General features: G+C 39.7%; 7 protein-coding genes, 1 long non-coding RNA gene and 2 pseudogenes across 23 annotated transcripts in view; 4 read left to right on the plus strand and 6 right to left on the minus strand.

Annotated features, from left to right (window-relative positions):
• The window catches only part of SEC24B (SEC24 homolog B, COPII coat complex component), a 100,270-nt gene extending 73,430 nt beyond the window's left edge, over positions 1 to 26,840 (plus strand). For all 4 annotated transcript variants that reach the window (XM_049631010.1, XM_049631011.1, XM_049631012.1 and 1 more), the window contains 16 exons: positions 1,958 to 2,084; positions 2,787 to 2,896; positions 4,624 to 4,736; positions 7,359 to 7,477; positions 8,108 to 8,163; positions 8,402 to 8,608; positions 11,421 to 11,544; positions 11,972 to 12,130; positions 13,209 to 13,382; positions 14,446 to 14,556; positions 16,036 to 16,211; positions 17,044 to 17,181; positions 20,177 to 20,281; positions 21,089 to 21,181; positions 24,620 to 24,723; positions 24,969 to 26,840. In XM_049631010.1, the coding sequence (XP_049486967.1) occupies positions 1,958 to 2,084; positions 2,787 to 2,896; positions 4,624 to 4,736; positions 7,359 to 7,477; positions 8,108 to 8,163; positions 8,402 to 8,608; positions 11,421 to 11,544; positions 11,972 to 12,130; positions 13,209 to 13,382; positions 14,446 to 14,556; positions 16,036 to 16,211; positions 17,044 to 17,181; positions 20,177 to 20,281; positions 21,089 to 21,181; positions 24,620 to 24,723; positions 24,969 to 25,083 (2,031 nt within the window). In that variant the 3' untranslated portion in view covers positions 25,084 to 26,840. The remainder of the gene's footprint in view (positions 1 to 1,957; positions 2,085 to 2,786; positions 2,897 to 4,623; positions 4,737 to 7,358; positions 7,478 to 8,107; positions 8,164 to 8,401; positions 8,609 to 11,420; positions 11,545 to 11,971; positions 12,131 to 13,208; positions 13,383 to 14,445; positions 14,557 to 16,035; positions 16,212 to 17,043; positions 17,182 to 20,176; positions 20,282 to 21,088; positions 21,182 to 24,619; positions 24,724 to 24,968) is intronic.
• Positions 26,841 to 45,729: 18,889 nt separating this feature from the next.
• MCUB (mitochondrial calcium uniporter dominant negative subunit beta) lies at positions 45,730 to 135,914 on the plus strand. Its single transcript, XM_049631020.1, is given in 9 exon segments — positions 45,730 to 45,936; positions 115,518 to 115,593; positions 116,078 to 116,248; positions 119,427 to 119,531; positions 131,244 to 131,404; positions 132,783 to 132,986; positions 133,792 to 133,908; positions 135,696 to 135,727; positions 135,729 to 135,914. Coding segments are annotated over 9 exon segments (1,011 nt in total). The 5' UTR covers positions 45,730 to 45,834; the 3' UTR covers positions 135,772 to 135,914.
• On the minus strand, positions 57,254 to 57,382 carry LOC125924178 (uncharacterized; annotated as a pseudogene).
• Positions 135,915 to 137,105: 1,191 nt separating the features above from the next.
• PLA2G12A (phospholipase A2 group XIIA) lies at positions 137,106 to 172,036 on the minus strand. 4 transcript variants are annotated; one of them, XM_049631016.1, is made up of 9 exons: positions 171,695 to 172,036; positions 161,982 to 162,058; positions 160,658 to 160,823; positions 145,337 to 145,379; positions 144,688 to 144,834; positions 143,979 to 144,055; positions 141,818 to 141,993; positions 138,378 to 138,537; positions 137,106 to 137,743 (listed from the first exon to the last, which is right to left on the minus strand). In XM_049631016.1, exons 1-9 carry the CDS (start codon positions 171,903 to 171,905, stop codon positions 137,505 to 137,507), a joined length of 1,296 nt encoding a protein of 431 aa, XP_049486973.1. In that variant the 5' UTR covers positions 171,906 to 172,036; the 3' UTR covers positions 137,106 to 137,504. The 4 variants fall into 4 exon arrangements, with proteins under 4 accessions (XP_049486973.1, XP_049486974.1, XP_049486975.1 ...); XM_049631017.1 differs by lacking the exons at positions 160,658 to 160,823; positions 161,982 to 162,058; positions 171,695 to 172,036 and adding an exon at positions 150,778 to 150,916; XM_049631018.1 differs by lacking the exons at positions 160,658 to 160,823; positions 161,982 to 162,058; positions 171,695 to 172,036 and adding an exon at positions 145,640 to 146,343.
• A 15,676-nt stretch (positions 172,037 to 187,712) lies between these two features.
• Positions 187,713 to 274,649, minus strand: CFI (complement factor I). Of its 5 annotated transcripts, XM_049631022.1 has the most exons (17): positions 273,901 to 274,649; positions 246,469 to 246,583; positions 226,152 to 226,193; positions 216,743 to 217,022; positions 215,035 to 215,188; positions 213,255 to 213,436; positions 212,259 to 212,372; positions 212,047 to 212,157; positions 205,131 to 205,178; positions 201,830 to 201,853; positions 199,013 to 199,048; positions 196,525 to 196,628; positions 196,253 to 196,356; positions 194,721 to 194,855; positions 193,260 to 193,537; positions 189,706 to 189,810; positions 187,713 to 188,119 (listed from the first exon to the last, which is right to left on the minus strand). In XM_049631022.1, the coding sequence occupies exons 2-17, from the start codon at positions 246,490 to 246,492 to the stop codon at positions 187,902 to 187,904; spliced, it is 1,959 nt and encodes a 652-aa protein (XP_049486979.1). In that variant the 5' UTR covers positions 246,493 to 246,583; positions 273,901 to 274,649; the 3' UTR covers positions 187,713 to 187,901. The 5 variants fall into 5 exon arrangements, with proteins under 5 accessions (XP_049486979.1, XP_049486978.1, XP_049486980.1 ...); XM_049631021.1 differs by lacking the exons at positions 246,469 to 246,583; positions 273,901 to 274,649 and adding an exon at positions 243,000 to 243,192; XM_049631023.1 differs by lacking the exons at positions 205,131 to 205,178; positions 246,469 to 246,583; positions 273,901 to 274,649 and adding an exon at positions 243,000 to 243,189.
• On the minus strand, positions 228,545 to 231,925 carry LOC125923527 (dual specificity protein phosphatase 18-like; annotated as a pseudogene).
• On the minus strand, positions 248,120 to 253,729 carry LOC125922405 (uncharacterized). The gene is given in 4 exon segments (XM_049630046.1): positions 248,120 to 249,285; positions 249,288 to 251,181; positions 251,184 to 251,218; positions 251,221 to 253,729. Coding segments are annotated over 4 exon segments (4,773 nt in total). The 5' UTR covers positions 252,899 to 253,729.
• A 95-nt stretch (positions 274,650 to 274,744) lies between the features above and the next one.
• On the plus strand, positions 274,745 to 283,474 carry GAR1 (GAR1 ribonucleoprotein). Of its 4 annotated transcripts, none has more exons than XM_049631030.1 (7): positions 274,745 to 275,032; positions 275,385 to 275,591; positions 277,056 to 277,210; positions 277,655 to 277,714; positions 281,187 to 281,325; positions 282,779 to 282,844; positions 283,178 to 283,474. In XM_049631030.1, exons 2-7 carry the CDS (start codon positions 275,396 to 275,398, stop codon positions 283,189 to 283,191), a joined length of 630 nt encoding a protein of 209 aa, XP_049486987.1. In that variant the 5' UTR covers positions 274,745 to 275,032; positions 275,385 to 275,395; the 3' UTR covers positions 283,192 to 283,474. The 4 variants fall into 4 exon arrangements, with proteins under 4 accessions (XP_049486987.1, XP_049486983.1, XP_049486986.1 ...); XM_049631026.1 differs by having other exon boundaries at positions 274,745 to 275,022; XM_049631029.1 differs by having other exon boundaries at positions 274,745 to 274,982.
• A 2,442-nt stretch (positions 283,475 to 285,916) lies between these two features.
• Positions 285,917 to 288,358, plus strand: part of RRH (retinal pigment epithelium-derived rhodopsin homolog) — a 17,793-nt gene continuing 15,351 nt past the window's right edge. Inside the window, exon 1 of the mRNA XM_049631032.1 lies at positions 285,917 to 286,022. Coding sequence (XP_049486989.1) covers positions 285,917 to 286,022 — 106 coding nt within the window. The remainder of the gene's footprint in view (positions 286,023 to 288,358) is intronic.
• Positions 285,969 to 288,358, minus strand: part of LOC125923023 (uncharacterized) — a 58,914-nt gene continuing 56,524 nt past the window's right edge. For all 3 annotated transcript variants that reach the window (XR_007457861.1, XR_007457862.1, XR_007457863.1), the window contains one exon: positions 285,969 to 286,705. This is a non-coding gene — a long non-coding RNA (uncharacterized LOC125923023). The remainder of the gene's footprint in view (positions 286,706 to 288,358) is intronic.

The following is a 288,358-nucleotide window of genomic DNA, read 5'->3' on the forward strand; positions in this document are numbered from 1 at the left end:
TTCATACTAGGATGTATAGAAAGGAACAGAGTGAATAGAAAATAAAACAATTATGATATGCAATAAATACCTTGAATTTACTCATTCAGTAAATACTGTATCATCACCTATAATACTATTTCAGCCATTATCTCTAAACCAAGATAGTTAATTTCCTACATACATAAGTGAGAATTTTTGTCTAAACACAGATGCCATATATGATATTTTCTGGAAGTGTATACACTAAATTGGCAACAGTGGTTTCCTCTGGGCTGTAGAATCCTGGGTAATTCTTTGTTTTCTCATTTTCAGTTAATTGTGCTTCCCGATTTTTTCATGAAGTGTTTTGTCATTACTTGTGTAATAAAAACTGTATATGTTAAAGAAATTAAATACAAAGATATAAATATTTATGTATAGATGGAAAAAAGCGAGAAGGAAATATACTAAAATGTTATCAGGGATTAATTCAATTAATTGAATAATATTTGGGGTTTTAGTGTTTTTTCATATTTTCTAAAGTTCTTAAATTAAATATAAAGTTCCCTTCCCAAGCCCTTTCTTCCCTTTTCCCTTTTTTTTAAAGGAGTCCAAAAGAGATTTGTAAGTTTATTTTTGAATATTTTTCATGCTGACTTTTAAGTTTATGTATTTATTTTGAGGGGGGGGGGAGAAAGGGCAAGTGAGGGAGGGGCAGAGAGAGAGGGAGAGAGAATCCCAAGTAGGCTCCACAGTGTCAGCACAGAGCCCGATGTAGGGTTCAAACTCACAAACCATGAGATCATGACCTGAGCTAAAGTTGGACACTTAACCGAGTGAGCTACCCAGGTGCCCTTATAAGTTTATTTTTATATATCATAATTTATAATCTTTGCCCCCTCAACACTTTTAAAAAGATCACTAAAATTACCAGCATTTCAGTGGTCTCTTTTTTGATAAGTTTAGCACTGAAACATTCTCATTCTCTTAAAAAATAACTCGTTCAAAACTAGGTAGAACTTCTGCCTTTGATTATCTAAAACTGTCTCACACACACACACACACACACACACACACATTTTGTTCATGTATTTTTTGTTGTTGTTGTTAATGTTTATTTTTGAGAGAGAGAGAGGGAGAGCACAAGCAGGGGAGGGCAGAAAGTGAGGGAGACAGAAGCAGGCTCCAGGCTCTGAGCTGTCTGCATGGAACCCAGTGCAGGGCTCGAACTCACAAACCATGAGATCATGACCTGAGCCGAAGTTGGACTCTTAACCAACTGAGCCACCCAGGTGCCTCTCGTGTATTTTTTTTTTAATTTTTTTTTAACATTTTATTTATTTTTGAGACAGGGAGAGACAGAGCATGAACAGGGGAGGGTCAGAGAGAGGGAGACAGATCTGAAACAGGCTCCGGGCTCTGAGCTGTCAGCACAGAGCCCGACGCGGGGCTCGAACTCACAGGCCGTGAGATCATGACCTGAGCCGAAGTCGGCCACTTAACCGACTGAGCCACCCAGGCGCCCCTGTATTTGTTTTTTAAAAAAGCACATCGTGTTTGTGTTTTTGTGGCCTCGGTTCCCATCAGGACTGTGTGGCTGGCTGGTGAGCAGTGCCTGATGGTCTAGTACCAGGTGCTGTCGGGCAACAAAGACAAAGACATTTTTATGTGGTACATTTTTCTTTCTCACTGATATTTCTTGAGTCTACCTGATGAGCTCTGAGTTATTTTCTTGGCCAACCAGGCTTTTTTATGAGCCGATAACTTTTATTACATTTGGTAATAAAACGTTTTGGTGTTATTTTACAGTTTGTGACGAAGGGGGAGAAAACTTGACAGCTGCTTGTGTTGCTCAGCACATCACTGGATTTTATTAAAAGGCATCAATTCCAAAACTCAATTATGGTTTCTGTTGTGTATGTGGAGCAGAGCAGTATGCATTCCGTTTTCCCCTGTGGTGATTTTTCTGCTACAGCGTCTTTATTTTACTTCCTAGCAATTACCAGTGATAACATCAAACACCATCGTGAGGTGCCGGTCATGTCGAACATATATCAACCCTTTTGTATCCTTCATTGATCAACGTAGATGGAAATGCAATTTGTGCTATAGAGTTAATGATGGTGAGTTTCAGATTCTTAAAATAAGTGTGTTTAATATTATTTTTAACATTTTGACAATTTTGTCATTATCTGGTCTCTTTCCTCATTGCTTCAACAACTTTCAGGCCCCTTTTAATGGAGAAAATGTAGGCTAGGGACACTTCATCTTGGCTGGCCCGGGGATGATTGATAATAAGCAGAGTGACAGTGAGGCCAAGTAAAAAAATATTCACAGAACAAGCAGTGAAGGTTATGTAGACTAACTGTGCTTGATCCTGCCAAGTTAAGATTATCTTCGGTTTCCACATTACCAAATATAATTGGTCCATTTAAGCAAGCATACGTTTTTACCAGTATGTGTAGACACGTGCCTACCAGCGTGTCTGTCTGGTTTCCCTTTAATCATTTTTTAGGTCCTTGTAGTATAATTGCTTTCAAATTTGTGTTTCTGTCTGATTTATTTTCATGTCATGTGATATAATAAATAGGACACAAGCCTGGGAAACAGGGTTGCCCGTGTCCTGGTTTCCTCACTTGATTTCACTATGTGTTTATTTTATCTTGATATTATTTTTTAAGGAGTGTTTTTACCACTAGATGTTCACAGAACTGTTGAAACTTGATACAGATATTGACGAAGGTGTTTATTTCTTGGTATGTACATGCGTGTTTAGTTACAAAACATACTACTAACTTTGTACTGGATTTCTGTTTGTTACCTAGTTCCTGAAGAATTTATGTATAACCCCCTAACTCGATCTTATGGAGAGCCTCATAAACGACCAGAAGTTCAGAATTCAACTGTGGAATTCATTGCTTCTTCAGATTACATGGTAACTACTCAGTGTAAAAATTAGCCATAGGATATAACTGTATTGGTCATTTATAATTTTCTGTGAGGTAAATTCTTGCAAAATTTTGTATTGTCCCCAGTATTAATTTTTTACAATAATACTGAAAGTTTATACTTAACAAATAGAAAACTTTTCATAAAGGTTACTTGATGTCCTAAAAGAATGCAGTTATGTCACTAAGAAACATTAGTAATGTTTTGTGATAAGCACTTACATTTATAATTTGTTGTCATTTTGATTTGATTACTGTCATGGAATGAATATAAATATCCTTTTGCCATTTAATATTTAAGACCTTCAAACAGAAAAACTCATGTTTTTGCCAAAAACTGCAGTTTTCCGGCTCCTAAAGATATCACCATCTTACTGGTTCACCCAGTACAGATATCAAGATAAATGGATATCGACCTCACTTTAATTTTTCTCTCTCCAGTTCATCACAAAATTCTACTTGTTCTTTAATTATACTAGTCCTTTAAGATCTCATTCTTCTTTTCTATTTACAAAAATGAATTCTTAGCCAAAGTTCTCCTCTTTATCATATCTATTCATTTTAAATGCATTTATAATAACCTACATTTCTTCAGTATCCTCATTACTAATCTTTGTCGCCTGCAAAAATGTAAGGTGTTGCTAGTGGGGAAAGGTGAACAGGGACAGTTAATGTGTATCAAATTCCTGCTGTTCAACCCATCTCTCTCTTTATTTTTGTGATTTTTATGGTCCTTTGTGTCCAGTTTAGTATCTCCCCACTTAACTACTATTTCCTTGTCTGTTTCCATATATTAACTTTTACTTTTGGGCACTTTCACTCTGAACTTCTTGCCTTCTTTACAACTTACATTCCCAACTCTGTTATGGCTCCTTAGGATCTCAATCTAATTGAAGTGGTGAAGCAAGAAGTTAATCTTTAATTTTTGCCATATGATCTTTGGTTGGCATATTAAGAAAAAAAAAGATGTTATATATCCTTTTAACTTTCTATAGCAGTAATTTTTCAAGCCTACTACAAAAAAGAAATAATAGTATAGTGAGCCATTATTTACCTATCACCAAGCTTCAACAGTTAGCAACATTTTGCTAAATACATTTCATCTAAACCCAGTCCACCCCAGTGTTCCCTCCCCTCACCCACCCTGGAGTTTACTAAATGCTGATCCCAGCATCATGTCATTTAACCTATAAATACTTCAGTATATATCTCTACCAGATAATGACTGAACATACTTAGAATAACATCACAAGCACTTTCTTTACACTTAGCACTTAATACTTGTGATTTAGCCACCACCAGGTGACCCAACAGCTAGTACTAATGGCTACTACTATCAGTTGTAAGATTCTAAAAACTAAATATAAAAAACAATGTTTTTTGGAGTAGGGAAGGGATATAGAGGTTTGCATTAAATAGTAAATAAGCTTAATTTTTCTTTGAAAGATAGCTCAGTCAGCACTCTTATCAGGAAGACCTTTAGCTTATTTAACTATTACTGTGTAACAACTACCTTATTATGCTTACTCCATAACCAACTTTATAAGAAAAAAAGTTAAAGGAATGTCATTTTCTTTAGCACATTAGATCTTATAAAATATCGATCCTATGTGTGTATTTTTCTGTGTCATCAGTAAATAGCCAGTGGTAACAGTGGTATGAAAAGAATAAACTGTGCCTACTAAATAAATTACATTATTTTTATTCCTTTCAGCTTCGTCCTCCTCAACCTGCAGTTTACTTATTTGTTTTAGATGTATCTCATAATGCAGTGGAAGCTGGATATTTGACAATTTTGTGCCAGTCGTTGTTAGAAAATCTAGACAAGTAAGAAATGTTTTTACTCATAATGTGTTTGTGTGTGTACAAATATATATAAATGTGAAGTTTATTAGCAATTTATGGGGTTCGTTTTTATTACAGTTTGACTTCATTTATCTATCACTGCACAGTACTTCTTGTCCACCTCAGACCAAGGATCCTGCTACTTCAATTATTATGATTTATGATTTGGTGTCCAAATCATAAAATTGTAAATGTTTAATACTTGCTAAGGAATTTAGATCTCATCTAACTGTTCCTCTGACTTGACAGATCTGAACACTGACCAGGATATCAAGAATCCAGATGAGAGAAATCTAGCTGTAATTTTTGCCTGAGCAAGGAGTTTTTCATGAGTTTCAAATGTCCTAATGAGAAAATGAGCCAGATAAAAGGGAAGAAGGAATTGATTTTGTGCTGAATATTTCAGGAAGCCAGAAACTGAGCTCTTCATTTTGACACATTAGAAATGAGCTATATCGTGCAATTAGAAACAGGGTATAGGATATTGACTCTAAATCCTGCCTAGTATTGGTCATGAAGGAGACCCTCAACTAGCTTCAAAAATGGACCTTCCAAATCTCTGGAAAACAAAGTAGTTTGTACATTTCTTTTTTTACTCCCCAAACCTACAGGCTATATGACTTAAGGTTATTAGTAAGAGTGGCTCACACCTGCATTGGTTCTTGCCATGTGTAGAGAAGTAGGGGTGGTTATATATAAATACTTCGTCAGAAGTACTCCTGGTGATTTCAGAAGGTTCTCTCCCACCTTCCATTTAAGTCTGAGAATCCTTGCTCTGTTACCATAGTCTACATATCACTGATCTGGGCCTATGACTAGTGGATAACGTTGAGATAAAAATACCCAGAAACTTTAAATGATTTGCTTTTAGTTTCTTTTAGTAACTTAGAGTTTCCATAATTTCATCCTTGATTGAAGCATTTGCCCTGTTTTTAGGCACAAGTACTTATTAATTCGGGTGTAGTTTCAGCAGTGAGTAGCAATGGAAGACTGCAAAGAAATAGGTTTAAAGCTGAAGAGTCAGCTTGCTGAAAAAGTATGAGGATATGACCCTAGAAACAGGAGCCTGTCCAGTGCATGACTATTTGTGAGTTAAATAGACCATGCCAAACCAAAAGGATAAAATTGGGAATGGCAAATTATTTAAAACATAACATACAAATATATATATACACACATACACACACGCACACACACACATTTTTTTTTTTTATTAAGCAGAAAATAGGAAAGTAAAAAAAGAAGATAATATGTTTTTGGAAAGGGCTATGGATATAACTTGGAGAAAAAGCCATTTGATATGGAGCAAATGCATCTCAACTCTGAATTTTGAGCTTGGAGTAGAGTAGATAGGGAGTCTCCATTCTAATCGGTAACAAACAGCCCTAACACTCCATGACCTTAGAAATTTCAGAGGAGTAAAGAATCATCTGTAGAAACATCATAAATCTTGACCAGTATTGGTAAGCTAAACACCCACATAACTTGGTGCATTGTTTTCTGAAATTTTCTTTAACTTTGCAGACTATCTGACTGGCCTGATCAATCATGCATAACAGTAATAATGTTTCTTGTTTTTGATGTACACTGTTTTGGCATCCTGTGATATTCAAAAATATTTTAAAAGCATTGCTAAAATAATAAATTATATAACAGCATTTAACATAGTGGTACTTAAAAAATATTTTTGTAAGATGAAGCATCCATTTTATCAATAAGGAGAACCTGATGGGCAAAGAAATGGTCATTTATTCTTTTTTTTGCCATGGCATTGACTCTTGAATACTGAGTTCTTGCAGAAAACTTTTAAAGGACTGATAATAGATAAAATGTCTTGATGTTCTTAAATGTGATTTTTATTTAAAAATTTCCACATTAAAATCTGATTTACAGGGGCGCCTGGGTGGCTCAGTTGGTTGAGCGTCCGACTTCAGCTCAGGTCATGATCTCACAGTTCATGGGTTCGAGCCCCGCATCAGGCTCTGTGCTGACCGCTTTCTCAGAGCCTGGAGCCTGCTTCAGATTCTGTGTCTCCTCCTGTCTCTGCCCCTCCCCCGCTCACGCTTTGTCTCACTGTTTCTCAAAACTAAATAAATACAAAAATAAATAAATAAATAAATAAATAAATAAATAGATAGATAAAATAGAATTAAAAAATAAAATCTGGTTTACATTAATTACATTGTCTTTTCTTGGAAAGTACTCATTTGTCATCTGCCCTTAAACAGTTTGAGCTACATACACTCTTTTTGTAGCATTGGAACTGAAAATATGAGTAAATGTTTAGTTAAAGGAGTGTGTGCTAGAGGAAAGTTAGTAAGAAATCTTTGATTTTTTTAATCATTTCATTTTTAGTTTTGGTTTATTATTTGAACATGGTTCAGTTTTCTTGACCATTAGCTCTAAACATGTTGGTTTCATCTGAAAATGGGATGTTTCATCTTTGTTCTCTTCTGATGTATGTTGGTTTAGAGAGGAATAACTTTCCTCTATGAAAAAGCATGTGTAATTATTCTTAGACTTTGTTTACTATTTCATTATTTTTTTTTTAATAAAATATGTTACTAAACACTTTGAATTTAAAATTATCATTTTTATCCTTAGGCTTCCTGGAGATTCACGAACAAGAATAGGGTTCATGACCTTCGATAGCACTATTCATTTCTACAATTTACAAGAAGGATTATCACAACCTCAAATGTTGATTGTGTCTGATATAGATGGTAAGCAGTGAATAGAAGTCTTTGTGACTATAGATTTTGGAATTGAGGCTACTGTATTTGACAGTACATCCTGTCATAGTGCTGTAAGGATAATTTGGTGCACTTTGATACTTTAAAAACGGTTTGCCGGCGAGGTGCCTGGGTGGCTCAGTTGGTTGAGTGTCCATCTCTTGATTTTGGCTCAGGTCATGATTCCAGGGTTGTGGGATCCAGCCCCATATCAGGCTTTGTGCTGAGCATGGAGCCTGTTTAGATTCTTTCTCTCTCCCTCTGCCCCACTCCCCAATTCATGCTTTCTCTCTCTCTCTCTCTCTCTCTCTCTCTCTCTCTCTCTCTCTGTCCTTCTCCCTCTCCCTCTCCCTCTCTGTCTTCTCTCTTCTCTCTCCTCTCTTTCCTCTCTTCTCTCTCTCTAGATAGATATAGTTTGTTTTCTGGAACATATTTCATTCTAAGTTTTCTATGTCTGTGTGTGTACTTATGTGTGCACACACATATGTGTAATATATATTTAATAAAGCAGTATCATGGTTCCCATTATATATACGGCCTGTTAAAAACTAAGATTTTTAAATTTATGATATTCTTTTGACTTGATTTATCTATTGATTAAAATATATGTTTTCCCTTTAGATGTTTTTCTACCTACACCGGATAGCTTACTTGTGAATCTGTATGAAAGTAAAGAGGTGAGATTGACTTTTCTCTTAAAGTATGAAAATATTTCTGTTATTTTAACTGTTTACTAAAATCTCTAACATTTGTTTACTTAGTATATTAATATTGCATAGACAATGTAGGTAGCATACTTACCCCTCAGTTTATATCCCCTAAGATACAGTGGTATATATTATACTCCAGAATGTTTTAAAGAAGAAAATTGCCTTGCCCTCTGAGTAATTCAACTTTTAATCTTTGTTTTCCCAGCTTATAAAAGACTTATTGAATGCATTACCAAATATGTTCACCAATACAAGAGAAACACACAGTGCCCTTGGTCCTGCGCTTCAGGCTGCCTTTAAATTAATGTCTCCAACAGGTGGCCGTGTGTCTGTATTTCAGACACAGTTACCTTCCTTGGGTGCAGGACTTCTGCAGTCCAGAGAAGATCCTAATCAGAGATCAAGCACAAAGGTATTTTAGATTTGGTTTCTCTGTCATGTTTAAGATTTTGTTTTGTACCTCCATAGCCCGTGTAATTATTTGTTCATTATTCTGCTTTTTTACTTCATTGATAGTAAAAATCTGGGGAGAAAATGTATCATTTTGCGTTCTTTGTATTACTTTCTTTGCAAGTCATAGAAATTTAAAAATAACTTACTCTAATCCTTTCATTTTACAGATGAGGAAAATAGATTAAATTTGCCAAAGGTTAAGTAACTAATGGTGAAGGTGTGACTTGATTTTCTGGCTGCAGTTCTCTTTTCTCTTATACAACTGATAATACTAAATCTGAGATATTACAATTTAACATGTTCATACTAATAAACATTTAAAAAAAATTTTTTTAATGTTTATTTTGAGAGAGACAGAGTGTCAGTGGGGAAGGGGCAGAGAGAGAGCGGGAGAAACAGAATCTGAAACAGGCTCCAGGCTCTGAGCTATCAGCACAGAGCCCGATGCGGGGTTCGAACTCCGGAACGGCGAGATCATGACCTAGGCTGAAGTCGGACACTTAACCGACTGAGCCACCCGGGCGCTCCCATAAACATTTTAATTATAAAGATAATACAAACCATTGTATAACAAGAATAAACCATCAATAATCTTTACTATCAAGATAATAGCATTTAGGGGTGCCTCACTGGCTTGGTTGAAGAACATGTAACTCCTGATCTTGGGGTCTTGAGTTTGAGTCCCATGTTGGGTGTAGGGATTACTTAAAATCTTTAAAAAAAAAAAAAAAAGATAATAATGTTTATATAAACACATACAAATATGCATAATCAGGCATCATACGTATATAGTATATGTTTTAACTGACTTTTTTTCATTGAAGAGTACATTGTGAGCATTTTCTGAGGTCCCGAAAATTGTCTTAATTTTTTTTTAATGTTATTTATTTTTGAGAGAGAGAGAGAGCACAAGCAAGAGTGGTGCGGAAAGAGAGGGGGACACAGAATCCAAAGCAGGCTCCAGGCTCTGAGCTGTCAGCACAGAGCCCGACACGGGGCTCAAACTCACGAACCTTGAGATAATGACCTGAGCTGAAGTCAGAAGCTTACAACTGAGCCACCCAGGTGCCCCTGAAAATTATCTTTAAAAAATATTTTTTAGAGGCACCTGGCTGGCTCAGTCAGAAGAACATGCAACTCTTGATCTCAGGGTCGTGAGTTCAAGCCCCACTTTGAAGGTAAAGATTACTAAAAAACATAAATACACTTTCAAAAATAAAGAATATCTTTTAGTAAATATGAAAGTACTCCATTTAATTAGTTGCCTCCTAGCTACTGAACAGTTGTCTCCAGTATTTTCTCTATTAAAGAAAAACAAAAAACAAAAACTATGAGACTGAATATTACTTGGGTTTTACGTGAAGATTTGGTCAGAATATTTTAATCCCTTGTTTCAAATAATAAATGAGCTAGAATAATCATTTTTGTGCTGTGTATAAGTTTTATGTGACCTCAAGGGAATACTATTACAACTAATTGTGAGTCTGAACTAAACAGTTTTAGTAATGCCATAAACATTTAGCCACATATTTAGTTTCTCCTTAGGAAAAATTCCTAGAAGCGAAATTATTGGGTCAAACTTAAGTTATTAAAGTGTTTTAGTTGCTTGGGGTTTTTCTTTTCTTTTCTTTGTTTCTTTCTTTTTTTTTTTTTAATCAACTACATCCTTAAGGACTCTCAAATCTTCTAGCCATTATTTTTACTGTTTTTTTATTCTTCATCAATTTGCTAGAGAAAAATAGTGCCGTATTTTACTTATTATAGAAACTGTATTATTAGGAAGGTTTTTTGTTTTTGTTTTAAGTAGGCTTCATGCCCAATGTGGAGACCAAAGCAAGTTTTGAACTCACAATTCTGAGATCAAGAGTTGGGCACTTAACCAACTGAGCCCCCCCCCCCCCCCCCCCCAGGCATCCCAGAAACTGCATTTTTTAAGTTGTTTTTCAGAAAAAAATCTAATTTTAAAATAAATTAAGGCAAGTGTATTTTTTAAACTCATCAAGTACAGCTAGCATTCAGTTCATTGATCTGTTGCAATCCATCATAGAATACTGAGGGGTTTTGAACAGAGGAAGGTGTTATGTGTTACTGAAGTCTCCAGTGCAGTTTTGTTTTATTTATCTCATTTAACTTTTAGAAATACTCTTTATTTCCTGGGACTCAGAAGCTTAAATACCTGTTCTGATATACATATTTCTTCATATCTGAGTAAACTCTAATATAGTAATCATACATTATAATTAAGAGGATTGAAATATTTTGTTATGCAGTGTAGCATAGGAGTTAAGAATTGGAGTCTGACTCTTGCATTTTTAACTCTTCACCAGTGCCACCTTCTCAGCTCAAGTGTCCTCATGCCACTAGGAAAAACCTTCATCAGTCTTTGATTCCGTCACATTGTCATGTTAACAGTACATAGTAATGGTTAACAGCACTCACTCTGAGCCAGAGCCAGACTTCTCAGTTTTATATTCCAGCGTCCGCCACTCAGTAAACATGTAATTGGTTGTTACTTAATCATTGTTTGCCTCAGTTTCCTCACCTGTAAAATGTAGGTAACTTTAATTTATTTAAAACCTCTCGAACAGTCCTTTATTAGTGCTTTATAAATGTTAACAATTAGTCTTGTAGGATCTACGCCAACTACCTAGATGTTTCAAAAACTTACTTAGTTTGATAGGACAAAGTATCATCTTCATTAGTGTAAGAGATGTAGAAATGTGTGCATAGCACAAGGCTTCCAGCTCTTTCTTTATGGCCTGTTGACTTAGGTTGTACAGCATCTTGGCCCTGCAACGGATTTTTATAAGAAACTGGCTTTAGATTGCTCAGGGCAGCAGACTGCAGTGGATCTGTTCCTCTTAAGTTCACAGTATTCTGATCTTGCTTCTCTAGGTAAGGAGATTCCATGTTCATCTGTTTACATAAACATTTTTAGCATATAGTCAAATCTAAACTCTTTAGTAAGGGTTCTCAATATTTGGGGATAAAAAGCATGTGAATTAGATAGATGATATCTATGAAAATTACCAGTAACTGTACAGCACTGTACAAATCTAAAATGCTATTACTATTTGTTTTTAAAATCTAATTCCTTTGCCATTCTGCTCAACAATAAACCCTATCCAGATATTTTACAAATATTTGTGTTTTCGCAGATTTGTATTTTCTTACTTTGACAGCCTAGGCTTCTTCCTTAAGACTTAGATTTTTTTCATGATATAAAAATCTGTACTATTGTTGGGCAAGTAAGATATTCCTGGATATTATTATAGGATATCATTGTTTCTGTAGCTAATATTTTTTATATTTCTCTCTAAAGCTTGCATGTCCAAGTATTCTGCAGGGTGCATCTATTATTACCCATCTTTCCACTATACTCACAATCCTTCACAAGCAGAAAAGTTACAGAAAGACCTGAAACGGTATCTCACAAGAAAAATTGGGTTTGAAGCTGTTATGAGAATAAGGTGTACTAAAGGTATGAAATTACAAAAATCATGCTTTATATTATATACTTTTGTCAAAATTACTTTGACTACCTATAATGATTCTTCATCATTCAGGACTCCCTGCTTGAACCAGTCAGCTATAAGCTGTTTTAAATGTATATAGTTATTGAATAATCATTGCCTAATTTTTTAAGTAATTTGAATAAATGAGAAAAAGTAATGTTTGCTTTATTAGGAAGAACCTAAGAAAAAGCCATACTGGAGGTGATTTTAGAAGGAGAATTAGAGGAGTAGGGAAGATCATAAGTGAAAATTGTTTGATGAATGATCTTTGCCTTCATAATCATTCAGTTACTCTTCAGTTTGCATTACCTCAGTTTTATGTGAATGTTTGCTGGAGGGATTCTCATCCCTAATTTTAATTTAAAAAAAAAACTTTTTTTAATGTTTATTTTTGAAAGAGAGAGAGAGCATAAGCCGGGGAGGGGCAGAGAAAGAGGGAGACACAGAATCCAAAGAAGGCTCCAGGCTCTAAGCTGTCAGCACAGAGCCCAATGCGGGGCTCAAACCCACAGACTGAGATCATGACCTGAGCAAAAGTCAGACCCTAAACAGACTGAGCCACCCGGGTGCCCTCCCCCCCCCCCCCCCCCCCCCCCCCCCAATTTTAATTCTTAAATGAGTTATATAGTAGCCGTCATTAGTTTCATTTTGTATATTAGATCTTTGTCTGATTTCAAATCATGTATGAGAAAATATAAGATTAGTTATCAATACAAGTTAAATGTATACTGTCTCTTTTATATAACATGCATTGTTTGTTAGTTTTGAATTGGTATTTTTAGAACCTCTACTAACAGCCTAATCCTAACCCTTTTGATTTAGAATCACAGGGGCACCTGAATGGCTCAGTCAGGTAAGCATCTGACTCTTGATCTCGGAGTCTTGAGTTCAAGCCCCGCATTGGGCTCCATGCCTCCAGCATGGAGGCTACTAAAAGAAAAAAATTCAAAATCAGAGACAGTTTTTACTTTAAAAAGTAGCTTTAGCCTGAGGTAAAGATACTTCTGTCGCTTTATCTTTTATAACAAGTTTTCTCTTCCTTAGGTCTTTCAATGCACACTTTTCACGGAAACTTCTTTGTCCGTTCCACTGATTTGTTATCCCTTGCCAACATCAATCCTGATGCTGGATTTGCAGTACAGCTGTCAATCGAAGAAAATTTGACAGATACTTCCTTAGTGTGCTTTCAGACAGCTTTATTATATACATCAAGCAAAGGTAATGTTAATAGATATGAAATATAATCAGCCGTAATTTCCCCCTCCTTTTACATGCTGGTGGAAATGGGGAGAAAGAATGAATGTACAGTGGAAGATAAATGGAATCTGCATTAGTTAATCAAATATATGTTCTGTTTTTTTTTTTTAACTCATTTTGAATCTTTAATATCATTTTTTTTTTGTTTTTTTGTTTTGTTTTGTTTTGTTTTATTAAGGGAGAGAGCGAGCACACAAGCAGGGGAGAAAATCCCAAGCAGGCTCCACGCTCAGTGCAGAGCCCGATGCAGGGCTTAATCCCACAACCCTGGGATCATGACCTGAGCCTAAATCAAGAGTCAGACACTCAACCAACTGAGCCACCCAGGTGCCCTTTTAATATCTAATATTTAATATTTTTGACTCGTGGAAGTCATGGATTCTCAGTATCATATGTGTCTGGTAAACTCATGCTAAATCCAGCTATGTCATCCTTAGCATTATTTTTTGCCCCATAAAATAAATAAATCTGTATATCATGTAAGACCCATGTTAGTTACTTGACAGTCAGGTTTTCCGACATTTTACTATGCTGTATATAATTTACAATGATTGATATTAAACTGAAAACCAGGAGGCACCTGGGTGGCTCAGTTGGTTGAATGTCCAACTCTTGATTTCCACTCAGGTCATGATCCCAGGGTCGTGGGATCAAGCCCCGTGTCAGGCTCTGCACTGAGTGTGGAGCCTGCCTAAAATTCTCTGTATCTCTACCTCTGTCCCCCTCCACAGCTTGTGTGCACGCTCTCTCTCTCTCTCTCTCAAAAAATTAAAAATAATAAAAAATTTAAAAATAAAAGCCAGAACCTAATGTTCAACTGTATACAAAATATATATCACAATCTATAAATATGGAGAGTGTTTGATTTTCTTTAAAACCCATTACGTGTAAAACTTTGTTTTTACATTTCAGAATCCTGTTGGTTTAATTCAGTCAAATAGTAACCTGAATACTGTTTTGACCTGTCTGCTTTATTTCTGTCTTGGTCTAGTGTGTTTTGACATTATTTCATCATTTCCTATAGGCGAACGGAGAATTAGAGTGCACACGCTCTGTTTGCCAGTAGTGAGTTCACTAGCAGATGTGTATGCGGGAGTGGACGTGCAGGCTGCCATCTGCCTTCTGGCAAACATGGGTGAGTAAGAACGTGAACGACTTGGATTCTTCTGTCATAAAGGCTGAAACCTGGACATTTTTTACCCTAGAAATTACTTACTTAGAAAGTGTATATGTTTTACATCTTCACTTACAGAAGTGTGAATTCGACTGTTCTTACATTTCTTATTAACTCTTTAGTTTAAAACCTTCTGGGGGATTCATAATCACTAAAAACTGGTAACAACCCAAATGTCCTTCAGTTGATGAATGTTTGAACAAACTATGGTATATCCATACCATTAACTGTAACTCAGTGATAAAAAGAAGTGAATTGTTGATACGTGAATAGACATGAATGACTCTCAGAGGCATCATGCTAAATGGAAGGGAGCTAGCTTCAAAAGGAGACAGCTGTAGACATACTCATATGACATTCTGGAAAAGGGAAAATTCCAGGAGTGAAAAACAGATCAGTGATTATCAGGGTTAAGGATAGTGGGAAGATTTTACTACAAGGGGCCAGCACCCCTGGATATTTTTGGAGTAATGGAACTGTGGTGTATTTTGATTGTGATATTGATTACATAGCTGTGCGTTTGACATATAATCACCATAGAATTATACCCAAAAGAATAAATATTATTATATGTAAGTTAAAAAAAAAAAGTCTTTTGGGGGAATTAATATAACACTGGGAGTGTTGTTTTTAATGAATTTTCCTTTTTGATATGAATCTTATTTTTCATGTAGTCCTAGAGAAAAGTAGTCATTGTTATCCATTTTGGGAAAAATTATAATACCATATACTAAAGTATCCCAATATTTTATTATTTTATCTGTATTTCAAATTCAGTATGTTATAACTGATTGTTTTTCAATATAGTTTTTTTTATTCAATATAATTTTTATTTTTAATACTTGGGCATACCTATAGGCTATCTCTAGTTTAATAAAATATGTGCTTGGAAGAAAATAACTTTCACACTGATACCTGGCTCTTCAGTGTCTGCATGAGAAGCTATGTTCAGTTGCCCTCTTTTTTTTGTTGACCTGGAAATGCTTTAATAAAGAAAATTTTAGAGGATCACAAGGTATGACTCAGATAGCAGAACCCAGCATTGTTTATGCAAAAAAAAAAAAAAAAAAATGATACTCTATACATGTGACTTCTACTGGAGAAATGAAAACATCCCTAGAGCTTTCTTGCTCAGATGTAAATGGATGGTACACATTCCCTTATATCAATAGAAGTTAAGCATTTTTAGATGTATAGAGACTAAAACCAAAAGGTCCAAAACAATCTAGATTTGTTCTGATTGACAGAATTGTTCACATTTACCTCACAAAAAATGTGTCGTGAGTAGACACTTGCAAAATGAAGGGGCAGGTGATATGTATTTTTCTATCCTGAAAACAGTGTTTGTTGCTTTCTTAAGAAATGCATGTAAATTTTATCTCTTCTAGCATTCATTGGAATCTAATGGTGAAATACATTTTCATTTTGATTGCTTTATAGCTGTTGATCGATCCATCTCCTCAAGCCTATCAGATGCAAGAGATGCCTTAGTGAATGCTGTCGTGGATTCCTTATCTGCATACGGCTCAACAGTCTCAAATTTACAGCACTCTGCCCTGATAGCACCCAGCTCCCTCAAGCTGTTTCCTCTCTATGTTTTGGCCCTTCTTAAACAGGTAGCTCTCTGTCTACACTGTTACATTTCATAAAGATGAAGAAATGAAATCCAGGTTTTCTGGGGTTTTTCATATTTAACTAGACAGTTTTGCAGCTTAGCACTGGAAAATTTTTGAAAAACAGAAGATCAGTGGAAAATGAAAGTATATAAAAACAGGATGTTTGAAACCATATGCTCTCTTTAATATGTGGAAGCAACAAGGGGCACCTGGGTGGCTCAGTTGGTTAAGCGTCCAACTTTGGCTCAGGTCATGATCTCGCAGTTCGGGAGTTCAAGCCCCGCATCAGGCTCTGTGCTGACAGCTCGGATCCTGGAGCCTACTTCGGATTCTGTATCTCCCTCTCTCTGTGCCTTTCCCTGGCTCATTCTTGCTCTTGGTGTCTGTCTGTCTCTCTCTCTCTCTCTCTCTCAAAAATAAATAAACATTAAAAAAAATAATATGTGGGAGCAATTTAAAGAATGGTATGCTTTTATAGCACACTCTTAGTATGTATGTGCTTCTGGAACAAGACTCTAAGGAAAGGATTTACTGTCCATCGAACATCTTTCCAAGTCTCAAGCACTATAATACCTGTTATATATGCATCATCTTATTTAATCCTTACCACACCCTAGAGAGGTAAGCATTTTTTTGTTTTTCTTATAATAGTATAGCTTTGAGAAGCTAATAACTTGCTCACCTATCTACCTGTTCAGTGTCAGAGCTGAGAATTTAATCCAGGTCTGTTTTGAAGGCCATGCTTTTTCCATGACTGTGATGGTATATATATTTGTTTTAATGTTTGTCTATATTTGTTTTATTTGAAAATATGTATTTTTTTTCCTCGTAGAAAGCATTTAGAACTGGTACAAGCACACGCCTGGATGATCGTGTATATGCCATGTGTCAGATAAAGTGTCAGCCACTTGTTCATCTAATGAAAATGATTCATCCCAACTTATACAGGATAGACAGATTGACAGATGAGGTAGGATTTTTTAAATATATTTGAGCGTCTTGATTCTACAGCTAGGCTGCTAATGTAAGGTGCTAACAATTTTTTACATCTGCTCTTTCCCTATAGTAGTAATATAGTAAATGACGACACTAGCTGTAGAGTTGGTTGAACAGTAGGACTATTAGATACTGTCTATGGTTATGGAGTTTTCAAAAATAACGGGAAGTAATTCAGCTTATGGGTTTGGTGGTATTTATTACAAAGTAAATTGTAGAGTGGACATTTCCATTTGTATTTGGTAGATACTGACTGTTCCTGATGTGATCAGAATGCAATTTTTGTTTTTGTTTTTAATTCCAGTATAATTAATGTATAGTATAATGTTATATATAAGGTTCAGGTGTACAATATAGTGGATCAACAATTCTGTGCATTACTCAGTGCTCATCATGATAAATGTACTCTTAATCTCCTTCACCTGTTTCCTGCATCTCCCCCCACCTTCCCTCTGGTGACCACCAGTTTGTTCTCCATAGTTAATAGTCTATTTTTTGTTTGTTCCTTTTTTTCTTCATGTTTTCTTAAATTCCACATATGAGTGAAATCATGGGGTATTTGTCTTTCTCTGACTGACTTATTTCATTTAGCATGGTACCATCTAGATCCACCCATGTTATTGCAACTGACAAGATTTCATTCTTTTTTATGACTAATATTCCATTATTTTTATATACTACTTTATCCATTCATCTGTTGATGGATACTTAGGTTGCTTCCATACTTTGGCTATTTTATATAACACTGCTATAAACATAGAGATGCTTGTATCCTTTTGAATTAGTGCTTTTGTATTCTTTGGGGAAATACCCAGTAGTGGAATTACTGGATCATATGGTAATTCTATTTTTACCTTTTTGAGGAACCTCCATACTGTTTTCCACAATGGCTGTACCAGTTTTCATTCCCACCGATAGTGTACGAGGGTTCCTTTTTCTCCACATCCTCGCCAACACTTGTTATTTCTTGAGTTGTTGATTTTGGTCATCTGACATGTGTGAGGTGATATTTCATTGTGGTTTCGATTTGCATTTCCCTGGTGGTGAGTGATGTTGAACATCTTTTCATGTGTCTGTTGGCCATATTGGGTGTCTTTGGTGAAATGTCTTTTCATGTCTTGCCCATTTTTTAATTGGATTATTTGGGTTTTTGTTCTTTAAGTTCTTTGTGTATTTTAGATCTAACTCCTTATTGGATATGTCATTTGTAAATATCTTCTCCCATTCAGTAGGTTGTCTTTTGTTTTGTTGATTGTTTCCTTTGCTGTGCAGAAGCTTTTTATTTTGACATGGTCCCAACAGTTTATTTTTGCTTTCATTTCCTTTGCCTTAGGAAACCTATCTGAAAAAATGTTGCTGTGGCTGATGTCCAAGAAATTGCTGTCTGACATGCCCTCTTCTAAGATTTTTATGGTTTCAGATCTCAGATTTAGGTCTTTAATCCGAGTTTATTTTTGTGTATGGTGTAAGACAGTGGTCCTGTTTCATTCTTTTGCATGTAGCTGTCTAGTTTTCTCAACACCATTTGTTAAAGAGACTGTCTTTTTCCCATTGCATATTCTTGTCTCCTTTGTCAAAGGTTAATTGACCAAATAATCACGAGTTTATTTCTAGGCTCTCTATTCCGTTCCATTGATCTATGTGTCTGTTTTTGTGCCAGTGCCATACTGTTTTGATTACTATAGTTTTATAGTGTAACTTGAAATCTGGGATTGTGATATCTCCAGTTTTGTTCTTTTTTTTCAAGATTGCTTTGGCTATTCAGGGTCTTTTGTGGTTCTATATGCATTTTAAGATTGTTTTAGTTCTGTGAAAAATACTGTTGCTATTTTGATAGGGATTGCATTAAATCTGTAGATTGCTTTGGGTGGTATGGACGTTTTAACAATACTTGTTTTCTAAATCCATGAGCATGGAATATCTTTCCATTTGTTTGTGTCCTCTTCAATTTCTTTCATCAGTGTTTTATTGTTTTCCGAGTACAAGTCTTTCACCTCCTTGGTTAAGTTTGTTCCTAGGTATTTTATTATTTTGGGTGCAATTGTAAATGGGATTGTTTTCTTAATTTCTCTTTTTGCTACTTCATTATTAGTATATAGAAATATAATGGATTTCTGTATATTGATTTTGTGTCCTGTGACCTTTCTGAATTCATTTATCATTTCTAGTAGTTTTTTGGTGGATTCTTTAGGGTTTTCTGTATATTGCATCATGTCATCTGCATAATGAAAGTTTGACTTCTTCCTTACCAATTTGGATGCCTTTCATTTTCGTTGTCATCTGATTGCTGTGGCTGGATCTTCCAATACTGTGTCTTGTTCCTGATCTTAGGGGATGGAAAGAGCTTTCAGTTTTTCACCATTAAGTATGATGTTAGCTTGGGGTTTTCATATATAGCTTTTATTATGTTGAGGTGTGGTTCCCCCTGATACAAGTGCAATTTTGATTATATTATAAACCAAATCTCGTATCCAATAGTTATTTTTAATATGCAAATTTTGGTTCCCCCTGATACAAGTGCAATTTTGATTATATTATAAACCAAATCTGGTATCCAATAGTTATTTTTAATATGCAAATTTATAGTGTCTTTTCTTTCTTGTGTTAAAACTCTACTCGTTGGAATCTTCTTTATTTTGTTACTAGAAAAACGTGAAAAAGTAGCTTGCTTTGCAGCAGATTTAATAGTCATACTTTTAATGTGTCCAGATCCCAGAAGGGAAGGAAATGGACATATCATTTTACATATTCATGTTTTTTATCTTTGTAATTTGAATATATCTGAGTGTCTTGATTCTATAGCCAGGGTGGTAATGTATTATCAATAATTTTTTTGCAACTTAGAAAATTCTCAAGTGTCATTTTTTAGTATTTCATAAAACGCTGGTAGTAGCCTTTACGTTCCAGACTGTGATGATAGTTATATAAGTTCCTTCACGTTTCATCTCTCTTTTTTTTTTTTTTTTCAGGGTGCGATACATGTTAATGACAGGGTCGTACCTCAACCACCTCTTCAAAAATTATCTGCAGAAAAACTGACAAGAGAAGGTGCTTTCCTTATGGACTGTGGCTCTGTAAGCACCCTCTACTGATGATGTTTAACACTGTTCTGGCTGGCAAAAGCAGAAACACTTACAGAGGCCAGCTCTGTTATCGTAGGTCAGGCAGTGAAAGGTGGGATTAGGAACTGAGAAGCAATAAATTGGTACCTGGCACGAGCAGTCACTTTATTTTAGACTTTTCTAGTCAGAGACCATTTTATTATTATGGATTATTTATTGTCATGGGTTATGTATACTTGATAAAGAGAAGTAAAGAGATAAATTCTGTCTAGCATCTAGAATCATTAAATTCAAAGGGACCTCAAGAATCTTAGCAGTTTCAACTTCTCCCCATTGTCTAAGCCATTAGTGATTAGGAGTTCAGGAGAAGTCACTGGGCCAGATGGTGGTGAAGGGTGTCAGAATGATCAAGATAGCTTCATAAACGATACCTTATGAGCAGGAAAGGAGGGGTGAGGGAGAGCCCTTAGTTAAAATACACAGATAGTAATTGAAATAGTGGATAGGAAATACAGTGAGTCAGTTATCCTGGCTAAAGCACTACCTCCCTATTGGGGGAAAAAAGTAAGGAAGATGGTGAAATAAAATAATATTTTATGGAAAGTCTTGAAATTTAAGCAAAGAAGACATGAACCACTCTAGATTCTTGAATATGGATTCCAAATGTACCAATTATGAGTTTCCTTTTACTTTTATGTTTGTTCCTACTTTAAGATGGTATACTTTACCTCTTTTATGCTTCACGATTTTGAGAAAATTAGTTATAATAGGTTTCTGAGTACGGAGCTTTAATATGTTGTTGGGTTTTTTTTGTTTTAGGTTTTTTACATTTGGATTGGAAAAAGCTGTGACAATAATTTCATAGAGGATGTGCTTGGGTATCCTAATTTTGCATCAATACCACAGAAAATGGTCAGTGGGCTCTACACTTTTATCTTTTTGTATGCTTGTTTGTTTAAAATGTTCAGTGAGATCAAATTCACATACAGTTCACCATTTTAATTATCATAAAGTCAACTCATTAGCTTTTAGTATATTTACAGTGTTGTACAACAGTCACCAGTACCTTAATTTCAGAGCATTCCCATCACCCCAAAAGGAAACCTATATTCCAAATTCTCCCTCCTGCTTTCCCCTAGCAACCCCAATCTACATTCTGTCTCTGCAGATTTGCCTGTTCTGGACATTCCATATAAATGGAATCACATAAGATGTGGCCTTCTGTGTTTCGTCTCTTTTCATTTCTCATAATGTTTTCAAAGTTCATCCCCATTGTAGCACATATGAGTACTACTTCATTCTTTTTTTTAGTTTATGTGCTGTGGAAGGAAGCACAAGTACTTCATTCTTTTTTATGACTAAATAATAATTGTGTAAATCCAGTCATTCATTCATTCATGGACATTAGGGTTGTTTTCCTTTTGGAGTTACTGTGAGTAGTGCTACTGTGAACAATTTATGTACAAGTGTGTGTGTGAACATATGTTTTCAGTTCTCTTGTGCATACCTAGGAATGTGCATACCTAGGAATAAAATTGCTGGGTCATATGATAAACCCTATGTCTGATTTTTTGAGGAACTGCCAAATTGTTTTCCAACAACTTTAACTTCTAAGTTTTTTTGCTGATAATAAACATAATTTTTTTCAGTGGGCCTTTTCTGGATGTATATTAACCCATACCAAAGAAATACGATTCTGAAAATAGTTCTCTATTTTATTAACGAAAAGGCCTACTTTAAAGTCAACGTAATTTTTATCACATTCTGGTATTGTTTGATTGATTGATTTCATTTTGACACATTAATTCCAGAGTTCGTTTCTAAAACTCAACAAATGAGGTAATAAGGAAAAGTTTAAGAAAAGGGAATAATGTCAGCAGAGGGGAAAAGCATATGAAGAATAAGTTGTTGTTGTTTATTTATTCATTTTGAGAGACAGAACAGGCAGGGGAGGAGCAGAGGAGAGAGAGAATCCCAAGCAGGCTCTGCACTGTCCGCTCTGAGCCTGACGTGGGGCTCAAACTCACAAACCACAAGGTCATGACCTGAGCCGAAATCAAGAGTCGGACACTTAACCTACTGAGCCACTCAGGCATTCCTAGAAAATAAGTTCTAAATAAAATAGTAAACTTTCTTCCAAAGCTGTAGTTATTTAAGCACTGTGATAGTGGCACAATAAATATATCAGGGGGACAAAATAGAAATGGATGTAATTCATGACAAATAGAAGGTGGTAAAGATTGCATTTAAAGAAAAAAATACTAGAAAAATAATCTTTATTGTATTAAAATGGGTAGGGCCTTTGTAAGTCTGTGATGGAAAAGATTAATAAATCTGAGAGCATTAAAAAAAACATTTCCATGTGGTAAAATAAATAAAGACAAACAATAAAATCAGAAGGTTATCTCTAACTCAGGACAGGAAAAGGGCTAATTTCTCCAGTATTAAAAGTTTTCTTACAAATCTTTAAGAAAAAGACACCCCAGTCCCCTCAGAAAAAAAGGAAAGGAAAAATGGGCAAAAGATTTGAATAGGCAATTTATAGGAGGGAAAATCTAGTAGTAGCCATGTGAAACAATGTTCAGCTTCAATCATAGTTAAAAACAATAACAGTAAATAAAGTTTTCTATTTAAATATTTTCTATTTAAATTTTTACTCTATACTTTGAGTTAGTTTACTATTAATTTGGCTTTGTAAAAAACTTCATCATATAACATATATATAACTTACATATATAAATATATTTGTTAAATTTATAAAATATACTTATGAAGACGTAAGAATAGACTTTTTAGGTCTTTTAAAAATAATCTCGCACATAGTTTTAAATATGCATACACTGTTCTTTAGAATTCCTTGTCCTTAAATTTTCTTTTAAGTTTTATTTTAATTCCAGTTAGTTAACATACAGTGTTATATTAGTTTCAAGTGTACAGTATTAGTGATTTAACACTTCCACACATCACTCGGTGTCATCATGACAAGTGCCCTCCCTAATCCCCATCACCTATTTAACCCAACCCCACCTCCCTTCTGGTAATCATCAGTTCTCTAGAGTTAAGAGTCTGTTTCTTGGTTGGTCTCTCTCTCTTTTTTTCCCCTTAGCTTGTTTATTTTGTTTCTTAAATTCCACATATGAGTGAAATCTTAATAGTATTTGTCTTTTTCTGACTGGCTTATTTCACTTAGTTTATACTCTAGCTCCATCCGTGTTGTTGCAGATGGTGAGATTTCATTCTTCTTTATGGCTGAATTATATATATATATATAAACACCACTTTATCCATTCAATGAATACTTGGGCTGCTTCAATATCTTGGCTATTGTGAATAATGCTGTTATAAACATAGGAATGCTTGTATCCCTTTACATTAGTGTTTTTGTACTCTTTGAGTAAATGGGTAGTGTGACTACTGGACCATAGGGTAGTTCTATTCTTAACTCTATGAGGAACCACCACACTGTTCTCCACAGAGAGTGCACCAGTTTGCATTCCCACCAACAGTGCAGGAGGGTTGGCATCCTTGCCAACACGTGTTGTTTCTTGTGTTGTTTATTTTAGCCATTCTGACAGGTGTTCTCATTGTAGTTTTAATTTGCATTTCCCTGATGGTGATGATGAACTCTTTTCATGTGTCTTGTTGGCCATCTGGATGTCCCCTTGCCCTTAAATTTTAAGGACTAAAGGAAACATACAGTTCTCTGAGGATGACTGTTATTAGAAGAGGATGTAACAGGGGCTCCTGGGTGCCTCAGTCGATTGAGTGTCCGACTTCAGCTCAGGTCATTATCTCACAGTCTGTGAGTTTGAGCCCCGCGTCAGGCTCTGTGCTGACAGCTCAGAGCCTGGAGCCTGCTTCGGATTCTGTGTCTCCCTGTCTCTCTGCCCCTACCCTGCTCATGCTCTGTCTCTCTCTGTCTCAAAAATAAATAAAAACACTAAAAAAAAAAAAAAAAAAAAAGGATGTAACATACAACTGTTGAGCAAATTTGGAAATCAGCAATAGCCCCCTTCAAATGCATGTTTCCTTTAGATGAAACATAAAAGTGCAACACAATACCAGTGGCATATTAATCATGGTTTATGTTTTATCGACTTAGAAAAAATATAATATGCAGGTAAAATACCAGTGATATGTACTTACCATCAAACATGTTTTATTATCTTATCCAAAAGAATATAAACAGGTTTGTGAATAATTTCAATTTCACTCGTTTGGTTGCTGCTTTATGGCTGAGGATAGAGTACTGGTGGTTGGTGGTAGGGGGAACGAATCATGATTTAGCTCTAATATTGCTGAAGTGTGTGAGAAAGGGAAATAATTTCCTAACTATGTTACTTTTACCAGACGCATCTTCCAGAGCTAGATACACTTTCATCAGAAAGAGCGAGATCCTTTATCACTTGGCTTAGAGACAACAGACCATTAAGCCCAATTCTTCATGTGGTAAAGTAAGTACTTCTGTAACTCAATTATGAAATTGCTGTATCCTGTGCAATCTGTGTGAAATTGCTTGTCTGCAAAGCAGACTTTAAATAATATTATGAAAATGTATTCTAGTAGAAGAATGCTGTTAATTGATAAATATCCCTTACGTTCCATTTTCCTAAAGTCCCCATGTATTGATTTTTTTAATGTATAATTATTCTTTTTAATAATGTGCATCTCTAGATAAATACCCCTTTTTCTTTTTCAGAGATGAGAGTCCTGCCAAAACAGAATTTTTTCAACATTTGATTGAAGACCGAACAGAAGCTGCATTCTCTTACTATGAATTTTTGCTTCACATTCAGCAGCAGATTTGTAAGTGAAGTGAAATAAAATTGAGTAAGAAGCAAAAGATCCGTAGCCTGAGTAAAGCGTACTCTGTCAGAGAAGCACACAGGCTGTTTGAAATGAAGGCATTTGTTGTCACAAGACACAGTGCGTAGCATAGCACCCCGAGGCTTTGGCAGAAGGTAAAGGGGAAGAGAGAACTCGACAGATTTTCTTCAGCCCGAATTAGTGGTCATGACGATGCTGTTTCACCAAGTATATTTTGAGTTGGTTTCTACACATTTTCAGTAGTGCAGCAGTACAGTGCCCTGTTCATTGCAAGCTGGCAAATTTATGTAGCTATGTGGAATGGTATGTCCTAATGTCAAGTTAGGTAAATCCCTTTTTCCTATACTTAATATAACATTTCTGGACTTGAAACTCTGACGAGATGCCAAAAGGCAGTGGTACCGTGTTACTTGTTTATATGAATTACTTTTTAACAAGGAATGATTTGTATTCATTAAATGAATTCAATATTTTCCCTGTAAAAACAATAGCATTTCAGTACATGAACTATAGAAAAATATATATAATGTACATAAATGTTACATTTGTAAAGAAAATGTAAAAATGTAACTACAAAATATGAATTGCTTAAACTGTGCTGCATCGTTGGATGACAACTCTTTTGTCACAGTTAGAGAATGAGGTTGACTAATGCATATGATGAATTGAGTCCACAAAAGAAATACAACACTCTTTGTAATTCTGTTAAATCTTTTATGTGGATTTATTTATGATCAGCCTACTAATTAAAAATATTTTGCTTGACAATATTTGGTGTCTTTTTGTGTGTGGGGAGGGTTGTTGGTGTTACTTTTACATATAGGATATGTTGAATTTACTACTTGAATTTAGTGATATCCGTGAATCAATACGTTTTTATTACTTTGTGGACATTACCAAGTACTTACTCTGTTTGTATTCTAAAAGCCAATGTTACTTTCAAAATACATACAAGTATTGACTAGGAATAACTTAATTTGTCTTTCTCAGTTAAATTAGGCATTTTTTTCCCTATACATTCATAGCAAGAAAATTTTCATGACATAGTGACTATCCTATTTGTTAAGATTACCATCTTGAATTTTGAGAGTCATTTTATTCTAATGAAAAAAATCTCTCATTTACTAACAGGTTATTTACTATAAAAACTATTAATGATCTATTAGATCATTGAATGGAATTTTATAACTATAAAAGTCCCATCAATTAACTTCAGAAGGAAGAAGGAACTTGGTGTGTTTAGTGGGTGATTTTTACTAGTTATGTATTTGGTGGCTCTATTTTCTTTAGATAAAAATAAACATGTTCTTCTCACATTCCTTGATGCAAATGAGAAGTTAAATGACTCACTCTAAATGACTTCACTAATTAATGACAGAGCTAATAGTAAAAACCAAATGTTCTCCCCTCCCACCACCTACTCCCATCCCAACCTCACCCCCAAGACTGTACTTGTCTCTGTACCATGATGCCTCCAGCAAGGGTGAATCTTATTGAACTTTAGGAAAAACTACAGTATTCTAAGGGCAACTAAATATTGTAATTTTATAACAAAAACTATCTTGTTTCTACTTTGAGAAAGAAAAAATCATTTGGATATTTTGTTACTCATTCAGGAGGTAATTTTAAGCACTTAATAATTGTCAGACTTTGTTCCAGGCATAAAACAAACAAAATCCCCACTTTCACAGAGCTTACAGGCTAGGGTAATGGTGTGGAGGACTGAGAAAAAGACAATGTATTTATATGTCAGGTGTAATGAAGGCTACAAAACAAAATAAAGCTGGATAAGGGAATCAAGAATGCTATTTTTGGTAGTAACTAGGGAAGGCCCTTCTGGAAAATGACAGCTGAGCAGAGACCTAAACCCACACAGGTGTCTGGAAGAAGAGCCAACCAAGCGGTAAGTGAATATGGAAAGTACCTTTGGATTGCCCTTGTTTTCTCTGTAAAAGAAGCAGCAGAGTTACCAGCTGAGAGAGGGGGAAAGTAGGAGAGGCTTCAAGAAATAGTCGCTTAGGGGAGTGAGAGGTTAAATTGACCAGTGGCATGTAGTAGGATTGTCAAGCAGCACTTAGGACGTTGGGGTGTGAGTCTTGAACATAAAGTGGAACCATTGAGCTCAGCAGTGCCTCTTGCCTCTGGCCACATCCAGCTGCTTCGTGGAGGGTTGGACTTAAGCAGGATTGGTATGAGGAGGAACGGAGGAGCAAGGGAATTGAGGACGCATGCAAGGGAGAGATTCATTTAAAGGAAAGGTGCACATGAGGCACCTGGGTGGCTCACTCGGTTGAGTGACTTCAGCTCAAGTCATGGATTCGAGCCCTGCATCAGGCTGTGTGCTGTCAGCTCGGAGCCTGGAGCCTGCTTCAGATTCTGTGTCTCCCTCTCTGCACCTCCCCCGTTCTCGCTCCATCTCTGTCTCTCTCAAAAATAAGTAAACATTTAAAAATTTTTAAAAAGAGTATGACACCAGATGGAATGAGCTGGAAACATAGGAAGCGATAGTCAGGATATGGAATGCTTGAAATTGAGATTTGGGGAAGTTTAGATTTTGGTGATGACAAGATCTAGGGTCTGTCTGTGGGAGCGGATGATTGAGGTGGTGTAAAAGATCACAGGAGGTGAAGAGGTCAGAACTTAGAACCCAAGGTTTTTAGATGGATCATTTATTCGACTATTAAAATTTCCAAGGAAAATGACAAGAAATAGTCATAGAGAGATGGGGACTGTGAAAAAAGGGAGCAGGGAATATGCTGTAGTGTGATGGCATGAGCTCAGAGGACCTGGGGGAGGCAAGGAGAAAGGATAATCTGGATGTCCACAATGAGGAGCTGAGGGGTGCCTACTGAGGGTTTGAGATAAAAAACAGACACCTCTTGAAAGGTTTGCAAAGGAAGTTGTCTCCTCAGAAGACAGCCAGGTCCGTTAGAATGTGTAGGGACTGACATCAAATGGAATGTAGACATGATGAGTTAATCCTCATGTGAGATGGAGAATCTCCTTGCCTCCAGGGGGGACGAGTCTCTGGCCCCTTGTTTTGTGAAGCAGGGACTGACGAGAGGGACAGACGTGCTTACTAGGAATTCTGTGAGCCCCTTTTTAATTAATTGAAGCTGTCATTAAGTCAGAGGTTCTTAGTGTGTGTAGTGGAAACGGAAAGAGAATTTCCTGGGAGACCTTTTTTGATATACATCTCTTCTGCTTCAAATCATATTCACCATCTGGTAAGGGGTTGACCAGAGAGATGTATTTTAAAAGAGTATCCCAGGTAATGTGAAAAACTTCCTAATCCCCTGCTAGAACCACTGCTGAATAGGAACATACAATTTGATTTATAGAGTTGCTGTTTACATGCTACTTTTAAGGAATACTTCTATAGAACACATCGAGTATAGTTCACAAATCAGTGGAAAAAGAATTATATTTTTTATACATTAACTTGTATTGCAAAAAAATATTTGGAAGCTATTTGTGGATATTAATCTGTTGTGGTCAACATGTGAGGCTATAATCTGCACATATTAGCAACACGTAATTCTAAGAAAACCATAAGTACTTTATTCAAACTAACTTTTTTTAGAATTTAAAGTAACTTTTAAAGACACTAAAAATACTTTCAAAGCCCCTCCCCCCTAAAAAAAACCCTCACAAAGCTAAAAACAACACTGCAGATATTATCTAGGTGGAATCACTGATAAGTGAAAGAAGACTTTAAGTGGAAAATAAAGCACTTAAGCTTTGGCATATGAAACAGATACCTCCTGAGAAATAAAAATGGTAGGTAGATATTTTATGATTCACTCATTTTTTTAATCTCTGAATTCAGAGATAGAATCTGTGTCAATCAGAAAATTGTGTCTCTTCCCGTCTGCCTTCTTATAATACCTGTGAGGCATGGCACATAAAACACGTGGGCAGGAAGTGTCCATGTATATGGCTTGAGGGGGGAAGGTAGCGCAGCTAGGGGACACAGGCTATTGATGCATTGCCTTCTGATCGGTCACAAGCTAATCCAAAAATGAAAGCCATTTCTTCAGTTGCCATTAGTAAACAATGCATAGTTCTATAAATTTTCATTTCAATTTGGAGACCAAAAGTATTACTTATTAGTAACCCACTGAGTTAAAGATTGCTAAAATTCGTATTCACTCATTTGTGAATTAACAAATACATGAACTGGTGTTATTATAATTTACTTGGGGCACCTGAGTGTCTCGGTTAAGCATCCAACTTCAGCTCAGGCCATGATCTCCTGGTTCATGGGTTCGATCCCCGCGTCGGGCTCTGTGCTGACACAGCTCAGAGCCTGGAGCCTGCTTCAGATTCTGTGTCTCCCTCTCTCTCTCTGCCCTTCCCCCACCTGGGCACACGCGCTCTCTCTCTCTCTCTCTCTCTCTCTCTCAAAAATAAACTTAAAAAAATTTTTTTTAATAATTTACTTGAGACTCTACTTCTATTCTCCTAATAAACCTGGTTCCCATGCAAAGTTCATAATTTTTCAAAAACTCCCCAAAGTGCACAGAGTCTGTCAGACAACTAACAGAAACTACCCTCCGGCAGGACTCAGGCATTTCCTTATGAGTACATCATCACTGTTGGGAGATGTTCATGGTTTTTGTTATTTTTGCTTTTCAGGTACCTGTTGGTAGCCATTTAGGTTGTTGATAAATTTGATTAGTGTGTAGTGATGTATATATGTTTATTTTTCCACTACAATTTTCTACTTTTCTATAACTACATTTTAAGTATATTTTTTTGGTACAATGGATGTAAAATAATTATACATACTCTCATTGCTAAAACAGAAATATGTGTAATTTACACATCTATCTAGCTTGTAACAGTTTATTGATAACTAATCTGTGCTGGTGGCTCAGTCAGTTGAGCATCCGACTTCGGCTCAGGTCGTGATCTCATAGTTCATGGGTTCGAGCCCCGCGTTGGGCTCTGTGCTGACAGCTAAGAGCCTGGAGCCTGCTTCAGATTCTGTGTCTTCCTCTCTCTCTGCCCCTCCTCTGTTTGCACTTTGTCTCTCTCTCTCAAAAATAAATAAACATTAAAATTTTTTTAATTTAAAAATAAAAAACTGTGCTAGTTTAATTTGTAAATAGAATTAAGGTAAGTGCAGTGTAATTACTAAGAATTTCAAAGTCTTTTGAAGTTAATAGCCTGTGGCTTTATAATATTAAACGTGTTTAAGCTTATTCTTTTCTTTAGGAATGAATAATATGCAATTCCTGTATGTTCCTCTCAATTCCTTATTACATAGAACGTTAACTTTATGGTACAATTGTATCTGGGGTGTTTTAGTATTTATCCTGCCTCACATATCCCTGAGCCCCTTTCCTAGAAAAGGCAACATAACAGAAACACATTCAATTTAGTGACTGGAAAACTGATTAGCCTTTCTTACAATGGAGTCATTTCACAAAGACCCTTGGGAAAATTGTAAAGCACTATACTAGTTTGGAAAGTTGGTTTCATTTTTTATGGAATTTCTTTTTTCCATATTCCAGTTTCTTTCAAATCTTGCTTCTTTGGGGCTTACATCTTGTGACCTACATAGTAACAATAAGAAATCCTATTAACATATGCTTCACATTGAAAGCTGAGTAATTTTACTAGAATGCAAGGTACTGTGCCTCTAGACTATCTGCTATTAATTAGCTAAATAATTAATTATAGAAACTGATAAGTAGTTATTTGCAGAGTCAAGATTAATAGAAATGGAGGAATAAGTTGTTAAAGCAAGAAGGGTCAAAGCTGAAAGAAGAGTTCTTTAATAGCTAGGATCCAGAGTTCTGTGTCCCCAAACAATAAGGGATCTGAAGGGTGTTTCCCCCCAAAACGTAGTGAAGCTACATTGTCTTTGTGGAACTCAAGGCAACCTTTGGGTCATAGTTGGGGAAGGAATGGGGACAAAATTGTAATGGAGAATGGGTGGGAACCAGAAGGATAACCGTGAAAGGAAAAGAATGACTGTACATTATAGGAGCTGCCCTTTGTCCATATCCAGGCTTTGCCTGTGCTGCTCCCCTTACTTAGAAAAAGGAAGCCTCTTACTCAGAAAACAGTAAAGCTCCATCCTGGCTTTACTCACTGAGCCCCGCTCATCTTTTGGAACTCAGCCTGAAGATGGCTACCGCCTGGCAGCCTTCCCTGACCACTCCCCCACCTAGATTAGAAGCCCCTCCTGTGTATTTCCATGCTACCTTGTGCTATCTCTGTCATAGCCCCTGTCGTACTGTGTTGTAATTGACACTCTCCCTTAAATAGAGGAACTATGTTCTCCCTCAGACTAAGCATGTTGTCTTTGTGCCCACCCCCACCCCCGCCATGCCTGGCCCTTCAGAGACATTCAGTAAATGTTGAATCAATTTTGAATAATTCTAACTTAGAGATGAAATGAAAACCTGGAAACAAAAGTAAAGAAACAATCTCTTTGGGATAAAAGAAGAAACTTACTATATAGCACTAGGTAGAAATTGAAGGAAAGTCTGAGGGAGAGAATGGGGATAGTGCCGGAAGGTGAGTACAAGCCCCATGAAAACTCAGGAGTGCACCATGTCGGAAGTTTCTGCAGAGTCCGAGGTCTGGAGTTTGTTGCTAGACTCCCTCCAAAAGGAAAGACAAGTTGCCGTTTCTTGTGTCACCTTCCACAGCACTATGTACGATGCTTGTGTTTTTTTGGATCTTAGAAGCTACCCATCCCACAGTTCCGTGTGCTGCTCCCACCCGTCCAGCAGGTAACGTATCAGGCTGCCCGTCTGCAGTGCGGTCAGAGCAAGAGCCAGCTCCGCCCTAAGTCAGGCCGCAGTGCAAACCGCTCTGGCGCTCAGGCTTCACTGACCTGGCAGATCCAGCTGGAGTGTCTGTGGCAAATATGAATGCCGTATGCCGTCTCAGTGGAGATGTACAGACCTCTCGAGGGTGTTAGAGCACCCATATCTTCTGCAAACAAAACAAAACAAAACAAAACAAAACTTCTTTCTTTTTGAGAACATCTCCTAGACTGCTACTGGACTGTCCGCTACAAGATATCAAGTGCTCTTGTGATGTGAGCTGACCGGTGTGAACCGGCCAGTAAGACTAAGCAGGCCCAACTGTGGTCTACTGTTAAATGGAAATAGTGTATAAGATACTGGGCCCAGCTGGGCCTGAGGTGAGTTGCGTGAGCAGGTGGCTTAGATGATGAGGGCAGCTGCTCCTTCGGCCTTCGCATCACTTCCCATCTATGGCCTTATGAGGTATTTCCCTGTAACCAGTTAACTAAGGAAGAAAACATGAGAACCCAGCACCAACGGGACTGCTATAGTATTAGTGTAGTGGTGAATGGAAATCCTCTTTATGGACAGAACACAAACTGTACAAGTGTCCAGACTAAGATGGCCTGTACGGCCTCCCAGGCAGTAGCTGATGGCTACTTAAATGATAGGGGACTTGGAAGGAACAAGATTGGAAGTTAATGACAAAGAGGTTTGGAGACACAGGTATATGGATGGATTTCATAAAATGGACACAGTGAGATAGTATCTGTATTCTAAATGAATGTACAACAAAGGGCGTCTGCAGCAAAAATCGTCCACCTCAGTCAGGTGGCCAAAGTGACCCTCTGTGAAGGTCAGCCTTTTTCCTTAGCCACCCCAGCATTTGGCTCAGTGGCCTGTGTACGAAGTTGCTGTATCTGTGAGAATAGAAGCTATGCATGGGCTAAATAATATGGATGTCCCCTCACCAAGGCTGAAATGGCTACCAACTACTATATTCCTAACCTGTTCTCAGCCGAGACCTACTTTGGTTTCTCAATGTGACATCATTCCTTGGGAAACAAGGCAGCTACCCACTAGCAGGTTGATTACACTGGACCTTTCGGTCATGGAGCAATTTGTCACCAATGGAGTAGACACGTAATCTGGGTATGACTTTGCCTGTCCTGCCTGCAGTTTTTCTGCCAACACCACCATCTACGGGCTTACAGAATGCCTTCATCATTACCATGGGACCTCCACAACATTGCTTCTGATCACATAACCCATCCCATGGCAAAAGAAGTAATGGCAATGAGAATTCGCCGGTCTTACCACAACCTGTCAACTCAAAAGACAGCAGTCCTGATAGACAAATGGAATGTCCTAGCAAAGACTCAAAGTGACTGCTGGTGTACTGTTTCACAAGATGTAGTATATGTTGTAAGTCTGCAACCAAAATTTTTCTCCCATAGCCAGAACACACGGGTCTAAGAATCAAGATTGGAACTAAGAGCTTTTGCTCTTAACCTGTTCACAGAATTTGGGTTCTTAGTTCCCAAAAGCGACATGCTTCTACTGGGCGACACAATAATGTTCCCACTGAATTGTAAGTTGGCTTTGTATACCAACAGCCAGAGGGAATTGATTCTGACTGTGAAAAGGAATTAATTTCCTGCTATACAATGGGGCAGATAGGACTATATCTGGGACCTACAGGGTTTTTCAGAATGCCTCTTAATATTTTTATGTTGAATTCTCAAAGTTAATGGAATATTACAGAAATTCAGTTTAAAAAAAAAAAGGAGGGGGTCACTGATGACCCAAACTCTTCAAAAATTAAGGTGTCTGTCTCCCGCTAGGTAAAGAATGCCAGCTAACATTCTACACTGTGCTGAATAGAAATTGGAAAATGGTCTGAGAGATATGGTCAAACAAAATTGACAGTGAAAAAGAACTCAATTCTAGCCCTGGATCTGTCCTATCACATTAGACCAACTCTAGTAGAAAAAAACAGGGTTTGAGAGCCACACAGAACAAAATTTGAATTCTAGTGTCTCTGGCAGGGTTAGGGTTAGGGCAAGTCCCTAAACTTAGTATCCCTATTAGAGATCATTCTGTGCTAAGAATTTTTTGAGAATTATATGGTACAAATATGCCAAGTCTTGTGTAACTCCCAGACATAGTAGATACAGTTGACCCTTGAACAATAATGGGTTTGAACTGTTAGTCTGCAGTTAGCTTTTATAGTATTCAGTTGTTTAATTTTGATCAGCATTATGCTAGTTTTATTAAATAAGTTCAATAGCTTCCCATCTGTTGTGATGCTTTGGAACAATTTGGATAGATTTTGGTGTATAAGATAGGTATTATCTATTCTTGAGGTTTTGATTGAACTGGTCCATGGGCCTAGGACATTTTTCCAGGTAGATCATTAACCGCTGTTTGAATCTATGACCATTGATCTATTCAGGTTCTCTTTGTTGAGGTTTGATCTTTACAGTCTTTATAGTCTTTATAGTTTGTTTATTGGTATAAGCAACTATTAATTGATGGTTAGCTTTTTTCTTTTCTCAATTAGCTTTTTTCATCCTTTCTGTTATGTTTATGTATTTCTTCTTCCTTTTTTCTTGATCATTCTTGTTTCAGGGTTGCCTGTCTTGGTGTCTTAAAAAAACAAACATACAAAAAAAAAGTCTTGGGGCGCCTGGGTGGCTCAGTCGGTTAAGCGGCCAACTTCAGCTTAGGCCATGTTCTCACGCTCCGTGAGTTCGAGCCCCGCGTCAGGCTCTGTGCTGACAGCTCAGAGCCTGGAGCCTGTTTCAGATTCTGTGTCTCCCTCTCTCTCTGACCCTCCCCCATTCATGCTCTGTCTCTCTCTGTCTCAAAAATAAGAATAAAAAAACGTTAAAAATTAAAAAAAAAAAAAAACAAAAAAAAAAGTCTTGGTTTTATTGACTCACTCTATTATGGGGAGACGTTGCTTCAGAATAACCGTAGAGGAAGTTGGATTTATTCTCTGCTTCTACCTTTATCAGTTCCTTTCTACTATTTCTGTTGGGTTTATTTTTGCTGCTGTTTTTCTAGCTTCTTGGATGGTGAGCTTAGTTTATTTTCAAACTTTTCTGTTTTCTGATAAATTCATTTAAGACCATGTAATTTCCTGAGTAGTGAAGTTTTAATATTAAGTCTTTCATTTCTAGTCACTTTTAAAATAGTTCCCAATTTCCACTTATTTTCTATTTAATCCATGACTATTTGTGTCATTTAAATTCCAGTGGGATGGGCATTGAGGAGGGCACCTGGGATGAGCATTGGGTGTCGTATGGAAACCAATTTGACAATAAGTTATATTTAATATAAAAATAAATTCCAATGGTAGTGATGCTTTGCCTTTTTGTTAATTTCTAACTTCATAAACATAGCTTTTTGTTATCAGGTTTAAAAAATTTTTCGAGAATTCCTTTGAGGCCTGATATATGATCATTATATTGTGAGTCATCCATAAGTGTTTGAAAATAAATATTCTAATTTGGGTACAAAGTCCTTTATGACTCTAATTGTTAAAAATGAAGGCCTTAGGGGCTTTGGGGTGGCTCAATCCCTTAAGCGCCTGACGCTTGATTTCAGTTCATGTCGTGATCTCACTGTTGTCAGGTCGAGCCCAGGGCCAGCATGGAGCCTGCTTAAGATTCCCTCTCCCCATCTCCCTCTGTCCCTGTCCCCCCCCCCCCATCACCTCTACCCAACGAGTGTGCACCAACACATATGATGAATGAATGAATGAATGAATGAATAAACAAATATATAAATAAATAAAAATGAAGGCCTACAGCCTGGAGGCAGAATAGGGAAAAGGAATATCCTTCTCTAGAATTTAATCAGGGGGAGCCTCCAAGTAAGGTATCTGAGGGGATCGAGCCCTCAACCGTCCTGCCTGTCCATCCTACAATCCAGTATTGCTGGCATCTGCAGAGGACCTATGAGAGGTTGTTCAGTTCAGATGATTTTATAAGACCAGGTGACAAAAAAATATAAAGTTTTTGTAAATAAACTTTCCTTTAAGCACCTTAACTGAGGCTAGACTCTTTGCCAGTGGCAGACAAGCAGTACTAACCCTAAATAATCCAATATCATTATTGTTTGGCTTATCTGTGAAAAATTGAGTTCTGCAAATGGAAGGTGGTTTGAGGACATAAGTGAGTAGTGTCTTCAAGAGCAGTTTGTATAAGAGTCAGTGGATAAAATCTATGGACTAGTTTTATTATAAGTTAATGTACAAACCTAAATGTTGAAGTCCTAATTAAGAATATAACACAAGGCTAAAACAAGGGCTCAAAATTTTAAAGGGGCACTAAAGCCTCAATCATTAAGATAATATGTAAATCTAATTTTTCAATTTATTTATTTTGAGAGAGAGAGAGAGAGAAACAGAGCACAAGAGCAGGGGAGGGGCAGAGAGAGACGGAGAGAGAATCCCAAGTAGGCTCTGCATTGTCAGCACCGTGAGATCATAATCTGAGTTGAAGTCATGAGCCAAACACTTAACCAACTGAACCACCCAGGTGCCCCTAATGTAATTTTTTTAGTTAACATACAGTGTTGTATTAGTTTTAGGTGTACAATATAGGGATTCAACAGTTACATGCATCATCTGATGCTCATTATGACAAGTGCACTCCTTAATCCCCATCACCTATTCATCTCTGATAACCATCGTTTGTTTGTTTTTTTTATAATTACGAGTTTGCTTCTTGATTTGCCTTTCTCTCTTTTCTTTTTAAGAATTTTTTTAAATGTTTATTTTTGAGAGAGAGACAGAGACAAGAGTGTGAGTGGGGGAGGGGCAGAGAGAGAGGGAGACACAGAATCCGTAGCAGGCTCCAGGCTCTGGACCGTCAGCATAGAGCTCAATACAGGGATCAAACCCATGTGAGATCATTACCTGGCCAAAGTCGGATGCTTAACTGAATGAGCCACGCAGGTGCCCCATCTTTCTCTTTTTTCTTTCCCCTTTTGCTCATTTGTTTTGTTTCTTAAATTCCATGTATGAGTAAAATCATATGGTATTTGTCTTTCTCTGACTTACTTCATTTACCATAATACTCTCTAACTTCATTCACGTTATTGCAAATGGCAAGATTTCATTCTTTTTGATGGCTGAATAACATTCATTGTATATATACCGCATTTTTATCCATCCATCAGTCAATGGATACCTGGGCTGTTTCCATAATTTGTAGATAATGTTGCTATAAACATCAAATGCATGTATCCCTTTGAATTTGCATTTTTGTATTCTTTGGATAAATACGCAGTAGTGCAATTTCTAGGTAAGATCGTAGGGTAGTTCTGTTTTTAACTTTTTGAGAAACCTCCACGCTTGTTTCTTGTGTGTTTTATTTTAGCCATTCTGAAAGGTATGAGGTGGTATCTCATTGTAGTTTTGATTTACATTTCCCCTGATGATGAGTGATGTTGAGCATCTTTTTATATGTCTGTTGGCCATCTGGATGTCTTCTTTGGAAAATGTCTATTCATGTCTTCTGCCCCTTTTTTAATTGGATTATTCATTTTTTAGCTGTTGAGTGTTAGTTTTGGATACTAACCTTTTAGCAGATAAATCATTTGCAAATATCTTCTCCCATTCCATAGGTTGCCTTTTAGTTTTGTTGATTATTTCCTTTGCTGTGCAGAAAGAAACATTTTTTATTGTGATGTAGTCTCAACAGTTTATTTTTGCTTTTGTTTCCCTTGCCTCAGAAGATATATGTAGAAAGAAATTTCTATAGCCCATATCAAAGAAGTTACTACCTGTGTTGTCTTCTAGGATTTTAAAAAGATCACTTGTATATCTTTAATCCATTTTGCATTTATTTTTGTGTATGTATAAGTGGTCCAGGGGCACCTGGGTGGCTCCATCGGTTAAGTGTCCAACTCTGGGTTTCAGTTTAGGTCATGATCTCATGGTTGTGAATTTGAGCTCCACATTGGGCTCTGTGTTGACAGTCCAGAGCCTGCTGGGGATTCTCTGTCTCCCTCTCTCTCTGCCCCTTCCCCACTTGCTCTCTCTCTCTCTCTCAAAAATAAATAAATGAATAAATAAATAAATAAAATAAACTGTTTAAAAAGTTGAAAAAAATAAGGAAGTGGTACAGTTTTCCCAACACCAGTTGTTAAAGAGACAGTTTTTTTCCCATTGGGTATTATTTCCTCCATTGTCAAAGATTAATTGACCATATAATTGTGGGTTCATTTCTGGGTTTTCTATTCTGTTCCATTGATTTATGTGTCTATTTTTGTGCCAGTACCATACTGTTTTGATTACCACAGCTTTGTAATATAACTTGAAGTCCAGAATTGTGATGCCTTCAGCTTTGCTTTTCTTTTTTAAGATTGCTTTGGCTATTTGGGGTCATGTGCATTAACATACAAATTTTAGAATTGTTTGTTCTAGCTCTGTGAAAAAAACCACTGTTGCTATTTTGATAGGGATTGCATTGAATGTGTGGATTGCTTTGGGTAGTATGACATTTTTAAAAGATTTGTTCTTCCAATCCATGAGCATGGAATATCTTTCCATTTCGTTGTATCATCTTCAATTTCTTTCATCAGTGCTTGATAGTTTTCAGAGTACACATCTTTCATCTCTTCGGTTCGGTTTATTCCTAGGTGTTTTATTGTTTTTGGTGCAATTGTAAATGGGATTGACTCCTTAATTTCTCTTTCTGCTGCTTCATCATTGGTGTATAGAAATGCAACACATATCTGTACTCTGATTTTGTATCCTGTGACTTTACTGAATTCGTTTATCAGTTGTAGCAGTTTTTTGGTGGAGTCTTTCCAGTTTTCTATATATATAGAAATCCTGTCATCTGCAAATAGTGAAAGTTTTACTTCTTTCTTGCTGATTTGGATGCCCTTTCTTTTTGTTGTCTGATTGCTGTGGATAGGACTTCCAGTACTATGTTGAATAAAAGTGGTACGAGTGGACATCCTTGTATTATAGAGGAAAAGCTCTCAGTTTTTCCCCATTGAGGATGACACAAGCTGTGGGTTTTTCATTGGCCTGTATTATGTTGAGGTATGTGCCCTTCTAAGCCTTTGTTGAGAGTTTTTATCATGAATGGATGCTTTGCCAAATGTTTTTTCTGCATCTATTGAAATGATCATATGGTTCCTATCCTTTGATTAGTGTGATGTATCACATTGAGTGATTTGAAAATATTGAACCACACTTGCAACCCAGGAATAAATCCCACTTGATGATGGTGAATGATTTTTTAAATGTATTGTTGGATTCAGTGTGTTAGCATTTTATTGAGAATTTTCGCATCTATGTTCATTAAGGATATTGACCTGTAGTATCTTTTTTAGTGGTGTCTTTATCTGGTCTTGGTGTCAGGGTTCATGCTGGTCTCATAGAATGAATTTGGAAGTTTTCCTTCCTATTTTATTTTTTTGGAGTAGTTGAGAAGAATAGGTATTAACTTTAAATATTTGGTGGAATTTGGGGCACCTGGGTGCCTCAGTCCATTAAGTGTCCAGCTCTTGATTTCAGCTCAGGTCATGATCTCACGGTTTGTGGGATCAAGCTCTGTGTGGGGCTCCATGCTGAGCATGGAGCCTGCTTGGGATATTCTCTCTCTCTCTCTCTCTCTCTCTCTCTCTCTCTCCTCTCTCTCAAAATAAACAGAGAAACATTTAAGAAATTAAATAAATGGTAGAATTTGCTGGTGAAGGCATTTGGTCCTGGACTTTTGTTTGTTAGGAGGCTTTTTTAATATTTATTTATTTATTTTTAAGAGAGAGTGAGTGAAGGAGGGGCAGAAGGAGAGGGAGATAGAGAATCCCAAACAGGCTTTGTGTTGTCAGCATAGAGCCCAACAGGCTCGACCCCAGGAAGTGTGAGATCATGACCTGAGCTGAAATCAAGAGTCAGACGCTTAACCAGTTGACTGGGCCACCCAGGCATCCTGCGAGTTTTTTGATTATTGAGTCCATTTCTTTGTGGGTTATTGGTCTATTTAAGTTTTTTATTTCTTGCTCTTTCGGGAATTTTTCCATTTCTTCTAGGTTGTCCAATTTTTAGCTATAGTTTTTCATAATATTCTCTTATAATTGTGTGTATTTCTGTGGTGTTGGTTGTTTAATGTAATATTTAAAAAAAATAAAAATTAATGAAAAAAAATCTATAATGAACAGCATACCAAAATTTTAAATAAAGACTGACTTTGACTCTGCTCATCAACAATTCACCTCACCCTAATCCTAGCTGTGGTTATGGGAAGGTCAAGTGTTAGGTGATATCAAAAGAGATAGGCAAGATTATCTTGGGGTTGTGAGTCTAAAAATCTTGGGGTCATAGATGTACAATTCCATACTTGAATTCTGACTATATAACCTTAGATAAGTTACTTAATCTACAAGTTTCCGTTTTCTCATGTGTAAAAGGGAGCGAATAACACTTAACCCATTAAGTTTTTGTATTGATTAGACAAGACAATATAAAGTGCTTATACTTGACCCACAGAGGCTCATCCAGCTTTTGTGGAGAATAAAGCTTATATAATTTGGAAGACTCTAAGAAAAATAATAAAAAGTTAAGAATAAAACTTGGCATGGTAATGAATAATTAGAGTAAATAAGTCATAAGTAATAATTGTTTTAAAAGCACAAACCCCTGAAAGGAAAATATTTTAAAAAATCTTTTGTCCCTACACATCAACTGTAATACTTTTTTCCAACGGTATTTTGGCTACATTCCCATTAATTAAATTTTCACAGCACAATTTTGTAATACTTCCTATAGAGAGAATAGAAAAGATAACTTTTTTCTCTAGCATGTTGATCTGTTTTATGTCACTGATAGTTTAGAAAAGTGTCTTTAAGCATTGCAACTCACCATTGGTAATGTTATATTAATTCTTAGGATTGTTCTTAAATTTGGGGAAACTTCCATCAAGTGTTTTTCATATATGAGTTGTAATAATTAGAAAACTATTCCACAGATCAGAAATGTCCATTTATTTCAAACATCATTTCTTTTTACTAACCATGTATTTCCGGTCTACCGCGATACCACCCTGAACGCTCCCGATCTCATCTGATCTCAGAAGCTAAGCAGGGTGGGGCCTGGTTAGTACTTGGATGGGAGACTAACCATATATTTCTGGTAACTTGGGGAGTAAGTTGCTTCACCCACGCACCCCTGGCAACTGACACTGCTAGGAGAGAGCCTCTGGACACTGCCGATGGAAAGGGCTTATTGCGGAGGCTCTGTCTACACAGCAGCTCAGCACACATAGATCTCTTTGGTACACAACAAACTTCCCTACAACGTATGGGAATCTTGGGAGAACAATTACCTAATGGGAGCTAGTTCATCTATGCTAGTTACATATTATTACAGCCTTTTCAAATGGGAATCTATGATCTCCCTTTTCATAAACTAATTTAAACAGCTTTATCGAAGTATGATTTACATGCTATAATGTCACTCATTTAAAGTGTACAAATGATTTTTGGCAAATTTATAGATTTAGGGAACAATTACCACAATCCAACTTAGAACATTTCATCACCCCAACAAGATTCCTCATGCTCATTCATGTCACTCCCAATTCCACTGCCGGTCTTTGGCAACTACTAATTTACTCCCTGTCTCTATAGATTTGCCTCCTCTGGACATCTTATATAAATGGAATCACAAGGGCAATTTTTAAGACCCTTCCTGTAATCTTGCATTTCTCTTTAGTTCTGAGGTCTTTGTTCCTTCCCTTGAAGCACTTGACCTAAGTACTTCCTATTTCTGCATATTGCTTTCCTGTCTACCTGCATCCATAGTGCCTGGACTTCTATTCAGTCACATCTGTTTTAAGTTGTTCTTGCAATATCTCTTCCTTTCCATTAGCATAATTTTCATTCATTCATTGTTGGCTGAGTTTCTTAAGCAGGTACAGTGCTAGGCACTCTGACACAAAGATTAATAAAACCAAGCACCTGCTCCTGCATTTATAATCTAGCTGGAGAGCCAGACATAAGTGCAAATACATAGTGTGATAAATGCTACAAAATAGGCAGGCGCTGAGTGCCATGGAATGGTTTATAGTTATAATAACAGCATTTATTGAGGACCTGGGTGCCAGTAAAGTTGATTCAGTTTAAAGTTTCAGGGGCTCCTGGGTGGCTCAGTTGGTTAAATGTCTGACTCTTGATCTCTGCTGGGGTCACGATATCGCAGTTTGGGCCCCACATCAGGCTCCGTGCTGATAGTGCAGAGCCTGCCTGGGATTCTCTCTCTCTCTCCCCCTCCCCTGCTCCTGAGCACACATGGGCATGTGTGTACATTCTCTCTCCCTCAAAATAAATAAAAATAAACTTTAAAGTTTCAGGGATCTTTACGTGCACAAGCCTCTTCCAAGACACTTGCAGTGGAGTGAGGGTCTGTAGCAATGTATTCACTTGGTGATACGTTTTTGTAATTTTTCTAAAAGTAAGACTTTTTTTTTTAAGTTTTATTTTCTTTATTTTGAAAGAGAGAGAAAGCATGAGTCAGGTAGGGGCAGAGAGAGAGGAAGAGAGAGAGAATCCCAAGCAGGGACTAATCAGTGCAAAACCCGATGTAGGGGCTTGGCCCCACAAACAGTGAGATCATGACCTGAAACAAAGTTGGACGCTTAACCGACTGAGCCACCCAGGTGCCTCGAAAGTGAGATATTTTAACTGAAATAAAGACCTTTCGCTCTTTTTTTCCCCAACCACTTCTCTATCACACATTTTCTTGTGTCAGTTGGCTGAGTAATTATGGCCATTTTCAAGATCCAGCAAAAAGGAAGTCAAGTTGGAGATACATTTAGTTTGGATTTAGTGGGATATTTTTGTGTGGCTTACAGTCACTTCCAGGTTTACTAGATTATTGCTAGCCACACCCATGTAGAAATGACTTCCAAGAATACTCCTATCACCTACTGGGCCAACTTACCCTGTGTTGTGACCCAAAAGCACAGAACCAGAGACTGTACTGCTGTATGAATGTGTCCTGTTGGGCCAAGTTACTGGAAGTTTGTGGCTAGCGAAAGATGACACTTGAAATGAAGGAACCCAGAAGCTGCTCTGTGGAATATTCTTCCAATGAATTATTACAGCTCATACATGAAAAACACTTGATGGAAGTTTCCCCAAATTTAAGAACATTCCTAAGAATGAACACATTACCAATAGTGAGTTGTAACCCTTAAAGACACTTTTCTAAGTTATCAGTGGTATAAAACACATCAACATGCTAGAGAAAAGACAGTTATCTTTTCTATTATCTCTGTAGAAAGTATGACAAAATTGTTGTGCTATGAAAATTTAATTAACGGGAGGGGTGCCTGGGTGGCTTAGTTGGTTGAGTGTCCAACTTTTGATTTCCGTTCAGTTCATGATCTCATGGGTTTGTGGGATCGAGCCCCACATTGGGCTCTGTGCTGTTAGCTTGGGATTCTCTCTCTGTCCCTCTCTCTCTGCCCCTCCCCAGTGCATGCTCTCTCTTTCATAATAAATAAATAAACTTTAAAAAAAAAGAAAATTTAAGTAAGGGGAATGTAGCCAGAATACTATTGGGAAAAAAGTATTACAATGATATGTACAGGCAAAGTCTGTGCTCCAAAATAGACATTTTCTCCTCCTCTTCTCCATTTTCTCCCTAATTAAACTCTTTTCTTCCTTTTTCTTCTTTTTCCCCCAGCTCTGTTGAGATATAATTGACAAATAAAAAGTGTATATATTTAAAGTGTATAAATGCGATGGCTTGATATATGTATGCATTGTGAATGATTATCACAATCAAGTTAATTAACACATCTGTCCCCTCACATAGTTACTTTTTTTGATGTGGTAAGTTAGATCTACTCTCTTAGTCAATTTCAAGCATACAATGTAGTATGATTAACTATGGTCATCATGCTGTGCATTAGGTCCCCAGAATTTATTTTACAACTGAAAGTTTGTACTCTTTGACCAATAGCTCCCTATTTTCTCCATCTCCCAACCCCTGGTAACCCCTGTTCTAGTCTCTGATTCTATGAGAATGACTCTTTTACACTCCACATATAAGTGAGAATGACTCTTTTACATTCCACATATATAGTATTTGTCTTTCTCTGTCTGACTTGTTTCACTTAGCATAACGTCCTCCAGATTCATCCATAATGGTACAAATGGCAGAATTTCCTTCTTTACAGACGAATAATATTACATTATATATTTATTAATAGTATACAATAGATATATAATATGTAATAGAGCATATATAATAGATACATAATTATATGTCACATCTTCTTTATTCATTCAACTCTCCATAGACACTTAGGTTGTTTCCATATCTTGGCTATTAGAAAAAAGGGAATCCTTGCTCACTATTGGCAGGAATGTAAACTGGTACAGCTATTATAGAAAATGCAATGGAGGGTGTTGAAAAAATTAAAAATAGAACTACCATGGACCCAGCAAATCCCACTATGGGGTATGTATTTGAAGGAAATGAAATCAGTGTCACAAAAAAGATCTCTGCACTCACATGTTCATTGCAGTAGTATTCACAGTAGCCAAAATTAACTCCCCCGCCCCTGTTTAGACCGTGAGGAAAGAACTCAGGTAAATTACCTTCCCACGTGGACTTAACGTTTCATGTGTCACTATCCAGGGCAATTGTATTTTGAAACACAGATGCTAGTTAACACATATGAATTAGATTTTAATGGTGGCAAAGCTTTTGCTATCATAGAAATCTCCATCTTTTTTCAATGAAGAAAGATCATTATTAGGAGAGATTTGCCACTTGTTGCATTGTTCGGCAGTTTTTATTCATTACTTCAAGCCTTTTGCAGACTTAGCAACTTATGACACAGGATGCCCAGTTAAATTTGAATTACAGATAAACAACAAATAATTTAATCTAAGTATATCCCAAATATTCCATTTTTCTTTAAAGAGTTCGAGCCATGCAATATTTGGGACGTACTTAAATACTGTGTTGTGTATTTGAAATTCAAATTTAACTGGGCATCCTGTATTTTATCTAGGAGCTGTATTGTAAGTAAGTAATCCAAGCTCTCAGCTTGGGTTAGGTTGCTCTGAAATGCTGTTTGTTTTTTTAAACAAAGTCTCCAAGACAAAACATTACATTTCCCACTTGCTGGGAACACTACGTTCCAGTTCCTTAGTTCTTTCTATTAAAAACATGATTGCAAAGAGTAGCCAATTCTGTGGGAGAGACGGTCCCAAAGAGCTGCAGGTGGGCCACCATCTAGAGAACAGCAAACATCCGGCAGAAGTAGGCCTTGAGCTGACCCTCTAATTGGAGCTCATTGGCCATCTCAGTCCTTAGCACAACCCTTGGAGCCAAGTGCGAGCCGGAACCTGGGCGACCTGCTTCTCTCCCCCTTTCCCACTCAGTCTTTGAGATTAACTTCCAAAGGGACCCTGCCTCTCTCCAGATCCCTGACGCTCTCTTCCCCTCACCCCCGCGCCTCCTTGCCCAGTGGGCGGGAATCGAGAAGCTAAGTACCCAGAATTAACAGCGAGCATTGAAAGCAACAGCTCCCAAGGGTGTGATCGCCTGCTCTCGTTCATTCCACAAGGGTCTTCCGCGGGTAAAAAGATGAGCCGGCCAAGCGTTGGCGCTGTGCCCCTCCAAATCTAAGCTGGGGGAGGGCGGTTCACTAGCGCCCCTCCCCTTTTTCTTTTCTTTTTTTCTTTTTTTTTTTTTTTTTTCGGTCGGAGGACAGAAAACTGCCCCGCTCAGCGCCGGGGCGTGTTCGAGAGCCGCGGGAAGCGGGACACACCCTCCCCTTAGCCCGCCCCCCGCCCGGCGGCGCGGCCCCGGCGCTGGGAGGTGGGGGCCGGTGGGAGGCGCGGGGCGGGCTGCGCGCCGCGAGAGCGCCTGCTGCCGGCGGCTGACGATGGCCGGCTGAGTCGCGCGGCAGCCCGCGCCCGGGCAGGATGATGCTCCTGAGGGGCCCCTGGCCGCGGCGTCCGCGGCTGCCGCCGACACCCAGACCCGCGGGCCGAGTGCATCCGCCGCCGCGAACGCCGACGCCTCAGGTGCGACCGAGCCCGGCTCCGGAGGGGTGGGGGCGGGGGGAGGGCGGCTGGAAAAGTTTGCGTAGCGCAACTTGGGCGGCGGCGAAAGCCGAGCGGCCGGCCGGCAAGTTCTCTGCGTGTGGCTGGCCCTCCGGCTCCGCGCGTGGGCGGCAGGTGGGCTCCCGGGCCGCAGACGTGGGTCCCAGGCGCCGAGGGAAGGCGAGGCCCGGGCGGCGAGGAGGCGCATCACCTCGGCCACTGGGCGGCGGCCCGGGGAGCAGCAAAATCTCCCCGGGAGGCGGTTTCTTGGCGGCCACCGCGCGCTCAGGAGTTCTCAGTCACTTTGCCGCCGGCTCGGTGGTCGGTGCCGAGAGGAGCTATAGAAAAACGATCGAGCGGAGGGGCTGCCCCCCGGGGGTGCACGGTCGTAGGAAAGTGAAATTTCCAGCCTGAAAACCGCCAGCCCCTCCCTTCTAAAAAGAGGGAAGAAAAACTCGCGTTTTGTTCCGACACGCGGGTGAATCATGAGTGTGCGTCGGTGAGTAACAGCTGGCTTGACACAGTTGTATTGTGGCCAGTGTGGAACCGTAGCTTGGAGCAGAGGGAGGGGAGTGGATGCGCCCTGGAAAAGCCAGGGGGAAATGCTGCGCGTAACTCGGATGGGGATGGAGCCTGACACGAGCCCTAACTGAGCCTGATGAGGAAAGAACCCATTAGCAAGAGCCTTCCAGGTGTGTGTGATTTGGGAGCGCGTCTCTGAGTTTTCTCACCCCTTCCCCCCTTTAGATTACTTTCAGATTGTTAGAAAAATAACGTTTAGCTGCGCAGTGTCAAAGAAAAGCAGAAAAGAAGCCATGCCATTATCTTGTCACTTTCACTTCCTGTTTGTTTTTTTTTTTCCTCCAAGTATTTTTGGGCTTCAGAGTTTTGAATGCTGGAGGAAATATTTAAATATTTTAAATTTCCTTTGAGTGTTTGAAAGAGAACGGTGAAGGGCATTTTATTACTAACGCCTAGGAAAAGGGGCAAACTCCTTAAAATGTAAAATGGTAGACTTCACAAATTGGAAGGAAGGTTTTCCACGTTTGAAATTGTACTTTATTTTTTTTTAATTATTTTTTTTAACGTTTATTTCTTTTTGAGACAGAGAGCATGAACAGGGGAGGGGCAGAGAGAGAGGGAGACACAGAATCAGAAGCAGGCTCCAGGCTCTGAGCCGTCAGCCCAGAGCCCGATGCGGGGCTCGAACTCACGGACCGTGAGATCGTGACCTGAGCTGAAGTCGGCCGCTTAACCGACTGAGCCACCCAGGCGCCCCGAGATTGTACTTTATTAAAAACTGCACTTTACAGTCAAAGATAATACCAAACAGTGAAACAACCCAAGGAACCCCCTTTGTTGTACCACCATTTGTTATTTTTTTTAAGTGTATTTTTGAGGGGGAGAGGGGGAGAGAGGGAGAGAGTCCCAGGCAGGCTCTACACTGTCAGTGCAGAGCTGGGCATGGGGCTGGAAGGAGCTGGAGTCAATGCTTAACTGACTGAGCCACCCAGGTGCCCCTATACCATCATTTAAACAAAAGATTAATTTAGTTTTCTATTAAACCCATTTAATAGTAAGTGGAATTTTTATGGAGCCCGAGACTGGCTGCGCTTTCTCAAATGATCAGCTCTAAGCCCTCTTCTCCATATTTCCCACCTGATGCTGTTCCCACCTGGTGCTGAAGCATGCCCCAGCAGGAATGTGGATGCCCTTTAAAAGAAAATGATACAGCGGGGCTTATGAGGCTTAATCATAGGGAGACAGTGGTTAGTACTTTGTCTCTAGGTAATCATCCCAAGAAACCTTATATTTGGTTTCTAACTGGTTTTAAGTCTTGCCAGTCCATGCTATTAAGTCAACTTACTGAACTTTAGAAATGAAAATGCTTCCATTTTACTTGTTTGATAAAAGACCCCTTGAAAGAAGAGTTTACTTCTGTATATGCCTCTTTGAAATCGTACCATAAAGAACCTGACAGAAATATCCTGGCCACTTAGTTTTGGCTAGGACTACTAAACCATTTTCTGCAAATCAAATTAACTGGCTGTAGGGACATTTTTCATTCTAAAGTCTCACTGGTTTGTGGTCGCCCCATTTGATATGAAAAGTCTTGTGGCTAAAGACAAGTATTTTATATATTTTTGCCACAAACATTCAGACCTCTGGAGTCTATGAAAACAGCAGGAAAAAAACCACAAAAGTGATATTTGCAACCCGATAGCTCATAAAATCCTAGCTTGCAAGGACTGTCATTATAATAGTATTTCAGGTTAGCTTTCCCAATTATATTTGGCCTTTTCTAAAAGTATGAGTGTGTTTTAGAGGAGGATTTAGTAAGTTTGGAAAAATACATTTTTCATCCTTGTCTGCCAGTATTTTGTGGGTGGAAAAAAGTTTGTCAACATAGGTATGTTTAGTATACCAGGATTGTTTAAGAATGCACTCAGTCTGAAGCGAAAGAGTGCCAGAGTGTGTTGTGTTGCCTTTAGCCAAGGCATGCTCTGGTGTCCATGGTCACGTTCCCGTGTCAGCATCTCTGCTTGTCAGTAGCATTCTGGCTGAGTGGTTGTCAGGGCAATCCATGGCTCCTGCTGGCCTTTCTGTTCTCCAGGAGGCAGCTTTGAGTGGTTATAGCACCTGGCGAATTATCTCTAAACAGAAAGCCCTTACCTAATTGTGCCTTTCTTAATTTGGGCTTTCTGCTGCTTAGTTTGAGAAGTCCCCCGGTAAGATTTCAGAACCCCCACTACAGCATTTTAGTCCCTACCATAAACTGTGTTTAAAACTAAAAAAAAAAAAAATCAAGTGTACTTTCAGAGTATACTTTTTTTCTTAACATCTAGAAACAAAGCGTCACATGTTTAAATCCCACCACCAAATGTTCATTGAGAAATTGTTTCTACCTTTTGAATTTAAGTCATTCTCATTTGATACTTTTCCTCCCATTCTGCCTCCTGTGTTTGTAATTACTGCAATGTATTCTGTAATACTGGTTTCAGAGCTCTCTCCCGAGGAGAACGCTTGGTTATATGTTGGAGATTGTACTTACACTATAGCAGATACTGGGGTAAAGTCATTCTAGACCAGTTTGTTAAATATTAAACATTACCATCTTCCCAGCACTCAGGTATTAGTGCTCAGTTTTTTTGTTTTTTGGTTTTTTTTTTAGATTTTGCTCTTTATTGCAGTTTAACAATGAGTGTTATGGCAAACTCTAAGCTAGAAAATCATTCTATATATTAGCAGACAAGTATATGTTGAATGAGGTCTTTGTGAAGCATTGGTAGAAAACCTGAGGCAAATACTGGTTGATCTAATAGCTGTGTAAGCTAAATGTGTTTAGGTGCTAGCAGAGAAATGAGCAGCTAATTTAGTTGGCGCTAGGCAGTTGGAACATCTGAGTGCCCACCTGGCCTTGCCACCCGTGAGCTCCCTGAACTTAGCCAAGTCATTCGGTCTGTTTGGGCCTGTTGTATTCCCTTTGCGAAACAAGATTTATCTAATTGGTCCCCAAAGCTCTTGCCATCTTTAAAGTTGCCATTTGTAATTTTACCAGGGGATATAAATATAGTGTTGAATAAAATATTGTCAGTGTCAGAATGTCTTAATGGTTGAACAGTCCTCTTTTATGATCTTAGGCAGTCAGTAAAATGGCAGTTTTACCTAGTGATTGTAATAACTGTTTTCCCTTTAAAAAGGAATTGAAATTGATTTGATGGGGTAGGCATGTCAGAATAGATTAAGTCTCGCTCTGATACTTTGTTCTGTCATTACCAGTGTTTTCATCTGTGAAATATTGCTTATTCAAGAGTATCTAGCATTAGAACCATTTTATAATAGACATCTTGAGCTAACCTACAGGCTATAAGCCAATAGTTAATAAACAGAACAGCGTAATCTTAGCCATATTCTAGAAGTATCTTTTTTTAATTCCTGTTTCATTTACCACAGTATTTTCGTTTTTTTTTTTTTTTTTTTTTTTTTTTTTAAACAAATAACAACTCTGTTCTCAGAGCTGTATGTTCACTGCATGGTATGGGATCCCTCATCCAAATGTGTTTACTGAATTTTCCACATTAGCATACCTTTTTTTAATTAAAAATAAATTTTCGTTAAGTATATTTAAGAGAGACAGAGCATGAGTGGGGGAGGGGCAGAGAGAGAGGGAGACACAGAATCCGAAACAGGCTCCAGGCTCTGAGCTGTCAGCACAGAGCCCGACGCGGGGCTCGAACCCACGGACCGTGAGATCATGACCTGATTCAGAGTCAGACACTTAACTGACTGAGCCACCCAGGCGCCCCTGAAATGATCTTTTAATGGGAAAACGTGAAAATACGTTTTTAAGAAATTTAAAAAATCAGCTCTTGGTGTTTGAACAAATATATTCTAAGTAGTTAATTGTGGAAGTGTGGCAAACCAGTTTCTGGTTCTCACGGTCTCTGCTATGTGCTTCACCCCGAGAAAGTGCTCACTAAATATTGATTGTACTGAATAGAGTTGCTGTAAGAATCAAATTCTTTGATGCTGTGGTTCTCTCACTCTTCTTGAGATGTGGTTGACATGTATGGTTCTCTCTTAAATGTGGTACTGAAGTTGTTTTGCTGTCCTCTCACCTTTTTTTCTTCTTAGTGCCTTCACCTGGCCTGAATCCTACCTCCTTGCTACCTCCACTGTCCTCACCTGACTTCAAATATAGTTTGGGTCAACTAGCAATACCTACCAAATCTCTTATTCTGAGAGTTTCCTATTTTGTTAACTCATAAATGGTATTACTTGATTGTACATGATTTTTACTTTAGACACAGGTTCATTAATAAAGGAAACAGCCCTGCAGTCCAGGCTTTGGGCAGCTCTTTGGGGGATAATTAGATTTCTGTCTAGGATTCACAATATTGGTGAGAAATGCTGTATGAAATCACCATAAACAAAGTCTAGTGAAGAGAATTTCTCTAAATAGATGTGAGGGCAAGGAATAGGGAGCCATGAAAAGAGAGACAAGAGACGGAACCGGAGTTGAAACGTCTATAGCCTGTGAGCGGAAACAAAAGGTGACATGAAACATTAAACCTCTTATCAAGAAACGGAAATGGGTAGGTGCACAAAGCTTTATTGTGGCAAACTTTAGGGTGGAAAAAAGTCTTCCTGAAGGATCATCCTGGAAGTATGTGTTCTCTCTGAGGGTCTTTTGGTATTTACTGGGTTGAGACGGTGTGGTTTGCAGAACTGCTGTGGACACAAGTGGTGATGAACTCTCAATTATTTTGTTGTAGGAAGGCCTTTTTTTTTTTTTTTTTTTCCAAGAAATAAATTCTTTTTTTTTTTTTTTAAGTTTAATTTTTTGAGAGAGGGATAGAGGGAGAGTGCACCCATGTACAAGCGAGCAAGCAGGGGAGGGGCAGAGAGAGAGAGGGAGCGAGAGAATCCCAAGCAGCTGTCAGTGCAAAGCCAGACACGGGGCTCGATCTCGACCATGAGATCACGACCTGAGTAGAAATCAAGAGTCGGGAGCTCAACCCACTGAGCCATCCAGGTGCCCCGGGAGTGCTTTTATAATGAATGCTCAAATCGCATTTCTGAGGCCTAGGGATGAGTTAGATTATTTTTAACCTCTTAGGCCTAACAGTAAATAACAAATGTCCTGAACCTGGTTGGAAGAAGGAAGAAGTTATTCTTTTTGACAAATTCTTGTTCTTTTCCCGATTCTGTGTGTGGGGGGGTGTGTGTGTGGGTATGGATGTTCATATGTGTGGACTGTCTCTTGTTAAATATTTTGTTTTTGGTATTAATTTCCCCAGTGAGCTAAGTGGGATATTTGAAGAGAGGATTTTGAAAGGTGTTTGATGAATACCTGCTCTTTCCACCAGTAATGCAGCTGGAATACAGGTGTACATTTTTATTATCTGAGAGTTGACAGTAATGTGACCGTAAACCTGAAAAAACATTTTAGAAAATGTCTGCAAACAGATCAACATAGCATTGGCTGTCTGAGCTCTTGCTGGAGGATGTTTGTGGTAACATTTTATGGTCTGATAACTTATTTCTGCAAGTCTGCTTTGGGAATGTTTCAGATAATATGTAATAAAGCAATTTCCACTTTCCAGGGGAAAGTATGGTTTCTTTTGACCTTGTAAATACCCTTTTATGGGTTTGTTATTAGTGAAACCAAGGTAAGCAAGCTTTAAAACATAAGCTGCAGTTGATTGGGAAATCCTGTGGCCTCATCCCATCAGTCCCACTTTCTGCTCCATGCCTCCCTTTGTCGGTATCTGTGCTGCTCCCTAGGCAGCTTTATTCCCCGCCCCCCAAATCACCCTTCTTCACTCTCCTGATTCTACACTTCCTCCAAGGCTGAGTTCCAGTACCCGCCCACCCACTCCCTGGAGCCCCTTTTTGATGAGGTGCACAGGTCTCTGCCAGCAGAATTAACTCCACGTTCTTTTTTCTCTTCCGCAGCACTTAATGCATCCCATGTGTTACAGGTGTGCTTGAATGGTTTTCCCTCTTGCATTCTCTCAGGACCTTGTGGTCAGAGCTATTTCTCCTCACCTCTGATGGCCTCTGCCCTGAATAATACGTGCTTGTTGGGTAGAGGGATGAGTGGACGGATAACTAAATATTACATAGAGTTTCTTAATGGTATGCTTTCTTTATGCCTAACCTTCTCCGTTTCCTCTTCACTTCATCTAGCCGGGAACACCTAAAGCATTCTTACCTACTCTTAGGGATGTGAGCCTTGAATAATTGAAGGTTTCTAAAAAGTTAATCAAAATGTTATTTATCATATTTTTCTATTAAAAGAAAGCAGTAATCCTAAATAATATTTTGGTTAGTTTTTTTCCCTCAGATATGCTTTCAAATCAGGATTTTTAAAGGACATTATTAACATAATCTAATGAAACATAAATTATGTAAGGACAGACAGCCTGGTGTGTAAGGGTGTGTATTTTGTTGGCTGGTTTTTTTTTTTTTTGTTTGTTTTGTTTTTTAATTGAGGTATAAGACATACAACATTATATTCATTTCAGGTTTACAACATAGTGATTCAATATTTGTATATATTGTAAATATATATTTGTATATATTGTAAATATATATTTGTATATATTGTAAATATATATTTGTATATATTGTAAATATGTATTGTATATGTATATTGTATGTGTGTCAAGACATAGTTTCAGAAGTGTTTTTCTTATGAGAACTTTTAAGGTTTACTCTGGTAGCAGCTTTCAAGTATGCAATACAGTGTTATTACCTATAGTCACCACGCTGTGTATTACATCCCCATGACATTTTTTTAACTGGGAGTTTGTACCTTTTGACCATCTTCACCCATTTCACCCATTTCACCCATCCCCCACCTCTGGCATCCGCCCATCTGCTCTGTATCTGTGAGCTTGTTTTTTTTCCTTTCTTCCCTTCTCTTTTTTAGATTCCACATATAGGTAAGGGGCGCCTGGGTGGCTCAGTCAGTTAAGCATCCAACTTCGGCTCAGATCATGATCTCACAGTTTGTGAGTTTGAGCCCCCCCATTGGGCTCTGTGCTGACAGCTCAGAGCCTGGAGCCTTTTCAGATTCTCTCTGTCCTCCCCCCACCCCTCCACCCGCTTGCACTCTGTCTTTATCTCTTCCAAAAATAAACATTTAAAAAAAGTTTAGATTCCACATATAGGCAAGATCATCTGGCATTTGTCTTTCTCTGACTTGTTTCACTTAGCATAATATCCTCAAGGTCTATCCATGTTTTTTTTTTTTTTTTTTTTTTTTTTTTTTTAATGCTTATTTTTGAGAGAGAGACACACAGAGCACAAGTGAGGAGGGGCAGAGAGAGAGGAAGACACAGAATCCAAAGCAGAATCCAGGTTCTGAGCTCTTGGCACAGAGCTTGATGTGGGGCTCGAACTCACAAACCGTGAGATCGTGACCTGAGCTGAAGTCAGATGCTTAACCGACTGAGCCACCCAGGCGCCCCCCCAAGGCCTATCCATGTTATTGCAAATGGCAAGATTTCATTCTTTTTTTATGGCTGGATAATATTCCATTGTGTATTTATACCACATTTTCTTTATCCATTCATCCATCTATTGATGGACACTTAGGTTGTTTCCATATCTTGGCTATTATAAATAATGCTGCCATGGACATGGGGGTACATATCTTTTCAAGTTAGTGGTTTTTATTTCCTCTGCTAAGTACCCAGGAGTGGAACTGCTGAATCATATGGTAGCCCTGTTTTTAATTTTTTAAAGGAGCTTTTCTGTACTCCCACCAGCAGTGCACAAGAGTTCCCTTTTCTTCACCACCTTGTCAACACTTACCATTTCTTTTTTGATAATGGTCTTGGCTGTTCTTAAAGTGTGGCGTTGATTTAGGAGGATTGTTTATATGTGGGGAAGGTAGCACTTGTCTCCATAGACCAGGGCTTTCCTAAATGGGATTCTCCCAGTATTAGATCATACTGGTTTTAGACTTGGAAAGTGAGGTTTTGTGATTGCCAAAATTATTAGTGTTAGTACTAAAGGCTTTATTGTTAAAACTTGAATAATTTAGAATATTTAAAATCAATGGGTGGTGTCTGGGTGGCTCAGTCCGTTGAGCATCTGACTTCAGCTCAGGTCATGATCTCATGGTTCATGGGTTGGAGCCCCGTGTTGGGCTCTGTGCTGACAGCTCCGAGCCTGGAGCCTGTTGTGGATTCGGTGTCTCCCTCTCTCCCTGCCCCTCCCCTGCTTGTGCTCTGTCTCTCTCTCTCTCTCTCTCTCTCTCTCTCTCTCTCTCTCTTTCTCTCAAAGATAAACATTAAAAAAAATTTAAAAAAAATTGATGATACAGATGTTTATTTGTAAGATACAGCTCCTGGGCAAAATATAAGATTAACCTTTTGGAAAATAACCCCCAAAGAAAAGAATACATTTTTTGATGTTAGGAAGCCTGCAGATCCTTTCCTGTAACCATCTTTTTACCACCATTCCAGATGTGGGGCATACTGTACTTTGGAGCATGGAGTTGCAATAAGATGACCATCACTTGGTCTTTCAGAGCTTAGGGTCTGGTTAAAGGGAGGTACCATATGTTTTATATCTTTGGGCATATGTATATATGTTTGTATTTCTTATTCTGCCAGTGCAGGTGGTTATAGTATTGCTAAATGAATAAGGAATAAGAAGATAGCTGCCATTGTCTTTGAGAAAAGATGTTGGTCTATACCACATGCTGATCATGTGATCTTTTCTTTTTTAAGTTTTTATTTATTTTGAGAGAGAGAGCGAGCGAGTGTGCAGTGGGGGGAGGCACAGAGAGGAAGAGAGAGAGAATCCTAAGCAGGCTCCGCACCGTCAGTGCAGAGCTGGACATGGGGCTCAAACTTATGAACTGCGAGATTGTGACCTAACCCGAAATCAAGAGTCAGACGCTTAACCAACTGAGCCACCCAGGTGCCCTGATCATTTTCTATTAAGGTCCAGATAGTGAACATTTTAGGCTTTGCATCCTGGAGTCTGTGTCACAAATAACTCAACTCTGGCATTGTAATGTGAAAGCAGTTATAGACAATACATAAATGAATAGTGTGTTTTCCAATAAACTTTATTTTTAAAAATGGCAGTAGGCCACATTTGGCCCAGAAGTTATAGTTTGCCAACCCCCGGCCTGTAGACTGTATACCAGGATTTTGTCAGTAGTAAAGAGCTGCTGTTCCAGAAGAGGAATCTGGATCTGGCAATCCAGTGTGTGTATAGTGGGATGAGGTAAGTGAGTACATGACCAAAGACCCATCGTGAAGTCCTGGTTAGTGTACATGAAGCTGGAATAACAGGAACTAGAACAATGGGAAGAACGAAAGGAAGAATTGTGAAGATGCATAGGTATTTCTGTAGATTTTGGTCAGAGCTGATCATGAGGCCCCAGTGCCTGGCGGGAACGAGAGAAGGAAGTGCATGGGAAGGCTGGGACTAAGATAATGAGTTGCTGTCTGAAGGCAGGGGAACAATCCAGGTTCTGTGGTGAGTTCTCATTCTGTAGGAGACGTGACATGATGGATAAAGTAGTGAAGACTTGTGTAAGGAGTATTCAAGGAGCAGTATATTGACACAGGCATTTATTCCAGTGGATTTATTTCTCTGGTGAATTATCATTAAACCCTGGGTACCATTTGCCTTTAATCTGAATCTAGCATTAGAGCTTACAGTCAGTGTACATGTACTATTTTTCCTTCCTTTTCCTTTCCTAAACCATTTTCTAAGTGAATTTTCTGTTATCTTTATTGATTGGGATGAGCTGTGAAGTTCAACTTTTGCTGAAACAAAAGACCCAACAATAATTAAACATTTTTTTAAGCCAGTTTTTTCTTTCTAGGAAATGGTTCTGAGGTGAATTTTTTAGGTCTGCGCTAACTCTGATGCACACAATCATTCAGGGACCCTGATCTGACCATTTTCTCTGTCATCGTCAACATGTAGCTTCCAGGGTCAAAGGACCTTAGGTGGGTTTTATTTGTTTGTTTTTTGTTTTTTGTTTTTTTTTTAATACTTGCAAGGTGTTAGTGGGCTAGGATTATTAATGTCACATAACACTCGTGCTCGTGTTCCACTATTTCGTTGGATATGTCACGTGGCCACATTTAGCTACAAGGGGGCTGAGAGATGTGGTCCTGGCAGGGAGCCACATTCCAGCTAAAACTTGATAACTGTGGAAGAAGAGAGATGGATTTTGGTGGACATTTAGCTGTTTCTGCTGCCGTTCCCTTGGCCAGAAACAAGAAAGTTTTGCTTTTTGTGGGCTCTGAATTTCTGAGGCTCTCTTGAACTATGTTTATATGTGTTCCTCAACAATAGATATTTACAGGGAAACTTTTATTTCTTTCTGGAAAACTTAAAAAGGAAATGGTGGAAAGGCAGCATTTTTAATTTGGGCTAGAACAGGAACATTTGACACCTTGTTGGGTTCATTATTAGCTGCCCTCTGGGCTGCAGCTTAATAGAAAATGGTGTAGTCTCACTTATACACTGTAAGCTAAGGAAGGGAAATTTCTAATGGTTCAATTAGAAGCTAAAGCCAGAATTCAAGTTTATGCAATGACACTTGATAAGGAGGAGAAAAAAGGTACACTTGGGAGAAGATGTTGACAGTATGGTTTTAGGGAAAGACTTCCTTGAGAAGAATTGTGATGGTTAATATCCTATATATCTAGTATAGGAATTTAATTGCATTGTTTCTGTTAGAAATATGGTCTAAAAAAGGGAGATCTTAATTGGATACTTAGGATTGTTGAAAGATGCTGTGTTTTAGAGTGAAATATATTTTAGTACGTAATATACTATTGAGATTAATCCACTGTAGTTCAGGGTATGTTCAGAAAGAGATTTATTAAACTGATAAGAACAGATACTACACTTGATCTTAGCCAAAAGGCCGAGAAGCGATAGAAAGAGATTTATTAATATGACTTTGTGTAATGTCTCCTCACCACATTATTTACTCAGTCTCCTCTTTTTGGCTTATATGCTGGCTTTTTAACTTTAATTTGTCAGGCTTGGATATCACTGTTGATCAGTCTTAAATGCATTACTTTTATTGACTTTGAGATATAAGAAATGTTTTCCTTTCCCATTGCTTTTCATGTTCTACAGTGTAATTATCATTTTATATCATGAAATGGTTAGATTACCATACACATGCACACCTGTGTATGCCTTGAACTTGGATGCTATGCTTGTCTATGATACATTAATAAGGCTTTAATGAGACAGTTGTTTGCAGGCCTATTATATATATAATATATATATATATATATATATGTGATATGTGATACATAGTATACAACATGTATTATATAGAAAATACATGTAAGTGGAAATACATAATACTATTATCACTGATCTGAACATATTATAGTATCCTGAATGGTGCCTGTGCCTAACCTAGCATTGTCACAGCATAAAAGATCATCCTAGGTCCTGTGGAATTATCTTTTTCTGGAGGCTTCTTATTCCATACTGCAGCAGATTACTGTGCGCTTGGTAAGCATGTATCATTCCTAGAAGAAAGCAAGCCTTTTTTCCTAATGAGGGTAAAAGTATAGGATGAGTATAGGATTCGACTGACTGAAGGAAAGTAGAACATCCTGATCACAGCAAGCCGTCGTCCATTACATTGGATCAGGACTGTCCTACTGCATCCTGCACCAGGATGTTACGTTTTATTTCTGAGGCAGTACCTCAGAAGAGACGCTGACAAGCTGGTGGGGAGGGAGGTACATCCAGAAAGCGATTAAGATATTGGGGATTCATATAGAAGATCATTAAAGGGGCCAGATATTTTTAATCTGGTGAAAAGAAGGCGAAGAAGAAGCAAATATTTGTTTGCAAATATCTAAGAAGGTATCCTGTGGAAGAAAGTCGTTACCCTGTGCTGCTTCAGAGCAAGGAAATCACACCTAAGATTGGGCAGACTACATATGCAGAGCTCAGCTCAGTTTAAGAAACTATCTGTATATATTCTGGCTATTGACTGTTGGATAGACTGCTCACTAAAGCACAGGACTCTTAAGTTAGAAGAACACAGGCAGACAGTAGAGAAGCACTGCAGGAGCCTGTTCAGTGAGCACACCAGAACTAGGAAGCAGAGCCCCTTTTCCTCTTCTGGCATCTCCCCAGTGCTGCCTGCTGACAAAACTTCAGTGCCAACCAGCAAAGGAAAAACACTGGAAGGGCCCAGATCCATTTTCACAGGGAAGTCCAAAAGGGTGAATTTGGAGCTTCCTGGAAGTAAATTGATAACCCTCACAGGTGGGATGGGGCAATACCTGTGCAGCGCTTGGAAGTAACAGCTACTTTCGTGGGCATGGCCAACCTGGTAAGGCCATGGTAGGATGGGAGATGAGGCCAGACCGTGGTTGGGGCACTGGTTAAAGAGGTGGTAATTTGGATATAGTGTCTATAGTCTAAATCAGAAATCAAGGAAGCAACACTTGACTGTTCCAGGAACACGGAGTCCAACCCATAGAGGAACAGATCTGACAGATCCAGAAGAAAGACTTACAAGTACATGAGGAAGTTAGACTAAGCAGGTAGGAAGATAAGGGGTGGATTATTGAGAAGCCAAAAAGTAGGCTTGAGAAGAGTTAGTTGATATCTGGGTCAGGTCAAGGTCAAAATGGGAGGTCAGCTGAGGTGCCCTGTAAGGTTCCTTTTATTGCTGATGTTCTGTGAGGTCCCTTAGGTACACAGTCTTTGATAGCCTTCCCAAAGTCAGAAACTGCTGAAGTCTGCAGATTGATAAATTCAGCTAAAACTTAGTACCTCTTGCTGTCCACTCCTTACTGACTTCTCTATCAAGGAAAACTTTTGGATTGCTTAGAATGTAATGACTATTTAGTTGCGGTGGTTTATGTTTTGGCCTTGTAATATAATATTCTTTCTGTAAACGTTCGGATTTAGGATGTTTTCTGTGAGGTCATGCCTAGAAGTCACCCAGGACCCAGGTGTGCTACTTGAATTGTTGTCCTTTTGACCTTAAGCACAGATCTCCGCTAATACGTTACAGCCCATCTTTGCATAAGACATTCGCTTTGTGATGAATCCAGGCAGTTTCCTTCAATTAGTTTATTCCATTTAGTAGGATTGTGCCACGTTTAATCAGTGACGTCTGAATTATGCCAGTAACTAAGCATTGTAATCAACCATTGTTGTTATGCCTGCAATTGTATGGAAACATCAAAGTCTAACCTCTTAGAAATGATATTACTTGAACATACCTTTGGAACTGAATTAGTATGAAATATCTTAATACTGTATTTACAATTATCCTGCTTAAAGACATTATAAAAGGTTTTTCATAGGCAAATATTGAGCATTAAAACTGTAAGAATTATATTTTAGCATGGTAGTGTTATTGGTTTTGAAACTTCAGAAAACACCTTTGTGGTCTCTGCCAGTCTTCTTTTTCAGGTATCTTTCCCACTCTCAGATACATGGTTACAGCGGAGTTTGCCGTCTTAGTAGGACATGACTACTTTCATTCAACTGGCCACCTGACCCAGGAAGTAGGAATGGGGTTTAGGATTGCTATTCCTGTTGGCTGCTCTTGTGATGTTTGGTAATGATCATTTTCTACCCTGTGGAGTAGGAAGCAGTGAAAATAATTTTGTAGTGATAAAGCAGAATGTGCCGACAAATAGGGAAGAGGAGAAATGAAACGTGGATCAAGGGGACTCACTAACCTCAGTATGACACTCCAGTCCCTGGTTCTAGTCCATTCCCAAGGCACAACTAAATCCTTCCATTGAGGCTCCATGAGAGAGATCCTTATGCCCTTAAAGTAAATTCTATCCTTGCTTAAGCTGAGTCAAGTAGATGTTTATTCCTTCATCCAAATAGCAGATATATATATGAAGATCATTCAAACTTATTTTAAAAAATCCACTAAGATCTCAGTAGAGAAATGGGTAAAGGAAGTTAAAAATGCCTAATAAACATATGAAAAATAGTAAGCATCACTGATAAATGCAGACACAATAGGGAAATGGATGCATTTCTCTTTTTTTTTTTTTTTAACCTATCAAATTGGCAGAGGAAAACAGTACTCCAAAGTGTAAAAGCATGTCATGATGTGGGAACTCTCTGGACCACTAGTCAGAGTATAAAGTGATTGTATAATTCAGAATCTCAGCAGGAAACAGATGGCTCAGCCAGATAAGGATAATCAGAGGAGAGTTTATACACAAAGGACTGCGCACAGGGGTGCCGGTGCAGGGGAACTGCCAGGGATGGTGCAGTAACCCTGGGCTAGTTGGGGGGCTGTTGTTGGAGAAGGTGGACCCAAGACCACCTTGAGGGGAGTGGTAACCCTTAGTTTGAAGGACCCAACCAGATAACCACTCGTAAGTTATTTCCTTACTATTCCTTTAAACATTAGCCTTCTTTAAAATGAATTACAAAATTCTGCCTTACTGGGCCAGGTTAAGACTTCAGGTGCTTTAGTAAATCATTTAAAAAAAATTGTTTTTTATAATTTATTTATTGTTCAGAGACAGAGCATGAGCAGGAGAGGGGAAGAGAGAGGAGGAGACACAGAATCTGAAGCAGGCTCCAGGCTCTGAGCTGTTAACACAGAGCCCGATGCGGGGCTCGAACCCACGAACCGTGAGATCATGACCTGAACCGAAGTCGGACACTCAACCGACTGAGCCACCCAGGCATCCCTAGTAAATAATTTTTAACAAAGGAGGTTATTTTTTTCACAGTCAAGCCTCTAGGTAATGTTTTCCTTTTCTTCTACCAGCAGCTATTGAAGTCCATACTGCTTTTGTTTGGTTAATAATACATATATAATGATAGCTAATACATAGCATGTGTTAGACACTGCCTTCCGCTCTTTCCTCACTATCTCAGTCCCCTCACGGGAGTCCTGGGAGATAGGTGTCCACATTACCCCCTATTTGCTGATCACTTGCGGAAGCAGCCAAGGCTCAAACCCGGCCTATGGCCTCTAAGGCCTGTGCCCCAACAGCCACTCTGCTTTATTAGTAGGGTAAGTTCTCTCTCACTTTAAAAAAATAAATAAATAAAGGAGTATCTTTTCAGGATTTGATTATGCTGATTGAGTTGAAGGAGAGCTTCCAACACTACTAAAACTTGTTTCATAGTGTGAAATGGACACTTGAATTTTGTAAGAGCTATGAGATTAAAGTTTGAAGTGTACCATAAAGATGACCCAGCCATACCAGTTTCATATGGAAATTTGTCGTGTAAAAGTACAAAGGTGTTTTGTTATGTTTTTTTATTATTATCATTATTTTTATTTTTTAATTTACATCCAAGTTAGTTAGCATATAGTGCAATAATGATTTCAGTAGATTCCAGTGATTTGTCCCCTATGTATAACCTCCAGTGCTCATCCCAGCAAGTGCCCTTCTTAATGCCCCTTACCCATTTAGCCCATGCCCCCACAACCCCTCCAGCAACCCTCAGTTTGTTCTCCATATTTAAGAGTCTCTTATATTTTGTCCCCCTCCCTGTTTTTATATTTTGCTTCCCTTCCCTTGTGTGAAGTCCTATGATCTTTGTCTTTCTCTGACTGATTTTGCTTAGCATAATACCCTCTAGTTCCATCCACGTTGTTGCAAATGGCAAGATTTCATTCTTTTTGATTGCTGAGTAATCCTCCAGTGTGTGTGTGTGTGTGTGTGTGTGTGTGTGTGTGTGTGTGTATTTGAAGTGTCTGTTTTTGTGCTAGTACCGTACTGTCTTGATGATTACAGCTTTGTAATTACATCTTGAAGTCTGGGATTGTGATGCCTTCAGCTTTGGTTTTCTTTTTCAGGATTGCTTTGGGTATCCAGGGTCTTTCCTGGTTCCATACAAAGGTTTTGTTTTGTTTTGTTTTGTTTTTAAAGCTTATTTACTTTTGCGAGAGTGTGCATGTAGTAGGGGGAGGGGCAGAAAGAAAGGGGCAGAGAGAGAGCGAGATCCCCAAGCAGGCTCCATGCGCTCAGCACAGAGCCCACTGTGGGGCTTGAACCTACAAACCACAAGATCATGACCTGGGCTGAAAGCAAGGGTCAGACGCTTAACTGAGCCTCTCAGGTGCCCCAAAGTATAAAGTTTTCTAAAACCTTTTTTAAAAAGTTTTCCATATAAATTGCTTTATAAAAGCTCCAAATAAACTGTTGTTTTTTTCCTCCAGAAAAAGCAGTTGGCTTTCAAAAGAGAACATTAAGTTAACATATTAAAAGAGACTTTAATTCTTTGCAGTCAGTCAGTGGTCAGGTGTAACTTCAGACAAATCCAGGAATGTTGGGCAAGGAACTTCAAAAGACAGTTTGAGTCTGTATCCTATTCTGTAGCAAGATCATGGTCAAATCAGAGTTAAACTGGTATATAGCTGTCTCCTGTCACTTAATCATTATCCTCCCCACACACCAAAAATAGTCCAGTGTCCTGAATTTTAAAGTTATTTCCTTAAATGATTATAATACTTGGTAATATAGTTCTTGAAATCTGAATTTGAAGATGGTTGATGTATGAAAATTTGATAAAGCCACTAAGAATAACTTATTACCTAAAAGTCTAAAAAGTACTTTCTATCCACATGATCTCATGTAATCTCTCTACATCCTTGTCATACAGATAATACTCTTTTATGAATGGAAACACTAAGGCCCAGAAAGGTTAATTATTCACATAATTAGTTGGTGGGGGAGCCAGGACTTAAATCCAGGTCCTCTGATGATGAATCTGATAGTTTTAACTCCTGCAGTGCCTTAGTTTTCTTTCTTTTGGAGCACAAAAATAATAAAATAGACTTGGACAAACCCATGATTAATCCTAAAGCGGGAATTCTTTGTGGATGGTAAAAATGAGCACGACAAGTAGCAAGAAAAAGCAGCTTATTATTTGAAAGTCCCCTGATTTTCATATCCCAGCTTCCTTCATTTGCATATGCAAATCTGGCCCCTCAGAATCCTGCTTCCAGCTTCGTTGGCAAGCTCTGTTCTCTTTCACACATCTTGGCTTTTCTTGGTAGGATGCCACTTGACACTTGATTCCACTGTTTCTGTTGAAGTTGGTTGTATTATATAGAGCTTTTGTACTTGTTAATTCAGTTAGACTGCACATTCTCTGAAGTCTGGGCCCATGTGTGATACTTCTGTACTTTGAAATGCATAGTTCTGGATTAGAAACTCAAAGTGTGGGGTTGATTTCTGTGTTTTCTCCGTAGCCTATTTTAGTTGTAGGGACTCTAATTAAACCTCACATTTTTAAAGCAAGGCTGGACCACCGTGTAGGGTTGTGCAGACTTTGTACTTGCTTAGGGGTGCTGCATCTAAGAGGTGGCATTTGCATTGCAGATGTTGGGGATAGGTAAATTCTGATGCTTTTCTGACAAATGGCCATTAATACCTAGGAAGGGAAGCTGACTTTGAAATTCACTTGAAGGCAGCTATGGGTCAGTGCAAAAATCCTGACCACTGCCACATAGAAGAGATTTGCATTATAGTTTGCTTTAAATTTATTCAGAGATTGAGTCAAAAATAAAGTCGGACTGAAAATGGCAATTAGATGACAGAATTCATCTAATTCCCCTAAAGGAACATAAAAATTTTTGAAAATGACTTTCCCAACAAGCTTGAAACAAAAGTTTATGGGAAATGAGAGTATTCTCTTAAGAAATATTATAGATTTTAATAAGAAACAGCGATTAAATGACTAATATATAAAGCTTCAAGTGTTATGTAATTACTGAGATCATAATCTTAACTTTTTCTAAGAAATGAGCTCATAGGAAAATAAGATATAAGCTTTTATGTTGGAAGCTTTGTAAATGAATTAAATTCAGAAGTATTTATTTCTTTTCTCAGACATTATAAATAGTATTTTGCTGCCTTCATTGTACTGAAAAAAATTAATGCAGTAGAAATGAAAATTTGTTAGCTATTTCATTTGGTAGATTTGAAATAATTAGAAGCTAAATCCAAAGTGGTTCATGTCTATAATATGGTCTAAAATACAGAAACTTTAAAGACTTACATCCAGTATCTAAGGAACAGATCTAAAAATGTTCATTTGTCATTTAAGGTGTTAGTTTTTTAAAACTAGCGATGGCCTCTTTACCATAATGTCCCAACTGAAGGATAGAAGGTAGGATTGTGGCTGAACTGGCAAGAATAGATCTTGAAAATATATCCTCTGTTTCTCATCTTTAAAAATATTCATGCTAAAGGATGGCACATCAAAGCAAGGGTAAGATTTTGTAGCCAATAGATGTGTTTGTCACTTTGCTGTGGTCATACAAACCTTCAGGTAACTCTTACTTTCACCTTGGGCCCCAGCCAGGAAATTGGGTGTGACTGCAGTGAGAATGAAGTTGGTGTTTGAATCACTGAACTCAGTTGTGTTTCACTCTGTCAGCTAAACTGACATTGATGTTTTCTTTTGAGGTTTTGATGTTTGCTCTCTGATGCTGCAATCATCAGCTTTTAGCAGGGTTTCATATTGGAAATGGCCAAGTGAAAGAAAATCTTTTATCCCTCCCCGCTCCCTACTGAAGATTCAGTCTGCTGGGTTTTTTTTTTTTTTTTTTTTTTTTATCCCTTATGAAGGGTTACAGTTCTTAGTTTGGGGACCAGCAAAACTTCCTGACAAACTGATGCCTTTCTGCTAGATAGTAAGTGTGAAGTAAGTCACCCGGACTTTTTTCTCTGTCATGTCTCAGGGAAGTTACAAGGGCCATGGTTTACGCCTCACTGTTGATAGCTTTCCATAGCCCATGCCATCGATTTTCAGCTTTTATTTATTTTTAAAATTTATTCCCTCTCTCTGTCCCTCTCTCACTTGTGCATACGTGCTCTCTCCCTCCCTCTCTCTAAACATTTAAAAAGATTTTTAAAAAGGTGGTGGTGCCTGGGTGGCTCAATCTGCTAATCACCCAACTCTAGATTTCAGCTCAGTTCATGATCTCACGCTTCGTGGGATCAGGCCCCGAGTCAGGCTGTGCACTGACAGTGTGGAGTCTGCTTGGGATTCTCTCTCTCTCCTCTCTCTGTCCCTCCCGTGCTTGTGTGTGCTCTCTAAATAAATAAATAAACATTTTTAAAATTTAAAATTAAAATTTATTTTATTTTATTTTTTAAATTCATTTTAATTTTTAAATTTTATTTATTTATTTTGCGAAAGCGAGAATCCACAGGAGAGGGGCAGAGAGAGAAGAAGAGAGAGAGAATCCCAAGCAGACTCTGCGCTGTCAGCACAGAGCCCAACAGGAGGCTGGAACCCATGGACTGTGAAATCATGACCTGAGCTGAAACCCGGAATTGGTTGCTTAAGTGACTGAGCCACCCAGGTGCTTTTATTTATTTTATTTTATTTTAGAGTGCGTGCGCAGTGGAAAGGGGCAGTGAGGGAAAGCATGTTTCTTTCTTTCATGTTTATTTATTTTGAGAGAGAGAAAGTGCACGTGAGGGGGAGGCGCAGATTGAGAATCCCAGGGAGGCTCTGTGCTGTCCACGTAGAGCCTACGGATTCAGGACTTGATCTCACGAACAGAACTGTGACGACATGACCTGAGCCGAAATCAAGAGTTGGATGCTCAGTTGACTGAACCAGCCAGGCCCCCTCTCAGTTCGTGTTATTTAACACCTGTTTTATAAATTGTTGTTTATTGTGGGGAACTGAATGCACTATAAAGAACAAGTGATAACCAATAATGTTAGTGCATTAAGGTTTTTCATGGAATCTGATAAACTAATTTTGAAATTCATTTGGAAAAGAATAGAATATTCAAAATTAAAAAAAAAACAAGGGCACCTGGGTGGCTCAGTGGGTTAAGTGTCTGATTTCAGCTCAGGTCCTGATTTCAGCATTTGTTGGTTTGAGCTCTGTGCTGACAGCTTGGAGCCTGGAGTCTGCTTCAAATTCTGTGTCTCTCTGCCCCACCTCTGCTTGTGTTCTCTGTCAGAAATAAATAAACATTAAAAAAAATTAAAAACAAAACCAAGAAGGGACTTGTCCTAACAGATGTCCCCTAACACTATCATAATTAAGACAATGTGTACTGGGGTGCTTGGGTGCCTCAGTCAATTACGCATCTGACTCTTGACTTCAGCTCATGTCATGATCTCACAGTTTGTGAGATTGAGCCCCACCTTGGGCTCTGCATTGACAGTTTGGAGTCTGCTTGGGATTCTCTTCCCCCCCCCCCCCCAGCTTGTGCATGCATGCATTCTCTTTCTCTCAAAATAAATACACAGACTTTAAAAGAAAATCCTTAATGGGGTGCCTGGGTGGCTCAGTTGGTTAATTGTCTGACTTCAGCTCAAGTCATGATCTTGTGGTTCGTGAGTTCTAGCCCTGCGTCAGACTCTGTGCTAACAGTGCGGAGCCTGGAACCTGCTTCCGATTCTGTGTGTGTGTGTGTGTGTGTGTGTGTGTGTGTGTGTGTCTCTCTGCCCCTCCCCAACTCATGCTTTGTCTCCCTCCAGCTCTTAAAAATAAACAAACATTGGGGCATCTGGATGGCTCAGTCGGTTGAGCATCCGACTTCAGCTCAGATCTCATCATTCATGGGTTCAAGCCCCACATTGGGGTCTGTGCTGACAGCTCAGAGCCTGGAGCCTGCTTTGGATTCTCTCTCTCTCTCTCTCTCTCTCTCTCTCTCTCTCTCTCTCTCTCTCTCTTTCTCTCTGCCCCTCCTCCACTCATGCTCTGTCTCTAAAAAATGAATAAACATTAAAAAAAACTTTTTAATGAATAAACGTTAAAAAAAATCCTTAAAAGTGTTGTATTGATTCAGGAATATCTAAATGGATCAGGGAATAGAAGATTAGGGACACAGACTACAAGAATGGGAATTTAGTATATTGTAAAAGTGGCATTTTAGACCACTAAGAAAAGGGTAGATTATTGGGTTAATGATTTGGGGATAACTGATTATCCATTTGAAGAAATAAGGAAGTATAAATTTGTATTCCATATATTCACAACATTTCACATGATTCGAAGAAGTGAATATGAAAAACTTTGGAGGTGCTAGAAGAAAATACAGGATAATATAATCTTGACTATGAGGTATAAATGAAAATATTGGTAAATTTCATGTTAAACTCCTATACCAAAGTAACCAGTTTTTAAAAAGATTTGTGCAGCTATTAATATATTAGTAAAATTCTTAATAAACATAATTTTTAATGGTTGTGTAATTTTCCATAATGCAGCCGTACCATTGTTTACTTAACAGTTCTTAGTTGCTTTTCTTTCTTTTTTTTAAAACATTTATTTTTGAGTGAGAGAGAGACAGTGCAAGCAGGGGAGGGGTAGAGAGAAAGGGAGGCACAGAATCTGAAGCAGGTTCCAGGCTCTGAGCTGTCATCATAGAGCCTGATGAGTTGGGTTGATGTTCACAGAGAACCCTCTTTGTCAGAAGGCGGGGCAGGACTGGTGTGACTCCTTATAGTCTAGCTCATTGTCTGCGTGCTGGCACCTGCCTCCCCTCTAGAAATAACTTCTATAGGAGTCTCTGCAGAGAAACACTTGGAGCCCTCTAACCCAAAACGTGCCCACAGCTTCAGGGAGCCTTTCCTTTTCTCTGCAGACACAGATCCTGTGCAGGCTACCTCTGCTTTCACCGCACACGGTTTAGTTTAAAGACAGAGAGAGAGTGTCCCTAAGTTCAGGTATTTGGGGCAGAGTTCTACAAAAACCTCCATTTTAGTCACCATCTCCTGGGACGTGTAAGCAGAGACATAGATACAGACTCTGTTATTGAATTAAGTGTCTTCACTGCTGTTGCTTAGATGAATTTCTGGGTGAGCTTTAATTGCTGCTTAACTTAAATCAGCATGTTCTAGTGGTGTTTTTCTTTCTTTTAGTACTGCTGATCATTAAGGTTTATGAGGTGAAAGATTATGTCCCTTTTGTATCCCCAGGGCCTGGCATAGCGCCAAACTGACTTTTGTCCATCTGCCTGGCCATGCAGGAATCCTATTTCTTTCTTAGTCACCATGGCCTTTATTCAGAATGGCCTCATCTTATCTTAGATGAGAATGTTGGGAATATCTTATGTTTCTTTCCCCCTAGTTGATGCCGATCCAAAAAAGTTGCCATCAACCAATTTATCTGCTGGTAGGCTCCTTACATGGTTTCTTTTTTTTCTTTAATTAGAAGTACCCCTCAGTTAAGGCAAATTCAGATTCATTATCTGTTTTGGTTTTTGTTATTTTGTGAGGAGGGCATAGTCTTAAAAGATTTTCTGCTGAAAGGCTGTTAGAATTAGGCTAAGAGTAATATCACAAGTCTTTTTTCTCTCAGTTCTAAGAGTAACCTTCAGATCCTCAGTTACTTTAAAAGGACTTTAGAGATACATAAAAGTAGGGGTACTTTTGAAAGTATTCCGTGAACAGTAGGGTGTCTACGATTTTCGCTCTGTGATTGACTTCCTATTGCTTTTGTTTGCTTATAGTTTAAGTCCTTTCTACTCCAGTTTTAGAGTATTGTTGAATCAGAACAGTGAAAACTATAATGCAATTCCATATCTTATCTAGCTGTTTTATGGACTTTAACAATTGGGCTGCGTTTTCATTAGAGAAGTTCTATAAGAAGAGTAGAGAATGGAGTTTTAAAATTTAGGTTTTTGGGTTTTGTTTTTTTTTTTTAGTAGATTCATATGTGTATACATGAGCCAAATAGTTATAGGCATTTAATCATCTTTTAATTTCTGTTTGGTTTTTTGAGAGGGAGAGCACACAACACACGCATAAGCAGGGGAGGGGCAGGAGGAGAGGCAAGGAGAGAATCCCAAGTAGGCTCCATGCTCAGTGCACAGTCTGATGTGGGGCTTCATCCCATGAACCATGAGATCCTGACCTGAACTGAAATCAAGAGTCGGACACCCTTCCACCTGAGCCCAGGTGCCCCTCAGCTTTAGGCATTGTCTGTTGACCTCTAAGAGAATGAGGAAGGATTTAGCTCTCCCTTAACTCCCACGCTATATCTACTTGTCTTCCCATTCTCTCTCTAAAGGTGTAATCTTAGCTCCGGGTTACCTTGTTGTGACTACATAAATGCTCTTCACAGCGAGCCATGTAGAAAACCGTGATTACTTTTCCTTTTCTGTACAAGGTTGATCTTGCCCGAAGTGTAAAATTGTTGGTCCCTGTACAAGTGTGAGTACACACATATTTGCACTTAATTCTCTTTGTACCACTCAGTAATTCCATCTGGGACTTCCCTTCAGTTGTGTAAATCCCCTCTCAGTACACTGAAATTCATTAGACATCTTTTCAGTAGTTTCTTCTCGAGAATTCTTACATGGAGCCTCTGCCCTCCTGGTTTGTTTTGTTGCTCAGCTGCCTACTTTGATCCCCACCCCCTCCTCCCCGTTGTTCTGTCTTAACTATGGATCCTGATACCTGGAGTGGTTTCTTGGCTTATTCACTCATGTAGTATAGAACACCTCTTCTAGTACTTATGGAGGAGGGGGGTACATATATGAATCACACATGTTGTAAAGACAGCGTTGAGGGGAAGGGCACCTGGGTGGCTCGGTCCATTAAGTGTCTGACTTCAGCTCAGGTCTCGATCTCATGGTTCGCGGGTTTGAGCCTTGTTTTGGGGTCTGTGCTGACAGCTCAGAGCCTGGAACCTCCTTCAGATTCTGTGTCTCCCTCTCTCTCTGCCCTTCCCTTGCTCATGTGCTCACGCTCGCTCTCTCTCTCTCTCTCTCTCTCTCTCAAAAAATGAGTGAATGAACATTAAGAAATAAAATAAAAATGAAGATGGCGTTGGGTAGTTTCATTAGGTTGGCTGAGTATTGAGCATTTTCTTTGGGGTTTTTAGAGGCGTTTCTCCCATTATATTTTAGCTTCCAGCGTTAAGTCCAGTGCCATTCTGATTCTCGATCCTCAGCATGAAACTGATTATTTAGTTTTGGAAGCTTACATAGGGCCTTTTCTTTGCACTATGAGGAAACTTGGTGTTCATAGATTTCATAAAGATAAGCCTGTGGCTGATGTCTTCATCATTACACTGGCTGCTTAGTAGGTGCTCTTAATCTGAAAACTTGTGTCCTTTAGCTCTAGCAATTTTTTTGTTTACCTGATGATTTCCTCCATTCTTTTTTTCTGTAATTGAACTTTTTAGAACTTCTGTTCACTTAGATACTGGATTGATCCTCTACTTCCTGTTCTAATCTTTTCTCAGTTTCCCTTTCTTGGTCTTTTGTTTCTACTTTCTGGGAGATTTTATTGATCTTTGAAGTGTTCTTTTGAGGTTTTCCTTTTCGGGTATTGAATTCTGTATTTTCTATGAATTCTTTTGTTGGCTTCCTTCCTTAAAAAAAAAAACAAAAACAACATCCTGTTCTCGGTTTGTGGATGTTAGGTCTTCTCTTATCTCTGAAGATATTAATGCGAGGTTTTATTATCTTGTTCCTGCTTAATGCCTGTTAACTCCAGATTGCTTGTGTTGCTCCCTCTTTCATGTAGGTGTGTAGCATTAAAACAGCTGATGGGAAACTGTGCAATTAGATGGAGTTTATCTAACATGGTCAACACTCTTTGGTACAAGTGCACAATGCCTTATCTGCAGTTCCAGAATCTTAAGTTCAGAGTGCCAATATCAGTAGATCATAGATTTCTAATTTTAATAAATGGGTTGTAATCTCTTACTATCATTGTTTATTGTGATGCTCATATTTGCCCCAGATCTGGCCACTGGGAGTTCAGTCCGACTTTTGTGCTATTTTGATATCTTCCCTATCATTCTTTGAATACTTCTTACTTTGTGATACAACAAGATGTTCCAGGCTTATTTTGTAGTTTTCCTGCTCTAACCTAAAAGTTAGCTTTTCTCTAAAGAGCCCAAGTTTCTTTCAGTGGATAATGGTATTTAAAAAACAAGATCTGGAAGCTAGGCATGTTTCTGGCTACCAGTTGTAGCACTATCTTAGAAAACTAAGCTAGTAAGAAAAAATATATATTTTTGTTTATTTTATAACCCACTATATATATTTTATATAACATACACATATATGCCATGAGTTCACAGGACTCCCATCATTCCAATCCAATACCAAAGGTTACATCTCTAACAGTGATGAACTTGTCTGCATTATCTCCATATGTTTAATCATCTGTTCAAGGCTAGGATACATAGAAAATAGTAGTTTTAGAATCACTTGTCTGTGCCAAACCTCACTAGAGATCAGTATTTGGGTTTTTAGGATAAAATTTAGATACAACGAAATGCGTCCTGCATATGTACTTTTTGCTTTTGAGTATGGATAAACCTGTGTACTCTATAACCCTATAAAGATACAGGGACACTTCCATCACACCAGAAAGTTCTCTCAGGCTTTTTCTTGATAAGTCATGGGATTAATTTAAAAGCCCTGGTGTATACGTGAATATATTGACAGTAAGAGAGCCAGGAAAAAGCATTTTTTTTTTAAATCTTTTTTAACGTTTATTTATTTTTGAGACAGAGAGAGAGCATGAACGGGGGAGGGTCAGAGAGAGGGAGACACAGAATCTGAAACAGGCTTCAGGCTCTGAGCTGTCAGCACAGAGCCCGACGCGGGGCTCGAACCCACGGACCGCGAGATCATGACCTGAGCCGAAGTCGGACGCCCAACCAACTGAGCCACCCAGGCGCCCTGGAAAAAGCATTTTTAAGCTATGTTCTGTGTTATAAATTCAGTCCTTTTTAGACCTTTCCTTGGGAGACTCCACTCATCTAATATTTTCTTCATTCTTTCTAGGTATAACACACTAATATTTAGTTAAGTACCAATAGTCACTTCAAGGCTAGAGCAAATTGGCTATGTGTGTACAGATATAAACACATCTATCTTGTATGCATTGGTTCAAAATGGCCATTTTGGGAAAATACCCAACAGTATTTCTGTAATCCTATTTCACATCAGTATTTTCCCACATAATTAAGAAAAAATAGGAGTTTTCCCTAAAAACTGGGGACAGTGTGAAGGGAATCACTGAGTGATAAGAAACACCCTTGTCCAGTCTTTTGTTAAAAAGTAAACTTGTGGAAAGATCCTTTATTTCCAATTTTCCCACAGAGTTTTGGAACACCAATGTGAGTGTTTTTTATTCAGAAAAATGGAAAAGACTTATTTGAGAACTGGCACTGTAATTGAGAAAACTTGATTACCTTGATGGTTAATGCAATATATACGTCTGTCTCCTGTGGATCTAGTAATAAAAGTAAGCTATTGATGAAACATTAGAAGTTTTAGCTATTTTGTATTTTTCTTTAATTCATCATCTTCATTAATGCAATAAATATTTTTTTCCAGATCATTAAACTCCACTCTTCCCTGGCACTGTATCAGCGATGTGAAGTCAGGGAGGCCAAATTTAAGTCTGTAAATTTCCCTGGTGTTGTCACTCTGTCTTCTGAATAGTCTAGTCGGTCCAAGGATAATGTCAGTGCTCCAGAAGTACTGTGTCAACTTATTCCAAGACACAATCATTGGCCAAGTGTTACCAGCGGAGAAAAGCCTGAGGGAAGAGGTATAGCCTTACTTCTTCCATTTATATTTAATGACACCTGCTGCCAAGATGGCTGCCACTACTCTTCAAAATTCAGATCCCTGAGAATTTCTAAAACTGAGTAAAACCGGGCATTTACCAAGGGACACCGTCTGTATGGATTTTGAGCACTCAGTAACGATGTCTAAACATTTGTTTCATAGATTCTGTGTGGGTTATTGGAAAGCACGATTCTGTTGTGAAGGTTATCGTGGGGTCCCATTTGCAGGCAGTGTTTTGGGGTGTCACAGCAGTCTGGTGGCCAATCATACGAGATTTTTAAGCTCTCTAGGAGAACTGTAAGGGGTACTGTGGAGCTTATTGTTGGGTTACTGGATGCTGGCATTAGAAAGAGGAAGGGAAAGGCAGCGGCTCTCTAGCCTCTGGATCCAGAGGATGCCTCAGGAAGACAGAGCAGTTCAGCCTGAGGTGAGGATGGACACAGGAGACCAGAAAGACAGGCGTCCCAGGTTGGGGCACACACAGGCGGTGGAGGAGACTGCAGCTGCAGTGAAAGAGGCTCTTCCGGAGTGAGTTTCAATCGCAGGAAAATTGGGTCAAATTCTCTTTTAATTATGATCTGGGTCCTTGATTTTTCATATCACCAGTGAGGCCTGATTAAAAGAGACATTTGTTTGAAAAGTTCAAGCTGACACTTGTCTCATTGAACTCCTTTTACTTAAAATTTTTTTTAACGTTTATTTTTATTTATTTATTTATTTTTTTAATATTTTTTTTTCAACGTTTATTTTATTTTTGGGACAGAGAGAGACAGAGCACGAACGGGGGAGGGACAGAGAGAGAGGGAGACACAGAATCGGAAACAGGCTCCAGGCTCCGAGCCATCAGCCCAGAGCCCGACGCAGGGCTCGAACTCACGGACCGTGAGATCGTGACCTGGCTGAAGTCGGACGCTTAACCGACTGCGCCACCCAGGCGCCCCTAACGTTTATTTTTGAGAGAGAGAGAGAGAGACAGACAGCACAAACAGGGGAGGAGCAGAGAGAGAGGGAGACACAGAATTCGAAGCAGGCTCCAGGCTCTGAGCTGTCAGCACAGAGCCCGACGCGGGGCTCGAACTCACAAACCGTGAGATCATGACCTGAGCTGAAGCCGGACGCTCAACCGACTGAGCCACCCAGGCACCCCTCCCTTTACTTCTAAAATACATATGTGTAGTTTTCTTTCCATAGTTAAGTGGTTAATTTTATTTTCTCTGAGTTGGCATCGAAATAAATAATCGTGAAAGTATTTCAATAGATCAGTATATATATTCAGCTGTTCAGAATACAGCCAGTCAACTTTTCTATATCAGCCATATGTGTCAGAAAAAATAGACTGGGCATTTATCATCTCTGAAGAATGCTTAACTTTTAACTTTTGAATGAAAAAGCATTGAATGTCCTTGACATTTAATATGTTTTTGAAAAAGAAAACAGCCAAAAAAACCAGCTGTCACTTCATTTGGGAGGAAAAAAGGTGAAAGTGGAGAAGGTAGAAAGTATCCATAATGATGGATATTTAATTAAGCCCTGTGGTCCAAGAACAGAATTGTATATCATGGCTTACAGTGGAATTTGAAGCCTTAATTAAGTGCTGAGCTTTGCTTGGGATTGAATGTCAAATCAGGTGAAACTTGTTTTACATAGTTTGCATTCAAAACCCCATTCCATCCTCTTTGACCTCTTTTGGCTGTAATGCCTTGTATGGTTAAAAAAAAAAAAATCTTGATTTATGGAAAATGCCCAAACTACAGGACACAAACTTTGCAGCCTTTACACTGCAGTGGTGTCGGTGGAAGACGGTCTAGAAGGTCCTTGGGGGTGGCTCCCCTTTAGAATGTTCTTCTCTGCTGGATCCTGTTGAGTGGTCTTAAGGATTCAGAATGTTGGTTTTTGTCAGTTCATGGTGCAAGTCTACTCCTACTGAGACCTGAGATGTGCTGGTCAAACTTAAACCTCTTATTTAAATCATGTTTAACGTTAATTTGCAGTTAGAAATGTGTGTCCACAAATAAATAAAGTAAAATAAAAGTAATTTAAAAAAGAAATGTATGTTCTCTGCAGGGCAGTGTTTTCCTAGTATTGAGATATCTTGGAGATGCAAAGCAATCAGAAGGTTGCTCGTTGGACAAGGACTTCAAGGATATATTATCTAGGCTGTGATAAACCCATTTCCACAGTAGGACATGCAGATTTTTAGTAGTTAAAAAACAAAAGTACTTTATTATGATTCTGGAGATCTGGGTTCTAGTGCTAGTTTTGCTACTACCTGTGTGCCCTTAGCAATTCCTTCACCTTTTTGGGCTCTCGTGTCCTTGTTTTTTATTTATTTATTTATGTTTGTTTGTTTGTTTATTTTTGAGACAGAGAGAGACACAGCATGAGCAGGGAAGGGGCAGAGAGAGAGAGAGGGAGACACAGAATGTGAAGCAGGCTCCAGGCTCTGTGCTGGCAGCTCAGAGCCTGGAGCCTGTTTCAGATTCTGTGTCTCCCTCTCTCTCTGACCCTCCCCTGTTCATGCTCTGTCTCTCTCTGTCTCAAAAATAAATAAACGTTAAAAAAAAATAAATAAAAAAGGGGATAGAATTAGGTGGCCTTTGTACCTCAGATGCAGTGCTTTTCTTTCCTTACTAATGTTGAATGCCTGTAACAAATTCCAACTCTCATACAGATTTTGAAAGTATCCTACATTTTTCACTTTCTACTTTTCTGTGCTATTGTAGAAAAATGATAGATCCATAGATTAAAAGCTGTTTTAAAGATCAGTCCAACACAGTCATCTATCTGATGCTTGCGGGAGCCCACACTGACTTAAAAAACAATCCACTCTTTGGGGCTGAAACGTTGCCGTAGGTACTTGGACTTCTGGGTTCCTATCAGCTGAGAGGAGGCTAAGAAAGACCATGATTCCTGAGCTTAACTTTGAGAACAAGAACTATATAGGATGGGCTGGACTGAGAGGCCCACAACTCTTCCATGGGGGGAACTTGGGGAGTACAGAGACATATTTTCATCATATCTTTTAATTTTTTGACCCCATATGCATTTCTCCCCTCTGAGAATGCTTTTTCTGTAAACCTAATATAAAATACATTGAGGGGTCCTATTTGCTTCCTAGCAGATGTCTCCTTTCTAACTTGCTTATTTGCTCTTAAGTCTGCTGTTTCTTATTCTTTTGTTAAGAACTGTGCAGGGTTTGAAATGTTAGCCTACTTGTATAGTTATGTGACTGATATCTATGTGTATACATATACATATACATATACATATACATATACATATACATATACATATACATCTGTGTGTGTATGAATACTGTAGAAAGATGAGGCATCTGGGTCAAGAAAAATAATTCTTTGTTGATACAACTAGATCAGCAACTAGAGTATCATGAAGCAGTGAAAGGTCATGGAATTTCTCTGTGCACCTGGCAGGTTTCACCCCATAGATAGGAGATGAGAACAGAGTATTTTCTCCATTTATACACAGAGGAGAGGCAGTCGCTCCCTTCCCCTCCCAAAGGGAGGGAGAAAAACCTTTGCTTCTTTGAGATAGTATGGAAAGGATCCTGGGTTCTTACCCTGACCTTTTGGAATACACATGCATCTCTCTGAGGGCCAGATAAGCATCTCTGTCTTTTGGTGTGTATAACCAGGAGATGACTCCAAGGTCTGCACTTCTGTAAATCCCTGGGAAGATAATGCTGCGGTCTTCTGGCATATTGGGAATTGATCCCAGGTGCCTAATCTGGGCTGTACTATTGGACCCTCTTGTAGAGAGAAGTTTTATTATCTCTTTTGGATGACAGTTAACTAGACAAATGGCTATAGACCCAACCCTCATGGTTTATGGAAAGCAAAATACATCTAGGGGAAGTGAAAGCAAACATTCATTATCTTTATATCTTTCATTTTCCTGATCTCAGGAGGCCAGGGCTTTTTATAGGAACATGGAGAAATCCAGGGAAATTTTATTTCCCCACATCCACCAAAGGTGCTTACACAACTCTGCTAATACCTATTTTTTTTAAGTAGTGACTTAATAGAGAAGTAAAAGACGGTAATTCATTGCTTGTACATCATGTGAGTGAGGATTACTAGAAGTTAGGGCCCATTCTGTGATTCAAATAGAATCCTAGGCATTTTTTTTTTCTTCTCTCTGTTAGAAAAAGGGCTGATGGTTTGAAGGCGATTTCTTTTTATTGGTATCTCTCATGCTGACAAAACGGAAGCAGATGGCAAACTGGGGCATTTTAAATTCCACTGCTAGCTAAAACCATACGAACATAAAGCCCTGTAATTATGCTGCATTGATCAAGTGATTAAAATGAAAAGAGTGCATTTTGGAGCATAGAACTTCTCTTGGGTTCCTTTACTAGATTGATGACATGAAAATTTTAGAATAAAATAACTGTCATTTAAAAGAAACCATTTTTTTCATTTTCTTTGTCTTGCGGTATATTAGTCAGCTCAGACTTCGGTAACTAAATACCATATAGACTGAGTGGTTTATTTTATTTTATATTTTATTTTATTTTATTTTAATTTTTATTTTTTTAACGTTTATTTATTTTTGAGAGAGAGACAGAGCATGAACAGGGGAGGGTCAGAGAGAGAGGGAGACACAGAATCCGAAGCAGGCTCCAGTCTCCGAGCTGTCAGCACAGAGCCCGATGCGGGGCTCGAACTCACAGACTGTGAGATCATGACCTAAGCCGAAGTTCGACACTCAACCGACTGAGCCACCCAGGTGTCCCTAGACTGAGTGGTTTAAACAACAAACATTTTTGGGTCACAATTGACTGAGAAATTCAAGGTCAAGATGTGGCACATTTGGTTCCTGGTGAGAACCCTCTTCTTGGCCTAAAGATCTCTATCTTACCATCATATCCTCACATGGTGAAGAGAGAAAGCTTTGGTGTCGTTTTGTTTTGTTTTGTTTTTAAATGTTTGTTTTTGAGAGAGAGAGAGAGAGAGCGAGCATGAGCAAGGAAGGAGCAGAGAAAGAGGGAGACAGGCTGAAACAGGCTCCAGTCTCTGAGCTGTCAGCACAGAGCCAGATGCAGGGCTCTAACCCACAGACTAGGAGGTCATGACCTGAGCCAAAGTCAGACACTTAACTGACTGAGCCACCCAGGCGCCAGTCATTTTACAAGGGAACTAATCCCATCATGAAGGGTCCATCCTCTTGACTTCATCAGAACTTAATTTCCTCCCAAAGGCTCTGCCTCCTAGCACCACATTGGTGATTAGGGCTTCAACATACGAATTTTGTGGGGACACAAACATTCAGTCCATAACAGAAGAGTTGAGTGTGACTTCAGTATAATATGGCAAGTTCAACAAATGTAAGTTTCCTTCCTGAAATCCTAACAAAACAAGAATACAGGAATAAAAAGAGATATACACCCACAAGGATAAAGAAATTGGGAAAAGAGGCAATAACAACAAAATATGGGTGATAGAAAGCAGAGAGATAAATAATAGTAAGCCTGTATTACTTACCTATTGTTACATAATAAAAATACACCAGAACTTAGTGGTTAAGACAATGAGTATTTATCTCCCAGTTTCCACGGGTCAGGAAACCAGGCGTGCTTTAGAGTCTCTCCCGGGCTAAAATCACGATGTTGGCTCTTGCCAGAGATTACCTTGAATTCCTTTTCTCTCCAACATGGCAGCTTGCTTTATCAAAGCATGCAAGCTGAGAGCAGCAAAGCTAGTCCAGTAAACAGAAGTCACAGTCTTTAAAAATTTTTATTTATTTATTTAGAGAGCACACACACACGTGTGCGCGCACACAAGCAGGGGAGGGGCAGGGAAGGAGAGACACAATCCCAGTCAGGCTCTGCCGCCATCTGCACAGAGCCCAGTGCAGGCCTCAAACTCATCAATTGTGAGATCATGACCTAAGCCAAGATCTAGTCAGATGCTTAACTGACTGAGCCACCCAGGCGCCCCAAAAGTCACTGGGCCCCACTCACATTCAAGGGGAAGGGGTTATAAAAGGGTGAAAATGTTGAGAACAAGATCACGGTGAGCCATATTTTTTAATTGAAATATTTATTGAGATAATTGCAGATTCACAAGTGGTTTGTAACAGATAATACAGAGATCTGGTATGTATTTTATCCATTTTTCCCCAAAGGTAATATTTTGCAAGACTAGTATAATATCACACCCAGGATATTGATACTAATAGTGATATAATCCACTGGTTTTATTTCCCGGTTTTACTTGTACTTGTTTGGATGCATGTGTTCAGTTCTGTACAAGTTTGTCCAGTTTATCATATATAGGTTTGTGTATCTTTGCAGTCAAGGACCCCTTGTGTAGAGGACCATATTTGCAAACCACCATGTAATGATTAACAGAATTCCAACATGAAAAAAACTACACTTACCTCCACCTAAGGCTCCCAAAGTCTCATCTCATTTCAGCATCAGTTCAAAGTCCAGAATTGTGTCATCTGAATCAGGTCCAGGCCTTTTGAGTATAGTCCCTTTCCATCTGCAGACCTGTGAAGGAGACAGGTTATCTGCTGCAGTGCACTTTGTTGCTAATCTGATGACACCTTGTTAGTGTGAAGCAGCAGCTGGGCCTTGGACTCCTCCACTCTCTTCCTGGATCCTCCTTAGCCTCTCTGACTCCTTGGCCAGGTGAGTGAGTTTCCCTCTCTGAGGAAGGGCTGTAGCTTCTGCAGAATACTCTTGTCACCAAAGAGGCAGCAGGAACTGACACAGATTTCAGCCCATCCTCATGGGCTCCAAGTTGTGCTTATGGTCTTTAGCTTGTTTTCTCTCCCCCACTTTGTATCCATCATCCTTTCCTGACTGCCTGCTTTGTGGACTTCAGCTCCAGAATTAGACATGCCTATGGCAGCATCCTAGAAAGCACTTGAGCAGTTCCCACAGTTGTCCAAGGCCAGATCTCTGTAACAAACTTCTTTGAAGTCACATAGTACATTCTTAGTGGTTTGTTTCTTTGGTTGAACCCCAACTCCTACACTGTCCAAAAAGCTCATCATGAGTCAGCAGTAAGGAAGGCTAAGAACAAATTTCTATCATTTAACCATAGGATTTGATGGAAAAAGTGCCTCCAGAAATGTGGGGTAAATCATGGGTTATAAACATGAGGATTGGTTGAAGATCTGTTTAAGAAGCTATTAGACTCCAAACTCTCTACTCTGTATAGGTGGGCAAGTGCCCTTTCTCCCACCTAGAAGGAATGCTAAAGTTGATTTTCTTAACACTTGGGGACACCAAGGGCACTGATCATCAGGCACTGATGAGGACTGACATACTCTATGGAAAACAGGAAGATTGAGTGAAAGTCAACTTACCAAGTTGAGCCATCTTTTTTTTTTTTTTTTTTTTAAACCTGTGTTGTGGAATGCAAGGAAGGCCTCAAGATTACATCCTCCAAGCACATTATAGAAGAGTCTCTTACAAGAAATCTGGCCAGCCCAAAAGAAGAAACTTGAAGATGATGGCATTGTATAGAATCCTAAATGATATAATTTTCATAAATAGGAATTTATTTGCTAGGTCTCAACAAATAAAAATTTGAAGACGGTGGTGTTAGGACAAGTATATTCCTCAAAGAAGAATAATCTTTGCCTGTGAAAGACCATCTTTCTTCTGTTGGCACATCTGAGAAAGGTCACTATACGTAGGGCTGAGGGAGAAGACACTTTTGGCTAGTGATACTTATCTGTAATATTTGTCCCAGCAATCAGTGAATGACAGGCCTCATTACTTGTACACCTCATGTCCACTTAGGACAGGAAATGGAAGTACCGCCACAGCTAATGTCATACTCAACAGTGAAAAGCTGAAAGCTTTTCCTCTAAGATCAGGAATGGGACAAGGTTACCCACTCTTGCCACTTTTATTCAACATAAGATTGGAAGTCCTAGGTGGAGCAGTTAGGCAAGAAAAAAAATACAAGGCATCCAGCTCACAAAGGAAGAAGTAAAACTTTATCATTGTTTGCAGATGACATGGTGTTAAATACAGAAAACTATAAAGACTCCATCAAAGATACTGTTAGAACTAATAAATGAATTCAGTAAAGTTGCAGGATATGAACTTTTTTGTAGTACCTTACCCCTAGTAGAATATACATGATGGGGCTGCATTGTCCACTGCCTGCACCACTTTTTACCCAACAGAATAAGCAGCCTTGAGGAAATAACAATGTTCTAAATTTTGTCCTCCTCCCTTTCACCTAGCCCAGCTTTATTTTGCTTTCATTTGAACTTGACCCTTTAAACATGTGTGACCTAGCCTGTTTTGCCAACTTTGGATTTTCTTGAGGCGTTTAGACTTCTGTCTTTCATTAAACCACTAAAATTTCAGTAAAGAAAATAATTCTTCCACTAAGAAATAACCATGCTGGTATTTTAATATCTTTCCTTCCCGTCTTTTCTCTGCACAATCATGTTCTGACATAATATGTTCTTTAAAATATCCCAAAGTCAAAGATACAAAAAATGTACAATATACTTTGTGTTTTTGTCCTTTTCCACAAAAGGAAGAACATGTTATTAAATTGCAAATGGTACTGCATCTTTTAGGCATAATTTGTGATTATGAATTTCCGGTGTTTGGAACATAGGCTTTAATTTTGTTATTTTGATTTATAGCTAACTGTGTGTGTGTGTGTGTGTGTGTGTGTGTGTGTGTGTGTGTATTCAATGGGAGAAAGCCTAAATATAAAATTCAGGGGCAGGGCACCTGGGTGGCTCAGTCAGTTAAGTGTCTGACTTTGGCTCAGGTCATAATCTCATGGTTCATGAGTTGCAGCCCCATAATGAGTTCTGTGCTTACAGCTTGGAGCCTGGAGCCTGCTTCGGATTCTCTCTCTCTCTCTCTCTCTCTCTCTCTCTCTCTGCCCCATCCCCCACTCATGCTCTGTCTCTCAAAAATAAATAAACATTGAAAAAAAATCTTTTTTAATTTCAGGGGTGCCTGGGTGGTTTAGTTGATTAAGCAACTGACTCTTGGTTTCAGCTCAGACCAAGATCTCATGGTTCATGGTATCAAGCTTCGTGCTGGGCTCTGTGCTGAAAGCAGAGCCTGCTTGGGACACTCTCTCCCTCTTTCTCTACTTCTCCCCCATGCACACACATACTCTTGCTCAAACTTGAAAAAAAATTCTCCCTCCGTGCACCTCTGTTAATCTCCTCCTCTGTTCTAACCATATTGTAATCTCTCTGCTTTGTAACATTTATATAAGCACTTTGATTTACCCATCTCCACGAATTTTATACAATAGTAATAATACAGGCAGGTTAATAGTCCAATTTTGCTTCAGCTTTCTGGCACAAATGCTTGCAAAACTGAGCTGTTGTCTGGAATTGGATCATTCTTAGTGTTTTCTTTAGTTTATCACTTTCACTGTTAGCATTTTGGTAGCATTTTCTGTTGTTCTGTTGATTGCAGACTGTTCAGCATCTCTGGCTTTGTGTACTGTACGTTTGTAGCACCCACCGATCAATATGGCAACCAGAAAAGGCTCCCCACACATTTCAGCATGTACTGGGGACCCAGGTTGAGGGGCAGCAAAACACAGTTGGTTAGCTGATCCATTTGAGTCCAAATGTGATGTAAAGGAAATTTAGAAGTGAGAATGTATGGTTATGAAAGTGCTGGTTTTGAAATGTAATAAATTTGAAGACCATTTGTTTATTCTTTTATACAAAGGCAGTAACACTATATATCATTTGGCTCTAATTTATTTCCAAGTTACCATTATCAGGAGTCTTTCTTTGTGTTGATATTTTCTTGAAAACAATTTTAATGGGTGTGTAATGTATGTTACAGATTCATAATTTATATAACCCTTCAATTGGACAGTTGGGTTTCCTTTTTTTAAATGTTAATCTCTTTGTAGAGAGAAAATCTAATTCGATATTTATTAAGCCCACAGTAAAGAATATGCAAATATTTCATTTTCCTACTTTTTATTTTTATACCTACTTTATTTTTTTTGATGTTTATTTTTGAGAAAGGGAGAGGGCATGCACATGTGCGGAAGGGGCAGAGAGAGAGAGAGAAAGAGGCAGAGGATCTGAAGTGGGCTCTGAGCTGACAGCAGAGAGCCTGATGTGGGGTTCAAACTAAAGAACCGCAAGATCATGAGCTGAGCCAAAGTCAGACGCTTAACCGAGTGAGCCACTCAGGCGCCCCTATACCTACTTTAGATAAAGATGCTGTCTGGGGCGCCTGGGTGGCGCAGTCGGTTAAGCGTCCGACTTCAGCCAGGTCACGATCTCGCGGTCCGTGAGTTCGAGCCCCGCGTCAGGCTCTGGGCTGATGGCTCGGAGCCTGGAGCCTGTTTCCGATTCTGTGTCTCCCTCTCTCTCTGCCACCCCCCCGTTCATGCTCTGTCTCTCTCTGTCCCAAAAATAAATAAAAAAAATGTTGAAAAAAAAAATTAAAAAAAAAAAAAAAAGATGCTGTCAAACTGTTTGGGGAAGGTCTTGATAAGGGTAACTTCCCATTCATTATTCCTTAGAAAAACCTGGGAAGTCTTATTTTCACATGTAACTTCTTGTTAATGTTATGTGTAGCGATGCCTCTGGACCTTGCACACATTCAGTTTGTTTGAATAGTAGCAGTTTCAGTAGGAGGTGTTTCAGTAGTAGCTGTAATGGATCATTTTTTTTTTTTCAAATTCAGACGCCCCTTCCTTCCATTGCTGATGTTCCTCAAAGTCACGTACACCCAGTTTTTCTGCATCTGCCCCAGTACATTCATAGCAGCAAAGGAACTAGGAAGTTTGCTGAGCCTGTGCACCAAGTGCAGCCTGGGAGGGCATTGGTGTTAATGTTCCTTCCGTTCTCCCCCTGGGGGACAACCCTCAGGCTGAATAAACACTCCTGACTCCTGTTCTTCAGATAGACAATTCTGGGAAATAATCTAAATGCTTTTCTGGTACTGGCAGAATCTGTCCCCTGTTGTCTGTAGTGGTGACCTCAGTAATGCTCTTTAGATTAGCTTTTCTTCCTTCCCTGTCTCACACCTCCTGTTCTCTGACTCCCACTTCAGAGGGTCACCTTCCACATAAATAACTGCACCCAAATCTTTGTCTTAGGCTCTATTTTGGGAGAAATCCAAACTAAAACTCCTATAATAGTGGGCTTTTTTGGATTACTATGTTACCTATTAAATTCTCATGTTGCACTTTTACCTAATTAAATGGCAAGTGAGAAAACAGCCAGGTAACAGATTATGATGAGCAAAGATCTACAACCACTGGCCCAAAGTTAAGTAGGATCTGTAGGGAAAATATAAGATGTGACTAGTAGTGTAATTTTTGCTTATAAATACCATTAATATTTTAAATAGTTGCATTAAGTTGTACTTAAAGTAATGGTCTTTTTTCATAGGCTCTTTCTTGCTCATGGACGACTTACATGCAACAAAGAAAACTGCATCCTCTAAGATGCTTATTGTTAACTTGACACAAACTACCAGGAATCCCAGTTGGTTCAAAGTCCATTACTGAATATTGAATCTCTTTCTGTGTTGTGTTGTTCCTCTTGAAATTAACAAAGCTTTTAGGTCATTAGTGGAGTTGGTCTATAATTCTGTTTTGAGATCGTGTTGCTTCTGCCTGAGAAATTACAATACTAATAATTAGAGTAATAGTGATGTTGATGGACTGAGTGCTAGGGTACTTCACACACCTGCTTGTCTTTAATGCTTATGTCAACTCTGTGACATTGTATAGATTGTATACCCATTGTATACCCATTGTATAGATGAGGACACCTGAAGTACCTAGATCACATAGCTATTGAGTAACAGTTTGGATGCCCATTCCTGCCTGCCTAACTTAGCTCTGCTTTTAAATGCTTCATACTGGTTCCTTTCTCATCAGTTTCCAAGGCCTCTAGGGATTGACATGATGTTCCTGAGGACAGTGTTATAGAGGCACTGTTGGGTGGATTCATAGTCAGCTACCAAGTGTTTTGATTCCTTTACTTTTTGTGCACAGACAATGCAGTGCCAGAGTAACATCAGTGTAGATTTAAATTCTGGAATCCCACAGCAGAGGCTCATCAGCCCCAGTAACAAGTCAGGAGTGAAGCCTGACCCTATCTCCTACTGAGTTCTTCCGTAGTTGCACATTGTGGGCAGGAAGCAGTTCATCACTGGGCAGTCCTAATTATGGCAAGTTATTTCTTCAGACTTATCTTCCTTTTCTAGCCACTTTACTAGAAGTTATAGAGGGATTTTAATTGGTTCCCTACACCACTATAATTTATTGTACAAATGCCCTAAAAAGCTATTTATGAAGAACTCCAAGGAACTTGCTAGATATAACAAGACAATGTAGTGAGGAAAGGAATGTCTGCTGAGTCTCCCGAATGCTAGGTGTTGTAATCTCACACATGCAAAAATTACCATTCAATTTGGATCATAACTAATTATGCAAATGACTTGATGGAAATAAATTGTATGTTTGTTACTGCTATAAAGATCTCGAATTAAGAGTAAAGAATTTATTATATCAGTAACACATTTGTCTTTGTGATGCTTGATAATTCAAAAGATCTCTTCCTCTGTGCCTTCAAGCAACTCCAGATGGTAAAGAGGCAACTTGATTCCCCACTTTACACCTGATGCAGCTGGAACTGAGACTGAGCAACTTGCCCAAGGGGCTAGAGCCTCCACATTCTTCTAGCTGTAAACCATGGAAAATACGACTAGTTTGGTTGAATTTTTTTGTTTTTCCATAACTATTAATAGACTGGATTGGCTAGAAAGGAAGAATGGGATGAAGAGGAAAGATTAAGACACTAGAAGGAGTGTATTTGATTTCACACCTGTACTAATTACACAGTCAAAGGTACCTCTTAAAATTTGGGCAGTACAGAGAGGACACGTACTCATCCTCCATTTGTATCCTACAGATCTGAGAAAAGATGTTGGTTTCTTTAGTTGTTTCTACTGTATCATGCAGAAGTGTTGCAAGATAGATGAAATGAATGTTCTGGAGCACTTTAAAATGCTTAGAAGAGAAAGCACATGTATTTCAGTTAGCAGTGTTGAATTTTAATACCTCAAGAGAAAGGAGCATAATGCTCTGAAGTAACTGTACACAGAAGAAATAAAACAAATTTTATTTCTCAAGATTTTACATTAGTATGATAATCTAAGGGGCAGAGTACATAAAATAGAGCAAAATCATTTTATACTTGTTTCTGCTTCATGACAAGTCACAAAATTATAATGTCACTACTAGAGTTGTTCCCCACCAATAACTGAATCACAATGAAAGAACTTTAGTGAACTTGCGCCTCTGCAGTTGATCCTTAGAAAACATGAACATGAAATAACACGTAGATTTTATGGCATTCCTAATAAATGTTTCTCGGGGCGCCTGGGTGGCTCAGTCGGTTACGCATCCGACTTCAGCTCAGGGCGTGATCTCGCGGTCCGTGAGTTCGAGCCCCGCGTCGGGCTCTGTGCTGACAGCTCAGAGCCTGGAACCTGTTTCGGATTCTGTGTCTCCCTCTCTCTCTCTGACCCTCCCGCATTCATGCTCTGTCTCTCTCTGTCTCAAAAATAAATAAACGTTAAAAAATAATTTAAAAAAAAAAAAAGAAATGTTTCTCAATTACAAAAGGAATAGGTGCTTATTATAAAAAACTTAAAGAATTGGGAGACAGAAGTCCTCCCTTTTTTGCATCCACTGGTAACATGTAATAATACATGTTTATTTTAAACAACAAAACCTAATAAGGAATATAAAAGCTAATGTTTCTGAAATTTGGGATGAAATATGTCAAATAACCAAATTATTGGCAAAAAGTTTTGAAAGAATGGAAACTAAAAGGTTAAAACCTACTAGGAAAGATCTTAAAGGAATTTGATTTCAAAAAGCAGTTGTGTGACTTTAAGGATGTTTCATTTTTAATAGAAATGTCAGTATGATTTAAAATTGAGGATCATCTGAGGCATTTGAAAATCAGTTATTTAATTTTGTTAAAATATGTTCCAGTCATTTCAAGATTAAATCATATGTATGCTTCTGTGCACACAGTACACTAAAACTTAATCCATCTAGACCTTGTCCCACAGTATTACAATTGTCTGTTTACTCCTTTGTCACACAGAATATGTATTATATCTTACCCGTATATCTCCAGGGTCTGGTACATTATATAGCAAATGAGAAGAAGTGTTCAATAACTGGTTTTGGGAGAAAGAACACAGGGTGAGATAAGGCACCCCCTTATTCTGAATGGAATGTGGTATTTCCATTGGGCATAGTCAGAACAGTCTTCATTTAGGGTATCTGCCCTAGTCTTTTCCTTCATGATCTTTCCAGAGTGCATTAGTCCTCAGTATGAAAGCTCAGAAGGGATTGAGTTTTAACCCATTGCTGTTGTTGTTTCAGTTAAAAGTGAGTGTTCCTAGATTAGGGTTCCTGTTGGCCAATATCCTACATTCTGAGGTAACACTCCAATTGAAATTTTGGTGTCTGAGACTGTGCCAAGACTGGCCTGTTAGCACCGTTTATTTTGAGAGAGTTTGTGTGTGTGTGTGTGCGTGTGCAAGCAGTGGAGGGGCAGAGAGAGAGAATCCCAAGCAGCATCAGTGCTGTCAGCACATAGCCTGACTTGGGGCTCAATCCCATGACTCTGAGATCCGGACCTGAGCCGAAATCAAGAGTCAGACACTTAATTGATTGAGCCACCCAGGTGCCCTGATATTTTGTAAATTTAATATTTAAAAATTTAATACTGAGGGGCACCTGGGTGGCTCAGTTGGTTAAGCGTCCGACTTTGGCTCAGGTCACGATCTCGCGGTTTGTGAGTTCGAGCCCTGTGTCGGGCTTGTGCTGACAACTCAGAGCCTGGAGCCTGCTTCAGATTCTGTGTCTCTCTTCTGTCTCTCCCCTGCTCTCACTCTATCTCTGTCAAAAGTAACTAAGCATTAAAAAAAAAATACTGAGAAATCATGGCTCTTGTATGTAAGTGATATGTCAGTAACTACACAGGTAAGTAATTAGAATTCTGAATACTCACTTATGGAAGGTCTTTTGAAAGCCGGCATTTTTAAAAAAATAAAAATGATATTAAAGGCACTGCAGCCTAGTGACTTTTAAATCTGATTGACCTGAATGTGAACTAGGCCCCCTGACTTGGGCCCTGCAAGTTACTTAATACTTGGAGTCTCATTAGAGAGGAAGAAAAACACCTACCTCCTGAGGTTTACTTGAAAATTAAATCATGAAATACAAGGGAAGTGCTTCTATCTAGATTTTCAATCGGTAGCTCCTTTCTCAGCTCTTAAAATTACAGGTAAAGTAATATAGTGTATTTGTATTATTCTGTACCTTTCCTATGTTAAAGTTCATTTCGCAGAAGGCAGTAGAATCCAACTTTGACCCGTTTTAAAAGTCCTTAAAACTTGCAAGTATTTTCTCCCATTCAGTAGGTTGCCTTTTCATTTTGCTGATGGTTTCCTTTGTGCAGAAGCTTTAGTCTGTTGTAGTCCCACTTGCTTATTTTTGTGTTGCTTTTGCTTTTGGTGTCAGATTCAAAAAGTCATCGCCAAGACGTCAGGGAGCTTACCTAACCCTGTGTTTTTTCTATAAGTTCTGTGGTTTCAGTTCCTACATTCACCTCTTTATTTCATTTTGAGTTCATTTTTGTGTATGGTGTAAGATAGTGGTCCACTTTCATTCTTTTGCATGCGGTCCAGTTTTCCCAGCACCATTTATTGTAGAGACTATCCCTTCCCCGTTGCATATTTTTGGCTCCTTTGTCATAAATTAACTATGTGTAGATTTTTTTTCTGGACTCGGTTCTGTTCCATTGGTCTGTGTGTCTGTTTCTGGACTCTGTTCTGTTCCATTGGTCTGTGTGTCTATTTTTATGCCCATTCCATCCTTTTCAGATGAATAAATTGAGGCCCAAAGTGGTTAGGGCTCTTGTCAGTTTATGTGTTTTGTTTCAGAATCAGAATTGTTGCTCAGGCTATTACTTCAGTGCGGTCTCTTCCAGAAATCCAGCCTTTCCTCCATGTATCAAAATCTCCAAATAGTTGAAGGATATGCTGAGTAGAAATGAAAGACCTCTGAAATAGGAAGGTATGGCAGATACGAAGTTTTTCTGAGAAAATGTTTATACCATATGTAGCTACTGTCATTAAATGGGTCACCTCGTGGGGCGCCTGGGTGGCTCAGTCGGTTGAGTGTCCGACTTCAGCTCGGGTCACGATCTCGCGGTCCGTGAGTTCGAGCCCCGCGTCAGGCTCTGGGCTGATGGCTCAGAGCCTGGAGTCTGCTTCCGATTCTGTGTCTCCCTCTCTCTCTGCTCCTCCCCTGTTCATGCTCTGTCTCTCTATCTCAAAAATAAATAAACGTTAAAAAAAAAATTAAAAAAAAAAAATGGGTCACCTCGTTTTGTTTTTTTTAATGAGGTAAACTTGATCTTAATACCTGGTATTTTCTTTAGGAAATCATAGAAGTGAGATTATTTGCCAAACAATGCATACTTACCAGTTCAACTATTTATTAGTTATGGCCTCAATGTGGTGTCTGAGTGGTTCGCCTAATTTCATTTTGTAAGCTAAAGTTTGGGTTCCAAAGAAACAGCTGAAGTAAAAAAAAAGGGTGGATGTGGTTGTCTACAGTTATTAGAAGTTAAAGCTGGGTTTTAGTATAAAGTTAAATAGAAGCTGGCAGAAGTGTTAAGAATTTGCTGTTAATTATTTGTGTTTCTAACAAGAATTCTATTTTGAGGACGCCTGGATAACATTCACACTTGTGAGATTGTATTAAACAAGTTAGGGTGCGTTGGCTATGTTTATTATATTTTGGTTAAAACAGGCTGATTTTTTTTTTTTTCCTCTACACAAAACAGATTTTTTTATTTGGAGATATTAAAGATTGGAGGATAAAGATGGGAAAAGAGGGAAAAACTGTGAAGATTAGTATGTGAAAAACAAGGGCTCCTGGGTGGCTCAGTTGGTTAAGCATCCGACTCTTCAGCTCAGGTCATTATCTCAGAGTCATGAGATTGTGCTAGGTGTGGAGCCTGTTTAAGATTCTCTCTCCCTCTCCCTCTGTGTCTCCCCCGCTCTCACTCATGCTCATCTCTGTCTCTGTCCCTGTCTCTGTCAGTCAGTCAATAATAGCCCTCCTGGTGGTTCAGTCAGTTAAGCGTCCGACTCTTGATTTCGACTCTGGTCATGAGCTCATGGTTTGTGAAATAGAGCTGACATGCAGCACTGTCAGCACAGAGCCCCCTAGGGATTCCCCCCTCCCCTTTCCGCCCCTGCTAGCTCGCACATGCTTTTTCTTTCTCAAAGTAAATATTAAACATTTTTTTCTTAAAGGTTTGTTTATTTTTGAGAGAGCGATAGCGAGCAAGTGTGCAAGTAGGGGAGGGGCAGAGAGAGAGGGAGACACTGAATCTGAAGCAGGTTCCAGGCTCTGAGCTGTCAGCACAGAGCCTGATGCGGGGCTCGAACTCATGAACTGCAAGATCATGACCTGAGCCGAAGTCGGACACTCAACTGACTGAGCCACCCAGGCGCCCCAAATAAACATTTAAAAATATTTTTTTTAACGTTTATTTATTTTTGAGACAGAGACAGAGCACGAACGGGGGAGGGTCAGAGAGAGGGAGACACAGAATCTGAAACAGGCTCCAGGCTCTGAGCTGTCAGCACAGAGCCTGACGCGGGGCTCGAACTCATGGACGGCGAGATCATGACCTGAGCCGAAGTTGGCCGCTCAACCGACTGAGCCACCCAGGTGCCCCTAAAAATAATTTTTAAAATGTGAAAAACAATGCTAATTTTATATGGTAGAGTAATGAATGATTCCATTATGTACTTTTGCCAGGGAAATGACTTTTTAAATTTTTTTTTTTTCAACATTTTTTATTTATTTTTGGGACAGAGAGAGACAGAGCATGAATGGGGGAGGGGCAGAGAGAGAGGGAGACACAGAATTGGAAACAGGCTCCAGGCTCCGAGCCATCAGCCCAGAGCCTGACGTGGGGCTCAAACTCACGGACCGCGAGATCGTGACCTGGCTGATGTCGGACGCTTAACCGACTGCGCCACCCAGGCGCCCCTAGGGAAATGACTTTTTAAAAAATTTCTAATAAAATTAACATAGCTCAAGATGTACCACAGCTTTCAATTCTAATTTCCTAACTAGTATTATCATTATTTCTAAATCTAGTTTGTTGAGATTTTAAAAAGTTTCCTCAAACGATACCAGGTTTATCCTCAAATCACATTTCATCATTTGGTGAGACCAGTAGAAGATGACCAATGTTTACTAGCCCATATCTGGAAGCATTTTGAAGGGAATAGCAAACACTGTATGTTAACTACCTGGAATTTAAATAAAAACGTGATGGGGGCGCTTGGGTGTCTCCGTTGGTTAAGTGTCCAACTCTTGGTTTCGGCTCCGGTCATAATCTCACAGTTCATGAGATCGAGTTCCACATCACGCTCTGTGCTAACAGCATGGAGCCTGCTTGGGATATTCTCTCTTTCTCTCTCTCTCTCTCTCTCTCTCTCTCTCTCTCTCTCTCTCTGCCCCTGCCCTCCTTGCCCTTGCTCTCAAAATAAACTTTAAAATAAATACTTGAAACTACAAAAAATGTTCTTTCAGTTGCTCAGAAGAAGAAAAAAATGACAAAGGTTGTTTAATTTTTCATTGAAATATTTAGAATAATCAACAAGGCCTAATGGTATTGAGGAAGAATTAAATTCAGCTCCGTGATTATTTGAGTACCAGGTGATATGCATGATTCGGGGGAATTAAAGAGTCTAGGCTTTGCCTTCTCAAATGGAAGATTCCTTTAAATAATATAGGAAATGAATAGCTTTTGCTGGCGTTGGGGACACATTCCCCCAAACTATGACACCTTGACGACAGAGCCTAAGGGTCAAGATCCCTGCTGTCTTGAGGCTTTAGTGGGGAGAGGCCAGTGAGGAAGTGAACACACAGCTGATTTAATTGCAGACTAAGAAGAAGTTAAACCTGGGAAGGGACAAGGAATCCGGTGGCAGGAACACTACTGAATGGGGTGATGAGGAAGACCTGCTCCAGGAGGCATCCCTGAGTCAGAGCTGAATGATAAGGAGTCGGTGGTACAAAGACTTGCTGGGAGGGTATTCCAGGTGGAGGAAGTGGCAAGTGCAAAGTCCCTGAGGAGGACTGGAGTGGATGTATTTCCCAAACAGTGAGGAGGCCAGTGTGCCTTAGGGAGGACAGAGTAAAAAGAAGAGAAATAGAGGTGGGCAGAGGCCAGACAGGGGAGAAATTTAAATTTCATTCTAAGTGCAATGGTGGGCTACTGGGGTTTGAACAAGGGAGTAACAGGATCTGACTGGTGCTTTTAGAAGATCACTGAGGTTGTTGTACGGAGAACAGATTGGAGAAGGCAAGAGTGGCAGCCAGGAAAGAAGTTAGGAGGTAGCTAGCCAAAGTACCCAGGGAGGGATGTTGGTGGCTTGGAGAAGAGTGGCAACAGTGGAAATAGAAAGAATTTGATTAACTTGAAGTTTGCTTTGGAAGTGGAGCTGATGGCACTTGCTCAGGGACTGTGTGTGTGAAGAGAGAGAGGAAGGAAGGATTTCCTGATTTTGCCTGGAGCAGCCGAGTGGGTGGTGACCCTGTTCACTGACATGGAAGAGTCTGGAGGGGCTCACAGGAGAGAGAAAGGAATTTCTGCTCTCCTGCTAAACTGGGGGAGGAGAAGAAGAAACTGAGGTTCAGAAAGGTTAAGAACCTGGGCCAAGATCCTGCAGTGAGAACCAGGACTTGGACTCAGGCTCTCTGGCTCTGACTTCTGCACCCTTGGTTGGCTTCTTGGTAAAACTTTAAGGATAGAGTCTAGGAGGAGGGTGTTTAAGGCAGAGACAGCCATGGGCAGCAGCAAAGAGCCAGCAGAGGGGAGAACACGTTCAACAGCCGTTTGGGACTTGTTGCTGAAGAGCAGTTATTTGTGGGTCCTTCCTAGTTGGGGTCCCAGAGAAACTGACATCTGGTTTCCTTCTTGATCTCTTTAAATTAAAATTCAGTCTGTCCTCTGGAGAACCTTTAAGAGCTTAAGTTAGAACTTTTTCTCCAGTCCAGACTATTTACTAGAAATCTGATTGGGGAACATGGCTGCCTTAGTCTTCTATCAGATTTAGAAAGAATCCTCTAAAAATTTTTGGAGAGATTGTTTTCAGTCAGATAATTTTCAGCCTCATAGGTTGTCCCCCGTTTCCCCTGCATTGTATAAACTGCCCTCCTTGGACTCTCTCCTTACACAGGCTTATTGGAAGACCTCCCGAGCTTCACCACTGCCCAGGTTTCAGAGCATATCGTGTTCCTTTTCATCCTTTATGTAATAGTTTGCTCTCCTCTTCGTCTTTTCTGCCCAAATATCCCATCTCTGGGTGGAGGTCGGTGGCATCACAGATGGGCCCAAGCTGGGATAATTTGCCTCAGAGGGCAGTCTTCCAGGGGAAGCAAGATTGTGATTGCTGCCCACTCACCGGGCACACACCAGTCCACGTGGTTCTATTTGGTATAGGGTTGAACACTACACTACACACTGTGGTGCTTGATTTTTGGGTTTTGATGATGAATGACACATTGAAAATTTTATTTTAGAGGGGAGAGAGAATGAGCATGTGTGTGCACACACACGAGTAGGGCAGAGGGCCAGAGGGAGAGAATCTTATTAAGCAGGCTTCACGCATAGCACAGAGCCAGACACGGGACTTGATCCCATGACCCTGGGATCATGACCTGAGCAGAAATCAAGAGTCAAACTCTCAACCGAGTCACCCACGCACCCCATATTTTTGGTTTGTGAGCATTATCCAGTCTCTTATGCTCTGGGACTTAGGACTTTGTTTTTCAGCTGTCACACTTGCTGTCTTGGCTTTTCTTCCCCAGCATTGGATAATGAGATAGGAATGTGAGGCTCCTTCAACTCACTGTATATCTTTTTTCTTCAGAGAACAAGTTCCATAATAGAATGAAATAGAGTGCCTGTGGCATGTTTACAAAATATAGTGATAAATATTGAGTCTCATTATATACTTGAGACTCAATGCCCGCTTTAAAAAAAAATGCATGACAAAATGGGAGAGGAGAAAGTTACTAATTCATTATGTCTCTGCTCCCACTCTACCCTTTGCTTTGGGATACTGGAGTTGGCCCCTTGAAACATTCTCCTTTGCCACCTGGTGCAGTGTTAGCCTTTCTCGGGAGAAGGACTGGTCAGTGAGGCAATGTGAGGGCAGCAGGGGTAACTTACTCCCCGGTTCTGGTTCTCCTTTCTTCCTTTGGTGCCAGGCCCTGTGGTCCTCACATGCAACAACTCTCAGGCCTTCTGCCCGCCTGCTGGCTGTTGTTGTGGTAGCTCCAGCTGTGTCCTGAGGCTGCATTCCTCCCACCGGGAGAGCTGGCCTCCAGCCCAGCTTCTACCTGGAGCGAGCGGCAGCCCTTCTAAGCCTGGCCCTGGCCGGTGCTCTCCTGCAAGATTCTGTTTGTTTTTTTTTATTTTTGGGACAGAGAGAGACAGAGCATGAACGGGGGAGGGGCAGAGAGAGAGGGAGACACAGAATCGGAAACAGGCTCCAGGCTCCGAGCCATCAGCCCAGAGCCTGACGCGGGGCTCGAACTCCCGGACCGCGAGATCGTGACCTGGCTGAAGTCGGACGCTTAACCGACTGCGCCACCCAGGCGCCCCATCTCCTGCAAGATTCTGAGCCACCAGCAGCTGCCAGGCGCCACAGCCTCTTCCAGGGGATCTGAATCTCAGCGCGTCGGGGAGGGAAGCCTCTCGTGAGTCCTCCACCCTTTTCTCAGCCTAGGTAAATGTTATCACAGACCACTAGAAGTCAGAGACTAAAATGGAAACACAGAACCTCCTTCCATTTTTGGAATTTGTTTAGAGTGGAGGTCAGCACACTTTTTTGGTAAAGGGCCAGATTGTGGGCCACATATGGTGTCCGTTGTATATTGTTCTTCATTTTTTAAAAAAATCCACCTCTTAAAAATTAAAAAAAAGTTCTCTCTCAAAAATAAACATTAAAAAAATTGAGAAAGTACTATCCTGTGAGGGGGCACCTGGGTGGCTCAGTGGGTTAAGCGTCCCACTCTTAATTTCAACTCAGGTCATGATCTTGTGGTTTGTGAGCTCGACCTCCACATTGGGCTCTCTGATGTCAATGCAGAGCCCCCTTCGGATCCTCTGTCTTCCTCTCTCTCTGCTCCTTCCCTGCTCACACACTGTCTCAAAAATAAACATTTTTTAAAAACTATACTGTTTTGACCTGACAGATTAAAATTAAAAATTATATTTTCTTGGGGGTTCAGTCGGTTAAGTGTCCGACTTCAGCTCAGGTCATGATCTCACAGCTCATGGGTTCGAGCCCCGCGTTGGGCTCTTTGCTGACAGCTGAGAGCCTGGAGCCTACTTCCGATTCTGTGTCTCCCTCTCTCTGCCCCTCCCCTGCTCATGCTCTGTCTCAAAAATAAATAAAAAAAATATTTTTTTAATGTCATTTTATTAAAAACTTCATCTTTTCCCAGGCAAGCCCCATCAGTTACCTGTTCTCATGCCCTCCTTGTGAATACCTGCTTCCTCTCTCTTGGCTCTGCTGACCTTCTACCCAAATCCCTTCCCCTGCTTTTCTTACTCTATGCTTCTTCATTCTTCAAGGCTCAGCACAGTGGCCAGTGTATTCAGTGAATTATTTTTCTCCTCTAAGCACATGTGTTGTAGCACATGTGATCTTCCCCATGCCCTTTATTGACAATTACATACTTTTTTCCTTCTGAGGTTATGTTTTCTTCACCGCCAGAGAGGGCTGGATTCTTGAGGGCATAAACAGCCTCCTGTTCCTACTGTGTGGTTCCTGCTATGGTCCTAGAGTCATGTTCACACTGCCATTATGTGTTGGGTTAGTTGTCATTTGTTTGCATATGATGGCTTCAGTGAACCACCTTTAAAAAAAAAATCATTTCTGTGTTAATTAGATCTTAATGTCTGTTTCCTTTTTATTTTCTTTTTTTCCCTAAAAAAAAACTATTAGATGCCAGTGGGCCTAAAAGAGCACTTTGCCATAAGATGTGTTCTGCCATATAGTTGTTTTCAGAGGTGAATGAGTCATGATGATTTTTTTTTTTTTAGTTGGTTTGTATTTTTTATCCTGTTTGAGTCTTCTGTCATTTCTGTCATTTCCAGTTTCTGTGTCAGCACTATCTTGGTAGGTGTCAGGGTGTGGTGACTCAGTGAACGTCAGGCCCTGAGGCTGATACTCCAAAATAATGACTTATGAGAGACTAATGCAGGCAGAAAGGTATGAGGTTAAGAGGACATACAGGGGCACACATGAGCTAGGAATACATTGTATTTTAGGAAGGAGTCCAAAATGAAATTTGTAATTATAAATTTATAACCTTGGAAATGATAGAAGTGAAGAAATATCTGTTAAAATACAACTTAAATCATCTTCTGGCTTTCTATCAAAGTCTTTTGTTTTGCATTTATTAGAACAGGACGTAATATTTTATAAGGAATTCTTGAAAGAAACTTGTTTGACATGAGTCCTTAAGTATGCCTTCAGAGGAGTAGATTTATTTATGAGTACTTGATGTGTTGGCTTGCTGGCCTGGAGTAGAGTTGCCAGTGGTCCTACCCCATGTGGCGTTCAGCCCTCTGTCATCTCAGACACACAGGCATCAAAGCGAGGAAGACAGCTTTGTTAGTACCATCTGGCTATACCTCAGAGGCTCGATTCTATTCCTTTGAGGTAATTCTTGATAATAATTGGCTTAGATTAGGAGCAAAAAAGAAAAAATAGTTGGCTTAAGTATGTTCTTATTTGAAAGGCACCTGCCATATAAGGTGTTCCTTCTTAATTATTTTTTTCTCTGGGACTCTGTTACACTTCTTTTGTTCTCTTCACTGTCGTACATAGTCTCACTGTATTATTCGTATCCCAGTAAGCCTGTTATTGTAAGGAATTCTCACAAAGAATTTAAATCTCAGTTCAAGAGTCCAGTTCAGATTTAGCTGAGAATCTTGAAGAAGAATATTCATATAGGACGTGCGTTGTCCATAAGTTTAATGACTTTTCACAAAGTGAGCATACCTATGAGCAAGAAACAGAATATTACCAGACCCTAGGAGCCCCCTGTGCTCTTTTAATCTCTGCCTAAACCTGGAAGTGTAACCACCATCCTGCCTCCAGTGCCATAGATGACTTTTGCTTGTTGTTGGAATTTATAGAAGTGGAATCTTAGCATACGCTCTTTTGTACCTTTTGTTTAACGTGTTTCTGAGACTGACCCATGTATGTTGCCTTTTTGTAATATTCCATCTGATGAATATACCTCGATTTATTTGTTGCGCCGACAGTGAAGTTTTGCATAGTTGCCAGGTTTTGCTTCTTATCAAGAGTGCTTCCGTGAATGTACTTTTATTTGTCTACTGGGCACGTACGTAATTCTCTCACTTTATACCTAAGCATGGAATTGCTGGGTCATTAGGTATGTGTGTATGTGGAGATGCTGCCAGTTGTCAGAGTGGTAGTTTACACTCTCGCCAGCAGTGTACAAGAATTCCAGTTTGAACACAGCTTTAGTCAGTCACATTCCTAGCATGGGAGCCTGACGGGGCCAACTTGGAGCAGATGTCTGGTCAGTTACAATGAGGGGACCTGGGCGGGGGAGTGGAGAATCACATAATACAGACATGGTTTGGGGAAGCCCACCACCGATACACTCTAGCAGAAGTAGAGGCAGTTTCTAGGAAATGAGAGATTGAGTGAATCGTGTAGGTCTCCTAACAGGTTTCAACATAGTATTTGCAAATTAGATGCACAAAGAGAAGCTCTGAGTTGGAGGTACAACTTTAAGTCATCAGCAAAGTAATGTAGTTGAAGCCGTGTTACTAGGTGAGAGTGCCCAAAGAGAATTCATGGAGTGAGATGAGAGAGGTTGGTTCATGGTAGAACTCTGGACACCAACATTTAAAGGATGACAAGAAAAGTCTCTAAAGGAGACCGGGAAGGTGTGATCAGGGTCTAAGGGAATGTGGTATCACGGAAGCGAAGAAAGAGAATCTTTCAAAGACAGCGATCAAAACTCGTGATTGCTTTTGTGAAGTCCGTGGCTAAAAAGTTATTCGATCTGGAGGTAAGGAGGTCAGTGGCCTTCTGAGAGTAGTTTCAGTTTCAGTGAACTGGTGGAGTGGAGGCTAAAGTGCAGTAGGTACAGATCAGTGAAAGCTACAGGTAGTAGAGATAACAGATGTGGCCCACCCTCTCAAGTCACTTAGCTGAGAAGGGTGAGGATGTGGATTTTGAGAGAAGGCAATCAGAAGGTAGCAGAGACCTGAGCATGCTTACCTGCTGATGGGAAAGTGCTGAGTAAGAAAATACTGAGAACATGGAGGTCTCTAGGGTGGTAGGAAAGGCTGGAAGCTGAGCTCTGGGAAACGTGTTGGTCTTAGGAGGACACAGAAAGATCCCTTGCACTGCCAAAGGTGAGAAAGCAGGGAAGGGTGGAAAGCAGGGAAGGGTGATAGCAGAAGTTTGAAAGAGTCCGTCACTCGGCCCATGGGAGGTGAATTAGTTGTTGACTGAATGACTTTATGTTTTCAGGCATTATACCCTGCAGTTTCATTTATCAGTTTTTTGTGCTTCCAGATCTCCAGTGAAAAGGGATCTTCTGCATAGCTTATGTTGCTCAGAAGAGCAGTTGTTTCCACGTCTACCACCACAGCATGTGTAATAGCTTGGAATTATGGGCTTGCTTAAAGAAATCCAGATGTGTTCCATTTATACGGTGCCCGTCTGTTTCCAAGTACGGAACATGTCACGCAGATACCTTCAGGTACTTCTGCAATATATAAAAGTTGTGACTATAAACATATGCATGGACTTAAATCAATGTGTGTATGTGTATTCTAGTACGTACACATGTACACATTAGACCGTATGTAGCCAACTATTCTCTTCAGTTTGGGAAAATAGAACATATGTGTATTGACTTTGCAAAAGGATATGACTGCATTTGGGGGTTGTTTTCAGACCTTGGGCCACATCAGTCTGAATGTCTTTAATAGTGATAAGACTTCATCCTTTCAAGGGGAATTTGATAGTTTCCAGCAGCCCCGTGTTGTTAGGAATCGAATCTGTTGCTTTTTCTTATCCAATTTCCAGGATGTGTCTTAAATCCTTTTAAAGTCAATTCCATGACCTAATGTTATCTGTGGAGTACAATTGAGCAGTCCCTGAAAAGAGCAGTAATAACGGAGTTCTCACTTGTGGATGTGGGAAGGGCACACGGTCACACCATGTTATTGCTGGAAGCCCCATACTGGGACTGGTGTCACACAGAGTGCTTTTATAGCAGAATAATTAAGGTCCTCCTAAAAAGGCTTATATTTAGAAGCACTCGTTTTTATCTATTTTTCCGTATCAGTGTATCACTGTTGCCTTTCAGCTAAGAAATTTAAACTGCTGCTCTCTGATTTGTATTCATTATGCACATTATGCTAGTTCCTACCGTTGCCCATTAAGCATCCATGTCTCTTCCTCACCCCACGTCAAACAGTTCTTTCCTTTTTCAAGTAATGCTGCTGCTGCTTTGTTATTCTCGGCTGGGCTAGACTTCTGTTTACACCGCACTTTCTACTTCCTGACACTTGACATTTTCTTAGTGCTAGAATGTAAGGTTGGATCACAACAGACTCCTGTTCTTACTTTAAAGGGATAAAAACAGTGAATTAAAAGAAAATCCTACTTTTTTGTTCAGTCTCCTGATGTGTTTTTTTCCTCCTGGATGTGTTATATTTACTTAAATGGCTAGTCATGGGGTTATTGATACATCCTCTACTAGACTTTAATACTGAAGATAAGTTACCATTTTTTCACATCCAAGAGAAACAATATTACTCAAATTTGGCTAGATAGGTAAGTTTTATTTTACGAATAACTGATGCTGTCCTGAAGACATGAGCCCTCTAACAGGTTTAGTAACTGCTGGAAGTCTCAAAATGGGTCACAGGTGGGATATAAATTGAAAGAAGAGCTGAGTTTGGGTGAGTCAGTCTTTTTTTTCTTTTTCTTTTTTTTTAAGTTTATTTTTTTTGAGAGACAGAGCACGAGCTGGGGAGGGGCAGAGAGAGGGGGGTTGGAGGATCCAAAGCAGGCTCCATGCTGACAGCAAAGAGCCTGATACGGGGCTTGAACTCAAGAATCCTGAGATCATGACCTGAGCCCAACGAAGTCTGACCCTTAACCTACGGAGCCACGCAGGTGCCCCTGGGTGAATCACTCTTGATGTGGTTCAGCTCTGCATGTGTGGTGGGTCTCTGTAAGATTTTCAGCATGATCTTTTAATAAAGTCCTTCTAAAAAAGGGCTGTCATAGGATAAATATGATAGTTTCTCTTTTCCACTTCACTAACTTGTCAGGAGAATGCAGTATTCTTAAGGTTTCTAAATGAGAACTTGAAAGGGTATGTGAGATCTTGTGCTTATTTTTTTGTTCTTATTTTTTCCTTTTTAAAAAATTTTCAATTCCCTAAGTAACCATAGTTTTTTACTGGCATGCAGTAAAAAAGTAAAGTTTATTTAATGTACGACCCCTTCTTAATAGGTTACTTCTCTCTGTAAATGGTTATTTTAGTGTTTGTTTAGCGTGTTGTTTTTAGCATTGTTTTATTTTGAAACAATCTAAATGCAGTAGGAAGAAAGTTCAGAAACAAATTGTTGACTGGATGCCATTCCCCCTCAAATACAAAGACGTTCTCTAACCACAAAATGACCATCAAAATCAGAAAATTAACACTAATACATTACCACCATCCAGTTTGTGGATCCCATTCAGATATTGCCAATTTTCCCATTAATGTTGTTGGTTGCAAAAAGTTCAGAATCACAATTGAATTTGTCATATCTCCTCTAGTCTGGAACTGTAACATTCTTTCTTTGACTTGCAGTGACTTTGACTCTTTTGAAGATTACAGTTATTTTGTAGAATGTCTCTTTGGATTTGACTGATGTTCCTTGTGATTTGATTCACTTTATGTTTCTTTGTTAGGAATTGCACACGTGTTGCATGTGGTCTCTCTTCAGTGCATGATTTCAGTTTGGCCCCATTACTGATAATGTTCACTTTGATCACTTAATTAAGGTGGTGGTATCTGCAAGACCTCTTTTTTTTTGAAGTTACTGTTTTCCCCTTTGGAATTAATGCTTTTGTGGGGAGGCAAATTAAAACTGTGTGTAAGTATCTTGTTCCTTATCAAACCTTAATTTTTAATTATATCAGAATGGACTTAACAGTTTCCTGTTTTCTTCAGTGGGTTATAATCTGTTACTATCATTATTTATTTGAATGCTCAAATGTGTTCTAGATTTGACCATTGAGAACTCCCTCCAAGATGCTACAATTTTTTTCATGTGTGTTTCCTATGTTTCACATATGTTTCATATGTGTTCATATGTTAAAAAAATAATAATAAAATAAAAAATAAAATAAAATGAAATAAAATAAAATACAATAAAATAATAAAATACAGGGGGCACCTGGGTGGCTCAGTCGGTTAAGGATCCAACTTTGGCTCAGGTCATGATCTCATGGTTCAAGAGTTCGAGCCCCACCTTGGGCTCTGTGCTGACATCTCAGAGCCTGGAGCCTACTTCAGATTGTGTGTCTCCCTCTCTCTCTGCCCTCCCCCTGATCAACCTCTCTCTTAAATGAATGAATATTTTTTAAAAATTTAATTTAAAATAAATAAACAAACAAACTGTAGGGGCACCTGGGTGCCTCAGTCAGTTAAGGATCTGACTTTGGCTCAGGTCATGATCTTGTGGTTCATGAATGAGCCCTGCGTTGGGCTCTGTGCTGACAGCTCAGAGCCTGGAGCCTGCTTCGGGTTCTGTATCTCCCTCTGTCTCTCTTCCTCTCTCCCACTCCCTTTCTGTCTCTCTCTCAAACAAACATAAAAAAGTGACTTAAAAGTGTAAATACGTGAAATCGAAATGTCTTGTATAAACATATATACGTTAAACATTTGAATCTTTTAAAATGTTTTCTATTTTGTTGGTTTTATTTATAGTTTTACATATTAAAAACCATGAGCTCCTACCAGTACTTCCAATTTCATCCCAACACTACAGCATTCATTCTAGTTTTCTTCTTTACATATTATAGCTCCTTTTTTGGTAGAATAAGTCTGCCTTCCATTAATCTTGGTATATTTGATCAGTTTTCCTGAGCGTGATAGTCTCTCATCTCTGCCACCACCGTTTTCCCTTACCTGAGTTGGGCTCTAATACCTTGTTCTGAGCCTACCTTCCTTGCATATGCCCTCTTCATTCCATTCAGGTCCTAACACCCCACACTTACCCCCTTATGTGGACACCCTCCTCGCCATGCTTAGGCTCTTTACCCCCATGCTGGCTGCCCCTCTGCATGACTGACCTCCAGCCGCCCTTGAAGTCAGACTCCCCACCTTGGGCCAGTCTTCTCCCCCTCCACAAGTGCCCTTTTCAGGAGAAATACTTAGATTGAAGAAGCGTCATGAGTTCCAAGCAGGAAAAATAAAATTACATCTATACCTGACATGCAATGGTGAAACTACAGAACCCAAATGCAGAAAGACCAAAGAAAATCTCACAGAAGATCTTAAAGTTACAGAAGATGTTTTAATTGAAGCCAGAAAGCAAAAGAATATCTTCAAAGTTTTGAGGGGAGATAAAAATCAACCTGGAACATTATGTTCAGTAAACTATCATTTCAACAAAATAGAGGCTGAGAGACTAAAAGGTTGTTACTGAAAGTTCTTTTGTGGAAGAATACAATTGAACATGTGAGAAAACAGGATGTAAGAAGTGAAGAGGAAAATAGGAAACATACAGATGAGTCTAAGAAACAATCACTATATAAAACAATAGTCACAATAACAATGTAGGGTTGCTTTTTATTTTTTTTTTAATGTTTATTTTTGAGCGAGAGAGAGGCAGAGTGCAAGTGGATGAGGAACAGAGAGAGAGGGAGACACAGAATCCGAAGCAGGCTCCAGGCTATGAGCTGGAGCATAGACTATGTCAGCATAGACCCCAACACAGGGCTCGAACCCATGAACCGTGAGATCATGACCTGAGCCAAAGTTGGACGCTCAACCTACTGAGCCAACCGGGCACCCCACAACAATGTAGGGTTTCTAAAAAATAAAGCAGAACTAATTGCTACTTTAATAATAATTATGATTGATGCAATCTAAATCCTTGTTGTTCAGCATCAGGGTAGAGAATTTAACTTTACACATTAACCAAGTAAGAATGTTGCAGAATGTAAATGGCAAACATTAAAGGGTTAGGGAAAAAAAAAACATATACTTTCAGATCAATAGAGAAAAGTAAAGGAGTATTTTTTTTTAAATTAGTTATTAGAATACAAGAAGGAAGCAAAGGAAAATCAAGATAAAGAGAAAACACAAAAAAGGATGGCAGATACCCATAATTATCTGAGCTAACAATAAATGTAAACAGATTAAACTCAATTGTGAAAAGGACAGAAATCGCCCGTTAACAACATAGACTGAGGATTCTACTACCCATACAAACGATCTCATTGAAAACAGTACTGAAAGTTATACTGAGCAAAATCTAGTATTTTTTGGTACTAAAAAAAAAAGGAATAAGAATGCAGAAGAAATATTGAACAAGGAAATGAGTAAAATACAAGAATAGAAGTGAATAAAACTTGATATTTCAAACCCTGTCGTATGCACCTCTTACTGCGGAATGTGTGGCACAGGCAAGTACACTCCTTGGTTAGATCATTGTTTTGCTTTGAAGCTTGTCCTTGGGTTTGTTAGAGTTTGACCCTGTGGTACATCATGGTTAGCACCTCACACTGAGCTCTTGAGCGTTCGTTCGTGATTTCTTTTTGCTTCTTTGTACTCCCCCCCCCCCCGCACAAATCAAACTAATACATAGTATCTCATTTTTTATGAACCGCTCTGACTTGTCTCTAGATTACATTTTAAATCTGCCTAACAAAAATTGCATGTTGTAGCACACAACGGGCAGTTATCTTAACTAGCGCTTGAGTCTCAGGTACCACATGAATCATTAGTGTTAAAATAAATTTTTCTTTTTGATTTGGATTGTCCAAGAGTAGTTTATACATGTTTGAAACAGAACAGAAAGAGAAGTAATGCATACAGCATTTGGCTAATAACCAGCAATAACTTCCACATATTGAGTTGAGTAGCTCAGCAAGACCACGTTTATATCCCTTGGGAGCACTTGGCATTTAAGCAGGTCTTTCCTTCATTGTCTGAACTGAACTCAGCAGGATCCCTGAAATTATATTCATGTGTGTGTGTGTGTGTGTGTGTGTGTGTGTGTGTATGTATTTTCATTCCTTTCTTCCTTTCCTCAGTTCTGTTCTTTCCTTTATTCATTTCAACAAGGAAAAACTTTCAGGAGCAAACAGTGAAGGACTACAACCCATATAGAAGATATTAGACGAATTTGCTTGTCTGTTACCAAACATGTTGACATGTTGAAATATTAGAGTATATTGGCTTAAAAGTACATTATTTACAGTTAATAAATTGGTTTTGGCATCATTGTATGAATGCAGTTTCTTAATATTTGTGATAGAAGTACTTAATATTTTTTTCTCTTGTTAGGTCACTTGTGCTGTGAAGCCTTTTTTATTTTACATGGGTTCCAGTAGCATAGAGCTGGTTTTAACAAGTACTGTCTGTATCTTCCAAGGTCCCCTTCCTTGCACTTCATCTGGAAACAGAACTCACTACTTCCCCCAGGTGTGGACACAGCAGAGGATAACCTGTGCCAGGTGCAGTTCCGCATCCTGTTTCCCACACGATGATGGTACTGCCTATGCAGTGAGGCAGTTTAAAGAACGGGGGCTCCTAACTGCTTGTTTTGGTCATTTATTAACAGACTTTAGACAGATTACCTAACCTCCTTGTGTTAGTATTCTTAAAATATGGGAAACGACGTGCACATGGATGTTTATAGCAGCTTTATTTATAATTGCCAAATCTTAGAGGCATTCAAGATACCCTTTGGTAAGTTAGTGGATAAATTGTGGTATATCCAGACAATGGAATATTATTCAGCACTAAAATGAAATAAGCAACATGGACAATAATATTAAAATCATCAAACTTGGGGCATCTGGGTGGCTCAGTTGGGTAAGTGTCTGACTTCGGCTCAGGTCATGATCTCAGTTTGTGAGTTCGAGCCCTGTATTGGGCTCTGTGCTGACAGCTTGGAGCCTAGAGTCTGCTTTGGATATTTCTCTCTCTCTCTCTCTTCTCTGTCTCTGTCTCTGTCCCTGTCCCTCCCCTGCTTACACTCTGTTTCTGTCTCTCAAAAATGAGTAAACATTAAAAAAAATTTTTTTTAAATCATCAAGCTTGCTGAGAGACTATATCTTAATTATTCCTACCCCCAAAAAGAAATGGTAATTATGTGATCGGTGCTATTAATATGGCAATCATATTACAGTATATAAATGTATCAAATCAACATGTCATATACCTGTAATGTACACAATGCTGTGTATCAAGTACATTTCAATAAAAAACTTAAAAAAGCTATCAAGCCATGAAAAGTAGAACCACCTTAAGTGCACATACTAAGTGAAAGAAGCCAATCTGAAGGCTACTTACTGTATGATTCTAACTGTACGACCACGTTCTGGAAAAGGTGAAACTGTGGAGGCAGTAGAAGGATCAGTGGTTGCCAGAGGTTGCAGGGGAGAGAGGGAGGCAGAGCACATAGGAGTTTTAGGGCAGTGAAATTATTGGGTGAGATGCTGAGGTGGTGAGCACAAGTCGCTAAGCACGTGTTGAAACTTGTAGAATATACAGCCAAGAGTGAACCCTAATGTAAACTGTGGACTTTGGGTGAAAATGATGTACAGTGTAGGCTCACACATTGTAACAAATGTACCACTCTGGTACTGGATGTTGATATTTGGGGGAACTGGCGGGTGGGGTGAGAACTCTCTGTACACTGCTTAATTTGCTGTTCTAAAATTGATCTAAAATATAAAGTCTGTTTTTGAAAATGGAAGGGAGGGGCATGCTGGATTAGCCCCCACAGGCTCTTGTTTATCAACTTGTGTATCAACTCCTGTTCTCTAGTCACTTCCTATTATATCAGTGCTAAGCTAATTTTCTCGATAAATTGAGTGATAAATACATTTGAGTGGAAAAAAGGATGGAAGTAATAGTACATCTCTCATATCGTTGCTGGAAAGATTAGGAGACTGCGTGTAAAACATTGAGCTATACAAAGAGGGTGAGAAGAGTATTCAAGATGGAGAACAGCATGTACTACATTCCTGAGATCTGAGAAACTTGTGTTCTAGGATTGAGAGATAACCAGTAGGATCAGAGTAAGGCAAGCAAGGAAGAGAGGGATGAGATGAGACTGGTGAGACATGCAGTGTCTAAGTCATATAGCATCACATTGGCCATGATAAGCTTTTATTTTGTTGAAGCCTAAAGGGCAGCCATTGAAAAATTTTAAGCAGTGGAGTGGCGTCATTCTATTTAAAGATCACCTTTGTTGCTTTGAGGAGGGCAGCTTGGAGGAGAGAAAGGGGGGAAGCAAGTAACCAAGTTTGGAAACTATTACAATAGATCATGCTTGGCCTGGACCAGAGCATTAGCAAAAAAAAAAAAAAAGTGGATAAACTATGCAGGTTGAAGAGTTCGGTTGATGGAATTCATGGCATCAAGAATGATTCCTGGGTTTGACTTGAGCAGCTAGCAAGATGGTGGGTCAGTTACTGCAGGGAGAAGGTGGACCCAGAGGAAGAGATTTCAGGGGGAAATCAAGTTTTGTTCTGGATAAATCTAGTTTCAGATGTATGTGGTGATGCAAGGGGAAATGTTAGTCCAACATTTGGATGTCCTACGCTGAACCTGGGGAGAGGTCTGACTAGAGAGTTGAGGGACTAGAGATAGAAGCCTGCTGGTAGTATGTTAAAGAGTGAATGGGAGTTGAGGATGAGGCGGCGTAGACAAGCTGGAAAGGTTTGGCTGAAGAGAGCATGTGAATGGGGCAGCAACCGGAGGTCTATGTGGTTAGTGGAGGGTCTGGAACTTTTTAAAGAGGAGAGAGAGCAGAGCATATTTACCTACTACATCTGTAGTGTGAGAGTGGTAGAGGGAGTTAAGATTTTGAGAAAGTCTGAGATGTAGAAGATGGAGAGCATCTGAGGAGGGCTTGGCCTGTGGGGAGGAAGGTCACTTGATTGCAAGAGAAGGGAAGGAAGTGATAGTAAAACTAGAGTTCTGTAGTTTTTACGGCAGGAAGATGAGGGAGTTTAGGGTATGAGTTGGCCGTGGAAGGTAGGTACACTGGGCAGGGCTTTCCAGGCAGGGATGGTAAAAAGGGCAAAGGCAAGGAAGCATGCCACACTGTGCAGTAGTCAGGAAACGGCAGTACTTGCGCACGTCTGGAATCGAGGGTTGGGAAGCGGGTGGTGCTGGTGATGGTAAGGTGAGACTGGAGAACCGGACAACAGTCAGCTCATGGAAAGTTTTCTTGGGAACAGTTTCTCTTTGTAATAGAAAAATAGAGGTTGTTAAATCTAGAAGTAGTTTGACTTTATATGACCTCAGAAGATTGGAATAGGTCTTAATGTGGAATGGATTGGTGGGAGGGCCAGTTAGGAAGCTGCTGCAGCGACCTGGGTGAGATGACATGGACCTGAATGAGGGCGGTGGAGGTAGAGACAGGGGGAGAGGGTGGCTTTGGCGACTCCGTGTGAATTAGAGCCAGTAGACCTTAGTGGCAGTTCAGCTGTAACTGCTGGTCTACCAGCTGACTTTATGGACTATTGTTGTTTAGGATAGCCCTCAGTCCTCTAGTTCTAATAGCCGGTCAGTAGTGGTGTGAGTTCGTCAAGGAATAAAGGAGAGGAGCAGCGCTATGGAGAAACAAGGAAGCTCAGTTTAGGAGATACTGAGCTTGAGATACCAGTGGGCTGTCCCAATGAGGACATCTGGTGAGCCTCCAACAGGAATCTCGTTGCTCCCGGGACACCCGATGTGATGTGTCTGTTATTGTTTGATTCTGAACCTTAGGAAGATTTGCTTGTTTGGGGTTCAGACTACTATTAATTTGGTACTGAGTAAAACAACATGAAGCAAAGAAAATATTCCCAAAAAGAAAATTGATAATACACTATCAGGATTCCAAAACTATTACTGCCTCATGATCTAATCATACTGCACTCTAAAGAAAAAAATGCAAACAAAGATTTATGTGCAAAGATGTTTAGAATCAGTTTAGCCTCAATGGTGGAAAATTGAATATGATACATAGATAATAAATTGGAAGGTATACTTTGGTGTTACTGTGGTAATTCTAGATGATGGGTTTTTTGGTGACTTTTTGTGCATCTGTGATGTGTAGATTTTCTAAAATGAGCATGCGTTCCTTTCTGATGAGGAAAAATCTATAGAAATAGTGTATAAAATGGAACTGTCCAACAGGTAAATAGTAAATTTTGGCACACCCATAGGATAAGTGGTTATAGAACATTTAAAATTTTGTTCATGAAAAATTTTTGAGGTAGGTGAGTGCTTATAAAACATTAATGATCAGCTCTCTGTGGACTACGATTACATGAATGTCTATATCTGTAGAAAGGCTGGAATAAAAAGCCAGGGGGTGGTGGGATTGTAGATGCTTGTCTTCTATTTCTCAAGTTGCCACAATTTTCTTTTCTTACATTTCTTTTTGTCTTTTTTTTTTAATTTTCTAGTTTTTAAAAGGCTTTTTACTGCTTTTTTCCTACTTTCCTTGAAAAATTTTGTTTTTTTTCCCCTACCACATTAGAAACTGTAGATTGAGTAGTTTCCTTTAAGTGTTTAATGTACACATGTAATTACAGCTTTTTAAACAAAGTCTTACGTTTTCATTGTCTTTGCCCTCCTCCTGAATTTGACAAGGATCTTCACATGTTCTAAGAATCCGTTCATTGTAACACACCCAACCTTGTTTAGTTTTCCACTCATTTTAACATCAAAAGATGGTTTAAAAATTCTTAAAATGAGTTGTTTATTTACCACCATATTTTATAGCTTTGGTGTTTGTATCAATTTCCTAGGGCTTCCATAACAGATTGGGTGACTTAAACAACAGCTTTGTTTTCTTACAGTTCTGGAAGCCAGAAGTCTGAAGGAAAGGTGTTGGCAAGTTTGGTTTCTTCTGAGGCCACTCTCCTTGGATTGTAAATGGCCATTTTCTCATGGTGTCCTCACAGGGTCTTTCCTCTGTGGGTGCACATGTCTGTGTCTAAATCTTCTCTTATAAGGACACCAGTTATACTGGATTAGGGCCCACACTCATGTCCTCATTTTGACTTTATTACCTCTTTAAAATACATTTACATTCTTAGGTCCTGGACATTAGGACTTCAACATGAATTTGTGGGTTTGAGGGAAGACATGACACAATTCAGCCCGTTGATGGTGTTCTCTTGCATTCTGCTTCCATCTGGGTTTAGTTCCATTCTTCCTGAAGAAGTTCTTTAATAAAGATGTATAGGAGAGAAACTGTCATCTCTGTATATCTGAAAGCTCTTCATTTCCTTCAACCCTAAGTAAATATTCCTGAGTATAGTGTTCTGGGTTGATGGTTATTTTCCCTTAGCACCTTAGAGATATTCATATGTTTATTTAACATATTTATTGAGCCCCTAGATTGTGTGTCAGGTGCTGGGGATACATACAGCCATGAACTGGACCACCTCCCTGTCTGTGCCCTGGGAGCATGCACTCTAGTGGGAGGAAAGGGAATAGCATTTGTACAGGTTGTCATTTCTCTAGGGTAAACAGCTACGGGTGGAATTATTGGGTCACCCAAAAAACTGCCAGAGGTTTTCCAGAATGGTTGTGCCATTTTACATCCTTGCCAGTAATGTGTGAAAATTAATTCCTTTTTAAAGTTTCTGTATCCTTCTGTGCTGTGCCTGGTGAAATATTGCCTAGCTCATTAGTTTTCTATTGATTTTATCCAGTCTAATATTTTTCTAGTCCATTAATCTGGCTTTCTGACACATATGTAGAGTTATTTTTCTGTTTCCAGAAATTCTAATTAGTTGATCATAGTTTCTTGTTTTATTTCTATTAGTTTAGTATGATAATTTTTTTGTTGATTTTTCTGGAAGCTAATTCTCCCTTTTATCTCTTTGAAGACCCTAAATATAATTTACATTAAAGTCTGTTTTGGATGACTCTCATTTTTATTTTCCATAAATGGAATTAATCTTCAAAGTAAATTTGTTGGTTCTTTCTTAGCATTTAATTTCTCATAAATTAGAATTTTGGATTATAGACTCTAGGAGTTTATTTTTCATTCTGTACTAACCCCTTCTGGCTAGTAATTTTACATTGCTTAAAATTGGGATCCTATGGCCAGAGCCCAGAATCGGTTCTTAAATTGCCATCTTAACGTCCCTGTCCTGGAATGTTGCAGCATTATTGGAGATTCCACAGATCAAGTCATTAGATTATTCGAAGGCTTAGGGCACCTGGGTGGCTCAGTCAGTTAAGTGTCCAACTCTTGATTTCAGCTCAGGTCATGATTTCAGGGTCATAAGATCGAGACCCCACATCGGGTTCCATGCTTTGCATGGAGCCTGCTTAATATTCTCTCCCTCCCCCTCTGCCCCTCCCCTGCTCCCTCTCACTATCAAAAAAATAAATAAGTAAATAAATATCACTGGAAGGCATGCCATGGGTTGCTTTTAGTTCCTTCTACCCTAAAAGAGTCAAACTCTCAGGTACTTCTTACAATTTTCAGAAAAAAAGGTAAAAATATGACTGTCACAGAGTTATAAAAATGAACACATATTAAAGAATTTACTTAACTCTTATGAAGTAAAGGAACCAGGCAGATGGTATATTCAGCCAAAAGGAAGAATGAAAAGTGCACAAAATTAGATGGAAAAAATAATTTTAAAATGAATTGCAGTTAGAGATAAAACTGGTTAGGGGTGTGTGTGAGTAGTCAATTGGATCACTACCAGATTGGACGAAATTTATATACTTATCTGTTAATTACCTGTGGTTTACAGATAGTTGCGGAATGGCTCCAAACCAGTACAAGGGCCAGAGTGTCTTAACTTGAAAAAGTGTGCTGTAGACAAGGTACATTTTTCTGTTGAAACACTTTCTTCCATAGGACCCAGAATCTAGCTGACTATCCACTTGGGCCTCGCTTGTCACATTGTGTTTCTGTCTTGTTTCTGGTACAAGGAGATATGTATGATGGTTTTGAATAGAACAGAGGGGTCCCTTAAGTGTGAATTTATACCACCATTTTGAATGGAAACTGCATCTTGATTTTATTAACAGTAATAAAGATAATTAATCTAAAATATGGCAGAGCTCTAGAAAAAGTCTAATCTTGTTAATTGACCCCAACACATGCTCATTATATATCTTCTTTCTGTTAACGTCTGCGCCCATTTACTTGAAGGCTCAAACAAACCTCTCCCATATTAATGATTTCCTTTTGTCCTCTTCAAACTAGAGCTGTCTCCTCTTTCTCATAACCCATGTCTTCCTGCACCCTCTGCCTGTCAAAGATCAGGGGAGCTGGTATATCTTGAAGCTTGGATTGCAACTTGTTCTAACTGCAAAGCCTGTGTTCTGTCCAGGAGACCATCACCTTGCAGGAAGATTTAAAGAAGAAATGGCTTTTGAGCTGGACCTGGAGGGAATGACAGGATTTGCTAGGCAGAAGTGGATAAAGAAGGCACTTTAATGATAAGTTCATGACTCTTGGCTTGTTTCACTGCGGCCTAAGTTCGTGCTGTAAGAGAACAGTACGTGATAAAGCTGTGGAGGTGGGTTGGTCCACACTGCCCTTGCTGAACTCATAAACTGTGCCTTATACTTTGTTTCACTTAATCTTTATACCAGCTCTACAAGGTAGAGAATTCCCACCTAACCCTTGAGAAAACCAAAGCAGAGTTAGCCCTATGACTTCTGTGATCTCCCAGATGTTAAGTGGCTGAATTGACTTTAGAATCCCAGTTTTTGCACATCCAGGGCCACTGTTCTTTCTACTTTACATAGGCTGTTGAAGTCTAAGGAGTTTTCAGCAGGTTGTAAAGTGATTAGAATTATATTTAGGAAAAATACATACTGAAGAGAAGCCCGAGTCCTCTTTTGTCATGATACTGAGTGTCCTTTGAAGGCAGTAACCCTTGACCCAGCACTAAACACTTGGTATTCAAAATGATTTTGTGCAGAAATTTCACATAGTTCCCTGAAAGCCATGGAGGGTCCCCTAGAACTCAGCTACTCAGACTCAGAGCATAATCTTCACACCCTTACTTCAGACCTACTAGATCAGGAATCCCAGGGTGAAGTCCAGGAATCTGTGTTTTTAGCAAGCCCTATCTTCTTAACAACAGATGGTATTGGAATATTCAGGTGATTCTTTAAAAAAAATTTTTTTTTAACTCTCTTCCTTATTTTTTCCTTTACTCCTTCTTTCCTTTTTTCACGTTCATTTTTCCCGCCAACACTTTCTTTTTTATTAAAATTTTAAAAATGTTTGTTTCTTTCTGAGAGAGAGACAGAGTGCGAGCGGGGGAGGGGCAGAGAGAGAGGGAGACACAGAACCCAAAGCAGGCTCCAGGCTCTGAGCTGTCAGCACAGAGCCCGACGCGGGTCTTGAACTCACGAACCGCGAGATCACGGTTAAGCAGCCGAAGTTGGATGCTTAACCAACTGAGTCACCCAGGCACCGCTCTTTTTAAAAATTTTTAATGTTTATTTATTTTGAGAGCAAGTGAGCACACGAGCAGGGGAGGGGCAGAGAGAGGGAGACGGAGAATCCCAAGCAGGCTCCACACTGTCAGCACAGAGCCAGACGCAGGGCTCAATCTCACAAGCCATGAAATCGTGACCTGAGCTGAAATAAAGAGTTGGATTCTTAACCCACTGAGCCACCCAGGCTCCCCTATTCAGGCGATTCTTAGAGGCATACACATGCTTGAGAAAGCCTTGGTATTTTTCTCTGGCTGCTCTGCCTTTCAGCATTTCCTGGGTGACAAGTGGTTGCCTCTAAAATGATTTCCTCCATAGTAGACCAGAAACTTCATCAGCACATTAAGTGATAATGGGTACTTCCTGATCAGGAATTATCACTGGCATCTAGGAACCTGACTCATAGACTGTCTGGCTTTATACAGACCCTAGCATAAAATTTAGTATGTAAAAGTGGTCATCTATAGAAAAAAGTCTGGACAGATACATGCCAAATCACTGTTAGAAAATTATGCATGGCACTTGTGGAAGAATGGTAAGGTAGACTTTATTCAGGGAGACCACAGCAGTGGGGTTTTGCAGTGGGGGGAGAGATGGGCTCAAGTCTGAATACAACAAGGAAAAAAACGGGAATTTATTTCCAAGGAGCAAGGTGAGGTGGCGGTGGGAGCAGTGGATGGAAAGTTACCAGGATAGGGTGATTCTGTGCTAAACTGACCTACCAGGATTCTTGCTGAAGCCTGACTAGAATGATCAGATAATACCAATACCTGGGGGATTGTGGGGAATGAGGAATTGGATTAGATATCGAGGGGGTGGGGGAGGATTCTGGCTAAACTGACAGGATTCTTGCTAAAACTGGGTTCTTAGAGGACATGCCCAAGGATGGGGCTCCATCAGGCTTAGAGGAGCTGGACTAAAGTTTAGTCAAGAAGAGAGTCTTTATCACCACTAACAGCGATGATCTCTGGGGGAAGTTGTGGGATGGTGCAGAGGTAAGGGAAAGGCTTTTAATTTTTATGCCCTACATTTTTATTAGACTTTTATACATAGAGAATCATATCATTAAATGCATTTATATTACTTTTTTTTTTTTTTTTAACATTTATTTATTTTTGAGAGAGAGAGCACAAGCAGGGGAGGGGCAGAGAGAGAGGGAGACACAGAATCTGAAGCAGGCTCCAGGCTCTGAGCTGTCAGCACAGAGCCTGACGTGGGGCTCGAACACATGAATTGTGAGGTCGTGACCCGAGCCGAAGTCGGAGCTTAACTGAATGAGCCACCCAGGCGCCTCTATATCATTAAATATTTTTAAAGAAGTATTTTGGTAGAGAATTGTGATGTGTTTTCAAGTGGATATATTTTTCTTAGTTTCTTATACTTTAACTAAAAGTAGTAGGAAACAAAAAAACAGTAGTACAACATCCAGTATGCAAACTTGGAAAACTTCTGCATATCTTTACTCATTGAGAGCTACATCTGTTTTAAGAAATAATCAGATTTTTTTTCTTTTTCATTGTATTATTTTTAGAAATAAAATTCAAATGAAGTCTTAAATTAATATGACAGATATCTTGTAACTAATAGCCTGTGTTGTGTTTAATACTAGAAATATGTATTTGGGTTTTTTTAATGTTTATTTTTGAGAGAGCATGCAGCGGGGGGAGGGCCAGAAAGAGAGGGAGACAGAATCTGAAGCAGGCTCCTCACTGTCAGCAGAGCCTGACACGGGGCTCAAACTCATGAACATGAGGTCATGACCTGAGCTGAAGTCTGACACTTAACCAGCTGAGCCACCCAGGCACCCCTAATACTAGAAATATATATTTGAATGTTTTGTTTCACTTACTGAGAACTTTGTTTTGATTTTGAGCATAATGGAAACATCATTTGAGTCACTCCTTGTTTCATTTTTCATAGCAGTGAGCACATTTTTAACTACCTGATTTAACAGTGCCGACTCGCATAAATGAAGGGTTGGAAATCCAATTTGGAAAAGAATTCTTCATTGCATAGTTACTGGAAAACTTATTGCTAGTAAACTCTTCGCAAGGTGATACAATAAAAAACAAAACAAAACAAAACTGGATGTTGTGACCATGATACTAATTCTTCTGGAACAGGTTCTTTTGCCTGTGAACCAGTTTTTCAGTGCCCTTTCTTTCTACTGACTACCACAGTGTCTTTGTGCACATAGTGCACCATGATGTCATCTGGCCTTCCTTTGGGTCCAGTACAATTGTAAACGCAAGCACCAATGCTAAAACATGTTCCATAGAAAAGTGGCCATTTAGATGTTTTAGGACCAGCCATTCTATCAGGTAGAACTTTCTGTGATGATGGAAATGTTCTGTTTCGGTGCTAGCATGGTAGCCGATAGGCACACGGAGCTCTCGAGCACTTGAAATGTGCAAAGATACTGAGAAACTGAATTTTTAGCGATAATTTTAATTTTAATGGTCACATGTGGCTAGTGCCTACCATATGGGACAAGAAAGCAGTCAGAAAGGTGTAGTGAGCTTCTCCAGGGGTTTATCTGGAAAGCTGAAGTTTTTATCATGCTGGTCCCGTAAGGTTAAAAAAAAAAAATCTTCTGGTAAAGACACTTACTTCAACTTTCCCACTTTTTCTAAAAGAAGAAATAATCTTTCTTACAGGTTTTGTGTGTGAAGCTGTGTGGAAATCTAAAATACAGTCAATCACATCTTTATAGTACAGTGGTGCCCCCTGATGGTAAGCTTTCTTATCACTTCTTTGATTCCTACGCTAATGTGTTTCCATTTTTCCAAATAAAAGGAGAAATACGGGTTTTGAACAAAAAGGACTTTCTTATGCCCCTCCATGTTCTCCCCGCCCCACCCTTAGTTCAGTTCCTCCCTCTCTGCTGCCATAATGTATTACTCTGATGTCTTTTGGCAGACTCCCACCCCATCGATCATAGGATTTATAGATGAATTAGAAACAGTTTCTGCCTTGAAGAACTTAACTCTTCACCTGGCAAGACTTTAAGCAGATAATTATAATAAAATGTTATAGAATGCTAGAGAATATGTAAATTGTAGTATAATGAAGGCCCTATAGTAGTGCCTTATTACAGGAATTCAGAGGGTTATGAATTCCATATTTAAGCGTTCCTATAGAATCTTGTATTTTAAAGTTGTTTTTTAAAAACTAAATTTTACCTATTCCTGTATTCCTACTTTTTTTTCCTTAACAGAAATAACCGTTAATTATAGACATGGCCTTCCCTTGATAACCCTTACTTTGCCATCCAGAAAAGAGCGTTGTCAATTTGTGGTCAAACCAATGTTATCAACAGTTGGTTCATTCCTTCGGGACCTACAAAATGAAGACAAAGGTGTCAAAACTGCAGCCATCTTGACAGCAGGTATATATATATATTTTTTCAACTTGTCTTTTTTTCTTCTTCTGAACCATTGTTTTGTTTCTGTTCTAGATAGTTGATTCTTTAATTCATTATATAATAAATGGTTGACCTTTACTGTGTCCATTTTTGTATATCTGTGATATAAAAAAATTAACTGTTGAATAAAAAATTAATGGGATAAGTTTAATGTACGTTTTAGTTACTTATTTCATAAACTTAGCCCCAAGGTTTTTTCTGAGAAAATTTTAATGACACAGAGGCTACAAATAGAGATAAATGACCAAATTTTCATTTTTATTTTATTGTAGTGTTACATGCTCAGAATAAACTTATTAAAGTGTTAATGATTACTGTTGCAGTTTTGAAAAGGAAATAAATATTCTTCCCTCTCCAAGTTCAGAACCAAAAAAGGTATAGATACAGAAGTTGGAAAAATAGAAATTAAGAATTTATTTACTCAACAGATTGAGCATCTAATATATGCCAGGCAATGTGCTAGGTGCCAGAGGCAAAGAACAATAGAGATTAAAAAAACAAAACAAAACAAAAAACAAAACAAAAAACACAAAACCTCCTGCTCTTATTGAGGTTGTATTTTAAGAGGAGAAAGAAAAAGATAAGTAAAATATGCAGTATGTCAGATAATGAATATTGCCAAGCAAAAGCAGAGGGTGACAGTGGTGGGGAGGGAGGTGCTCTCCAGCGGGGGAGTGTAGTGTGGTGGTAGGTGCCCACGAATGGGGGGTGTGGGGGAGTGTGGTGGAGGGGGAGATGCTCACAGAGTGGGGGGCTGTGTGCTGTGGCAGGAGGTGCTTTCAGAGTGGGGGGCTGGGGGGGAGGTATGGGGAGGAGATGCTCTAGGGGAGGTGGGGTTCCGGGGGTGGGGAGGGTGCCCGCTAAGTCACCCTGGAGGGAAGACCTGGAAGAGAGGAGGGAAGACCTGGAAGGGAAGAGGGAGCTGTGTAGATGGGAGAAGTTCAGCTGGCAGAGGCCCCGTTGTGGGAGCCAGCCTCACTGTGACTGCAAAGGAGGCAGCTGGGTGGAGGTAAGATCAGAGGGACAGGTTAGGGAAAGCTTTTTTATGGGCTGTTGTAAGGACTTTGGATTTAACTGGAAGGGGAGCTTTCTTCCTGATGAAACCAGGATTAGAGAATAAGGTTTTAGTCCTGTGGCCACTGTGACCTAATACTTCATCCCTGAACTAGACTGAACCGTCACAGGAGCCCTGAACACCCGTGGACCTTCACTACAGGGCCAGCGTGCCTACCTTCCTAAGCTCCTGAGAGCAGGCAGGTGTGAGCCCAGTGGGGCACTGAGCACAGTACTCGCCTGGTAGTATGTACCCCGTAAGCACCCCGTGAGTGAATGATACAAGCGAGGTGAAAGCAGTGAGTGACGTGTATACCCTGCTTGTTTCTGAAAACCTAAGTAGCTTCGAAACATAAAACACAAAGGAAAAGACTGGAGATCTTAGAGAAAAATGTCTCTTTGGACTGAGTGAAAACACTGTATTGGGGTTTAAATCGATACTTGCCCAAGAATAGTTGAGAAACGCAAGGCTGCATCATTAGCCCCTTCAAAGTGTTTTTTTTGCATCAGTCTTTTGCTGTTCCTGTATTAGTATAAAGGATAATGTAGTACTTCAACTGAGAAACCATACTCAGGTGATTTCTTTTTATAGTCCTATTTTAAGGAGCAGGTTTGAAGTCATTTAAATGTAAATTTTTAAATGACACTTGCAAAGTCACATAAAATGGTTGGTGGTTACTGATCTTTAGAAAAAAAAAAAAAAAAAAAAAGAGGCTGTGTGGGTGGAATTTGCCTGCATTTAATTTGGGCTTGAAAAGAGTGTTCGAAGCTTGTCACAGTTTTGCCCATAGTGTGGGTTGAATTATTTGGCAATTCCTGGGAAAATGATGTCACCCCAGCTGATGAACAGGAACCCAAACAGCCAAATTCGAGGAACAGACCCAGGTGCAAACTGACTCGCTGCCTTCTAGAACAAAAGAACTACAGAGAGCCAGACTGGAGGCAGACAGCCAGGTTCTTCCCAATTTTACAAGCAGCATTACTGTTGTCATGCATATTAATGTAGCTGAAATAGCTTTGGTTGAATGTAGCCAGGCAAATGCCACGCTAGGAGAAGATACATGTCCTGGACTTTATATCACTTCTATGTGGACTGTTCTAAAGGGAGAAACCCCTACCCAGCGCCAGTTTTTTGCTTTCTTAAAACCTGGATTACATTAAAGGTCAAAAATATAATACAAACTAGGCTATATGAGAAGTTATGCAAAGCACGCTGAGGTTAAAATTTTCCAAGAGATTTTTTTTTTTCTGAATTGTTCCTAGGATATTTGAAATTACTGTTAGAATCTTTCCTACCACTTTCTAACTCCATAAAATAAACTGCACACAAGCAGATTACCCTTTAGGTTTGATTATGTTTATTACCGTCCCTAGGACCCCCATCCCCTAGAAGCTTTGCCTCTATTCACCTTTCCCCAGCTAGAACAGCAGGGAGCCCTGTGTGGTAATGGTTGGCCATGTATTTGGCCACCTAGTTTTAACAAATCAGTCGCCTCTAATAATTTAAAAGTAGGCTTTTAAATGCTACCTGTGTGCCTTACACATTCCAGTCAGGGGCACAGCTGTATGTAGCAGATAATGGACTCTGGCTGAGCAGAGGAAGGTGTCAGCTCTGGAGATTGGCATTTGACAGAAAGCCAGGCTCAGAAGAAGGCAGGAACCGAGGGAGGATGTGCGCAAAATCCAACTTAGCCTAAGATCCACCTGATGGGCTCCACTCATCTGCACCCCACCCATGACACCTCCAGTGCTCTGGCTCTGCTGTGAAGAGTTCCCATCTCCCCTGAATCTTCACATGACCTTGGCAGAGACAGTCTCGCCAGGAACATCCACCTGGATCCCAGCTTCCCTGACAGCAAGAAAAGGGAGCACCTGCCTGCTCTGGCTGTCTAGTGTACTCAGAGGTAGAACAAGAAGGGAGGATTCCCACCCCCCACCCCATGGGAACAGTATTGGGTATTAGCCCCCCAAAAAGAAAATGTCCACTACTGTATTGTAAGGACCTGGGTTAGTATTTTTCTATATGTTGGAAAATGGTTCTTATGTTCTAAAACAAGGACGTAATTTTGCTTTGTGTATTTTCTTTCAGATGGCCGTGAAATTCCAGCTACCACTTTAATGGAAATTTTGCTAATGAATGATTTTAAACTTGTCATTAACAAAATAACATATGATGTTCAGTGCCCTAAGAAAGGTAAGAAACACGACTATGCAACTGTCTTAACATTTCCCTTTAGTGGTGGGACTTTTACATGGAGTAAGCCTAAGAATCTTTTAAATTAACCAAATGACCAAGAAGGCTTTGGAGAACTGATGCCTAAGGTTTTCTAGCAGGGGTATGAATGATCAGTAGAAGTTGCCCAGCAGGGCTTTTAGTCTCATAGACTGTTTTTACACTTCTGAAACTTCACTTTAGGATCTTGAAATGCTTAATCTGAAATTAAGGCTTAGAAGTAGGCCTGAAAATCATGAATTTTGTCGGCAAGATTGAGCAGATTAGTATATAGTTCCCATATTCTCTCTGTCCCCTGCCCCATAGCCCTCCCCACTATCAAGCACCAGAGTGGTATATTTGTTACAGTCTGTGAGCCTACACCGGCCCATCATTATTACTCAAAGTTCACAGTTGACATTAGGGGTCACTCTTGGGTTTTGAAAAATGTATAATGACATATATCCACTATTATAGTCTCATCTAGAGTAATTCCACTACCCAAAGTCCTCCGTGATCTGTCTGTTCATCCCTCCCTCCCCCCCTAACCTCTGGCAACCAGTAATCTTTTTACTGTCTCCATAGTTTTGTCTTTTTTTTTTTAGAATGTTCTATAGTGGGTATCATATAGTAAGTATATAGCATTTGCAAGTTTTTGTGTGTACATAAGTTTTCAGTTCATTTGGGTAAACAGCAAGAAACAGGATTGCTGGATTGTATGTTAAAAGTATGTTTAGTTTTGTAAGAAACTGACAAATTTTCTTCCAAAATGGCTGTACCATTTTGCATGCCCATCCAGCAGTGAGAGTTCCTGCTGTTCACATCCGTGACGATCTTTATGGTTGTCAGTGTCTGGGTTTTGGCCATTCTCCTGGGTGTGTAATGATGGTAGCTTATATTTTTAACTTGACTTGCCTAATGGCATATGATTTCACATGCTTGCTGTATTCTTTGGTGAGGTGTCTGTTCAAGTCTTTGGCCCATTTTTAAAGCAGGTTGTCCATTTTTTAAATTGTTGATTTAAGATTGCTCCGTATATTTTGGGTAACAATTCATTAGCAGATCTCTCTTTTGCAAATATTTTTTCCCCAGCCTGTAGCTTGTCTTCTCATTCTCTTGGCATTGTCTTTTGTAGGGCAGAAGTTTTAATTTAATGAAGTCCAGTATATCATTTATTTCTTTCATGGTTTGTGCCTTTGGTACATGTAAAAAGTCATCATCATACCCAGAGGCATCTAGGTTTTCCCCAATGTTCTAGGAGTTGTATAGTTTTGCATTTTGAATTAATTTTTGTGAAGGGTATAAGGTCTGAATCTAGATTCTTTTTGTTTGTTTTTGCATGTGAATGTCTAGTTCTTCCAGCACCATTTGTTGAAAAAACTGCCTTTGCTCTATCGTATTGCCTTTGCTCCTTGGTCAGAGATCAGTTGACTATATTTATGTGGGTCTGTTTCTGGGCTCTGTATTTGATTCCATTGATCTGTTTGTTCTTTTACCAATACCATGCTGTCTTGACTCCTGTAGCTTTATAGTAAGCCTTGGAATCGAGGAGTGTCAGTTCTCTGATTTTATTCTTCTTCCATACCAAGTTGGCCATTCTCGGTCTTCTGACCTTAGAATCAGTTTGTTGGTATCCACAAAATATCTTGCTGAGATCTTGATTGGGACTGTGTTGAATGTGTAGATGAAGTTGGGAAGAACTAATATCGTGTCATTATGGAGTCCTACTTCCTGTGAATGTGGAATAGGTCTTGATTTATTAATTTCTTCTTTGATGTCTTTCACGAGAGTTTTATAGTTTTCCTCATAAAGATTTTGATCATAACTTGTTACATTTATACCTAAGTATTTCAGTTTTTTAGGTGCTGATGTAAATGGTAATGTGTTTTTAATTTCCAGATTCCACTTGTTGATGTATATAAAGTGATTGACTTTTATATCATAACCTTGTATCCTGCAGCTTTGCTATAATTGCTTTTTAGATCCAGTGGTTTTGTTTTGTCGATTCTTTCAGATTTTCTATGTAGACTATCAGGTCATCTGCAAACAAAGACACTTTTATTTCTTCACAATCTGTTCATCTTTTATATCCTTTTTTTATTTACTTGCATTAGCAAGAACTTACAGTGTGATTTTTAAAAGAGTAGTGAGAGGAGACCCCTTGCTTTTTTCCTGGTCTTATCAGGAAAGCTTCAAGTCTCTCACCAATAAATATGATGTTGGATGTTTTTATCAAGTTGAGGAAGTCTCCCTCTGTTCCTACTTTGCTAGGGTTTTCATCATGAATAGGAATTGGATTTTGTCAAATGCTTTTCTGCATTTACTGGTATGACCATGTGACTTTTCTTTAGCTTACTGGTGTGATGGATTGCTTTAATTGAAAAGTTGAACCAACTTTCCATTTCTGTAATAAATCCCATTTGATCATGGTGTATAATTGTTTTGATACATTGTTGGATTCAACTTAATATTTTGTTGAGGATTTTTGCATCTTTGTTTATGAGCGATATTGGTCTTTAATGTTCTTGTAATGTCTTTGTTCGATTTTTGCATTAGGGTAATTGCCACATGGAATGAGTTAGGAATTATTCCCTCTGCTTCTATCTCCTGGAAAGGATTGTAGAGGATTAGTATAATTTCTTACTTAAATGTTGAGTAGAATTTGAGTAGAATTCACCAGTGAACCTATCTGGACCTAGTGCTTTGCATTTTTAAAGGTTATTATTGATTCAATTTTAAAATAGATACAGGCCTATTCAGATTGTCTAGTAGTTCTTGTGTGTGTTTTGGCAGATTGTCTTTCAGTGAATGGGTCCATTTAATCTGGGTTATTAAATTTGCAAGCAAGGAGTTATTCATAGTTTCCTTTATTATCCTTTGAATGTTCCTGGGATCCATAATGATGTCCTATTTTTCACTTCTGATATTAGTAATTTGTGTCTTCTCTTTTTTTTGTTGGCCTGGCTAGGATTTTATCAAATTTATTGGTTTCTTCAAAGATATAGCTTTTAGTTTCATTGATTTTCTTTATTGATTATCTGTTCTCAATTTCATTGATTTCTGCTTTGATTTTTATTTCTTCTGCTTACATTGCATTTCATTTGCTTTTTTTCCAAATGGAAACTTTGGATTAGTGATTTTAGGTGTTTCTTCTTTTCTAATACATGCATTCAGAGCTATAAATTTCCCTCTGAGTACTGCTTTGTTTCATCCTACAAATTTTGGTAAGTTGTGTTTTCATTTTCATGTAGTTCAAAATATTGTCTAATTTTTCTTTATTTTTTCTTGGACCTGTGTATTACTTAGAAGTGTGTTAATTGCCAAATATTTTGAGATTTTCTAGCCATCTTTTTGATTTCTATTTGAATTGCGCTGTGGTCTGAGAGCGTATATTGTACGATTTATATTCTTTTGCATTTGTTTTGGATGTGGCCCCAAGTGAGGCTTATCTTGGTGAATGTTCAATGTGAGCTTAAGAAGAACGTGTATTTTCTGTTTTAGGATGAAATAGTCTATAGATGTTAATTCTATCTGTATGATTGATAGTACTGTTGAGTTTAGCTGTGTCCTTGATGATTTTTTTGTTGGCTAGATTGCTCCATATCTAATAGGTATTAAAGATTCCAACTATTACTGGATTTCTTTTCTCCTTGTGGTTCTATCAGTTTCATATTTTGACACTTTGTTGTTAATTACTAAGCGTTAAGGGTTGCTGTGTTTTCTTAGTGACTCTGTTATGTAATTATGTAATGCCTTTTTTATCCACGACAACTTTCCTTACTCTGAAGTCTGCTGTGTCTGAAATTAACATAGCTACTCCAGCTTTCTTTTTCCTTTATACATGTATATGCATATATATAAAATTTATATCCTATAATAGTTTCATTTAAATATATATATAAAATTTGTATCCTATAATATATATTAGTTTCAGGTGTACAGTGTAATGATTTAGTATTACATATATTGCAAAATGATCACTGTAACAAGTCTAAGTTAATATACCGTTGTTGTTTTTCTTCCAGCTTGCTTTTGATTAGTGTTAGCATGATATATCTTCCTTCCTCCTTTTACTTTTAATCTATACGCGTCTTTGGGTCGCCTGGGTGGCTCAGTTGGTTGGGCGTCTGACTTCAGCTCAGGTCATGATCTCCCCATCCGTGAATTGGAAACCCGCGTCAGGGTCTGTGCTGACAGCTCAGAGACTGAAGCCTGCTTCGGATTCTGTGTCTGCCTCTCTCTCTGCCCCTTCCCCACTCGCACTCTGTCTCTCTTTCTCGAAAAAAGAAACAGAAAAAAGAAATACGTGTCTTTATATTTAAAGAGGATTTCTTGTAGACAACCTGTAGTTGGGCCTTTGTTTTTGTTTTTAAAAAAATCTTTTAGGGGCGCCTGGGTGGCTCAGTTGGTTAAGTGTCCGACTTCAGCTCAGGTCATGATCTCGTGGTTTGTGGGTTTGAGCCCTGCGTTGGGCTCTGTGCTGACAGCTCAGAGCCTGGAGCCTGCTTCGGATTCTGTGTCTCCTTCTCTCTCTGCCCCTCCCCCACTCATGCTCTGTTTCTCTCTCTCAAAATAAACATTAAAAAAAGTTTCAATTTAAAAAAATGTTTATTTAATGTTCATTTTGAGAGAGAGAGAATATGCACGTGAGTGGGGGAGGGAGAGAGGGAGAGAGAGAGAATCCCAAGCAGGCTCCGTGTTGTTAGCGCAGAGCCCAATAAGGGGCTTGATCCCAGGACTGTGAGATCATGACTTGAGCCACAGTCAAGAGTCAGACACTTAATGGACTGAGCCACCCAGGTGCCCCAGGCCTTGTTTTTTAATCTAGTCGAATCTGTCTTTTAAGTGGTGATTTAGCCCATTGATATTTAAAAGTGATTATTGCTATATTTGATTAATATCTGTCGTATTTTTATTGTCTATTTTTTGACCCTTTTCTTTATTCTTAATTTTGTCTTCCAGTCTTTGTCTGCCTTTTGTGGTTTTAATTGAGCATTTTATGATTCCGTTTTCTTTTGTAGCATATCAGTGATGCCTTTTTACTTTTTTTAATGGTTGCCCTAGATTTTGCAATATACATTTACAATTAATCCAAGTCCTCTTTCTTCCTTTCCTTTCCTTTCCTTCCCCTTCCATTCCCCTTTCCATTCCTTCCCCTTCCTTCCCCTTCCATTCCTTCCCCTTCCATTCCTTCCCCTTCCTTTCCTTCCCCTTCTTTTCCTTCCCCTTCCTTTCCTTTCCTTTCCTTTCCTTTCCTTTCCTTTCCTTTCCTTTCCTTTCCTTTCCTTTCCTCTTTTTTCTATTCTATTCTATTCTATTCTATTCTATTCTATTCTATCCTATCCTATCCTATCCTATCCTATCCTGTCCTGTAAGTAATCTCTGTCCCCACTATGGAGCTTGAATTTACAACTCCCGAGTTTCACACTCTACAGACTGAGCCAGCCAGCAGCCCTTAAATCCACTTTCAGGTAACACTAGATACACTGTTTCACAGTACAAGTACCTTGTAATAATCATGTATTTCTAATTCTTTCTTCCCATCCCTTGTCATTCATTTCACTCATATATAAGCTGTAATCATTGAGTATATTTTTACTGCTATTATTTTGAACAGACTGTTTGGTAGATCAATTAATAAGAGAAAGGAAAAATAAATTTTAATTTTGTCTTCCCTTATTCCTCCTTTAATGTTGAATTCCTTTATTTATATAGATCTAGGTTTCTGACCTAATATCATCTTATTTCCCTTTTAACACTTCTTGCAAGGTAGGTCTACTGGCAACAAATTCTCACAATTTTTGTTTGAGAAAGTCTTCATTTCTCCTTCACTTTTGAAGGATAATTTGGTGAGATACAGAATTCCAGGTTTGTGTGTTTTTTCTCGTGTCTACACAAAACGAACACCCTTTTTAGAATTTCCAAAAGCACAGAAGAGAGTTTTATTCCCGTCCGAGTTAGGACAGCTGCCTGGGTTACATAGCGGAGGGAGCTCTGGCAGAAGAATGTTTGGTGCAGGGTTATTTACATTGTTGAGGTTTTTTTTACATAAAAAGTTGCGAAGCATTAGACAAAGGACATTTCAGAAAGTTGTTGACCTAAAGTTTCTAGTATATGTGGGGCTGTAGGACTTTCATGTTAGGGGAAACAGGGAAGTTTCTTCCTTTTTCTTTTGTGTTCAGAATGCTCTTTTCAGCTCATTTTCTTTAACGAAGCAGATGTACGATGTGTGCTCAGGGCAGAAATGGAGCCCTTGCTTTGAGGTTTTGCCGAGTTGTTTTGACCTTGGTAAACATCAAAGTTATTGGGCCCAAGACATTAAGTTGAAGATTTCCTTTATCACTTTCAACATGAAGTTTTTGTTTCCTTCCTGCTTATATAGTTTCTGGGAGAAGTCCGATGTAATTTTTATTTTTGTTCTTCTGTAGGTAAGGTGAACACCTTTCCTCTGGTTCCTTTCAAAGTTTTTTTCTATATCTTTGGTTTTTACCTTGCCTTACAATTTTTTGTTGAAAGCCAGACACGATGTGTTGGGTGGTAGAAACTGAAGCATGTACGTCTTTCGTGTGAGGTTTTACGTGTCTCTGGCTAAGAGATGGTTTACTATTCACTGTAGCTGGAGGTATCAGAGGCTTGAGTTTCTTCTAGTGTCCTTGTTTTTCTCTTCCCTGTTGCCTTTGAGTTTCCCTAGAAATTCTTTCTTAGGGCCTGTGCCTTGCACAGAATTGTAGCCCTGTTGACGTGATAGAAAGGTATTGGGGGTGGGTGGAGAAGCCTTCTATAAACTTTAAGATTGAATCTCTGGTATTTTATTGGGCTGCAGTTCCTACGCTGCAACCTTCAGAAGAGTTTCTTGGCCTTTTTATTTTTTCCTTCCCGTATGTGTGGTGTGAAAGGAAGGCTAGATTGAGCGGGAGTTGGCTCATGGTCCTTCTTCCAAGCAAGATAAGGCTCTGGTAGAGTCTGTGCTGTGGGCAGAGTAGTGCTCAGCGCTGTTTCGGAATGTTTCTTTTTGCCTTCTCCCTGCTCCGAGCACCTGGTTATGTGTGATCTCTGACCTTCACTATGGGAACCTGGTGGGGCTCCCGGAGGTAACACTCGTAAATGTGTGTGAGTTTTTATTTCTCAAGCCCGTCAGCATTGAGCCTCTGGTAATTCACCAGTTGTGGCTTTTTTTGTTGTTGTTTCTTTTAATGTTTGTTTATTTCGAGAGAGCACTCAAGTGGGGAGAGGGATTAGAGAGGGAGAATCTTTTTTTTTTTTTTTTTTTTTTACTGTTTTATTTTTATTTTTTGAATTTATATCCAAGTTAGTTAACATATAGCGTAATAATGGTTTCAGGACTAGAATTTAGTGATTCATCACTTACATATAATACCCAGTGCTCATCCCAACAAGTGCCCTCCTTAATGCTTCTCGCCCATTTAGCCCACCCCCCAACCCAACACTCCTCCAGAAACCTGTTTGTTCTCTGTATTTAAAAGTCTCTTATGGTTTGTCTTCCCTGTTTTTATATTATTTTTGCTTCCCTTCCCTTATTCATCTGTTTTGTATCTTAAATTCCTCATATGAGTGAAGTCATATATTTGTCTTTCTCTGACTTATTTTGCTTAGCATAATACCCTCTAGTTCTATCCATATGGTGTGTATATATATATACACACACCCCACATCTTTTTTATCCACTCATCCATCGATGGACACTTGGGCTCTTTCCATACTTTGGCTATTGTTGATAGTGCTGCTGTAAACATGGGGGGAGTGCATGTGCCCCTTCGAAACAGCACACCTGTATCCCTTGGATAAATGCTTAGTAGTGCAATTGCTGGGTCGTAGGGTAGTTCTATTTTTAATTTTTTGAGGAACCTCCATATTTCTTTCCAGAGTGGTGGTAGCACCAGTTTGTATTCCCACCAGCAGTTGCAAAAGGGCTCCTCTTAGGGAGAGAGAATCTTAAGCAGGTTTCATGTTCAGTACAGAGCCAGATGCAGGGCTCCATTCCACAACCCTGAGATCTTGACCTGAGCCAAAATCAAGAGTCAGACCCTTGACCAACGGAGCCACCCAGGTGCCCCTACCATTATGTTTAAGTGTTCCTGCCAGTATTGGCTTCAGAGACTTCTGTTCTGGGTAAGCTGTGACCACAGACTCTTGAGCACAGAAGGAGGGAATTAATAAATCTATGCCTTAATAAATAGATGACAAAAACAGATCAATAAATAAGGGAAGGCTTGTGTTTATAGTTAGAGTGCTAAGTGCTGACTGGTAAACGTGGGAGTGCTGCTGGAATCAAATAGTCATCATATTATAGCCAGATTCTCTAAATTCTGCATCAGCCAAGAATTAGTAGGTGTCAGTGAGAGTGGGAAGGTGGGGGGAGGGGATTTAGATTTAAAAAAAATGCTAACAACAACAAAAAAAATGAGAGTAAGTCACAAGGACACAGGGGGCTGTCATTAATCATTTTCTGATACAGTTTCAACACCTTGGCTCCCATGTCCTTGTGACTTGCCCCCATTTAAAAATTTTTTTTAATGTCTATTTATTTTTGAAAGAGAGAGAGTACAAGTGGGGGTGGGGGGGACTGAGAGAGAGAGAGAGAGAAAGAGACAGAATTTGAAGTAGGCTCCAGGCTCTGAGCTGTCAGCACAGAGCCCCTATGTGGAGCTTGAACCCACGAGTCATGAGATTATGACCTAAGCCAAAGTGGGACACTTGACCAACTGAGCCACCCTCAGGCTGAGCACCCTGAGCACCTGAGCACCCTAGGCGCCCCACCCCCATTTGTATTTCAAGCTTTCTGGTATAACTAGATGATCTAGGCTGATCTTGTACCCCAGCATTGGTGTCAGCCATTTCTCTGAAGATTTGTTGAAGAAAAATATATATTTAAAAAAATTTTAATTGTATGTTTGAAAAGTTTATGGGATTTGCAAATACAAACTAGTATAGAGAAATTAAAATGAATTTGTCATTTCAACAATTGTGAACTTCCTTGTGTTAATTCTTTTTAAAGATCAGGGCAGTATTTAACTCCAAAGAGAGAAGGATGGCAAAAGTTGAGAAATATGAAAGTGGAAATTTCATGTCCAATGAGTTGCCAGCACTCTGAAAGGTCTTCTGCTCTCTGGGTTGAGTATTTGAGAGCGCAAGTGGAAATAAGTGTTTTCAGGGCATCTCTTTGTTCTACTTGACCTTCCCTCCTGCAAACCAACATGTCACATAGACTTTAGGTCCAAGTAGACTAAATTATGGCCTCCCTCCTGCCAGCCATTGGGAGGAGAGCCCTCTGCCTGCCTGGAGGGGCTGTTTGCTGGTATTGAGCTCTGGGGGCAGGGCCGACCTTGGAAGTGTGAGGCCTGGTGCCCCACATCTCTTTGCCCTCAGGTTTACTGGCTGTCTCACTGAACATCGAATCTGACTTACTCAGTCTCACTGTGTGAATTAAACTAACAGGGGCACAGTGGGTACGGTTGGAAGGAAAATGATAGAGGAATTATGCTGGATTTATAGAAAATTAAGTTTGTAAAGTTACCAGTTTGGGATTTCAGTGTATTTGCATTCCATTTCTTTTCTAAAGCATTAGCAAATTTGGATTTGAAAATTCAGGATATGAAAATGAAACCCACATTCACGACACATACAAATGGAATAAAGAGCTTCTGAAGAAAAAAGAATAATAGTCTCTCATTTTTGGTTTTAGTTAGGAGATGCCACAGAGAAATGTTTACATTGGAAATACAACGTACAAATTCTGTGGTGCCATTTCTGAAAGACTGTCGCTTGTCATTGGACTCAGATGAACATTTTGTGTTACTTCGACAGACTCTGTCTTTGACCAGACTTTGGTCAGGCTCCTCTGAGCCCTCTTCTTGACTAGACCTCAAGCTCGGCCTATAAAAATTGCAGATTGTCTACACAAACGATTCTGTTCTCCCCAAATACCCCGCCACTCCTCCCACCCTGAGAGACTTGAACAAACACCAGCATGGTTTCTAACAACTTAAGGCCATATCCCTAGGATTATGACCACAGCCCTCTTAAGATGCTTGCATGAGAAAGTACAACAGTGCCCGGAGAACTCCGTTTGTTCAGGGAAAACCTGGTGATAGATCAGTCCCTGAACTCCTTCTTCTAGCAGTTACTTGAGAAAGCTTGGAATCATACATCCTTTCTCTACACCTTGGAAGTGTACAGCTTCTGTCTCTCAGAACTGTTGTCTCAGGGACCCAAGAAACTACTCTTTGACGTGCAGACGTTCAAGGAAGTGACTCTTGCTCTCAGTCCCAGCTCGGTGGGTGCCTTGCCCTGACTTGTACATTGCCTTTTGTTTGTTTTTCTTTTGAATAAGTGCCAGCCAACAACCCATATGGCCTAGTCACCTTAACCAGCCATCTCCATGCCCAGTTTTTGTGGATTTCCACTTCCTGGACTCTGCTAGCTTAATAAGCCCCTGGTGTTCCCCTCCCTCCCTGCAAACGCCCAGCCACCTCTGCACAGATAGAAGTTGACTGAGTTGAGTTCACCCTGGGCTCTCTTCCTTATTGCAGTGGTTACGGAATAAAATCTATCCATGTCACTTTATCTAGTGTCTGGCTTTGTTTGCCCCTGATACACTCCACAGCTTGGGACAGAATTGTACCCCATCTGTACCTTTCCTCTGTATGTAGACCTTTTAAATGTCAGTACTTTCTTCCTCAAAACAAAAGGGCTCTGACTGTTCTGCAAAGCTCAGAAGCCTGGAAGGAACTTCTACTTTTCATTTCTTCTTGGCAGCTTTAGTTTGGAATGTAGAAGAGATTAAAGACCACAACAGAGTTTTGAAGGTGGTGGATGGAAATGGGAGGGAAGTAACTCGAGGACTCTGCTGGCGGGCCCTGGAGACTCACTGGGCTGGTCCTGACTCTACACGGTCATAAACCTCCCTGGCTCCTCGAGTGTGCTGCTGGTGGGCAGGTCCGTCTGCTTGTTCTCGCCTGTCCCCCACCTCCAGTTCTCTTCCAGTGCTGGGGAACAAGTATAACCCTCAGAAAAGGGGCATTACAGCCCAGCCGTGTGGGAGCTTATAGATCCACAGAGGCGGCAGGATCAAGAGAAATCTATAAGCAAAAGAACTTTATTAAAACTCGTTCTCCGTATGAACCTCCTTTCAGATCTGCATCTTGTTGAAAAAAACGTACACTTTACTTTTCAAATGTATATCATACTTTTGTTGACATGTTAGTACCCCAGCTCCCCTCCCCTGTGGATCCTAAAATAACTTGGATAGATGGTTGGGGCTTGAGGGGAGGGATCTTAGATTGAACTCAGGTATAGAGATGAGTGCATAAACTATAAAGTGTTACAAACTGAGGTGAGGCATTCACCTGGATTCTGGTAGATGGATACCTTACTTTTCCTGTATGAAGATTTTTAAAGAAACAGCAAAGTCGTATGACAAAAGAAAAAAAGAAAAGACCAAAACATAATGAATTTTAAACCTACCGTCTGGTAATTTATCATCCCAGACTGTCTTTCTGTGGGAGAGACTAAAGGAATCACGGGAGACGGGAAGAAAGGCCAATACCGAATGCCTCCCTAGGAGCTGGAGTGCCCAGGTGGCCAGCCACAGGCATTCAGATTTGGTTCCCTCCACTCAGAGACCCTGAAGGAAAAAATGTGGTGACTGCCTCTGTTTCCCTTGTCTCTTCTCAGAAAAACCGAGTATGGAGCATGCCGCCGACATGGAAAACGTGAAGTCCTTGGTTCACAGACTGTTTACAGCTTTGCATTTAGAAGAGTTTCAGAAAAAGAGAGAGCACCATTTACTGGAGAAAATTGACCACCTGAGGGGACAGCTGCAGCCTCTTGAACAGGTTAGGAAGCATCACGGTTGAGTCGATTGAGTGCGTGTCACGTGAGCATCTTTGCGAATGCTCCACTTATGCTCATTTTCTCCTTTGATCCTCCTGAGCCTGTGCCTTTGGTGGTGTTACCTTTGCCATTCTCGAGATGAGGAAGCTGGGGCGGCCAGCGCACGCGGCAGACACATGGCAGAGCCAGAACAGGAAGTCCGGTGGCCCGGCTAGAGCCGCCATCTTTAACTCTGTGCTGTGCTTCCTCTCCAAGGCCCCGGTGTCTCTGTAAATGAGTAGAGTGTGTGCGGGGATGCACTAGCTGGAGCACCACCAGTTTGTTTTGGAGGCGAATAGGCCCAGGGCCGCAGCTCTGCTTAACAGATTTACAGCCAGAGGTTAGCGATGGCCTCCTCACATCTGAAGGTACTCACTGGTGGAGAAAAAATAACTTTTGGGGGAAGAACAGGCAGGAGTCTGTACGTTTTAACTTAAGGGAAGAAACTGCATCTTTTAAACCTTGGATCCCACTTGCGATTTTTAAAAATGGGTGGGTGGCTGTGTATCTTTGTATCTGAATAGGAAGTTTCTGGAAATAAACTTTTAACTGTGTCCTCTAAGATACATGTGCCCATATATCGAGGGGTTGGCAGAGAGACTTTTCATTTGTTGGATTGTGTACCCATGTTTGTATTTTTTAAAAAGTTGGTGATATATTGTATCAAGATTTAAAAATCTAAAAAGGTGACCAGCGGGAGGTTTTCCTCCTCCTAGCATATCCCCCCACCCATGAGTCATTTTAGATTTCCTTTATCTGTATATCCACAAGGACAAATAAATTATCTTGTTCCTTTCTTCAGAAAAGGGCATATGCTATTACATATTTTTCTTCCCTTTTTTCACCAACGGTGGATCCTGGAAAGATCTCCATCTATGTACATGGAGAGCTTCCTCACTATGGCTACATAATAGCTTGGATATATAGATCTATGGATCATTGTCACTCTTTTACCCTTAAGGATCTGTACTGAACCATGTGTGCACAAGTATATCTATAAGCTGCATTCCTAGAAGTGAAATTGCTGGGTCAGAGAAAATAGGCATGTAATTTTAGGTTTCAGAGGAGAACGTCTTGAGTTTTTCATCGTATACCCTTCTATACTTTTTAATTTCTCCCCCCACAAGTAGGTATTACCTTTATAATTTAAAAAGTGACTCATTAATGAGCTGATTTAGAAATAAGTGATCACTCATTAATGTGTATGTTCCATAACCTGTTCCTAAATCAGACCTCTTTAAAGTGGTGCAGATACATACTATTTTACTTTTGTTCCTTCTGCTTTTATTTCCCCTTACGTTGGTGCACTGTAAATTGAACTAAGCCGTTTTTCCCCTTCAGATAAAGGCTGGAATCGAAGCTCGCTCAGAAGCCAAAACCAGTGGACTTTTGTGGGCTGGATTAGCATTGCTATCCGTTCAGGGCGGGGCGTTGGCCTGGCTCACTTGGTGGGTGTACTCCTGGGATATTATGGAACCAGTGACATACTTCATCACATTTGCAAATTCCATGGTCTTTTTCGCATACTTTATAGTCACTCGACAGGTGAGTAGTTTGTTAGGAAAATGGTTAAGTTTAGGACATGTTTTGCAAATAATTTTTTCTGCAACTCAAATAATGAGTGATAAATCCTTTTTATTTACTGAATTGCTCTCTGGGTTTTTATAAGCTGATAAATTTTGTTGCTTTTCATGAGAATAGAGATTTGTATACAGCATGGAGAAACTATAACCTCTATAGAGAAATAGTACAGCCCACAAATTTCTTTTTTTTTTTTTTTAAAGTTGATTTATTTTGAGAGAGAGGGAGAGAGGCAGAGAAAGAGAGGGAAAGAGAGCATCCAAAGCAAGTTCCAGCCGTCAGCACAGAGCCCGATGCGGGGCTCGAACTCACAAACTGTGAGATCATGACCTGAGCTGAAATCAAGACTCGGACACTTAACTGACTGAGCCACCCAGGCTCCCCCACAAATTTCTCTATTGAGATAAAGACATCAAATTTTTTTCTCTGTCTTTATAAATAAAATTGAATATGTATTGCAAAAACATTCAGTAACTTTAGCTTTATTACATGACTATTTTGCCAAAACAGTTTTCTTTTGCTCCTTTCTATCCCAATATGTGTGATTTCTCTTCTCAGCTTGCTTGCTTTTGAAAGCAGCAGCTGATCTCAAGCAAGACAAAATGTTTTACTCGTGTTGCCTTATGCTTGCTCTGTTGGCCACTGCAAATATTTTACTCATCTGCCGCCTTTTGCTTTAGTGTTGCTAAGGCAAGTATCTTTCTTGCAGAGACATTATGTTCATTTAAAACATGTTTAAAACATGTTCTTTTTTTGTTTTTCCTTTTAGGATTATACTTACTCAGCTGTTAAGAGTAGGCAGTTTCTTCACTTCTTCCATAAGAAATCAAAGCAACAGCATTTTGATGTGGTGCAGTACAACAAGTTAAAAGAAGATCTTGCTAAGGTACTTTAATGCAGATACAACATCTAGCTGGTCTTATTTGGGAGCCGGAACTTAGTATGGGGGAAATACAAGTTAAATCTTGGTCCTCAGTAGACTTCTGTGTATCGTGCTTTGCTCAGTGAAAATGTTGACAAGCGTGATGCTGAGTTCATATCCTACGGTTTTGTTCTCGACTCCTGTATTCTATATGAGGATAGCTTTTAATGTGTATGGGTATGGGGAAGTGTCTTAAATGACTTTGAGATAGTAAAATAATAGTTTTCAATAGCGGTGTTATTTCTGTTCACTCTCTGAGTGTGTGTTTTTAAAGAAAACAGTCTAATATCAAGCTCAACTTTCAAGACCATAAAAGAAAGTAGACTTTTAGGAAGGCGAAGACTGATAAAGAATTTTAAGCTTTTTGAGGCACTTGTAAAAAAAAGCTTCTTCTCCTTAAAAATGGAAGATTCAATAAGGTATTCGTCCTTTCATCTTTTCCATCTTTCCGGTGAGAAGACAGAGGTGCTTAGTTACTTGCCCAGGTATGCACTGTTAGAAAGTGGGGAAACCAAGGTATGAATCCAGAAGTATGGAGCCTGTACTTTTAAGTCTTCCACACAATACGTGTCTCAGGCAGCTTTTATCTCTGGCCTACCAGCAGACTCCTTAGTTTTGTTCAGATGGTAGCTTTCAACATGTTTACTAGATTTTTAATTTTTCTTAGTAATTTTAGAGGAAAAGTTTTGGTAAAAATCTCTTCCCATTGCTCAGTGCATGCTCATTTAAAAGCCAGTATTCATAATATCTCTTGTTATCTGTACCTTCTAAACTACTCATCCCTCAAATTAAAAAATATAGATCTATTGATCTATATATATCTATGTAGATATATATAGATCGCTAGATAGATATAGATATTCCTGGAATTAAATTTGTAAGTCAAGAATTGGCGATAACCTTTAAATAATTTTTTTATGTCTTTATTTTGAGAGGGTGCATGCACAAGCCGGGGAGGGGCAGAGAGGAGGAGAGACACAATCCGAAGCAGGCTCTGTGCAGTCAGTGCAGAACCCCATGTGGGGCTCGGACTCACGAACCATAAGATCGTGACCCAAGCCGAGATCGATAAGCGTCTGACTCTTACCAAGAGTCGGTAAGCGTCTGACTCTTGGTTTGGGCTCAGGTCACGATCTCACGGTTCGTGAGTTCGAGCCCCGCGTTGGGCTCTGTGTTGGCAGTGCAGAGCCTGCTTGGGATTCTCTCACCCTCCATCTCTGCTCCTCCCAACTTTCTGTCTCTCTCTCAAAATAAATAAACAAAATTTTTTTTAATTCTGTAAAATCACTACTTGGGAAAAATACAACGATTTTATTTTTATTTAGTGTACAGTCTTAACATTTGAATGATCTAATCCAAGAAGCCTAAGGGATGTTCTTCCAACTAGTTCATGGCAGTGGGCACTTAGGATTTAGAGTAGCACCAGTGAAATATTTTTTTTAGGTAATAAAGTTGAGGAAAAAGGGAGATTGATAGGTCACAAAGTGGTTTTCTTTTCAGATAAGAAACAGAAAAACCAATATAAAAGGACAATGAACATAAGAACTTGAAGGATGTATCAAAACCTTAAGTTCCTCTTTTCTAAAGGGTCCCTATTCACTGAAATACTGTAGACATTTGCCACTAGTCATTGTAAATGTTTATTAAGCTAAGGATACACTAAATTTACATATACATTTACTCCTCTCATGCAGTAATGCCCTGTTTCTCATTCTCTCTGATCATGTACTTTTTCTTTTTCCCATTGACAGGCTACGGAATCCCTGAAACAGGTGCGCCACTCGCTGTTTGCGAATGCAAGGAGAGAAAGTCAATGAAAAGAATTAATCTTACATTTCTAAATGTTATTAAATTTTTCCAGTATGTGTTGATTCTGCAACTTAGAAACTGGAACTTTGAGTCCCTTAGTTCCTTTGGATTTGATCGTTTCAATCTCTTTTGTTAATTAAAAAAAAATGTGAACATAGGTATTCTTTGAAGTTCTCACTTGAGATTTTTGGTTTGTGGATTTGCGTGACTTGTCCGGGATTAATGCGGGGAGGAGCTTGGACGCGCCCATCAGAGTCCGAGCAGCTGCCACTGTAGTCAGGTACTTGAGCTAAGAGTCCTTGTCCGTCTGGGTTGTGTTCATTCTCCTGCAGAGGAGTGGTCTCTGTGTGTGGCATTCGCTTCCCTTCTTAGGTTTCCTTTAGAATCGTCATGTCATTAATTTATTTTTAAATACATCATAATAATTGGAAGATCTTTATCACTAAATATAGTTTAAGATTATAAGATGTTATCTGAAATGTTTCATCTGAACTAATATTTACTTAGATCCTACTCATATGTTCCATACCAGCTATGCTGACTGGTGTGAGGTAATACCTCATTATTGGTTTTGATTTGCATCTCCCTGATAAGTGATGTTGAGCATCTTTTTCATGTGCCTAATTGGCCATTTGTAGGACTTCTTTGGAAAAATGTCTATTCAGGTCCTGTGTCCATTTTTTACTCAGATTGGAGTTTTGTGTGTACGTGTGTGTTGAATTGAATGAGTTCTTATATAGTTTCAATATTAATCCTTTATCAGATATGTGATTTATAAATATCTTCTTCCATTCACTAGGTTGCCTTTTTAAAAAGTTTTGTTGGTTTCCTTTGTTGTGTAAAAGCTTTTATAGTTCTGTTTATTTTTGCTTTTGTTGTCCTTGTCTGAGGGCAGGTGCTCAGTCCAGTGTCCCAAGAGCTTACCTACATTTTTCTTATATTCTCTTCCTAGTTTTATGATTTCAGTTCTCACATTCAAGTCTTCAAACTACTTTGATTTTATTTTTATATATGGCCCAGTTTCATTCTTTCGCATGTAGCTGTCCATTTTTCCCAATACCATCTATTGGATTTAGGATTCTTTGTTCTAGTTCTGTGAAAATGTCATTAGTATTTTGATAGGGATTACATTGAATCTGTAGATCGTTTAGGCACTATGGACATTCTAACAATATTAATTCTTCCAGTCCATCATCATGGTATATCTTTCCATAAAGGCTTTTTTAAGTGAGAGTTGAAACCTATACAAAAAGTGATAATTCATATGTAGATGAATTTGTATGACCAAGTACAAGAGTACTCTGAATTATACAAATGAGTAAGAAAGAATGTGAATTAGAAAAATTAAAACATGGATTTCAAATATTTTATTAAGGGGAAACAACTAGTTTCTGGGTTTCAAAAACCTTTAAAAACATTATAAAACTTTTATAAAAACTTCACAGAATACAAATTTAAATCTTCCAGATATTTTTGAGTAACCTTGAGATTTACTATAAAAATCAAGTATTACAAATGTTTGTGTATTTTTATTTATAGTAATTCCCTGAGGATTTCATTTCATATATATCAAACCCTTTCATCTAATATCAGCATGTCTGATACCAACATGAACTATTTTAAGTTCTCATTAAACCTTAAAACATTTTCAACTGCTATACCATAAGCTTCCACCTTAGTGATATTTATATAAAAGGACAAGAAAATCTGTTTTGAATATAGACAAGATACATAAAACACAATTATTCCTATCATTTGGATTTTGGAAAGAAATACAGCTTCTTAGTAAGCATTGAGGCAAAGCAGGGAACCTGCTTCTTTCCAATTGCAGTTGGGTCTTTGCAAAAGTCCACTCGGCGCTGAGAAACTTTCCTGTTCACCAGGGTGAGGAGCTCTGTGAACTCTAAGGAGGAGCCAAATTTTCCCAGCATCTCACACAAATCCTGAATGTACCATGAGCCATTCACAGTTTCCCGATGAGAATAATAACCTAAATGATAGGAGCAAAAAGGGCACTGAAGTTTCTCTGGCTTTCAGTTATGGTGACTGAAAAACACCTTTCTAATTCACCATTACAGAAGTAAGTGTAAGTTCTCAAAAATTCTTGAAGACTAGGACGTGTCAATGACAGCTTTAAAATTTTTCTTGGTTGACTGTTATGAGAAAAGGGATTAATTTATATAGTTTTATAAAAATGAGGTTCGCTCTATATAATTTCCTCCATTTCCTAAAAATTCCCAAGAAAACAGTTGCCAGGCAGTGATTTTAACACAAGAGATTAGAAAGAAAAACACAGCTTACTGCACAAAGAACAACGGTCATCACAGGAGTTTCAACAACGCTTTCTGTGAAGATTATTACAACACTATCAAAATGAATGTTAGCAGCCTATTACCAATTATTGAATGTAACTTGTAGCTTAAACCTAGTTCTCAGGAATGACTTTTCTAGAAGTGACTTTACACTTCATGTATCACCCTGTGCCGAAGATGTGACCGAAGATGTGAACTTCACGATCAAATCACCTTGATCAGATAAATACCAGTCTCTCTAGTCAAGGTGAGGTGAAACTAATGGAACTCAAGTCAGGAAACCAATTCTGTTTGTACTAAACACACACCCACCTTCTGCAACTGAGTAACACATGAGAAAGTCTGCTCCAGCAGGCAGTGTGGAAACTGAGGCCGCATCCACCTGGGTTATGTTGACATCCAGCATGTTTTTTTGATGATCCACTACATCCAGAGGAATGACTGGCACATCATGCTGGTCTCCCCGACATGCCTACGAGACAAGGAGGAAAACCATTTCCTTTTCTAACCTAGTCTTTTCTTTCCACGGCTTAATGTTTACAGTGAATGTATAACTGAGCACATCTTAACATCAACAGAAGCTACTTTATAAAACTTCAAAAAACATGCAGTCAAGTTTTAGAGCAAATTCACCTGACAGTTTTTCCCTACTCTTTTTTTTTTTTTTTTAAATGCTTGAGAGAGCATGAGCCGGGGAGGGTGAGAGAGAGAGAGAGAGAGGGAGGGAGAGAATCCCAAGCAAGCTCCATACTGTCAGCCAGAGTCGGGGCTGTCTCATGCACCATGAGATGATGACCTGAGCCAAAATCAAGAGTCAGACACTTTTAACTGACTGAGCCACCCAAGCTCCCTTTTAATTAAGGCCTTTAAAAAACTGGCATTCTCAGGGCCCCTGGGTGGCTTGCTCAGTTGGTTGGTGTCCGACTTCAGCTCAGGGCATGATCTCACTGCTTGTGAGTTCAAGCCCTGCATCAGGCTCTGTGCCGACAGCTCGGAGCCTGGAGCCTGCTTTGGAGTCTGTGTCTGTGTCTTGCTCTCTCTCTCTGCCCCTCCCCCACTCGTGTTCTCTCTCAAAAATAAACGTTACAAAAAATTTTTTTTTAAATTGTCATGCTCAACCGTACACCAGACTGTGCTGATTGAAAGGTACAGTGTGGAGGAGAAAGCCTCTGGTTCTGAGTTTCTTACGAAGTAACCACACCACAGCACCAGACCCACCCCTTCTTTGAAAAGCTACAGTATTTGCCCAGCGTTTCTGTTCAGTCAGGGAATACACGCCCAGATAGGGTGGTGCTTGCCTAGCTGCTGCAGTACATTGTCAAAGCAGGGCTAAAAGGACGCCGCCACCTGACCTGAGAAGACCTCTTTTAATGTGCCCTTTTCCTTTCGCTTACACTGTATAGTGAGGTCTCAAATTCTTAGCCATTAATTTTCACACAAAGGCTAACGTTAATTTCTACTCTTAAACGCCTATTATGGGCTGAATTTTGTCACCCCTTCCCATTTGTATGCAGAAGTCCTGTCCCTCAGGATCTCAAATGTGACTGTATTTGGATATATGGCCTTTAAAAAAGGTAAAATTGAGGTCTACAATGATCTTAATCTATAACTAGTGGTCTATAAGAGATCAGGACACAGAGATGCACAGAGGAAAAAAGGCAGCCACCTCCAGGCCAAGGAGAACGGGCACCTTGATCTCAGATTTCTAACCTCCAGAACCGTTAAGAAAATTTCTGTTGTTTAAGCCACCCGGTCTGTACTTTGTTCTGGCAGACCTAGTGAACTTCATCCAGTGACCTGGTAAGATTTGGTTGTGGTAAGTGCATCCCTCGTTCTGAAATGGGTTTTTGTAAGCTTTTAAAGAAAAAAAGCCCAGAGTGATTTCAGAGTTATCTGATAAATAGAAGATCTCCGATATTCCATTTTTGCAGGGAGATTTTAATCTTAACTTCGTATTACCAAGCTTATTTTCAGACCTTATTTTTCAGTCTTCCTACACCGAACACCTAGAATTTGATGCCATTACTTGCCCAATCAGTTGCAGTAAGAAAAAGAGCCAGCCTATTGAGGACTTGCAGGTGTTCGGCACTGTTCTAAGTGCTTGTTAGGCCACGCTGTTTTATCCTCACAACCAGCCCGTGAGGCAGAAAGGGGTATACCCCCCTTTCACAGATGAAGAATTGGAGGCAGAGAGAAGTAACTTGGCAAAATATTTTCTTCTTTTGTGGCCATCCCCCCACAGCGGCTCGCCACTTTGTGTCTCTGACAGTGCTGGCCACTCCCTTTTTCCCTGAACTCCCCCTACCTCCCCATTCTCTGGGCCATCCCCCTCAGTGTCTCTCCTCTGCTCATTCCTCAGTGGCGTCCCTCAGGGCTGTTTTGTACTCATTTCTCAAGCTATGCTTGGCGTGGGTAAACTCATCCACTCCCGTGGCTGCCACTGTCATTCATCTCGTTAACTCTCAAATTTATTTCTCCAGCCTAGCCAGGCTGCATGTAGAGCTGTTAACTCCCAACTGCATGTGACGGATACTTTAATGCAGTTCCCAACAAGAAACCACGATCATCCTTAATTTCTTATAGGTGCCCCTGCTCGCTTCCCTCAAGGTGTTCTGGCAGGTTGAATGTGGCCATGCCCTCCATGCCGTTTATGGAAATACAGAATTGCAGCACTGGGACATCAGGAATTCTCCTTTGTTCGAACTCCTTATTGATGTGGTGAGTGAGGTTATTCGGGCCAAAAATTGTCTTCATCCCTAATACCAGCTTGAAGGAAAAAGGTGGAAGGATGAAGCAAGCTAGAACAGGAACTCTGCCTGCGTTCTGCTCACTGGCCTCCAGGCCTGGTGCTCTTCAGTCAGAGACCCCTTCACTGACGGCTGCACCTGACACTGGGCCAGGCCAGAGGGTAGCACATTAGTTACTTTGAGTCCTTTCAAAAATTTTTAACATTTTTTGACTGGGGGGAGAAGGGGCAGAGAGAGAGGGAGACACAGAATCCGAAGCAGGCTCCAGGCTCTGAATTGACAGCACAGAGCCCGACGCGGGGCTCGAACTCACAGACTGCGAGATCATGACCTGAGCTGAAGTCAGACGCTTAACCGACTGAGCCACCATTTTGAGTCCTTTCAAATGTCAACCCAAGTCAAAAAAAAAATTTTAATGTTTATTTTTGAGAGAGAAAGAGCATGAGCGGGGGAAGGGCACAGAGAGGGAGACACAGAATCCAAGGCAGGCTCCAGGCTCTGAGCTGTTAGCACAGAGCCCAGTGTGGGGCTCAAACTCACAAACCACAATATCATGACCTGAGCTGAAGTTGGACACTTACCTGACTGAGCCACCCAGGCGCCCCAGAAACTGAAAATATTTATTCCTTGTTAAGAAGGAACTACTACTAATTGCAACTCTGATTGGCTAGGAGGCCAAAGGGGCCTTTCCAGTTACTGGAGAAAGTTACTTGCAGAATTGGCTGGTGCTCTTTATAATTACATGTATATGGGGCACCTGGGTGGGCTCAGTTGTGAACGTCCAACTTCAGCTCAGGTCATGATCTCGTTATTCTTGAGTTTGAGTCCCACACTGGGCTGTCTGCTGTCAGCGCAGAGCCCACTTCAGATCTTCTGTCCCCCTCTCGCTGCCCCTCCCCTGCTTGCACTCTCCCAAAAATAAATCTTAACAAATAAAAATAAAGCTAGAATCACATGTACAGAACCATGGACTTCATAGTTAGATTGTACCATAATCAGTCTTACCTGAATAATAAATATCTTGGGTTTTCCAACTAGGCTCTGACATTTGTCTCCTTTGAATAAGCCAGTCAAAGTCTGAATTTCAATCTTGGTATCTTGTGCATAAATGTGACTGCCTTCGCCATGACTCAGGAAAACACATAAAAAGCAATCGGCATCTATGTGGCTAGAAGATGATGCTATAAAGGGCCACAAAAGTTCATACAGAAATGAAGATAAGATGTTTACTATCTACATAAAGATAATTTACTAATACTAAAGTTACATATGATGGAAGAGGAAAATGTATTATACTAAATGTAAAGAGTATATAATGAGAATGTAAGGTCTTAGTCTTTAATCAAAGGAAAATTTACATCATACCGTATCTGATTTTTAACAACCTGTTAAAAGTTCAAAGAGTTTAAACAAATTCCATTAACTTTTCTACAATACAGAATAATGACACGGAAAATATAATGGGATTGCTGTGGCATCAATAAAAGTTTCTCTGAATTAGCAGAGAGCTTCTTAGAGCAGACTGGAAAGACCCAGCAACTACTACTTAGCAACTGCTGTGCTCTGCTGCCCCTCCAGTGAATGCAGCAGCTTCATCATGTCTGTAGCACTTACAGCTTCCGAAGAATATTAAGACATGAGACTGTCCCCCAAAGCGGATGAGTAAGCGAAGTAGAAAACCTGGTAAGGAGCTAGTTAAAATTAAAGTGACTTACAGATTAAAGAAGTCTTGTATGGAGGTGCCTCAAAAAATTAAAAACGATCCAACAATTCCACCTCTGGGTATTTATGAAAACACTAATTTGGAAAGATACCTGCAGCCCCGTTGTTTATTGGAGCACAACAGCCAAGATATGAAAACAACCTAAGTGTTCATCAATGAATGGATGAAGAAAATTATATACATAGACAGATCTCTACCTTTCCATATATAGAGATACACATGCAAGAATATTATTCAGCCATAAAAAAGGAAATCTTGGCCTTTGCAACAACATGGATGGATCTTGAGGTCATTATGCTAAATGAAATAAATTCAAGAAAGACCTATACTATATAATCTCACTTATATGTGGAGTTTAAAAAACAAACTTACTGATAGAATAGATGGGTGGTTGCTGGTGGGTGGGTGGGGGTGAAGTGGGTTAAAAGGTACAGACTTCCAATTATACAGTAAGTCATGGGGATATAATGTACAGCATATCACCTATAAGAATACTGTATTGCATATCTGAAAGTTGCTAAGTAAATTTTTAAAGTCTTTATCACAAAAAAAAAAAAAAAAACTTTTCGGGGCACCTGGGTGGCTCAGTCGGTTAAGCATCCGACTTCAGCTCAAGTCACGATCTCGAGGCCCGTGAGTTCCAGCCCCACTTCGGGCTCTGTGCTGACAGCTCAGAGCCTGGAGCCTGCTTCGGATTCTGTGTCTCCCTCTCTCTCTGACCCTCCCCCATTCATGCTCTCTCTCGGTCTCAAAAATAAACATTTTAAAAGAACTAAAAAAAAAAAAACCAAAGCTTTTCTGTACCTCTGTATGGTAACCAGACACTATGGTGACCATTTTACAATGTATACAAATACTGAATCATTATGTTGTACATCTGAAACTAATACAATGTTCCATATCATTTATACCTCAATTTTTAAAAAGTTCTGAGGTTTAAATAATTATGTAAATATTATAATAGTCCATTGGCAAATGACTTGAAAATCCACAGCGTGCAGTAATTATTATAAACGTAAGCTGTTAAAATACCTACTGCATAGTGATACAGAAATTTAGAGACAATATATATAAATCCAGTTTTTGTTTGTTTTGTAAATCCACAATTTGTTGAAGCCAGTAAAAAAACCTGGGTATGGAAGGAGTCAATTAACACCTGACTGCCCAGCATCTGTAGTGTTCGCAGTTTAGACTTGATTCATTCATTTCTGGAATGACAGCCTGTTAGCGGGTGGTATGCTACATATAAATTCAGAGGCAAAATCCTTTGGAAGAGTCTCTGAATCCAGTAGTAACACATAAGCAAAGAGGCACAACCGAAACCTGTAACCCATGCTAAAGTAGTTGGTCAGACATTTTTCCAGCATGGTTAATTATCTGGATTCTAGAGAGGGTCACTGAAGCAATCCATCCCCTCAGAAGACGAACAGGAAAACTACTTACCCTCATGGATTGTGAGCAGGAGCTCCTCTGCTTTCAGATCATTAAAGCATTTCACTTCAAATCCTAGCTCTGAAAACCTAGTGACAAACTGGGTATTAGCTTATGAGCTGCTCAAAGTCGTCATATACCCCTATTTCCCTGAGGAATCTATACACATGTTTTGAATCGTTACGTTGACATTTGGTTGGGGGGGGGGGGGAAGAAAAAGTGAAATATGACAATGATAGTTCTCCTTGCTCACCCACAGCAGGAAAGGATTTACTCATACTGAAAGCTGATTCAAGTTAGGATACAGCAATGTAAATATATATGTAACGATTCAAAGCCTGCTTACATCTAATAGAACAAGGTTGGGAAGAAAATTCAGGCAAGTTCTCAAGGGATGCTGTGCCCAAATGAGGCTCATCCTGATACTCTATTTCATCAGTGTGGACACGTTTTGGTGAGTGTCATTTTATTAAATAGGTCATCATCTTGACGTGTGGATAAAACTAGCACCTGTGGGGCACCTGGGGTGGCTCAGTCACTTAAGCCACTCTTGATTTCAGCTCAGGTCATGATCTCATGGTTTGTGAGTTCGAGCCCCACACTGGGCTTTGTGCTGACAGCACAGAGCCTGCTTGGGATTCTCTCTCTCCCTCTCTGCCCCTACCCTGCTCACTTTCAAATATAAACATTAAAAAAAAAAAAAAAACACAACAACTATTACCTGCGCCTAAGATTGTCTCTGTCTGCGCTGGTGCCCCGCCTTTCTGGCAGTGTTAAACGCCAGGAGAACCTCTCATGATTGAAGATTAAAGCGATTCCTCTCCTCTTGTGGTCCATTTTGTACTTTTCTGCCGGATCAAATGTTTCACTGTTAACAAAAAGTTTATAAACAACAATCACTATGTCATATTAAATAATGAGCTCCTCCAAGCCCAAGATCAATGGGTAGGGTAGACAGAGGGCTCCTGTTTCCTCCTCCTTTGCCAGGGTGACATGATACTGGTGTGCACTGGGAAAGCCTGACAGAAATATTTCTGTGCTGATTGGTAAACAGCAGCTACCTGGAGCTCCCCACCCCCAGTCACCCCAGGGATGTCTTTTCTCCAGGAACCAGGGACAACAGCCCGCCCAGGCCCGGCTCTGGCTCCAGGGCCCATGCCACACCCGTTGCTAAGTATTTTGGACATCACTGTAGGTCCTGAACCTCGACCAGGGGCAGCAGTCAACCCGAGGCTCTACAAGTTAGCTCTCCCAGCGCTAACACTCGCCATTCTCCACTCTGCTGCTTCCCCGGGGCCATTCTTGCTTCTTACAGACTGATCTTGACTAGCAAAGGAAGAGACGTTTGTCAGGCAAGAGCACGTTTTTACCTCATATAGAAGGCATCTGTTTCGGTCATGTTTTCCTCCACACCTATTTAAAAAATTGAATTTGGTTAATTTACTCTTTGACTTGTAACACACTGCGGGACTCCCACACTGTGAACCCTTCTCTGGTTTTGCTTAGTTTAAAAGTCAAAAGTATAGGAAAAGGAAGGGAACTTAATAGATAAATGAACTATAAATTAACAGCTCAATTCTTTCTCACCCAGAACTCTTATTTGCAAAACAGAAAAGAATATTATCAAGATAAATGGAGGAAACATTATGCAAATGCATTCATGCAAAATATACCTGCAGTAACACGGTTCTGTGATGTGGAGCATAAATGAGATACGGAATTGTTTAGCGGAAACTGTTTTTGCAGATATTCTCTAAAACCGAAAAGGAATTAAAAACACAGGAGAACCAAAACACGGCGTGTGGTTAATACCGGATCCCCCTCTGAAACGGAAAAGGTAGAAGTCTGGGGCGGGGAAAGGGAAGGAGCAAGGGTAAAGGCTTAAACTTTGGGTCTCCCGAATGATTTATTTGCACTTACAACCCATCACGTGATGGAGACCCTCTGCTCTCGACCCATGCTCAGACTTCCCCACCCTCTGGACCACCTTTCACTGCGTCCTTCTCTACTCGCTAGAACAGTGCTGTGCAGCTGAACTGTCTGTGATGACGGAATGGTTCTGTACCTGTGCTGTCCCATATGCTAGCCACGGACCACATGTGGCTGTCCAGCACTTGAAACGGGGCTAGTACAGCTAAGGAACTCAGTTTTTCATTTCAACTTAACCATGGTGGCTGGTGGCTTCTGTACTATAGGGCACAACGGGTCTAGCATCTTCTACAATACAGGCCCATACACGCATGACTGTGTTTCTGCCTGATAAACTTAGCCCAGAGGGGAAGGAAAGTAATGAATAAACAAATATGAACACTATAGCAAGATGCTCCTCTCCACCGACGTCACTGAAGGAAACACAACAGACCCTCCCACCCACCCCTTCTAACCAGGAGAGTCCTGTTCCCTTCTTTCCCGGACACCAGATTGTTCTACCTTCACACCTCCTCCCTGACAGAAATCGGCCCTGAGATGAGGGTGAGGCTGGCATTCAATTCTGTGCCCTTTACCACTCACTTTCAGCTGATTCCTCCTGGAATTCCCCCAGTATCCAGACCTAGTGAGGACCCCACGAAGGCCCGCCTGCTGTCCGACAGACCCTCATCTGCTTTCCTCAGTCTTTGCATCAATTCCTGGCCTGGGTGATAAAATGCACATTCCTGGGTCCTAACCCAGATTTATAGAATCAGAATCCCAGGAGAGGGAGAAATCTGCATTTTTAACAAGGTGATTTGATTTTTATACCAGAGCTTAGGCTTAGGAGTAAAGAGCAGCCTCCCTAATGCATCCCCCCACCCCGCCAGCTCACCTGGTTTCCTTCCTACTCCATGCACTGTTCTATTTGGATACCTCCTTAAAAAATAAAAAATAAAAATTTATTGGAGAGAGAGAGAGAGAGAGGGGCAGAGAGAGGTAGAGTCCCAAACAGGCTCTGCGCCTTCAGCACGGAGCCCGCCAACCATGAGATCATATCTGAGCTGAAGAGAGTCCGATGCTCAACCGACTGAGCCACCCTGAAGACCCTACTAGGATATCTCCCAACTCCAGCCTGCTCTCTAGGGGACACCCCCTATTCCACACCCTGCTCTCCGGGTGACCTATCATCACCCACGCACCACAGGCTGCTCTACCAGGTACCTGGCGTCTCCTACACTGCTTACTGGGGTACCACTCACACGTTTACCTACCCAGGACACATCCTACTTGCTCCACATACTACTCTACCGGGAGTATGTTCTACTCTTCTTACTCCAACAACTACTCTACCCAGAAGGCTTCCTACTCCAGACACCAGTCATACCGCTGTTTGGGGGGTAGCTCCACTTCACTCCCCGCTTCCTTCCCTCCATACTTTCCTACTGGAGACACTTCCTGTTCCGCACACTGCTCACCCGAGGCTACATCCTACGCTTCCTACTCCACAAACTGCTTTACGCAGAAACTTCCATACTACACGCCGCTCTCTAGGGGAGAGCACGCTCTGCATGCTACCCAGGATGTTTTCTCCCATTCTGCTTTACCTGGGATACTTCCTACTCCACACCTTGCTCGACGTGAACCACTTCCTGCCAAAACCGGGCTCTATCTAAGGACAGCTTCCTTGGCACACACCTCTCTGCCCAGATGTTTCCTCCTAGCTGTTGCTGCACCTGCACCTGAGCGAGCCTCGTCCTGCACACGGTGCTTCGGGGAGGGGGGAAGGGGGGGCTTCCTACTTCACACACCGCTCCACCAAATAGTCTTCCTAGCTACTGCTGATATGCTTCCTATCGGGATACTCTGTGCTCCATACAGAGTACTTCCTACACCACAGTGTTCCAGGGGGTGACTTTATACACTGCTCCACCAGGGACACTTCCTACTAAGCCTCCCCTCTACCTGGGGATACTGCCTACGAACACACCGCTCCACTTGGGATACCTTTTTACTCCACACATTGTTCTACCTGGAATACTGCCGACTCCACACACTGCTGTGCCCTCAACACTTCCCACCTCACACCCTGTCTACGGGGATTACTTCCTGCTCCCCACACTGCTCTACTAAGGCCCAGGAATTTTCTCACCTTCCATTTTCAAATGCGTTCCAGGATCTACCTCCTTTTAATAGCCTCACCTCCTTCTCTTCAAATCAGTTACACAATAAAGAAACAACACAACTCAAACTAAACACATTCCATCTCTACGTGAAGGACAATCGCCCCATTCACTCCCTGGGAAGCTGCACAATTTGGGAAGCACAGATCTCTTAACACGGTGCGCAACATAGCAGGCCCAGCAGCTCACCTCTTCCAGCTTTTGCTCATCGGTTAGTGAGCGTCAGGCCGCTCAAAGGGCAGAGAGAGGGTGGAAGCTGTGGCAAATGGCCCCGTCACCAAACTAACTCAAGTCATGGAGGGTGAAGGCACTGGAGATGTGTACTCGATCGGGTCCTTAAAGTTCACTGTTTATAGTCTAAGGAAGGAACTGCGCCGTTCCTCCCGGCTAGGTATCTAAGCTGTGCATCTGGGTTGTCTCAAATACTGCCTTCCACTTAGACGTGACCCACAGACTTAGGAAAGACAGTCAGTTTTAAGTAACTCAAGATAACTTAAAACAACATTGTTTCAGGGCGCCTGGGTGGTGGCTCAGTCAGTTAAGTGTCCAACTCTTGATTTCGGCTCAGGTCACGATCTTGAGGTTCGTGAGTTCAAACCCTGCGTCAGGCTCTGTATTGACAGTGCGGAGCCTGCGTGGGAATCTCTCTCTGCCCCTTCCCACCTCTCTCTCTGCCCCTTCCCCTCCCCCCCAATCAATCAATCAATCTTTTAAAAAATAACGTTGTTTCAAAGTCAACAGATTTGGCAATCTCTGAGGGATCTTCCAAAAGTGTTTTACTGTTAATACTGACACAGAAGGAAACGGTCTGAGAACTTTACTTCAGACCCTTGCCAGCTCAAACCCTGCTCCAATATAAATGTGCGCCCTGCATCCTGCACCCCCAGTTATGGATCAGGTCCAGCTGCCATTCTGTTCTGGCTACTTGTTCACTGAAAGTGATCGGCACACACATTAGAATCTAAGTTCGATACATTACTGGAGTTGATAAATTTTACCCAGGTGCCACAGAAAACACATCACGACTCAGGCGGTATGTCCTAAGCAGACAAATTTTCAGGAAGGGCACACTTTAACAAGTGCCATTACACTGCAGGAACACAAGTTGCCTGCCTAAAAGGGTAAATGGCTCTGTCAACATGGAGAAATTTTTAACGGAGATGCTCTATATAATAGACTTGCACACTCTCATGCATCTGCAATCCAGGGTCTGTCATCAAACTGGACTCGTCCTCTTTTCACTTCTCCTTGCCTCTGATTTAGGCAATTTTCCTTTCCACCATGATGTGGCCACCACCTCTCTGCCCCTTAAATCAGTTTAATTTTTACCAACCTAATCACTCCTTTTTTTCCCTTGCCAGCCACTATTTGTTGGTGGCTCAGCACGTTAGATGCTTTCTCTGCCTCAGCTCCACAGCCCATGAGGCAGCCAGTGCGTCAGGCTTGTCCCAGGACAGTGCTGTGGAGTCGGATTGAAAGCCGGGTCCCCCTACAGACTCACGTCTCTGCACTCAGGTCGTCATGCTAACCCCCTCCAACCAGAGAAAACATCTACCTTCCTAAACGAAGTGTTCGTTTTTCCAAACTTCTCCAGTATCTACGGTCATCGCCATCATTCCCCGCAGTATCTATGAAAATCTACCCATGTCAAGTATCTGTTTAATAGTCCTGTACTGAGTAAACCACGTCAGGCCTAGAACACAGTGAAAAAGGGGGTGAGACGACAAAAAAGGAAGGACGCAGGACGGAGAAGGAAAGCAATGGGATGAGAATGGAGGGGGAAGTGGGCGGCATCCCGGACCCCTGCCCCCCTGCTCCCCACCCCTCAGAATGGGAGTGGCCACCGGACCCTGCACTGTCCGTCCAGGGCAAGGCCACTCCCTGAACTTCCTGCAACTTGACTCTGGGGCAAGCCTGGTTTTGTGCAGCAACGAATAAAAAGCTCTGAAATAAAGGCACTGTGCATCAACTTCTAGAGTTTCAACCTTTCCTTCCTTCCTTCCCCCCAACCCCCTTTTATTTTACTATGGCCAGGCTCGAAGTTTCTTCAGCTATCAGTGATATAATTAGTAAGTGACAGGGAAGAAAGTTCTAAAGTACACGTTTAGCAGTTGACTGTAGAGAAAGATGTGGTTTCAACCCAAACCCACAAACGGCCCTGGCTGCGGGAGAGGCACTGGGGCTGCACAGGCAGCCAAGGCCCGGTTTTTGTCCCCAGCTCAAGTCAGGGCATAACCAGGGGCTTCTGTGGGGGGCTCCGGTGGGGCGCTCCCGCGGGCTGCTTATGCTTCCATTATTATGCACGCAACCACTTCCTTTTACTTTTTACTCAGGAGAACACAAAACCAGATCCAACTTCCAGAAGTCAACTTTCAAAAAACCCAGGCGCGGGAGGTGCCAGCAGCCGCCCAGCCAGCCTCCGTTTAAATGGCCCGACGCCCGGCAAGAAAGAACCGTCCGGAGGACAAAGGCGGAGCGGGCACGCCCCAGCGCCGGGCGCCGCTACCCCGGGCGGCCCTGAGGCGGCGGCGACCCCGCACGGAGTCCCGGGCTGGTTTTCTGGACCAGAAGGCATTTAACAAGCTGCCCCCACCGGACTTGGCGCGCTTCCCTCCAAGACCCGCAACTTTTTCCGGCCGTCCAGCTCCCGCGTCCCCGCCCCCGCCCGCGCGCCCCGCTGGGGAAGCTGCCCCGCGCCCCCTCGGCACCCGCGGGCCTACCTGCAGGGCGAGCCCCGCTGAGCCCCGGCGCCGAAGTCATAGTGTCCCAGCACGCAGAGCTGGCGCCCGGGAAAGACTCCGCTTCCTGCATCCAGGGGCCCGCAGCCCCCGCCCCTTCCTCCGCCCCAGCCCGCCCGCCTGCTCCCGGGAGGGGGTGGGGGCCGCGTCTGCGCTCGGAGCCTCCCGCCAGCCGAGCTCAGGCTCCTGCCCCCACTCCCGAGCTCGGGGCGACCAGAGCGAGCGGGGGAAGGCCGAGGGACGCGGTCTCGTCCGCCTGGCGCCTGGAGACGAGCCAGCTCTGGGGAAATGCCGGTTGGCACCCCGAGGACACACGGCGGGCCCCGAATAGGGAAGCCGCAGGTGGTTTCACGGCACCTGCGGAGAATCGAGGCTCGCAGTCCCCGCCCCCAGTGTTTGCTTCTCCCGCCTGCCTCCCAGGGGGTGGGGGTCGCGTTTTCCGGCTTCCCGTTTAGTCCTTCCCCAGTGCGAGTTATGTTATAGGACTGTAATGATTTAAACGCTGTTTGCTTGGGGGTTTGGGGACAGAGTAAACTAGAGGCAACCCTGGGATTTATAAATCTGGTTTTCATAGGTAGAGCTAATTTGGGGAAGCGATCATAACTTCGGAGGCGGAACTTTGGGGTCTATGTATATAGTCCTCACCAACAAACAGTGCCCTGAGCGCCACCGGGTGCTCAATGTTGCATTGAACTGAGCTCCTCCTTCGGTTGGCTGTTGTGTGAATTTGCTTCAAAGACCAGCTCTAAGATCGGATTAAAAGATGGCCTCATCTTTTGTCATTTCTCTGGGTCTTGTCATTTAAAAAGTAACTAACTTCAGACTGCGGGGAAAATGTGTTAAAGTGCCATTTTTAATACATTAACATAAGAGATACTGAAGTATAAGGGATCCGTCTTCAATAAATATTACCCTATTTGGGAGAGAAAAATTAAAATCCAACTTGATAACCTTTCCCACGTGTGCTTGGTCATTAACTAGAATATGAAATCAGAGGATTTTTCTCACCCAATGCCATTTACTGTTCATTTCATTGTGTGTGCAAAATATTTCAGAAATCTGTATTAGTAACTTCCTCTGTAGTTAAGATATAGGGTATCAATCAAAGCCTTGTACGGTTGTTGTGGCGATTAACTCAAATGACCCATGAAGTTTTGGGGTGATGGTGGGGTGGTCTGGAGCCTATGACCAAGAAAGAATTCTTGGAGACATCTTTGGTGCAAAAAGGTGATTTTATTAAAGCACAGGGACAGGACCCATGAGCAGGAATTGCTGCATGCACTGGGGTTGTGCCAGGTAACTGGTTATATACTATGGAATTGGAGGAGGTAAAGACAAAAGGGCTGCCTCCAGAGGGACTTAGATATGCTAAAGAGGACTCCTAAGATATATGAGGGCTTGCTATTACCAAGCTAAGGTTGTCTTTCCCTCTAGCAAAGTATTAACTTTAAGACAGTAGGGAGTTCCTGGAGAAATATTTAACTCTGCCAGCCTCAAGTATCTGTCACTGGGCTGCAGATTATAAGGAAATTTAATTTTACCTGCCATTTCCTTCTTGCCTTTGTTCCCCACATCATTATGGGTGGTTGGGGCTGCAAGAAACTGAGTCTATAGGTTTCTGGAGATTAGGCTATTGATAAGATTGCCTTTCTCTTAGGGCACCTGGGTGGCTCAGTCAGTTAAGCATCCAATTTCCGCTCAGGTCATGATCTGGAGGTACGTGAGTTCGAGCCCTGCATTGGGCTGTGCTGGCAGCTCAGAGCCTGGAGGCTGCTTTGGATTCTGCCTCTCAGTCTCTCTCTGCCCCTTTCCCACTCACACTCTCTCAAATATAAAATAAAATCATAAAGGAAATTGCCTTTTTCTTCCAATTTACTAAGATATTTGTAAACTGGAGACCCATGTCCTATGTGACTGTGATTTCTACCAGTTAACCATTTTTCTTTCCTTTCCTCTGTTCTTGGGCATCCAAGAGTGTCTGAGGAATATCACACATATCCCATCTGGGGGTGGGGGTGCTAGCTTGTATTTTGCCCTCAACCTGCCTTATGCTCCATCATGACTACTTAAAACAGTGCCTGGCTTGTGAAGAGCTCCAACTATTTTTGTTACCACCATCTTTAGCTCACTGAAAGCAAGATTGGCCTTCTTTTGGTTTCCCCATTAGAGGAAACAGTTGCTTAGCATGTAGGAGGTGCTCAGTAAATATTTATCCATTGAATGAGATCCAGGGTTTCAGCATTTGCACTCTGGACTTTATCCAGTTTGAATGTGTTATCTGACCACCAGAACTTCCTGTCCTTTTGCCCAATTTTCAGGGTCTCCTCAGCCTGAGTCCTGAAAACACTCCCCCCCTATAGATGTGGAAACCCAGTTGGCTGACTTTCCACTTATCTGAAAGGTGAAGATAAAAGGAATGTTTTATTTTTTCCCCCTAAGTATCTTATCTCAGAATATTGTATTGCTTTTTATAGCATATGTATGTGGTTATGTTTTAAAGTAAGATTTTGTCTATCTTAAGACACAAAGCATTTTGGGATACTTATTTCAGAATTCTAAATGTGTAATTTTAGCCTTTTAAAGCAATAGCTATCCCAATAAAATGAGTGCCTAGGATTGGAAAACAGGCTGCCTAGACTCTAACCCTGGCTCCACCATTTTCTTAGCTGTAAGACATTGCATAAGTAACGATTTAACCTCTCTCAGCTTCAAATTCTCATCTGTAAAATGGGAACCAAGCTTACTCAAGTTTTGGAGACAGTAACTGTCAAACTCCTAGAATAGTACCTGGCTCACAGTAAGCTTTCAGTACATTTTTAGAGATCACACCATGGTCTCTGAAGCAGCAGTATCGACATCAGGGAACTTACTAGAAATGCAAACTCCTGGGACCTACAGAATCAGATCTCTTGAATAGGAGAGCCTGGAGTGGGGTCCAGCACATGTTTTAATGCCAGAATCCGATGATTCTGCTTCTCGCTCATGTTTGAAAACCACTGACTAATTAGACTAATTAGAATCCTACCAATGCCACCTTCTCAAAGAAGAAAAAGAACTGAAAACAAATCCATATTATTAAAATAATTAACATGCATTAAAGATGAAAGTTAACTGACAGGATGGCTTAAGTGTCACTTTCATAGAACTTACTGAAAGGTCTTAGCCAATTGTCACCTATGCTAGAAATGAAGTATATGGAATAAAATTCAGAGATAATTCTCAAATCTTGGTCATTTTTTTTTCAACTTACCCCGCTAAACTTGATTTTCCCTATATAAATCACAGATATATTAGATTCCTATAATCGTGATTCCTATACTAAGCTGAAAGCCAACAAAAAATGTTTGTAAAGTTGTCTGCAGGGAACCTTTGAAAAATGTTCTTGGAAACCTATAAACCTGAGGCAGAAAAGCCTGACATCACTATTGCTTGTATATATCACTATTGCAAAGAGACACTAGTTTGTTATTTTTATTAATCATTTTTGTATACTGGTTACACTGACTCATTCCTGCTTTATGACTTGAGCAGATGGCTGGTTTTGTAAGGTGAAGCAGTGAAGAAAAACTGCAAACGAAGGGGGCTATTCAATCACTTTAACCAGTCCTGAGTTATATATTACACAAGACCTGAATGAATACATTATAAGTAATATCTGTGAATTTGAATAATGCAATGAGATACATGTGGGAAGATCTTACCTAATAGGTTTCACTCTACCCCAAATTTACTGAAGCCAGCTTCCTAAACAGTTGTTTTGATAGACTCCATGGTCTTCACTTTGTTAGATGTTATCATTATGTACAGGATAAAATAATGTACATTTTGATTTCCCGACAATCTTGTACTTCTATATATACTGATAGAAATACCACTTTTTCATTTTAGGGAGAATTAGTTATAAAGTTAATAAGACAACATTTTAATTAATATTACTAGTATAGTCTATGGGTTCACTGAAGGAATGCCTGTTCCAGATGTGTTTAACTTACTTTTGTCCTCATTATTACAATTCTTTCTTCTTTAGAGCTTCTCTGTGCCTCAGTTTTTCACCTATGAAATGAATACAGCCATATCTGTCCCTGGAAGAAGTGCATCAAAAGATTTTAAAGACATAGGTGGTATTTAAAGGCAATATAGTTTTATTCAAAAATATCAGTCTTAGGTTTCTTGCAGAGAACTGCGGAAAGCTAGTCTTGGGGTTTTCTTTTTGTTTTTGTTTATGAATCTATTCTATGGATAGGGAAAATGCCATTCTTAAAATCTAAATACATGCCCTGTGGTACATAATTCAAGGGAAGACATTAGTAAGAACTCATGTTCAGCTTAATATATATGCACACACAGAAATCATTCTAGAGACGTACATGTACATGGGTTAATATACATACATATTTCCTAGCTCTGTTTGCTGGGAGGATCTAGCAGAATGGATCCTCTAGTAGCAATGAGCAAATCCAGTACCCAAATACTGGTTTCTAAGTTCCACTGCAAACCATTCCCCAATAAAAGGGACTGGTGCTCTTTGGAGAAGAGGCAGATTCTAGTGCTAGAAATACACAGGTTGGGCCCAGATCAACTTTCCCACATTCTTGCCAGGAAGTATGGAAGTGTTCAAAAGTCAAAAGGATGGGGATATATCAAAGAGACAGAGGAGCCAACCAGACAGAACTCCTAAGAGCCAAGCTGGAACAACTTGAGCAACAAAGTAAACATTACCCAAAGTCTAAAGGAAATATACAGGAGTCCATACTGATACAAAGAATTGAGGGGGGGGTGGGGCGCCTGGGTGGCTCAGTTGGTTGAGAGTCCGACTTGGGCTCAGGTCATGATCTCACAGTTTGTGGGTTTGAGCCCTGTGTCAGGCTCTGTGCTGACCGCTTGCTCAGAGCCTGGAGGCTGCTTCGGATTCTGTGTCTCCTTCTCTCTCTGCCCCTTCCCTGCTCATGCTCTGTCTCTCTCTCCCTCAAAAATAAATAAATGTAAAAAAATAATAATAATTGAGGTGGGAGGGGACAAATTTTTCTTACAGAAAAATTCCAAGTACCACATAAAGATACTCCCCCTTCCAGAAGGTGGAACAGAATCTTGCCCGCTCATCATAGACTCACCACAGACTGACCTGGGGGCTGACTTCCAAAGAACAGAAGTATGGAAAGAAAAAAATAAGAAGTGTCCAGAGTTAACATACCATCAAGTTGATAACATTCAATTACTGATATGATTTGATGAGAAGAACCCTTCTTCACCTTTGTGGTTTTCTTCCTAAATATCCATAACCCCAGTGCAATTATGAGGGAAACATCAGACAAGCTCAAATTGAGGGGCATTCTGCAAAATACTGACCAGTACTCCTCAAAACCGTCAAGATTATGAAAAACAAGCCTGAGGGAACCGTCACAGACCAGAGGTTTATCAGACATGATGACTAAATGCAATGTGGTATCTTAGATTGGATCATGGAAAATAAAAATGACATTAGTGGAAAAACCAATGCAATCCAAATGAAGTCTAGAGTTGATTTCTTAACAAATGTTTCATGGTTATGTAAAATGTTAGGGGTAAGGAGTACAGAGCAAGTCTAGATTATTTTAGCAACTTTTCTGTAAATCTTAAAATTATTCCGAGATCAAAATCTTAACATGTAAAAATAGTTTCTACTGATCTTTGTGTATAATTTATGACCATGAATTAAATATTTTATAGAATTCTGAGTCTGTCCTCTTGAGAAACCAATGCTGCCAAGAAAACCCATCAATTTATTATAAGTTTAAAAGTTACCTGGTCAAGTATTTCAATAGTAAATATTGATAGAGAGCTTATAAAATTGCTGCTTTTTAAAAAGTCTGGAAAGTATCAATTAAGGGTTCCAAACATTTAAGTTAGACCCCAGTTTGCTCCATTAGTCACAAGGGATACACTTGCCCTGTCTCACAGAGAACACATCTCTTAGCAGAATAGCTCCACCAGCTCGGTTTGGGAAGTTATCAGGTTCCCAGCGATGATATATATCCAAAGTTAGGAATGTGGCCCTTTCTCTAGAACATACTTTTCTTTCTGCCCACTTCTGCCTGTAATGACTTAAAAAGAACCACTTCTCCTGGAGCTGCCTTCTCTGACATTCCAAGCAGTTCATCTTAATAACTCTGACCATAGGTTACCCAAAAGTTATGTATGGCTTGGGATCGTAGGCTAGGGAGAGTCAACAGCCGGTGGTAAGCAAAGAGGCATAGAGGAATACAGCTGGGCTTTCCAAAGGGTAGAAAGCTTTCAACACACACAGACATTTTCAGAGGTAGTTAAGGGTCTGGGATTTGCTTTTAAACATCTGCTAATAATTTTCAATGTAAATAAGAAATCTACAAAAGATAGCTCTTTGTATCTTGCTTTACCATCTGTTTTGACTCCACAGTTAAAGACTTAAAAAATTTTTTTCAAAAACAATGTTTAGTAATAAGACTGCTATTAGGAAAAGGTTACCGTCTTAAAAATACACCTGAATCTACTATGAGGACCAAGTGCTAAGGAATAAACACCAAAGCAGGGCAGCATATAATGCTCTAATGTGTATGTGAAGCACCTTTTCATTTGTCTCATTAAATTCGTGTTTTCTTCAATTTAGCCAAAGGTTATAGCAAAATATGGTATTTCTCATATGAATAGTTCATAAAATGGGAGTGGCTGGGCATCTGAATTTTGTTTATGTCACCTTCTAGGCACATTACATAATACTTAGTTATCCTGGTTTTGCTCCCCAAGAGGCCACCAATTTTACAAGAAAAAGAGACATGGAAACCTTGTCCTTGTAACCAGTCTTGTCATTAATAGAAGTGAGACTTCTCATATGTGGATCTTGAGAAACTTAACAGAAGACCATGGGGGAAGGGAAGAGGGGAAAAATAGTTACCGACAGAGAGGGAGGGAGGCAAACCATAAGAGACTCTTAAATACAGAGAACAAACTGAGGGTGGATGGGGGAGGTGGGGGAGAGGGGGAAATAGTGATGGGCATTGAGGAGGGCACTTGGGATGAGCACTGGGTATTGTATGTTAAGTGATGAACCACGGGAATCTACCCCAAAAACCAAGAGCACACTTTACACACTGTATGTTAGCTATCATTTGACAATAAATTATATTAAAATAAAATAATAGAAGTGAGACTTATTCATATGCTCAATGGGCTACAAGAAAACAGCATATCATGTGTTAATTAAAATAGAGAAAAATAAAGTCAGATCCTTCCAAGCATAAAATGTATAGTTAAAATTTTGTAATAAACATATATTTCTAAGTGAAGATTTCCCCGTATTTTCAAATAAGATAATGCTAAACACACATTGTAATCCATTTTACATGTGACTTCATTGTTTTGGTAAACACAGTTGTGAAAACTGAGTTACAGACTGCTTCTTTTAAAATATTCTCCCCTTAACACACACCTTTTTCTGAGATCGGTCAAGACAACTTGGCACACTAAGGCAGCAATGTCCAGGAAGATCACCTCCCCCACTTTTTGCTTTAGTTTGAATGTCAAAATAAATCTTAAAATAATCCTTTCACAAAAGTAAGGCAGCTTTATGCTGTAAAACGTTATTTCTTTGTCAAAGGTTAGATTCTTCTGTCCCCTTCTGCTGTCACCGCCTGTCAGCATCTTCTTTAAAGATCACTTTTTTCTTCATAGCGGCACCTACATGCGGCTCGTTGGCTGTCCAGGTATGGTTTGCAGCCTAAATGTATAACACTATCAAACAAGAGCTCCACTGCTGTTTCACACGCTGTGAAGTAAGAAAGCACCGTGACCACAAGGCAACCACAAAGCACTGCTCTCTCCTCACATACATTACACGTTACGGCATGATGTCAAGCACACCCTTGGTGGGCACTTAACATATGTTATGTCACCCTCACCCTCACCCTCGCCAGCCAGAGCACCTACATACAGACTGTCGGGGTCAGCACCTTTAGCATGTATCTGCTTTGTTTGCTCACAAATGTTCAGTTTTTTACGTACTCGGCAAACAAGTCTCTCTGAATGGTACTGATTAGTTCATCACTGTTAATTTTCCTTTTATCTGAAAAATACCACGATTAAAGATGCCTTGGAACACTCAAGTTTGCATTTCAATAAAAGATTTTTAGGTGTAGAAGAAATAAAGGTTAAAAACAGAGAAACCTCAAAACATTTAATTATGGCCAATGACTTCTAAGAACTGATCATACATCATTTAAGATGCTTAAGGTAAATGGACCCCAGTCTTTCTCTCTCTCTTTCTCATTATCCAAATTTGGCTTGGGAAGGGAAACATAGGAATCAAAAATGTTTTTCCTCTGGCAGAGTTTAAAATTTTTTTTAGGGAAAAAAAAAAGGTAATATGGGGTGCTTGGGTGGCTCAGTCGGTTAAGCATCCGACTCTTAATTTCGGCTCAGGTCATGATCTCACCGCTCATGAATTTGAGCCCTGTGTTGGAGCCTAACAGGGCAGAGCCTGCTTGGGATTCTCTGTCTCTCCCTCTCTCTCTGATCCTCTCATGAGCTCACTCTCTCTCAAAATAAATAAATAAAGTTAAAAAAAAAAAAGTAGACTTACTTTTCTTATTCTCAGAGGCCTAGAGCAGCCAGGTTAGATTATCTCAACACACTCCACTTACAGAGACATAGCACAGAGTGGCTTTTAATTGTCCAATCTTCCAATTTCAAATACTCATGTTAAGGAAGAAACTATTCATTGCAAAATCTTGACATTCTCAAAGTTCTCCAAAAGGCTATGTCATTAAGGAACACAACTACCACAGAAGTGTCAAGGCTATAATTATTAAATAGGGCATTGCAGGGAAATTGGCTGCATCATTTGGCCACACTCGTAGGTCCTTAGATCAGAAGACAGGAAATACATCCATGCATGCTTCAGCCATACAACTAGGTTACCTTAGCCGAAAGCATGCAAGGGCATTCAGAGGCTGGAAGTTCAAGCTGCACCTGGAGCAGAGATTTCTTTCTTGACAGTTATTACTAGGAATTCAGAATCATACCTACAACAGGACACTGCCTGGGGAATACTGTAGCAGCCAGAACGCAAGTTTAGAATTGGAAGTATGCAACTTGGGACAAGTTACTTCTTTCCGAACCTGTTTCCTTCCTTGAAAAATGGGTATAACACTACCTACTTGTTTGGGTTTTGTGGACATTGAGGAAAATCTATCTAAGAGATCTAGCATGGTATCTTACGAAAAGTGCTTCTTAAAAGTTAGTTTCCTGTCCTGCCCCTTCTCTTCTGATTTCAACGTATGGTAAATAATTCGGCTGGACAGTGAAGAGATTTTGTAACTTCTAGTATTTGTACAGTGACTTGTATTTCCACTGATATTTCATTTTATACTTATGATGACTCTGTGAGGTGGGTATTCATGTTATTTTATAAATGAGAACACTGAAGCACCTTTACTCTTTGCTGGTTTTGCTTTGTGTCCCTTCACTGTGAGTACGACTATATGCTGAATCTTGTCAGTCCTCCTAGCAAACCTGGGGTTGGTTTTGGGGACCCTCCTAACAGAGATACATATGAAGGGACAGAGTTAAGGCTCAAATCTTCTAGAACTTCCCACTCCAAATACAATGTGTTATACTCTTAAAATCACTGGATCCAGGGTTTCAAACTTTAGGCTCTAGAGAATTACAGATATAGTACTGGACACAGACCTTGGATGAATTCTTCTCTGCCTCGTACACCCCACTCCTAAGGTTTCTTAACACTTTTTGCTTCCACGACTATAACTCATTTGAGATGACAAAACCAATGACTCCTCATCCCAAAAAACTGAAGGGGCTGTGTCACGATAGATAAGGTAACACACATCCTTACCCTGAACATGCTGAGCCAGCCCGAGTGTCTTCTGCACGTTCCGGCAGATCTTAGAGAGGCAATACTGGAATTCCTCATCACAGTCATTCTTGCTTTTGCCACAGGTCTCGTAGCACCTGTCGTGCTGGTTGCAGCACTTTGTCAGGGAAGGGATGCCAATATTGAGCTGAAAGAGGCATTTGGATGGATTATTGTTGATGAAATTCAAAACTCCTCTGCCGAAGCACTGCACTCAAATAGACTTAGAAATCAAGGACAATGACTGCTGCATAATTTCCAAAATCCATTTCCGTCTACAAATATTTTCCATGTTATTTCTACATCTCCCTATTACTCACCCGCACCCACCCGTGTTCTCTCCCTCTCAGCCATGCCTCAAACTTCCTATTTTGCAATATTCACAGTTATCTGCTGATAACAAACGTAACTTCCAGTTGTCCAAAACACCAAACAAAGTTTTAAAAACAGAAAGGTCAAGCCAAGACCTAAGATTGATTTAGGGATATTCCAAAGTATTTTGTACCTCTCCCCCTATAAAATGTTCTTTATATAAAATATCACTGAAAACTTTTAAGCTCCTACGACTCATATTTTATGTTATCATGGTTCAATCTTTGAGTGTTAATCCACTCCCTAAAGATACTGTTCCTTCGAATCTGTAACTTATCTTTAACTGATTTAAATAACTACGTGCAAAAATCTTGTGTCTAGGAATCAGTCATGTTTTCCCACAAAAGCTATCCCACTTCACCTAGTTTTAATAGAGTATAAATAGGCTTTATTTATACTTTTTCATCCTAAGAAGCATTCCTTCTATACTCTAAACTTTAGTTTTTTTAATCTTTATTTTTGAGAGACAGAGGGACAGAGTGTGAGTGAGGGAGGGGCAGAGAGAGAGGGAGACACAGAATCCAAAGCAGGCTCCAGGCTCTGAGCTGTCAGCACATAGCCCGACATGGGGCTCGGGCTCAAGAACCATGAGATCATGACCTGAGCTGAAGTCAGGTGCCCAACTGACTGCACCACCCAGGCGCTCCTTCTATACTCTAAACTTTTAAACTATGTGTGTGACACAAGGAAATATCATTTCAACAGAATTAACATCTACAAGATTAAAAAATAAAACATGTATTTTAGTCCATTTAGTTTTATCAGAACTTATTAAATGTTTTAGCTATAAAAGAATATAATAAATCTAATTACCATTACAATAAGCAAAATTATTTGTGAACCTGAGAACACACTGACAGTCTTGCGTTATTAAGAGTACTTGCATAGCCTACCAATCATAAAACTTATCAAATAAGAAAATAATAATATTTACGTGAACACCAAACAGTGGAGAGCCACATCCATTCGGCGGGGAGGGTTTATACCCATAACGTGGGAAAGGCTTAGATCCTATAAAATAGAAATGGTATCATAATTAATTTTCAAATATGATAGAAAATACATACGCAAAAAGGTCTATGATGTGCTATGCTAGCCTTGGAAATATTTAACATTTAAATTTTTTTTCAATGTTTACTCATTTTTTTGAGAGACAGAGTGCAAGCAGGGGAGGGGCAGAGAGAGAGGGAGGCACAGAATCCAAAGCAGGCTCCAAGCTCTGAGCTGTTGGCACAGAGCCTGACGTGGGGCTCAAACTCACAAACTCACGAACTCATGATCATGACCTAAGCCAAAGCTGGACACTTAACCAACTGAGCCACCCAGGTGCCCTGGAAATATTTAATATTTAGATACTGCCATAAGTGACTGTCTTTATTCTAAGCCTAACCATACAAAAGCTTACTGTGGACTTCAGGAAATTTCGGAGGTTACTTGCCAGATTGGGCCCATATATATGACAGATAAATCCACCCTGTTTCCCTGTATATTCTAACACTTACATTTTTTGGTTAAAACTTTATAGGGCAAGAACGGTACACTCCCAAACTTCAGTTAATACCCCACTGCACACAAACCTCAATAACCATTAACTAACTAGTTTACTCACAGAGCTTGAAGCTGAGGAAGATGAGGTCATCCAATGAACATTTAATTACCTTAATGCCATCATAAGACTTTACAGGACCACACATTCTAGCCTGCACTCCAGCCAACCATTTCACAAATATACCCCTTTTCCAGCTAAGGACAAAGATCAGGAATAAAGACTGCTTGGTGAACCATATTACTACATTTATATTCTCCCTAACAGCACAATGGATCAGTAACAAGGAAAAAGATGACTTTATCACAGCAATCTTAAATGCTGCAAAATATATCAGAAATATCTCGCATGTAATATAGAAATGATTCCAATATACCCAACAATCACCTAACTTTCTCTTGAAGGTTTCTCACAATCCTCCTACAGTGTCAAGAAACAGCCTATCCCATTGTGGAATAGCACTAACCGTTAAATTCTTTCCTGTTTCCTGTAAATTCTACCTATAAACAATCCTCTACCACCTGGGAAACACGAAACAAGCCGATTGTTTATCTTACATCATAATCCTTCCAACATTTGGGACTACCATTTATCTTTAATTCTAAAAGCAAAACATCCCCAGTTATTCCAAACACTTCCCCATAATTGCTTACTTAAGAGACACAAAGTATCCACCAACTTTCATTCAACTAATATTTATTACTAGAAGACTTAAATAAAGATAAGTTTACCCTCCAAAAGTAAAGGGAGGGGGAAAAAAGCAACCCTTCCAGTAATCAGCCATCAAAATAAATAACTCCCTCAAAGTAAGGATCTAAAAGTGGTTTGAGTTGCTAAGACTCACAAGCTCGACTGAGGTGACAAAGAAGTAGAGCCTGAAGAGAGTATAAGCTCATGAAGATATAAAGCTTTAGCTTAGCCTGCTCCACTCAGTCTGAAGAACAGTATGTACAAAAAGAACGTTTATGACCGATCGAGGAACCAGGAGGCCAATGACAGAAGTTGGTCTTGTTTCTCCAGCACTGTCCAAGAAGGATGGTTGTTTCTGGGCCCTTGGAAAATGAAGGAACACACCTCATGCTGTCAGGGACGAGTCACTGTAATCCTTCAACTCCTACTTTTAGTCTTTCATTCTTAAGAAAACTATTAATGATTTGGCTATCCCCTGAAAGGGCCCACAGAGGGAGGATATACTAACCACTTGGAAGTCTTAATGGGCACCTCAAACTCAAAATGTACTTCCTGACATTCATCCCCAAACCTGCTCCATCCACAGTTCCCTCTTGTCAAGTAGAAGACTCCAACCTTGCTGGTGCTCAGGAAAAAAAAACCTTAGCCATTTCTGACTCTCTCATTTTCTTATATCCCACATCCATGCCAACAGCATGTCCTGTTTGACTCTACCTTCAAAATATTGAGAATCTGGGGCGCCTGGATGGCTCAGTCGGTTAAGCGTCTGACTTCAGCTCAGGCCATGATCTCATACTCTGTGAGTTCAAGCCCCGCGTCGGGCTCTGTGCTGACAGCTCAGCTCCTGGAGCCCACTTCAGATTCTGTGTCTCCCCCTCTCTCTGCCCCTCCTCTGCTCATACTCTGTCTCTGTCTCAAAAATAAATAAAAACATTAAAAAAAAATATTCAGAATCTGATCACTCCTTACCACCTCCACTGCTACCATCCTGCTTTAAGCCACCATGGATTACTGCCATAACCTCCTAATGTCTCCCTACTTTGCTCTCCCCACCCCACCCCATCTCCAACTATAGTCTATTCTCAACACTGAACCTGAGTGATCCTATTAAAATGTTAGATCAAGTCCTCTGCTCAAACCCCTCCAAGGGGTTCTCATTCAGAATAAAAGCTAAAATCCTTTCAATGCCTATAAATTCTGTATAGTCGACTACACACACACCCTGACTTCTCTGACCTCATCTCCTTAACTATTCTCTCTCCTCTCCCTTTCTTCCACACTTCATTCCATCACCTATGACCTCTCTGTGGTTCCACACACACTCCAGGTCTACTCCGGCCTTCATGCCATTGACCCTGCTGTTCTATGAGGACGCTCTTTCTCCTCGTATCTACAGTTATTCCTTCACTTTCTCAGCAAGGCCTTCTGTGACCATACCATTTGTAGCACGCATATCCTTTAAACATACTATATCATTAATCTACTTATTATCTGTCCCTCCCCATACTAAAATATTAACTCCTTTTAGGGCAAGAGTTTTGTTTTGTACCTCCAAAGCCTAGAACAGTGCCTACTATATGGTTAGGTTCTCAATAAATATTTGTTGATGAATGAATGAATGAATCAATCAATCAATCAATGAGATGACTTGAAGGCAAATCCCCATGGCAGTTCTAATTATCCTTATAAATAAACTGGTACTGCTGCTTATCCTTCAGTCTCCTTTTAGTTTGGTGACCGTTAATCAACCTCCAAAGACTGATCACTTCTAGTTTGTCACATGTTTTTAAAATGTGCCATCTCAAACTAAACACTACTAGGTATGATGATGTATTAATACAGCTTAAGACAGTTAGCATATATTTTAGCTGTGTCTCAGTGGTAAGATACATCAGACAGTAGGAAAAAACAACCAGTTCTTTCTAAAATGAACTTTTTAATATCTCCTGCTAGACACTTAGCACTTCTACAGTTTAAATTTTGAGTCTAAGTATTAGATCGTGAATCTCTTGTTAGATCATTTTTCAGGACTGTTCACATTTTTTTAAAGTTTATTTTTATTTTATTTTTTGAGAGAGACAGAGAGAGCGGGAGAGAGAGGGAATCCCAAGCAGGCCCTGCACTGTCAGCACAGAGCCCAATGTGGGGCTTAAACTCACAAACCATGAGATCATGTCCTGAGCCGAAACCAAGAGTGGGACACTTAACCGACTGAGCCACCCAGGTGCCCCTGTTCAACACATTTTAAATTTAGAGCTGTCTACCCAGTGTTGCTGCTCCCAGATATTCACAGATATGAGACACAGATATTAACCAGGGCAGAGGTCTGCTACACCCTGTCATAGATAAGCCCTCTCTATAAGCAGCCATGAAGTCATTAACCCAACCTTTTGGGTAGACTACTCAACCAGTTGTGACTTCATCTAAATCAAGTTTTCTCCAACCTACATTTCTCATGAGAGTATCATGAGAAACTAGCCATTTGATCTATGGTTTTCTTTGTCCCACCACATGAGAACTCTTTTCACTGAGTGGATGGAGGCTAGCTCAGCATCACATTCTTGGGGAAGCCATTCTATTTCCTTGAAGCTTCATCATGACGCTCTCTGTCAGGGGTTTTAACAACCAACTGTTCAGGGGCACCTGGGTGGCTCAGTCAGTTAAGTGTCCACCTCATAGCTCAGGTCATAATCTCCGGGTCATGAGATCAAGCCCCATATCAAGCTCCCTGCTCATTTTTTTTTAAGTTTATTAGTTTTGAGAGAGAGAGAGAGAGCAAGCAGAGGAGGGGTAGAGAGGGAGAGAGAAAATCCAAGCAGGCTCTGCACTGCCAGCACAGAGCCCCACACGGGGCTTGAACTCATGAGCCATGAGATCATGACCTGAGCTGAAATCTAGAATCAGATACTTAACCAACTAAGCCACCCAAGTGCCCCAGAAATGTTTCTCTCTTGATGCTTTGTTTTATCATCTGTGTGGACAGAAAAAATCTAAAGATTTGCCTGGACTGAGGTTATGACAGATCTTTTCTACATATTTTTTAAAAACTTGATGTAAATACTTCCGAATAGACCAATTTCCTTCCAACTTCCTGAAAGCCACTGAAGCAGATGACTTGTCATAAAGGAAAGGCTGTTGCAATCCCTATCAAAATAACACGAGCTTTCTTCATAGAGCTAGAACAAACAATCCTAAAATTTATATGGAACCATAAAAGGCCCCAAATAGCCAAAGCAATGCTGGAAAACAAAAACAAAAACCAGCTAGAGGCATCACAATCCCAGACTTCAAGATCTATTACAAAGCTGTAATCATTATGGTATTGGCACAAAAACAGACACACAAATCAATGGAACAGAATAGAGAACCCAGAAATGGACCCACAAATGTATGGCCAACTAATCTTTGACAAAGCAGGAAAGAATATCCAACGGAATAAAGACTCTTCAGTAAGTGGTGCTGGGAAAACTGGACAGCGACAGGCAGAAGGAACCTGGACCACTTTCTTACACCATACACAAAAATAAACTCAAAATGGATGAAAGACCTAAACGTAAGACAGGGAGCCATCAAAATCCTCGAGGAGAAAGCAGGCAAAAACTTCTTTGACGTTGGCCGCAGCAATTTCTTACTCAACACGTCTCCAGAGCAAAAATGAACTATTTGGGACCTCATCAAGATATTTCTGCAGGGTGAAAGAAACAATCAGCAAAACTAAAAGGCAACTGACAGAATGGGAGAAGATATTTGCAAATGACGTATCAGATAAAGGGTTAGTATCCACAATCTATAAAGAATTCATCAAATTCAACAACCCAAAAAAACATATAATCCATGAAGAAATAGGCATAAGACATGAATAGAAACTTCTCCAAAGAAGACATCCAGATGGTTAACAGACACATGAAAGAAATGCTCAACATCACTCATCATCAGGGAAATACAAATCAAAACCACCATGAGGTACCACCTCACACCAGTCAGAACGGCTAAAATTAACAACTCAAGCAATAACAGATGCTGGTGAGGATGTGGAGAAAGAGGATCTCTTTTCACTGCTGGTGGGAATGCAAACGGGTGCAGTCACTCTGGAAAACAGTGTGTAGATTCCTCAAAAAATTAAAAATAGAACTACTGTATGACCCAGCAATTGCACTACCAGGTATTTATCCAAGGGTATGCTATTCTGAAGGGGCAGATGCACCCCAATGTTTATAGTAGTGATATCAACAATAGCCAGAGTATGTTAAGAGCCCAAATGTCCATCGACGGATGAATGGATAAATTAAGATGTGATGTATGTGTGTGTATGTGTGTATATATATATGTATATATATATATACACACATACACACAATGTAATATTACTTGACAATCAAAAAGAATGAAATCCTGCCATCTGCAACTACGTGGATGGAACTGGAGGGTATTATGCTAAGTGAAATTACTCAGAGAAAGACAAATATCATATGAATTCATTCATATGATGAATTTAAGATACCAAACAGATGAACATAAGGGAAGGGAAGCAAAAATAATTATAAAAATTATAAAAAATAATTTAAAAAATTATTATAAAAAATATAAATTATAAAAACAGGGAGGGAGACAAAACATAAGAGACTGTTAAATATATGGGGTGCCTGGGTGGCTCAGTCAGTTGAACGTCTGACTTCGGCTCAGGTCATTATCTCATGGTCTGTGGGTTCGAGCCCCACATCGGGCTCTGTGCTGACAGCTAAGAGCCCGCAGCCTGCTTCCGATCCTGTGTCTCCCTCTCTCTCTGCTCCTCCCCCCCTCTCACTTTGTCTCACTCTGTCTCTCAAAAATAAATAAATGTAAACATATTAAAAAAAAAAAGAGACTCTTAAATATAGAGAACAAACAGAGGGTTGCTGGAGTGGTTGTGGGAAGGGGGATGGGCTAATTGGATATGGGGCATTAAGGAATCTACTCCTGAAATCACTGTTGCACTATATGATAACTTGGATGTAAATTAAAAAATAATTAATTAATTTAAAAAAAAAAGAAAGAAAGGGAAGGCTGTTGGGTCAACGATCTCACCACTGCGCTCTATAGGAAATGCAGCGTAGAAATTCAAACCTGTTTTCCCAAACACTTGAGATTTTAATTCGTGATTACTAATCTGCAGAAGGTCCTTGTGCTACTTTATTTTTCTAGTCCATTCACTCTCCTATTTTCCTCAAATCTCCAACACTTCTATTCCCATCTTCTCTCTCAGCTATGATGATCTTGATTCCTACCTCACGGAGAAAAACCGAGGCAATCAAAAGAGAACCTGGCCATCTATCCACCTAATCATCATCTGCGCCCATATCGTCTACCTTTGTTCCTATTAAGAGAAAAATGTCCTCTGTGCTCTTGGCCAATCTATTTATATATTGGAACCCACTCCTGTCACTTACCTAAGGACATGATACGAATAGGTCTCCTTCCTCTCTCCTGTTATCAGTGTTTTCACTCTCTACTGAATCATCCTCAAAAGTACACATATATATTATTATTTTTCCTAATGACCTAAAAACTTTTTCCACGTCTGCCCTATTACAGTTAATGGTAACCCCATCCTTCCAGTTATCCAGGCCAAAAACTTTGGATTCATTTTTTATTCTATTCACACCTTCCTTCTGAGCCATCAGCAAATCCTTTGGGCTCTTCCTTTAAAATGTATCCAAAAATCCAACCACTTCTCACTATCTTTATTGCTACAAACCTGTACAAAACCACCATCGTCTTTTGTCTGAATTCCTGCACTTGTCACCCTGCCTCCATTCTTGCTTGCCACCTTCCTGGACCCTTTTTATCCTTTGCACAACAGTCAAAGGGATCCTGTTAAAACATAAATCACTGAATAAATTTACTTATTTGTAATTCTAAAACATTTTACAAGCCAATTTTGTTTTATATTTTTCAGAAGAAATCAGAAAGTTTTCTTCCTCAAATCTTTTCTGTCAGGGAGAAAAAAATTAAAAAACAAATAGCAACTCTCTAATTTGTTCTCCCAAATAACTTTACTTCAATCTCAATAAAGCCTTGTTCCCACACTAGGGAGGATGGCCAGAAGGGAGCAAGTCTCCATAACGCCAATCCTTTTGATAAAACAAAGAAAACTGAATGCAACAAGTCTGTGTCCTTTAATCTGACCACCCTCTCCCTACTACTAAGTCTTTTTTTTTTTTTTAAAGCTCTTTACCGCAACTATTAAACACCCCTGAATCACCATGCTCCCGTAGCTTTGGGATTTGTCTGTTTCTGTTTGGTTCTGATTTGGTCACCTGCATTCCAAAATACAGGAGAGGTTGAAACAGTGTTCTAGGAAGACTTCTCAGGTAACAGCAATTAAAGAACAATTTTCATTATGTTGGAATTATCAACATGGTGACTTGGAACCACAGTCCTATAAGCAGACAGCATTTTACTAAGACACAAAAGGACGTTCACTGAAGAATGTCATTTCCTCAATTCTCAAGTTCATTTGTGGTTTCTTTTTTTTGTGCCGGAGATCTTGCTCAAAACTCCACATGGTAAATTTAGTGGGGCTTGTTGAAGATAAAAAGGGTTAAGTAATACGAAAGATTAAAGTCATCTTTATAACAGGAATAGTATCCAATCAAATGCAGAGATATTTTAAATGTAAATAAACTCTAGAACACTTGATTCCTAACAAGTAAATGAAGACTGCTCCTTCCAAGCTTTTCCTATCTCAGTAAATGGCAACTACATCCTTCCCTTGGTTCAGGCCAAAACCTTCCGAGTCATCCTTGACTAGCCTTTCTCCGCAGGTCCTTTACACCTGCGCTTCTCTCTGCCTACAGGGTTCCTTCTCCAGATAATCACAGTGACGTCACCTTCACCATTTTCAGATTTCTTCTCAAATATTATCTTATCAGTGAGACCTTCCCTGAACAACCTATTTAAATGAGTAAACTGCCTACCAACACAGCCACTGCTGTTTTTACTATTGTTCTCTAAACACTGTTCTACTTCAGACCTACATATCCTACATATTTGGCTTTTTTTACTTGTTGTTTAGTTTACTGACTGCCTCTCCCCACCAGAATGTAAGCTGCATGATGAATTCTGTGTATTCTCTATTGCTGAATCTCCAATTGGTAGAACACTTGAGAACTAACAGGCACTCAAGTATTTGTATCATGACTAAGTAAAATTATGATACTGACTCAGGAAAGGCAACCATTTAATCTTCATATAATTCACTTACTCCTCCCAATAAGCTCTAAAATGACAAAAACATCCTTCCTGACTGCAAACTGGTGATATTTAGGCGTAAATTTTGGAAGAAAACATTTTGCACCTCGTAGCATACAAGATATGGCTCATTCTTTAATTCCATTAACATAAAACTGGAAATTATTTTGAGAATTACAGGCAGCAGGTGGCATCACAATTTTACATTAAAGAGATTTATTTTAAATTCACCTACATCCAAACTGGTTTTACCATTAGTCACTGAGTTCCCCATTACTTTGAGCTGCCAAGCATTAAATGAACTAGGCCTAGACTTCATCTCTTATTTGAAATATGAGCTCCCTAACAAAATCTTGACATTTTGAATTTCCAAAGAGAAGCCCTACTATCTTATCTGAACTGCTACAATATTTAAACATTCAAAAAAAGCAAGTGCTTGAAAAGATCTCTGCTGAGATAGAGTTTATTTTAACCAAAATGCCCCAAACAAGTTCTCAGATTCAAACAAAATTAAAGTTAAAAAATACGAAAAAGCAAACCAAAACAATGATATTAGTATTAATCATTACTAATTGGAAGAGGCGCCACTGATAACCAAGGAAAGAAAATTCCTACCAAGTCGTGATAGACAATTTCTCCAAGAGTTATCACAACTCTTTCTCAACAGAGCACACTAAAATGTCTGTACAAAGGTCGTAATTTATTTTCTGTAGCTCTGCAGAAAAAAAAAAAAAGAAATTAAAACCAATTACTGAGAAAGTTACAACGTCATGATTAAAATTCTCGGTATATTCTGCATGTTCAGCTGACTAACAGCGCTAAAATACAGAGCTAAAATCAGTCGGTTCCACTCCGTTTCCATGACGAGTACGTCACAAAGTTCTTAGGCAACTTTGGGCAATAGCAAAAGAAAAAAATAAGAAAGAAAAGGTAGTAATGGAAAAACAATGAAAACAGAACGGAGAGTATACCCTCAGGTGACCTCTTACATCCTAACAATTGTGGTGCGAACTTCTAACCTGATTGCTCAATCACAAGAACGGGAAGATTCTAGCAGTGATTAAGATTTTCCACGGCTAGAGGACAACGTCAAGGTGTGCCCTGCATCTCCCACTTCCACTGCCTCCGTCCCCGCAACACCCTGAAATTGAGGGCCTCGCAGGGCCTGGGCTCCCTCTCACCGTCATTGCACTTATACTGGCAGAGCCCGTCCTCGCCTCCCAGGAGGTCCAAGGCGGCGTTCAGGTACGTGTCTATCTTGTGAACGCCGTTCCGGATGGTCTTCAGGGTGGCCCTCCAGTCGGTGGTCTGGGCCTGCTCCTGGCACCTGAGAGGTGCGGGCAGGAAGAGGAGTAGCAGGAGAGCGAGCGCGGGCCGCGGGAGCAGGGCCATCAGCGCTGCGCCGGGCCGTGCCCCCACGGAGCCCACGGGGCGCCTTGGAAGCGGCGCCAGCCCCCAGCTGCTAAGTCCCCAGCAGGCTACATGCCCACGCCTCCTTCCGAACTGGGACGCGGGCCCTCCCCGCCTTTACTGAGCTCCCGCGGGGAGGCGGTGCCGTTGCCAAGACGCGAGACACTGCGCACGCGCTGACCAAGTCCCGCGGTCCCTACTGTGCGCCTGCGCCAGGGCGTGGTGCGTCAGAGGCTGGAGAAAGCGCGAGTGCGGGGCTGCTGTGGTGTCCACCGCGCCGTAGTAATTCCCACTTTGCGCCTCCGCCCGGGCTCTGGTTAGTATTGCCTGAGGGTGTAGTATTAACTCAATACCGGTGTCGGGCACCATCCCCCAAGGAGGCTGGCTAAATCCGTACCGAGTGGCTGTGACCGTCGGGTTTTTTTTAAAGCCCCCTCCCGGGTGGTTGTAGGGTGCAACCAGGACAGGTTCAGCCCAGCAGTTCCCTCCCCAACACGTCTCGTGGGACATCTTTTCGGGGTGTTCACCGTAGAAGAAATGAGTTCCCGTGGCCCCTTACAGAGGCGAGGGGTACAGCTGAGTTTTCTGTTTGAAATCGCGATTCTGCCTGAGAGGTGGAACCGAATCCAGAACTACCTCCTCGCGTTCTCGCCCGGTCTTCTAGACCCACGGTGGCTGCGGCTGGGAGAGCGTGAGCCAGACAGGTCGGCACTAGGCGGAGGTGCTGCCTGACTGGCAAGCATGAGCTAGAAGCTCCTTTAGAAATTCTGGAAGAAGAAAATAGTTGGACAATAAAAAGTGTTTTCTTTCTTGGTAAGGAAGAAACAGTGCTCTATACTTGGATACAGTTAAAAAAACAAAAAACTTTTAAACATGGTTTTCCTACTCAACATATTTTCTAACTTGATAACTACCGTGACGTTTCTCAGTATCTTTCCCTGCGCTATGCAGAATCCTTAACAATTGCAGTGGTTGCCAAAGCTATAAATATCTGATTATCTTAGTATCCCAGAAGTTTCCAAGAATTTCACAGTAAGATCAAGGGCAATATTGCAAGTATTAGGTGTGTGTTTTCTTATTAAAATTCCCAATAAATTCTAGCTTGGCGTTTTGTGTTTGTCACAAGCTTCATAAGTATAATAAATGTGCACTTTAGAGTTCGTAAGAATCATATCCTTCTTTATTGAGAACTTACTCTGCCATGCACTTCACATACACAATCTCTCACATTCAGAACACCGCTTTACAAGGATGCAGACTTTGGGTAAGCTAGAAAAAGCTGTCTCTCTCCACAGAAAACAGATGGATGTAGCTCAACCCCAGCCTGCCACCCTCAGCCAGGTGTCCCTGGGCTATGATCAACTCACCACAATGGAGGATGGGAGACAGGTGCCTAGGGATGGAATCAAGGTACAGAGAAGTCTGTGAAGTATCCAGTCAAACCAGGAACTATTTTTACCTCACGAGATGCCAAAGATTTTTGTTTCTTCATTTTTGTACAGAATATACCAAAACATTCAGAAAAGGGAGCATAGAATTTTTTTTTTTTTTTAAGCTTTCTGGAGCATTGGTTTTCTCATCTCTAGTGTGGGTGTTGAATTAGACTATCTCTGGAGTCCCACCTAGTTCCACCTCCCAAACCCTTAAACCGGGTTTGGTTCTTTGAAGTCTTCAGAGAAACTCTCCCATATGTGAGTATATCTTCCACAAGAAAAGAGAGAATGCAATAACCTGATTCCAACCCTTAGTAACCGAACCTCCAAAGGCTTTCCTTTTTTCTTTTCTCTATTCATTCACTCCTTGGTGATCTCATCTGATCTCTTTCTTTCTTTTCTTTTTTTTTTAGATTTATATCCAAGTTAGCATATTGTGCAATAATGACTTCAGGAATAGAATCCAGTGATTCATTCCCTACATATAACACCCAGTGCTCATCCCAACAAGTGTCCTCCTTAATGTCCTTTGCCCACTTAGCCCATCCCTCCAGCAACCCTCAGTTTGTTCTCTATATTTAAAAGTCTCTTGTGTTTTGGGGCCTGGGTGGCTCAGTTGGTTGACCGTCCAACTTCGGCTCAGGTCATGATCTCACAGCTCGTGAGTTTGATCCCTGCGTCGGGCTCTGTGCTGACAGTTTGGAGCCTGGAGCCTGTTTCAGATTCTGTGTGTCCCTCTTTCTCTGCCCCTAACCCACTTGCATTCTGTCTCTGTCTCTCTCAAAAGTAAACAGTAAAAAAAAAAAAAAAAGTCTTGGGAATGCAAGCTGGTGCAGCCACTCTGGAAAAACAGTATGGAGGTTCCTCAAAAAACTAAAAATAGAACTACCCTATGACCCAGCAATTGCACTACTAGGCATTTATCCAAGGGATATAGGTATGCTATTTCGAAGGGACACATGCACCTCAATGTTTATAGCCACACTATCTACAATAGCTAAAGTATGGAAAGAGCCCAAATTTCCATCAATGGATGAATGGATAAAGAAGATGTGCATATATATACAATGCAGTATTACTCAGCAATCAAAAAGAATGAAATCTTGCCATTTGCAACTACATGGGTGGAACTAGAGGGTATTATGCTAAGCGAAATTAGTCAGAGAAAGACAAAAATCGTATGACTTCACTCATATGAGGACTTTAAGAGACAAAACAGATGAACATAAGGGAAGGGAAACAAAAATAATGTAAAAACAGGGAGGGGGACAAAACAGAAGAGACTCATAAATATGGAGAACAGAGGGTTACTGGAGGGGTTGTGGGAGGGGGGTAGGCTAAGTGGGTAAGGGGCATTAAGGAATCTACTCTTGAAATCATTGTTTCACTATATGATAACTAATTTGGATGTAAATTTAAAAAATAAAAAAATAAAAAAAAGTCTCTTCTGTTTTGCCCCTTCCCTGTTTTTATGTTATTTTTTCCCTTCCCTTCCGTTCGTTTTGTATCTTCAATTCCACGTATGAGTGAAGTCATATGATATTTGTGTTTCTCTGTCTGATTTATTTCACTTAGCATGAGACCCTCCAGTTGCATCCACATTGTTGCAAATGACAAGATTTCATTCTTTTTGACTGCCGAGTAATACTCCATTGTGTGTGTGTGTGTGTGTGTGTGTGTGTGTGTGTGTGTGTATACCACATCTTTATCCATTCATCAGTTGATGGACATTTGGGCTCTTTTCATATTTTGGCTGTTGTTGAAGCACTCCTATAAACATTGGGGTGCATGTGCCCCTTTGAAATAGCACACCTGTATCCTTTGGATAAATAACTAGTAGTGCAATTGGTGGGTCATACAGTAGTTCTATTTATAATTTTTTGAAGAACCTCCATACTATTTTCCAGAGTGGCTGCACCAGTTTGCATTCTCACCAGCAATGCAAAAGGGTTCCTCTTTCTTTGCATCCTTGCCAGCATCTGTTGCCTGAGTTGTTAATTTTAGTTACTCTGACTGGTGTGAGGTGGTATCTCATCGTGGTTTTGATTTGTATTTCTCTAATGATGAGTGATGTTGAGCATTTTTCATGTGTCTGTTAGCCATCTGGATGGCTTCTTTGGAAAGGTGTCTATTCATGTCTTTTGCCCATTTCTTCACTGCATTATTTGTTTTTTGGGGGGGTGTTGAGTTTGGTAAATTCTTTGTAGATTTTTGATATTAACCCTTTATCTGGTATGTCATTTGCAAATATCTTCTCCCATTCTGTCAGTTGCCTTTTAGTTTTGCTGATTGTTTCTTTCACCCTACAGAAGTATCTTGATGAGGTCTCAATAGCTCATTTTTGCTTTTGTTTCCCTTGCCTCTGGAGACGTGTTGAGTAGGAAGTTGCTGTGGCCAAGATTAAAGAAGTTTCTGCCTGCTTTCTCCTCGAGAATTTTGATGGCTTCCTGTCTTATGCTTAGCTCTTTCAACTCAAAGCTCTTTTCAACTCAAAAACCATTTTGAGTTTATTTTTGTGTATGGTGTAAGAAAGTGGTCCAGGTTCACTTTTCTGCAATGTTGCTGTCCAGTTTTCCCAGCACCATTTGCTGAAGAGACTGTCTTTATTCCATTGGATATTCTTTCCTGCTTTGTCAAAGCCATATATTTGTGGGTCCATTTCTAGGTTCTCTATTCTGTTCCATTGATCTGAGTGTCTGTTTTTGTGCCACTACTATTACTGTCTTGATGATTACAGCTTTGTAATAGATCTTGAAGTCTGGGATTGTGATGCTTCCAGCTTTGTTTTTTTTTTCTTTCTTGTTTTTCAGCATTGCTTTGGCTATTTGGGGTCTTTTCTGGTTCCATATAAATTTTAGGATTGTTTGTTCTAGCTCTGTGAAGAATGCTGGTGTTATTTTGATAGGATTGCATTGAATATGTAGATTGTTTTGGGTAGTGTTGACATTTTAACAATGTTTGTTCTTCCAATCCATGAGCATGGAATATTTTCCCATTATTTTGGTGTCATCTTCAATTTCTTTCATAAGCTTTCTATAGTTTTCAGTGTATAGGTTTTTCACCTTGGTAGTTAGGTTTATTCCTAGGTATTTTATGGGTTTTAGTGCAATTGTAATAGGATCGAGTCCTTGATTTTCCTTTCTGCTGCTTCATTATTGGTGTATAGAAATACAACCAATTTCTGTGCATTGATTTTATATCCTGCAACTTTGCTGAATTCATGAATCAGTTCTAGCAGGTTTTTTGGTGGAATCTTTTAGGTTTTCCATACAGAATATCATGTTGTCCATGAAGAGTGAAAGTTTGACTTCCTACTGGCTGATTTGGATGCCTTTTATTTCTTTATGTTGTCTGATTGCTGAGGATATGTTGAGTAACAGCAGGGAGAGTGGACATCTTTGTCATGTTCCTGACCTTAGGGGGAAAGCTCTCAATTTTTCCCCATTGAGGTTGAATTAACAGTGGGTCTTTTGTATATGGCTTTTATGATCTTGAGATATGATCCTTCTATCCCTACTTTCTTGAGGGTTTTCATCAAGGTAGGATGCTGTATTTTGTCAAATGCTTTCCCTGTGTCTATTGAGAGGATCATGTGTTTCTTGTCCTTTCTTTTATTAATGTAATGTATCACATTGGTTGATTTTCAGATATTGAATTAGCCCTGCATCCCAGGTATAAATCCTACTTGATTATGGTGAATAATTTTTTTAATACATTGTTGGATCCAGTTGGCTAGTATCTTATTGAGAATTTTTGCATCAGTGTTCATCAGGGAAATTGGTCTATAGTTCTCCTTTTTAGTGGGGTCTTTGTCTGGTTTTGGGATCAAGGTAATGGTGGCCTCATAAAATGAGTTTGGAAGTTTTCCTTCCATTTCTATTTTTTGGAACAGCTTGAAAAGAATAGGAGTTAACTATTCTTTCAATGTTTGGTAGAATTCCCCTGGAAAGCCATTGGCCCTGGACTTTTGTTTTTTGGGAGGTTTTTGATTACTAATTCAATTTATTTACTGGTTATAAGTCTGTTCAAATTCTCTATTTCTTCCTGTTTTAGTTTTGGTACTGTATATGTTTCTTGGAATTTATCCATTTCTTCCAGATTGCCCAATTTATTGGCATATAATTGCTCATAATATTCTTATTATTGTTTGTATTTCTGCAGTGTTGGTTGTGATATCTCCTCTTTCATTTTTTATTTTATTTATTTGGGTCCTTTCCTTTTTCTTTTTGATCAAACTAGCTAGGCGTTTATCAATTTTGTTAATTTTTTTCAAAGAACCAGCTCCTGGTTTCATTAATATTCTTTTTTTCTTTTTTTAATTTTCTATAGCATTGATTTATGCTCTAATTGTTATTATTTCCTGTCTTTTCTGTTTTTGGGTTTTATTTGCTGTTATTTTTTCAGTTCTTTAAGGTGTAAGGTTACATTGTGTATCTGAGACCTTTATTCCTTCTTAAGGAAGGCCTGTATTGCTATATCTTGCCTCTTATGACTGCCTTAGCTGCATCCCAGAGGTTTTGGGCTGTCATGCTAGCTCATTTTCATTGGCTTCTATGTACTTGTGAATTTCCTCTTTAATTTTTTTGGTTAACCCATTCATTCCTTAGTAGGATGTTCTTTAATCTCCAAGTATTTGTTGTCTTTCCAAATTTTTTCTTGTGGTAGATTTCGAGTTTCATAGTATTGTGGTCTGAAAATATGCATAGTATGATCTCAATCTTTTTGATCTTGTTGAGGGCTGATTTGTCACCCAGTATGTGATCTATTCTGGAGAATGTTCCATGTGCACTCAAAAAGAATGTGTATTTTGCTGCTTTAGGATGAAATGTTCTGAATATATCTGTTAAGTCCATCTGGCCCAGTGTGTCATTCAAAGCCATTGTGTCCTTGTTGATTTTCTGTTTAGATGATCTGTCCATTGTTGTAAGTGGGGTGTTGAAGACCCCTACTATTATGGTATTATTTCTGTATGTTTGTGATTAATTGATTTATATATTTGGGTTCTTTCAGTTGGGGGCATAAATATTTACAATTGTTAGATCTTCTTGTTGGATAGACCCCTTAATCATCATGCCCTTTTTCATCTCTTGTTACAGTCTTTATTTTAAAATCTAGATTGTCTGATATACGTATGGCTACTCTGGCTTTCTTTTGGTGACCATTAGCATGATAGATGGTTCTCCATCCCCTTACTTTCAATCTGAAGGTGACTTTAGGACTAAAATGGGTCTCTTGGAAATAGCATATAGATGGATCTTGTTTTCTTATCCATTTTGTTACCCTATGACTTTTGACTGGAGTGTTTAGACTATTGACATTTAGATTGAGTACTGAAAGATAAGAAATTATTGCCATTGTGTTGCCTCTAGAGTTGGAGTTTCTGGTCGTGTTCTCTGGTCCTTTCTAGTCTTTGTTGCTTTTGGTCTTTTTTGTTTTGTCTTTTCTCCTTTCAGAGAGTCCTCCTTAAAATTTCTTGCAGGGCTGGTTTAGTGGTCACAAACCCCTTTAGTTTTTGTTTGCCTGGGAAACTCTTTATTTCTCCTATTTTTCTCACAAATTTTAAAGTTTATTTATTTTCGAGAGACAAAGACAGAGCATGAGCAGGGGAGGTGCAGATAGGGAGGGAGACACAGAATCTGAAGAAGACCCCAGGCTCTGGGCCATCAGCACAGAGCCTGATAGGGGCTCAAACCCACAAACCATGAGATCATGATCTGAGCTGAACTCGGATGCTTAACTTACTGAGCCACCCAGGTACTCCTCTCCTTCTATTTTGAATGACAGCCTTGCTAGATAAAGAATTCTTGGTTGTAGGGGCACCTGGGTGGTTCAGTTGGTTAAGTGTCTGACTTTGGCTCAGGTCATGATCTCACTGTTCATGGGTTCAACCCCTCATTGGGCTTTGGCTCCAGCTTGGAGCCTGGAGCCTGCTTCAGATTCTGTATCTCCCTCTCTCTCTGCCTCTCCCCTGCTCTCACTCTGTTTCTCTCAAAAATAAACATTAAAAAAAAAGAATTCTTGGCTGTATATTTTGCCAATTTAGCATGTTGGATATATCCTGCCACTCCTTTCTGGCATGTCAAGTTTCTGTGGATAGGTCTGCTGTGAACCTGAACTGTTTTCCCTTACAGGTTAAGGACTTTTTTTTCCCTTGCTGCTTTCATAATTCTTTCCCTGTCTGTGTATTTTGTGAATTTGACTATTATATACCTTGTTGATGCTCAGTTTTTGTTGAATATAATGGGAGTTCTCTGTGCTTCTTGAATTTTGATGTCTGTGTCTTTCCCCAGGTTAGGAAAGTTTTCTGCTATGATTTGCTCACATAAATCTACCCCTTTTTCTCTCTTTTCATCTTCTGGAACTCCTATGATTCAGATGTTATTCCTTTTTAGAACTGAGTTCTCTAATTCTTATATTATGCTCCTTGCCTTAGTTTCCCTCTTTTTTCCTGCTTCTTTATTCTCCATAATTTTGTCTTCTATATCGCTGATTCGCTGCTCTGCTTCATCCGTCCTTGCCGCCATGATATCTATTCAAGATTACATCTGTTACGGTGTTTTTAATCTCATCCTGACTAGATTTTACTTCTTTTATCTCCACAGAAAGGGACTCTCTGCTTTTTTCAACCACAGCTAGTATTATTATTTTCATGATTCTAAATTCTAGCTCAGACATCTTGCTTATATCTGTGTTGATTAAGTCCCTTGCTGTCATTTCTTCTTGTTCTTTCTTTTGGGGTGAATTCCTTCATTTTGTCATTTTGGAGGAAGAAAAAGAATGAATAAAATAAAAAAAGAAGATTAAGAAGATTAAAAACAACACACAAAAAATCAAATAAAGGAAGCTAGATCCTAGGTATGTTTCGGTCTGGTTGTTGAAAGAAGCTTGATTGAATAGAGAAAAAGGGAAAGAAAAGAAAAGGAAAAAGAAAAAAGAAAAAGCAAGAAAACATTTAAAAATTAAGAAAACGTATACAATAAAATAGAATAAAATGAATTGGAGAAGGTAAAATAGAATTAAAAAAATAAATTTCCAAAAAAAAAATAGAGAAAATTAACAATTTTTATATAAAAATGGAAAATAAAAATATTTTTTCTATTTCTGTATCCAAGAATAAGAAACAGGAAAAGAAAAAAAGAAAAAAGAAAACACAAAAACAACCAAAAAACACCTGAATAGGTGGACCAGCAAACAAAATGAAATCCCAATGAAATTACATCCAGTTTCCCCTAGAGGTCAAACTATGAAGCATTTTATAGTCCATATATTAAGCAGGCAGAGACTTGTGGTCGTCCTCTAGGGCTTGGTTGGTGCAGTTGGACAGGGCTTGGTGCAATGTCTCTGTTCTCCATTATGTGGTGCTGCTTAGCTTACTGGGGTGGATCGGGTGTGGCGCGCATGTGTATGTTTGTGCACATGTGCAGGAAAGGTGAAAATGGCATCACCCAGCTTCCCAGTGTCTAGCATCAGAACTCTGTGCTCTACCCACCGGCAGCTCTCCTTTGTCTCTGGCTTCCTTCCACTCCCTGCTTCTACATTGTCTGCATCCAAGCTGTCAGCCTGCCAGGTGGCACCTACCTCCTGAATTTTATCTCAGATGAGACTGTATTTCCAAACCCCTCACTTCTGAGGGCCCTGTGGCTTGGACCCACTCTGACCTTTTGGGGAAGGGTCTTGCCAAGCAATGTCCAGATGCTGGCTTGTCCCCAGGAATGTTCCTGTGATCACCCTGCTGTAGAGGCTCAGAGGTTGTGACTAGATGCTGGCTTGCCTCCAAATAAATTCATGAAATCTTGTAGCAGCAGTGTTTCAGGGATTATCATAAATCACAATACACAACCCGCGTCAGGTTTCACTGCACCCTGGCATTTTTGTTCTAATACCAGCAATCATATTCTTTGGGGTCCACTGGGACCTTTGTGGGGAGGCTGTACAGCCTCTACCAAATGCCCTTCTAGCAGGGTAGCAGGGAAACTGCTTCTCCCTATGTGGCCTGTGGACCCCTCAGACCTTGCCGCCTGCTCCTGTGGATTTGCCCTTCCCACCAGAGCAGAATCAGGTTGTCCAGATACACTTTGGCTGTGGATGGTCAGGAGCTGAAGCCAGGAAACCAGCTAGGACATAATGAACCAGGTAAGACATTATTATTGCTTGTCCCAGGGAAGAAGAAGTGGTGGTGTGAAAGTGGTCACATTTTAGATATAACTTGATAGTAGAGCCAACAATATGGTATATGAGGGAAAGAGGAATCAAGGGATGACATTAAAGTTTTGGTTTAAACAGTTAGGATAGTGAGTTCTTACTAATTGAAACAGAGAGGATTCTAAAAGGAGATTTCAGGGAAAATTTAGGAAATTAATTTTAGACATACCATTTTTGAGAAGCTTATTCTGAATTTGTAGTTCAGAGGTGGGATAAGGACTAGAAATGAATTTGGAAATCATCAGCATAGATACAACTTTTAACGCTATGGGACTAGAAGGGATCCTTTAAAAAATGAGTGTGTAAAGAGAGGCAGAACAAAGTTTAAGTCATAGGAGGTCAGGGAACAAAGAAGCAGTAAAGGAGGCTGAAAAAGAGCAGCCAAGTGCACCAGGAGAGTGCTATATTGCAGAGTGCTATAAGAAAAACAGAACCATCACTTTGGCTGATGTGGAGGAAGATGAAGACGTGATATTGATCATTGGATTTAATAATATGGAGGTCATGGTGAACACCACAAGATAAGTTTCAGTGGAATATTGGGGACAAAACACATTTGTGGTCAGAGGGGGAAAAAAAAGGAAGAGGAATTGGGAGAAGCAATTTTAATCAATATTATCAAAACAGAAGTGCCTGGTTGGCTCAGCTGGTTGAGGGTCCGACTCTTGATTTCAGCTCAGATCATGATCTCATAGTTTGTGAGATAAAGCCCCATGTTGGGCTCTGCATTGGCAGCACAGAGCCTGCTTGGATTGTCTCTCTACCTTTCTCTCTGCCCCTTCCCCACCCCCCCAGCCCTCAAAATAAGTAAATAAATATTTTAGAAATATTGTCAAAACAAAATTACAAAATTATAAAATATGCTGTATTTGTGCTGATTCTTGTCCAAATGATACATGTGCCTTGCAATGGGATCTGCTGACTGGTTGAGATTAGGCTGTGTTTTCTTTTCTTTTTTTCTTTTTTAAATTTTTTAAATGTTTATTTATTTAAAAAATTTTAAATGTTTTATTTATTTTTGAGAGACAGAGAGTGACAGAATGCGAGTGGGGAAGGGTCAGAGAGAGAGAGGGAGACACAGAATCCGAAGCAGGCTCCAGACTCTGAGCTGTCAGCACAGAACCTGGTGCGGGGCTTGAACTCAGGAACCGTGAGATCATGATCTGAGCCGAAGTTAGAGCTTAACTGACTGAGCCACCCAGGCGCCCCTAGGCTGTGTTTTCCACTCCAATTATAAGCATAATCAGTCAGATACACCTTCTAGAAACCCCTAATGATCTCTTCACTGTCATAGACATCAAGGAACATGATGGTATTAATGAGTAAGAATGCAAAATTTATTGGCTTTAATGTAACATATTAACTCAGAATGTGTGGAAAGTAGAGTCCTGTGTTACCTGAAATAACAAAACATCAACAAAATGCAAATGATCAAGGGCAGTTTCTATTTTCTAGTCTTTCCCAATGTCTCATCAAATGGCCTGAGCAATGTTATTGTGATGAAAATAATACGGAGTGGTGAAACCCTTCCAGATGTAATGATCAATCTGCCCAGTGATAAGGCTGATACATTGCTTTCTAAAAAGAGCTCACAAGAAGGGGAAATAAGTGCTAGTTTCCAGCCTCTGCTTTTAAAAAAATTAAAAATTAATGGTGTGAATAGCTTTCAACCCTGGAACAAAGTGAAAGAAAAGCGATGACTGCACCAGATCTGCAAGGATGGGCTGGTTCTATGATTTATTGAAGATAATGGTTCTCCATTTGGGGAGGTCTATTAGGCAAATGTGATCAGTATTTTAGATTGTTTGGGCTGCTGTAACAAAATACCACTGATTGGGTGATTTATAAACAACAGGAATTTATTTCTCACAGTTCTTAAGGCTGGAAGTTGAAGATCAGGGCACCAGAGTCGTTAGGTCCTGGAGAAGGCTGTCATCCAGTTTGTACACGACTGACCCTCACATGGTGGGAGAGAGGTGGGGTTTCTGGAGTCTCTATTGTAAAAATAGTAATTCCATTCATAAGGGCTCCACCCTCATGACCCAAACACCTTCCAAAGACCCCACTTCCTAATACCATTACATTGGGCATTAGGATTTCAACATATGAGTTTTGGGAGAACACAAACACTCAAACACAGCTATCAAGGAAGAGATTTTCAAGTGATCTCGGTGGGCAGAATGTAAGATTACTCAGCACACAGAGAGGGTGCACTGGACAAGATGGAAAGGAACCCACTTGGGTGCAATTGCAGGGTTTTAGACCATCAGGATAAATTCAGGTGTATGTGGTTTCTCTAGGTTGGGTTTCTGGCTACTTCCAGAAATCTAGAACCAGATTTTTCTGGTTCATATTTCCTACTGCATCCTATACATCTTTCCTAGGCTCCCAAAGACCTCACAGCTTCAAAATATCCTTAACTAACCAAACCTGCTTCTCTCTCTGTTTCCTTTATTTCTTCAATCAATGGCAACAGCAACCATCTCACTATCCAAGAGAAAACTTGGGAGTTATTCTAGACTCCTACCCCTTTTCCTAGTGCCCTGTCACCTCTTTATGTCCCCAGCTGCCATCTATTTCACTCCTTAACTTATCTGGAATCAGGACCACCCTCTTTAAAAGTGCCCTGCTGTAGTTTGTACCTTCGTCATTTTTCATTTGGATCACTCCAAAAGTTTCTTAACTGTCTTTCCTACCCTCCCCTCATCCCCTCCAGTACATCTTTCTCAGTGCCTCCACTGTGAACCTTCCAGAGTCCTTCAGTGGTCCCAACTCTGGCATGAAGCCCTCCCTGATCTGCCCTTTCCTCTCTCTCCAGCTCCTCCCCTGCACCCTGGGCTCCAGTCATGCTGAACTACTGTCTGTCCCCTTTTGTGCTTGGCTCCTCAAGCCACAGAGCCCTGCATTTATATCTGCCTGGAAATTTCTTCCATAATTCAGATTAAGCTCACCTCTGGGGAAGCCTTCTTTGACACTTCAGGCTGATTTATGAGTCTCCCTTGAGTTTCCTCTCCATCCATACCTGGCAAAGTGCAGCTTTATAATTTAGTTTTCCTCATAGGATAGTGAACTCTGAGGCCATGGTTAAATATAAGATGATGGCGGCACTCCACATCTCATGAGCTCTGTTTGTTGACCACCTTTAGGAAAGGCCATACTAACTCAAAGAAGCAGTAGTGGCAGAGGGTCAAGCAGTAGCATCCAGTGCCAAGCCTCAGTGCAAGCTGTAAATGGAGCCTGGGACCCAAGCTCCTGGTAGTGGGGTCTTTATAAGCAGTCCTATAGTAGTCTTTGAGCATTATGCCCAGATGCATAGCCAACTCTCTGGCTTTCCTGGAGATTCGGTGAACTGCATAACATCTTTGAAAACATCTTTTTTTCGTTAAACCAATTAGGTTGGCTTCTGTGGTCTGCAACCAGGAACCCTCACATAGACTTCTGAACTGGGAGTCCAGTCATCTCACTCCTGCTGTTCCCAGTCTCTGTCACATGGAGTCACTATGGAGAAGCTGGCTCTTCACTCTTCAGGCCTGACTCCGGTCCACTCTGCTGCGAAGCCTTCAGGTCCCAGGTCACTGTGCAGACTGGTTTCGTCCTTCAAGGAGTCAAGATGCTATGTTCTCCCAGTTTGCAGCCCTTAGTACTCAAACCCAGACATCTTCTAAGATGCTACATGCTCCAGGTTTGCTGGGTCAGAACAAGGTGGTGGTTTTAAAATATGCCCCAAATTTTTTGACACCTCTCCCATCAAGAGATGGATTATATTTTTTCCCTTTAACCTAGTCAGGTCTTTGCAATGGAAGCAAGGCTAAATGACTTCCAAGGCCAGGTTTATAAAAACAAATGCTGTTCCTGTTTGCAGCTTCTCTTGGGACACTTGTCAGTTGCTAGGTGAGAAGTCTAGTGTCCCTGAGACCTCATGTTGAGAGCTCAAGTGGAGAGACCACATGGAGAGAGAGATGTCAGAGAAGCCCCAGCTGTTTGAGTTCTCCCAGCCCAAGCACCAGACATGTGAGTGAAGAAGACTTCAAGATGACCCTTACCCCAGCCCCGTCTGACAGCATCTGCACCAGAGGGTAGAAGAACTGGCCCAGTCAATCCCCAGACACAGGAGGAAATAATAATTAATTGTTATTTCGATCAATATTTTAGGGTCTTTCTAACACAGCCATAGATAACCAAATACTCTCTTGGATTCAGTGACAAAAGGAATTAAAAATCTGGACAGCATGGGAGGGGAGGAGGAGTTAGTGTTTAATGGGCACAGAGTTTCATTTTGCAAAGATGAAAAATTTCTGGAGATGGTGATGGTCACACAACAATGGGAACATACTTAATGCTCCTGAATGGTATACTTCAAAATGGTTAAAAAAAACAAAACAAAACAGTGTATGTATATGTTGCCAAAATTTTTACAAAGGAAAAAAAAATCTGGGCAGTAAGCAATTTTGGAATGTATGTAGAAATGGGCATTTCTATTATTAAAACAATCGGGCTTTATCCAGGACTGAGCCCCAGGTATTGAAGGTGATATTTATGTGAAAAATATATCTGTCTTCAGGATGATGACAGCTGCATTTTAAAGAATAATAATAAAAGCAGCTAATGTTTCTTCACTGAGCACCTCCTATGAACCCAGTGCTAGGGATGCCGGCAGAAGTCAGGCAGTCTCTCTTCTCCTGTGTCTCACAGTGTAGTAAGGGGAAGGCAGTAGTGGGTGTGTGAGCATCATGGGGAAGAGGCAGAGGAACAAATTAAAATGGAACATGTTGGGTGATGACAAGTGCTATGCTGAGATTACAGCAGGCTCACATGATAGAAAGCCTGGTGGGGTGTCTGGGTGGCTCAGTCGATTGAGAGTCCAATTTTGGCTCAGGTTGTGGTCTTAGAGTTTGTGGGTTCGAGCCCTGCATTGGGCTCTCTGCTGCCAGCGCAGAGCCTGCTTCAGATCCTCTCTCCCCTCCCCCCCCCCCCCCCCGCCCCGTCCCTCCCTCACTCACGCATGCTCTCTCTCTCTCAAAATATAAACATTAAAAAAAAGAGAAAGAGACTGGGGCCTATTGTACATTGGGTCCACAGGAGAGCCCTGAAAAAGTGCCATTTACTGAGGAGGGAGGGACAGATTTAAGAAGGGGCAGTTTTGGGTTGCCCATGTTTCTTTTGAACTGTTATTAGATACCCAGATGGAGTTGTCAAGTGCTCAGTGAAATACTAGTCTGGAGTTTAGCAAGACCGGGGCTGGAGATAGGGATTTGTGAGTCATGGGACTGTGGATGGGAGTTAGAGATGACTCTAAGTAAGATCACTAGGGAAAACACAAAGTGAAAGAAGTGACCAGAAGGAAGAGGTTGAGAAGGATTCCAAGATCAGCAGCCACGGAGGCAGCAGACCAGGCAGAGTGTGATGTTGACTATGTCTACTGCTGCTGCAGCAGCGGGGAATGAGCCAGTCACACCGTAAGGTTTGACACCCATGAGGGCAGTGGTTGTGTTGTGGAGTCTGTGGAGAGGTTTAAAAAGAGGGTCAGGGAGGACTTGTGAAACGGGGAACTAAAGACAAATCTTTAAAGAGAACTTCTAACACTTTTTTTTCAACTGTTTTTTTTTATTTTTATTTTTTAAATGTTTATTTTTGAGAGCGAGAGAGAGACACAGAGTGTGAGCGATGGAGGGCAGAGAGAGAGAGGGGGACACAGCATCTGGAGCAGGCTCCAGGCTCTGAGCTGTCAGCACAGAGCCCGATGGGAGGCTTGAACCCACAGACCTACCAGATCATGACCTACGCTGAAGTCGGATGCTTAACTGACTGAGCCACCCAGGAGCTCCGAGAACTTCTAATAGTTAAAAGAAGCAGAGAAACGGGACAAGAGCTGTGGGGTCAGTTATTTCTCTGAGACAAGTACTTTGCAACCATTTTACTTTAGTATGTGTCTCCATTTTCTCAGAATTCTAGTTTCCATTTTAAAGGTAGAAAATGAGACACAAAGAAGATCATGAATTGCCCAGGGTCAAGTAATTAGTAGGTGGTAGAATTGGGGTTTGAATACAAGCTTATGTGAATCAAGTATCATGCAACTAGCAAAACCTTTAATATAGCCAATATACCATTCCTGTATGAAGAGATAATTTAATCACATTTTCTAATAAACAAAACATGTATGCTCGACTAAAATATTTATTTGATAATTTACAGCAAAGTTCTAATATGGCTTTTTTAGAGATCTTTAAAAATATCCAATAAAATGTGCTTTATTATTTTTTTCCCTAGAGAAGTACTAATCATGTCGTATCATTTCAATCAAAATCCAACTCCCAAGAGGAAAAGAGCAGAAGAGATCACAATTTCATACGTTGTACTGAGAAATAAGAGACCTTCCTACATGATAGCTAATCCAGTCAAAATAATTGGCCACTTTAGTGTAAACACCAGGGAACTCTGGTTTTCCGCAGTTTTCACCCCAACTCACAACACCCCAAACATAAGTCACATTGTTGATATCTTGACAGACTAAGGGGCCTCCAGAGTCCCCTTTACAGGCATCGATGGAACCATCATCTGTACCTGGAAAAGACAAAGGGAAAAGAAAATCACACATGTACTTCCATTTGCTGAGGCCACCATGCCGACTTCCTGTCTCCTCCACCAATGCGTGTACCAACTTTGGCTCTCTTACACTTTCCTAACAGGAAATAACACATAATCTCTTACAGGTCCCTACTGGGGGCATACAGTTGTATACTTTGTCTTCTGCTCATTCTGCAAATTTAGTGAGTGTTTCCCTTGCTTCCTCTATTTTATGCAAATTTATACTCTGATGAGATTGCAATCTGAAAGTGGCATCCAAGGCTGATTGGGAAAATAATAGGAATACTTAGTGTTTATTGACTGCTTAGTATGTATTAGCCATTCATTGTTTTAATCCTAAACAACAACCCTATGAGGCAAGTATTATTATCCCTATTTTAAGATGAGACAAATAAGGCACAGAGAGGTTAACTAATTCGTCCAAGGCCATACAGTTAATAAGTGGCAAGAGGTTGGACTTGAAATCAGGCACCCAGACCTCAGAGCTTTTCCTCTTAATTGTGTTAATTGTCTTCCAATAGGTTTTGTGAAATTCTCCCCTTTTGTCCTCTGGAATTCCAAACTCCATTTAAGAAGGGAGGGAGGGCACAGGGAATGGTCTGTTTATTTTCTTCTCACTCTTAGGACTTTCTAAGGTTTTTAAGTCAGTGATCCAAAAAGTTACAGGATGTCAATAACTGCATTTTTCTGTAATACACTATTTATAAGTGGTTTTAATAAAGCATCCTAGGGGTACCTGGGTGGCTCAGACAGTTGAGTGTCTGACTCTTGATTTTGGCTGAGGTCATGATCCCTGGGTTGTAGGATCGAGCCCTGTGTCCAGCTCTGCTCTAAGTATGGAGCCTGTTTAATAATCACTCTCCCTCCCTCTGCTCCTCTCCCCAACTTGCGCATGTTCTCTCTCTCTCTCAAATAAAAAAATTAAAAAAGCATCCTAAATGCATTGCCCTGCCTGGTTCCCTGTCCTTGGGTCACCACCAAAGTAGGAACTGTTGTAGCTGTGTTAGGTAGGGGTACTAGCAACACTATGATATTAAAGAAGACACTGGCAGGTCTCATAAGAAGTGCGATGGGATTTCTGAGGAGGGAGAATTTACTTTCAAATGGACCCATTTGAAATGAGATAACTCAGATTTTTACTTAGAAGAAGTTTGGGTTTGGATCCTGGACATATCACTTCTTGTCTGTAAGACTTCGGGCAAGTTTTATACCTGTTCTGCATCTCAGTTTCCCATTTACTAAGATCCCTAATTTTGCAGATGAGGAAACTTGCTCAAGGTCACATGAGTAGTAATTGGTAAAAACTGAGATATAAACCCAGGCAGTCTGGATGCAGAGTCTGTGCTCTTAGTTACCTTGCTATACTGCTGTATGATAGCATAAGGAAGATTTTTCTTCTTAGTTTAGCATGAGGGAACTTGAACTAACAGGAAGGGAAGCAACAGCCAGAAGGTCCAATTGAAGGGTCCAGGGCCCAGAGCAAGGGTGCAGATTTGGTGAGGAGGAGAGATGGTTGGTAGAGGGTATACATACACATCTTAGAGAAACCACTTAGTGCTTACCTGCACATTCCATTTTTTTTTCAAAGTAGCGACCCGGGTAAAACTTGGAGCAGTTGTCTATTAGCCTAACTTCACCCCACTGAAGTGAATAGACTTTTTGGTTATCTAAGCATAGTGACAGAACAAACAGACATTTATAAGTCACAAATGAGGAATACCAGTAAATACTTATTCTCATAACTTAGTGAACCGTGAGGAATATAGATGATTATATACATATTCCCTTACATTATAGACTTCTGAGATAGTTCATTAGCATATTTAATCACACACTGCTCAGATATCCAGTTTTTACAACTGTCTTTCTAAAAATAGTTAAGGGGTTGGGGCACCTGGTGGCTCAGTCGGTTGAGCATCAGACTTTGGCTCAGGTCTTGATCTCACAGCATGGGTTTGATCCCGTCGGGCTTTGTGCTGACAGTGGGGAGCCTGCTTCAGATACTCTGTCTCCCTCTCTCTCTTTCTGACCCCCCCCCACCCCTGTTAATGCTCTGTCTCTCAAAAATAAACATTAAAAATAAATAAAAATAAAGATAGTTAAGGGGCATTACAGAACACATGCCCCAAGTCATACTCATTTACTAAAGACCTGAGATGAAGAAGGTATACTCCTTCGCATCTGATTGCTGAGTCTAGTGAGGGAGCTGGGTAGGAGTCAGTGATCAGCATTTTCTAACATAAATAGCTCCTATCATTTTACAGTCCTGCATTTCCTTGAAAGTGCTTCTTAGAGTGAGAACATCTTTTTAATGTAAGGAGTTAAATGAAGAAAATATATATGAAGTTATCAGTGTGTATGTGTTTTTATGTGTCTAAGGAACTCCATCTCCTAAGTGATTTGAAAGAGAGTCTAGGATTTACTTTTCATTTAAGTTAGAGATTTGGGACTTGAAAATTTTTCATCCACAGAAAGAGAAGTGGCAGGCAGTGTTGCTTATTGACAGTCCAGGGAAGATGAGGAAAACGTTAAGAATACAGGGTGAGATGTCTCTGGTATCAGGAGTGAATCTTTGCCCCATCTCTCCTCCCCCTTTTCCCCAGCTTTCAGCAAATGTTATGCTCTAGGAAGGCAGGGACTAGGCCTGATTCACTAAATGCTATGCAGCACTCAGCCTCATGCTAGCACAAAGTAGCTGCTTAATAAATATTTATGTAATTCATTAATCCATGAACTCAGTAATTCAATTACACTAAACATCTTATGCCAAATGACATACCCCCTCAGTTAATCTATAAGCTATCGGGAGACAGAGACTTCTGTCTAATCCTGAGAGGACACCTCCACGGATCCTAGCACTGTAGTGAGCACATTGTAGTTAACTGTAAAACTAATATTCTTCTCTTCTGGGAAGGGGAGGAAGACAAAAATCCACCAAAGTATATGGCAAATTAGGAAGGAGTTTCTTCTTTTCTCCTTCAAGTCCTACCTAAAAGGTAATTTTACGATGCTACCTTCTTCAGGTTAAGAGCTTTTTTTTTTTTTTTAATTAGTAATTTATTATTTCCTCTAACTCAGGAGAAGCCTTTAAAAAACTGGGAACTCCTGTACTATGTGAACAGTTTTTAATGGCTCAGGAGAGTGTTTCCTTCCCTGAGCTCTTGTGTTGTATACTTTGTGAGGCACCTGTCCCATTCTGCTGTCTGATGGTGACATTCATATCTGATGCCTCCTCTGGACTGCAAGTCCCTTGAGAACTGGTCTTTGTCTTTCAATCTTCCAGCCTCTGCACTCTTTGATTACTGTGTCCATATTTTTCATCAGTGAAATCCTAGCATATGCTAATAAACACAGGATGGTTATTAGATGATATCATGGGATCACTTTCATTTTATTGGGTATGAATGGTGTTGTGGTTTTGTTTTATTTTTGTTTTTTTAAGTCCTTACCTGGTAAAGATATCTACTGGAATATTCATGGGTGAAATTACATGATATCTGGGTTTGATTTAATATGCTCCAGGAAAAAATGAATGTGTTGGCGGTGGGGCGGGGGGGGGGGGGGGGGGGGGGGGGGGGGGGGGAGGAGAGGAAATATGTTTAATAGCTCCCAATTGTCCTTCAGATGTATCCTCCACCCTTCAGTGTCCTGCCCCCTGCCCAAAGAGGCTGACCTGGAGGGAATGCCTCAATAGGAACCCCTTAGACTCTGGTTTCCAACATAAAACCCCAGCACAAGGAAGAGAGGGTAAGAAGAGAGGATAGCGATATTGGGGCTGCCTATAACCTTTAATCCAAAGTCATTGCTTCTCTCAAGGCACCCTGGTCTACCTGAAGCTCTTTCTCTTGGTAACTTCTCCTTCCTCTCATGTCTTCAGATCTAAGAGAGGCTGTTCTGGTACTGTTAGTCCTGGGTTCCTGCATAGACCTTGTAATTCCTCAACCCCCTACCCATATCCTTGTAATTAACCACTTTACAAATAACCCTTCCTAATTATCCTATTGTGATTGTGACTGATGCAGAGAGCTAAAACAAGAACCGTAGAGTGTTGGTAACTGGAAACTGGGTGATGGATGAGTAAGTAGATTTATAATACTTTTATCTCTGCTCCTGTGTATATTTGTAAACGTAGATGATAAAAATTTTTTTTAAACAAACGTAAGGACATAATGCCTTCTGGATAAATTAATTACTAGCAAAATTTAGTCTTGCATATTCAACCATATGACACATCTGAGTCAATTTATACGTATTTTTTATACTTTTCAATGTGGCAATTATAAAGAATGTGTTAGAGTATAAGTCTGTAAGACCAGTGTTGTGAAGTTATTTACAAAGAAAATGTAGGAGGTCAAAAGGAAGCTAAATTTCAAATTTAACCCTTCAAGACAAAGGGAAAAGCACTGACTAATTTTAATCAAACTTCAAATTTAGTCAATTTTTCTAATAAATTGTCCCCACGTGTCTACAATCTACATCTCTTGTTCATACAAACATCCACCTCAAGTCTTCTTAGAAGCCTAAGGAATAATTCTTTATGTTTTCTTCCTCTTTGCAGGATGTGACTGTGGGGGCAGGGGGCAAGGAGAATGGGGGAGTGGAGGCGAGAACAGATTAAAGACTTACCTATACTGTGACTCTTCCCTTGAAAACCATTTTATCTTCCATCCATGTCTCTCTAACAAATCCAGAAAGTCCATGCTACATATGTCCCCCTGTCACTCTACTTTTTTTTCTTTGTAAATGGTTACCCCTCAACATATGCTTCAAGATCACACAGTGTAGGTATCCTTTGAAACTCTGGATCAGGATCAGCTACATAATTTTCAGGGCCCAGTGAAAAATAAAAACGTGAGGTGGGGGCCTCTGCAAAAATTAGTAAGAATTTCATGATAATGACAGCAGAGCATTACACTAAGCATGGGGCCCTATGGAGCCTGGGGTACTGGGCAACTGCACGGGTCTCATGCCCATGAAGCCAGTCCTACCTGAATGCTCTTTTTCCTGGATTTGAGGCTATGTTTCTCTCTTTGTACTAGGAGATTAGCTCCTATCCATTTATATTCTCATTTATTCCAACCCCTGGATTCTGATTAACAAATTTTAAAGCATGTACCTTTTTCTCGACCCCAGCCAGAAATAATGCATCTGTCATTAGGTTGGAATAGATATGGAGACCAGGGGACACAGGCAGGGACAGAATTAGGCAGCACACATTCTTTTCTGTTTGGGTGTTTTTTCATTTCAATCAAAGCTATGTCATTTTCATAGCTGCTTCCATTGTAGTTTTCATGGATAATAACTTGATTTACTAGCTGAACAACTAGCTCTTCCTCAGGTCTTAACAGATGTAGAAATGATGTCCATATTTGGTAATGGTGAGCTTTACTGACGCTATAACGGAAAGGAGAGGTGAGATAAGATATATTGAGAAAAAAAGCAATTATAAACATGAACATCTGATGCTTCACCTTTATATTCTCCCTTTTAAAGGACTTTCTTCCTTTTCTCAGATTTTTTAAAATCCTTGCTGTCGTGAAGCGGTTTGATTAAATTTATGGGATACAATTAAAGTCAGTGGGTAAATGAAGAGAGGAATAAGCAATCCATCTAAGTGGTCAATATCAGGGACATACAGAACTCACTAATAACCAGAGATGCCTAGAAGTGGAATGAATTGGCTGCCTCTGGAGTGAGAGCACCATCACTGAAGGTGTTCAAGCAGAGACCAGAAAGCATGTAGCCATGGGGAAATGGGGAATCAGGACACACATCATTACTCGCTACCCCAGAGGTTCTCAGGGTGAAGACCACAGCAGTCACTATCCTGACATTTAAGATTGACTTCATCCTAATACTTCATCTTATTTATTTGCTCACAAGTCTTTCTTCCTGTTGGACAGTGCCACCTTAAGTCAAAGATGGGGTCTAATTCATCCATGGATAGATGCCTGCATCTAGCATTGTACCTGGAATATATTAGCTGTTTTAAAATTCAGTTGAAATGGTAAATGAGCTAAATATTGTCTCTTCTTCTGCCTCACTTAATTTGCACACCAATTTTTACCTCATGGTTTCCAACAAATTGGCATTTACCATCATTTTCTCAGGTAATCACCTAACAGTTAAACCGTGATGTTTCAGGAGCTAATGAGGTATTTGGGATTTCCAAGAATGGTGTGCTTCATACAAATTTTGGTTGTTTTTAAGGACCAGAGGTCCTGAATATTGTTTAAAGGTTAACCCTGTTTATTCATTCAATTTACTCAACAAATACTTATAGCGTATACCTATAATACTCAATAAATGACTATTGCCAGGCACTGTGCTAGCCACTGGGCTACAGAAATGAGCAAAATCAGAAATAGTTTCTGCCTTCATGGAGATCAGGATCTAGATGCAGTATTAAATGGATAATGACAATAATGAGGATATGATTCTACCATGTAAAGTGAGAGGAATCAACAGCGCATGGGTTCTGAGAACTTATCAAGATGGCTTTGACTTAAGGGAGTCTGGAAAGATTCTCTGAGGAAGAGAAGATGGGGCTGAGATCTGAATAAAGAGTAGCACTGACTAGATAAACAGGGTAGGAAAGATCGTTGCAGGAATGAGAAGTAACACATGAAGGTCTCTTTGCAGCAGGGAGCAAGGTGAACTTGAGTAGCTGACCAAAGTCCAAAACAGGCAGAGCAGACAGCAAGAGTTGAAGCTGTGGGGCAAGATGAAATTGGTGAAGGTAAGTAGGGATCAGATCATATGGAGCCTAATGGGCCACATTAAAAACATCATTTAGAGACACTTAGGTGTCTCAGTCGGTTAAGTGTCCGACTCTTGATTTCGGCTCAAGTCATTATCTCATACTTTGTGGGTTTGAGCCCGTGTCGGGGTTTGTGCTGACAGTGTGGGGCAGGCTTGGGATTCTCTCTCTCCCTCTCTCTCTCTGCCGCTCCCTGCTCATGCTCTCTCTCTCTCTCAAAATAAATAACTAAAACAAACCCCAACAACATCATTTAGATACTCTAGCAACAAATGAGCCTGGCAAATCAAGTGTCTGATATTTTCATCATCTCTTAAGGGAGAAGTGGACCAAGTTATATAACTTGTCAGTCTCAGTCTACTAATCTACAAAATATTTACCTCTTAGGGCTGTTAAGAATATTAAAACAAGACAACATATGTGAAAGTGCACATACATTATCTAATCTGTAAGAGGTGCTCAATAAATGATGCCTCATTCATTCTAAAGATGAGAACTGAGGCTGGAATCCCAAACTCTGCCCTCCTCCTTGCTGATCTTGACTCGTTATCAATACCTTTTTTGTACCGCCCTTCAGCCACTGGTATGGACTGGATTGTGTTCCCCTAAAATTCATAGGTTGAAGATCTAACCCCCATCATAACTATATTTGGAGATATAGTCTTTAAAGAGGTAATTAAGTTTAAAAAAGGTCATAAGTGGAGCTCTACTCCCATATGATTGATTGGCCTCTTTATGAGAATAAGAAGAGACATCAGTGATGCACGCAGGTACAAAGCAAGCAAGTCAGGGCTGGAGCAGCATGTGAGACAATTAGTACCGAGCTTTGAACATCTTCACTGTCTGGAACACGTATCAAAGACACTTAAGAGGACATGGAAGGTGAAACAATGCTTTGTGTATTTGAAGTCTTTAAATGCATGCAGCTCTTTAAACAACATCCTCATTGAGGTGAGACCAGAGAAAATGCCAGGCTACTATCATTTTTTTATACACTTTTCAGTCATACACTCTTCTCAACAGTTTGGTCCTAACTCTACAAAACGTAGGTACTATCTATTTGCTTTCCCTATTTGCTTCCCATCATGCAAATGTGCTAAGTGACACAACTTGGGACCTATGGGTTTGATCTGACCTTGCCATCTGGGATCAATAATTTGGTCTGGGGGGAAGAACTCAGTAGCTTCTGGGGGGATGGCCTCTGGGGTTCCTATCATGAATATTGTAGGGGATTTAGCTGTTAATAGAGTGGAATTTGTCACGTGGTTTTATTTATCATCTGCCACAATCTCTATTACCCATTTTTATTATTTCAAGGAATCCAAAATCTTATTGGAGACATTTTTTACCTGACACAGTGTGCAGCAGTTAGAATCCAACAGCCTCCAATATAAATTCCTCCACAGTTGATTTTCTCATTATCCTTAATTGCCATCTGCCACGGGAAGTCTCCCTGTAGAAGACATTGGTGTGGTCACTGCCATTCTACCAGACGGTGGTACAGACAGGAGACCCTAAGATGCGTCTATTGCAAGAATCCCAGTCTCTTATCATTACATATCCTCCCTACCCACTTTTAGTTTCTCAAACTTGGACTGCTCCTGGGAAGCCATAGGTTTACCACTTCTGCTGGCTTTCCTCCGACAACTCGTTTCCTTCGAGTGGGCCGGATGGGTTTAACTCCACAGGATAGTTTAGGGAGAAGTGACTTTATCCGTTTTCTTTCTTCAAGAAAGGAAGAGATTGTATCATTATGATTTTGAACCCATTACTTCTTGATGATCTATGCTAACCCATTACTTCTTGATCATCTATGATGATCTATGACTTTAGAGTCACAGCTAAAATAAAACAGTCTGAATTGATTCATAAATTATTTTGGATGCTAAGTGGTACTATTTACCTTGTTTAAAAATTCTGGCTTAATATGAGAATTGGCTTGATTCTCTGAAGTTCTGCTTAAAGACACACTGGGGGCAGAAAGAGGCTAGCTGTGGGGGTTAAATATTTACCAGTCCCTGGCAGATAAAAAATGTCACATGGCCAGGCATACTCAGGACGAGGGTCTCATTCAGAAATCATCAGAATGAGATGATAACATGGGCACCTATATCTTCTCACTTTCAGTTTTTACTTTTTAGTGGCTGTTCATATGGAATTCTTTTCAATAATATTAACGTTAATGATGTTAACATTTGAGTACTTTCTATGTGTCAGTCCCCATGCTAAATACTTTGTATATAGTTTATCTCATCTAATCATCACATTAACCCTGAGAGGTAACGTGCCAGGGACCCATGGAAAATTCAGGATCAGTGGGCTAGAGGGTGTTTTTTAGTCACTTGACATGCGATGATATTTCCTTTCTCTGTGAGTGTTTAGATGTGGCATACTTGTCACAGAGAACATGGCAGAGAAAGGCTTAAGATGTGAATTGGCAAAAGAATTCATGAAAAAGAAGAAGGTAAAAATATAAGAGGTTTTCCTTATTCTTTCTATATATTTTACCACATCACAAAAATTTTTACAAACTTGCTTCTTAGCCCCAAATGAGAAAATTAATATCACTGTCAGTTACTTTGAGCATATAAGAAGGAGGTAGGTCCTTAAGGGAGAGAAGTTGTGAGTGAATCTGGGTAGATTTGTTTTTTGTTTTTTTGGTTTTTTCTTTTTCATTTTGTTTTGGTTTTTTTGGTCCCACCCGTTCTAAGAACAAGGTTGGGGGAAGAGTGTGATGCTAAGATTTTAAATTTCTTTTTGGACCTTTAAAAAGAGAGAGACCTCCTCTAATGAGGACTATGGAAGCAGCTTGAGTACTATCTGAAAACTGATGCTATCTTGCGGAGAAAATAAAGGGCCTTTGTGGAAAATCTCTTCAGACTGATATCTATATCTTTAAGATCTAGGGGTGCCTGGGTGGCTCAGTCGGTTAAGTGTCCTACTTCGGCTCAGGTCATGATCTCACGGTCCGTGGGTTCGAGCCCCGACTTGGGCTCTGTGCTGACAGTTCAGAGCCTGGAGCCTGTTTCAGATTCTGTGTCTCCCTCTTTCTCTGACCCTCCTCTGTTCATGCTCTCTCTCTGTCTCAAAAATAAATAAATGTTAAAAAAAAATTAAAAAAAAAAAAGATCTAAATCTTTTACTCATCACCTGATTGAAAAAAAATAGTTAATTAATTTTGGGGCCTGGCAATTAGAAGAGAGTCTTACATGAACTTTCACTTAAATTCCCCCCAAACAGGGAGCTATTTATTCCCAATTTGTATTTGAGGTTAAGTTGTTCACCTAAGGTTACACAGTAAATAAATAATGAGTCAGGATGTAACACAAGATTGTCTGACCCAAAAGCTTATTAATTACTGTCTCTTCAGGGATTTGGTGCTTTAATTCATTTGGCTGTTAGTATACAACTGGACAGGATACAGATCTTCACAGACCTTCTGTTATCATACTTTAAAACATTGTAAAATAACAAGTTAATTCAAGTAAAGTCCATTATTTTTCTATTTCAAAATGTATGTCATGTGCCATGCTGGAAATCTAGTTGTTTTTGACAAAACTGACCTGACAAAGCTCATAGTAAATAAAAAAACTTTATGTAGGTCTAAAATATTGTTTTCACTTCAAAATTTGCCTTGTGAATGAACCTATTTTTAAAAGCAGTTCCCAAGAAGCATATATGTTTGTTTTTCTTAAAAATGATAAGGAAAGGAAAAGAGTAATGTTATTTTTTTCTATTTAATTGATAACAAAGGTAATTGTTGTTTGAATCAATTACACACACACACACACACACACACACACACACACACAACATTAAAATGCAGACTTAAACCAGGGAAGCACTAGTAAAACAGAATAATGTTGGGGTGTCTGGGTGGCTCAGTCGGTTAAGCGTCTGAGTTGGGCTCAGGTCATGATCTCATAGTTTGTGGGTTCAAGCCCCGTGTCAGGCTTTGTGCTGACAGCTCAGAGCTTGGAGCCTGCTTCAGATTCTGTGTCTCCCTTTCTCTTTGCCCCTCCCCAACTCATGCTCTGTGTGTCTCTCAAAAATAAATGTTAAAAAAATTTTAAAAACAAACAAAAAACCCCAGAATAATGTTAACTTACCTGCATCCATATTAGCAGTCAAAAGTTCTGTTTCTTCTATAAGAAAACAAAAAGTTCCAATGTTTATCCTTGTGTTTATAATAAAAATTAATTAAAATCATTAAAACTTTGATCATAATTTTCTGTCTTAAAACTTGTCCTCTCTTTAAAAAAGGACAGTACAAATCCCCAAATCACACCATCTAATTCCCTTTCTATACCTAGGTAATTGTGAAGGCTCATGATGAACTGTGTAGAAATTTTGCAGGCACAAACTAGGTGTCTTGGTACAAGTAAATGGTGAGACTCCTGGTGCAGTGCTTTTCTGCATTCAGAATGCTTGGGTCAGAGAAGGAAAGCTTCTTTTTCAACTCTGATTCATAAAGTCCTTACATAAGGTAGGGAACAGTGACTAACACTGACCAAAAGAGTACTGAGCTGACATTAAAAAGGCTCTTCTCATTTTGTACTTAATAAGGCAGCTCTTCAGGAGTCATACAAAGATATTATAGTAGGCGTTGTTAGTATTAGGCATCTGGGATATAGAAGTTAAAAACATAAACAAAAGATTTTCTCCTCTTCCTTAGACTTTTGCTTGAAGTTCTATGGGATGATTCCATCTTCACTTTGTCATCCTAGAACATTTCAGAGGACAGGATCATGATTTTTTTGAGCTGGGGGGGTCCAAAGGTGGATTCCCACCAGCATGTTGTTTGGTCTTGGGTGAGGATGTGGCTGTGGATGGCACAGCCCAGAAGGGCAATGTTACTTGACTGCAGCAATCATGAGTCTTGTCTCTGGACAGACATAGCTATATCCACATTCCTAGGTTATTTATTTTCTGGGACAGAGAGAGGCTCTGCTCAGAAGCTTTCACAAAAGCACCCTTATGAATCAAAGAGGAGATTCAAACATTCATATTAAATGCTCAACAAAGGAAGATGGGGAAAGTCCAGTGTAGCTGAGGTGTGCTGGATATTTGAAAAATATCACAGAGCTCCAAAAGCACAAACCACAAGAAAAGTGTCAATGACTTTGATTTACATAAAGATCTCTATTCAACAAAGCTCACTATGGATAAAGTTAATAGATGGGTGACAGAATGGAGGAAGGTATTTGCAATGTCTAAGACTGAAACGGATTTAACATCTAGAATGCAAATCAACAAGACTGCAACCCCAACGTGAAATTAAGCAAAAGATACGTACTTGCGAAAGGATACAGTAAAGAAAAGGTGGAAACTCAAAAGCTAGTATGAAGAGAAACTCAAAGTCATTGGTTATTATAAAAATTCAAATTGATACATAATGCCATATGGCCTGACAATATGAGACTAGCAAAATTAGAAAGCTGGAGAACACTTAACGTTAGTGAGGATGAGGAGAACCCTCGGATATTGTTGGAGGTAGAGGTAAGGACTGGTATAGCTCTGCCAAAGAACATGCAGGCAATAGTTAGCCAAGTTAAGTAGATGCATGCCCTGAGACCCAACACTCCTTGTCCAGCTAGATGTCTCAGAGAAATTCTCTCACACAGCCTGAAGGAGACAATATGACTGACAGCTGCGAGTCTGTTACTGAGAAAGTAGGCAGTAAATTGTGAAAGATGAACAGAGGGTTTCAGGCAGAAAGTTAGAAGCAAATATTAGATGGACACAGAGCAACGCAGACAGATCTTTAAAACTTAATGCTTTATAAAAAGAAATAAAGGAAATATGAGATCTACAACACCATATTATGTGACGTATGCTCACAAGAGAGTACACTTGGGTAAGAATGTGTACAAACAAGGCGTACACATTTTAATACACATTAAAATGGTTGCCTAAGGGGGATGGGAGTAAGGTACTGAAATAAAGGAGAATAAATAAAACAAGAGAGGTGCCCTGCCTAGCCCAATACTGATTATGTGGAATAAACTGAGGAGTGTCATGAATGCATCTCTTTGCACCTGAGGTCTGAAGGAAGGAAGGAAGGGAGGGAGGGAGGGAGAGAGAGAGAGAGGGAAGGAAGGGGAAAAGGAGTAAAGAAGGAAGAAAATAAATTACAGCAAAGAAATAATTGAGATTAGGCATTTAGAATAGGGGTGATCTTGAACATATGAAAGTCCCCCAGGAATCGTAAAAAAATCCTGAGGAGGACCATAAACTTCTGATAGTCATATTATATGAATAATAAAGAAATACTAAACATATGAATTTCATATAAACAACACGGAAATTTATATGAATATAAAGAAATAATAATTCATTTTTATGAGTAATAAAGGGTAGCTCTAAGAGCTGGAGGACTTGGGGACATCTGACTTATAAAAGTAAGTGAGAAAATACCTATCATGAAAAGGTCTTATCTCTCCTCTGGTGGCAATTTCTTCAGGAATTGCTTTGGTTTTGAGGAAAGAGTAAAGGAAGAGGAGAAGGGTATTCAGCAAAAGTGAAATGCACCTGGAGCCATTTGGGTGGTTTTTGGTTAGCAGGCCGTGGATGGTGAGTGTGAGAAGGAAAGTTTACCACACTGTGAGAAAGGTCTCTGTGCCTACACTAATGTGAAAGCTGAGTTACTACTATCACATGGTCATATTATCTGCAATTTATAGCTACACTGACATATAAGAAGATAGCTGTAGTTCTTTTTTGCTTCAGTTCTGCAATATCCCAAGAATTTAACTAAAATTTTTACCTTGAGCCACATGTAAAAAAACCCAAAATTTACCACAGCAAAGGATAATTTTTGAGAAAAATGCATAATATCAATATATTGCACATGTATCAGAAAAGTGAAATGCCTTATCCTTGTTTTCAATTCTGTAATATAAATTTTATGATAAAGAGAGATTTACCTTTAATTTCAGAATGCCCAGGTCCTAAAACAAAACAAAACACTCACTGTAGCAAAGAGATCATGTTCACCTGAATATACACAAATAATTAATATTTCAGAAGCAGTAAAACAACTTAGTATTTATAAATAGATAAAAGGGAATCACACAGTATGCCGTCTTTCTTTGATTTTTAATACCACAAAACCAATGTTTCATGTTGCATTTAAACACACACCAATTTCACTACAGCAAGAAAATAATTTTTACCTGAGTTTTAAAAAGAGATGTATATTTTGGATATATTTGAGCACATACTGACAACAAACTTACTATACAGTCATACAAAATTTATAAGTCTTTTAAACTATTTCTAAAAGGTGGGCTTTCAAGGATAAATGAAACCAAGCTATACTCCAAACTTCCCTTGGTTTAGTGATTCTGATCTGTCCACTGAAAGATCGATGAATATATTAATATTTTTATTTTACATCTCTTCTCTCACTTGCTCTTGCTTAGAAGTGGAATAATTAGAACCACTGCTAGAAAACAAAAGGTGGCACTCATTCGAAAGAAGGGTAAACTGGGGGTACGTGGGTGGCTCAGTCGATTAAGTGTCTGACTTTGGCCCAGGTCATGATCTCACGGTTCACGAGTTTGAGCCCTGCGACAGGCTCTGTGCTGACAGCTCAGAGCCTGGAGCCTACTTGGGATTCTGCATCTCCTTCTCTCTCTGCCCCTCCCCTGATGGCGTTCTGTCTCTTTCTCTCTCACTAATAAATAAACATTAAATAATAATAATAATAATAACAACAACAACAACAATAATAATAATATGGGGTTCTTGGGTGGCTCAGTCAGTGAAGTGTCCGACTTCGGCTCAGGTCATGATCTCACAGTTCGTGGGCTTGAGCCCCATGACAGGCTGTGTGCTGACAGCTCAGAGCCTGGAGGCTGCTATGGATTCTGTGTCTCCCTCCCCAGCTTGCACTCTGTCTCTCTCTCTCTCTCAAAAATAAGTAAACATAAAAAAAAAAACAACTTAATAATAAGGAAGAAAGAAGAGTAAACTGAGATAACAATGACAGTTGACTAAATGTATTTTTGATATGGATTCAAAAAATTGATAAAAAAAAAAGTAAGCTTTTATAGTTCACTCCCTTGCAGTAGAATTTTTTTGCCTGATAAGCTGTGTTCTTTGACCTTAAACTTGATTTTTTATTTATTTTTTTATGATTTATTTTTTTTTAATATATGAAATTTATTGTCAAATTGGTTTCCATACAACACCCAGTGCTCATCCCAAAAGGTGCCCTCCTCAATACCCATCACCCACCCTTCCCTCCCTCCCACCCCCCATCAACCCTCAGTTTGTTCTCAGTTTTTAAGAGTCTCTTATGCTTTGGCTCTCTCCCACTATAACTTTTTTTTTTTTTTTTCCTTCCCCTCCTCCATGGGTTTCTGTTAAGTTTCTCAGGATCCACATAAGAGTGAAGACATATGGTATCTGTCTTTCTCTGTATGGCTTATTTCACTTAGCATCACACTCTCCAGTTCCATCCACGTTGCTACAAAGGGCCATATTTTGTTCTTTCTCATTGCGATGTAGTACTCCATTGTGTATATAAACCACAATTTCTTTATCCATTCATCAGTTGATGGACATTTAGGCTCTTTCCATAATTTGGCTATTGTTGAGAGTGCTGCTATAAACATTGGGGTACAAGTGCCCCTATGCATCAGTACTCCTGTATCCCTTGGGTAAATTCCTAGCAGTGCTACTGCTGGGTCATAGGGTAGGTCTATTTTTAATTTCCTGAGGAACCTCCACACTGTTTTCCAGAGTGGCTGCACCAGTTTGCATTCCCACTAACAGTGCAAGAGGGTTCCCGTTTCTCCACATCCTCTCCAGCATCCATAGTCTCCTGATTTGTTCATTTTGGCCACTCTGACTGGCGTGAGGTGATATCTGAGTGTGGTTTTGATTTGTATTTCCCTGATGAGGAGTGACGTTGAGCATCTTTTCATGTGCCTGTTGGCCATCCGGATGTCTTCTTTAGAGAAGTGTCTATTCATGTTTTCTGCCCATTTCTTCACTGGGTTATTTGTTTTTCGGGTGTGGAGTTTGGTGAGCTCTTTATAGATTTTGGATACTAGCCCTTTGTCTGATATGTCATTTGCAAATATCTTTTCCCATTCCGTTGGTTGCCTTTTAGTTTTGTTGGTTGTTTCCTTTGCTGTGCAGAAGCTTTTAATCTTCATAAGGTCCCAGTAGTTCATTTTTGCTTTTAATTCCCTTGCCTTTGGGGATGTGTCAAGTAAGAAATTGCTACGGCTGAGGTCAGAGAGGTCTTTTCCTGCTTTCTCCTCCAGGATTTTGATGGTTTCCTGTCTCACATTCAGGTCCTTTATCCATTTTGAGTTTATTTTTGTGAATGGTGTGAGAAAGTGGTCTAGTTTCAACCTTCTGCATGTTGCTGTCCAGTTCTCCCAGCACCATTTGTTAAAGAGACTGTCTTTTTTCCATTGGATGTTCTTTCCTGCTTTGTCAAAGATTAGGTGGCCATACATTTGTGGGTCTAGTTCTGGGGTTTCTATTCTATGCCATTGGTCTATGTGTCTGTTTTTGTGCCAATACCATACTGTCTTGATGATGACAGCTTTGTAGTAGAGGCTAAAGTCTGGGATTGTGATGCCTCCTGCTTTGGTCTTCTTCAAAATTACTTTGGCTATTCAGGGCCTTTTGTGGTTCCATATGAATTTTAGGATTGCTTGTTCTAGTTCGAGAAGAATGCTGGTGCAATTTTGATTGGGATTGCATGGAATGTGTAGATAGCTTTGGGTAGTATTGACATTTTGACAATATTTATTCTTCCAATCCATGAGCACGGCTGACCTTAAACTTTAGAGTTTTGAATCAGGAGAAGAAAGAGGAGGAGGAGGGAAAAGGGGCAGAAGAGGAGGAGAAGGAGAAGAAACCCCAAGTAGTATTATACTGAAAAGTGAAATTGAACTGTAGAGCTTCAGAGAAAGACAAATACATGATCTCACCCATATGTGGAATCTAACAAAACAAACTCATAGAAAAAGAGATCAGATCTGTGGTTACTAGAGGCAGAGGGTGAGGTAGGGAATTAGGTGAAGGTGATCAAAAGGTACAAACTTCCAGATAAGTGCACGCTGGAGATGTAATGTACAGCATGGTGACTATAGTTAACATTGCTGTACAGTATACTTGAAAGTTGTTACGTGAGTAAATCTCTCATCACAAAGAAAAAAGAATTGTTAACTCTATGATGAGATGGATGTTAACTAAACTTACTGTGGTCATCATCTCCCGATACATGTGTCAGGTCAATATCCCGTTCACCTAAACATAAACAGCATTGTATGTTAATTCTATCTCAATAAAACTGGGAGGGAAAAACTGTCCATCTTCACTGGCAAGAGTCATGGCTTCCCGTTCTCCCTGAAAAATGTTTTAAAATTTATTTCTTTCCTCTTTTTACTAAGATTATAGCTACATTTAATGAACATAAAGTACATTGCTCAACTGCTTATATAAGCATCAAAAGAAATAATATGATTTGAAATCCTAAAACCATGTGTTTTTACATTTAAGAACTGATGTCAATGGGGAATTAAATAAGACTTCAGTAAACTCAAATAATACCAAGCAATGCCAAAAAAGAATTATTATTAATTCATGTATCCATACATATCTCCAACATTTATTTAATGCTTATTTATAAGGCATATTTGGAATATAAAAACAGATTCTGTTTTCAAGGGGTTTACTGTTGACAAGGGAGGGGAAGGGAAGATAGGTACAAAAAACTACAATAAACAGTTAACAGTGGTGTCCTGACATGGGGGTCTATCACCACATCAGAGACTAGGGCACCACTTCCTAGTTTGTGTTCTGTGGCATCATATAAATTTGGCTTGAAATCACCCATGGTGGGAGTAATCACACCACAGGAATTAGCAAAAGCTACAAATCAGGGATTTCCTCTCCCTCTCCAAAGCCAATTTACCAGCATCTACCAGCACACCACTGGATAAATTTCATAAATGAAGCAGATACAAGCATGCCTACTGCTCTCACAGTCTTCCCCATCTTTGTTGAAAGCAGCTCCATTTTTCCAGTTCTCAGGCCCACACCCCTGGAGTCACCCTTAACTGCTCATTTCTTCTCATGCCTCCATCTAACTACTGGTCAATCCTTCTGGCTCCAGCTTCAAAATACATCCAGTACGTGACTGCTTCTCACCATTTCCCTCCCTACCAACTTACCCTTATCACTATCATCTCTTCCCTGGATGACTGTGTGGCTTCCTAACTGGCCTCCCTGCTTCTCCCCTTGCCCTTATACAGCCTAGTCGCCACACAGCAGCCAGAGTAATCTTGATTTCAACTGCAAGTCAGGGGCGCCCAGGTAGCTCAGTCAGTTGAGTGTCCAACTTTGGCTCAGGTCATGATCTCACAGCTCATGAGTTCAAACCCTGTGTCGGGCTCTGTGCTGACAGCTCAGAGCCAGGAAGCTGCTTCAGATTCTGTGTCTCCCTCTCTCTTTGCCTCTTCCCTGCTTGTGCTCTGTCTCTGTCTCTCTCAAAATAAATAACATTAAAAAATTATAAAAAATAAAATTAAATGTAAGTCAAATCATGTGGTGCCTCTGCTTTAAATTCCCTATTTCCCTTACTACCAGGCTTTACTATCTGCCCTTGTCTCCCTCCACCCACCCCAACCATCTGTCCAACCTCTCCAACTATTTGCTCTTTTTTTTTTAATTTAATGTTTATTTATTTTTAAGAGAGAGAGACAGAGAGACAGAGTGTGAGTGGGGGAGGAGCAGAGAGATAGAGGGAGACACAGAATCCAAACCAGGCTCCAGGGTCTAAGCCGTCGGCACAGAGCCCGATGTGGGGATCAAACTCAAACCTTGAGATCATGACCTCAGCCAAAGTCAGATGCTTAACTGACTGAGCCACCCAGGTGCCCCAACTATTTATTCTTTAACCTCTCACTACCAGCACCTGTGACACATGCCCCATTAGCCTCCTTGCTGCTTGCTCCTCAAATATCCTGGAAAGTTGCTCTCTTATGAACACTGCACTGGTTCGTGCCTCTGCCTAGAACACTCTTCCACAGACGTCTGCATGGCTGGCTCCATCCTTTCCTCCAGCTCTTTACCTAAAAGTAACTTCAGTGAGTGAGCCTCTCCAGACTACCTTATCTAAAATTTCAGAACTTACCCCTGACATTTTATATCCTCCCTCCTCGCTTTATTTTTCTGCTTATACTTATTATTTTCCTACATATCTTACATATTTCTCTTGTTTATTGTCTCTCTTCCACCACTAGAATGTAAGATCTATGATGGGGCAGGGATTTCTGACATGTTATTCATTACTGCAACCCCAATACCCAAAGCAGGGTATGGCACTGTTTAGTAAGAACTTAATAAATATTCACTGAGTAAATGAATGAGTATAATAACTTCCAGAAACTTTTCCTCCAGAAAGCATTGATGTAAGCAAGAAGTCAATCTGTGTGACACAGAGTAGGTACCTAGCAAATATTTTTTACCATCAGAGGTTTTCCAACGAGCACCAAAAAAACAAAGAGCATTAACTCATTGCTTTGAAACTTGGTAAATAAAGGGAAAGAATTAAACACTATTCTTCCTTTTTATTATGAATTGCATTTCATGGAAACAAAATAGTTGATGAAGGAAAATTCTTCTCTATAGAAAACTAGTAAATAAATGCAGAAAGAATGCTGAATTAGAAATCACCATTTTATAGTTCCTATTGACAAAGGAATCTAGTCAACAATCACACAGGCTACTAAGGACCATTAAGATGAAAGGTTGTAGGGGAATTTTGTAAAGGAAATATCAAGCTGGTCCAGTGATCAATCTTAGTGTCACTAGTTGTGGGATACCCAGACAACATAACTTTATATGTAATAAAAAGGACATAGCACCACCCATCAAGAATTCTTGCCTAAAATATTGAACTTTGTATCTAATGAAGTCTCTAAAAATCCAGAATAAGGAACATCCTGTAGGCAAATGACCAAGTGTCTCTAAAAAATCAGTGGCATGAGAAAAATTGGTGGTGGATGGTAGGTAACTTTTTTTTAAATTGAAGTATAGTTGACATAGTGTTATATTAGTTTCAGGTGTATGACCAAGTGATTCAACAATTCTATACATTATACAATGCTGACCACAATAAATGTGATTACTATCTGTCATCATACAATATTACAGTATTATGCAGTGTATTCTCTATGCTATACTTTTCGGCCCATGACTTATTTGTAACTGGAAGTTTATATATTTTTTTAAAGCGTATTTATTTTGAGAGAGTGCAGGAGAAGGGCAGAGAGAGAGAGAGAATCCCAAACAGGCACTGTGCTTGATCTCAAGAACCACGAGATCATGACCTGAGCTGAAATCAAGAGCTGGTTGCTTAACCAATGGAGCACCCAAGCGCCCCTGGAAGTTTGTACTTCTTAATCTCCTTCACCTAATTCATCCATCCTCCCCACCTCTGCAGTCTGGAAACCACCAGTTTTTCTCTGTATTTATGTATCTGCTTCTGTTTTTGTTAGTTCTTTGGTTTGTTTTTTAGATTCCACATATAAGTGAAATCATATGGTATCTATCTTTCTCTGACTTATTTCACTTAGCATAATTCTCTCTAGGTTTATGAATGTTGCAAATGGCAAGAAGTCATTCTTTTTTAGGACTCAAGTAATATTCCGGTGTGTGTGTGTGTGTGTGTGTGTGTGTGTGTGTGTGTAATCACATCTTCTTTATCCATTCATCTGTCAATGGACACTTTAAGTTGCTTCCATATCTTGGCTATTGTAAATAATGCTGCAATAAATATAGAGATGCATACATCTTTTTTGAATTGTTTTTGTTTCCTTTGGGTAAATACTCAGTAGTGGAATTGATGGATCATAGGGTAGTGGTGTGTGCGTGTGTGTGTAATTTTTTTTGAGAAACCTCCATGTTTTCCATAATGGCTGTAGCAATTTACATTCCCACCAATAGTGCACAAGGGTTCCCTTTCTCCACTTCCGCACTAATACTTGTTAATTCTTGTCTTTTTGATACTAGGTATGCTGACTGATGTGAGGTGATATCTCATTGTGGTTTTAATTTGTATTTCCCTGCTGATTAGGGATGTGTCTGTTGGCCATCTATAGGTCTTCTCTGGACAAATGTCTATTCAGGTCCTCTACCTATTTTTTAATCAAATAATTTGTTTTTTGTGCATTGAGTTGTATAAGTTTTTATATTTTGGATGTTAACCCCTTATCAGATATATTATTCACAAATATCTTCTCCCATTTGGTAGGTTGTCTTTTTGTTTTGCTGATGGTTTATTTTGTTGTAGTCCCAGTAGTTTATTTTTCCTTTTATTTCCCTTGCCTGAGGAGACAAATCTAGAAAAATGTTGCTAAGGCTGACGTCTAAGAGATTACTGCCTATGTTCTCTTTTAGTAGTCTTCTGGTTTCAGGTCTCACATTTAGGTTTTTAATTCTCTAGTCTATTTTGAGTTTATTTTTATGTATGGTGTAAGAAAGTGGCCCAATTTCATTTTTTTAAATATACATGGCCAGCTTTCCCAACACCATTTATTGAAGAGACTGTCTTTTCCAGATTGTATATTCTTGCCGCCTTTGTTGTAGATTAATTTACCATGTAAGCATCAGTTTATTTCTGGGCTTTGTATCCTGTTCTATTATTGATCTATGTGTCTTTTTGTGCCAGTACCATACTGTTTTGATTACTATAGGCTTGTAGTATATCTTGAGATCTAGGATTGTGATACCTCCAGCTTTGTTCTTTTCAAGATTGCTTGGTTGTTCAGGGTCTTTTGTGGTTCCATAAAAATTTTAGGATTCTTTGCTCTAGTTCTGTGAAAAATACTATTGATATTTAGATAGGGGTTGGATTAAATCTGTAGATTGCTTTGGATATGGACAGTTTAACAATATTTATTCTTCCAGTCCACAAATATGGTATATCTTTCCATTTATTTGTGTCACTTCCATTTTCTTTCATCAATGTCATATCGTTTTCAGAGTATAAATATTTCACTTCCTTGGTTAATAAAATAAATACTTCTAGGTATTTTATTCTTCTTGGTGTAATTATAAGTGGAATTATTATCTTAATTTCTTTTTCTGGTAGTTTATTATTAGTATATAGAAACACAACTGATATCTGAATGTTAACTCTGTATTCTGCAATTTTAGTGAATTCATTTATTAGCTCTAATAGTTTTTTGGTAGTCTTTAGGGTTTCCTATGTAAAGTATCATGTCATTTGCAAAGTTTGACAGTTTTGTTTTTTCCATACAAATTAGGATGCCCTCCCTTCCTCTCTCCCTGCCTCCCTTCCTTCCTCCCTCCCTCCCTTCCTTCCTTGTCTGATGGTTAGGGCTAGGACTTAAGTACTATGCTGAACAGAAGTGGCAAGAGTGGACATCTTTGTCTTATTCCTGATCTTAGAGGAAAAGCTTTCATCTTTTCACCATTGAGTATGATGTTACTCGTGGGTTTGTCATATATGGCCTTTATTATGTTGAGGTATGTTCCCTCTAAACCCACCTTATTGAGAGTTTTTATCATGAATGGATATTGAATTTTGGCAAATTCTTATTTTGAATCTATTGTGATGATTATATGTTTTTATCCTTTGTTTTGTTAACGTGATGCATCACATTGATTGATTTGAGGACATTGAATCATTCTTGCATCCTTGGAATAAATCTCACTTGATCATGAATGATTCTTTTAATGTTTTGTTGAATTTGGTTTATTAATATTTTGTTGAGGATTTTTGCATCTATGTTCTTTAGGGATATTGATGTGTAGTTTCCTTTTTTTGGTAGTGTCTGTCTGGTTTTGGTATCAGGGTAATGCTGGCTTTATGGAACAAACTTGGAAGTTTTCCTTCCTCTTCTATTTTTTGGAATAGTTTGAGAATAGGTATTAACTCTTCTTTAAATGTTTGGTAGAATTAACCTGTGAAACTATTTGGTCCTGAAACTTTGTTTGTTGGGACTTTTTATGATTACCAGTTCTTTACATCACTAGTAATCAGTCTGTCCAGATTTTCTATTTCTTCCTGATTCAGTTTTGGAACATTGTATGTTTCTAAGAATGTATCAATTTCTTTTAAATTGTCCAGTTTGTTGCCTATCATTTTCATAGTAGCCTCTTATAAAAGCTTTTGTATTTCTGTGGTGCCAGTTACTTCTCCTTTTTCATTTCTGATTTTATTTATTTGACTCCTCTTTCTTTTTTTCTCAATGACCCTGGCTGAAGATTTATCAATTTTGTTTATCTTTTCAAACAAACAACACTTGGTTTCATTGGCATTTTCTATTTTTTTTTCTTTAGTCTCTATATCATTCATTTCTGCTCTAATCCTTATATTTCCTTCCTTTTACTATCTTTGGGATTTTTTTTCCTTCCTTTTCTAGTTTCTTTAGGTTTAATGTTAGATTGTTTATTTGGGATTTTTCTTATTTCTTGAGATAGGCCTGTATTGGTATAAACATCCCTCCTAGGACTGCTTTTGCTGTGTCCCGAAGATAATGGATCGTTGTGTTTCCAGGTGAGTTAACTCTTAAAGAATAAAAGAGACTTTAAAAATTTAATAATCAAACACAATGTTAGATTCTTTTGGACGCTGATTCAAACACATTGTTCTAAAAAGACATTTTTGAGACAGTTGGGAAAACGTGAACATGGGCTGTTATTAAGCAGTGTTAGGATATTATTATTTTTACGTGTACTAATGAGAGTATATTATGTACGTGTAAAGTGTATCATTAGAGATGTATATAGTGAAGTGACATAATATCTCAAATGTGCTTTAAAATACTCAAGCTGAACAAGACTGGCAAAATACTGGTAATTGTTGAAGCTGAGAGATAGGCACATATTGGTTCATTCTAATAATCTGTCGATTTTTGTTATGTGGGAACTTTTCTAATAAAAAGTTCTGAAATAACCAATAAATATTTAATAAATGAAAATATGAGAGAAGAACATCCCATAGTTCTTCACATGCCCACTCTCAGTAGTACCCTTACTGCTAACACTCGTCTGTACTCACTTAAGATTAAAATATACCTAAAAGGAAGTTGCAGAATCCCTGGATCAAATAATGGAAAAGTGTAACCACAAAACTTTCAATTACCTTTACAACCAATTTCATCTTCTCCTGTAATGCAGTCCAGCTCACCATTGCACTTATACTTATTTGGAATACAAACACCGGATTTACAAAGGAAACTTTTGCCTCGGCATCCTATGCAAACATAAATAGAAGAGGTTTTTATTTTTATTTTTTCTTACTTTAAGTCGAGTGGGATAGAATCTTAAATTCAAAAGTAAAGTTTCTCCTACTACCTTTACAGCACAGCTCATCACTTTGGTCTCCACAGTCATTGACACCATTACAGGTTTTCTTTTGAGGAATATATTTCCCATTCACACAACGAAAGGAGTCATTTGCTGAAGAAACTGTAAATTAGGAATGATCTTTGTGAAATTTATTTATGGAGTTCTAGGTGACATCTTTATCACACTTGGCATAATGGGGACTTTAAGATAAAGTCGGGCATCAAATCAAAAAGGATTTAATGTATTGGTAGCATCAACATAATATATATACGGTAAATAAAGAAAATAAATGTCAGAGTGGGTTTATGGAGGCCCTTTAATTATCTCTGAAAGTCAGTATTTATGGTGGAGGTCTGTACTCACTGGCATTGGAGAAGGAGGCTCAGGGATCAAGAGCCCTCGCTAACATCAGCAAGCACTGGTGTTCACCCATTCCTTTAATGCTGTTCCATGAATCCTCACTTCCATCCCATGACTTGCTTGGGCAGTGCCATTTACACTTTGATAGTCCTTTTTTTCTTTTCTTTTCTTTTTTTTTTAGCACCAAAAAAGCCTTTAGTCTTTAAACCATACATAATACTAAAATATTCCAATGTCAGGATGGAAGAGAAAAGTGGCAGTGACTGCCTTGAGACTGAGGCATAGATGTGGTCACTTAGATATTTTAAAGGCATTTTGAAGTGTGTAGGCTGGACCTCTCAAAGAAGATGAGGTTTCTTCTGACGTTTGAGTTACTTAGGTTTGTTATATTAACTTTAATCCAGATGTTTCAGGAAGCAAAGAGGAGTCAGGCAACTTTGCTTCCTATATAGGAGTATTTGAGTACAAAAAGGCACATTTTTGTGGCAAAAAGGAAAAGCACCAATTTAGGCTCTAAAGCCTCCAAAATGATTTTGCCTCTATTGCTGCAACTGAGTATCCATCATCTGTTTACTACAGTCATGGTATGGAATAAACAATTCTAAAGGAAGTTTTGAGGTTTCAGGCAAGCACTCTACCAACCTGTATTCTGTGTGTAACATACCACACCAGCTAAATCCTGGTAATTTTTAGTTCGTTTCTTAATAAAAGTGCATTCAGCCAAACTAGTCTCTAATCCTCGACAATGCACATGCAGACATTCGGTAGAATTTACATGGAGATCTTCAGGAACTTCAAAACTTTTTTGAACCTCAAAAGCACCTCTGCAAATAGAATAAATGAAACATTAAGGTAGAATAATTTGTACTTTTCACTTATAACCTCACTATAGGAGGTAAGGAACTAAAGTAATTTCCTCTAATTTTCTACATAGGATACATTGAGCAAGATGCTTAAATTCTCTGAGGCTCAGTATCTTCACCTGTAAAAGAGAATATGACAATCTCAGCAAGTTTTATAAAGATTAATTAAAACAATCAATTTAAACTGACTAGCCAAAGTTCAAACCTGGTAAGCACTCAGCAAATATTAGTTTCCCCTCCTGTTTCTTGTTAAGGAGGAATCCTTCCACACTCCTGATGTTTCCTTCCAACCTAAGATGTATCATTCTTGGCCTCTCTTCATCTCTTAATTCCTTTTTGCTCAAGGAAAAGGAGTAGGATAATTGATCAGGGAATTTTGGAATTATAAATCAGACAAGTAGCTCATGTTTTCCATCTTTCCTTTTGGGGGCCTCTTCACCTGCCTCATGCTAGAAGGCTTACCTGGTTAGCCCTATTATTGCTTAGAATTTGGGAAGTTAAAATGGTTCTATTCTAGCAGGTTCATTTTGTTTTTATATTAAGCTATATCCTCAATTTAGCCTTGACAGTATTAAGGTGATTTTTGGCATCTATATACCATTGCTTGGACTTTCTAATTTGTTCAGAATTTGTGCAGGTAAGAGGCTACCTCTATGACTCAATATCCTAGAGATGATGAGTTATAGTAAACTATTCTTCCAGAACATTCAATTGTTCCCAATGTGGGGCTCGAACTCACAAACTGAGATCATGACTTGAGCTGAAGTCGGATGCTTAACCAACTGAGCACCCAGGTGCCCTCTGTCCATTCATTTGTAATGAAATATATATTCATTACAAAAGTAAAAAAGAAACTTCTACATCAAAGAGGAATTATACTGAAAACCTGAAAATATTTCAAACTGAACAATAAATACCACTTTTATTGTATGCCACTGAGGCTTATGGCATGCAGATGATGCATTACCTAGAGAGAAATTTGTACCTTAAATGCTTATATTAGAAAATAAGAAAAATTGAAAATTTAGGAGTTAAGCATTTAACTCAAGGAATTAGGAAAATACAATAGAGAACAGAAGAGAGAGAGCCAAAGATAACAACAAAAGTTAATGAAGTGAGAGTAAAGTAACAAGAGACAATTTATGTATAAAATATACAAATAAAAACCACTATCAAATAGACAAATCTCTTCAAGGTTGACCAAGAAAAAGAGAGAGAAGACATAGATAAACAATATTAGGTATGAAAAAGTGGGGATAATTATAGACAAGTAGAGATATACAGTAATGAACATGTTTATAGCTATCTGAAACTGCAAAAGATTCGTATCCAGAAACTTCCAACAAACTTACAGGTGATCTGTGTTCAGCAGTGTTCTAAGTGCTAGTCAGACATGAACATATCTAATCCTCATAACAATGCTGTGAGGCAGGTAGTTCATACTCTCAGGTGACATATGAGGAAATTAAGGCACAGAAAGACTGGGTAATCAAACAACAAATAATTGGAACAATAAAACCAAACCAACCCTGGGAAAATCCAGTGACACAAGCACTTACTGTTGAAATCCAAGTTCAAGACAGGCCACATTAGCCTCCACTATGCTCCAGGCTTTTTTACATATGAACATTTTCTTATCTTGGTCTACAAGTTTTACTTCAACAATTCCCTCAGAAGTGGTAGTTCCATACTTTAAGGAAACACTAAATTCTCCTAAAATTAAACACACACACACACCCACACCCAAAAGAATGAGCAATATTTAGGCATTCACCTTTTCTCCTCTTGATTAAAAGCCTTTAAAATAAACAAAAAATGTAATTTCAAATTAACTTTGAACACCATGAAGATTTTAGCAAATAATAGTCTGTAATTGTTTTACCAGGGTCTATTATGTATCAGTGGCTATACTACCCAGTTATACAGACTATTATGAAATCCTCACATCAACCCTGTGAAGACTACAATGATATTTTTACATGAGGAACCTAAATGCCTCCACTTTTATACATGAGGTTAACTTACTTGCTCAAGTGGGGAAGCCAGGAATCTGATGGAACTATATTGATCTCACTCCCAAGTCTGTGCTCTTAAAAGTAAGCCAAACAAATAATTGAAATGTAAAAAAAAAATTTAGGTGTTCTCATATATTTAAGGCATTTAATGCCTCAAGAGAACAAAAGTCTTCCACTGACAAAATAATCTCCATTATTGCTTCCCTCCTTCCCAACAGGCAATAGAGATGGGGTCAAATAGGGAGCTTTCTTCTCCTACTCCACAGTGCCTCAATATCTTAGCCCAGCATCACACAGATATTTAGGCAACTGTGTGCTGGCATATGTCCTGGTGACTTTACAAGGAATGTTTTGAGTATTTTTCTATAAATTCATGAAGTGTCTGTGATAATTGATATTAGAATATAAGGCTGAGGTTTGCTCTACTAGTTAAAATTTCATGAGCTCTTTTTGTGTTTCAAACACTGTGTGAAGAGCTTTTACATACATCATTTTATTTAATCTTCATGAAAGTCTTAGGAGTTAGGAACTGGTGTTATTCACATTTTACTGACGTGGAAAATGGGGTCTGACAGTTACATAGCTTGTCAATAACCAAGGTGGGGTGGAGGGGCTTGCAACTAAAACTGACAGTGAGATTCCTAACCTTAACCACTCCAGCAATCTACGTATCAGCATCACAGCCTCCTCAGTGCATTAGAAGCCTGGATGGAGTGTAGACAAGCTCTTTCATCTGAAGTGCCAAGTTTGCTAGAGTATGTCCTAGGTCAGCAGTAGCCTGAGCTCCCCTTAGATCAGGGCCAATGGGCTTGGGGCTCCTTAGGGGTAGAGGCTGGTGGGAGGGACACTAGAAGAAATTATTTGATCTGGAGGTCCACAGGCACAGCTCCATATCAATATCAATCTTATATAAAGACTTTTTCACTGTGTTCTGAACCAACTCAATGACTCTGGGAATAGTCCTGTTAGCCAAGTAGAAGTGAGGGTGGGGATAATTTTGAAGGGCTGTGCAGCAGAGAGTGGCACAGGCACTGAGGGGAAGGACCAGCTTCAGGGCCTTGTGCTGTGAACTCAAAGGCTGGCTATATTCTGGTGACCCTATTTTCTTTAGTTGTCACCCCCATTACAATTAAGGGTCTAGGGAGGAATTCTGAATTGTCATCATAACATTTCGTAGCAAAATTATCTTCTAGTAGACAGTATGGTAAACAATTTCTTTCTTATATCACAGACTCAACCAGGGCTTTCCTACCTTCAGCTATGCATGTTCCATTATTTAAAAACTTTGCCCTTGGCTGAAGACATTCAAAACTCTTCTGCTGACAGTAAGTTAGGTAGCTTTTCCCATTAGTTGAACACACTCTGCTACCATTCTTTGGGCACTGATAAGGGAGTTTACAGACACAGGTCCCATCGATGCATTTCTGCCATGGTTGACAGAAGACTTTATTGCAGGAGAGATGTGTGTATTTTTCAGTTAGGCACTTGTTGTCTAGCAGATCCTTTTGAGGTATGTATGATGTCGAAGGAAGCTGTAAAACACAAAACAAACACTAACAAACTAAAATCTTTTTTGAAGATGATTAAGTGAAGGAAAGAAACAAAAGAGACTCCCCTATCCTACAGTATGGATGAGGGTGATGTGGTATAGTGGCTTACAGAATCACAAAGGTGACTTCTAGCTCTAGCTGGAGGACTTAGTTATATGCCCATGGGTAAGTTACTGACCCTCACAGAATGTGCATTTCCTCATCTGTACAATAGGGACAATATCTTCTATTTTGCAAGGCTATTGCAAGGATTAGAGATTATATACATATAATGGTTGACAGGTATGGAATCAATGGAGCTATTATTATCCTAAAGCCAACATAAAATTTTGTCTTTGAAGAAATCAATGAATCTCACAAGTCATGTTAAAAACTAACAAAATTGGTGATAAATATAGTCTCGTGGAATGAACTGGTGAATTTTAAATGAAATTGGTTAATTTTATTAATAAATGCAAAACCATTTGTTAAACCCCTACTGTGTGTAAAGTTTCTCCAAGATGAACATGAACTCTGTCTTCCAAGTGCTTGATATCTAGGCAATAAGACAGAAATACACATAATAACTGGGGTACAAGGAAGACTGTGGTAATTGATATAACAGTGGTACAAATACAATACAGTACTCTTGGAGAACAAAGTGGAAGAGAGTTAGTCTTTCTGGGGGGATTTAAAAAGGCCTCGTGGATGTGGTAGCATTTGAGCAAGGTAAGCAAAGACAGCTGCTAGCAGAGAGCTGGTGCTAGCAAAAGACAGGAGGGATAGTGCAGAATGTACTTAGGGAATCATGAGTAGGCCCAACTGATGGACACATGAGGTTTTGTATGCTTCAAATGAGGTGGTCACTGGTCAGGATACTGGTAAGAGAGAGGTAGCAGGAGTGGAGTATGAGAATGGTTTGGAAAGACACTCAAGCAAGCAAAGCAACGAGATTGGACAATTTACTCCATGTAGGGATTGAGGGTGGGTCCTAGGTTTTGAAGCTGATAGTAAGGAGGTATAATGATGCGTTTATGAATTTGGTTTGGGACCAGTTGAGTATGAAGCATCTAAAGGACATACTTTGTGGAAAAGGGATATAGGTGTGTGTCTGAAGCTTGGAAGACAGATTATTAGTTAACTCAATAAATGGGTTAGCAAGCACCACTCTGTGCCAGAGAATGGCCTAAGGCTAGGACCAGAAGAATAAAACTCTCTGTCCAATCCAAAGAGAGACAGGGAAACCTGACAATTGCTCTGACAGATATTGGCTGGGGATGCCATTAGTATAGTGTTCTGTCCTGACTAGGAGGCTCCAAAACATTTCCAGAAATTCCTGTTTTCTGGGCTGTAGTCTGAGGGTGCTGTGCACTGGTCCTCTGGCAGAGGGGGTGGTGGGCAGGCACTTCAGGTAGGACTGTAATAAAGAGAACACCAGGCTTGTTCAAGGCTAGAGAATAGAATGAGAGGGTGGTGGAGGATAAGAGAGCAGGTCCTGAGGGAGCCACTTTAAGCAAGGAAGCAAATTTCCTTTTGGGGAAGATCTTAGAAATAAGATCAGACAGGCAGGAGGCCAATTAGACCTGCAGGAATCCAGAGGAAATCTGTTGAGAGCTGGGAACAGATCAGTTGGGTCAAAAATTGTGGAAAGCATTGTGGAAAGTCATTGCTCTCTCTGTCCCCTAATTGGCCTGTCTAGAGGATGAGTGTCTTGTCCCTGTCTCACCAGCTCCCAGCAACAAGTCCCCCTCTCTTTCTCAGTGTTTTTCCAGCTGCAATAACAGCCAGTGAGGGCAGAAACAAATTGAACAATCTTTAAATCCTGTCATAAAAACAAATAAAAACCAATCAATTAAAACCATGCAAAAATTTTGCATAAGCTCTGGAAGTCTTTCTACCTAATATGCTTTTCAGTAAACTTTATTAAAACCTTTCTGACATCTCATTTTTCCTTGACCTTTGGACAGAAATCTGGGCAAGTGTCATAACTTTTCAATCATTCTTCAATTAGACCAAAAACAAAAATTTAAGATTTTTACTCCCAGCAACAGTCATGTAACAGCCAGTACAAAGTCCAGTTCTGTGTAATCATTCAAACTCTGATCTTCATTTCAGGTGAAACCTTCTCCTTTTTCCCAGCTCAAACTTGCTTTGAGGGGCATGTTGGGCCTGGTATTCACGGAATGGTGGAAAAAAAGCCCAACAAAGTCAGAACATTGAGGAGAATTTACATTTAAGGAGCTGAAGATGTGGAGCAAGTAAAAAAGTTTGCTTCCCAGTCAGAGAGAGGGGTCCTTTGCTCCATGTGTCTAATGCTGCAGAGAGTTTCAGAGGATGAAGGCTGAAAAAAGCCCACTGAACTAGATGAACACAGATCACTGGGACTCTTTCGAAGTAGTTTGAGCTGAGTGTGAGACATAGAAACTAGAGCTTGGTGTGTTAAGGCCGGAATGGGAAGTGAAGAAATGGAAGTGGAAGTACAGGGCAGCCATTCTGATTGGCCTTGTGCTTAGACATGGGAGACTGAACATAGGCTTTAAAAAAAAATCTCTGCTTCCTCTCCAAGCCCCACTAAAGTGAGAGTAACAATTTATGCACCGAATTCAGAAGCACCCAAATATATAAAACAATTAATCGTAAACATAAGCAACCTTATTGATAACAATGTGATAATTGCAGGGGACTTTAATACTCCACTTACAACAACGGATAGATCATCTAGACAGAGAATCAGTAAAGAAACAATGGCCGTGAATGATACATTGGTCCAGATGGACTTGACAGATATATTTAGAACTCTGTATCCCAAAGCAACAGAATATACTTTCTTCTCTAGTGCACATGGAACATTCTCCAAAATAGATCACATACTGGGTCACAAAACAGCCCTCAACAAATATAAAAGGACTGAGATCACACCATGCATATTTTCAGGTCACAATGCTATCAAACTTGGAATCAACCCCAGGAAAAAGTCTGGTAAACCTCCAAAAGCATGGAGGTTAAAGAACATCCTACTAAAGAATGAATGGGTCAACCAGGCAATTAGAGAAGAAATTTAAAAATATATGGAAGCAAATGAAAATGAAAATACAACAATTCAAACACTTTGGGATGCAGCAAAGGCTGTCCTAAGAGGAAAATACATTGCAATCCAGACCTATCTCAAGAAACAAGAAAAATCCCAAATACAAAATCTAACAGCACACCTAAAGGAACTAGAAGCAGAACAGCAAAGACACCCAAACCCAGCAGAAGAAGGGAAATAATAAAGATCAGAGCAGAAAAAAAAATATAGAATCTAAAAAAACTGTAGAGCAGATCAATGAAACCAAGAGTTGTTTTTTTTGAAAAAATAAATAAAATTGATAAACCTCTAGCCAGGTTTCTCAAAATGAAAAGAGAGAAGACCCAAACAGATAAAATCACGAATGAAAATGGAATTATTACAACCAATCCCTCAGAAATACAAGCAATTATCAAGGAATACTATGAAAATAATATGCCAACAAAATGGACAACCTGGAAGATATGGACAAATTCCTAAACACCCACACACTACCAAAACTCAAATGAGAAGAAATAGAAAATTTGAACAGACCCATAACTAGTGAAGAAACTGAATCACTTATCAAAAATCTCCCAACAAGTAAGAGTCCAGGACCAGATAGCTTCCCTGGGGAATTCTACCAGACATTTAAAGCAGAGATAATACCTATCCTTCTCAAGCTGTTCCAAAAAATAGAAAGAGAAGGAAAACTTCCAGACTCATTCTATGAAGCCAGCATTACTTTGATTCTCAAACCAGACAGAGACCCAGCAAAAAAAAGAGAACTACAGGCCAATATTCCTGATGAATATGGATGCAAAAATTCTCAACAAGATACTAGCAAATCGAATCCAAAAGCATATAAAAAGATTTATTCACCATAATCAAGTGGGATTCATTCCCGGGCTGCAGGGCTGGTTCAACATTCGCAAGTCAATCAATGTGATACATCACATTAATAAAATTAAAGATAAAAACCATTTGATCCTGTGAATCGATGCAGAAAAAGCATTTGACAAAATACAGCATCCTTTCTTAATAAAAACCCTCGAAAAAGTCGGGATAGAAGGAACATACTTAAACATCATAAAAGCCATTTATGAGAAGCCCACAGCTAATATCATCCTCAATGGGAAAAAACTGAGAGCTTCCCCCTGAGATCAGGAACATGACAGGGATGTCCGCTCTCACCACTGTTGTTTAACATAGGGTTGGAAGTTCTAGCATCAGCAATCAGACAACAAAATGAAATAAAAGGCATCAAAATTGCCAAAGATGAAGTCAAAATTTCACTTTTCACAGATGACATGATACTCTAATGGAAAACCTGACAGACTCCACCAAAAGTCTACTAGAACTGATACATGAATTCAGCAAAGTCGCAGGATACAAAATTAACGTACAGAAACCGGTTGCATTTTTATACACCAATAATGAAGCAACAAAAACAGAAATAAACTGATCCCATTCACAATTGCACCGAGAATCATAAGGTACCTAGGAATAGACCTAACCAAAGATGTAAAAGATCTGTATGCTGAAAACTATAGAAATCTTATGAAGGAAATTGAAGAAGACACAAAGAAATGGAAAAACATTCCATGCTCATAAATTGGAACTATAAATATTGTTAAAATGTCAATACTACCCAAAGCAATCTACATTCAATGTCTTCCCAATCAAAATTGCACCAGCATTCTTCTCAAAGCTAGAACAAGCAATCCTAAAATTTGTATGGAACCACAAAAGACCCTGAATAGCCAAAGTAATAGTGAAGCAGAAAACCAAAGTGGGAGGCATCACAATCCCAGACTTTAGCCTCTACTACAAAGCTGTCATCATCAAGACAGTATGGTATTGGCACAAAAACAGACACATAGACCAATGGCATAGAATAGAAACCCCAGAACTAGACCCACAAAAGTATGGCCAACTAATCTTTGATAAAGCAGGAAAGAATATCCAATGGAAAAAAGACAGTCTCTTTAACAAATGGTGCTGGGAGAACTGGACAGCAACATGCAGAAGAATGAAACTAGACCACTTTCTTACACCATTCACAAAAATAAACTCAAAATGGATGAAGGACCTGAATGTGAGACAGGAAACCATCAAAACCCTAGAGGAGAAAGCAGGAAAAAATCTCTCTGACCTCAGCCGTAGCAATTTCTTACTCGACACATCTCCAAAGACAAGGGAATTAAAAGTAAAAATGAACTATTGGGACCTCATCAAGATAAAAGCTTCTGCACTGCAAAGGAAACAATTGACAGAACTAAAAGGGAACCGACGGAATGGGAAAAGATATTTGCAAATGACATATTGGTTAAAGGGCCAGTATCCAAAATCTGTAAGGAACTCACCAAACTCCACACCCGAAGAACAAATAATCCAGTGAGGAAATGGGCAGAAGACATGAATAGACACTTTTCTAAAGACATCCAGATGGCCAACAGACACATGAAAAGATGCTCAACGTCACTCCTCATCAGGGAAATACAAATCACAGCCACACTGAGATACCACCTCGTGCCAGTCAAAGTGGCTAAAATGAACAAATCAGGAGACTATAAATGCTGGAGAGGATGTGGAGAAACGGGAACCCTCTTGCACTGTTGGTGGGAATGCAAACTGGTACAGCCACTCTGGAAAACAGTGTGGAGGTTCCTCAAAAAATTAAAAATAGATCTACCCTATGACCCAGCAATAGCACTGCTAGGAATTTACCCAAGGGATACAGGAGTACTGATGCATAGAGGCACTTGTACCCCAATGTTTATAGCAGCACTCTCAACAATAGCCAAATTATGGAAAGAGCCTAAATGTCTATCAATTGACAAATGGATAAAGATGTGGTTTACATATACAATGGAATACTACTTGGCAATGAGAAATAATGAAATCTGGCCATTTGCAGCAACATGGATGGAACTGGAGGGTATTATGCTAAGTGAAATAATTCAGGCAGAGAAAGACAGATACCATGTGTTTTTACTCATATGTCGATCCGGAGAAACTTAACAGAAGACCATGGGGGAGGGGAAGGGGAAAAAAAAAGTTACAGAGAGGGAGGGAGGCAAACCATAACAGACTCTTGGATACTGAGAACAAACTGAGGGTTGATAGGAGTGGTGGGGGAGAGGGGAAGGTGGGTGATGGGCATTGAGGAGGGCACCTATTAGGATGGGCACTGGGTGTTGTATGGAAACCAATGTGACAATAAATTATATTTAATATTAAAAAAAAACAAAAGCAAAACAAAAAAAACCCCACCCAAAGTGAATGAGAGAATGTTAGGGGCAGTTAGTTAGGTTCTAACAGGGTACCTGGAGGCCAGCAAAGAAGTCATGCCCAGTTATCAGGAAAGTAAGAGGCCTGTCCAGGCAGTACTCCAGAACAAAGTCACAAAAAGCCGGATCAAACCAGACAGGCCCAAGATGGTTGACAAAGTAGGCTGAATAAGGAATAAAAAACCCGAAACCCTGCTTCCAAGACATCCTTGCCCCAAATAGTAAATATTACATCTCCTTGTTAACAATCATCAATAAAAGATAGAAACCCAAACCCCAGGGTGTGCAGTGTTCCCTCTTCTAGCTTGTCCATTCATTTAAAAACAATTTTTTTTACATTTTTATTTATTTTTGAGAGACAGATAGAGACAGAGCAGGAGTGGGGGAGGGGCAGAGAGAGAATGAGACACAGAATCTCAAGCAGGCTCCAGGCTCTGAGCTGTCAGCACAGAGCCCGACACGGGGCTCGAGCTCACAAACTGAGATCATGACTTGAGCTGAATTCGGATGCTTAACCAACTGAGCCACCCAGGTGCCCTTTGTCCATTCATTTGTAATGAAATATATATTCATTACAAAAGTAAAAAAGAAACTTCTACATCAAAGAGGAATTATACTGAAAACCTGAAAATATTTCAAACTGAACAATAAATACCACTTTTATTGTATGCCACTGAGGCTTATGGCATGCAGATGATGCATTACCTAGAGAGAAATTTGTACCTTAAATGCTTATATTAGAAAATAAGAAAAATTGAAAATTTAGGAGTTAAGCATTTAACTCAAGGAATTAGGAAAACAAAATAGAGAACAGAAAAGATAGCCTAAGATAACAACAAAAGTTAAACAGTTTCCATTAAGAATTCTTATGCTCCCAAAGACTGAGAACCACTTCTGTTGACCAATAATTTTTAAAGTGAGTTACATATAATCTGGGAGTATGAAGATAATCAGGTGGGTAAAATAATAGAAATTATATTAATTGTTATGTTTTATTGAAAAAGTAGGAAGAAATAAATTTATCTTTACTAATATTCAAATATGGATCAGCACATGTGCTTGCACTCATAACATATTCATTCAATATTTGTTGAGAGACTACAATGTGCCAGGTACTGTTCTAGGTCCTGGGGATACAAGAGTGAATTGCACAAAGTCAGAGAGCTTACCTTTCTAATAGGAGACAGACAAAAATGAATAGAGAATAAATACACAGTATGACAGAAGGTGTCAAATGTTGTGCAGGGTAAGAAGAATAGAGATTGGGGAGAGTGAGGGGGAGGACCATTATTTTGGGGGAAAAGTTTATCTTGGAGCAGAGATATGAAGGTGAGTGTGCAATCCATGCAAGTATCTAGATGTGGGATGTCACGGTCAGAGGAACGAGCCAGGGCAAAATCTGTAGGGGAGAAGCAAATGTGATGTGCTCTTGGTCTAGAGAACTGGTGTGGCTGGAGGGATGTAAGTGACTGGAGAGAGAACAGGAGAAGATGAGGTCAGAGAGTTGGAGGGATGGATAACTGATCACATAGGACCTTATAAGTTACTGTGAAGACTTTGGCTTTTTCTCTGAATGAAAAATAAAGCCACTGGAGGGTGTGAGCCTTCCAATATTTAGAAATTGGGCAGAGAATGAAGAATTAGTAACAGAGATGAGAAGATGTGGCCAGTGAAGTAAAAGACAAATAAATAGAAAATGCTGGCACAGAGGCAAAGAGAAGAAAGGAGTGATCAGCTGCTGTGTCTAATGCTTCTCTAGTTAAATGGTGACCTTGAAAAATGTAATTTTGGTGGAATGGTGGAAACTCAAGCCTGACTGGGTTCAAGAAATAATGGGAAAAGAGAAACTGAGCACAGCAAAATTTTGAGACTTTAGATATAGAGGGGCAAAGAGAAATGGGGAGATAATTGGAAGAGGATATTGAATCAAGAGAGGGTTTTTGTTCTAAGAGGATCATATACATGTGCTTAAGGAAACTAGATGATATGATCTAGTTTTAGCTAAAGGAATAATGGACAAATGGCTTAAAGATTCATGTAGTGAAGTGAATGCTGGATTGAAAATAATGCCCAAATTCAACACCAATGGAAAAGCACATAGCAGAGTCATACTTCTAACCCCAGTAGAGGCTGTTCATCAGTCACATCATGGGGTTAAAAACAATGAAAAATTAATTAGCTATGACAAGAAGTCAGCCCTACCCCCAATGAGTAGAATTAAAAAGAGTATTTGAAATATAAATTTCTATCTGGTATCATTATGAACCTCTCCCTACGTGTTTATTGTATGTTGCTCTTTGTGAAGTATATTTTTTCCAGTTAATATGCCACTAAATCAAATGAAAATTTTGAAAAATAATAAAGTATATTTAATGACATTATCCCATTAAAGATTGATGAAAGTTATTAAAATATTATCTATGTGCTTAAAATTGTGTTTTAAGGTGCATTATTTATATAGCAGTGTATTTATTATTTATAAAATATATTCACATATACTAGAAGCACATGTTCAACAATTTGTATCGGTTATGACTCTAGCCTATTCATCTTCAAATCATGACTCAACTCCTTCAGTTACTGTTGCTTTTTTGTGTCTATGGGTTTGTTTTTGTTTTGTTTTCTTTTGGCCCTTTCCTTGGCATTTGTAATGATGCAGCAATTATTTTGATGTAAACTTTGTCTTTTTATTCTAGGCAGGACTACAATGAAACAATTTGAGACAGATGATTGGTAGTTAGAAAACAAGAAACAATCTCCTATTCACCCCAGTATACAGCTGTATAGCTTTACCTGTGGTTTCTTTGTCCATTGTTCTTGATTTTCATCTGTATCCTACAAACAAAAGAAAAAGAATGATCAACTATGACAAAGCACAGAAAAGGCCACCACTTCCCCCTTCTACTGCTTAAGTAGTTGTGTGTGCTTAGGTAAGTGACTTTACCTTTCTGATTCTGCTCTTCTATAAAATGTGGAAAATAAAAATATCCCCACAGAGCTGTTCTAAGGATCCAATAAAAATAAATACCAGGGAAAACACAAACATTTAAGACCTTATACAAATGCAAATATGATGGTAATTGTAGTAGATTGCAAGTGGCCCCAGTTCTTCTAACCTCCCTTCACCCAAGTCCTTTGTCTTGCTTCTCACTGGGGGCAGGGTGTATTTTCCTAACTCTAGACTCTGGGTCTGGCCATGTAACTTGCTTTTGTTTAACAGGAAGTCAGCAGATGTGTTACAACAGATTGGAAACTTTTTGTCCGGTTGGGTTTGTCCTTTGCTTCTTTGCCATAGCTATGAGAAGAACATGGCCAGACTAGCAAAGAAGAACCACTCTAGTTGAGCTCAGCTTAGATCAGTTGACTGCCAACCAACATGCAGACTAGCATACTAAGTAAAGTTTTATGCCACTGAGATTTTGTGGTGATTTTATTATTATGGCATTAAGTAACTGGTACAATAATCATTTTCCTGGAAAGCATTGAGGTTAAAAATGGAAAAGCTTCAAAAACCGTAAACAATATAGAATTTTGTCTTTCTTCCAGAAGTAAATAAACAGCTTATATCCTGAAATTATCAAATATATGGGAAGTCTTTCCACTGGAAGAGTTTTAAGACCCCTATAGTTTTAGTTCCTTCTCATCGTGCTTTCCACTAGCAATTTTTTTTCTACAATTGTTTTCTCTCCTTGGATCTGCCTATCTTGTATCATACCTGTTTCTGATACAAAGCCATGCTCTGACACCCAACAACCAGATCCTTAACTATAGCCATTCTATACAGATAAAAAAGTAATGTTTCTCTATTTATAAATAATGATGAATTGTTTAATTCACATAAAGAATTTGAATTTTATTATTTTTTGTTGTTTTTTTATTAAACTTTTTAAATTTACATCCAAGTTAGTTAGCATATGGTGCCACAATGATTTCATGGGTAGATTCCTTAATACCCCGTACCCATTTAGCCCATCCCCCCTCCCAAAACCCCTCCAGTAACCCTCTGTTCTCCATATTTAAGAGTCTCTTATGTTTTTGTCCCCCTCCCTGTTTTTATATTATTTTTGCTTCCCTTCCCTTGTGTTCATCTGCTCTGTCTTAATGTCCTCATATGAGTGAAGTCATATGATATTTGTCTTACTCTGACTAATTTTGCTTAGCATAATACGCTCCAGTTCCATCCATGTAGTTGCAAATGGCAAGATTCCATTCTTTTTGATTGCTGAGTAATACTCCATTGTATATGTATACCACATCTTCTTTATCCATTCATCCACCAATGGACATTTGGGCTCTTTCCATACTTTGGCTATTGTTGATAGTGCTGCTATAAACATTGGGATGCATGTGTCCCTTCGAAACACCATACCTGTATCCCTTGGATAAATACCTAGTAGTGTAATTGCTGGGTCATAGGGTAGTTCCATTTTTAATTTTTTGAGGAACTTCCATACTGTTTTCCAGAGTGGCTGCACCAGTTTGCATTCCCACCAGCAGTGAAAAGAGATCCTCTTTCTCTGCATCCTTGCCAACATCTGTTGTTGCCTGAGTTAACGTTAGCCATTCTGACAGGTGTGAGGTGGTATCTCATTATGGTTTTGATTTGTATTTCCTGATGATGAGTGATGTGGAACATTTTTTCATGGCCATCTGGATGTTTTCTTTGGAGAAGTGTCTATTCATGTCTTTTGCCCAATTCTTCACTGGATTATTTGTTTTTTGGGTGTTGAGTTTGATAAGTTCTTTATAGATTTTGGATACTAACCCTTTATCTGATATGTCGTTTGCAGATATCTTCTCCCATTCTGTCAGTTGCCTTTTAGTTTTGCTGATTGTTTCCTTTGCTGTGCAGAAGCTTTTTATTTTGATGGGGTCCCAGTAGTTCATTTTTGCTTCTGTTTCCCTTGCCTCTGGAGACGTGTTGAGTAAGAAGTTGCTGTGGCCAAGATCAAAGAGGTTTTGCGTGCTTTCTCCTTGAGGATTTTGATGTTATGTTTAGGTCTTTCATCCATTTTGAGTTTATTTTTGTGTATGGTGTAAGAAAGTGGTCCAGGTTCATTCTTCTGCCTGTCGCTGTCTAGTTTTCCCAGCACCACTTGCTGAAGAGACTGTCTTTATTCCATTGGATATTCTTTCCTGCTTTGCCAAAGATTAGTTGGCCATACGTTTGTGGGTCCATTTCTGGGTTCTCTATTCTGTTCCATTGATCTGAGTGTCTGTTTTTGTGCCATGTTTTATTTTTTAAATAACTACCCATTTTTCCCAAGACCAGTATTTTGTTATTGGAAATGGAGGAAAATGGTTATATGATGTGTGCAGGTACGCTGGGCACTTATACCCTATTCTCCTTTAAAAATTGGAAATATTACTTTGGGTCAATTCCATTATTTTTGCCTCAGAAATTAAAAAAAATCATTGGCCTTGTTTCTTGGTCTTGTTTTTTATTATGAAGGTAAGATGGCTGAAATGTTGTTGTTTTCATTTTTTTTTTAACATTTGTAGCAGTTTTATTCAAAATCACCCCAAACTGGAAACAACCCAAATATCCTTCAATGGGTGAAAGTTAAAACAAACTGTGGTACATCTGCACATTGGAACACTACTTAGCTATGAAAAACAACCTGAATGAATCTCAAAGACATACTGAAAGAAGCCAGTCTCCAGAGATTACATCCTGTATGATGCTATGGATGTGACATTCCAGAACAGGCAAATCTTCAGGAATGGAGAACAGATTGGTGTGTGCCAGAGGCTTGGGTGGAGCAAAGGTTTGACAACAAAGAGGTGGCATCAGAGAATTTTTTGGGTGATGGAACTGCTGTGTTCTAACTGCAGAGGTAGTTACACAAATGTGTTAAAACAGAACTGTACATACAAAAAAGTTGATTTTTATGGTATATTAATTCAAAGTTTTTAAAAATGAAGATAAGACATGTCCCAATCAAATTCTTTTTAAAAAGGCTATAGAAGAAATTTTCCACCTGGGTTTCTTCCAGAAAGTCTGCTGTGTGTGGACTCTGCCACACCAGCCCTGGTGTTTGTGGGTCTGTTTATTCGCCTGTAAAACAAGAAGTCAGTCTACAGCAGTGATTTTCCTTCTCCCCCACACTCTAAAATTGTACCGTTGGGCAAGCCCGTCATGGAAGTTGGGGTGGGGCAGGTTTGGAAGAAGGCATTTGGCTTCCACTGGTGGACCCACAGACAAGTTGTGCTTTTGTCTGTCTCCTATATTGTTCATTTGAAAACCTCTGGATTAGAATCGCTGGTCTTGAGTCAGATCCTCAGGTCCTTGGGAGGTTTGAACCATCTTGGATTTCAGGGTCTATAGGTTGGGCCCACTCATTTGTCCTTTTGGCATGTGCCCTCATAGACCCAGGTGGTTAGCCAGACCAGGGCACTGGCTTTAGTGGTAAGCAATCTAAACAAGGCCTTTGTGGGGAATCTGGAAGAGTGCTCCTTGCTTCAGGACTCCCAGGGCACACATGGATTAAATGCAATGGGAACTCTGAAAAGGCTAAGAAGCTAGGCCTCTCATGAAGTAGGGTGTGAAGGGACTTAAACCTTTTTTTTTTTTTTTTTCCACACAGGAGGACCTTTTTGGAAGAGCATTTTGTAAACAATAAAGGGTTGTGCAAAGATGGGGGAATTGTGAGGATGACCGTGCTAACCAGGACCAGCAGGGCCAAAGCATCATTCATGCCTAGAGTTGCTACCATAAGCCCTGACTGTGTGTCAGGCACCATGTTAAGGAATTGCTGAATCTTCATGACAATGCTGTGAGAAAAGGGCTGTCATTGCCTGGACAGATGAGAAAGCTGAGGCTCCAAGAGGTCCCAGATCATATGGGGAGGAGGTGACAAGGCTAGGTTCCAGTCTGTAGCTCTGGCCTTCCAAATCAAGACCTACAAGAGGAACCCCTGAAGCCTGATGCCAGGCCTTCTCTCCACGTGTGCCTCTAAGAAGGAAACTAATGCCACCATCAAAGGCTGGTGGGGGACTGCCATGGGTACTCTGAGAACTTGCCACCTACAATAGCACTCAAAAATTTTTTTCGTAAATTTTATACAATGGAATGCTTTCTTTGAAAACTATGTCATGTGTAAATCCAACCCAGAAAACCAGAGTTGGGTCCCTGTGGCTGAAGGTAGAAGCAGGGTTGGCCTGGGCCCCCAGGGCTCCCAGAGCACCACCTGAATGCCACTTATCTAGTAGGTTGGCACTGACTGTGAGTGGCACAGGAGGCGCCATGATGCTTAAGGCTCTGGCTTCGGGTTTGAAAGAGTGAAGTGGAATGGTGGCTGACTCGTTTGTGGGTTGGTCAGTCTGCGGGAGGGCAGCAGGCTTCCAAGCTTGCCATATGCTTTAGGCACTGGTCCATTTGACCTGGGCACTTGCCTCTCTCTCCCATCTGGCCAGCAGCCATGACCTGTCACTCACAGGGTAGGAAACTTACCTGCACCATCCTACAGTTAGTGAACTTAATCTTTGAAGATATGGATAATAAGGTTAAAAGCTACAGCACCTTTCCTTTTTTTTCCTGCTCCTTATAAAAGGCATCATCTGTTTTTTCTGTAACAACAGTAGAATGTTTAAGTTCAGATCTTGGTCAACAGCAGATCTGCACCTTTGACCTGGGCACAGAGGCTGGTGAGATGGCTCAAAGTGGAATCATCAAACGGACCCCCTTCTCCTAGATGTCAGGGATCACTCCCATAGGGGAGCTGACCATGTGCACGAAGTTCTTGCCAAACAGCTGGAACTCATAGTGGATGAGCTGCTCCCAAAAGCCATTGTTGGGCCGGATGATGGGCCGGCATGACTTGGTCCCGTGTGGGTGTCCAGCAGGGACATGGCATGGTACTTCATGAGGTAGGCAAGGCAGAGGGCAGCTGAGTGGCTCACGCCAGCAGCGCAGTGCAGCAGCGTGCGGCCCTGCTTCATCGCCACACTGTGGATGTGGTCAGCAGTGGGGTCAAAGAAGTCCACAGAGACGTGAGATGGGTGTGTCAGCCACCGGCACCTGTACATACCGGATGTCCTCATACAAAGTGTTCACCACTTCTACCGGGACGTTGATGACCGTGGTGATCCGGTTGCTGGAGACCATGAGCTTGTTGTTGGCAGCCACCCCATTGCTGATGTATAGGCTGCTGGTGATCTGTGAGAGGCCGCTGACCGATGGCTGCCGGAACCGAACCGGAAAGGTACGCGGGGTGCTGTCATCAGGCCAACGGGTCAGCGGCCAGTGAAGCACAAAGGCTGCATCTTTCTGCTAGGCTGTGCCATGGGAAACTTCCTCTCGTGGGCGAGAGAGCAGGTTCGTTCAGGAAGCAACCTTGCCTGAAGCGGGCGAGGGTCTCGGGGAGAGAGAAGACCGGCCACCACCATCTGGGAGCCACAATCCCAGGCCGCCCCACGCTCTGGTTTCCATAGCAATGGTCCTTCCTCGCGGTGAGGGATCCTCAGGGCCAGGTCTTCGGGGAAACCCCGGCCTCCTCTCCGCTCTCTGGGGCTGTCCCGCCCGCCCTCGCCAGGTTACCCGCCCCGCGATGACGCCGGGGCCACATCACTTTTAGCGGAGAGGTAGTGTCTGCTCAGCTCTCTGCAGTCCGCTGAGTCTCCTGTTGTTTTCATTTTCAATTAATTTTTTAAAAATAGGAAGCACAAATGAATATTACAAAAAGGTTCGAAAGAGTGCCTGTAAAACGTATGTTTCCTTTTTTCCCTTATCCATTCAACCTACCCAGGCCCACCTCAGAGTCATTCATTTAATAGCTCTTCGTGGGGCACCTGGGTGGCTCAGTTGGTTAATCGTCCAACTCTCGGTTTTTGCTCCGGTCATGATCTTGGGATTTCCTGAGTTCAAGCCCCCCCCCCCCCCATTGGGCTCTGTGCTGACAGTGCAGAGCCTACCTGGGATTCTCTCTCTCCTTCTCTCTCTCTGCCCCTCCCCATTCATGCTATTTCTGTATCTCTCAAAATAAACTTAAAAAAGTTCTTTGTGAATCTTTCCACACATGAGCCCATATTTTACTTTCTAACTCTGTCCCCTAATACCAATGTAATTTGTAACCAGTGGCCTTGTAAGTAGCCCCTGGAAGGGAATACAGATGGTTTCTAATGTTTTGTTATTATAACCGATGTGGTAATAATCTTTATACGATACACATTATTTCCCACATATACTAAGTATATCTGTCAATAGTTACCTGGGAGTGAAATTGCTGAATCAATTAAAAAAAGTCTTTTTAATGTTTTAATTTTTTTAATGTTTATTTATTTTTGAGAGACAGAGAGAGAGAGAGAGAGAGAGAGCGCGCGCGCATGAGTGGGGGAGGGACAGAGAGAGAGGGAGACTCAGAATCCAAAGCAGGCTCCAGGCTCTGAGCTGTCAGCACAGAGCTGGCCTGATGCAGGGCTCAGACTCACAAACTGAGAGATCATGACCTGAGCCAAAGTCAGAAGCCTAACTGGCTGAGCCACCCAGGTGCCTCAGCAGTCTTAATTTTGGAAGGTATTGCCTAATTTCTCTCTATACAGGTTGTCATTTGCATTCCCACCATTAATATATGACAGTGTCTATTATCCATAATCTTGATTACATACATATACCTTACTAAACTTTTATCTTTGCCAATTTGGTACAGAAAAATGTTATCAGAGTACAGTTTTATTTGCATTTTTTCCCTCAGTGAGACTGAACATCTTTCAATATGCTCAAACTTGAGAGGTTTTTATTTCTTTCTTCTTGCACTAACCATATATTTTGCTGATGTATACTGGGTTTTTTTCTTGTTTGTTTTCCTATAGGAACTCTATATGTTAAAGAAACCAGCACTTTGTCTGGAATAGGAGTTGCAAAAAATTGTTTGTCTATTGAAAAATGGCAAGCCTAGTACATTTGACACATACAACAGATACTTTTTAAACACTACCCCCTACACAATAAAATTATTTCCAGTGAAAATCATGAAAAAATGAACAATAAATTATGCAGAAAAATGTAAACAGTAAACATTTTCTTTCATTGAAATTCATACATAAAACCATGCTTACAAAAAAATAAGAGTAAAAAATACTGCAAAGTAAAGGAAAAAAATAAATATTTTTGAGTATGTTTATTTAATGAAAAAGGAAAAAGTTATACCTATACCTGTAATAGTAATAAATAATACTGCCATTTAATAGCGGTTAAATACATCGAGAATAAGAATGAATTTCATTTTATTTATTTTTAAAGCTTATTCATTTATTATTTCTGAGAGACAGAAAAAGAGAGTGTGCACACGCACACACACACTCAAGCAGGGAGGGTCAGAGAGAGAGGGAGACACAGAATCTGAAGCAGGCTCCAGGCTCTGAGCTGTCAGCACAAAGCCTGATGCAGGGCTCGAACTCACAGACCACAAGATGATGACCTGAGCCAAAGTCAGACGTCTATCTGCCTGAGCCACCAAACACCCTTCATTTTATTTTTAAAAAATTTTATTTATGTATTTATTTTTTAATAGGCTCCATGTTTACTACAGAGCCTGACACAGGGCTTGAACCCATGACCCGGGGATCATGACATGAGCTGAAATCTAGAGTCAGATGCTCAATTGACTGAGCCACCCAGGAGCCCCAGAATAAATTTCATTTCAAAGATATTATTCAGGGCTCCTAGGTGGGTCAGTCCATTAAGTGTCCAACTCTTGATTTTGGCTCAGGTCATGATCTCACAGTTGGTAAGTTTGAGCCCCGCTTCCAGCTCTGTGCTGGCAGTGCAGAGCCTGCTTGAGATTCTCTCGCTCACTCTCTGTCCCTCCTCTGCTCTCTCTCTGTCTCTGTTTCAGAAGAAATAAACTTTAAAGATATTATTCAAATTTGGTAAAATATGTCTTTTTGTACTATTGTTTGCACTTGGCAAACAAAAATATTTCACCTTTCAGTCTGCACCAGTTTACTACTTTACACTTTATATTATTAAAAAATGTTTCTTTATTTATTTTGAGAGAGAGGAAGAGCAGAGGAGGGGGAGAGAGGAGAGAATCCCAAGCAGGCTCCATGCTCTCAGTGCTGAGCCCCACACAGAGCTTGAACCCATGAACTGTGAGTTCATGTCCTGAGCTGAAATCAAGAATTGGACACTCAACAAACTGAGCCACACAGGTGCCCCACTATTTTATGCTTTAAAAACAAAAGTTCCAGGGGCACCTGGATGACTCAGTTGGTCATGGGATCGAGCCCTATGTTGGGCTCTGTGCTGAGTGTGGAGCATGCTTGGGATTCTCTCCCTCCCTCTGCCTCTCACCCACCTCTCTCTCTTTCTGGAAAAACAAAACACACACACACAAATTCCAAATGGCAATTAGAATGACAAAACTGAAAACTCAACTTTTGTTTCTTCATCCTTACAATTCATTGTTACAACACTGTTTATTTTGAATCTATTTACATTCAAAAAAATGTGGTAACACAGAGTTTGGAGACAGGAACTGTACCTGAAATGAGCTTGAACAATTCTAATGTATAACGTATATGAGACTGCCTCTATCAGAGCTGAACTGAGAGTTGACTGATTTAACTTACACTTTATAATACAAGGTCTATTAAAGGATACATTTTAAAAAATATGCGTATTTGAAGTTAACATTTGTGATTTAAAAACTCAATCTCAGTAATCCTGGCAATTGCTAACTATGCTATCTAATATAGGAGTCACTAGCCAAATGTGGCTATGTAAATTAAAATTAATTAAAATTAAATTAAATGGGAATTCTGTTTCCAGTCAAGATTAAATAATAGGGACCAGATTGACCTTTCTGCCTAAAGCAATCAGGAAATGGACACAATATAGAAAGCAATGATTTTCAAGATACTGAACATCAGGCAAAGAAGGGTAGTGATCCCTGAGAGAGGTGTACTCTACTGACATAATTCTATACCTAGCAAAAATATCGTTAAAAATTTTAAGGCAAATAACAACCTCTTCAGACACAAAAGCTGAAAGAATTAATCACTAGCATACCCACCTTATAAGAAAAGTTAAAAAAAAAGTCCTTTAAGCAGAAGGAAAATTATGCTGGATGGAAATCTGGATCTACACAAATGAACGAAGAATACTGGCAATCTCTGGGCATATTTGATATGAGGGAGAGGTCAGTGAAGAAAGCAGCTTTTTTCTCTTCTTTGTACCTTTTTTGTGGTATCTTTGAGTTTGTTATCAGGGTAATGTTGGACTCAGAATTAATTAGTAAGTATTCACTCCTTTTCTCTTTTGGGGTTAGAGTTTGAGATGAATTAGTGTTACTTCTTTATTTTTTTTAAGCCACCAAGTTTTATTATTTATTTTTTATAATTGATTCCAATAATTGTATTAGCATTTTCATTATTTTTTAAAAATAATTTATTGTCAAGTTAGTTAATTCTTCTATAAATGTTTAGTAGAATTTATCAGTGAAACCATCTGATACTGGACCTTTCTTTGATGAGATTTTTTAAAAATTACTGATTCAATCTCTTGTTATATGTCTGTTCAGATTTACTATTTTTTCTTGAGTCAGTTTTGGTAATGTGTGTGTTTCTAGGAATCTGTACACTCATTTAGGTTATCTACTTTGTTGGCATATGATTGTTCATAGTACTCTCATCATTCTTTTGATTTCTGTAAGGTCAGCAGTAATGTCCCCACTTTCTGATTTTATTTGAATCTTCCTTTTTTCCGTCAGTCTAGCTAAGGTTTGTCAATTTAGCTGATCTTTTCAAAGATCTATTAATTCTATTATCTTACTATACTTTATTTTTTCTATCTATATTCTTTTTTTTTTTTTTTTTTTTAGAGGCTAAACAACATACTACTAAATAACCAATGGGTCAATGAAGAAATCAAATAGGAAATAAAAAAATACATGGAGACAAATGAACATGAAAACATAATGGCCCAAAATATTTGGGATGCAACAAAAGTCATTCTAAGAGGAAAATTTATAGCAATACAGACCTACCTCAGGAAATAAGAAAAATCTCAAATAAACAATCTAACCCTATACCTAAAGGAACCAGAAAAGGAACAAAGCCCAAAGTTAGTGGAAGGAAGGAAATAATAAAGGTCAGAGCAGAAATAAATGAAATAGAGACTAAAAAAACAAAAACAAAATCAATAAAACCAAGAGTCGGTTCTTTGTGAAACAAAATTGATAAACCTTTAGCCAGACTTATCAAGAAAAATAGAAGACAGAAATAAATAAAATCAGATGAGAGAGAAGTAAAAACTGACACTATAGAAATACAAAGCATTTGACAAAATTCAATATCTGTTCATGATAAAAACTCTCCATTCTAATCTGTACTATTTCTTTCCTTCTCCTAGCTGTGGTTTTAGATTACTCTTCTGGTTCTTTAAGGTGTAAGGTTAGGTGTTTGATTATGGATCTTTGTTCTTTTTTAATGTAGGTACTTACTGCGAGATTGCATTTGCCACTTCTCATATGTTTTGGTATGTTGTATTTCTGTCTTTGTTTATCTACAAGTATTTTCTAATTTGTGATTTCTTTGACTACTGGTTGTTTAAGAGTATATTACTTTATTTCCACCTATTTGTGGATTTTCCAGTTTTCCTTCCGTTACTGATTTCTAGCTTTATTCCATTATTTTTAGAGGAACAATTTCTTATGATTTCAATATTTTTGAATTTATTGAGATATGTTCTGTGGCCTAACATATGGTTCTATTCTGGAGAATGTTTTATGTACACTTGAGAAAAATGTGTATTCTGCTTTTGGTGGGTGTGGTGCTCTATATGTGTGGTTCTTAGGTCAGGATGATTTATAGTGCTGTTAAAATCCTCTATTTTCTTATTAATCTTGTCTAGATTTTCTATCCATTATGGAAAGTGGGATATAGAAGTCTCCAATTATTATTATAGAATTCTTTTTCCCTTGAATTATGTCATTGTCTCATATATTTTGGGCTCTACTGTTCGGTATGTTTATGTTTACAATTATTAAATATTTTAACTGAACTCTTTTATCAATCTAAATGTTCTTCTTTGTCTCTTGTAACAAAACAAAATTAAGGTCAATTTTTTTCTGATATTAGTGTGGTCGCTTCTAGTTCTCTTTTGGTTACTCTTTGCATTAACATAGCTTTCCACCCTTTCACTTACAATCTATTTATGTCTTTGGATATAAAGTGAGTCTCTTGCAGACAGCATATAGTGGGATCATGGTTAGTTTTCTAAAAAATAAATTCTGCCAATCTCTGCCTTTCATCGGAGAATTTAACACACTTACATTTAAATTGTTTTTAAGGAAGGCCTCACTTCTGCCATTTTTGTGATTTTCTTCTCTATGTATTCTACCTTTGTTGTTCTTTATTTCTTCCATTACTGACTTCTTTTGAGTTTAGCTGATTTTTCTGTAGTGAATTGTTTTGGTTTTCTTATCATTTCCTTTTCTGTATCTTTTTAACCTTTTTTTTTTTTGTGGTTGCCATGGAGATTATACTTAACATCTTAAATATATAGCAATCTAGTTTGAATTGATACCAACTTAGCTTCAAGGGCATATAAAAACTCTGCTCTTATACAGTTCCATCCTCTCTTTATGTTGTTATGGTCACACATTACATCTTTATGCATTGTATGCTCGTTAACATAGATTTATAATTATTTTTATATATTCTTCTTTTAAATAATGTAAAGTAAAAAGAAGACTTACAAATCAAAAATAAAATTACACTTGCTTTTGTATTTACCTATATAGTTATCTTTATTGAAGTTCTTTATTTCTTTATATGACTCCAAGTTATTGTCTAATGTATTTTTGTTCAGCCTGAAGGATGCTTTTTCTTGTAGTGATTTTCTTGTATAGTAGAAATTAATTCCATCAGCTTTTGTTTATCTGAAAATATCTTAATTTCCCCTTTATTTTTAAAGGATAGTTTTGTTCAATATAGAATTCTTGGTTGACACCAAAGAAGACATACAGATGACTAACAGACACATGAAAAAATGCTCGACATCACTCATCATCAGGGAAATACAAATCAAAACTACAATGAGATACCTACCATCTCACACCTGTCAGAAGGGATAAAATTAACAACTCAGGAAATAACAGATGTTGGTGAGGATGTAGAGAAAGGGGAACCCTCTTACACTGTTGATGGGAATGCAAACTGTTTTACACTCTGGAAAACAGTATGCAGCTTCCTCAAAAAGTTAAAAGTAGAACTATCCTACGACCCAGCAATTGCACTACTGGGTATTTATCCAAAGGATACAAAAACATTGATTCAAATGGGCACACGCACCCTAATGTTTATAGTAGCACTACCAATCATAGCCAAATTATGGAAAGAGCCCAAATGTCCATTGACTGATGAATGGATATAGAAGATGTGGTGTGTATATAGATAGATGTATATATCAACATAGGAATATATATATATATATATATATATATATATATATATATATATTACTCAGCCATCAAAAAGAATGAAATGTTACCATTTGCAATGACAGGGATGGAACTAGAGTATATTATGCTAAGTAAAATAAGTCAGTCAGAAAAAGGCAAATGCCATATGATTTTACTCATATGTGGAATTTAAGAAACAAAACAGATGAACATAGGGGAAGGGAAGAAAAAGTAAGATAAAAACAGAGAGGGAGTAAAACCATAAGAGACTCTTAACTATAGAGAACAAACTGACGGTTGCTAGAAGAAGGTGGGTGGGGGGAATGGGATGAATGGGTGATGGGCATCAAGGAGGGCACTTGTTGCGATGAGCACTGGATGTAAGTGTAAATGATGAATCACTAAATTCCACTCCTGAAACCAATACTACATTATATGTTAACTTGAATTTAAATAAAAATTTGGAAGAAAAAAAAATCCCTGTACAGGGTTTTGATATAAAAGGGAGTGGGGCTTTTTATTCCTTAGAAAGAAATCTGGTCCCAGTTTTTAAAATAACAAAAATTTCTTTCTCCCAGATGTACATTTTAAAACTTCTTTCAACACATTTATGTTGTTTCTATGGTAACTTCAATTTAAAAATGGTTATCTCTTAGCATTCCATTATCTTTCATAAACTAATATTTTAAGAAGTTCTGAAATTTTCACAAATATGACAATTCCTCTCAAAATGCTGTTTTTTAAAGGAAAGAAGGAAACTTTATTATTGGATGATTATTCAGTAAAAGAAGCTCTTTCCCTTTCTGTAAGTGAAAAATACTATTTTGTTTTCTTTTTTATTGTTTTTGTTCCTGGAATCAAAAATGTGGCCGAAATATTTTCTCAAAAATATATTTTTCTTCTAGAACTGATACATGAATTCAGCAAAGTTGCAGGATACAAAATCAATGTACAGAAATCAGTTGCATTCTTATACACTAACAATGAAGCAACAGAAAGACAAATAAAGAAACTGATCCCATTCACAATTGCACCAAAAAGCATAAAATACCTAGGAATAAATCTAACCAAAGATGTAAAAGATCTGTATGCTGAAAACTATAGAAAGCTTATGAAGGTAATTGAAGAAGATATAAAGAAATGGAAAGACATTCCCTGCTCATGGATTGGAAGAATAAATATTGTCAAAATGTCAATACTACCCAAAGCTATCTACACATTCAATGCAATCCCAATCAAAATTGCACCAGCATTCTTCTCGAAACTAGAACAAGCAATTCTAAAATTCATATGGAAACACAAAAGGCCCCGATTAGCCAAAGTAATTTTGAAGAAGAAGACCAAAGCAGGAGGCATCACAATCCCAGACTTTAGCCTCTACTACAAAGCTGTAATCATCAAGACAGCATGGTATTGGCACGAAAACAGACACATAGACCAATGGAATAGAATAGAAACCCCAGAACTAGACCCACAAATGTATGGCCAACTAATCTTTGACAAAGCCGGAGAGAACATCCAATGGAAAAAATACAGTCTGTTTAACAAATGCTGCTGGGAGAACTGACCAGCAACATGCAGAAGGTTGAAACTAGACCACTTTCTCACATCATTCACAAAAATAAACTCAAAATGGATAAAGGACCTGAATGTGAGACAGGAAACCATCAAAACCCTAGAGGAGAAAGCAGGAAAAGACCTCTCTGACCTCAGCCGTAGCAATCTCTTACTCGACACATCCCCAAAGGCAAGGGAATTAAAAGCAAAAATGAATTACTGGGACCTTATGAAGATTAAAAGCTTCTGCACAGCAAAGGAAACAACCAACAAAACTAAAAGGCAACCAACGGAATGGGAAAAGATATTTGCAAATGACATATCGGACAAAGGGCTAGTATCCAAAATCTATAAAGAGCTCACCAAACTCCACACCCGAAAAACAAATAACCCAGTGAAGAAATGGGCAGAAAACATGAATAGACACTTCTCTAAAGAAGACATCCGGATGGCCAACAGGCACATGAAAAGATGCTCAACATCGCTCCTCATCAGGGAAATACAAATCAAAACCACACTCAGATATCACCTCACGCCAGTCAGAGTGGCCAAAATGAACAAATCAGGAGACTATGGATGCTGGAGAGGATGTGGAGAAACGGGAACCCTCTTGCACTGTTGGTGGGAATGCAAACTGGTGCAGCCACTCTGGAAAACAGTGTGGAGGTTCCTCAGAAAATTAAAAATAGACCTACCCTGTGACCCAGCAATAGCACTACTAGGAATTTACCCAAGGGATACAGGAGTACTGATGCATAGGGGCACTTGTACCCCAATGTTTATAGCAGCACTCTCAACAATAGCCAAATTATGGAAAGAGCCTAAATGTCCATCAACTGATGAATGGATAAAGAAATTGTGGTTTATATACACAATGGAGTACTACATCGCAATGAGAAAGAACAAAATATGGCCCTTTGTAGCAACGTGGATGGAACTAGAGAGTGTGATGCTAAGTGAAATAAGCCATACAGAGAAAGACAGATACCATATGTTTTCACTCTTATGTGGATCCTGAGAAACTTAACAGAAACCAATGGGGAGGGGAAGGAAAAAAAAAAAAAAGAGGTTAGAGTGGGAGAGAGCCAAAGCATAAGAGACTCTTAAAAACAGAGAACAAACTGAGGGTTGATGGGGGGTGGGAGGGAGGGGAGGGTGGGTGATGGGTATTGAGGAGGGCACCTTTTGGGATGAGCACTGGGTGTTGTATGGAAACCAATTTGACAATAAATTTCATATATTGAAAATATATATATATATTTTTCTTTATTCTAAAGTAACACATTTACTTGGTATTTTAAAAAATGAATAATGAATAAAACAGAATTAATGAATTCTTAAAATTCATGATAAATGTATGACAGAAAATAAAAATCACCAGTAATCTCATTACTTGGAAATACCAACTGTTATCTATTTGATATATACCCTCCAGAAACTTTTAAATTGCAATGTATTTCAGCAGCTACATGCGTTTATTTGTATGTGTGTGTACACATACACACAGATACATATATGTGTATATATTTTCTTCTGTAACAAAAATAAGATTTCAGTAAGGGCTTTTTTTCAATAAATATAAAATGCATCATTTTAATGGCTACATGATAGTTCATTTATAGATGCGCATTCATTTAATCAATTTCTTATCAATGAACACTTAATTTCCAGTTGTTCTCTATTACAAACATTTCATACATATTTTAGAAGTTACAAGAAACCTAAAGTATGTAAGGCTGGTCTTAGGTAGTTTTCCTTAAATATCTGCTTCTCTAAGCTGGTATTAAGACAAAACAATTTTTGTAATTCAATCCTGTTCCAAAATGCTTTGATCACTAAAGTAGGCAATCATCAGTTAATTGTCTAAAATATCTTAAACGTATCTAACCTTAATAGATGACCTTCTAACCTGGCTACAGTCTGTCATATCAATTTTAACTGCCCAAGTTCCCTACAAAGTCTCCACTCTAATCAAATGGATTTATTCATCTGGAGGAGACTAGTGCTTGGCTATCCTGCTAGCCTAGCACTTGCTGCTTTTTCCAGGTGAAAAGGGTGGAAATCACTCTCTTTCTCTTCACTGATCAAATCTAATCCAGAATTATGAATCCAGCTCATATCCCACTTGGTCCATAAACCCTTCCTGACTTCTTAGCAGGAAAGGATTTTCCCTCTCATTAAAGTCCCTTGGCACATGACATTTGTAACACTTATGGCAATTAAATGTCTTGAAACAGTTTCTTCTCAAGTGTTATTTAAATCTTGCTTATTATTTCCTCATTGTCATTTTTAAACCATCTTTCTACAACTGTACCAAAGGGCTATTGAAGGAAGAGACCAGACATGCTATTTGCCCAGAACTATACCTTACATGTGGAAGGAGTTTGGTAAATATTTATTGATTTAATATGATTACTGTAAATAACAGATCTATATTAGTAAAGTTCTCATTCAGTTCAATTTCTATGCACAGATAAGAGCACATGAAGAAAGCAATTTCTTAAAGCTCTTTCATCAAGATATTAACATAAAATCTTTGTTACTGACTATATACTGCACAGTTGGTATCTGAACTATGTAATCTGTAAGTCAATAATATCTCTAAGATTTTTCTTACATCTTTATAATACTTAAAATATCTACTTAAAATAGCTTATCTAATAAATATTGAGTTACTTACCTTGCAAAAACTTTTGTAGAAGCACAAAAATAACAAAGTAACATGAGCAAGCTTCATGCTGGAGGCTTTCAGGGTCTCTTCTCTACCCTGGATAGTCTTTTGAAATTTAATTTTTAACCTCTGAAAAAATATTTAAAAAGAGCAAGCCTCCTAGAGAGCTCTGTACTTTTGAACTCAGAGAATTTGGCTAAAATCCAAAGAGCTTTACCGTAACTGAAATCAAAAAAATTCTTCTCAGTAAACAGCTGAGGGAGGTGACCAATAGAAACTATGTTTCCTGTTGAGGAAACTGATTTCCCCACCTTGTTACTAGACAATGCCTCAATTCTGTTTTAGAGGGAAGACAGGAACTACATTGGAAGAAAATTTCTTATGTTTTTGGTAAAATAAAATTAGTGTTTTCCCTTAAGGTTGAAGACTAGGAGAGAAGTAAAAGTATATCACATTGAAAGCTATGATGAATACATTAAAAATCCTCAACAAAACAGTTCCTTTGCCATGCACTAGTTATGCTATGATCAAATTATATTCTCTGAGCATAGAAAACTTTTAAAAACAAGTATTCTTGCCCCAGCACCAACTATAGTGCAGGATTCATTTCTATTTGTGAAATAAACGTTAGGGTTCTCCTGAACCAGACATGAGACAGAGGTTGAGGTACAAAGATGCTTATTAGTAATTAGCTCCTGTGAAAGGAAGAGAGGAGAAACAGGAGTGAGCAGAGAGAAAAGTCGGACTGCAATGCAGGTTTAACAAAGCCTTGGTCAACTCATGGAAAGCTCTGGAGTGATTGTGGCACTGTCTCTGGGTCAGGTAGAAATGGCTAGACCATTAAACCCTGCCTTGCTCAGTCATCTGGTGTGGGCTGTCCAGGAAAGCCATCCCTTTAGGTGAGGCAGTTCTCTGTGAGGCAGACCCTGAAGGATCTGACATTTAGTTGTCATCAGAAGTGTCTGCTGATCACACTCTTTGCAGCTAGGCAGCAAAACCTTCTATGAAGTGGTATCTAGAAAACTCATCTCCCTGTCTTTCAGAGTCCACCATTTTGCACCCTTAGTTACCATATATGCTCCAAGAGTAGCTTCTTCAAAATCATAGTAGGCCTTTCATCCTGAAGGAAAATTTAGAAGAGGGAGGTGGTCAGAAAAGCTACAGCCTGGCCCTGATCTTGAGGCTGCAGTTGATGATACTTCACCTTCTGTCTCTTTCCTATCCTTTCTAGATTCCCTTCACTCTGAGCTTCTACCTCTGCCAGCCTCCGTTGTTTACCTAATGTCATGACTCACAAACTTCCTGGAGTGCTCTGGGCCCCTGGTTGCCATCTCCTTCTCAGACCATAGTTGCTGTTTCTATCCTTTTACTGTCATAAGAGGCACCCAAGTAGCTCATGTGGTTCCATACATATTCCTCCCTTCCCTCGTTGTATACCAGACAGTTACCTCTGCCAACATAGTAACTTCTTGTGTCTTGTCCCTAGACACAAGAAGCCCAATGTGCACCAGAAAGAAGACTTAGCTAGTAATTCATTGGATTCTTGCTGTGCCTCTTGGCAAAAGTATGCTTCCTTTGGGGAACAAGACCCCTAACCCTACAGAGTCTACACCTGTGGAGACAGGAAGCACAAAGCCCCCAGTTGGTTATTGGGAGTGACAGTAAGTGTGGTCATTTCTTCTTCCATTCCTTGGCTCCCAGACCACCATCTTCTATTGGGGATACAATGCTAGATGAAGGTCTTTGATTCAATGCATATACTACTTCCTGGAGGATGGCATCCAGTTCTAGGAGTATTGCCTTTAAATATCACCTCAGTCCTGCGTTCAGCAGGCTGCTCCAATGCTCCATAAGGCTGCCAGCTTCCAAGCGGTGCAGTAGATGATGTGGCCAGTGAATTGCATGGTCACTGACCCACTCTCACATTTCCTTTGCTGTCAGGTGGGTCCCATCGTCTGACAGGATGTTACATGGAATCCTTTGTTGGAAGATTAAATACTCTGAAATTCTTTGGATTATCTCAGCTGAGGCCCTGTAAGCAGGAAAGGCACATCCTCAACCTGGAATATATGTCTACTCCTGTGACAATGTACCACTGGCCCTTTAAAGATTGAAGGGACCAACTGAGTCAGTTTACCACCAAGTGGCTAGTTGGAATCCTTGATGAACTGTGCCATCTTATGGACTCAGCATTGGTCTCTGTTGCTGTCAGATTGGACATTTGTTGATGGGAGCAGCTAAATAAATCTTAGTGGGCCCGTGATATTTGGCCTCATCGCTAGCCTCCATCTCTGTTACAATGGCCACTTTATTCTTGTGCCCATTGTGCTAGCACTGGGGTGGCTGATGACTGAGACTGGCTGATACCAATTGGTTGAGCCATTTTGTTGGTTATTAAGTACCTTTTCTCTGGCAGATGTTCTCTAGTGGGTATTAACATATGATACAAAGATTTCTATACTTCACCCCATTTCTACATCCACATATCTCCACACCAGATTTTCTTGTTCTTAATCTTTGAATATTTTTTATTCTAGGAAAAAAGATGGCCAGGCAATCACTATTACCTGTGATTCCACATACAGTCTAGCTTTGGACCACTTATTTTGTCACACAAAGTGGGTGACCAGGTATATCACCTGAAGCTCTGCCCATTGTTGAGGACACTCCCTTACCACTGTCTTTCAAAGCCAGTCCTAAGTATGGCTGTCATGTGGCTGCTGTCTATTTTCAGCTTGTGCCTACATACTGAGCCAACCCATCTGTAAACCAAACACAAGTTTTTCCCTCCTCCTGGTCATACTGGAATCCATATAGAGCCATAGGTATGAGCTGAGGGAGGTGCTTGGGTGCAACAGTTTGCATTAGGCAGGGAGGGGGAAATCCAAGTTACCAGTTCATGCAGTTTGCTTGTGCCCTTGGTCCTATTTGCATTTGGTTCTGGATGTGACACTTCCATTTTATAATACATTTTTGCTAGGTCTGCTCAAACTTACACTTTGCGGGTCTGTTAGAACCCAGCTCATAATGGGCATTCTGGTCATGTGATGACATAGTGTCCAATGTTCAGTAATTCCACACTTACCAGGGTCCAGTAGTACACAAATTGTTTCTCAAAAAGAGTGTAATTCTCTGCTGCAGATGGCATGGCCTTGCTCCAGAACACCAGGGTCCTCTATTGTAATTCTCTCACTGGTTCTTCCTCAAACATTACACAATGTTTTCCCCCACCATTGACACTTCCAACACCATAGGGTTTGCCAGATCATTGCAGAAATCTTTCCTGCTCTGGCAGCCTGAGCAGTATTCCTGTGTTTTGTGCTGCCTTCTTTGTGAAGGGCAGTTCAAGATGAAATCATTTGTCTTTTACTTTAGAGAAGATATCCTGGCAAGTTCCTAAGCACAGGCCTTGTCTCCCACCCTCTGGAGCGTATGTGTCTTATCAAGGCATTCAGCATGGTCACCACCTCTTGCTTACCTGATCTGACCAAGGTAATGCCATCAATGTAGTGGAACAATGTGATGTTTTAAAGGAAGTCCAAATGATCCAGATATCTTCAGACTTTATTATGACAGAAGATGGGAGATAAGACCTATGGAAAAATTATAAATGTAGATTGTTGCTCATCCCATGTGAACACAAACTGCTTCTGTCTTTTCTGTTTAAAATATTTACAGTGGTTTAAGTTTTCTTGACCAAATTCTTATTGATACACTTTAAAATAGTGCTAAAACTAGAATCAAGGTTGTTATCTCAAAAAGAAATTCAATTGGAACAAATAATAAACCTTAGGTACGGGGTGGAATTTCTAAGTTTATGAAGAAAAAAGAAAAAAACAAAAAAAGAAAAATATCAAAATTATATTAAAATTTTTTACAACAAAAGCACTGAAAAATGTGAACTAAGCATACAACTCAGGATAGCATTAAAAAAAAACACAATAAAATGAATCAAAAGTGAGAGAAAGGAAATAATAAAGACATAAACAATAGTAAATAAGCCAAGCAAAAAATTAGCAAATTTGATATCTAAAGCAGTGAATCATTTTGAGAAATTAAAAAAAGAGAGGCTAAAACAATTTCTATTTTATTTTTTTAGTGTTTGTTTTTGAGAGAGGGAGAGAGAGCACATGAGCAGGGGAGAAGCAGAGATAGGGGGACAGAGGAAAGATCCTCTGTGCTGACAGCAGAGAGCCTGATGTGGGTGATGTGGCCTCGATCTCAGGAACCGTGAGAATGACCTGAGCTGAAGTCTGATGCTTAACCAACTGAGCCACCCAGGTGCCAGAGACTAAAACAATTTTAAGAGAAAAGCTATTGAAGTGGAAAATTTTAGGGGGCTAACAATGTTATGCCCAGAATTCGTGATCCCCAAAGACCACCAGGGAGCCGAGTCCGATGCAAAAGCAAAAGAGCCTTTATTCGAGCTAGCTCGAGCTCAATCCCCTACCTGCACCGATGCAGCGGTGAGATACCAGGGAGAGCGAGTGAGTTTCAAAAGGACAAAGGTTTTATTGGGGCCTAGGGGCAGTAGGTGAGGTAATGGCTATGGCCTCAGCCGATTGGTTGGGGAAGGGTCCGAGTCCTGTTAGGCAGGTGAGGGGGCAGTTACTCAAGGGGAGGAGGCGCGGTCAAGGTGAAGGACACAGAACAAGATGGAGTCGGCTGGTGTAGGCCCGCCCTTTCATTCCCCCCTTGTCATGTAGCTTAGGGACCCAATCATCGGACCGGCTGCATTTATGGTGACAAGGGGAACAGAGTTTGGAGGTTTACGCAAAGTTCTGGGAAGCAAGTGTCCCTGGGGTGGCTCTGGAAGGTCTGATTAAGTATTGTCCCCGAGCTGGTGTCTATGATCTGCCAGGTGATGTTTTGGGGGGCATGGGGACTCCCAGCAGCATGAGCAATGACAAGCAGAGTTAACAGAGTTACCAATATTAGGTGGGTCGAATGTGCTGTAGCTTGAGCTTGAGCGGGTTGTGTTGGTCCCGACTGACGGCCCATCACGTGACGAAGTCCTTCCGGATCGAGGAGGGGTCCGCTGGCCGAACGTGGGTGTGATGGACCCAGGTCGCAATGCCGTCTACTTTGAGAGCGGTGGGGTTTGTCAGCACCACGATGTAGGGTCCCTTTCACCGCGGCTCGAGAGTCTCTCGGTGGTGCCTCTTGACATAGACCCAGTCTCCCGGCCTGTACTGATAAGGTGTCGGGGTCGGGCCAGCCTCGTAGATGGCACGGAGGCGTGGCCAAATGTCCTCGTGCGCCCTCTGGAGCCCTCTCAAGGAAAGAAAAAGTTCTTGATCTTTAAACTCAGTAATAAGTTCAGCTCGAAGGCTGGGAATAACAGGGGGTGGCCTGCCAAACATGATCTCGTAGGGAGTAAAACCCAGAGTGTAAGGAGTGTTTCTAACCCGGTAAAGGGCGTACGGTAGGAGAGTCACCCAGTCCCCGCCAGTCTCCGTGGTTAATTTGGTAAGGGTCTCTTTTAGGGTTCTATTCATTCTTTCTACCTGTCCTGAGCTCTGGGGCCTATGAGCACAATATAATTTCCAGTTTTCCCCCACCGCCTTGGCTACTGCCTGTGTTACCTGCGAGATAAAAGCTGGTCCATTGTCTGATCCTACCATGGCAGGAAAACCATACCTGGGTAAGATGTCTTCTAGTAGCTTCTTAGCCACCGTCTGAGCCGTTTCATGCTTGGTTGGGTATGCCTCCACCCAGCCAGAGAAGGTGTCTGTAAATACTAAAAGATATTTATAACCATACTTTCCTGGTTTGACTTCAGTGAAGTCGACTTCCCATTGGGCTCCTGGTCTGGTGCCTCTGAGCCTGGTTCCTTTTTTATTTGATGTGGCTCTCGCGTTGGTGAGTTGGCAGGTCTTGGAGGCAGATACAACTTGCTCTATTTTGGTGTCCTGTTGGTGAATCTTGATTCCGGCATGTTGGATTAAGTCTTTTAATTTTCAGGCCCCCATGTGAGTAGACCGATGCATGTGCTCTAATATTGAGACTCTGAGCCGGTCTGGCAGCATGAGCTCCTTGTTAGGTATATACCACCATCCATTTATCTCCTGGGCCATGGGGAGTTTCTTGATCCGCTGTAACTCCTCCTGGGAGTATTTGGGCTGGTCTGGTAAAACTGGGTCTCCCAGGTCCGGTAGTTGTATGGTCATGGTGGGGACTGAAGTAAGGGCTACTGCCTTGGCTGCCTGGTCAGCCTTTCGATTACCTCTAGCTACTGGGTTATCAGCTTTTTGGTGCCCTTGGCAGTGGATAATGGCTAGCTTGGCAGGAAGCCATAGGCCGTAAGCAGGTTAAGTATCTCCTGCTTATTTTTTATAGTCCGTCCTTCTGCCGTCAGTAACCCCCTCTCCTGATAAATTGCCTCATGCATATGAGCTGTGGCAAATGCATAACGGCTGTCTGTGTAGATGTTAAGCTGTTTTCCAGCTCCCAGCATCAGCGCCTTGGTGAGGGCTATGAGCTCTGCTCGCTGGGCTGACGTTCCAGAGGGTAGAGCCTCTGCCCATACGGTGTCCGTTTTGGTGACCACCACTGCACCTGCATACCTGTGTCCGTCTCGCACAAAGCTGCTGCCATCAGTGAACCAAGTAGCCTCGGCATTGGGGAGGGGCCGGTCGGTCAGGTCCGTCTGGAATCCATGTACTTGTTCCAGAATTCCCGCACAGTCATGTAGTGGAGCACCTAGGTCAGGGTCGGGCAGCAGGGTTGCAGGATTGAGGGCTGCACTGGGGTGGAACCGCACTCGTGGAGGGTTGAGTAGGAGGCTCTGGTAATGAGTCACATGTGTGTTGCTCATCCATCTATCAGGAGGCTGTTTCAGGACCCCTTCAATGGCGTGTGGGGTTGTGATCCAGATCTCCTGTCCTAGGGTCAGTTTGTCTGCGTCCTTAACTAGGAGTGCTGTTGCCGCAATAATTCTTCGGCATGGCGGCCAGCCGGCAGCCACTGGGTCTAGTTTCTTGGACAGGTAAGCCACTGGGCGGTTCCAGGGGCCTAAGGTTTGAGTTAGAACCCCTTTTGCTATTCCCTTATGTTCATCTACAAAGAGGTGGAAGGGCTTCGTAATGTCTGGTAGGCCCAGGGCTGGGGCACTTAGGAGGGCCTTTTTTAACTGATTAAAGGCAGTTTCTTCTTTTTCAGTCCATTTAAATGTTTTCCCCTCTTTGGTAGCTTCATATAGGGGCCTGGCGATCTCAGCAAAACCTGGAACCCAGAGGCGGCAGTAGCCGGCTGATCCTAGGAATTCCCTCACTTCTCTTCGGGAGGTGGGAGTAGGAATCTTTAGGACAGTTTCTTTTCTGGCATCTGATAACCGCCGCTGTCCGCCCTCCAGGGTATATCCCAGGTAACTTACCCTCTCCCTGCATATCTGAGCCTTCTTCGCGGATGCCCGGTACCCTAAGGCCCCCAGGGTAGCCAGCAGGTCCTGGGTCCCTCGCTCACAGTCTTTGGCCGTGTTGGCAGCAATCAGGATGTCATCTATGTACTGTAGAAGGGTGAGGCCAGGGTGCTCCTTTCTGTACTCACCCAGGTCCTCATGTAGTGCCTCGTCGAAGATGGTGGGTAAATTTTTGAATCCCTGAGGTAGCCGTGTCCAGGTGAGTTGCCCACTGTAGCCCTCCTCCGGATCATGCCACTCGAAGGCGAACAAGGGTTGGCTCTGGGGTGCCAGCGGCAGACTGAAGAAGGCGTCCTTTAAATCTAGTACAGTATACCAGACCCTGGAGGGCGCCAAGGAGCTCAAGAGAGTATATGGGTTGGGAACAGCTGGGTGTATGTCCGCGACCCTCTTATTTACTTCCCGGAGGTCTTGTACCGGTCGGTAGTCATTTGTGTGAGGCTTTTTGACCGGCAGTAGGGGGGAGTTCCAGGCAGACTGGCAAGGAACTAGTACCCCTAGGCTTCGTAGTCTCCGGATGTGTGGCTGGATCCCCTTCCAGGCCTCCTGAGACATGGGGTATTGTTTGATCCTTACCGGACTCTCTCCTGGCTTGAGCTCTACCAGGACTGGGGTCCTGTGAGCGGCTAGTCCCATTTCCCCTGTCTCTGCCCAAACAGAGGGGAATTCTTGTAGCCATCTGTCTATATTATCCTCTCTCGGGAGCGCCTCCTGGTGGAGAAGGTATTCATCCTCCAGTTTCATGGTCAGGACCTGGATGGGTGGCCCTTGCCATCGGTGACCTGAGGCCCCCCTTGTCTGAAAGAGCTCCAATCTTGGTCAGTAAGTCCCATCCTAGCAGCGGGTAGGGGCATTCTGGTATTACCATAAAGGAGTGGGATACCCGGCCCGTTCCCAAATCTACTGTTCTTTGGGTAGTCCATGACTACTGGCTCATACCAGTTGCCCCTTGTACCCAGGACTTCTTGCTGGCTAGTTTTCCTTGTGGGGTGTGGAGGACCGAATGTTGTGCTCCGGTGTCGACAAGGAAGTCAACAGGGGTCCCCTCCACTTTAAGAGTTACCCTGGGTTCGGGGAGACGGTCCAAACCCCGACTCCCCTAATTACTTAGTTCATCTAGCTCTAGGACTTTTACTCGATCAGTCTTGCTTCCCTTCCCGCCAGCCCTTTTTGGACAATCTTGGGCCCAATGCCCTATCTCCTTGCAGTATGCGCACTGATCCTTCTGCAGCCTCTGCTTCCCCCCTTTGGTGGTTCCTTTACCTTTTCTTGCGTCGTCTGCCAGCTGCCGGAGAGAGCGGTCTCGTTCCTCGGGGAAGTCAGCAGTGATAGCTAGTAGTATTCTGGCCAGGTCTCGAGTCTGCTTACTGCTGGCAGCCGCCATGGCGCGAGCCTGCTTGTCCTCAGGAGGCTCCCGGTTATTATATACCTCTTCGGCTACCACCAGTAAGTCCTGCAGACTTTTTTCTCCTAGTCTATCTATTTTCTGTAATTTTCTCCTAATGTCTATGGCTGATTGGTTTACAAAGGCCATGATAACAGCTGCCTTGCCTTCCGGAGCCTCTGGATCCATGGGGGTATAGGTACGGATTGCCTCCATGATCCGTTCTAAAAAGGCAGCTGGAGATTCATCTTTTCCCTGTTGTACATTTCCTACCTTGGCCAAATTGGTTGGCTTTCTAGCAGCCATTCGGAGACCCCCCATTAGAGTCTGGCGGTAGACCTGGAGCCTCTCCTTACCTTCTGCCGTGTTGAAATCCCACTGGGGCCGAGTTAAGGGGAAGGAGGCATCTATCTGAGCCTGGATGGTGGTGGGATTACCGTCTATGCCCGGAACTAGTTTTCGGGCCTCATTGAGGATTCTTTCTCTTTCTTCAGTCGTGAACAGGACCTGCAAAAGCTGCTGGCAATCGTCCCACGTGGGCTGATGGGTAAAAAGAACAGAGTCTAATAAATCAATAAGCCCTGCCGGTTTCTCGGAAAACTTAGGATTCTGAGCTTTCCAATTGTAGAGGTCATTAGTGGCGAAAGGCCAATAGTGATGGGGCTGATTCCCCTCCGCATCTGGGGGTTCGGTGGCTCGCAGGGGCAGAATAGTGGAGTTGGCGGCGGAGGCTGATTGCTCCTTCTGAGCCCTTTGTCTGGTAAAGGGCGGGCTTCCCACTGGAGCGTTTCCGCCTCCCGCTCTCGGAACAGCGTCTGCCTCCCCTGGAGGGGGAGGATGGTGTTCTTCCGGCATCCCAGAGGAGTTATACGGGGGAGGAAAAATTAATTCTTCTTCAGTACCCCCCTGTAGGACAGGGTAGAGGGGTGCTGAAGGCTGGGTAAGACTTTTCTTCTTTGTCCCCTGCAAAGCAAGAATGGGTTTTGGCTCCGGAGGGATCGGGGCTAGGAAGGGCTTAAGCCAAGAGGGTGGGTCTTCTACCAGGTCCTGCCAAGTGATAATGTAAGGGAGCTGATCAAGATGGCCCGTCTTAGGCCGAGACATGATACTCCTGACTTGGTGGATGGTAGGGAGGTCGAAGGTCCCCTCTGGTGGCCATCCGACAAGTTGGCCACTCGCTAGAACAAAAAAACTGCCACCGACCCTTTCAGACTTCCACACTGAGGTTGTTAGCTCTTCCCCTCACATCCTTAAAGTGATCAATCATAATACTTAGAGGAGTAGTCTGAGTCTGTCCCATAACGTCCGTCCAGTAAGTCCACAAAACAAAACAGAGAAACACAAAAACAGACAGAGGGCCCCTAGAGTCTTCCAACTCCATGGAAGCAAAACTGAAAGCTAGCTTAGACATTTGAGGGGATTCCACGTCCCTCCAAAACCGATGAGGGGATTCCACGTCCCTCCAAAGACAACGGCCTCACGCCGACCAGCGGGAGCAACCCGCCTCATCTCAGACCTTTGAGGGGTCTCCCTCCCTCCAGAAGGGAGAATCGGAATGTCTTCCGAAACTCCCGGCCTGTGGTCCTCCAGTGCGTCCACTTAGACCGCGTCGGGCACTACCAGAATTAAATGAGCTCACACAGAAAAGACAGAACAAACAGACAGACACTAACCGTGGCCAGTCAGGCTCTCCGGGTCGGGGGTCCCTCGGGGGTCTTGGGGATCCCGGGCCGAGCCCCCAAATGTTATGCCCAGAATTCGTGATCCCCAAAGACCACCAGGGAGCCGAGTCCGATGCAAAAGCAAAAGAGCCTTTATTCGAGCTAGCTTGAGCTCAATCCCCTACCTGCACCGACCGCAGCGGTGAGATTCCAGGGAGAGAGAGCGAGTCTCAAAAGGACAAAGGTTTTATTGGGGCCTAGGGGCAGTTGGTGAGGTAATTAGGCTATGGCCTCAGCCAATTGGCTGGGGAAGGGTCCGAGTCCTGTTAGGCAGGTGAGGGGGGGGGGTTACTCAAGGGGAGGAGGCGCGGTCAAGGTGAAGGACACAGAACAAGATGGAGTCAGCCGGCGTAGGCCCGCCCTTTCAACAACATCCATTTGTATTCATAATAGGTTCCCAATTTTCTTTGTGGAATTATCTTTCTTCTATTATGGGTTGTTTTGGTGGGAGAGTAATTCTAGTCACCTGCTTTCCAAAATGGAAGTTAAGAAATCCATTCCCTTTTACAGACCAGGTATTGATCAAAGAATCTTTCTCCCTGGTGTTTGGATCCTGAGTTAAATGACAGGAGAACAGAAGAACCAATTGGGAATTCTTTACTAAAGCAGCAACAACAGCAGCAGCCTTGTACCCGTCAGACGTTTTAGCTGTTAGTTGTAAGACAAGTTTCCTGTGATTTCTTTTGGCCTTCCTGAGTATCCTTACTTGCTAAGCCTAGTTTGTAGCCTCCTATCAATAGTGTGAATATCCTATTATCTTCCAAATGAATTTTCTTTTACTATAGTTAACCAGAGTTGGTCTGGAGGCTTGTCACTTAGAACCTTAAGTGATAAAGGCATGTGCAACTTATCAAATAATCTGAAGATTTGGATAAAACTTTCAAGGAAAGAAAATTCAAATAAATTAATAGCCAAGAAGAAATAGAAAAGTTAAAGATTTTAAGACACTAAATGTCTTAAGACAAAGACACTAAGTTTTACTAACTTTCTTAGGAAAGATTATTCTTCTGTTATTTAAACTTTTCCACAACACAGAAAAAGATGGAAAGTTCTCCAAATTATTAGCAATGGTTTGCCCTCTGAGCCTTTGTCTGCCTTCAGGCCTCTCGGCAGCGACACCTCACCTCTTCTTAGAGGTGAGGATGTACCAGCTGTCAAAAGGCAAAACAAAACAAAACAAAACCACCAACAACAAAAAAAAACAAAACAAAAAGCCTCCTTAAACTTTAAATTTCCTTGGGGCGCCTGGGTGGCTCAGTTGGTTAAGCGTCCGACTTCGGCTCAGGTCACAATCTCGCGGTACGTGAGTTCGAGCCCCGCGTTGGGCTCTGTGCTGACTGCTCAGAGCCTGGAGCCTGTTTCAGATTCTGTGCCTCCCTCTCTCTCTGACCCTCCCCCGTTCATGCTCTATCTCTCTCTGTCTCAAAAATAAATAAACGTTAAAAAAAAAAAAACTTTAAATTTCCTCATTGGTTCCACAGGAAGAAATTAACAATGGTAAACTTTTAAGAAAACACAGATAAAATATTATTAAGATAGGCATGTCTTTTAAATTATAAAACTTTATTCTACTAAGGTTGAGATGAATGGAATTTTAAAAGTATACTGGTATAAGGTTAAAATTCCACTTTTCTCTCTGTTCAAAAAACAAAGTTTCTTGTACTGTTCTGCTCTTGATAAGACAATGTAAACAAAGGTTGTTTTTTGTTTTTTTTTTTTTCCTCCTTGCCAAAAAACCAAAGCTTTAGGTTTCATCTTTATCAGGTCTTTGATTGCTTAGGTAAAACTTCTCAATGTTAAAGGAACTAGGTTTTGCTAACAACTATATAATGCTATACATTTGCCTTTAGGGTCTTTTATTGCCACGTTGGTTAAATAAATAAAATGTTAAGATTTATAATGATTTGTAATCCTATTTAGGATATGCTTTATAATAACTTCCTAAGGTTATCACAAACTTCCCAGAATTTAAATGGTAAGTAAAACATTTAATATTTAAACTAATTTAAATTTGTTAGCTCTGTCTTTAAAGTTATCAACATTAAATATAAAACTTTATTCTACGAAGATGTACTAGGTCGAATAAATCACTGGGTTGAATAAACTCACATTATCTCTGTTCCAATCTGTTAACAAAAGGATGACTTAAAGTAATGGTTAACTTTGTTTTGAAAGGAACAGCTTTGAATCCAAATGACAGCCCTGCCTTAGTTTAAAGCTAGGTTCTCTTTTCTGCTTATTATGGATCTTTGATAAGAAATACAATTGCTGAGAAGTCTGTTTTGCTTGCTGTTTGCTATGAGCATTGTGAGACCTTTCCTGATTGTAACCCGCTGTAGAATGGGCTGTAAAACTTCCTAAATGTAGTCTGATATGTAATGGAATGAGTGATTGTATACAAACTAACCGGCATTTCTCGCTTCTGTAAACCTGCCTGCTTAGCACATTCCTCACCTACCCCCTTCCCCCTTTCTTCCTCCCGCCACAAGTAAAAAACCTCCCCTGTGCTATTTGTCTCTGTCTATAAAAACGCTATACCAACCCTATTCGTGGCCTCTTGTGTCACCGGCGACGAGTGCGCAGAGGACCAGGTTCGAACCTGCAATAAACGACCCTTGCCGCTTGGCTTTGACTTACGACTCTGGTGGTCTTTTGTGGGAGGTTTTGGAACTTCAGGCATTACAGTTTGCCTCATAGTTTTTCATGGGTAATTGTTAAGATAGCTTTCAATGTCTTTAGTAACCTAAAACGTTAAAGTTTTGCTTGCATGATAAATTAATATTAAATTCATTGGATAGCTAATGAGATAAAAAGCTAAAGCACTAATTACTAGATGTAGGTCTGTGCTTTTGACTTGTTGCAAAAAACTCAGGATATTTGAACTGTTATAAAACATGCCTTGTGCTTAATGGATTCATAAGTTTGCCCTTCAAGAAAATTCTGATAAAACATAGAGTTCACAATTGGTAACTACTTAGTTTTCACTGGAGACTAAGGTTTCTAAGAGTTAAAATTTTGCTACATGAAGTTAAAACTGCTAAAAATAAGAAAAGCAACTCTATATGTAGAAAAGTAGGAGATATAAAAGAAAGATATAAGAAATGGAAATATATTTTTATTAAAAGTTAAAAAAAAAAAAGAAAGTAATTTTGTCCTAAATGAGAGCTGGTTATTTGGAGAGAAATGGCTTGGGACAAAATCTAAATGCAAAAAAAAGTGATAGAAAGTTCATGAAGAAAAATCTTTAAAAAGAAATTTTATGTGTAGTCAACCCAAACTAAAGTTAAAATAAACGGATTTTAAAAGTATACAAGGTTAAGATTAAAATTCCTCCTCCTTTAATCCAAAGTCTGGGGAAATGATGGCAAAACCCTTGGTGCCGGCCTCCAAATCCTCCACATTTATGTTGTTCCTGTTTAGCAGAGGAATGGATGCCTATGTCATATGAAAGATGGAGAATATGTAAAGGGCTTTTACTAAGATACATGGGAGCCATTTTACTAAACTTAGCCCTTTGCATGTCTCAAATGGATATCCACATGGCTAAAACATTATTTATATAAACATTACTGAAAAAGACAGGGGAACAGACCTTAACTTGAGCCCTTTAGCCCCCTTCCTCAAATGCCAATGATCAATATGTAAGTTACCACTGAACAAAAATAAAATTAATGCATCCTACGATAACCACAGAAAAAATACATTTTTATTAATGATAATAAATAAGCAAACAAATAAATATAATTTTACCATAAAGGGTAAAACAACAAAACAACACACCGTTTTAAGTTGTCTTACTTAAGCCTTGGTTGGAATTATCCATTCCTTATAATCCACAAGGCCAAACAATTATAAAATGAGCATATATTACGCTCAAAAACCTATTAAAAAACAAAAAGGGGGAGATACCCCTGGCTGTCTGCATTACAACCTCAGCTCCTTCTTGATCATGCTATGATTACTCTTAACTTTTTAAATCTTAATCCTCAAGGACTAACTGCAGTTGAGTGACATTCTTCAGAATAAGATAAACCCTCTCACCCTATGGTGCTATGCAAAACACCTGAAGGGGGGCCCACACGGACTGGGCCCATGAAACTTCTCACCTGGGGTCGAGGACATGCTTGTGTTCTTTCAGATTCCAGACTTCTGTGGGTTCCCTCACTTTTGGTAAAGCCTTACCATGGCATCATGGAGACCCCCAGAATATCTTCCAGTAAGCCAGAACATCCAGAAAATGACTCTGAGTAAACGGCCACTGGCCCCCTTCTTCAAGATGGAACAAGCCTCTTGATGGACTCATCCTGAAGCCACTCTACAAACGCCAAGTCCTTGCCCCTAACATAACATGGGGAAGCCTTGAATGCCTGTCTAACCAGGCCAGCATTCTCTTACAACAGAATGATATTGCATATACCCTTAATTTGCATCTGATGGCCATGATTTCTGCCATTAACAAAAATTCAATATGTGTAAGCCTGATTATACTCCTTGCCCTCATTTGTCCAGGCCAAGCTCAATGTCCATATTGGCCTCATCTCCTTAAAACACCTATGTTTGACAGCATAACACTCCTAGCCTGGGATATTCCTATTAGCAATGATGATAGAGTTCATGGAAGGAGCCAGTCTTAACCTACCCTTCCAAACTGAACAAGAGCAAGAAAGGTAATCCCTGAATACTCTGTAAGCGCAGATGGGCCACCTATATGCTTTGGAACAGGCGACCACTGTGTTACATTTCATTCACAGGCATGGATAGCAAAAAAAATTGCACTTACTACAGGGAGTCTCCATGAGAAGTCAAAAATTACATACAATCACCCTCCTAAATTGCCTCAATGTCAATTAAAAAAAAACATAAATCCTGAGGAATGGGTTAATTGGGAGCTCTGTAGAGGAGAGGCTGGTAGAGTTCTTCTAAATACTTCCAAAGGAGGCCCATTGATTGGGCCTCTGTAGGCTCTGCTCAGACCAAATACTCCAAAAAAGAGCTCTAATGGCATCGATATCAAGACGACATTGTTTCAGATATAACATCTGAACCCACTGTATGGCGTGAAGGAGGGATGACTCTCCCCCAGTCCACATTAACCTGATGGGCCAGTTCATTCAGAACTTTGGAAAACTGGTACTGGATTATGAGGCATGGCTGCTTGGAAAGGCTACTTAATGAATGTTTCAAATAAATTCTCCATCTCTTTTAGATTAAATGAGACTCATAAAATTCAAGCATGTGTCAGACTTCCTTTTCTGTTTATGTTTCTGTTTATGTTGGGTATGCCTCATTGGGACCCTGATAACCATCTTCTTACTTGCCATAATTGCTCCTTTTATACTTGTCTTAATTCTACTATGTCTTTTAACCAGGAAAAACAAAGCTTATACATCCTTAAGGCACAACGTGGGGTTTGGATGCCTGTAATCATGGATCGGTTTTGGCAACATTCCCCTGAAATGTTTCTCTTAGATAAAATACTGAAACGTGTCTTACATCGCACCCAATGGTTTGTAGCTTTACTGGTAACTGCTCTACTTGGGATTATAGCTATTACAGCTACAGCAGCCACAGCCAGTTTTGCACTACACCAGACTATACAAACTACCCACTTTGTACAAAACTGGCATCAAGAGTCAGAAAGGCTGTGGAACAGCCAATGGCTGACTGATTAACCGAACAGAGAGCCAATTATCTGACTTGCAACATGCTGTTCTTTTTCTAGGAGATCAATTGATTAGTTTACAATAACAGGTAAGGCTTCAATGTGATTGGAAGATAACCACTTTTTGTATCACTCCCCATGTATATAATCAATCCAAGATATCATCGGACCTGGTGCATCGACACCTTCTTAATCAAGGTAATACCTCCGCTGATCTAGCCCAATTGCAAAAGGACATTTATGAAACGTTCAAAAATAAACTTGAGATGCTTTCTGGTGCTCCTTCTCTATCTGAGATAACTAATCGAATCTCAGAATTGAATCCAGTGAATTATATAAAACCGTTAAGCTTTTCTGCAATCAGTATTTTATATTAATCTTTGTCTTATTACTTGGCATATACCTAGTCTAGAGAAGAGGACAATGACAAGCCACGAATATGCCTCACAAGCCTCTGTCTTTGCCCTCCAGCTTTGCCAAATGAAAGAGAAAGGGGGAGATGTGGGAGATGCAGGAGAGAACTATCAAAGGAAAAGACTTCAAAAGGAAAAGGCTTGAGAAGGTGCAAGGCCTTAGGACATGTTTACACAGCTGAAAGCAGCTGCACGGGAAGGAACAAGGACCACCTAGAGCTATTAACACTGTCCAGGGCCAGATCCTCCTTCACACCTGACCCTTCCTAGTATCATAAAAAACAATCATCCTGAAATTCAACCTTGAAAAGCAAAACCATTAAGTTGATTACTATACTTGCTTAGATGACTTTATGCATGTAGCCTTTAGCAATTATCCTAATAAAAAGGGGCTTCATTCTGGAGTGGGGCCTCATTCCGACTTGAGTATGAGGACCTTCACTTAACTGCATTTTGTTTGTGGACTCATCTTTTGCGACTCTGGCCATACTCCCTGCAACAGATCAACCTCATTTATGACCATAGGTGAAAAATTCTAAATGAAATATTAGCAAACTGATATAAACAAAATCTTAGCTAAGATTCAGCAGTCTTACTTGACAACTATTTTATGCACACACACATAGATCTGCAGGCTCAAGTAAATAAGTAATTAGGTTAATGTCATAATTTCAGGGTAAAAGAGGCACAAGTCTAAATTTAAAGAAGCAAAAACATTGTAGTCTTAACTTTGAATTGAAAATATCAGTACAAACCATGATTTTTCTTTCTAAAAATATATACCTCCTATCTGTGTCCACTGATAAGGCCTAGAAGTCATGATAATCCAGAAGTAATGACCACCCCCATAGTGCCCGGATTGTGTTTTTTACATACTATTTCCCACTAAAAGAAGCAAGGGCTCCTTGGAGAAAGGACTGGGGTAGGAAATGTATAAGATAAGTCAGATAGAGACATCTTGTGTCAGAAAGCAAGAAAGGTATTAGAGGCTAGTGAGTGGTATTAAAAGACACAGGACCCAACATGAAGGGGCTCTCACAAGTCAAAGATGAAGCAATTTAAGCATTAAAAAACCAATAATAACAAAGGATTGAAATAAATATAAATATTAAACAATAATGAGGGAAAGTTCTTTATTTCAGCTAATAATTACAGAGGAATGAATGATAAAATTAGCATGTCACCATTTTGTAACCTCTTATAAACCAATAAATCTAGGTGATGATCATCAACAGTTGCTAAAACCATCAGGTGAAAAGCTAAAAGGGAGCTTTCTAATAGACAATTCAGGCTGATACACTGATCCCACTGATCAATCTTAATATTGTCAAGAGAGGAAACCCAATGTCAAGTGCCTCCTCATGTGGTGTTCTAGGAAATATTCTTGCAAAAAAAAAAAAAAAAAAAAATTGAACCTTGAACAATTCTCCAGATCTCACTACCATGAAATACCCATTTGTAGGAAATACAGAGAATAGAGAAACATGGTTTATACCACCAAGAGGTTAGAAAATACTACAAGATAAAAGACTCAGTTTCTTCAACAAATAAAAGCCATGAAAAAAATAGGGAGAAGAAAGTGATCAAGAACAAGAGACTTAAGAGACATTTCAATCAAATATAATGCATAGGCAAAGTCTGGATCTTCACTTGCTCAAAGGAATTGTTAAAAGACATTTTAAAATAATTTGGGAAAATTCTACATGGACTGTTATTAGCTATACTAAAGAATTATTACTTTTGTTAGGTGTGAAAATGGTATTGTGCTCAGGTTTAAAAAGTCCTCTAAATGGGTGATGGGTATTAAGAACGGCTCTTGTGATAAGCGCTAGGTGTTATATGTAAGTGATGAATCACTAAATTCTACTCCTGAAACAAATATTACACTATATGCTAACTAGCTAGAATTTAAATAAGAATTTGAAAAAAATAAAAATAAAAAGTACTTTGTTATCTGGGATTTACCACAAAATACCCTAGCCAAAAGAAATATATATATTTTGTATATATTTGTAGTTATAAAATAATAAAATAACATAAATTATTTTAGAATTATAAATTAATAATATTTGTTTTTAACAAATGTTTTATAAATAGCTATAAGTTTATAATTTCTATATATAATTTATAATAATAAAGGAATACATGAAACAAGATTTGCAAAAGTCTGGTTAATTGTTGAAACTGGATTATGGGTACATAGAGATTCATTATACTGTTCTCTGAACTTTTGTTTATGTTTGAAATTTAAATAATAAAAGTTTTAAAAAAGAAAGCCATGAGTTCATATTAAGGTTTCCAATTTAAAGTCAACTTTGGCTAAGTCCTTTTAATATTTTGTTCCAAAATTATAGCTGAGAACTTCCCTATTCTGGGGAAAGATTCAGACATCTAAGTCCAGGAGGCACAGAGAACACCCTTCAAAATCAATAAAAACAGGTCAACACCATAACATATCCTAGTGAAACTGGCAAAATACAAAGATAAAGAGAGAATTCTGAAAGCAGTTAGGGATAAACGGGCCTTAACCTACAAGGGTAGACACATAAGGGTAGTAGCAGACCTGTCTACTGAAACTTGGCAGGCCAGAAAGGAGTGGCAGGAAATTTTCAATGTGATGAATAGGAAAAATATGCAGCCAAGAATCCTTTATCCAGCAAGCCTGCCATTCAGAATAGAAGGAGAGATAAAGGTTTTCCCAAACAAACAAAAACTGAAGGAATTCATCACCACTAAACCAGTCCTGCAGGAGATCCTAAGGGGGACTTTGTGAGTGGGAAGCAGCAAAGGCTAGAAAGGACCAGAGACATCACCACAAGCATGAAACTTACAGATAACACAATGACATTAAATCCATATCTTTCAATGATCACTCTGAATGTAAATGGACTAAATGCTCCAATCAAAAGACATAGGGTATCATATTGGATAAAAAAACCAAGATCCATCTATATGCTGCCCACAAGAGACCCATTTTAGACCTGAGGACACCTGCATATTGAAAGCGAAGGGATGGAGAACCATCTATCATGCTACTGGATGTCAAAAGAAAGCTGGAGAAGTCATACTTATATCAGACAAACTAGGTTTTAAACCAAAGACTGTAACAAGAGATGAAGAAAGGGTCATAATTAACAGGTCAATCCATTAAGAAGAGCTAACAGTTGTAAATGTTTATGTCCCCAATGTGAGGGAACCCAAATATATAAATTGATTAATCACAAACATGAGCAAACTTATTGATAATAATACTGTACTTGTAGGTGACTTTAATACTCAGCTTACAACAATGAAAAGATCATCTAGGCAGAAAATCAATAAGGAAACAATGGCTTTGAATGATACACTGGACCAGACAGACCTAGAAGATATATTCAGAACTTTTTATCCAAAAGCAGCAGAATACACGTTCTTCTCAAGTGCACCTGGAACATTCTCCAAAATAGATCACATACTGGGTCACAAAACAGCCCTCAACAAATATAAAAGGATTGAGATCACACCATGCATATTTTCAGATCACAATGCTATGAAAACTTGAAATCAACCACAAGAAAAAATTTGGAAAGCCTCCAAATACATGGAGGTTAAATAACATACTACTAAAGAATGAATGGGTCAACCAGGAAATTAAAGAAGAAATTTAAAAATATATGGAAGCAAATGGAAATGAAAACACAACAGTCCAAACCCTTTGGGATATAGCAAATGCAGTCCTATAAAGAAAATACATTGCACTCCAGGCCTATCTCAAGAAGGAAGAAAGATCCCAAATACAGTACCTAACCTCATACCTAAAGGAACCAAAAACACTGCAGCAAAGAAAGCCCAAAACCAGCAGAAGAAGAAAAATAATAAAGATTAAAGCAGAAATAAACAATACAGAATCTCAAGAAACAGAAGAACAGATCAATGGATCTAAGAGCTGGATTTTTGAAAGGATAAACAAAATTGATAAACCCCTAGCTAGGCTTTTCACAAAGAAGAGAGAACCCAAATAGATACAATCACAAATGAAAGAGGAGAGATCAAAACAAACACCACAGAAATACAAACAATTAATAGAGAATACTATGAAAAATTATATGCCAACAAACCAGAAAACCTGGAAGAAATGGACAAATTCCTAGACACCCACCCACTACCAAAACTCAAATGGGAAGAAATAGAAAATTGAACAGACCCATAACCAGCGAAGAAATGGAATCGGTTATCAAAAATCTCCCAACAAATAAGAGTCCTGGGTCAGATGGCTTCCTAGGGAAATTCTACCAGACATTTAAAGCAAACTTAATACTGATTCTTCTCAAACTGTTCCAAAAATAGAAAGAGAAGGAAAGCTTCTGGACTCATTCTACGAAGCCAGCATTACCTTGATTTCCAGACCAGACAAAGACCCACTAAAAAGGAAAATTACAGGCTAATATCCCTGATGAACATGGATGAAAAAATTCTCAACAAGATACTAGCAAACCAAATTCAATAGTATATTAAAAGAATTATTCACCATGATCAAGTGGGATTCATTCCTGGGCTGCAGGGCTGTTTCAATATTCACAAATCAATTAATGTGATACATAACATTAATAGAAGAAAGGATAAGAACCATATGATCCTGTCAATAGAAACAGAAAAAGCATGTGACAATATACAGCATCCTTTCTTAATAAAAACCCTCAAGAAAGTCGGGGTAGAAGAAACATACTTATCATCATAAAAGCCATATATAAAAGGCCCACAGCTAATATCCTCAATGGGGAAATACTGAGAGCTTTCTTACAGGACAGGGATGTCCACTCTCACCACTGTTGTTTAACATAGTGTTAGAAGTCCTAGCGTCAGCAATCAGACAACAAAATGAAATAAAAGGCATCCAAATTGGCAAAGAAGTCAAACTTTCACTTTTTGCAGATGACATGATACTCTTCATGGAAAACCCAAAAGACTCCACCAAAACATTGCTAGAACTGATACATGAATTCAGCAAAGTTGTAGGATATAAAATCAATGTACAGAAATTGGTTGCATTTCTATACATCAATAATGAAGCAACAGAAAGAGTTATCAAGGAATCGATCCCATTTACAACTGCACCAAGAACCATAACATATGTGGGAATAAACCTAAGCAAAGAGATAAAAGATCTGTATGCTGAAAACTATAGACAACTTAGTGAAGAAACTGAAGAAGACACAAAGAAATGGAAAAACATTCCATGCTCATGGATTAGAAGAACAAATATTGTTAAAATGTCAATACACCCCAAAGCAATGTACACACTCAATGCAATCCCATTTGAATAGCACCAGAATTCTTCAGAGAGTTAGAACAAACAATCCTAAAATTTGTATGGAACCACAAAAGATCCCGAATAGCCAATGTAATGTTGAAAAAGAAAACCAAAGCTGGAGGCATCACAATCCCGGACTTTAGCCTGTGCTACAAAGATGATATGGTATTGGCACAAAAACAGACTTATAGACCAATGGAATAGAATAGAGAACCCAGAAAGGGAGCCACAAATGTATGGCCAACTAATCTTCAACAAAGCAGGAAAGAATATCCAATGGAAAAAAGACATCTTTAGCAAATGGTGCTGGGAGAACCAGACACCAACACACAGAAGAATAAAACTGGACCACTTTCTTACACCTTACACAAAAACAAACTCAAAATGCATGAAAGACCTAAATATGAGACAGGAAACCATCAAAATCCTAGAGGAGAAAACAGGCAACAACCTCTTTGACCTTGGCCGCAGAAACTTCTTACATGATATGTCTCCGAAGGTAAGGGAAATAAAACCAAAAATGAACTATTGGGACCGCATCAAGATAAAAATCTTACAACAAAGGAAACAATCAGTAAAACTAAAAGGCAACTAACAGAATGGGACAAGATATCTGCAAATGACATATCAGATAAAGGGTTAGTATCCAAAATCTATAAAAAACTGACCAAGGTCAACACCCAAAAAACAAATAATCCAGTGAAGAAATGGGCAGAAGACATGAATAGACACTTCCAAAGAAGACATACAGATGGCTAAAAGACATATGAAAAGATGCTCAACATTGCTCATCATCAGGGAAGTACAAATCAAAACCACATTGAGATACCACCTCATACTGGTCAGAGTAGCTAAAATTAACAACTCAAGAAACAACAGATGTTGGTGAAGATGTGGAGAAAGGGGAACCCTGTTGCACTGTTGGTGGGAATGCAAACTGGTGCAGTCACCCTGGAAAACAGTGTGGAGGTTCCTCAAAAAATTAAAAATAGAATTACCCTATGACCCAGCAATAGCACTACTAGGAATTTATCCAAAGGATACAGGAGTGCTGATTTGTAGGGGCACATGTACCCCAATGTTTACAGCAGTGCTATCAACAATAGCTAAATTATGGAAAGAGTCCAAATGTCCATCAACTGATGAATGGATAAAGAAGATGTGGTTTATATATACAATGGAATACTACTTGGCAATGAAAAAGAATGAAATCTTGCCATATGCAACAATGTGGATGGAACCGGAGGGTATTATGCCAAGTGAAATAAGTTAGTGAGAAAAAGACAGATACCATATGTTTTCACTAATATGTGTAATTTGAGAAACTTAACAGAAGTCCATAGGGGAAGAGAAGGGAAGGGAAGGAAAAATAAGTTACAAACAGAGAGGGAGGCAAACCATAAAAGACTCTTAAATATAGAGAACAAACTGAGGGATTGGGGGGGGGGTGCTGTGCAGGGAAAATGGAAGATGGGCATTGAGGAGGGCACTTATTGGGATGAGCACTGGGTGTTATATGTTAGTGATGAATCATGGGAATCTATTCCCAAAGCCAAGACTACACTGTATATACTGTATGTTAGCTAACTTGACAATGAATGATTTAAAAAATAAATAAAAAATAAAAATAAAGAGAAAAATTTAAAAAAATTATTTTTCAATGTAAGGTTTTCAGCCCTTTCTCTTCTGTTGTTCAGAATATCTCCTTACCAAGTATTTTAATTAGATTTCCTAACTTTTCAGTAGTACAAATGGATGTATGCTCTCTTAGATCTTGGATCTTGCAATTACGCTTACTTATACCCTTTTTCTTTTTTTCCTCCATTACTTTTATAATCTCTTTGCCCATCATTCTGTAGTCATTTGTTGACAAGCACAATTTTAATGAATGGGAAAAGATTCAAATTATAGAGTTCAGTTCAGTAAATACTTACCAGGCATCAGTTTTTGTTTGTTGTTGTTGTTGTTTTTAATAGGCAACGTGCTAAATGCTGAGGATACCAAAACAAAGAAGACATAGTGTCCACTCTTCAGGAACTCAGAATCTAGTATAGATTTCTCAGTTGGGGTTCTGTAGATGCCAGTAGGGGTTCTGAGAAGTTACTAGAAGTTCCAGAGAAGAAAGGGGAAACTTTTTAATTTTTTTGAATTCTCCATGCAATGCCAGTACTTGCAGTAATGAATAGTGATTAAGCAGCCCTGTTAGTAATTTTGCTGAAGATTGTTCACCTATATGACAGTCTCCGCATGACTATGTCCATTTGGTTCAGTTCACTCTGTTTTTGATCTGAGATATGGGATGCCGTTGATAGTCCTGAGTGCTGAATTGTATTGAGAGAGGAATGATAGGTTGATGGCAGCAGCTTCTCCCTCTTGAGCCGTATCTCCTTATCTTCCCCCAGCCTTCCCTTACACATAGCTAAAGAAAGCTAAAAGGAAACACACTTTCCTGATATGACAAAAAATCAAGGAGTAAATTCTAAGGAAAGACTTTGTGAGCTGCCTGGATGGTTTAGTCAGTTGAGTGTCCGACTTCAGCTGAGGTCATGATCTCACGGTTCATGGGTTTGAACCCCGCGTCAGGCTCTGTGCTGACAGCTCAGAGCCTGGAGCCTGCTTTGGGTTCTGTGTCTCCCTCTCTCTCTGCCCCTCCCCTGCTCACACTATGTCTCTCTCAGTCTCAGAAAAAAGTAAACATTAAAAAAAAATTTGTTTTAAATCTAAGGAAACACTTTGTAAGTGCTATAAATCAGATGCCTCCCTGTTGCTTTGTAATTTTGTGAATATTGTAAAACAAGGAGCTTGTAGATTAAAAGTGAGTTATAAAGATTTCATTTTCTTTTGTGATATCTTTGTTTAGTTGGCTTGTTTTACACTTTATTAGCACCTGTTTTATAAACATGACATAAGTCCCATGTGGTGATTTTAAAGATGAAGTGGGAGATAGAAGAGAATTCTAGGTCTAGGTAATTCTGATAACATGAATACTGAAGAATCATAATTTATAAATATAGCAATGGCTCCAGCAAAATTGAAAAGACACTTAACCACAAATCACAGTAAAGGAGCAAATAATTTAAAATGGCCTTGGGAATCCCAGAGTAAAACATTAAAAAAAAAAAAGTAAAAAAGTAAAAAAAAACAAAAAACAAACAAACAAAAAAATGAAAAAAAGTCACCTTCAGTAAAAAGGTCCAGAAAGCAAGTTAAGTAGCAGAACTTCTGACTAAAAATGGAAAAAGGTCCACAGTTGATAAGAACCTTGCAATTCTAGAGTAAATTGCTGGGATAAGACATGAGAATTTGATGAATTGATGTAATTGGTGACATGTCACATAATGTTGAAGAGATTTTTTGGTATAAAAAACCAGAAAGCAACTTCCAGAATGATGGATTAACAGATTTCAACATATGATATCACTTGTAAGATACATAAATTGTGGTGAAATTCAAGAGAATGTTTCTGCTATAAAATGCTACCCTAAACAAGCAAAGGCCCAGATACCTTTACAGTTTTGTCTTCATATTGAAAACAAAAGGTACTTCTTGAAGGAAGTGCACTGGCATCTGCACTGAAGGTGTCCCACTGATTTGAACATTGCACCCTAAGAGGGTTCATTCTTACAAAAACAGAAAACCTGGTGTATTCATAATACACTGCTTTCTTCCCAGAGGAGTGCGGGTATCAGAAAGTTTTCAAGCTGAAATGAAAAAACATTTGGGGTGATGTAACAGAAATGGCTAAACTTATCAAGGTCTAGTTCACTAAAGAATGTTTAAGAAACTGAAAACCTGGAAAAAGACAACATAAATCTCCTGCCACAACGCATAAAATCTTATGGCTTAGGAGATCATTTGTTCGGGGGAAGCCAGCAGCCATGTCAGGAGAATACTTAAAGCACTCTGTAAAAGGCCCATGCGGTGGTAAGGAACTGAGTCCTCCTGGCAATAGAAGGCATTAGCTTGCGAGGTGTATGAGTGAGCCACCTTAGAAATTCATTCTCCATCACTAGTTGTGCCTCCAGGTGACAGCAGCCTCCGGCAACATCTTGACTGCAACCGTAAGAGACTGAGCCAGAACCAGCAAGCTGAGCTGCTCTTGAATTTCTGACCTACAGAGATTGTGCAAGACAATGTTTATTGTTTTAAGTGTTGAGGTAATTTGTTACAAAGTAAGAGAAACACATTTTGGTTCTTAATGTTTGGTTCTCAAACAGATGTTTGAGCTGAAAAGTGAACTGCAGTAATACTTTGAAGAAAACAATAGGTTAGGTTTTGCCAAATGCTTTGAAGATCAAGAATGGCTTCTTCAATTTCTTTCATAAGCTTTCTACAGTTTTCAGTGTACAGATTTTTCACCTCTTTGGTTAGATTTATTCCTAGGTATTTTAAGGTATTTGGTTCAATTGTAAATGGGATCAATTCCTTAATTTCTCTTTCTGTTGCTTCATTGTTGGTGTATAGGAATGCAACCGATTTCTGTCATTGATTTTATATCCTGCAACTTTGCTGAATTCATGAATCAGTTCTAGCAGTTTTTTTGGTGGAATCTTTTGGGTTTTCCACATAGAGTATCATGTCACCTGCAAAGAGTGAAAGTTTGACCTCCCCCTAGCTGATTTGGATGCCTTTTATTTCTTTGTGTTTTCTGACTGGTGAGGCTAAGACTGCCAATACTATGTTGAATAACAGTGGTGAGAGTGGACATCCGTGTCTTGTTGCTAAGTTGCTAACCTTAGGGGGAAAGATTTCAGTTTTTCCCCATTGAGGATGATATTAGTTTTGGGTCTTTCATATATGGCTCTTATGATCTCGAGGTATGATCCTTCTATCCCTACTTTCTTGAGAGTTTTTATCAATAAAGGATGCTGTATTTTGTCAAATGCTTTCTCTGCATCTATTGAGAGGATCATGTGGTTCTTGTCCTTTCTTTGAAAAAGACACAAAAAAATGGAAACATATTCCATGCTCTTGGATAGGAAGAACAAATATTGTTAAAATGTCAATACTACCCAAGGCAATCTACACATTCAATGCAATACCTATCAAAATAACACCAGCATTCTTCGCAGAGCTAGAACAAATAATCCTAAAATTTGTATGGAACCAGAAGATTTGTATGCAACCCAAATAGCCAAAGCAATCTTGAAAAAGAAAACCAAAGCAGGAGGCATCACAATCCCAGACTTCAAGCTGTATTACAAAGCTGTAATCATCAAGACAGCATGGTACTGGCACACACACACACACTCAGATCAATGGAAGAGAATAGAGAACCCAGAAATGGACCCACAAACGTATGGCCAACTAATCTTTGACAAAGCAGGAAAGAATATCCAGTGGAATAAAAACAGTCTCTTCAGCAAGTGGTGCTGGGAAAACTGGACAGTGACATGCAGAAGAAGGAACCTGGACCACTTTCTTACACCATACACAAAAATAAACTCAAAATGGATGACCTAAACGTAAGACCTAAATGTAACATCAAAATCCTCAAGGAGAAAGCACGCAAAAACCTCTTTGATCTTGGCCGCAGCAACTTCTTACTCAACATGTCTCCAGAGGCAAGGGAAACAGAAGCAAAAATGAACTACTGGGACCTCATCAAAATAAAAAGCTCCTGCACAGCAAAGGAAACAATCAGTAAAACTAAAAGGCAACTGACAGAATGGGAGAAGATATTTGCAAATGACATATCAGATAAAGGGTTAGTATCCAAAATCTATAAAGAACTTATCAAACTCAACGCCCAAAAAACAAATAATCCAGTGAAGAAATGGGCAAAAGACATGAATAGACACTTCTCCAAAGAAGACATCCAAATGGCCAACCAACACATGAAAAAATGCTCCACATGGCTCATCATCAGGGAAATACAAATCAAAACCACAATGAGATACCATCTCACACCTGTCAGAAAGGCTAATATTAACACTCAGGCAACAACAGATGTTGGCGAGAATGTGGAGAAAGAGGATCTCTTTTCACTGCTGGTGGGAATGCAAACTGGTGCAGCCACTCTGGAAAACAGTACGGAGGTTCCTCCTTTAATTTTTCCTTAAAAAATTAAAAATAGAACTACCCTATGATCCACCAATTGCACTACTAGGTATTTATCCAAGGGATACAGGTATGGTGTTTCGAAGGGACACATGCATCCCAATGTTTATAGCAGCAGTATCAACAATAGCCAAAGTATGGAAAGAGCTGAAATGTCCATTGGTAGATGAATGGATAAAGAAGACGTGGTATGTGTGTGTGTATATATATATATATATATACACACACACACACACACACACACACACACACACACACACAATGGAGTATTACTCAGCAATCAAAAAGAATGAAATCTTGCCATTTGCAACTACGTGGATAGAACTGGAGGGTATTACGCAAAGTGAAATTAGTCAGAGAAAGAACAATATCATATGACTTCACTCATATGAGGGCTTTAATATACAAACAGATGAACACAAGAGAAGGGAAGCAAAAATAATATAAAAACAGGGAGGGGGACAGAACATAAGAGACTCTTAAATTTGAAGAACAAACAGAGGCTTCCTGGAGGGGTTGTAGGAGGGGGCATGGGCTAAATGGGTAAGGGGCATGAAGGAATCTACTCCTGAAACCATTGTGGCACCACATGCTAACTAACTTGGATGTAAATTAAAAAAAAAAAAAAAAAAAAGAATGGTTGCAGAAACTAGCCTACTAATTTTTTTCATTGCATGAACTAGTTAAATTAATTGAATATATTCAAGAGCCTGGAGAAAATATCTTGATTTTAAGTGACAAGATTTTTGGTTTTAAATGGAAATTGAATCTTTGAAAAAAATCACATGGCAAAAAGAAATCTTGAAATTTCCACTGCTGCTTGCACTTAGGAAGTTTTTTTTAATGTTTATTTTTGAGAAAGAGAGAGAGCCCAAGCACAGGGAAGCACAGAAAGGGGGACAAAGGATCTGGAGAGGGCTCTGTGCTGCCAGCAGAGAGCCCAATGAGGGCTTGAATTCGTGAACCCTGAGATTGTGACCTGAGCTGAAGTGGGACGTTGGACGCTTAACTGACAGAGCCACCAGGTGCCCCTAGAAATTGAATCTTTGGAAAAATCACATGGCAAAAAGAAATCTTGAAGTTTCGACTGCTGTTTGCACTTAGGAAATAACAACTCTCAAGTTGAGACCAAACCACCTTAAGGAACTATAGAACAAAACTAAACAGTATTTTCCCTCCACTTCAACACAAGTTTATGACTGAATGAGGGCTCCTTTCTCTGAACCTTCTTATGAGGCTGAGCACCTGATTTTGAAAGGGGAAGAATTTTGTGAATTAATGATTATAAACATAAGATGAAATTCACTGATTTGCCTTTCTGTAAGTTCTGAATTTCTGTAAAAGAAAAGCATCCTACCATTCATAGGAAAGTAATAAATATTTTACTGTACTTTTCTACTTCTTACTTGTGTGAGCAAGCTTTATCTTATCTAATGAGCATTAAGAACAAAGACAAAGGTCATCCTATTTTATTTAAAAAAATTTTTTTTTAATGTTTATTTATTTTTGAGACAGAGAGAGACAGAGCATGAGCAGAGGAGGGGCAGAGAGAGAGGGAGACACAGAATCTGAAACAGGCTCCAGGCTCTGAGCTGTCAGCACAGAGCCCGACGCGGGGCTCGAACTCACGGACCGTGAGATCATGACCTGAGCCGAAGTCAGACGCTTAAGCGACTGAGCCATCCAGGTGCCCCAGATCATCCTATTTCAGTTGAAAATGAAATCCCTGTATTCTGGTTTTAAGACCAACTCAGAACTGATGGTATATACAGGAAAAGTCACGAAAAGATTTCATACTAAGTAGGTAAATTTCATTATTTTTTCATTTCAAAAATAACAGTTTTACCCAAAAAGGGGCCTATATAAAGAGTTTAACAGTCACTAAAATCAGTTTGCAACCTTTACTAAATTAAAGGAAAAATGGAAGTCTCCTCAATTTGTATCAGAATTGATATCCTTTGCAACGAAAAGAAAATTACACAGAATACGTTGGACAAAGTAAACAGATTCAGAGAAAAACATCCTTCTCTACTCAAAATAACAGATTTGCACGCACAACAATGTAGACCACTGAACTATACACTTAAAAATGAATAATATGGTAAAGTTTGTTATATGTATTTTACCAGAGTTTAAAAAAAGAGTATTGACAATTAATATTGGATCATTATGTCTACAACTTGCCGATCATGTGAGAGATATGCATATATATACATACACATACATACATACCCACACATACACACATACACACACACACACACACACTTTATAACATTTTTATACAGGGGTTTCTGAGACATGAAAATTATTTTAAGAGTTCTCCAGGGTAAAAAAGATAGAAAATGTCTGGTCTGCTGGATGGGAAAAGAAACTTTTCTAAGCAGGAAGTATTTGACAACAACCAAAGAGAAGCAAGGCAACGACGCTGGTCCGATTAAGCAGAGGGATGGTGTGCAACACAGGAGGGGAATAAAACTGATGAGTAGAGGCCCTAGTCAATGGGGAGATTTTACTGTAGACTTGTTGCTCAAGGAAATGGGGAGCTATCTGGGGGTCTTGCGGATGGCTATGGCACGAGTAAACTCTTCTAGTAAGGTGAGTATATCATTACATGCAGTACAGATGGAAAAGGTAAACATGAAAGCGCTTATTTTGAGGCCAAAGAGATGCTCAGGATGTGAGGGGATATTGTAGTTCCCTGTTGTTATTGCTGGACTTTCGAATTCTTGTAGATTATATCGAGGTAGAAACACTGAATGCAAATGTTAAACGAAGCAAAGCAAAATAGAGCAGGGCATTTATGAAAAACTCTCCTCTGTATGATGTACACAATTTAAAGTACATTTACCAAATCGGAATAAAAAATACATTTATCAAATTCCCTTTATATGTAGGACTGTTAGGGGCTTTTTCAAGAAGCTTATACATTACTGTAGAAAACATATTATAATTCCTACCTAGTATTTCCATAGTGAAGTTTGCAAAGTTCTTTCCGAATCAAAATAGCGCTCTGAAGTAGGTACCAATCTCCACCCTTTCAAAGAGGCAGGCAGTCGACTGTGTCCAATACCAAAGTAAGGTCTCCAAAGATTCGGGTGTAAAAGACACCAACCAAATTTAACAAAAAGGAGGTCACTAGCTTTCTTTGTTAATTTCACCAGAAGCTGAAATTAGATATCAAGGCTTAAAGAAAGAGGGGCCTGTAGTATTGATGGCGTACAGCCTGTCGGTGCTCAAAAAGTACTTGACAAAAAACAAAAAACGTACTTGACAAACCGAATAAACTATTTGGTGCAAAAGATAGAAATAACGGTTTGGCTTTTTATCACATAAAAATGTTTTTAAAGAAAAAACAACATTTTAAAAGGAAAGTACACATACGCATCTTTTCTTCCTTTAACTAGTGAAACCACAGCACAAAAGGACGGACTAGTCAGCACAAAAGGATGGACCAGTCGAGCTCACAATCGTGCGTATTTCAAAGGGTCCAGAAAAAAAAAAAAAAAAAAAAAAAAAAAGAGCTCAAAAAAACACAGGAAGCCCTCGCACTGGGTTTCGACGCGACCAGATCCACCTCGGGCCAGAGCGCGGCTGAAAACTCCTCACAACTGTGGGGTGACGAACGAGGAGGCCATTTTGCAGCCTGAGAAGCAAGGGCTCACGGCGAGTCCACAGCCACCTCTAACCGCCGGATCCCCGGGAGAGGGAGCGGATCACCAATGCCAACCGTCTCCCACGGCAACACCGAGGCGGCACTTCCGGCAAGGTCTGGATTCAAAGGACGCCACCATTATACGTCATTTCCTCTGCTCCTCAGTAGGAAAGTGGACCTGACTGCCGTGAGCTAGCGGTTGAGGTTAGATAGTATTGCGGCTCCTTCAGCGCTGAAGGCTGTTTTGGAAAGGTGACAGCGGCGCGGGTTCCGCCGGTGACTGGCGTTTTTGTAAACCCGTTCGAGTTTCTTGTTCCCCCGCTACGTCCCGACGTTGTGCTGGTACGGTGGCCGAGGAGGCTGGTGTACGACGGAAGTAGTGGACGGGTGGGTGTGCGCGGCCGGGCCAGAGGTGCACGTGGCGTGGGTGAGTTGAGGTAGGGAGCGGGAGGAGCGGAGAATGGCTGGACGCGGAACCCAGGTGCGGGAGGGAGGGATGAGTGAAGGGATTGCGGCGTGAACACCTTGCTGCTCGCTGGGGGCGGAGGTGCTAAGCGTGGGCGACGAGGCTGGTGAGTGGTAGGTCCGCGCGCTTAAGGCTATGGGAGGGTAACATTCCTCACCCTTCGGGTTGTCACTGGCGGCTTGGCGGTGGGTGAGGTGGCAAGGGTGCTATTCTTATTATTGTCCGCCTCTATGGTCTGACCATGGCTCAGAGGGGCTAGAGGGGTTACTTGGTGTACCCTGAGGCCACAGTGACCAAAAGGTACGCACTGTTTTTCTCACCAGGTATAGTAAGCATGTCTTTTCGAGGCGGAGGTCGTGGAGGCTTTAATCGAGGTGGGGGCTTCAATCGTGGCGGCAGCAACAACCACTTCCGAGGTGGAGGCGGTAATTTCAGAGGTGGTGGTGGCGGCAGAGGAGGATTTGGACGAGGAGGTGGCCGCGGAGGCTTTAACAAAGGCCAAGACCAAGGACCTCCGGAACACGTAGTTTGTATGTCGGTTTCAAAGCTTACCCTACTTGGGGGCGGAAGTTGTGGGTTTAATTTTGGGAATGACGTGCTGAAAGATAGCTCTAGCAGCTCTCATACGGAAGTTACTGCTTGTTTGGGGAGTGGGGTGTGGAAGTGCTGTAAAGTGAGTTATAATAGTGCTGTAGAATGTTAAGGGGGGATCAAGAGCAAAAGAGCACTTATAATGTATCATGGAGGTGGAACTTGAGCTTGAGCTGAAAGGAAGTTATTAAATAGGTAATATTAAATAGGTAATATTGTGTGCTTACTCCTATTTTCCCCATTTTACAGATAAGAAAACTGTGATTAAGAGTTAAGTTTGTCTGCTAGAGTCGTGGTAATAAGTGATCAGTAAGTGATACGTTTGAGAGACAAAGCCAAGTTTTCTGACTCCAAAGCCCGTGCTCTCAATTACTATTCACAAATAAGAGGAGTGAGAAAAAAATTGCTCGGAAGGGAGACTACGGGGGGGGGGGGTGAGCAAGATAAAGGACCTAATAAGAGTAATTTTGGAGTAATTATCAATGAGGTGGGATGGAAGTTATGGAAAGTGAGAAAGAGATTTGACAGTAGAAGCCTACATCAAAGAGGAGAAAGGATGAAGAGTGTCTAATATAAAGATGAGGTTGGATCAGTGTACAAAATGGTTTGTAGAGGGTAATGGCTAGAGTCACAGGTCCTAGCACACAAGCTATTGCAACAGTCCATGCATGATGAACTGTGACCATGGTGGAAGTGAGAAAAAAAAAAAAAAAGGAACAGTTTGATGGGAGAGATTTCAATGGAAACATTCAGTAGAACTTGGCTAGCACTGGGAATAAAAGATTCCAGGTTTTAAGCTTGGGTGATAGGGATGAAGAGTTGGTTTTGCAGGATGTGATGAGTGTTTTAGTTTGGGGTGACAGTCAGTTAGAAATAAAGGTAGTTCTTTTGAGATTCCACACTTCCTTGAAAAAGAGTGAAGCATCATTGGTGAAGAGGTGGTAGGGAGAAGTTATAAAAGGGGAGGGAAAAAAAGAACAAAGACTAATTTACAGTTAGGGACTGGGGAGAAGAAAACAGATAGCAGAATGTAAGTATAGTGCTTAGTAATGATAGTTATTATAATAAAACACCTGTTTGGGGTTATTTGGTCTTACTGTACTAAGTACTTGATGTTTATCATTGTACTTATTCCTCACAGTACGATATATTAGATGTTGGTACTGTTATTAGCCCCTTACTAAAGATGAGGACACTGACGCAGAGATGTGAGAGCCTTATCCCAGGCCACAAAGCTAATATGTTGTGCAGTTTGGGCTTTTTTCTTTTTTTTTTTTTTCCTTGCCTCAGAGGAGAACAGATAAAGTGAAATCCCAGGTACCCAAAAGAAAGCTTCCAGATAATGTTGGGTCAATATCATTTGAGACTGTTTTATATTTTAACATTTTTTTGTCCTATTTCAGTATTAGGAGAGTTCCTGCATCCCTGTGAAGATGACATAGTTTGTAAATGTACTACAGACGAAAATAAGGTGCCTTATTTCAATGCTCCAGTTTATTTAGAGAACAAAGAACAAATTGGTAAAGTGGATGAAATATTTGGACAACTTAGAGATTTTGTATCCTTTTTAATTAGAAGGCCCAATGATCTTTTTGAAGGGTTACCATTTGCTTTTTCTGGAGCTAAGTATTGGTTTAATTAAACTTCTTCATTAAATTGGACAGAGTATTGCTAAGATTGGACCATAAAGGAGAATCAAGAGAAGAGAATATATCTCCATATATTACAAAGGCTCTATAAGAGTGACTTCCTTTTTGGAAGGTTTTAGAAATGATTGTCATTTGGATAAGTGCTACAGGATTAAGGTACTTTGCCTTGATTATGATGATGCCACTGGAATAGTGTGTAATTAGAAGTTTTAGAAACAAAAACTTCATTTCCTTTTAGAAACTCATTTCTTTGCCTACATATTGCCATATATTCTAAACTTGTTATTAAAATTACATATGAATTCAGAAGGTTACCTTCTTTGATCTTAATTGTTCCTTAATATAACTAATAGTATTTTTCTGTTAAACTGTCAGAAAATATGAAGGCATCTTCCTTTAAAAAACTGCAGAAGGTGAGTCAAGCTTATAACTAGGATCGTTGGTTTTATAAGTGAATGACCTTCCTTAGGACAGTGCTACGTAGAGCCCTTGAGACTCCCCCAGTATATCGTAAATTGAGGTGTTCTGTATTTTAGACGTTGAACTTACTGATCTTTAGAAGTAATTTATTTAAGGGGCGCCTGGGCGGTTCAGTGAGTTAAATGTCTGACTCTTGATTTCGGCTCAGGTCACGGTCTCAGGTGCGTGAGTTCTGAGCCCTGCATCGGGTTCTGTGCTGATGCCGCAGATCCTACTTGGAGTTCTCTCTTTACTTCTCTCTGTGTCCCTGCTCCTGCTCTCTCGCACGTGTGGTCTCTCAAAATAAATAAACTTAAAAAAATGTAATTAATACAGGCTTTCAGAAATTATTCTTATATTAGCAAATTCTATAACTGCTGGCGTACGTTTGTTAGTTTATGTAAAACTCTTTTATTGGACATCTTATAGGACCAGACATTCTAAGTTAAAACATTAAATTATGAAACATTAGAAGTCAGATATTAAATGATTTCACAAATAATTTCAATAACATTATGATACATGCTGTGAAGGAGAAATACATATTACTATGCAAATGCTAGCATTGGGACCAAATTTAGTATGTTGGCTTTCTGAGGAAGTGAGCTAAAAGCTGAGACCTGCAAGTTGACTAGGGGTGATTCCCAAACCTAGTTGCACATTAGAGTATGTGGGGGAGCTTTTAAGGTCACGTATTTCTTGGTTCCACTTAAAAATTTGAGCTAGTAAGTCTTAGTTAGGGACCAGGATTCAACTGTAAAAAGGAAAGCTCCTGGACAGTTTTGATGTAGTTAAGATAATTTTGATGTAGTTTGGAACCACTGCTAGTCAAAGAGGAGGAGAAAGCACATTACAAGTAGAGAAAACAGTAAGTGCAAGTCTCTAAGACAGTAAGCCAATTTAAGGATCTGAAAAAGGCAGAAGTATAGCTTGGGCATAGAACATTTATGAGCGACTAGATTACGGTAAGCAGTGGCTGGATTACTTAATGCCTTCAGGTTATGGGAAAGAGTTTAGACATTAGGTTTAGTTTTGTTTTTAAATATTAGGATGAATATGATTAAGTTTATACTTAAAAAGACCACTGACAGGGGCGCCTGGGTGGCGCAGTCGGTTAAGCGTCCGACTTCAGCCAGGTCACGATCTCGCGGTCCGTGAGTTCGAGCCCCGCGTCAGGCTCTGGGCTGATGGCTCGGAGCCTGGAGCCTGTTTCCGATTCTGTGTCTCCCTCTCTCTCTGCTCCTCCCCCGTTCATGCTCTGTCTCTCTCTGTCCCAAAAAAAAAAAACAAAAAAAAAACCACTGACAAAATAAGAGTACCCTGGAAAGCGGCTAGTACTGTATGTGAAGGGGCCAAGTCGGAGACTGCTGCATTAGTCCCAGAAGAGGTAACATTTTGGATTAGGGTAGTAGTGACAGTAGAAATGGAGAAGAGTGAATGGATTTATGAGAGATAGAGGAAGTAGCCATCCATAGATCTTGGTAATTGATCAGTTGAAGTTAAAAAATGTCACCACCCTGGAACACCTGGGGGTCTCAGTCATTTGAGCATCCAACTCTTGATGTTGGCTCAGGTCATGATCCCAGAGTTGTGGGATCAAGCCCCGCATTGGGGTCTGTGCTGAGAATGGAGCCTGCTTTGGATTCTTTCCCTCTCTGCCCCACCCTAGTGCGCATGTAAATAATTAAAAAAAAATATCCCCACCTTTCAGATGTGTGATTTCAACATCTCTGTGGACAGTGTCACCACAGTACCAAAATAGGAAACACTGGAGAAAAAGGGAATAGGGGGAAGATGATAAATTCGGTTTTAGACATAATGAGTTTGAAGCACTTGTGAGATATTCACACAGGAGCTCGAAGGAAGAGTCTGGACTAGAGACGGAATTGGAAAGTTGTCATTGTAGACAGTATATGATACAGTCTGGGAAGAAAGAATGAGAAAAAGAGCTTTGGGGTACCTCCTAAATTTATATGTCTCTTGGAGACCGAGAAGTCACACTAGTAAACATGGAGGACGCAAATCAGGAGAATTTCATAAAAGAGGTTATCAACCAAAGTCAGGAGAACAGTGTTTCCAATGGGAAGTGCTCAACTGTGGCAAAACGTTGCTTCCAAGTGTTCTTTAGATTTAGCAACAGGGAGGTCAAAAGGTTATGGCACCAGTGGAGTGGGCCCAGAACCCTGATACAAATAGGAGATGAGATGGGGACAGTGTTCTGTTGCTAGCATAGGGCTGCTACTGGCTGTAGAAACCTGACAAGTATCCCCGGGGAAATAAACTGATTCAGGTGGGCCTGACAGCCCAGCTTCTCATTTGGTGACCTGAAAAAAAGAATTTGCTTGTGATAGCCATTTAAATTTGATCCCCATGCCTGCCTTTTCTCACAGTATTATTTGAAGATTTAGTACTTAGTATTTTTTATCATCAGATGCTAAATTGGTACATTCTACCTCTCCCCATTTCTAGATCCACTGTTATGGTTTGGGCCCTCCTTATCCAGCCTATGTTATTATAATAATCTCTAGACTAGTGCCACCCAATTGAATTTTCTGTAGTGATGAAAACTCGTGCCTAGTACAACAGCCACTAACCATTTGTAGCTATCATACACCTGAAATGTGGCTAATGTAACTCAGGAACTGAATTTTTAGTTGTTAATTAATTTAAATAGCCACATGTGGCTAGTGGCTGCCATATCGGGCAGTGCAGAGCTAGGTACTATTTTTAATGAATGGGCTCTGAAGGAAAGAAGAATGATAAGGTGGTCTAAAGAGGGATTCAGACATCTTGTTATAAGTAATACATTTATCATTTTGAAATTCCTTATGCATGTTTTATGTAAAATTGAGATACACCCCATTATGTTTCATTACTGTGCAAAATAACCTCTTTAATTCCAAATAATGGATGGGTTTAGTTTATGCATATTCTCTATTACTTTGTATGTTCAGCAAGTAGTTACTGATTTGATCCTTTATTAAAGTCTTAAAATAGCAAGTGTGCCTGGGCTTTATTTTGAATTTTAATGTTAAGGTTTTAAAAGGTTTCATTTTTCTTAGGGCAAGTCTGTAGAGTGACAATGTAGTTAATTTTTGGAAGACATCTGTTTCTAAAGAGAAATGAGATTGAATTGGTCTAGGTTTTTATTTCTATACATGTAATGCTTATTGTGTGCAAAGTTGAAGTGCTTTTATACATTACTCTTTTGATCTTCACCAAGACTGTGGGGTAGGCACTTGATTCTCTTCATTTGACAGGTCAGAAAACTAAGGCACAAAGAAGTTAAGTCTTTGCCCACGGCTACACAGTAGTTAATAGAGTTGAGATTTCAACCCAGGTTGTTTTGAGTTGTGTGTAGTTCTTAATGACTGTACTGTACTCCTTTCCAAATCATCACATTAATCGTTTCTGTTACACTTCCAGTTTTATATAGACCCATATAAACTGCTACCACTGCAGAGGTTTTTACCTCGGCCTCCCGGTGAGAAGGGACCTCCAAGAGGTGGTGGCAGGGGAGGTCGAGGAGGAGGAAGAGGCGGAGGTGGCAGAGGTGGCAGAGGTGGTAAGTTACTTGTGAGGGAAATTTCTAATGAGATTTCACAGCTGCAGCCAGTTCACATAGTACACTTTAATTTTGTATATAGGGAAACCTCCCTTATGTTTATTTTTTTAGAAAAACTAGTTTCGAATCTTGGCAGGTTGCCATAGGAATAATGCTTAGTTTCAATGACTTACTTTTCAAAAACCTAATAAAGTATAATTTTGAGAGATTTTATCTCTGTGGGGTTATTCGCGTTTTGTTGAACATTTTATAAAGTATAAGATTATCTTGACTGAATTTTAGTTTTTTAATTAATATCACTGGGTGTTGAATTTATGCTGAGAGCTTGTCGTATTCTTTTCACACGGATGTATGTTCCTGTAATATTCAGCAGAGCCTTGTAGGCTAGGTGATAGCCTTATTTTGGATGAGGAAATGAGAGGCTAACAAAAGTTAATTTGCCCTAATTGAGCCGTTGGCAGTCCCAGAAATAAAACCCCTATCTTCTGATGTTATGTCAAAGACTTAACCAATAAATTCATTGCTTGGATTTCAGCATTTTGATATAGGTATGTCCCAAGACTTTTGTAACATTCATCATTATGAGGGTTAGATGATGAACAGGGCTGGGGATAAGGTGGGGTGCAGCACTGAGTAGGACTAGATCTGGGAGTAGTGGTGTGGTGGGTGGGTGACAGGATGATGGCAAAGTAGGCTTTAGGAAGGGGAGCTGCAAATTAGTTGGACATCTTCTGTTACTGAATCAGAAAGTAGAGAGAATTCTGTTTTCACCTTTGCCTTTCTTAATTTAATTATTTCACTCTAAACGTCCTTTTTTTTCGGTCCAGATAGCTAGGAGGTTATCTCTTTAAGAAATCTGAAAATACGTCTTTCTTAAATATTTTTGAGAATCTAATAAGCTCCCCTTTATTCCCATTCTATATTCAATCTCATATGTAACATTGAAAAAACTGACTCGTCTGTCTTAAAACTTCTATATTTTTATACCATTATTTTAGAAATGTTGGTTTTTCCTCTTCTTACGATTCATCATTCCTTACAAACTTAGCAACCAAAAGAAGTAAAAATGGAGACTCAAACAGGAGGCCAAATATGTGTTGGATACTTCAAAAGTTTAAATTTTCTGTTCAACATGTGAGCATCAGTGCTGCTCCATATGCAGCTGAATTAACTTTAAATATTGTATTTATTATAGTATCCCCAGAGTGAAACCATTCCTGTCTGCTACCTTTTGTTCTTAGGATAAAAAGCCTTCATTCAATCAAAAAAGTAATTAATGTGAGCAAAAGTTGAGGTATTCCTACATTTAACAGCAGGGCTAAATAGGACTTTAAAGAAACCAGCTTTTGTAATTCATTAAAACAGAATACTTGCTTAGAAAGTTGTAATCTAGGGTGTTAGGCTGATGGGAGTAGGATAGGGTACAGTAATTTAAAATTTCCTCTGTTTTTAGGTGGTTTCAGAGGAGGAAGAGGAGGTGGAGGTTTCAGAGGAGGAAGAGGAGGTGGAGGTTTCAGAGGTGAGTGTGAAGAAAAGTCTTTGAATCTCTGAATTTCTGAAATTGATATTATCTCCCCTTTAAAGTTTCTGTTCAGTTTTATTTGTTTCCCCAGTATATAGAACACTATGGTGTTCTTGGCTGTAGCCTATTATATAGCTTTATTTTATGTCACTTTCTTGCTTTTCCCTTTGAAGGGTAAATAAAATGTAATATGAATGATAGTTAAATTTGGTAAATCGGTTGGCTAAACAGTATAAGAACTAATGCTGAATTGAAACTTGACATTTGGAATATAGCCCTATTAAAATTCATTTTTCTGTAGACTTAATACTTTCATTTTCTGTTAACCAGGAAGAGGACATTAAGTGTAACATTAACAGAGAAACTTCCTGCATGATCTACTTCTATGGATCAGAAACTTGTTTCCTGAGCAAGTTTTGAAGAACTGGTCCTCTTACGACAGTGGAACTGAAATGTCAACGCCATGCAAAAATGAGTGCAGCAGAATAAGCAGTTTTGCTCTAAAAGAGTATGAGCAAGTATTTTCATGTTTTGTACAATGCTTGGAACTCTGGGTGCTTAATAAATGGACAGTTTTCATTTGAAGCATACTTGGAATTTTTAAAATAAAGTGTTTTATTTCTTTAAGTTATATAGACCTGTGTTTATTAAACCAGAGCTAATTTTGAAGTTAAAAGGAACAAGTAAGCTTAGACCCAGTGGATTTCAGATAGAAAAATGATTTGTTTACATATATAACTGATCTTTAAAAAATTTTTTTTTTTTTTAATTTTTTTTTCAACGTTTTTTATTTATTTTTGGGACAGAGAGAGACAGAGCATGAACGGGGGAGGGTCAGAAAGAGAGGGAGACACAGAATCGGAAACAGGCTCCAGGCTCCGAGCCATCAGCCCAGAGCCTGACGCGGGGCTCGAACTCACGGACAGCGAGATCGTGACCTGGCTGAAGTCGGACGCTTAACCGACTGCGCCACCCAGGCGCCCCTAAAAATTTTTTTTAACATTTATTTATTTTTGAGAGGCAGAGAGAAACCGAGCACAAGTGGGGGAGGGGCAGAGAGAGAAGGAGACCCAGAATCCGAAGCAGGCTCCAGGCTCTGAGCTGTCAGCACAGAGCCCGATGTGGGGCCCGAACTCACAAACCATGAGATCATGACCTGAGCTGAAGTTGGACACTTAACTGACTGAGCCACTCAGGTGCCCTGTATATAGCTAATCTTTAAAACAGTAGGTGAGTAGAACAATACTTTAACATTATTTATAATTAACACCTCTTTTCAAAATCTTTGCCTTTTGTATATGAGAACATAAGCACCCTTTATTGCATTTCACTTTTGTACATAAGTGATACATAAGAGTATTCTAAGCCTCATCCCAGTATAGCTTCTCTGCATCAGTCATAAAGCATGAAAAAGTAGTTTGTACTTACCACACTCAAACTATAAAGCTTTTATCTACAGCAGATAAATTTGGAATTGTTTTTTCTTCAGTTCTTACAAATAAAATTTAAATGGATGCCAAAACTAGGTATAATCTCTTATAGAAAAGAAAATGAATATGAACCTATGAACCAAAGAAAGATCAATTTGTTTTATTCTGCATACTGAATGCAAAAAAACAAGCAACCCAAAGCCAACCCTTAAAACCCAATAACCCAGAGTTTTTTTTTAAAAAAGGAGAATTCCTCTTATGTGTTAATTGCTTTAGGGTCATTTGAAAATATTTTGATCTTGGAATACTGACGAGATTCACTCAGAGTATGGATAACTCTTTGGAGCATTAGTTTACATTTATAAAAGTTGAGTACGGGTACCTGTAAGATCTGGGACAGATCAACCTGCCCTTCATTTTCTACATAGCTGGGAGAATTAAGACAAAGGATTATGTTGGGTCCTTTCCTGCTGTGCCATTCCAAGTTATAAAATTAAATTCAGTGGGTAAATATAGCCCTCTAGTGGTTCTATTATATGCTTACACTGTTAACTTTGGTGCATCTAGCATTTCTCTGAAGTTACTGATTTAAAAGAAATATTGCAAAGAATCAAATTTTAGTAATATTACATGACAGAAAGAATATGGGGAGGGGGGAAGTGGTAGGAATGGTTTATTCTAAAAATTTTCATGCTAGATTATAACCCATTTCTGTAACCTACTTTTTGGGTTGTTAACAAGAGTCCAAAATATTAGAATTGCCCTGTATTTCTTAAGATGAATGACTGAATCCAGATACTTTGCTGATATATTCTGTGACTTTTATTATTAGATAATTACTTGTGCATACCAAAGCATAGGGTAAATTAAGTGAGGTGGATTGTAAAATAAACTATATCAATGCTATGAAATATAAGCTATTAATAGGTTAGACTTAGGTTTATTGACCTGGAATTTATGATCTGGCTTTAGGGGAAAATATGTTACAGAATGATTTTATATATGCATATCTACCCCTTTTTGCTTAAAAGAAAAAAAAAGTGGGAGAAACTCAAATCCTAGTATGAATATATATTAGAGAAGATGTACACCAAAAAATATGTACTTTTAGGGGAGTGAGATTTGGAAGGATGGAGGGAGACTACTTCTTTATGTCTGATTATTCAAATTGTTCTGGAAAAAGAAACTGAAATGGAAAAACTCGAATAGCTCAACAGAAAGTAGGGTCCTTAACCTGAATAGTTTTAGGTGACCAAAGCTGGTTCTTAATTTCAGGACTGATTTCCAGCAACAATCAGTTAAGTCAGCTCCCACACTGATTTTTGAGTATGTTTATTGTTTGAATGGGAGTGTGCACTTGATAATCTCCTTAGATACTAAGCTGCTGCCCAAATTGTTTAAAATGCGTGGTGCTTGTTATTTCTCTGTATTTTGCTAATAAGCTTTTGCCTTGTTCTGGGAATTAAAATCCTTTCACTAGCCCAATTAAATTTGTTAAGGGAGGGCCTTTATGAAAAGGCCCTTCTCTGAGGTCTTTGAGTGGAAATGATTGGTTCTGAAAATTCTTCTTCATCGACTCTTAAAACATTTTGTAATCATTGAACGCTCATTATGAGGGCTGTCTCAACTTCCCTCCAAAATGCTAAGGAATAACTTAAACAACAATTCAGACTCTAAAAATGAAGATGGCTCAGTCTTTTCACAGACTGAACACAATATTGTTGCAGCTTACTTGATCACAGCAGGTATGGATGTTTACTCCATTAACTGTTATTTTTCTTTCAAATGGGTGAAGAAAAACAGTTTTTCAGCATAAGTCAGTAGAAAAAAGTATGGGATCAGAGATGTTTCAAGTCCCTTATCTTTTCTGAGTTGGGGTGCTCATGTGGGCAATAGGGATGATACTACTTGCCCCGTTCCTGGCTTGTAGAGTGAGAGAACATGGATGGAAGGATAAATGAAGGCATTGTGAAGGGTGGTTAATGCCATAAGTTATTTTGAATCCTGATAAATAATGTGACAGTGGTGAAGTGCGGTTGAGAAAAGTTTTCTATAAAATGAATAATTTTTTAATAATCATCCATATATTTGGTTATTACATTGTCAAATTAAGGCTTTATTGGGGAAGAGTGTGTACCATGGCAAAAAAGTATTTTTAGGTCATTTACTATTCTCCTACATCCTCTGTGTCGTCTTGTTTTTGGTGGTGGAATCTAATTAAGATCCTGGAAATCTAATTAAGGTCCTGGAAAGAAAATGAAAGTTGTAAAAAAAGAGAGCAGACTGTATTGTTGTTGAAGACAAGGTGGAAATTCTGCTCATTCCCAGAATGCTGTATTGGAAAACTCTTGCACTTTGGATTTCATCCTTTAGTATCTATGCAACAGTGAGCAAATTCCCTCAGCTTTGTGTTCTTCCATTTTCTTATCTGAAAACAGGTTAAGAATAAGATACTTGTCATGATTGTTGTGAAGAGTAAAACTGAATGACTTAAACGACACATACAGTAGATGTTGGACACATATGTGTTTCTTTCTCCTCACACGCACACAGTCATTGATGTATATTGGATCAAGATAAAGGTGTTTACTGAAAAAGAAGGGTGGGGGAATGACAATAGAAGCTGTCTCATCTTTTTTAGGTATAGGTTGAATTGTATAAATTTTATACTAAGCAGTAACTTCATTTTCAACTCTATGCTCAGTAATGAGTTTTAGAAGTAACTGTACCTTGGGTTTTTATCATTTTTTGTATTGACGTTTGAAAATGTTCAAATATATTCAAAAGTGGAGTGAAAAGTATAACAAATCCTATGGTACTCAGTTTATTCTTTATAATTGCTTAGTTCCCCTATAATTCACAATTACTTTAGTGTTAGAAATTATGGTTCCTCAGATAATTTTTGTAAATTTTAGTACTATGCTAGCTTGTTCATTTGAATACCTCTGTATGATAAGTACTGACTGGACAAGTTCTAGTTTCTTTCTGATTTTTTTTTTTTTTGTGGTTGAAACAATATGAGAAAACAATATGCTAATTAAAGAGAAAATCGTCACAATTACATAGAAATACTTGGTATACAAACCTTTGGTTTAGTTAGTTTTTTGTAGATGATCAAGAAAAGCTATCTTTTTTGACCTGTTTACAAACAGTAGCATGCAAAGACAATTTCTTGTTAAGAAATTGTTCTCTCTGGTTCTTGTGCTCATAGCAGTAACAATAATAGCAATCTTACTACAACTACAAAGATGACCACCACTACCAACTACCGCTACTGTTATTTGAATTTTTGCACTATTCTAAATAATTACTCGTATAGAATAATTCATCCTTATACTAAGTCAGTCAGTGACTTAGTTTTATCTTCCCTGTTTATACACACAAAGTGTTTAAGTAACTTGCCCAACACACAAATCTACTAAGTAGCTACACCAGGATTTGAAGTCAGACATTTTGGTTCTAAAGCCCTCATATCTAACCTCAAAAGTCATTTTTTTTTTAATTTTAAAATTTTTAATTTTTAAAATTCATTTATTTATTTTGGGAGAGAGAGAGGAAGAGCACACGTGGGAGCTGAGGAGGGACAGAGAGAGGGAGAGAGAGAATCCCAAACAGGCTCTGGGCTGTCAGTGCAGAGCCCAATGCAGGGCTTGAACCCACAAACCGTGAGATCATGACCTGAGCTGAAATCAAGTATTGGACAATTAACTGATTGAGCCACCGAGGTGCCCCCAAGGGTCAGTTTTATTAAGGAATATGATGAGTATGTGTTATTTGGTTGTGGTTTTCGGATAAACTGAAGGGAGCATATCTAACCTCTTCATGCTTCTGTTGAAAGATTTATTGTTCTTTAGGTCCCCTAATTTAATAAAACCTACTCATCTTTCCAAACCCAAACCAAAAAAGCTATGAGAATAAAGCATTTATTTCATTTGTTACTTTTACCAAGAACTTATTTAGATTTTTTGTTTTTAATTTTTTCTTTTTTAAAAAAGATTTATTTTGAGAGAAAGTGCACATGGATGGGGGGGGGGACAGAGAGAGAAGGGGTGAGAGAGAATCCCAAGTAGGCTCCATGCTG

This window comes from Panthera uncia, chromosome B1, assembly GCF_023721935.1.
Source record: "Panthera uncia isolate 11264 chromosome B1, Puncia_PCG_1.0, whole genome shotgun sequence".
Classification (NCBI taxonomy): domain Eukaryota; kingdom Metazoa; phylum Chordata; class Mammalia; order Carnivora; family Felidae; genus Panthera; species Panthera uncia.

Coding starts and splice junctions, on each gene's coding strand:
- PLA2G12A (XM_049631016.1), bottom strand. CDS start 171,905: ATGGCCCTGCTCCCGCGGCCCGCGCTCGCTCTCCTGCTACTCCTCTTC. Junction 160,824..161,981: donor CTCCACTGTTTGGTGTTCAC/GTAAATATTATT, acceptor TGCCTCTTTCAG/CTCAATATTGGCATCCCTTC. Junction 137,744..138,377: donor GTGTTACTCAGTTGCAGAAG/GTGGGTGTGTGT, acceptor CCTATCATTTAG/GTTATTATTCTCATCGGGAA.
- CFI (XM_049631021.1), bottom strand. CDS start 243,056: ATGAAGCTTGCTCATGTTACTTTGTTATTTTTGTGCTTCTACAAAAGT. Junction 226,194..242,999: donor TCTACAAAAGTTTTTGCAAG/GTAAGTAACTCA, acceptor TTTTGTTTGTAG/GATACAGATGAAAATCAAGA. Junction 189,811..193,259: donor TGGCTGGGGTCGAGAAAAAG/GTACATGCTTTA, acceptor CACTATGCTTAG/ATAACCAAAAAGTCTATTCA.
- GAR1 (XM_049631030.1), top strand. CDS start 275,396: ATGTCTTTTCGAGGCGGAGGTCGTGGAGGCTTTAATCGAGGTGGGGGC. Junction 275,592..277,055: donor ACCTCCGGAACACGTAGTTT/GTATGTCGGTTT, acceptor GTCCTATTTCAG/TATTAGGAGAGTTCCTGCAT. Junction 277,715..281,186: donor CCTTTAAAAAACTGCAGAAG/GTGAGTCAAGCT, acceptor TTACACTTCCAG/TTTTATATAGACCCATATAA.